We start from the raw sequence: 234,490 nt of genomic DNA, 5'->3' as shown, positions 1-234,490 counted from the left end.
TATCATGGGAGTCAGGCCCCAAAATGTGTCAGCCCACCCAACACTGGTCCCATTTGCTCTCCTATCAATACACTCAACAGCCTGAAGCCTCCTGGACTCTGCCGTGTCCTTATTCTGTAACTCATATTTATGGATATGCATAGATAGATATATTTGTGGGATTAAGATTAGCAATTAGGGCTGGGGAGACGGCTCAGGGGTTAAGAGCACTGACTGCTCTTCCAGAGGTCCTGAGTTCAATTCCCAGCAACCACATGGTGGCTCACAACCATCCGTTATGAGATCTGGTGCCCTCTTCTGGAGTGCAGATATACATGGAAGCAGATTGTTGTATACATAATAAATAAATAAAATCTTTAAAAAAAAAAAGATTAGCAATTAAGATTAGGATCAAGGAACCTGCACTCTCCCCAGCCATGCTACCCAGGAAGTGGGCTATAGGGCAGACAGACTGCTGTACATTCTGCAGACATAGAAAGCTGCTACATGCTACATGTGTGTGAACCCCAGTGACTCTCATCATTGGACCCCCTCCCCATTCCTTTACTACAGCTCCAATTTTTTAAAAATTTATTTTGTATACAGTGCTCTGCCTGCATGTACACCTGCAGACCAGAAGAGGGCACCAGATCTCATTAGGGATGGTTGTGAGCCACCATGTGCTTTCAGGGGAACTGAACTCCAGACCTGGGGCAGAGCAGTCAGTGCTCTTAACCTCTGAGCCATCTCTCCAGCCCCTACAGCTCCACTCTTTAGTCATTCTTCACAGTTTCTTCCCCCTCGGAAGGGAGACACCTACCCAAGAAGGTGTCCTGGGTAGTTCTTACTGTCAGCTCCACACACTCCGGAGTCACCCGGTAGAGGGAACTTCTGTCACCTCTGCCTCCCGAGTTCTGGGATCATAGGCCTGTACTGCTGTGGCCAGCAAAGTTTATGTGTTTGAAAAGCACAGAGAAATCGGATTAGAGAGAAATCTGAGGAAGATGGCTCCCTGCTGGGCGGAGTGGCCTGGGGCAAGGGAGGGTAAAAGCAGAGATTAAACCCCATGAGGGGACTGAGACAGTGGGAACAGGAGGATGGCCTGAGCTGGAGGGGGGGGTAGGGTAAGAAGACGTGGTTGTAAGTAGGTGGAGGGGGCGCAGACACCCCCCCCTTTTAAATGCTGCCTACGAAGCTATGAACCAATTAAAGTTTGGAGCTTGACTCTGGGTGGATGTCAGCGACAGCAGCTGCAGGAAGGTCGTGGAAATATCGCCTACATTCCAAGAGGCTGGAACCTTGGCTGGACCTCACCGCCAGAGTTAACAGCACACCTCGAAGCCACTTACGACTATTATCCTACTGGGGACTCAGCCTGTTTGTTTAGCCTGCCTGCTCTGAGTTAATCACTACTATGTTAGTCTCCAAAGATGTCCTCAGACAGAGGCCTTACAGGGCTGTGCCTGGATTTGGATTCAATGGGCTTAGGTGACTGCGATGAACCTGGGATCTATCTAATTTGGCTCTCGGAACTGATCCGTATAGAGTTTGTGTGGATAGAGAGCAAAGATAGTGAATCTTGAACTCACTCCATACGGGCGGGCGGGCGGGGTGAGACCATCTCCTGCATTCAGAGGCGTGAGAAAAAAGGGGTAAACTCAAGCACGGTAGGGAGGGGACCTGGGGAGATCTCACAGTTGGTACAGTGCTTGACATACAACAACCAGGACCTGAGTTGAGTCCCCAGAACACGGAAGAAGCTTCGTGTGGTGTATGGGATCGTCATCCAGGCGACTGAAGGTGGAGTTGGGCAGATCAGTAGCCAACCAGCCCATCCCAAAGGGGGAGCTCTGGACCAACGCACGCACGACCTTACCTCAGAGCACACGGACAGCGTCTCAGTCACCATCCTACTGCTGTGAAGAGACAGTGTGACCAAGGCAACCCTTATGAAATAAAGCTCACAGGTTCATAGAGTCAGTCCATTATCAGCACGGCAGCGCGCACGCGCGCACACACACACACACACACACACACACACACACACACACACACACACACACACACACACACACGGCACTGGAACAGCAGCTGAGAACTACAACCCATGAGAGAGACTGTGTCTGGCTTGGGCTTTTGAACCCTCAACACCCATCCCCAGTGACATTCTTTCTCCAACAAGGCCACAACTCCTAGTCCTCCAATTCCTCCGAATGGTGCCCCTCCCTGGTGACTAAGCACTCAAATACATGAGTTGATGGGGCCATTCTTATCCAAACCACCGTAACTGGCAACTGGGGACCAATACCAGAGGCTGACCTCTGACATCCTTACTTACACGAGCACATGAATGTACATGCATGCACACACGCACATAGAGGAAAGGGCCCTGTCAGGGAAGCTGGGAAACATACAGAATAGTACCATGAAATGCAATTTTCACAGAGACGGTCTGCTGTGTGGTCTAGCGGGGAAGGGCCCTGAGAGGATGCAGAGAACCCACAGGTAAGACCACAGCAGCTTTCAACACAGGGGGAACTGACTCATGTTTGAAGAGGTCAGAGAGTCAGATGGGAGCCCAATGGCCCTGGGAACTCTCTTTGCTTTTTCCTTTCACACATCCCCACCCCACCCTCCCTGCCCCGTGTCTGTGTGTGTGGGTGAGGGCTCATCCTATGTCCTTCACATTTGATATTTTGTTCCAAATGCTCTCCATGGGGGATGAAACCAACAGTGGTTTCTACTATTTAAAAATAGTAGAAATATTTATAGTAGAATAGTACAGTATAGCAAACTGCAGTAAAATAGTTCTACTATTTATCAATTGACACCCTGACACCCCACCTCCCGACCCCCAGAATTTCTCTGTGTAGCCCAGGCTGTCCTGGAACTCTCTCTGTATACCAGGCTGGCCTAGAACTCACAGAAATCCAGGTGCCTCTGTCTCCTGAGCCTTTAGCTGTGACTAAAGGCTCACCCACCTGGCTACCAAGAGCTTAAAAAAAAAACTTATTTTATTTTGAATTATGTATATGTATGCCTGTGTGTGGGCATGTGCACACAAGTGCTCATCCTGTGGAGGCCAGAAGAGGGCGTATGATTCTCTGCAGCTGAACTTGCAGGCTGTTATGAGCTGCCTGATGTAGGTGCTGGAGCAGAACTGCAGGGGCAGTGTGTGCTCTTAAGCACTGAGCCACCTTTCCAGTCCTGAAGCCTGACTTTTTACACAGGACACTGCACAGTTCTTTGGGAAACAGAAGCTCTCCCTTAGACCTGCAGTGTGCTTATCTTCTCGAATTCCCTTGGACAAGGAAGGACAAAGGGACCAAGTTTTGGTCACGAGAACTTAAAATGAAATCCCCTGAGGAGTTTTACCTTTCCAAAAGGAAAACTGGAAGATAAGTGGAGACAGGGTTTCTCTGTGTAGCCCTGGTTGTCCTGGAGCTCACTCTGTAGACCAGGCTGGCCTTGAACTCAGAGATCCACCTGCCTCTGCCTCCTGAGTGCTAGGATTAAAGGAATGCACCACCACCACCCTGCTTAAAATGTATTTATTTATGTATATATTTTGTCTGCATGTATGTCTGTATACCACATACATGACCAGAAAAGGCCTGGGTGCCCTGGAACTGGAGTTCCAGTTGTAGGTGCTAGGAGTTGAATCTAGGTCCTCTGGAAGAGCAGCCAGCACTATAACCTGCTGAGCCACCTCTCCAGCCCCTACATGCAGGTCCTGATTTGAGTTAATCAGAAGGCCTTTTGCCTCCATGGCCACCTGGTGGGACATGGGAACATCAGCCTTGTGTGGGGTGGACTTCCTAAAAGGCATCCAAAACACTTAGCTCCTTACTAAACATCTGAGCTAACCCTTCATGTCATCACTGGAGCCCAGATGTCTGCACACCTTTCCAAAATGCTTCTAGCAGTTCAGAACATTGCCCTGTTAAGAACCACTGCAGAAATTCTAGGGAGACTTCCTGGTGGGTACAAGAGCTTGCTGCACAATTGCAAGGGCCTGAATTGCAGCCCTGGAAGTGGCAGTGCAAGTGTCTATCATCCTAGTGCTTCCATGGCAATTAGGGAGGTGGGGATGAGAGAAGCTGGGACACTCTCAGACCAGGTGGCCTATACGGCAGAGGACAGCAAAGAGACCCCGTCTCAAAACAAGGTAGCTGGTGATGATAGACATACGAGGCTGTCTCCTGGCCTCCATGTGTAATTTACTTCAAGCAAATCATGGGCTGGGGAGATAGATGATGGCTCACTAGGCAAGAATGCTCTGTGCGCAAGCATGAGGACATGTGTTCCAGTCCCCAGGACCCATGTGAAGAGCTAAGTACAGATGTATGTGCACCCGTAGCCCCAATGCTGTAGACAGATGAAGACAGGAAGCTTGATCGCTGGGGTTTACCTGTCTACAATCCTAGTTCCAAGTTCAGTGAGAGACCTTGTTTCCAGGGAATAAGATGGAAAGTCACAGACCAGAGCACCCAGTGTCCCCCGTGACCTCCCATGCACACATACATGAACACATACATGCTCACACAGACTCCAGTGTTGTTAGCATTATATAATTACGTGTCACTCACCTTATCGATAAGAGTAAGGGAAATCATCTGGCCCATGATGTGGGAGGTTCTTCTGTAAGCTGCCTAATATGTGTTGCTTTTATTGGTTGATGAATAAAGCTGTTTTGGCCTATGGTGGGGCAGAATATAGCTAGGCGGGAAATCCAAACAGAGATACAGAGAGAAAGAAGACAGAATCTGGGAGACACCATGTAGCTGCCCCATGAGTAAGATGCCAGAACATTACCAGTAAGCCACGCCCACATGCTGATACACAGATTAGTAAAAATGAGTTAATTTAATTGTGAGAGCTAGTCAGTAATATGACTGAGCCATTGGCCAAACAACTATCATTAAAATTAAGCATCTGAGTGTTTATTCAGGAACTAGCGGGAAAACAACCTCCATTTACAGACCTACCTTGAGCACGGACTCCCAGGTGGGCCCTGGTATCACCCCTTCCCAGTCAGCACCTACTGCAAGATTTTCTGCCCTCCGAGTCCTAGGCAACAATTAGCATATCAGGTGCCAAAACTGGCATTTACTGGCAAAACTGGAGTCTATTTATGCTCTCTTTTTAAAAGTCAAAGTCTCCTGTGGGCCCAGCTGGCTGGTGTCTCTGTGTAGCTCAGAATGGCTCGTGCTTCCGACTGTCCGACCTTCACCTCCCAGGTCCTGAGATCACAGGTGTGTGCCACTCTATTGGGCTCAGACTGGGGCTTTGTGTATGCTAGGCAGGCACTTCGCTAACTCGGCAGCCTGTGTGAATGTGTGTGCTCACATGCACCACGACAATGTGGGCCCTCTCTGTTCACCATGCAGGGACCCAGGATCTAACTCAGGGTAGTTAGGCTTGGCAGCAAGTGTCTACACACTGAGGCATCTCTTTGACCCTTAACTTTTATTTGCAAGTGTGTGTGTGTGTGTGTGTGTGTGTGTTGCACATGAAGGCTGGAAGATGGCATTGATCCCTTGGAGCTGGAATTTCAGGCAGCTCACCCACCCAAAGTGGAGGCTGGGAGCCAAACGTGGCCATCTCACTCTCCATTTCACTTGTTTGAGACTAGATCTGGATACATGTCTATCACTGACTGTCTTAGAGCTCACTCTATTTGACTTTTTAAGTGACTGTACAAATGCATTTTATTATTTTAAATTTTTATTTATTTATTGGCTTTTTGAGACAGGGTTTCCCTGTGCGGCCCATGCTGTCCTGGAACTACTCTGCAGACCAGGCTGGCCTCAAACTCACAGAGATCCACACACCTCTGCTTCCCAAGTTCTGGGATTAAAGGTGTGTGCCAGCAAATGCACTTTATATGGAAGATTAATGGACTCTGAGGCTAACATAGTAAAAATATACAAGGCACATACACAAATGCTTCAGGCTTGTGTACGAATGTTTGTGATAGCTATTAAAGATATATTAATGGTATTTCTTTTTCTTATTTTAGACAGGCTCTCATTGTGTATCTTGTCCAGGCTGACATCTAACTCACAGAGATCCATCTGCCTCTGCTTCATGAATGCTGGGATTAAAGACATGTGCCACCATGCCCTGCAAAATCTATTTATATTTTTTAATACATGTAAGTGGCTGTGTGTGTGTGTGTGTGTGTGTGTGTGTGTGTGTGTGTGTGGGAGTGTGCCCATGAGTGTAGGTGCCTTCCAAGACCAAAGGTGTTTGGTCCCTGGATCTAAAGTTACAGATGGTAGAAGCTGCTTACCACTGACCATGGGTGCTGGGGGCAGAAGCCGGGTCCTCTGGAGGAGCAGCCAGCTCTCCAGCCCCCAGGAACTGTTTTATCTTCAATACTCTCCACCATCAAAAGCAGGGTTCTGTCTGGGTATGGTAGTGCACACCTATAATGCCAGTGGCTTGGAGGCTAGGGCAGTCTGAGGCCCAGCCTGGGTGACATTCCAAGATTCTATGTTTAAAAATCCAGAACAAACAAAACAACCCAGAATAAACCTGTTTGAAACGAGTATTTCCACAGAGATATTTCCAAAGTGTGACATATTATTGTTACTGTTATTATGGTCATTGTTATTATTATTATTCACAATTGACCACCATAGTAAATCACAAGATTGAGGGAATGACGAATTTCAGAGGTTATTTTCTGGAACATTGAGTTTCAATTATCCACCACTAGAGGGCGCGATGGACCCCATTTTTGCACAACCTCTAGCGTTTTACTAGATTTCAACAGAGTCTATGACATTTGACCTTCTACAGTGTACATGGTTATCATACGACTTATTCTGGATTTATATTTATACATATTTTTATGTTCTTCCACTATCCGATCATCAACAGTTGACACATTTGTGTTCCTGAGGGTATGGGCGCCACAGGATCTCAGTCACTGGTGAGACTATGTTGGTATAATCGCTACAGAAATGAATTTGGCAACTGCTAACAAAAATCTCAAAATGAAGTTAGGTGTGGCAGCTCATACCGATAGCCCACAACTTGTGCTGGGGCTAGAGGATAGTTGTGAATTTGACACTGACTTGGGCTACACAGTGAGACTCAAAACAAACAGCTCAAGGTTACCACACTACAGCACGCACTTCAGACTCATGAGGTCCTAGGTTCAGTACCCAGCACAGGAGACAAGGAATTCAAAATGAAGCTGGCAATCCTGGCGGACACCTGTAACCTAAGCCCAGAGGACGAGGAAGGAGAATCGGGAGTTCAAGGCTAACCTAAACTCTGCAGGATTGACGGCCACCCAGGGCTATACAACGTGACCCATCTCAATTAAAAAAAAAAAAAAAAAAAAAAAAAGCAAACAAACTCAAAACTTTTTAGTCCCTTAGACAAGCCTTGTTTGAACTGGTTGCATGTGGTTAAGGAGAGGAATGGCTACACAGAGTCTAAGAATAAAAGCTGAGCCTGGCAGCCCCAGTGTGAGGTCTCTGTACTTAGGAGGCAGAGGCAGGAGGATCTGGAATTCAAGGTCATTCTCAGCTTCATAGCCTGGGCTCATGAGATCATGCTAAGAATATATAGAAGGAAGGGAGAAGAGGGAGGGGAAGGGAAGGGAGGGAGAGAGGAAGGGATAGCTCCGTGGTTAAGGGTGCTTGCTGTGTTAGAGAGGACTTGAATTCAATGCCTGACACCCATGTCTCAAGGCTCAGGGGCACCTGAGGTTTCAAGGGATCTGACAGCCTTCTCTGGCCATTGATACCTGCAGACATGTGGCATATACATAGATTTTAAAAATCTTAAAAAACAGAGAAGACTTCCATGAAACATGTATTAACTAGGGAAAGACATAATCACTGAGTTTCCTGCATTATCTCTGAAGGGATTTATGGCTGTCTTCCTCCAGCATCTCCACTGGGATTTACAGTCAGCCTCCATCCTTTTGCCATTCTGAGAAACCCTGGTGTGAATGATCATTTGGAGCAGGAAGTTTGTCTCGTTTGTCAGAGAATCGATATGGTCTAGTGGGTTTAGAACAGTTACTTCTGACTTTGTCCTGGCTTCCTTTCTTCCTGGGGGTTCTCTAGGTGTTGTTGGCTTCGGTCTCTATGGACTGAAGGCAGGTGACCATCCTGGGTGTTAGAATAACGCATCTCTTAGGAAGCTAATCAAAGCAAATCCAGGGAAAGAGACAGGCTGACGACTCACTTCTTAGGCATTAACTGCTAGGTGAGGGGAGATAATATCTGTATGAGTTAAATGAGTTCCAGAAAGATCATCCAAATATGTGGGTTGGGCCAGGGAGATATCTTAGTGGCTAGAGTGTTTGCTTAATGTGCATGAAGCCCAAGATTGAATCCCCAGCACTGCAAAACCTGGTGTGGAGGCTGCACACCTGTAATCCCAGCACTCAGGAGGCAGAGGCAGGGTCAGAGGATTGTGAAGTCATTCTTGACTAGAGACAAGTTTGAGGCCAGTGTGGGCTCTATGTATCCCAGGCTACACAGTGAGTTCAAAGCCGGCCTTGGCTATGGGAGACCCTGTTACAAAGGAAAAACCACAGTGGCCATCTCAATGGGAGGCACTGTGTGTAATAAAGGAAAACACTAACAATCTAAGTAAGTTTGTAGATTACGGCAGCACACCTGTGGGTTTCATCGGAGAGTGTAAGCTTGAGGATGCTAAGACCCCGCATCCTGGCTTGCTTCCTCGTAGCTCCAGGGTTGGGTTTTGTGGTGCTATGGTTTCATATGTCAGCTGAGCATCATTTTCCTTGAGGAACTGGCCAGGTGGAGAGCAAATGCCATTTTGCAATCTGACTGAACTCCACCTACCCAAACCAGCACCCCCCCCCGCCCCCACACACACATTCTAACCTCTTTCCATCACATGCTGAAGGGCATCACCTGCCCTGGGTGAGGCTTTGTTTGTGCACTGAATTCTTACTGCTTTAGCTGTTGCATTTTGCAGTTTGTAGACTGTGTCTTCCAAGAAAAGGGACAGTATCGTGTGTTTGTAAAAACCACACAGCAACTCCGATCTGCATCATCTTAGGAAATTCCAAATGACTTCCACAGCTGTGGATGTAGCCTGGTGTGGTATGGGAGAGTGCTTTCCTAGCACACACCCCTAAACCGTGGTGCATGCATGGAATCCCAGCACTTGTCTACAACGTGAGTTTGAGGCCAGCCTGAGCTACCACAAGAGGCCTTGTGGGAAGAGAAAGGGGGAGGCTTCCCCACCCTTCTGATTGAGTAAGGGTGTTCAGGTGAGGCTTGTGCTGGTCTAACCTGGCCGACAGCATCCTCGTGTTTCCACACAGGCTTCCTCCTCAGCCTGCCTGTGGTCTTTCCTTGCCGGGAACAAGATAAGAACCAAGACAGGTGTGGCTGCTCCCACTTTGTCCTTTGCACCGCCCCCTTGCCAGCAGGTATGAATTAGCATAAATGAGCTCCACCGGCGCCATCCATCCATCCGCAAGCCAAAGCTCTCCCGGGTGTGGACATGGACGCAGAAGTTGTTTCCTGGCATGCTGGACCAGTCCAGTGAAAAGTTCTGTGGTGAGATTCCCCGAATGAGTAGTTCGATTTCAGCCAGCCCTGACCATAGTTACCTTGGTGGACGAAGTAGGGGTTTCCCCCACAGGCTGCCTCCTCACTCCTGCCCCAACCTCAAAATACCAACATCGTCAGTGTAAATTAGAAGCTCAACAGAGAAGTAAAACTAGACAAGAAAAGTGAAGGGAAAAAGATAAGTAGCAGAGCTCTGGAATTTCCAGCCTCACTAAGGGCAATTAGTCAAACTCCCCCGCGCCCCCCCATCCCTTTCCTTCCCTCCTTATTTTGACACAGGCTGTCTCTCTGTAACCCAGGCTAGCCTCCACTCACAGTGATCCTCCTGCCTCACTCAGACTCCCAAGTGCTGAAATTACAGACATGAGCCACTGCACCTAGCTCTAGAATTGTGTTCAGACTGACTTTTGGGGCGTTGTCCAGAGTCTTCACAGGGTGGGGGTGGGGGTGGGGGTGAGGGTGGGGTTTCCAGGCCTAGTCCTTTGGAAGGCACCTCCCTTGGGAGGAGGCAGGGGAAGGATTCTGTAGCCTGAGAGAGCAAGGAAGCCCCCAAATTCTAGAAGTTTGGGGTTTATTGTGAATTTTCTTCTGTCTGAGAGAAACGAAAAATAGCCTTGATAAAATAAGAGAAACTGAAGGAGACAGATGACTCTCCAAAGCATGAGGCTGTTTCAGGAATTGTCCCCCAAAGATGATTAGGTGTGACCCAATGTGGCGGGTGGTGGGCGTTTAGTGTGACAAAGTTATGTAAATGGGAGAGGAGAGGGTTTCGGGTCACACCAGGGTGTGGGTATGGTCTGTGTGTGTGTGTGTGTGTGTGTCTGTGTGGGTGTGTCTATGTGTGTATGTGTCTGTGTGTGTGTGTCTGTGTGTGTGTGTCTCTGTGTGTGTGTCTCTGTGTGTGTGTCTCTGTGTGTGTAGTCTGTGTGTGTATAGTCTGTGTGTATGTGGTCTCTCTTTGTGTGTGTGTGTGTGTGGGGGGGTGTGTGGGGGTGTGTGTGGGGGTGTGGGGGTGTGTCTGTGTGGGGGTGTGTCTGTGTGGGGGTGTGTCTGTGTGTATGTGGTCTCTGTGTGTGTGTGAGTGTGTATGTGTGTGTGTGTATGTCTGTGGTCTCTGTGTGTTTGTGTGTATGTGTGTGTATGTCTGTGTGTGGGTGTCTCTGTGTGTGGGTGTCTCTGTGTGTGGGTGTCTCTGTGTGTGGGTGTCTCTGTGTGGGTGTGTCTATGTGTGGGTGTCTCTGTGTGGGTGTGTCTATGTGTGGGTGTGTCTATGTGTATGTGGTCTCTGTGTGTCTGTTGGTGTGTGTGTGTGTGTGTGTCTATGTCTTTGTGTCTCCCTGTGTGTGTAACAGAAAGGTGTACAGACAACCGACTTAAAGAGCATGGGCTGGGCACATGGGGTTTGCAAGTGACTTTCAGTACAGCTGATATCCCCCATTCTAAGAAAGACACACAGAAAAAGTGTGTTTCATGTAACAAATACATCCCACTCTGTAATCTGACAAATACATCCCACTCTGTAATCTGACAAATACATCCCACTCTGTAATCTAACAAATACATCCCACTCTGTAATCTGAGCATGGGCACTGAAGCAATAGTCCTATCTTGAGTTCGAGACCAGAGTGAGGACTTAGCAAAACAATAACAGCAAAACCATGGGTGAGCCAGGTGGTAATGGCGCACGCCTTTAATCCCAGCACTCAGGAGGCAGAGACAGGCAGATCTCTGTGAGTTCAAGACCAGCTTGGTCTACAGAGCGAGTGCCAGGACAGGTTTCTCTGTAGCCCTGGCTGTCCTGGAACTCCTTCTGTAGACCAGGCTGGCCTTGAACGCAGAGATCCACCTGCCTCTGTCTCTCAAGTGCTGACTGGGACTAAAGATGTGCGCCACCACCGCCTGGCTGATTCTTGCATTTGACGAAGGGCTTGGCTGTATCTGATCTTTGGCAAGGGGAAACCCCTTGTTTACCATTTTTTGACACAAACATTTAAAAATTTGTATTAATTAAAGGTTTTATTGAAATTATGGTAAACCAAGTGGATTTAGATTGTAGATTTCCATGGATTTTTAAAAATACTATTTTTTATTCATGCATGTATGTTTGTGTGAGTGTATGCCACATACATGTGCCAGCAGAGGCCGGAAGGAGGTGTCCGATTCCCTGGAGCTGGAGTTACAGACCAACTTGAGCGGCCTGATGTGGGTGCTGCAAACTGAACGGGGTACCCCTGGGAAAGCACTCCTAGTCTTGAGCCATCTCTGCAGTCCTGCATGGATTTCATAACTGAGTGACTTACAGAGCATGCCCGATCTTCAGGTAGAAAGTGCAATATCCGAGAGAAAGTGTTACCTCAGGCAAGATGGTGCATAGCTGTAATCATAGGATGCAGAGGCAAGGAAATCACTGTGAGTCTGCGGCCAGCCTACATGTCAGGTTCAGACAGCATGGCCCTGCCTACAAAACTCAAACAGGAAAAAAAGAAAAAGCTACATTTTCTTTTTTTTTTTTCAAATGGGGGTTTATTTTTGTATGTGGACGTTTTGCCTGCCTGCATACCCATGTATCAGATGTGTGCAGTGCCCTCCAAGGCCACTGCAGAGGGTGTTGGATACCCTGGGACAACTGTGAGCTGCTGTGTGTGTTCTGGCCACTCCTTTTCTCCAAATGTGAGTTGTATTCCACAAGCTCTCGGGTTTAACCTTTTAATAACCATCCCCATAGGCAGCCAGCCAATGTTTATTAAATACCTACATCACACTGAGCCCTGCAGACACTGAAGACACTACGGTGATTTCAACACCTGTTCTAAAACTTCCATCTCTCCACCTTCCAAGATTGGGCACAAATTTCAGAGTATTTTAATAAAGTATGTCCTGAATATTTCATGAATCTTTTACAGACTGAAGATGAATTGTCATTTGGAAACCAAGTATCCCAGGGTCTTGATTTGTTACTAGCTAAATGTGGGGGCCAGAAGCCCAAAGAGCATCACTCAGAAAGGACATGAGAGCACGCTGACTTTAGGAGGGCATGGAAAATTCTACCACGTCTATGTCACTGTGCATACCGCTTTACATATGGTTTGCCGAATCCAAAATTAGACAGTTAAGGGTCAGGGAGAGGGCTTAGCAGTTAAGTTCTGACTCAAAGAACCCACGTGGATGTGGAGGAAGCTTGGCAGCCTGTCTGTAACTAGCCTCGGAAGGTAAAGACAGGGACCATGAAGGGAGCTAGCTACCAAGACCAGCCATATTGGTGAGCTCTGGGTTTTATTGAGAGACTCTCCCTTGGTGAACTTAGTGGAAGAGTAGTGTGTGTGGGGGGGGGAGCAGAATTCAACCTTGGGCCTTCAAATACACTCAAACCGTCATGAGCACTCAACACATGTATGCACATCTTCATGCAAATATGCATACATCCAACGCACACCACACACATGAAAAATACTTTTAAGAAAATTAAAAGGTTGACTTATGTGGCTGTTGTAGGAATTTCCACTGGGATTCACATGAGGTAACGTGACGTAGAATAATGACAGTGCTTATCCAAGCCACGTAACCTCCCTCATCTTATTTTGTGCTCTCAGGGAATTAGGCTCCGTTGCTCCTATTTGTAAGCCCAAGTCCTATTGTTAATGCCAGAACTGCCCTGCATATGACAAAAGAGCCGAGTCAACACCTGCCTGAGCCAGAGCTGTAAAGTTCTCTGGTGCAGGACAACATCTATAAAATGGGCATGGCTCATGTCTTAGGCAGTGTTATAGTTCATCTAACTTGTGTTACTAATCCCCATTAGTTGTTCAACATTAGTCTCTAAGATGTTTGCACTCTGTGGCTCATGGATACATAAGCTTATTTTGTTTCCTAAAAGAGTTTGTGGTGACTTAGGATAAATCTACCATCTATACACAACACAGGCACTGTTACACCAGGTATTGTGACACATCCCTTAAGTATTTGCTGGTAATGATAATAAGATCCGGTGGCTGATCAATACATTACTAAGTAGTGATTTTATTGCAGAAAGAAATACACCAGACGGGACTGAGAGAGCTTGGCAGGTAGAGTGTTTGCCTCAGAAGCACAAGGACCCCAGCTTGATCTCCAGAACCCAATTAAGAGTTGGGCTCGGAGCATTCTGTATTCCCAGTCAGAACACCTGACAGCGGGCTCTCTGGGGTCATTGGCCAGCCAGTCTAGACAATCAGTGAGCTCTGTGTTCAGCAAGAGTCCCTGTTTCATAAAATGAGGTAAAGTGTGCCAGAGACAGCTTGGCTGTGTAGAGCACCTGGGTGCTCACAACTGCCTATAACTCTAGTTCCAGGGGATCTGTGTGGATGGAGGTTTCTGTCCCACCAGGTCCTGCAGCCATTTAGTCCATATAAACACACAGAGGCTTATATTAGTTATAAACTGTTTGTCAGATGGCTCAGGCTTCTTATTGGCTAGCTCTGTCTTTATTAACCCATTTCTATTAATCTGTATTTCCACGTGGTCTTGGCTTACCGGAGAATGCCCAGACATCCTAGCTGGAATGACAGATGATTGTGAGCCACCACATGGGTGTTGTCAACTGAACCTGGGTCCTTGGCAAGAACAGCCAGTGCTGTTAACCTCTGAGCCACCTCTACACTCCATGACTCCAGCAGGGTGTGGTGGTGCATGTCTTTAATCTCAGGAATCAAGAACCAGGTACAGGCAGATCTCTGTGGGTTTGGAGGTGGATCTGGTTTCCATAGAGAGTACCAGACTAGCTAGGGCTAAATAGCAAGACCCATCTTAAAAACAAACAAAAACAACAAAACAAAACAAAAACCTTTCAAGCAGTTCTAGCAAAGTTCACTCTTAGCTTTTCACTTTCTGTCAGTGCCTTTCTGTCAGTACATACAAAATTACAGCATGGAGCAAGTGTGAGCTGTGTTAGTAAATGTTGAGCTGTTTGTGCAAGTGTTGAGCTGTATGAGCAAGTGTTGAGCTGTGTGAGCAAGTGTTGAGCTGTGTGAGCAAGTGTTGAGCTGTATGAGCAAGTGTTGAGCTGTGTGAGCAAGTGTTGAGCTGTGTGAGCAAGTGTTGAGCTGTGTGAGCAAATGTTGAGCTGTGTGAGCAAATGTTGAGTTGTGTGAGCAAGTGTGAACTGTATGAGCAAGTGTGAGCTGTAGTGCAAATGTGAGCTGTTTGTTTCCTCTTTGTTTTGCCTGAGAAGGTCTTGTGTTACCCCGGGTTGTCTTGAGCTTGATACAAAGCAAAGCATAACCTTGAACTTGTGATCTCCCTGACTCCACCTCCTGGAGTGGAGTGGTGGGATTAATAGGTGTCTGTCACCACACCCAGCCTAGATTTGTGGTTCTTAGTGGTCTAGAAGGTGCAGACAGGCTTTTCCACCAGGATCTAAAGCCAAGAAGAAAATTAGGGGCAAAACAGGACAGGACATATTTCAGACCACAGAGAAGGCAGCTCACACTTTATTTTTCCATCGGCTTCAATTCCCACCTCGGTCCTGCTGCACTAGAATAAATCAAGCTAACCCTAGGAAGCTTTGTCTGTGTTCGGGGCAGTGTCTTAAGTGGTCTCTCTGAAAGAAGTGGTACATGCTGCCATGCGGCGATTATTTCAGTCGTAGACCTGCAGGACACAGGGGAGAAAATCGGTTGCAAAAGCCCATGGAAGTCTTGTCTAGTACTCTGTGGACGGAGAGTCAGACGCCAGCACCTGTGAAGTGAGGCTTCTCCCTAGAGCTTCAGAGTAGTGGGTGGTGTATGAGACATGGGGGTCCAGAGTCTATTCAAGGGTCCCCACTAGTCTCATGCCAAACCTACCTTAGTTATTTGGCTCTAGAAAGAGAAAACAGCCAACTTAATTGAGACCACAGCTGAATAGGGTTAGGGTTAGAATAATGTGTTTTAAGTTTGGGATCACAAGACCAGCCTTAGACACACAAAAAAGTATTGTACACCACAACAAGCAAGTTCAGAGGTGCCCACTCCTTTAATGGTGGTCATTGTTGGACACTGCATTGGCTGGAGTTGATGGCCATCAGATTGGCGTGAAGTCCAAGCCTGCACTCTGGCATCTTCTCTGGAGTCTTTCTGCTACTCTTGGCAATTATAGATCTTTGAAGCTGTGTATCTGGCTTTGGGGGACAGGCTTCACACTAGCCCAGTAAGCCCTCTGCTATGGGGCTGTATCTTCATTCCAAATTTGAAGACTGCCTCACCAGGCTGGGGGTGACTTAGTGGCAGAGCACATGTAAAAGGTCCTGAGTTTGATTCCCAACAGTGCAAAAAGAAGGCCTACAACCCACTCTCAAACAAAGCTTATCAGCGTATAATTCATTGCTAGAGGGCTGAGAAAAAGTCCTTCGATTGCAATTTTTATTAGGTCTTAGAAATCAAACTCTTTTTTTTTTTTTTTTTTTTTTTTTTTTGATTTTTCTCTGTGGCTTTAGAGGCTGTCCTGGAACTAGCTCTTGTAGATCAGGCTGGTCTCGAACTCACAGAGATCCACCTGACTCTGCCTCCGCCTCCGCCTCCCAAGTGCTGGAATTAAAGGTGTGCTCTACCACCACCTGGTGAAATCAAACTCTTACTATGCTACTGATTCTACTATTGAAGCAAAAATTTGAATTTATTTCCAAATCTCTCATTTTTCTTATAAGATGAATTAATGTTGTTTTAAGCTATCTTGCATTAATAATTTGGAGGTCTGGGGGCACAGCAAACTAATAAAACACACACTAAGGCTACATAAAGCCTCAGGTTCAAGTCCTACCACCAACAAAACAAACAAAGCAAAAGGTATACTAGAGTCAGGCATTCTCCGGCTCAAATCCTAGTGCTGGGACCATTAACAAGTTACTGGACCTCTCGGAGTCTCGGCTTCTATGTGAAGGGGGTTTTCCAGATGTCTGACAGGGTTTACATGAAATTCAGGCTCAAAACACGTACACTTAGGCACAGAGTAGGCTTTATGTTCTCAATTGATGAGAGGCAGGACTGTGTCCACTGAGACGATGCCGGTGTATGTGTGGGAGCTGCTGATGCCATTACAGACTATGGCATCAAATGGTGTCCTGAATAAATTAAAAAGTGGCTGGGTGGCAGTGTACAACTATAATCCCAGCACTCAGGAGGCAGAGGGAGGTGGATGTCTGTCAATTTGAGGCCAGCCTGGTCTACAGAGTGAGTTCCAGGACATCCCGGGCAACACATGGAAACATTGTTTCAAAAACAAAGATACACATTAGATTAAAAAGTGAAATGGTTAAAGGCCCAGCTCCAGAATCCAGACGTCCTGGGTTTACTATGGGGTCTGACCGCCTCTTTTCTGCTTTTCTAAAGTCCAGGCTGGCCCAGAACTTGCCTCTGAGCTGTGGTCTCCTGCCTTCATGTACTGCCCCTTCTGGGACTCAAACCCAGGGCTTTGTGAATGGCGGGTAAGAACTTCGACAACACCCACAGCCAAAGTGCCTCTGGTTAAGAGGTTTGGGGTGTGTGCCTAATTCTCCCTTTACCAGAAAATGGAGGCAGTAGTGACGTTACTCCTGAGCACTGGTGGTGGTTGTTATTTTTAAAGATTTATTTTTATTTACATATTTTTAAGATTCTCTGTGTGTGTGTGTAAAAGTATTTTGCCTGAATGTGTGTCAGTGTACTGTATGCGTGCCTGATACCAAGAGGCCAGAAGAGGACATCAGATCCTCAGGAACTAGAATTACAGATGGTTGTGAGCCCCCTTTGGGCTCCGGGAACTGAACCCAGGTTCTGAGCAAGAGCAGCCAGTCCTCTTAGCCACTGAGTCAAGTCTCAGCCCCCCCAGAGCACTGTTTTAAGGGTGAGCTGCTACATAGATAGTCCTTAACATGTACCTGCTCAAGGTGAGAACTTGGTATCACTGGCTATTGGCAGTTCCTGAAAATCTGAGTTGTTGAGAGCAGTTGAACACCCAGTACCCAGTCCCTGCAATGTCAGTTTGGGGATAAACAGTTGACTGCAAAATCATCGTTAGGACAATGCTAACTTCAAAAACCATGTCTGATCTTGCCTAGTTCTTAGCCACTTCTAACCTATGGAGTAATGATGACCTCAGCAAGGAAAGAAGCCAAGACATGTCACAACTCAGTAGAGAATATTTGTAGAAAAGTCGGAGCTTTTCGGAGGAGAGAGACCATTTTGAATTCAGTTCGACGGGTTTCTAAATGGAAGTCCAGGAGGCCTGACAGACCACAGTCTAAAACCAAGAAGGCCTCTAGGGAGGTGCTGGGGAGAATGGCTGCCACTCAAGTTCCTGTGCTGGACTCTTTCTCAAGTCCTGAGAGAAGGCACAGCTGCATGTCTAGCCCTGAAGCCATGCCCTTGAGAATCTCAACCAGCCCTCAGACCAGCTCTCCTCAGGAAGGCATGGACTCCGTTATTCTGGCGAGTCCTGAGACCTGCTCACAGCAGAGACCATGGAGCGACCAGAGTCCTCCATTTTTGATGTCTCAGTCCAGCCAAGGGCAATGCTTCCCCAGCAAGGATTTAGATAGCAGCCACAATGCAAACTCTTCAAGTACGTCAGTCCTTGGCTCTGTTTGCAGCTCTGGGAGGAACATTACATCTTTCACTCCTTGGGATCGGGTGAAGAGAAAGTTATCTCTGAATGATTATGGTAAATAAACATGTCTTAATTTTTTTGCTCTAGCCAGGCGTGGTGGCGCACGCCTTTAACCTCAGCACTCGGGAGGCAGAGGTAGGTGCGTCTCATGAGTTCAAGACCAGCTTGCTCTACAAAGTGAGTTCCAGGGCAGGCAGAACTATGTAAGAAGAGACCCTGTTTCAAAAAATAAAATATTTGCTTCATATCTGCTTCTTAGTATGCCTGAAAAGAAAACAAACAAACAAAAAATACTTCATGCATCTGCATAGAGGTGTCTGTCCCATCCTGGCTTTTTATTTTCTGCTATTTAGATCGGCACACAAAGTGATCAGTTTGTCACAGCAGCTCTACATTATATCTCCACATTTGTTCCCCTCCCATTCCATTGTATTTTCCCTCCATGTATGTATGTACATCACATGTATGTGATGCCTTGGAGAACAGAAGAAGATATTAGATCCCCTGAAACTGGAGTCACAGGTGTTGGACATGGGTTGAGAGTCACCATGTGGGTACAGGCAATAGAATCTGGGTCCTTGGTGAGAGCAGGCGGTGCTCTTAAACACCGAGCCATCTCTGTCCTTTCTGTTTGAGGTGTGTGTCTTTCTCCCCCCTTTTAAAGAAAGCCTGTATTCTGAACACATCTACATAAAATCCGAATTCTCACCAACCTGAAACAAATGTCATTCAAGCCCAGTCAGTCTTCATGTGTGTTCTGCTGAGACAGCCCTTTAACCTTTTCAGATAACAACAAAACAGCCATGTAAAAGAATGTGGGGTTTTGTTGGGGTGTAGCTCAATGGCAGAGTTCTTCCCTATAGGCTTTGAGTTCAAACCCAGAACCCCACAAATGAACTCCATTGCAGGAGCCAAGGAAACAGACCACAGGGGAGGTAAATGTGTCAGTTGGAGATTTAGGGAACTCTGTCTAGGCTATTTACAGTCCTGTGGTTCATAGACACTCAGGAGCAAACCCTCGAGGGATGGCTTATCTCCAGAACACTCTGCTTTCTATTTTTCTTTTAATGTGTTTGTGTTTTACCTGTGTGTGTGTGTGTGTGTGTGCGCGCGCACGCGCGCGCGCGCGTGCATGCACACACACGCACACCATGTCACTCATACCTGATGTCCATGGGGGAGGAAGAAGCATCCAATCCTAGGAACTAGAATGACAGATGGTTGTAAGCCACAATGTGGGTGCTTGAAATTGAACCCAGGTCCTCTGGAAGGAACCGCCAGTGTCCTTAGCACTGAGCCATCTCTTCCACCCCCTTGTTTTCTTAAAATTTCTTCTGTATTTTGCTTATTGTTCTATAATACTCTTTTATATGACAGGGTTATAAAACCCAATTCCCCATAGGTTCCCCACTCTCCCTTATTTTTCTTGAGATGCAGGTCTTACTATGTAACCCTGGTTACTCTGGCACTTACTTTGTAGACCAGGCTAGCCTCTAATTCACAGAGATCCACCTCTGCCTCCGGAGTTGCTGGGATTAAAGATGTGTGTTTTAGTCTAGCCTATGGCTAAGTTTAATTTTTTATGTGTGTGTATATATATGCATTGTTAGGGATTGAGCCCAAAGCCTGCCTCATGCATGTGAACAGATGCTATACCTCTGAGCTGCTCCCAGCCCCAAAACCACTTTTTAAAAATGATCTATTGAAGATATCAGTACTGTGAGCTCATGGTCCCTGAAGTAAAATTTCTTCAGATTGACAACCCCTTAAAATCCCCAACCTTTTCCTTTCCATAGAGTTGAAAACTGAAAATGAGGGCAGCCAGGAAGATGAAGCCTATGGGGCCTGTGGAACCCATGGGGAGGAGTTTCTGGCAGGAATTTTTCAAGAGCTCAACACCAAGTGTACAGGTGAGTTAAGTGAGAGACCTGGCCAGGTTACCTTCCTGAGGGGAATGGCTGTGTGGGGCTCTGTCTCATAGAAAGTTTGAGACTGGCCCAGGGTAAGTGAGAACCCGCCTGGAAACATGTTTCAAAGGCAATTTTCCGTTCTTTCCCCTAAGGCACAGTGGGGGTGGACAAAATACTGGCTTACCTGAGAAGAACCGCTGGCCAAGACTCAGGAGACAGTGGCCTTGAAGAGCTGGGAACCATGCTTGATCCTGAGAATACAAACCCCTATGTGGACATGGACACCTTCCAGGACATCATGAAGGAGTGGATAGCTCACTGTAGGAGCAGGAGGTGAGCCCAGGCCCACACCCCAGGGCACGGCCTGCATCCCATCGCCCATCACTGTGGCCCCACACTGTGCACTAATGGAAATGCTACCGTAAGTGCCCCTTCCCATGCAGCAGCACCCCAAGACTTCCTGAAAGATGTTACCTTATAGCTGAGCCCCGTCACTGGCAGGTCTGTGGTGAAGCTGCTGGCTTGCAGCTTCTGTGGCTGCGGGCGGGGGCGGGGCGGGGCGGGGCGGGGGCGGGGGCGGGGGCCCGGGGCGGGCGGGGCGGGGCGGCGGGGGCGCACTCCCCCAGTTGGTTCTGAATAATGTGTTTGTGTTGTGATGGGGGCAAGGATACTGTTCTCCCATCCAAGTAAGTCTGACCCTTCTTAGTTTTCAAGATCAGACCAAATCTTGCGTGTCTGGGGCAGCATGGCTTTGAAATCAATTCCCCATTCTCTGGGAATTGAGCTGCCGTGAGAGCCAAGCGGAACCCTGATACTGACAAGAACATCTCCAGCCTGTGCTAACTCCAGCAGGAGCTTAGATTCTGTGCTAACGAGGCTGGTAAAGATGTCCAGACAACAGTGTTGCTCGCCCTCTGTGGGGATCGATATAAATAGACAAAACACACAGTATTACAAGTAATATAACCCTCCCACTGTACGGGTTGGAGATTGGAGGATCGCTGGGTCTAGCTAGTCAGTAGCCTAGCTCCGGGGTCAGTGAGAGATACTGTCTCAAATGAATAAGGTACAGGTGAAAAAGCTGGACACTTAGTGTCCGCTAGTCTCCGCACGCCCATTTGCACACCTGCTCACATGTGCCCCAACACACACATAGACAAATTACATTTAAAAACAAAAATGGAAATAAACACACATGCCATTTTGTCATTTGTTTTGCAGATATTTACAGCTTTAAATTGCATTATTGGCATGTGTGGATGTAGGCTCACCAGCCCTTAGGAGGCGTGGTTACGGTGTCTCCCTACATGTGGAGGTCAGAGGATGCCTTGAGGAAACTTGTTCTCTCCTTCACCATGAGGTTCTGGGATCAAACTCAGGCTCAGGTTCTCAGGCTTGATAGCAAACACCTTCACCCACTGAGCCAGCTCCCTGGCCCTTAGTGACAGAGATTTAAGTAGTAGAGTGAGGGATGGACAAATAACCAGACTGGTAGAAAAGCAAACTGGCTCAGCTTTTAAAAGAGCAATTTAAGAACACAGTTAAAGCCCTTAAAATGTGTAATATCATTGAAGTACGGTGGCCGCTTCCTGCAATGACAGCAGGGGTGCAGAGGCAGGAGGAACAATATGTCCCCAGGCCTAGCAAGCTTCAGGGATATACAGTGAGAATCCTTCTTACAAAAACAGCCAAATTATACAAACAGTATCATTGAGCAGGTAATGTATATTGAAGGAAAATAACTAACCATACGTTTTCATTCAGTTAAAGGTTGTTCATGTGTGTGCAAGCGTGTGTGTAGGTCCACAGTTGATATTGCATGAGTCCCTCCACTCTCCTTCATTTGTTGAGGGGGGGTCCTTCTCTGAACCTGGACCTCTGTTGTGGAATATTATTTTAACGAGGCAAAGATGCGTTACATTTGTTTATGCTGCAGAATATTACTTTAACCGTGTGAAGGTGTGTTACTTTTGTTTATGCTGTATTTGTTTAACGATGTAAGGATGTGTTTAATTGTGTAACTATGTGTTGCATCTGTTTAACCATGTCTGTCTAAGGCACCTGATGGGTCTAATAAAGAGGCGAACGTCTAGTAGCTAGGCAAAAGAGGGAAATGAGAGGCTGGAGAGCAGAGAGAATAAATAGGAGAAATCTACGTTTGAGAGAAGAAGACTAGAGGAAGAGGAGGGAGATGCCAGGGGGCCAGAAGCCAGGCAATTGTTCACCAGCCAGATGTAGAGACAGAAAGTAAAAAAAGGTAAAAAGCCTCAAGGTAAAAGGTAGATAAAGAGAAACAGGTTAAGTTACTTTAAAAGAGCTGGCCAGAAATATGCCTAAGTTAGGGTAAGCATTCAAACCAATAATAAATTTCTGTGTCATGATTTGGGAGCTGGTTGGTGCCCTAAAGGAAAAAGCATGGTACAGACCTCAATGACTTGAGCTTGCCCTGGGCATCTTCCTGCCTCTGTGTCCTGCACACAGGGATTCCAGGCAGCCACCGCATCACCTGCCTCTACGCTTGCTAGTCACGCACACTCTCCACTGAGCCATCTCCCAGCCCACAGCTGCTTTAAACTCAAACGGGGGTGAACGGAGCACATTTGAAAAACTGAACTGCACTTTGGTCCAACAAGGTCCGAACTCACTGGCTTTGCCTTTTGGCTTCAGGGAAGGAGCAAGAAGTCGACGGGAAGGCAGCTGGGACTATTCTGTGTTTGAACCACAGGAGGATGTGGAGCCAGATGGGCCAAGCCAAGAGCTGCACCAGGATTGTAGGGTGCGGAGCAAGTGAGTCCTTCTCAACCTTGCTCCTATGTCTTCCCAGATACCCTGTTTGGCTTTGAGGTCTGTCCTGGGAACTTGTCTGAGCAAGTCTTATGAGTGTCCTCGGCTGTTTTGTGGCCCCTCTGCTTCCTCCCTGTCTTTTCCTGTTTATTTCGCAGCCCATATTACTAATCACGTACTACCATTTGTGGAAGAACTGGCTTTAAATATTTAATTCTCCACCTTCTGTGTTAGAACCGGTTACACTGGGAACAGAAATTCGTTTACGATTGGTAATCTAAAATAGCTATTTACTTAGTCATGAAAAATATCTCCAACATGGACTTCTGGGGTTTCTCTGTCACAAGTTCTGTTCAGAATCAAGCTCTGAAGTAGATTGTGGTTCTTTGGGAGACAGCGTCTGTGTCTCGGTAGACACAGGCACACACAAGTGAGATATGTACGAATACAAATGTGTGGATGGATTTTTGGGGACAAGGTCCTATACAACCCCATTTGTTGAAGATCCTTTCCTATTTCCATTGTATAACTTTAGCTTCTTTGTTAAAAATCGGGTGTTTTTTCAGGCTGGCATGAATCTGAGTGTGTATGTAGCTGAGGAGGATTTGAACCTTTTTTATTTTAATCATTTTTAATTGAATTAGAAACAAGATTGTTTTACCTGACAATCCCAGTTCGCTTCTTCCTCCCCTACCACCCCCAACTAAAACCCTACCTATCCATACCCTTTCTTCTATTCTTCCCCTGACTCAACCTTTCTGCTCCCTCATGACCTCTGCATCCTTCCTCTTCTTCCCTTCTCATTTTTGTGGCTCCCTCCCCCCTCTTCCCGTGCTCTCAATTTGCTCAGGGGATCTTGACCCTTTCCCCTTCTCCAGGGGACCATGTATGTCTCTCTTAGTGTCCTTCTTGTTTACTAGTTTGTCTAGCAGTGTGGATTTTAGGCTGGTAATCCTTTATTCTATGTCTAAAATCCACATATGAGTGAGTACATATCATGCTTGTCTTTTTGTGATTGGGTTACCTCGCTCAGAATGGTTTCTTCGAGTTCCATCCATTTTCCTGCAAATTTCAAGATTCCATTTTTTTTTTTTTTTTTTTTTTTTTCTGCTGAGTAGTACTCCATTGTGTAAATGTACCACATTTTCTCTATCCATTCTTCGGTTGAGGGGCATCTAGGCTGCTTCCAGTTTCTGACTATTATAAATAGTGCTGCTATGAACATTGTTAAACAGATGTCCTTGTTGTATGAATGTGCTTCTTTTGAGTATATGCCTAGGAGTGGAATTGCTGGATCTTGTGGTAGATTCCCAATGATTCTCATTTTTTTTGAGGAATCGCCATACTGATTTCCAAAGTGGCTGTACAAGTTGGCACTCCCACCAGCAGTGAAGGAGTGTTCCTCTTTCTCCGCATCCTCTCCAGCATAAACTGTCATTGGTGTTTTTTATTTTAGCCATTCTAACAGGAGTAAGATGGTATCTCAGAGTTATTTTGATTTGCATTTCCCTGATGGCTAAGGATGTTGAACACTTTCTCATGTGTCTTTCAGCCATTTTAGATTCCTCTATTGAGAATTGTCTATTTAGTTCGGTACCCCAATTTTAATTGGTGTTTTGGAGACTAGCTTCTTGATTCTTTGTAATTTTGGAGATTAGCCCTCTGTCAGATGTGGGGTTGGTGAATATCTTTTCCCAGTCTGTGGGCTGCCGTTTTGTCTTGCTGACTGTGTCCTTTGCCTTACAGAAGCTTCTCAGTTTCAGGAGGTCCCATTTATCAATTGCTGATCTCAGTGTCTGTGCTACTGGTGTAATGTTCAGGAAGCAGTCTCCTGTACTAATTAATTCAAGGGTATTTCCCACTTTGTCTTCTAATAGTTTTAGTGTGGCTGGATTTATGTTGAGGTCTTTTATCCATTTTGACTTACGTTTTGTGCAGGGAGAAAGGCTTGGGTATATCTGTAGTCTTCTACAGAATAGAATACAGAATCCAGTTATGCCAGCACCATTTGTTGAAGATGTTCTCTTTGTCCCAGTGTATAAGTTTGGATTATTTGTCAAAAATCAGGTGTTTGTAGGTGTGTGGGTTAATATCAGGGTTTTCGACTCTATTCCATTGGTCCACCTGTCTATTTTTGTGCCAATACCAAGCTGTTTTCAGGACTATAGCTCTGTAATAGAGCTTGAAGTCAGGGATGGTGATGCCTCCAGAAGTTCCTCTATTGTACAGGGTTGTTTTGGCTATCCTGGGTCTTTTGTTTCTCCATATAAAGTTGAGAATTGTTCTTTCAAGGTCTGTGAAGAATTGTGTTGGGATTTTGATGGGGATTGCATTGAATCTGTAGATTGCTTTTGGCAAGATTGCCATTTTTACTATGTTGATCCTGCCTATCCAAGAGCATGTGAGATCTTTCTATTTTCTGATATCTTCTTTAATTTCTTTCTTTAGAGAGTCAAAATTCTTACAGTAGAGGTCTTTCACATTTTTGGTTAGTGTTACCCCAAGGTATTTTATGTTGTTTGTGGCAATTGTAAAGGGTGATGTTTCTCTGATTTCTTCTTCCACCAATGTGTCATCCATATATAGTAGGGCTACAGATTTTTTTGAGTTAATCTTGTATCCTGCCACTTTGCTGAAGGTGTTTATCAGCTGTAGGAGTTCCCTGGTAGAGTTTATCGGGTCACTTATATAGACTATCATATCATCTGCAAATAGTGAGAGTTTGACTTCTTCCTTTCCAATTTGTATTCCCTTGATCTCCTTTTGTTGTCTACAAAGGCCTCCAAGACCTTTATCATGAAGGGGTGTTGGATTTTGTCAAAGGCTTTCTCGGCATCTAGTGAGATGATCATGTGGTTTGTTTTCTTCAGTCTGTTTATATGGTGGATTACATTGAAGGGTTTTCCTATGTTGAACCATCCTTGCATCCCTGGGATGAAGCCTACTTGATCATGGTGGATGATTTCTCTGATGTGTTCTTGGATTCAATTTGCCAGTATTGTATTGAGAAATTTTGCATCGATGTTCATCAGAGATATTGGTCTGTAGTTCTCTTTCTTAGTTGTGTCTTTGTGTGGCTTGGGTATCAAGGTTATTGAAGCCTCATAAAGAGTTTGATAATGACCCTTCTGCTTCTATTGTGTGGAATACTTTGAGGAGAATTGGTACTAGCTGTACCTGAATTTCTGGTAGAATTCTGCACTGAAGCCATCTGGCCCTAGGCTTTTTTTTGGTTGGGAGACTTCTGATGACTGCTTCAATTTCATTTGGGGCTATAGGTCTATTTAAGTTGCTTATCTGTTCTTGATTTAATTTTGGTAAGTGAAATCTGTCCAGAAAATTGTCCATTTCCTTTAGATTTTCGAATTTTGAGGAATATAGGTTTTCAAAGTATGACCTGATGATTCTCTCGATTTCCTCTGTGTCTGTTGTTATGTCCCCCTTTTCATTCCTGATTTTATTCATTTGCATGTTCACTCTCTTCTGTTTGGTAAGTTTGGATAAAGGTTTGTCTATCTTGTTGATTTTCTCGAAGAACCAACTCTTTGTTTCATTGATTCTTTGTATTCTTCTCCGAGTTTCCACTTTATTGATTTCAGCCCTCAATTTGATTATTTCCTGGTATCTGCTCCTCCAGGGTGTATTGGCTTCTTTGTGTTCTAAAGCTTTCAGTTGTGCTGTTAATTCTCTAGTGTGATTATTCTGTTTCTTAATGTGGGCATTTAGTGCTAGAACTTTCCTCTTAGCACTGCTTTCAAAGTGTCCCATAGGTTTGGGTATGTTGTGTCCGTATTCTCATTGAATTCTAGGAAATCTTTAATTTCTTTTTTATTTCCTCCTCAACCCAGGAATTGTGCAGTTGGGTATTACTTAATTTCCATGAGTTTGTAGGTTTTTTGTAATTCGTGTTGCTGTTGACTTCTGACTTTAAAGCATAGTGGTCTGATAAGATACAGGGGGTTGTTTCAATTTTTTTGTACCTGTTGAGGTTTGCTATGTTGCCAAGTATGTGGTTGATTTTAGAGAAGGTTCCATGTGGCGCTAAGAAGAAGGTAAATTGTTTTGTATTTGGATGGAATGTTCTATAGATACCTGTTAAGTCCAATTGGGCCATAACTTCTGTTAGTTGCTTTGTTTCTTTGTTGGGTTTCTGTCTGACTTTAACCTTCTTATTCCCCTGTCTGCACTTCCTGAGTGTTGGGAACATAGCCGTGTGCCTCCATGCCTGCCGAGGAGCACCTGTGAGGCTGTGGTAGTAAATGTTCCTTGTGTATGTGACGTGAACTACATCTATGACCCTGAGGAGGGAGAGGATAGAAACAGTCGAGAGCACTTATCCCCGTCGGGGTTAAGCCCTTGCCTGGCTCTGCTTAGAAAGGACGGAGGCACTGAAGGCCATCCACACACCTCCTCTCACCTCCAGGGAAATGTCCGATTTGATCATGTGTGTCGAAGACCTGCACTCCAACAAGCAGAAACTGGAGCAGGAGAACATTTCCTGTAAACTGGCACTAGAAGCCATGGAGGAAGCCAACAGGCAGCTAGCAGAGGACTGTGCCAGCCTGCACCTTCAGATGAAAAGGTGAGCCTCTGTGCCCCAGGGCACCCTGGGATTTCAGTTTTTCTCTGTTTCATAAACCCTTCAACACCATATAATTTACAACACATGAAGTCCACATTTGTAGGGTCTCTAAAGCCAGGCTGTTTGCATATGGACAGTGTTGCACAGATGCCGCCACTATCTAACCTGGGCTGTCTGTGTGTTGATGAGGTTGTACAGTCACCACCATTATCTATCTCATTTCCATCATGACAGAAACTCAATGCCTTTCAGCAGTGACCCCCTTATTCTGTGTCCCCTTCTCCCAGCCCCCCCTTGTTCTATCCCCCTTCTCCTTTATTCTTTCCCACCTTCTCAAAGACCCTGGCAACCATTAGTATTTTGCATATCTAAAGTCAATGGAATTATAACAGTATGTGGCTTACTGTGCCTGTCTTCTTTTACTTAGAGTCGTGTTTTAAAGGTTTGTCCATACTAAAGCAGATATCACCAATTCATTCCGTTTTATTACTGAGTATTATTATTCCACTGTTTGGATGAACTACATTTTCTTTATCCATTCTTCAAGTAATGGACTTGGTTGTTTTTGCTTCCTGTTTAATATGAGTAATACTGTAATGAACATTTGTTTGTTTTATGTGTACTTTTATCCTGAAAACTTTCAATGTTTTCAGTTCTTGTGGGTGTAGGTCTAGCATGGGATTTCTGTGGCACCGAGTAACCCGCACTTAGCAGGAAGTGAGCAGCCTTACATTCCTGTCACACATACCTGTGAGTTCTTTTCTAGTGGTGATGCTCTCTGTCTCATACAAGACAGTATGCCCGAGATCTTTGTGTCTGTGGTCTAAAAGGCAGGCCAAAGGACAGATGAGTCCCTACTCTGTGCAAAGCCCCACGCTGAAAATGACGGCAGCTGTGCAGGTGACTGTTGTCTGAAACATGCCGTCCAGGGACCTGTGTCCTAGAGAGAGTGTGAGCTTCAACTCAAGTGAAAGACTAAACCACAGACCCCCAGGCAGGGCACCTGCACTGTAAGCACAGTCGCAGAAGTCAGTCATCAGGGAAGGGGTAAGGAGTTTTGTACGAGGAGTCGGCATCTCCAGAGAGGGAATTCAGTTCCAGCTACAAGGACCACAGCCAGCAATATCCTGGGTTAGATTAGAATGGACTCTTGTTTTTCGTTCTAATACCATTTTTCTTTTTATTTATTTGTTTAATAGTATTATTGGTGTGTGAGAGAGAGACAGACAGATACACACACCCACACCCACACCCACACCCACACCCACCCACACACCCCCCATGTGCATGCAGTGCTCAAAGAGGCCAGAAGAGGTCATTGGTTCCCTGAAACTGGAGCTGCAGATGGTTGTGAGCTGCTCCATCTGGAGAGTGAACTCCAGCCATCTCCCCAGCCCCGCCTTCACCCTTTTAAATGCCCAGTGTAACACTCTGTGCAGAGGTGGAGCCCAGCCCACATTTATCTAATGGTCAGTCCACGTCCTTAGTAAGGAAAAGAAACTGGACCCGGAGCATGGTTAAACCACTGTGATGCACAATAGGACACACCTAGACACGGATGATCAGAGCATCCTGCCCCAGCTTCCCCTTGAGACTATTTCCGGGGCTTAGATATTCTCAAATACTGTAATACATCTCTTTACCAAATACATCATTTGGAAACTAGTACTTTCCCTCCAATGCTGCTTTGTAAACTCTGAGGACAGACATATGTGTCTCTCAGCGACTGTTGCAGCCCCCATACACGGAATTATTTAAATATCTGGAGGGCCACACTGGCTAGATCACATTATTCAGTAGCAGGAAAGGCAATGATAGGCTATCAGGAGACTGTAAATCAGCTTTTCTCAACCGTGGGGCAAAGAACCCTTTCTTCCATAAGGGTCGCATGTCAGATATCATGCATATCAGATATTTACAATTCATAACAGCAAAATTATAGTTATGAAGTAGCAACAAAATAATTTTATAATTGGGCGTCACCATATGTTGAGGAATTGTATTAAAGGGTTGCAACATTAGGAGATTGCGAACCACTACAAAAACTTACCTGTGTGTGTGTGTGTTTGTGTGTGCGTGTTGTGTGTGTGTGCGTGTTGTGTGTGTGTGCGTGTTGTGTGTGTGTGCGTGTTGTGTGTGTGTGCGTGTTGTGTGTGTGTGCGTGTTGTGTGTGTGTGCGTGTTGTGTGTGTGTGCGTGTTGTGTGTGTGTGCGTGTTGTGTGTAGAGATACGTCATGGCATGTGCTTTTGCCTTGTGAGCCATTTCATTGACTTATTCTAATTCATTTAAATTAAAAAATACATTTTAATATTTTTATTAATTCTTTGAGATTTTGTATTCCTATACAGTGTATTTTGATTATATCCACTCTTCATTCCTCCCTGAACTCCTCCTAAATACAGCCCCAGCACTCGTTCTCTGTGTTTCAGAAGAATCCAGTCTCCACTGTCCACTCCAGATCTTGAGGCGGGACTTTTCCTCCCTCGGCTCCTCTCCCCTGACACACCCCCTCCAATTCTTCTTGTTTTCCAACCCCCTGAATTAGGAGGATGTGGTATTTTTTTTTTTCACTATCTTGGGCACCTGGTTTCAGCCTTTTGTGGTTTTTGAGCTTTAGTCCAGAAATAGTCCTGGTTTGCCTTCAAACCCCTGATGGTTACCTTGAGTTTTGCTCACTGCTGTCCTCACCCGAACAGTGCCCAGCAAGCTGTCAGGAGGGAGAGTCTTTTAAAGGAGGAGCTGGAGGACCTGAAGGAGATGATAGCTGCTTCAGAGGAGCAGAAGACCATGGCCTTGGCCCAGAACAAGCAGTTAGTAAGTCATCAGATGGGACAAGAGGAGCATGGAGGACTCATGGCCAAGACACAAATGTAAAGGGACATGGCGCTTGCTTACCATGCAGAACCCTGGTTCTGTTCCCAAAACCTTGTGTTCTTACGCACACACACACACACACACACACACACACACACACACACACACACACACTTTAGCATGCAGGCATACAGATAAATGTAAGAAAAGGTTGTTTTTCTCTCCAAGATTATTATTCTTAGCCAGATGTTGGCTCATGCCTATAATCCCAATACTTAGGAGGTGGAGAATGGCAGGTTAGAGGTTCAAGGTCACCCTCAGCTACATAATGAGTTCAAAGCCAGCCTGGACTATATGAGACCCTGTTTCAAAAGCCAACAAATTCTTCATAGATGTCTCAGTTGTATGTGCTGGTCTGTGGAAACCTAGAGATTCCTGGAATATTTCCCAAAGTTGGTAGGTGAATTTAAAAAAAAGAAAGCGTCAGTCTTCTGAGTGCTTCACAGGTCACTAGGGATCTTCCTGAGTCCACAGGAAATGAGCCAGGCAGTGGTTTCAGAGCAAAAAGTTATTTGGCCTAAACCTCTGCCCAAATGCCAGAGAGGTGGTCGTGTTCGTAGGATGTCCAAAGTAGTTGCACAGACCTTGAACTCCAGCCTACCCCAGCCTTGCTAGCAATGGAGGAGGGGCTGGCGAGAGTCACCCGCATCTGTCACTCTCTGTAAGTCATGGGGGCCCTCACTTTCCAGGGTCAGTCATTTGTGACTGTCATAAACCAGCAGTTCTTGGGCTTCACACCTGCCTGTAGCAGAAGTACCGATTAACTGGTACCAGGTTCTCTGTGGCAGGAGGACTCTGCAAAAGCATTCCAGAGAAGGTTCTGAGACCACTGAGACGTGCCTGACTGTGGTGCTGGGGATGAATACTCTATGCCAGCCAAAAAGTCAATCAAAGCATTGGGAGGTAGAGAGGGGACTCTGATAGCCGGCAACTTGTCCTAGCTAACACTCAAGGGGACCAGCCACAGCCAGAATCTCTGATAGTTTACAACACATTCACACGCATTTTTATTTGCAAGTGGCTTTTATTTTCTGAACAGAGAAATGAGTTCACAGAGACACGGAGTTTTAGTCATCTGCAAACCCCAGGGGTTGCTCTCTGGGCGTTAGAAAGGCCATTTAAGGCAGTTAGACAAACATTTACTGCATCAGATAAGGGAGAACCCAAGGAATGGCCCCACTGAGCAGGTTTTAAAGGTTCTGTTTCAACAGACTTAAATTCTGATGACATCAGAAGTCCTGCTACTCTTATCTCCCTAAACTGTCCAGACAAACCTACCAATAAGCCATCTGTCTTCAAGTTATGTTTGAGGAACTACTGAGGCACAGAGCCCTCTGGATTAGCTCCCCGTTTCTATGTAACTTAATATTTTCTGAGTAAGCTCACTAATAATAAACATTACAGCTTGTCATTTTACTTTCCCCCTTTAAGGAGACATGACAAGAGCTGCCCTAGGAAGTCGGTGACTGTGCACACCCTCATTTCGAGGGAACCAATCTAGCCTTCCTGAGTGAATGCAAGGTGGTAGCCACCCCCAAGGAGGACAAAAAGCTTACCATGTGTGCAGTGCACAGTGTCCATTTCTCTTCTCTGATGTCCACTACTATTAACTGTCCTGTCAGATGTCCAGTGTCCTAGACATAAAATTCTAGTTCTGTATTTTATGTTTTATAATCTCAAGAGCGTATTTAATATCTCATTTCATTAGTAATCATAGACATTCTCTGAGATGGGCCTAGAAGTCACCATAGCTGCCTCTACAGGTATTTAACATTTTGCTAGAGTAAATGGGCTGTAGACTAAGACCCTAGATGGATGGATGGTTGGGTGGATGGATGGTTGAATGGGTGGATGGATGGTTGAATGGGTGGATGGATGGATGGTTGGGTGGATGGATGGTTGAATGGGTGGATGGATGGTTGGTTGGGTGGATGGATGGTTGAATGGGTGGATGGATGGATGGTTGGGTGGATGGATGGAGGGGTATGCATAGATGGATAGAAAATACTTTGAGTGTCTCAGTTGTGACAAGAATGCCAGAATATTAGCAAAGGAAAAGCTCACCAGCACAATAGCATTGGAGGTTAACTCTGTATAACCTTAGTAAAATTACTAATTTTAACATTTTTCAGGAGACAGAAGTTAGGACTCTGATTCTTAAGATCCGGGCCCTCCAGGAAGAGGTTTGTCAAAAACAGTTCCCACTGAGAGGCACGATTCTCTGGGCCCCTCCACCTCAAACTGCAGGGTGGTTTTTCACATTATAGGTGATGAATGACATACTGTCTCCTTATCTGAATAGAAACACCTTCTTACTTCAAGCACCTGTGGCAAAAAAGGAGATTTTAGATCAACCACATGGGCTGCCGGGAGGGAACTTGTATCGTCAGGCTCACTTCTGAATTTTCTGGGTTTTCATGGGTTTGTTTGTTTTGGGGGGGGGATTAAATCTCAAAAACACTGTCTTTTGCACTAGAATATTAAGAATGTCATGGACATAGACTCTCTGGAAAAGAAGATTGAGGGATTATCTGAAACCAAGAAAGAGTGTCAGGTAAGCACTTCCCAATGCCCTCGGATATTTTCTTGGGTCAAATCAATATTCTAGAAGGTGTGTGCAACTTACAACACTAAAACCATAACTCCCAATTCTAAAATTTAGGTGATTCAAGATGTCAGCGTCACAGACAAGGGGATTTCTCTCACTTCGTATTCTAGAACCAGCTTAAGGGACACGTAGTTCAGCTTCTGTGAAGTCATCTTCTCTCAAGGACAGACGTCAGTGGGCTTTGCTCTATTCATGTACTTGGACTGAACTTAAATTCTTTCATATCTCTGGAAGAGAATGCTTTTATTGTTACTAAAGTTCCAAGCAACCATTAGTCAATTTCATGTCTTCCTATACTACCTATTCTGGATTCTTGACATACCTGATGCATGTACTTGGAATCATAGTGTGTGGTCTTTTGTGAATGGCTTCCTTTGTGATGTTCTGGGCATTCACACATGTTCTAGCATATCCTAGTCCTTTTGATGAGTAATATTCCCTTGAATACAAATTTTGCAACCTATCTACTTCTCCGTTGCTGGCCATTTGAGCTGATTCCATTTCTTGGCTCTTAGAGTAATGTGGCTTACACAGTGTTTGCGGACAGGCTTTCACGTGAGTGTGTTTTCACTTCTCTTGGTTCTAACATAGGAGCAGAGTCACTGGTTTATGTGGTAAATCTGAGTTTAACATTTTGAGGAACATCTCTTTTTCCAAAGTGACTATACTACTGGATAACTACCACCAGCACTTCAGGAGGGGCTATATTTTTCTATGTCCTTGACAATATTTGTAACTTATCATTTTTATAACAGTACTATTCTTTTCCCTTTTTAAGAAAAAAAGATGATCATAGTACTTGCTTTTAATCTTTTATTTGTTTATCTATGTATTTATTTTTGTTTTTCAGACAGGGTTTCTCTGTATAACAGTCCTGGCTGTCCTGGAACTAGCTTGGTAGACCAGGCTGGTCTTGAACTTACAGAGATATATCTGCCTCTGTCTCCCAAGTGCTGGGATTAAAGACGTACCCCACCATCACCCGGCTAATCTTTAATTTTTGAGACCAGAACATTTACTTTACAACTGAACACTGAAATCCTCAAATGAGCCTGCTGCAGTCACTGCCCTCTTGGGTTGAAGCCTTGCTCCTTCATGGAATCCATGTTTGAGTCTGTGATAGACAGTGTTTAGGAGCCTTGGTCTCCAGTCCCAATAGCGTTTCATCCCTTTCCTTGGTGCTCCAGTTGTACTGTGTCCTACGCTGACAGTGTAGCTTTAACTGCCACTGGTGGAGTAGCTTTGACTGCTATCTGTGGGATAGCCTTGGCTGCCAGTGGTAGAGTTCTGCAGGTGACAGACTGGCATCAAAAGTCTTATTGCAACATTTTCGAAACAATGGCATCGGCATTGTCATCTTGCTTCTGCCACTGAGGCCCAAGAGCTAATTTTACTTTAGATGCTGTGGATGTGGGTGGTGGTGGGGTGTGTATGAGAAGGCGGTGCCCACCAAGGCCAGAAGAAGGCATCTGTGCAAAGTAAAGAGCCTGTGATGTTAAAGGCTGGAAGCTGCCCCTGTTGGTGGGAGGCTCTTAAGGAGGCTGTGGGGCGTTTGTATTGTTTTGGTTTGATTTTGAATGCCACATCCTGGTGGCTTCACCCAGTTGTCTTTCCAGATGCAGCTGCAGCTGTGTGAGGACATGCTGCTTACTAAAGATGCAAGTTTGCAAAAGGTAGGTCCTCTCCCCAAGGCTGGGGATCCTCAGGTATCAATGGCTCTGTCCAAACTCTGAAGGAAATGGCAATTTGCATAATGACCCTATTCAAAGATTTGATGCCATTAGCCTGGCGTACAATGGTCCTTTATGCATTTTGGGGGTGGGGAGCTTTTCTGGGTAGAGAAACAGGGTGTCTTGTGTTTGGAATAAATCTGACTAAATCCTGAGTTCTGGGAATGTTTGCCATTCGCTACAACTGACGCTAATTTGGTGACAGTGATGCAAACCAATGCACAGCCCTTCACAGTAGGCATGAAGAAGAACAGGTCCCCAATGGATTGTTACCCTATTTGGCTAATTGTTAGTTATAAAGACAGAAACTTATCCTCACAGCCACCTTGGTAACAAATGGCTCTGGCTTTAGAAATGGTGGTTGCAGTGGCTTCCAGAGACCCAGGGAGAACACTGTGTTAAGTGAATAGAACACTTGCAGTGGAAGACAGCGGGAAGAGAGGGAAGCATTCTCCACTTTCCCCTAACAATAGAATCTTCAAAGGAGATGTTGACCACTCGTGACTGGGGAACTGAGCACTGTACAGCTTCAGTCTCTGCGTTGAGAGTGCCCCTGGCTATAGTGATGCCTGACTACGCCCCCTCGGCTCTCCCTGGCCTTTCCACTATTCTGTACTCGCTTCTGCCTCGCTCTGTCGGTTGTGGGATAAAATTATGATCATACCTGCTGGGCTCTTACAAAACAGTGATAAAGCCCAAAGGGGAGGGAGGGTATTGGGTATTGGATCCCTGCCTGGTGCAAGTGCTCCTGACCGGAGTCTACCTCCACTCACCCACAATGATCTTAATAGAAGTGTTCTTTGAACAAAGTTGGAGATCCTTCTAAGTTGTTGGTTGGAAATAAAGAGGATCTACCAGGTGTGACAGCAACACCTTTAACCCCAACACTCCAGAGACAGAGGCAATCACTCAGCTTGGTCTACATCATGAGTTCTAGGCCAGCCAAGGCTACATAGTGAGACCCTATTTCAAAAAAAAAAAACAACAAACACAGTAAAGATTATGTTGATCATGATAATTATAGTTTTTCTTTGGACAATCAGTTTCAGGGTTTGATTCCAATGGATCAGACTCCTTGTGTGGTTTCGGTCTGTTTGCTTACTTGAGACAAGGTTTCTCTATGTGGCCCTGTCTGGCCTTGGGTTCCCTATATAGATCAGGCTGCCCCAGAACTCACAGACTTCACCCTCCTCTGCCTTAGTGTTGGGATTAAAGGTGTGTGCCACCGTACCCAAGTTCCTCCTGTATTTTTAATCACAGTGACTTGTTCAGCTGTCAGATATTGAGATTTGGAAAAAGATTCCTTGGTTGGTGTCTACAGTTCTACTGTGGGTCACACTTGGACTATAATAAACATGATTTGTTGTGCCCATTGCTTTTTTTTTTTTTTTTTTTGGCTATTAATCCACTATTCCTGTCAGAAGGTCTTATGCATAGAAGAGCTTGAGTCTACCATCATGGAATACAGAAGCATTATAGAGGTATGGCAATAACCTCACAGCTCACAATGCAGGGCCTTTCGAGTTTTTCTCTAGTCTGATCTATACAGACTCATGTGTACATGTGGTTCCAGAATTTGCGAGAAGATAAGAAGAACCTGACTCAGGAGTTACAGCTCTTGCAGCAAAAACTCATTGTGTGAGTAGAGAGGCACCCTTCATGCTCCTTCTGAGCCTCCACTGGAGGTGGCTGGTCCACAGAGCTGTGGGCAGGGGCCTGTGTGTTCACTCCCCATCACTGCCTGTATGTGGTTTTGCCTATACCTTTCCACCAGGACTCTGTGGGTTTTCTATGACCCTTCCTGTCTCAGTTGGATGAGGCCATTACAGCCAAACACCCAAGGGTTGGTGTCTTCTCCCAATGGTTCCATAGCCTGGAAGTCTGAGGTCAGAGTGCCATCAGGATTGGGTCCTAGCACCAACTTCCGAGATGCCCCCTCTATCTCCACATGTCTGGTGTCTTTCCAGAGGGGTCCTGAGTCCTTTGTCCTCATGAACCTTGTCTTGGAGAATGAGTCTCTATCTGCACATGCCCTGGGTGTGAGCAAGGCACACTTTCCTTCCCTCTTTTCTGGCTACATAATCTTCTCAGGAGTGAGTAAAGCTATGGACTGCACTCACACAGCCGTGGCACCCCAGCAGTAGTGAGAAAAGCATGCTTCTCAGCTAGGTGTGGTAGAGGCTCCTCAACTAGTCTCCAGCTGGTTGCTATGTCAAGACTGCATGTGAGTGCCCATAGCGCCTGATCTGGGAAGAACACGGAAATCTAGATTTCCAGTAGAATTTCATTTAAAAGAAACATTCATTTAAAAGAAAACTGTTGTTCCCAATTTTCTCCCTTCCTTCCCATTCCCTCCTTTTCCCTCCCCTCCCTTCCCCTCCCTTTCCTCCTTTCCCCTTTCCAATATGTCATGTTTGATTGTGGCTATCTAGAGTCATGTAGGCTAGAGATTGCTTCTTATCTCTTTATTTTTATGACTTTTGGGAGGTGGGGTTCGAGACATGGTTTCTTTGTGTGGCTTTGGAGGCTGTCCTGGCACTCGCTCTGTAGACCAGGCTGGCTTTGATCTCACAGAGATCTGCCAGCCTCTGCCTCCAGAGTGCTGGGATTAAAGGCGTGCGCCACCACCACCCAGCTCATATGTGACTTTTTGTTGTTGGTGGGGGAAGGATTTATTTTGTCTCATTATTTAAAAGTTCAATCATGATCTTTTGTTGATTCTGGACTGGCAGAAGCAGAATGTCACGTTGATGGCATTGTCCGGTTGACACTGTGGCTGAAGTTACTCTTGGCTCTGGTGGGCTGGAAGCAGAGAGGGGAGGAAGAGGAAAATGAGTGGGGGACAGAAAGGAGGAGGGCCGGGGGGGGGGAGGAGGGGGAGTAGGGACTATGAAGGAATGGACTAGAGCAGAAAGATGACCTTCAAGGCTTGTTTGCTGAGAGCCGCTTCTCAAGGTTGGCCCTAGAGGTTTCACAATTTCCACAAATAGCTTCAGCAGCCAGGGACAAAGCATTCAGCACACAATCTGTGGATACGCTCACCGATGGCTTGGTGACAAATAGCGCCTATTCTGGTGACCTCAGCCATGTTGGAGTCACATCTGACTATGGTGTTTGTTTCTTTCCAGGAATGGGATCCAGGTGCATGACAAGGACATGGCCTCTGAAGGGGAGAAGTCTCTATACCATGAAGTCACTCCTGCCCAGACTGCCGAGGTGAGGTTAATAACTGGGGTGATGTAAACACCACCACTACCCACTGCCTGTGTAGACATGGCTTACTGATAAAGAAGGGGGGAAAGTTCAAAACACAACCCCTTTGTAGATATAGCTTACTCTTACAGAAGGTCTCAACTTGGCTGAAAAACACCCAAGACATTTGAAAGATATTTCTTCGTAGTTTTCTTTAGAATTCAAGAATCACTTACAAATTTCACCCAAAAGCTACCTTGAGTCTGAAGCCCCCATGTCTGGAGGTGTATCCAGTGAACTGGGGCTTTGGAAATCCTCAGATTGGTGACTCTGTTCAGGCAGATGCCATCTCCGTTTTCATGGTTCTGGTTGGTTGTTGTGGGGTTTTGTTCTGTTCTGAGACAGAGGGTCTCTTGTATTTTAGGGTGGCCTCCAATCTGTGTGTCTGAGGATGACCTAGAACTCCTGATCCTTGTGCGGCCTCCTGTAGAGTGCGAGGTTGCAGGTGTGTGACACTGCACCCACTTTTTATACAGTGTGGGGGTCAAACCCAGGGGCTTTGTACATGTGAGGCAAGCTCTTGATCCAATGAGCCCTCTGATGTTTCCTGTAGCTCTCCTGAAGATGCTTAGAGACCACATGGTTTTTGTTTGTTTATCACCTAAAGAGAAACTAGAAATTTGAGTGTGTGAATAGTCAGTCTGAAATGGCTAAATGAATTACTTCTTTAAAATTTATGGTTGGAATTTGCCTTGTATTTTTGACAGACCTAGTCTTTACGCAACAAGGCAAGAAACAAAAGACTACTTAGGGATGAAAAGGTTGCAACCCTATGCTTTCAGTCCCTGTGTTTTCTGCCTTTGGGCACAGTGCATTAGGGAACGTTTTGTTGAACTTCCTGGTCTCTGTGTCAGTTAGTCGATGTCTGTAGCTGAGGAAATGTCAAAATGTCTCCTGTAGGTGACTGTGACCTTGAACACAGAGGGGTGGGGGCATCTTGGGAGCAGATGGTCCTCTCAGGAGTGTGAGAACATGAGAATGACATATGCTACTTTTGCGGTTGTCTCGGGTTGTCAGACCGTCTGCTGGGGGCTCAGCTTCTGCCACTTGTGTTTCAAGCGCTCATCATTTTACCACATTTCAGAAATGGAGCCAAACTGCAAGACTGAGGGATGAAATGTCCTTGAGTCTTTACAATAGCCGGCAGTGAGTCTTGTCATCTATGATCAGTGTAGATGGAGAGAGGGGGCTGAGAACAGAGTAGAGAACAATGGTAACAGACACTGAGAGTGTCTGGCTGTGAGTGGAAGACAAAGCGCACCCACTCTCAGTGGTGGACTGACCACACGCACACACACGCGCGCGCGCTCGTGCACACACACACACACACACACACACACACACACACACACACACACACACTGTCCTCTGTGGACCAGGGTCACACCAAGGTGCTAATGATACTATTGGCAGGTAAGTCTTCCTTCCTTCCTTCCTTCCTTCCTTCCTTCCTTCCTTCCTTCCTTCCTTCCTTCCTTCCTAATTTCATGAGTATTGCTGTTTTGCCTGTATGTTTGTCTGTGTGAGGGTGCCAGTTCCCCTGAAACTGGAGTTGGAGACTGCCATGTGGGTGCTGGGAATTGAACCCCTGTCCTCTGGAAGAACAGCCGGTGCTCTTAACCACTGAGCCACAAGAGAGAATGTATGTTCTCATGAAGCCATTTCAGAGAGGGGGAACTTGGAGGTGTTTCTGGGACCTTGTAAGCTTGCTCGGGACTGTTTGGTGAGGACAGTGACATCAATCCCTGACCTAATGTGATTTGCAAAAATAAAAACAATGGTCTTTGTTAGGACTGTTTCAAAGCAAGGGAACAGAGCTGCAACACAGATTGAGTAGCTTTGCCATCTCAGGACACCCTGACAAGCAAAGGAACATGGATTTTGTTAAGAGTACCTGGAGAGTAAGTAAAGGAATCCACAGTGACCCATCCAAAGTTGGAATCCATATCTTTATCACAATCCTTCAGTCTATAGTCACTCCCTGGGGTTTGCTGGCTGGATCCAAATGCATCTGGGTGCTGTTGAGACCCATGTGAACCCTACTGTGAAAAGAGAGAGCTTTCCTAGAACATTCCAGAAGCTGATCTCCTAGTTCTGGGTCAATCTTGACTCATAGGTGGGCCCTTAGGACAGCTGGCATTGTCTTCTGTGGGTCCATAATCTTCGTATCACAGGACTCCAGACATGATATTGACTGGGTAGTTTCCTTCTCGCATCCTTGTTTCTTAGTAATGGCCAGTCTCTCTCGCCCTGTCTCTGTATCTCCCCCCCACCTCACACATACACACAGAATCACACTTGGTTTTTTGATAGACATTCTAGATGGTTAGACAAATCAAACTGTTGTCTTCATGTTTGGATTTCTATTTTCTCTCGACAGAGCCTAGCCTGTGGTAGCCGCATATAGTTGGGTGGATAAGAAGCCAACGTAGGAGAGAAATTTTGACTCAGTGGGTGATGTACCTGCTGAAGAGACGTAAGGGCCTAAGAGGGCAGAGACAGGAGCATCAAGGGATCTTTCGGGCCATCAGCATACAGTGAGACACTGTCTCCAGAGATTCAGACAGAAGGCAACAGAACAGGGTACTAACGTCTTCCTCTGGCCTCTGTATGTGTGCATCGGCACCCCACACACACACACTTACATGTATACCACATAGGTATACATATACATAGATAAACAGATAAATATTTAAATTTTTAAAATTGGATGTGCTTGTTTTCTTAGATTCGAAAGAGGGATTGGAATCAGTAGGATTTGAATGGAAAATAATTCCACATTATTAGTGTGTGTAGAAAGACAGCATGTTGTACATATGTCATCTCAGAAAGCAGTAGAACACTGGCAAATCAGAACCTACCAGGAAGCCTTTCCCAGCTTTGCCAGTTCTGCTTGCATCTGTCCATCACCTTGTGCCTCTCTTGGCTGCAGGCTGCCTCCTACCACCGCTAGTTGACCGCTAGATTGAGCTCAAGAAAAACTAAGCTGCAGGATATTATTGTCAGTCTCTTTACTAACCTATTTTTGGGGGTTTATTTTTATTGTTTATGTATGTATGCATGTGTATATGTATGCATGCATGTATGAATGTGTGTGTACCACACGTGTGTCCGTGCCTGCAGGGGTCAGAAGAGGGGTCAGGTCCCCCGGAGCTAGGATTAACAGGTGGCTGCTCAGGTCTGTGTAAGAGGTGGAAACCACACCCTGGTCCTTCAGATGAGCAGCAAGTGCTCTTAACTGCTGAGCCATTTCCATGATCCAATCTGCATTTTAAAAAGTTGCTTTGGGGTGTGGTGGTGATCAGCAGTGAATGGTTTATTGTGTTGCTTGGACCCACACTGTTCTAGAGCAGTTGAACAATTGGTGAGATGGCAAGAAACCGACTTTGGAAGAAGTAGAAAGAAGATAAAACTTGATTTTGGACTTGGTAAGCACACAATGCAACTTAATATTGAGTTGAGATACCGAATAATACAATAATTTCTGGGCAGTTGCAAACTGGAACCCATTCAGTTATAATTCGGGTCTAGTAGCAGTGACGGCCACTGGAGTGAGAGTGCATTGGTCATGATACATCTCCTCTTTTTTTTTTCATTCATTTATTTAGCTCATAAATAAAGTCATGCACAATTATGATACGGAATACAGTATGTTCACAATGGCATGGCTAAATTAAACCAATTAACATGTTATATCCACACATATTCATCATTTTTGTTTTGAGAACACTTAAAGTATACTATCTCACAACTTTTAATATAGCATATTGTTATCAACCATATTTATCATGCTCTCAGTAGACCTCAAAACTTCAGAGAGTCCATGCCTCTTGTCCTACATTTCCTCTTTTAATTGTTTATATTTAGCATTAGACTAGTAGTTTATTTTGTGACTTTTTGTTTTGTTTCACTGTTTTTCAAAACAGGATTTCTCTGTGTAACAGTGCTTGCTGGCCTGGAACTTGTTCTGTAGACCAGGGGGCCTCAGACTCACAGAGGTCCACCTGTCGCTGTCTCCCTAGTGCTGAGATTAAAGGTGTGTGCCACCACTGCCCACAAACTTTTCTTGAAAGAACTTAAATGTAGCACAGGACTTGATAATTTAGAACGGGGAAGTAGTGTGAGATTGACTTGTGTGCTTAGTATTTTATTTAATGAAAATAACAACTGATGAGAAGTTAGTCCTGAAAACTTCACAGATGAAGCCTGGGCTACACAAGAAAACACCATATAGTTTCTTCTGATGAGCTGAGGCAGGATAGGGAATGTGCTGTCTCTCCAGGGCTCTCTTTGGTCTCACTGAGTATGCTGGCAGGAGAAGCATCTGCTTCAGGGGCCATGTCCTTCAACACACCTGGGAGGGTCCCATCTTCTTCCACATCTTCAGGAACTTCTACTGCATATCCTTTGCGAACTAATTCCAGCCCGATATCAAGTTTCTTCCCATTACTGGTATCATATAAATGGATTTTTGGCCAACTTGAGTTTCCAGTCCGGACACAGCTAGAGATCTTGGCCATCAATGGCTTCGAGTCAGCAAAATGAGTGAGTCTCAAAAACTCATCTAGAGCTTCCTCTTCCCACTGTTTACCTGAGGGGGCGATTTGTGCCAGACTGCATTCTATTGCTTGAAAGGGAAGGCTCAGGAAGTCACTCCTGAGAGCCCTGAGTTGGAAGTGAAACTCTTAAAGATGACAAAGAAAACACAGATAAATGGATGGACCATTACGCTCATTAATTAGAAAACCGAATGTTCTTAAAAGGTCCATACTGATGAAAGTAACTCATAGATTCATTGCAATGCCTGTCAAATATCTCAGTGGAGTCACTGTAGAAGTAGAAAATTTTCTAAAATTCTTGTGAAACCACAAAGAACCCTGACCAGCTGAAAAAAATAAATCTCGAGAAAGAAGGATGGCGGAGTTACCCTTCCTGACTGCAAAAACTGTTACAAAACTGTAGAGATCACAGAACTGTGACCCCCTCCCTCAACACACAGGTGGGTGAGTAGAGCACAGGAGCCTAGCAACAAGTCCCCAAATACCTGAGCAGCTCATCTCTGTCATGAGTAGGAAGAATTCACAGTGGGGGAAAGGGCTACCATGGCTACGACAGGTGCCTAGAGAGCGTGGGCACCCACAAGAAGGGCAGATAATAACGGCATGTTTCACTATACCCAGAAGAAAACCCAAAGGACCAAGTAAAGATGATTGATACCTAAGATATGAAGCTCTAAGACGTCCAGAAGGAAGCAGGGCTGTCATGGCAGAACTTCTTGGGTAAGACCCCGGAAGTCCAGCAGTGGAGGTCAGTGGGGTAACGTCACGCTCAGAATACTCTGCAGTAAAGGAGATAATGTGGAGGGCCAGCGTTCAGAATGGGAGAAAAATGGAGAACCACATATCAGATGCAGACTGAACGTTTTAACCTACAAGGAACTCTTAAAAACTACATAAAACCTGATTTAAAACAGAAAAGAGCGTCTGGAGAGATGGCCGAGTAGCTAAGAGCAGTTATTGTTCTCACAGAGGCCCTGGGTTCAGTTCCCAGCACCAGGCTCACAAACAGATGACTCTAGTCCCAGGAGATCTGATGCATCTCTGGCTTCTGCAGGCACAGGTATGCATACAGTGCACATGTCCGGTTCAGTTCCCAGCACCCGGCTCACACCACCTGTAACTCCAGCTTCAGGTGGTCTGAGGCCCTGCCTGCCTTGTGGTGCATGCTCGGGTGCACAGCCCTTCCCTACACAAAAGCACAATTAAAAATGAGACAATCTTTTATAAAGTGGGAAAGAATGAAAAGATGTTTCTCCAAGGAAGACAAGCAAATGGCCCAGAGCTGTGTGAAGGAACCACATGGCCAGTCATCTAGGAAGTTGGTTTATGCATTTGGGATAGCCATCATGAAAAAAAAATACGTATGAAGATGGAGGTAGAAAAACTAGAATTATCAACTGTTATTAGTGGGGTGTAAACAGAGGCCAGCACTATGAAAAGTCATATGGCCGCATCATAAGACATACAAAGTAGAGCCACCCACCATGTGACCCTGAAATTGTGTGTATAATATTGGTCCCAGAGGATCTGGAATCAGGAGATTTCGGGGATCTGAAACTTCCCTTGTTCTGATGGTTAAATTGTCAACATGGCAGGATTATAACCAGCAGAGAGGACCATCTAGTTGTCTGTGAGGTGTTACTGCTACGAGTCTGAAACAGAAGAGCATACTCTGAATGGGAGTGCGGTCCCATTTCCCAGACCAATAAAGAGAGCAAAGCACCAGCGTTCGTTCATCTCTCTCCTCCCGATGCGATGTGACAACTGCCTCAACTTGCCCCTACCATGGCTTCACCACCAGCAAGGGATGCTCTCCTGGGGTGTGAGCCCAAAGGAGCCCTCCCTCCCTCAAATTGCCTTTTAACAGTTTTGAGAAAAGTAACTGGCACAGGTTTACTGCCGCATTTCATAACAAGCATTAGATACAGAGACCACCCAGATGTCTGCCAAGGTGTGAATGGATGAAGACAGTGAGGAGTCCAATGGCTAGTGGGACTAGCCGAGCGAGCGAGCGGTCCATTCATAGAAGAACTGGTAAAATGTGACATCATAAAACAGTGTGATTCAACCTTACGGGACTTCGGCCACGTTTGACAGCGTAGACAATCCCAGACGGTGGCAGGCTAAGCAAGCCATTAGCCACGGAGGACGGTGATGTCCAGATCCTACCCATGTGAGGTATCTGAACAGTTAAAGCCTCAGAAGCAGAGAGCTTGCGGGCTGAGGCAAGAGCAAGTGCGGAGTTCCTTCTCACCAAGTGTGAAGTTTGGATCGTATGTGACCGGTAACTTCCTGTCACTGCTATGTGACATTGTGCCTGTAGTTAACAAAAGCATACCCAGTACCTAACAGTACGATACACCCTGTAGTTAGCAGTGCTATACATGGTGTAGTCAATAATACCATACACAGTACTGTACACTCTATGGTTGTAGTAACGTGTACGGTGTAGTTACCAATACCATACCCAGTACCTAACAGTACTGTATACCCTGTTGTTAGCAATACCATACGCTGTGTTTAACAATGCTATCAACACTGTGCCTAACTAACAGTATTGTACACTCTGTAGTTAGCGATACCATACATGGTGTAGTTAGCAATACCACGCACACAAACATAACAGACATAGACCTTGGGCTAGAGACACAGCTCAGCTGGCAGCATGCCAGCTTAGCATGCACAAGGCTCCCGTTTCAAGTTCAGTTCCTGGTCCTGCATTAATTAGGCATGTGGCGTGTATACAATCCCAGCTCTAGGGAGGGAGGGCATCAGAAGTTCCCAGCTACTTGGGGAACTGGTGACAAGACCTGGCTATATGGGATCCTGTGTGAAAAGAGCCTTATCTCTCCTAGTAAGCACCGACTATAAATATTTAGGAGCACAGATTTCACCATGAGTCATTCACTGTCCTTACTAAGTGCCTTGACTATTGACCATTAATGAGCGTCGGTGGTGACGCAGGCAGCCAGGAGGAGGTGTCTGCTCTGGGCGATGCTGTGGTCCTTCTTGCTTCTGATGTTATAAATGGTGCTGGTTTATAGAGGCACACAGTAGGGTTCTTACTGTATGCTAACCTTGGGGATGCCAGCAGGGGGCCTGGGGCTGATGCTGGCTTCCCCTGCTTTGAACCCTTTCCCAAGCCTATCACTCTGGCAGGTTAAGGTTTGTTCTCAAGCCAAGCTGTTTCCGGTATGCCACAGATCAGTCTTGCTGGCTGTGGAGAATGGGTGCTGAATGCGCGGTGACCAGGGCACGAGGAGGTTTGTGGTGGGGGTAAGAGGTGGAGAGACTGACATCAGAGAGTTCACAGTGGGAATGTCCAGTGAGCTTCCAGCTGTGTTGGGGGAGGGACTTCCTGCACTAGTGCCACCTGGGCTTCCTGTGATTGACAGTCCAAAGGAGAAAGGCCAAGGTCTTCCTCCACGTGCACTCTCTGCACCTGGCTCTCAATGCAGAGCAGCCTCCCAGTGTGCTGAGCTTGTGGGGAGCTGGCCATGCCTGAGTCAAGTAGGAAACCACGTGCTCATCTGAAACAGCCTGAGCAAGCTGCAGGGTTGCTCTACTTAGAAGCCTGCCTTGTTTCTACGCTTTCACTTTTTCCTGTGAGTGCTAAGGAAGTCTGGGCCTGTCACAGTTTCTCAGAGTGATTCTTGATCGAAGGGTCCCTGGAAGCTCGTAGTTCGGGTCTTGGGGTGTCTCTGTGTCTCTCTTTCTCACTCCTTTTAAAAAACTTGACTTCAGCCAGAAGCAACTTCATTAAGCAGCAGCAGGAGGCCATCCACCAGGAAGAGGCTCCACAAAGACAGCCCAGGGCTGGGGGACACACAGCCAGCGGTGGGCCTTGGGACATTAAACTTGGGGAACACTGCTCGTATGTCCTTTAAATGTGAAGTAAAAAATGGAGGAGGAACAAGAAGAAAAGGGGAACTGTTGAGGAGTCCCGGGAGGCTGCTGTGAGCTCTGAGTGGAGGAAGTAACGGGCACAGCAGAGGCGGTGTCAAACAGCCTGCTGAGGAAAGAGGGGAGAACAGAAAGCCCTAACTTTCTTCTCTGGGGGTGGAAGGAGCTGGGTGTGCTGTGCCCATGCAAACAGAATTGCAGAAGTTGAGCCCAGGCTTATCACTTCCCTGAGAAGAAAAACACATTTCCAGTTTCCTGTGCCTAAGAGCGAGTGCCCAGGCTGCCCAGACTCGGACTGACCTGTGCATAAGTGACCCAGGGGAAGGATCAGGGTGGGGCCTGTGGAAGAGCCTAGAGAAATTCCAGAACAGAACCTGCAAACTAAACCCACTGAGTGCCCAAGCACTGCCCAGACTCCGAGCAGAAGACTGCGACCTGCCATGTAAGTAGCACGATTCACCCAGTTCCTGTTGTCCAGGCTGGGGCGGAAGGGCCTCTGCCATTTCCCTGGATCCCAGCTGCTGGGTTATCTTTCAGAAAGTTTAGGAAACTGTGGGGAGGAGGGACTCCCAGGGATCTCTGCCTCTACCAGGAGCATGATAGCCGGCTGCACTGACTGTGGCTGTGGCTGTGTTTACTTTTAAAATGAAACAAAGTGTGGACAGTGGGGTAGCTCAATGGATGAGCATTAGCTTTGTGTGCAAGAGTGTGTATCAATATAAGCACATGACATTCTAATGTGTACCTAACACGTATGTATATGTGTGTATGTATGGATACATTATATGCATACTTCAGTCTTGGTTTTGTTTCTGAGACAGGGTCTCACTCTGTAGCCCGGTCTGACCTAAAATTCTATGTAGACCAGGCTGACGTCGAACTCACAGAGAGCCACTCGCCTCTGCCTCCCAAGTGCTGGGATTAACGGCATGCGCCACCACGCTCAGATCCGCTTTACTTTTTCAAACTTGGGTATTTAGAACGTTTGTGTGTCCGCCAAAGGCATGTGAAAATTTACTAAAAATAACGTGAGAAGACAATTGTCAGATTGCAAATGTCAGGCTATTTATAAACCTGTCTATTTATTTATAGACACATGGGACGGAAATGTTAGGCTTATTTACCTCACCACTGCAGACAGCTGCTTTTGACCAGCAAGCATCTTATTTTAGCAGCATGGACCTTGCTTTTGCAGAGAGTCCTGTGGAGGAATAAGCAGACACAGGGGCGAAAGCACCCTGTCTGGGTTTGTTGTGAATTCCTGTGCCTTTTCCTCTGTCGATGTGAGGAAGTGCTGGAGAGTTTGAGGAATTGCTTCATTCTAGAATTGCAGTGTTGTTGGATATTTTATTGCTGCTGTCTTATGCTTTGTGAACTCACCCGTTTCAATGTTTCTGAAAGCACTTAAAACTGTACTTTAAATCATGAAGGCTACATGTTATTGCTGGGGAATTTCAAGAAGGTCTCTAGTGACCAGGGCCTCTGTGTTGAGGCATGGATAGGCAGGTGTAAGTGGTGTCTGCCTTTGACCCCGTGCTCAGAGCTCTAACCCACTGGATACTTCTGTCTTTTAATGAAATGGATATTACAACCCACAGTTTTATGAGTGAGTGTGACTTTGTGCCCCTGTCCCCCATTGCAATAGCTCCCTTGTCACAGTTCAGGAGGGCCAGCTGCTGTGGCGACTGTTGGGTTCCCCTCTGGCCTAGCCTGTGGGACAGTTGGTTCAAATGTTATTAGAAGCTGTGCCCCTGGTTTGAGTGCAGTTTTTAAAAAAGTCTGCATGCCATGTGGATACTTTGTTCCTCCACTGACCTGTTCTTAAGCTGCCAGGATTCATTAAACCCATAGATGTTTGTACTTTTCCTCTCTAGAGAGTGCACACCTGTGGGGGCTTCCTTAAGACCATTTCCTTATGTGAAGGTCTTTATCAAAAACCTGTTAAGATCGAACTTTGGGCAAAAAGGGCAGTTAGTTCCCGTTTTCAAAATGTTCTGCATAACAGGTAGATTTGGGACAGCAACAAAGGAGGACAGTAGCCATCCGTGCACGCGCGCGTGCGCACACACAAACACACATCCCCCACTGCTACAGAGAACTGTAGCCATGCACACACACACACACACACACACACACACACACACCACTGACACAGAGGACAGACACACACACACACACACACACACACACACACACACACAACACATACCTACACACCACACACAGCACACACACACACACACACACACCACTGACACGGAGGACAGTAGTCTCCCCCCCCCCCACATACACCACTGACATGGAGGATAGCCACACACACACACACACACATCTCCCACTGCCACCATGCTGCTTGCAATGTGAGTCAGACACTTGAATTCTAAGTCGGAAAGAAAGATATTCAAATGTCCTCAGATGCTCTGAAACTCTCCAGCAGTTGAATAAATTAGCAACTGTTTTCTGACCCGTCTCAAATGTATTCACCAGCTGTGGGCAGATGGGGTTGTTTTTTTCCAGATATTCAAGCCAGTGACGACCAATGTGCACATAGTAAAATTAGGAAGTTCTTGATAACGTTTGATTCAACACCAGTGTGGCTGGACCATGAAGTTATTAAGGGCACACTTGCCTCCAAGGGATGACCCTAAGAGCTGCTAACTTGCTCAAATTGTTACTTACATATTTACTTTTTAAATTATATCTATTTTGTGGCCTTCTGCATGTTTCCTTTCTTCTTTGATTATAGGCAATATTGGTTACCTGTTTCTTTGTTGTTGTTTCTTATTTATTTCACCTGTATTAGTATTTTCCTTCGAGTATGTCTGAGCCCCATTTATGTGTTGGCATCTGAGGAGGTCAGAAGAGGGTGTTCGATCCCCTGGGACTGGATTTACATACCGTTATGAATCACCATGTGGGTGCTGGAAATCAAATATGACCTGGTATTCCTGATCTGCCTATGGCATCCTCCTGGATTGCAGGCTCATGCCCCCATGGCAATATTGAATCATCGGCAGATACTTATTTGGAAAGGAAATTTAAAAATATTTTTAGATGGAGGCCATGCATACAAAGAGTTCAGAGCTTCTTATCTGTAGGAAACACAGACTATGGCTGATCTGGGTTCCCATGCTGCCACTTGACAGGTCACAAGAGGACTGCTTGTAGGAACCAAAGGTCTCTGTTGTGGGAGAGCCTGACAAGGGCCTTCTGGTTCTTTGTTGAACAGAGTCTGCATGTGAATGCCACAGGCTAGAGAAGGCTTTCCCTAGACTGCCTCATGGAAAACTCTTCTTGATGGCCTCTGTGTGGAGAGGGGAGGACACAGGAGAGGGGAGCACCTGAGGAGTCTGAGGAAGACAGTCACATGTCCTGAGTCAGCAGAAGCTAGAGAGAAAGGGGGTGTGGGCAACTGAGACAGAAAAAGGCCCTGGGAGTTGAGTGTGGGGTCCATGCCTGTATTCCCAGTGCTGAAGATGATAGGGGGGGAGGGGAGTCTTGAACAGCCTGGGCTACATGGAAGGCCCCTGTCTCAAAAATAAACAAAAAATGCAAACTGTTGGGATAATGGTGGAACAGGAAACAAAGTCAAACAGAGCTTACTCATTGGTTCTGAGGGAGTAGAGGGCCAAGCTTTCCCAAATGCAGATACAGATGAGAGATGGCTGGGAAGGTAAAGGCTCTGGCCACCAAGCCCTACAGCCTGAGTTCCGATTCCCAGAACCAAGAGAGGAGAAGAAAAAAAAAAAAAGAAAATTCCACAAGACACCCTCTGACCTCCAGAGGCATGCTGTTGTATGTGTGCATTGGACACAGACACAAGACTCTCTCTCTCTCTCTCTTTCTCTCTCTCTCTCTCTCTCTCTCTCTCTCTCACACACACACACACACACACACAAATGAGTAAGTGTAAAGACTAATGCAGTTGTAGATGAGATGAGGCAGATAGTGTAGGATGGTGGCTTAAGACACGGAATTTAAGTCTGCAAGAGCAGCTGACAAAGTTGGGCAAGCCACCTGACTGCTAGGAGCTGGTGTTCCTCGATGGAACGCTGCTGTGGGAATCTAAGGAGCAGAACGCGTGCTCCCCAGCAGCACACCTTGGCCAGAGTTGGTGTGCATGCTCTGCTGGAGCAGGCTGGATTCCGGAACAGCCCTCCCCTCCTTTACAACTGGTGTGTGTGGAATTGCATCTGTCCAGTGGGAAACTACCCTTGTCTCGGCCTTCCTCTAAATAGGATCAGGGCTGGAAGGGTTCGACTGTGACCTTTAACAGAAAGTCCCCAAAGCCTGTAGCTGCTAAGCAGGTGGCAGGAGCCTTTTCAAGTCCCCTCTGAGAAAGTCACAAACAAGTCCCTGCACCTGGGTAGTCGTCACCGAGCTCCCCAGCGGGGACAGCATCTGTGCTCACCACCACAGTCCAGTGCCCAGCCTCCCCACCCACCCCTGCCCTTCCTCTGCACCCGAACAGTGCTGCTGTTTGGCAGTGGCAGCGTCATTTCTACTGTCACTTTTGTGAGTGTCATCTGACATCCTCCAGGCCTTCTGCACAGCGTGTCCGGTGGTCTCTGTGCTCTCCCTGGCTACCAACAACTGAACAGTTTTCTTAGCATGCTGGTGACAGTGTTGCACACATTTTCAAGTGGTTTCTTCCTAACCCTGTGCATCACATTCACCTTGAGTTATTTTCTATTTATTCTTAATTAGATTTGTTATTGTTATTTTATTATTGATTCATCTGTATGTATGTGTATGTATACACGGGTGCGGATGACTTGAAGGCATGGGGAATGGGTGGTCCTCCTGGAGCTGACTTTACGGGTAGTTAAAAGCTGCCTGACATGTACGCTAGAACCCAACTCAGGCCTTCTGCAAAAGCAGGAAACACTCGTAGTTGTTGAGACATTATTATTATTGTTGTCATTATTGTTGTTATCATTTTTCTTTTGTTTTTGTAATTATAATTGCGTCATTTTCTCCTTCCCTTTTCCATCTCTAAACCAGCAGTTTTCAACCTGTGGGTCTTGACTCCTTTCCCAGGGGTTGCCTAAGACCATCTGAAATGTCAGATATTTACAACATGATTCATAACAGGAGCAAAGTTACAGTTACGAAGTTGCAATAAAATAATTTTATGGCTGGGGCTCACCACAACCTGAGGAACTGCATTCAAGGGTTTCACTATTAGGAACATTGAGGAACACTTCCCTTCCCTCTTTCAAATTCACAGCCTCTTCTTTCATTAATTGTTATTACGAGAGAGAGAGAGAGAGAGAGAGAGAGAGAGAGAGAGAGGGAGAATTCAGTCCCTCTCAGAGTCCAGAAGAAGGTATTAGATCCCCTTGAGCTGCTAGTTAGTTACAGATGGTCATGTACAACTTGACATGGGTGCTTGGAACTAAACTCAGGTCAAAGAGCAAACATGCCATACACAATATATGTGAGTTATTTTCACTAACTAACATGATCTTCTTCTTCTTCTTCTTCTTCTTCTTCTTCTTCTTCTTCTTCTTCTTCTTCTTCTTCTTCTTCTTCTTCTTCTTCTTCTTCTTCTTCTTTCTCCTTTTCCTCCTCTTCTTCCTCTTCCTCTTCTCTCCCCCACCCTCCTCTGTTTTTTGAAACAGGTCTCTCTATTTGCTCTTGCAGTCATAGAAGTCATTATGTAGACCAGGTTAGCCTTGAATTCAGACTGCCTGCCCCTGCTCCTGCATGCTGAGATCAAAGGTGTGTGCCACCATGCTCAGACCTAATTCATGTGACTTTTCAACTTTCTCCTTTATGCAAAGTCATAAAAGTCATTCAGGCCTTAAATGTACCATTCAGCTGGTTTGAAAATGCACATGAGAACACAACATTTCTGCCAGGAAGTTCCTTCAGCTGCTTCCCAGTGAGGGCCCATCACCACCAGGACAGCTGTGCGGGACTGGAACCAAGGGAGGCCAGAGGTGGCCTCCTCCTGTGTCTGTCTTCTCTCAGCACATTTGAGATTTGTGTGTGTTGTGTTTACAGATAGCATATTTGAGTTGTTGAGCTGCCTTTGTCTCTATGATTAGCCCACACACTGATTCTGTCTGTTATTGGAAATCTAAAGTATTTGCTTTCTTTAGTTGTGCACAGGGCTCTGTGGAGATGGGTTTACTACAAAACATATCTAAGAGTAGAATTATTAAGTCATAACTTAGTCTCAATTCTAACTTAAAAAGTCTACCAAGAGGCTGGAGAGGTGGCTCAGCAGTTAAGGGCACTTATTGATCTTCAGAGAACCTAAGTTTGGTTCCCGGCACCCACATGGCACCTCATGACCATCTGTAACTCCAGTTCCAGGGGATGGGATGCCCTCTTCTGACCTAGTCAGGTACTGCACTCATATGTATGTACACACATACATACACCGAAAGAAAACATAAAATAAAAATGATAAATACATCCCACCCTGTTGACTGTTTCAAATTCCTCCAGTGCTGAGTGAAGGTCTGAGCTCCGCAACTTGAGTGCTTCCAGTTTGGACACTACTGATGTCATTGGTCTACTGCCTACTGATGTCATTGGTCTACTGACACTACCAGTGTCATTAATCTTAACTTGCATTGACAGGTAACTGTAATGTTGAGTGCTTTTCTCATGTTCTGACTAGTCATTGGTTTTGATTTTTTCCAAAATGTTTGTTAATAGATACACAAGTCATTAGAAGAGTAGTTTTTCTGAATTTTGATTTAAAATTTTACTGATTTATTTATTTGTAGTACTGGGATTAGAACTCTTGTTCTGTTTTTATGTTTGTGCCAGTGGCAATGCTGTGAATGCTGTGGGCAAGTAGTCTCCTCTGTGTTACTCCCAGGCTGCCCACCCAGAGCCTGGGCCTCCACTACCCCACAGGGATTCATGCCCAGCCCAACTCTGATGCCACAGCCTGCCTGGAAGTCAGGGGACAATTTTTTGGAATGAGTTTCTCTCTCTCTCTCCCTCCCTCTCTCCCTCCCTCCCTCCCTCCCTCCCTCCCCTCACTCTCTCCCTCCCTCCCCTTCCCCCACTCTCTCTCATCACCAAACTCTCACAGAAGTACCTATACTCCCTGAGACATCTCACCAGCCCCCCCCCAACTCTGTTATTTTTTTTTAATACCCAGGACATGAAGGTTTTTTTTTTCCCCAATAACATGTACTGTGTTGTGAAGATGTTCACTGCAAGCGTGTGGCCTCGTTGATAATGAGCACTGCAGTTCTGACAATGGTAGATGGGCTTTTGATTTTTAGCAGCCAGTTACGTGCACAGCCTTTGCCTGAAAGTCACTCAGAGCTGTCAGGCCAGCTTCCCTCATTGCAGGGACTCTGAGACATTCAGCCACATCTCAAAGCACAGTTGGCCGAAGCAGGGACAGAGGCCTTTGTCTGCCTTGGTTCATCTTGAAGCATGAATGTCCCAGACTCTGCAGCTCCTCCCTTCACAGAAGAATGCAAAGTCTAATGCAAACAGGGGGCCATTGCCTGGCTCATCTTGTTATATGGAAAATATGGAAATCGCCACTACTCATTGTGTGAGCCACCTGTGGAAATACGTTTGCATTTCGAATGCTCCATCATAGATGGGCCTTGTTCACATCACGTCTGCAGCACGTACCGGGTTGGTAGTGCCGAGGAATTCTGGGTTCGTAATTTGGAGCTGTGTGCCCTTCTGAAGCCCTGTGGAGACTTCTGGAAGCAGTGGCCACTGTTTGTGAGCTGGGAGAAGTGTGTCTCCCTACAGTGAGCACAGATTCACAAAGCTAAGAGGTCTCAAGGCATGGTGGCTCACACCCATAACCTCAGCATTGATTGAAAGGCTGAGGGTAGAGAGTCTGCAGTTTGAGGCCGTGCTGGGCTACACAGTGTTCCAGGCCAGCCTGAGCTAAGTAGCAAGACCCTGCCTCCCCTCCCCCCTAACAAAAGCAAAACCAAGAGTTCTGCACTAGAGATGGTTCAGTTGGTGAAGGGCTTGCTCTGCAAGTGTGAGGACAGGAGTTCAAGTCTCTAAGATTCCAGTATAAAATCCGGGCGTGGTCATGCACGTTTGTAACCCAAGCAGAGGTGGGGATGAGCCAAAAATGAAGGACCTCAGCTGGGAGGGAGACAGGTAGAGAGCACTGGGTGGGGGCAGGGTGGTCGGAGGAAGGGACAGTGGTAGGAGGGTCCCACCAGTTTGTACACCAGCTAATGTAGCCAAACTGGTAAGATCCAGGTTTGGTGAGAGAGCCTGTCTCAAACTCAGGTGGAGAGTGAATCAGGGAGACACCTGCTGTTCTCTGGCCTCTGCATTTGCACACACGTACCTATTCTGAGTGGGACTATTTTCCTAATCTTGGCTATGATTCAGAGTATGGGCTAATGGACTCCCGTGTAAAGAGTTGAATAGGTATTTCCTCAATTTTCATCATTTGAGGGATAAACTCTAAAAGATTTTAACTGTCAGGCATGAAGATTTTAGGCATCAGAAAGATGACTTTTGTTTTATATTGCTTTGGCTTTGTTTGTTTGTTTGTTGTTTTGTCTTTTGTTTTTCAGTCAGGTTTTCTCTGTGTAGCCCTGGATGTCCTGGAACTTGCTCTGTAGACCAGGCTGGCCTGGAACTCAGAGATTTGCTTGTCTCTGTCTCCTGAGTGCTGGCATTAAATGCATGCACCACCACCACCCAACTCAACACCTGACCTCTTAAATGGAGACTCTTAAAGCCAGAAGGGCCTGGACAGATGTTCTATAAACTCTTTAAGTGCTGGGATTAAAGTCACACACTATTATATTGCTTTTTGAGTTGGGGGTCTCCCTTTGTAGCCAAGGCTGGCCTAGAACTTGTCATCCACCTGCCTGTGTTTTTATATGTGAGTGTTTTGACTGTGCATGTATGTGTCTGCGCACCACGCTTGTGCCTGGTGCCTACAGAGGCAGAAGAGAGCATCAGATCTCTTGGAACTGAGATACAGATGTGAGCAGCCATGTGGGTGCTGGGACCAAACCTGGGTTCTCTGTAAGAGCAGCGAGAGTGCTCTTCACCACTGAGAATCTCTACAGCCACATAGACATTTTTGATTTCAGAGCACTGTCCCCAAGTCTGAACTTGGCTTCATAGTTGAGGAGTCATTGCCTCTATCCTGTGGTTATCAGTGTTCTCACAGCCCAACTCTATCTAGAACCCCACTTACAGGGATCCATCAGAGGCATAAAGGGAAATTCTCACAGGAGGAGGAGCTTGGATTAAATGGTGCCCATGGCAGCTTTGTTTGCTTTTGTATTTTCAATGCAGAAGATGGAATCCAAGCATCATACACGCTTGTCAATGGCAGACAGGTGTTCTACCACTGAGCTACACCCCAGGCCCTGATTTTCTATTTTCTTTTTAAATTGTGTGTATATTCATATACTTGTGTGCACACAAGTGTTGTGTACTCCTGTAGAGGTCAGAAGGCAGCTATTTGGAGTCCAGTACTTTCAAACAGGCTTTGTGTGTGTGCATATGTGTGTGTGTGTGTGTGTGTTCATGCATGCACAAGTATGTGCATGAGTGTGTGTGTGTGTGTGTAGTCTTTCTCCATCTCTTCTCTATCTTACTGTTTGAGAAAAGTCTCTCACTCACCCAGCAGCCCCCAGTTTGGCCAGCAAGCCCAGCGATGCTCCTGTGATGCCCCAGCACAAGGATGACAGTGTGTCCTACCTTCTTGAATGATGCTGGCAGGCATCCTGAGAGACGAGTGTTTGGCTGATGGAGTTGCCTCTCCAGCCTTGAATAAGCTATAGTGCTCATTCGCCGCTTTTTCTTCTATTTGTTTAACTTTGAAACTGTTCGTTTCTTTAAATGTGTACTAATTTTTAAATTAGAAAATTACCCTGTGTGTGTGAGTGTCTTGCTTACAGGTATGTATGTGCACCACGTGTGTGCATTGTGCCTGAGGACTTCAGAAGAGGGCACTGGTTTTGGAACTGAAATTACAGTTGAGAGTTATGGTGTAGGTGCTGGGAACTGAACCTAGATCCTCTAGGAGAGCAGTGGGTACACTTAACCACTGAGTTCAAGATTCATTTATTTGTTCATTCATTCATTCATTCATTCCTATGTGTGCCTGGATGAGTGTGTGTTCATGTATGAACACTTGGAGGCCAGAAGAGCGTATTGGATCCCTCAGAGCTGGTGTTAAAGGGGTTTGTGAGACGTCCAGCTCCTTACGTGGGTGCTAGGTTCCAAACTCCAGTCTTCATGTTTGCACAGTAAGTGCACTTATCTGCAAATCCATCTCTCAACTCTCCTTTCTGCACTACCCTAAAGTAGAATGTATTTCTTCCCAGTACGAAGCTTGGGGAATCTCCTCCTCAGTTCCATATGTGAAGAGTCTAAGGGACCATCAAAGTTGGCACAGAGTGACAGAGATAAGGAGGAGAGAAATGGGGTGACATTTGCATCTAGCTCTTTCAGGGCATATAATATAAAGAGGATATAGACACATTCAAGCACACAATGGAAAAATCACATAAATTAGGTGAAACACCCGAAAGTGCTCCTGTAGCGTATTGAGCTTGAAAGTTCTTCACACCCAGAGAAGCGAGGGCAGGCGTGGTGAGCATGTCTGTAGTCCAGTCCTCTGGAGGCAGCTAGAGGATCAGGAATTCAAGGCTAGTTTAACCCTCCCAGGAACAACGGCGTTTTCCACAATAGCTGGCAGGTGCCATCCTGTTAATTTAAGGCCACAATTTCCTGACTATGTCTGCTTTAACTTTTTAGAACCTTACCTGTATCTGTATGTGTCTGTGTGTACATGGTGGGGACATCTTGTGGGGGTCCTTCTCTCTCTCCACTGTGTGGGATACAGGGCAGCAGGCGTCAGCTTTGGCAGCTAGTGCCTTTACCGTTGATCCAGTTCGGCGGCTCTCTAAACATTTAACAGACGCTATTATGGCCTCTGTGAGTCTCTACAAACTCATTTGTCCTCTGCCTAAGGGTTCCAGTGTCAAAGCCACTCAGCTCCCTGTTCTCAGTTTGGATTTTACTTCTAGATTAAACAATGAGGCAAATACAAGGAGAGGCTCACAGTTACACATGAGCTCCCTTAAAGAATAGCGGTGGAAACTGGTCATTTTCGGCCACCTTAGGCTGTGGACTCGTTCTTAGGCCTGGTGTGTCTTGTGCTTCTGATTGTATTATATTCTGTCTTTCAATACACTCCACCTTTGTCTCACAACAGGACTTTTTAGACCAAGAGTCGCCTCACTGTGGTCCCCTGTCCTGTACAGAAAGGCATCATCTTCTACAGAGGAAATTGGTAAGCATGTTTTTTTTTTTTGTTTTGTCTTTAATTACTTAGGTAACAACTGTGATTCAGCTATCACATCAAAATAAAATTGTCATTCAAACCAGGCATGAGGGTTTCACCTCTGTAATCCCAGCATTCAGGAAGCAGAGGCAGGCTAATCTCTGTGAGTTCGAGGGCAGCCTGATTTATATGGTGCGCTCTAGGTCGTCCAGGGCTGCACAGCATGACTCTGTCTCAAAACAAAAACACCTGAACCTACACAGAAAAGAAAGAAAGAAAGATGACAGATAGATAGATAGATAGATAGATAGATAGATAGATAGGCAGGTAGATAGGCAGGTAGATAGGTAGATAGGGGCTAGAGAGATGACTCAGGAATTAAGAGCACTGGCTGTTCTTCCCAGGGACCTGGGTTTGAATCCCAGTACCCACATGGCAGTTCACAACCATCTATAACTCCATTTCCAAGGGATCCAACACCCTCTTCTGGTACTGCACTCCCATGGTGCAGATAGTCTTGGTTATGTCATCTGAAAAGAGAAGTAGCTACTCTGCCTTTGATTACAGAACCTTGAGGAATTATGTAGCAGGGCTTGCATGTCAATCTCACCCCTTCCCGAAGCCTTGTTCTTCTAAGTGGGAACTGTGCGGACTTGATGATGTGTGAGCATCTGTCAGCTGCCACTGCTGGTGTTCGCTCTGGTTCTGTTTGTGAGTGACAGGGACCAAACTCTGGGGCCTCACACATTGCCCAAGGCTATACCTTTGAGCCCTATCACCCATATTTTTACTTTCTATTTTGAGACAGGGCCACACTACATTGCCCAGGCTAGTCCTGCACCCACTTTGTGGCCCAGGAAAATCTTGAAGGTGAGATGCCCCTGCATCTGTCCCCCAGGTGTAGTGACTCCAAGATTGCACCTCCAGGCCAGGCTTGAACATGCATTCGGATTTGTGCTGCAACTCTGGATAGAAATCTGAAAGCTTTGCTTCCTAATGCCCTCACTTGGGACCTGTCACATCCTGTCCTACTTTTTCTGTGACATTTTATCTATTTATTTTTATTTTATGTGGGTGGGTGCTTTGCCTGCGTGAATGTCTGGGCACTACATGTACGCAGTACCCACAGAAGCCAGAAGAGGGCGCTGGATCCCCAGGCACTGGAGTTGGAGATGGCTGTCCACTATATTGTTGCCGAGAACCAAAACCTGGGTCATCTGTAGGAGTAGCCAGCACCCGCCTGAACTGTGCTCTAGCACGGGTCAAACAGTTTCCTTTTTTTAAAGTTTTTTTTTTTTTAATTAATTTAGGATATCTTTTGGCCATATATTCCTATCCCTCCAAACTCCCCTCAGGTCCACCCCGGCGACTCTGCCCATCTAACTTCATGTTTGTTCTATGCTGCCCTTGCCCCAATGAGTCTTTTTTTTTTTAAGCTGAAGGAATTATCTTGAGAACTGTGGGTGGTGTGGAACTTTCCTTTAGGCGCTAATGACGCTGGTTTTGTGTTCAGAAGCAGTCCTGCCACAAACCACAGAGGAGGCAAAAAGGAAGCATTTGTCAGAGACCCCTGACCTGGAAAGAGTCCAGCCAGTGTTCACCTCTGCTGGGTGAGTGTGGACACAGACACGCCCCTCCCCACTCCTGCCCGCCTGTAGGCGGGGAGGGGTTTCTTGAAAGTGACAATAATTAATAACAACGATGTCTGTCCAGGGAGATGTATTGGATATTTGTCTATGGATTCAATCAATGTGTACCTGAACACCCACTCCACACCAGGTGCCATTTCATACAGTGAAGAACAGCTCCTAAAATAACAAGACCCAAGTTCAGAAAACATTCCATAGATGGTGGAAGAGATGAAGGGGTAGGGAAGGAAATGACTTTGGCCACTCGGTGAAAGTGCTGATGGATGGGTTGTGAACAGCAAAACCAAAGAGAAGGAAGGCCATGCAAGCTTCGTCTTCATTTGTGGAGGCAGAGCTTATGGTGGATTCAGAGCAGTTAGTAGGAAATGAAGAGAAAGCAGTAAGGGTGGGACCTGGCAGCTGTTGTGAGCAGGCAGGCCAAAGGTGAAAGATGCTTCCTGAGAACGCCTGGGAACCACACAGCACCAACACTGCCTGTGTGTGATGGCAGACAGAGCCTGATGAGTTCTGAAAGGACGAGGGCAAACTTTAGAAGGAACATAAAGAAAGTGCTTTGTGGATCATTTAAACTAGATGAGGATTAGCTACTACTGTCGGGATGTCGGGCTAGATTGGTGCTTTAAACCAGCTTGTTTTATTCACTGAAAACCCTCAGCAAAACGCCACCCTCAGGGTGGAATCATGGCTGCATCCCATGTTCAAGCGGGTCTGATAGCTTCATTAGTTCTCTCCACGGTCCGATAGGGTGATGCTAGTGCAGTTCCCGTGTCACCGTATTTACTTTCTGGGACTGGAGACAGATTATGCCAGATGATGCTCTACTACCAAACTGATTCCCTGGCTCCTGGCCCATCTTATTATTCATTAAAAATATTACATTTTATTTTATGTATGTGATTGTTGTGCCTGAAGCTATGTAAATGTACCATACGTCTATCTGGTGCCCATGGAGACCAGAAGGAGGAATCAGACCCCCCAGAACTGGACTTAGGGAAGGTCATGGGACATTGGCTGCTGGCAGCCACACCTGGGGGCTCCGAAAGAGCAGCTCATGCTCTTGAGCACCGAGTCTCCTGCCTATAGTTCTCATTTTAAAGATGAAGAAACAGGAACATCAAACATAATTTGCCTGAGATCACATGTCCCCTTGCATGTAATTGAATTAGGGCTCTGAGTGGACAAGTTATTTATCTGCAGTCTCACAACCTGCATGAGGCAAAGCCAGGATTTGAACCAAAATATTGTGATTGATAGAAAACTTGCATTTATTTTTTTTTTAAATTAAACTTGGCATCGTCCTGTACCTTGAAATACAACAACCCTGTTCCCCCAAAGGAGTGGTTTGTCTTCACAGCCTGTTTCCTGCAACACTTCTGGAGGTTTCCGATCACAGTTTCCCATAGCTTTGTCCTGAGGAGGCCACAAAATTGTTCTGAAAGGTCAGATAGTAAATAGTGACCTTTCAAGTCACATGGTTCTAATAAAACAGGCCGCTGGTTGAACACTGTCTGCTGGCTGTGGATTGTGTGGCTCGGTGGGCAAAGGTTTTCCATCCTCCTTTACCTAGGCCTCTGCTTTGTTGTTGTTTTTAGTGAACATCGGATATTTCTACCCCCATACGATTAAGCCTCTGGGGTTCTAGGATAAAATGGTAGTAGAATCAGATTGACTGTCACTTTTTCAGACATGGTGCCACCAATCAATCTCTTGTGTGAGAAAGAATTTAATCTTTAACACAGTTTGAACCGGAAGTTCACCTCTACCCTTGTTCCTTCCTGTCATAGACGCCTTGTGTCTTGATGGCCCTACAGCAATTCCAAGGCTAGAGCTGCCACGCGTCCCGTGTGTCAGAACACCAGCCCGCGCTCTGTGTGAAAGGCCTCCGGAGCGGGTGGATGGAGCTTTGGATGTGACAAGAGGACCCCAGTAAGTTAGATCACGGCTTTCCCACCTCCTCCATTTTATCTGATGTCATCACTCCTTGCTGGGTTTTGGTGGAGTTTCTCCAGCTCTCTGAGGAGTCAGTTTAGAATCCAGACATTGTGCTTTTGAATTTCACGAGACTGCTTTGAAGGACACACTACATATTTACTGCTGAGGTGACAGAGATGAGTCATGGACATTGTTCATGTCTGTTGCCCTGAACCCCAGTTTCCAGTCTCCCTGGTCCTCACATGCCTTTTAAAAGTCAAAAGACTGATCTCTAGAACATGTCTGCCTATCTGTGGGGTTGGCAGGGTGAGAGTCCTCTCTGCTCCTCAGTGGGAGAAACAACTTTGAATTGCAAATGGCCTATTTTCATTTTTGGGTGGCTTCTCTGTCCTTAGTAACTTCTCTCTGAGGGAGATGGAGGCTTCCTGCTTGACTTGAAGTTGGCTGGACTGGGGGAGGGGTGCTGGGAACTATGTCGTCTTTTGGTCTCATCTAATGTGCAGTTTTTCACCTGCAGAAAGCCACTCTTTTCTCTACAGGTGCCCAGTCCCCACGGGAGGCTCCGTCGTGGGGCCAGAGCTGCCAGGTTGCACCAGCATGAGCGAGGACCTTAGTGCAGAGGTGAGGATGGACGGACATCTGTTTGGTTTTCAGCACTGCCATGATCTGGTCCTCTTCGGAGGCTGTTTCTCCTTCCTCTCCTTCTTTGAAAGAAACATTATGGGGCATCCTAGAACTCACACACATAAGAAATACCCAACTCCAAAGCCAGGAAGTTAAAATTCAGCCATTTGGGGGACTTTCTATTCCTTTCATAGTATAAATTGGGAATTGGGGCTGGAGAGATGGTTTGTTGGTTAAGAGCACCCAATGATGTCATGAAGGACCTGGGTTTAATTCCCAGCACCCATATGACAGGTTACAACCACCCCTAACTCTAGTTCCAGGAAACACGATGCCCTCTTGTGGCTTCTGTGGGCACTGCATCTTGTGGAGCACAGAGCACAAACACCCACACACGTACACAAACCTAAAACAAAAATAAAGCAAGTTTCGGGCTGAATAACTAAAGGGCATGTCGGGTGGAGGATGCTGAACTTTGTGTTGTATCTTGGTTTTTGTTATTTTAATTCACTAATGCATTAATAAATCTCAGGTGGCAATGGGTTTCCAGGAACTGAGATCAGGGCTGATGATCTACGAGGCGCTGGCTCTTACCAGAGTACACATTGCCAAAGGCAGGCATTGATAGTACCCTCTCCTAATGACAGTAACATGAAACAAGAGCCCTTAGGTGATCACTCCAGGTCATGGATGTACTCGGTGTGCCTTCCTTGGCGTCCAGGACCTGCCCATCCATCAATTCTTAAACGTCTCACACCAAACAATTAACTTTTCAGATGTAGTCACAGAATTGAGAAATGCCACTCTGTGAGAACACTTTGATCATGCCTCCCACCCCTGTCCCAGACACCCATTTAGTCCTCGGTCCCCACATTCCATCCCTAGGCAAACAGCAGCCCGCTTCTCTGGAAACCTGCCTCTCAGGTAAGTCTCTTACAAAGGGAATCAAACTCTGGCCTCTTGGGCCTGACTGCTTCAAATGAGCATTAGATTCGAAAGTTTAGTCCATACTGGGACCTCACCGCTGCTTTTCTTTGTCACTGGCTCAGGGACATTTGAGTAGCTCCTGGTCTGATGGGAACGATGCTTCTGTGGATATTGGTACATACGTTTCTGTATAGCTGTCTTAAAATACCTTTGTGTTTAGACCCATGAGTGGTACCCTCATGTTTAATGCCTTGATGAAATACAGAACACATCCCAGGGCCTGTACTGTTTTACTTTGCCACCATCAGCATCTGGTTTTTCCACCTTGTCACCAATACCACGTGACTGTAGCCAGCTCAGAGAATGCAAAGTGAGACCCCAGCAGGTTTCAATTTGCATCTCCCTATGAATAATGATGTCGGTCATCTTTGCAAATGCCTGTTGGCCATTGTCTATTTTCAATGTAAATATGTCTCCTGAGGTCAGAACATTTAAAACTGTTCTTTCTTTCCCTGCTTACTTTTAAGAGTTGTTTTTATTCTTCCAGTGCATTCATCTACTTTTATACATTTTATATAATGTGACTTCTGATATGTAACTATGTGTATTTTTCACGATGTCTGTTTGTTGGCACCCACCTTATTGAGAAGCTAAGGGCTAGAGAGATAAAGTCCCCTTTGCTGTTACTTAGCGCTCTTCTGAAGGTTTAATAGAGGAAGTTGACCTTAGTCACTTACAGGATGTTTGGTTGTTAGTAATTTCCCTTTTATTGGGCACTAATTTCACAACAAAGAAGGAAGAAGCAACATGAGTTGAGCACCAGGCATGCGTGGTGCAGGAAAGCATTCCCACACACCACGTTAACCTTCTCCACTTGCCAGAGTGCCGCGGTCTCTGCTTTGGCAAAGGAGACACCTGGAGTTGAGGCAGTTAAATCACTTGCTGGAGATGACTCAACTAGTAAGTAGCAAACTCGGGTTCAAGTGGCTTCCTGTGGCTTCAAAGGACCTAGGCTTTCAGCGTACCTCTCGGCTCACTGAGTGTAGGTGCTTCCTTCATTACGCTCCCTCATGGCTGCACTGAAGGTGGTCTGAGGGCTGAAAGATTACTGCTTGGTGCATCTGGCAGGATCTGGTTATCCTTTCCATGGGTTCTTGGCTAAGTTGTTTCATCTGTGATCTGATACCCCATGAGAAATCGGAGTGCCCAGCATCACAGTAGAAATACCCCCAGCATGCTGCAGGAAGAGTGTCTGGGTCCCCTGCAGAGGCTCACCAAACCTTCTTACAACCCCAGGATGCTGTTGTAGTCTGCTAGCTGTACAGTGGCCTAAACTACCAGCTCTCACACTGTCGCCCCAGGTTTCTGTTCTCATACATGCTCTACAGTCTAAGATAGCCGTCTCCTCCACCTCTCCCCACCTTGTCCTCTGAACACATCACCTGCCACCCCACCTCTGGGCATTTAATGGTAAGCTTTGATTCTTAGTGTTTTCATGAATGATGAGTGCTGGGATCAGAATGAGTACAAAATAAACAGCAGAACCCATAATCCACATCATCCAAGTAGGCAAAGGCGATGGCCTTTCCCTAACCCTGGCTATAAGCCATGGTTCTCTGTCCATCTCTGCAGCCTTATGATGGACTTCCTCCCTGGTGCTCAGGCTCGTCTGTCACTTGTCACTCCTGTGTTTCTACCATTATTCCCCTAGCATTGCCTTGTGGTTATCTCTGTACCTCAGCCAAACCAGGAAGGTGTACTGTCACAATAAATCATGCAAACCTTTCTGGGGCGTTCCCCTGGAATACATTTGTTTTCTCCATTTGTCAAGATTCTGTTTGGTTGCCAAGGCCAGTTTCAAAAACCAACTGCCTCACAAGCCTTTCTGTGATAACACAAAATGTTGGTGCTCACAAATGTCCGCTTCTTGAAGAGATTGCTAATGATTGGGGGTTCAAGGTCAGGTTTCCCTGGCGACCTAGGGTGTGTCCAGAAAAGGCAACCATGGCCAAAGGGCCTTCCTTTCTGGGCTCTTGCACCCCCTTTTTGAGGTCCCAGTAACTCATTTTAAAATGGAAATTAATTCGATTTTTAAATATTTTTTTTCCAAGTGGGGAGGTGCGTGTATCACAGTGCATGAGCAGAGGTCGGAGGGCAATTTGCAGGAGTCAACTCCTCCTTCTACCGTGCAGGTCCTGGAGATCAAACTCAGGTCATGGGCTAGGCAGCGAGCTTGTCACTTCCTGCTCCATCTTGCTAGTCCTGATTAGATAACTTTTAGAAGACTCCTTGAGTTCACATGGCCTAGAACTCACTGTGTAGCCTAGGCTATCCAGAGATTTTGGTCATCCTGCCTCACCAGACTCGAGGCCCTGTGACTGCATTCTCCCTTTCTTGTCGGCTTTATTTTGGTCATGCTGTAGTCATTCACTTTATTTATTTATCTGTGTGTTGGGGGGCGTGGGGTAGCCGTGGGCACGCATGTCATATGGTAGGCATGGAGGGAAACATAGCTTGCAGTTGATGGCGAGTCATTTCTCTCCATCCACTGAGTGGTCCCGGGAGCTGCAAACGAGTTGTCATGCTTGGCAGCAAGCACCTTTCCCGGCTGAGCCATCTTGCTGGCCTCGTTTCTTACTTTCGTCCTGTGTCAGGCAATAGGCTTGGTGGAGAGTGTTACACGGGGACACGGCAGCAGTTTGTCCTTTCAAGAGTTATTTCCCAGTCCCGTCCTCCCCACCCCCATCCACAGAGGAAGCTCCGTTCTTTCCTTATCTGTGGGTGTCCTGCAGCGTGGGAGTCCTGTAGTGTGTGGGCGTCCAGCAGTGTGTGGGCGCCCTGTGTTGGGACATTTGTAAAGAGAACACAACTCGCTTAGCGACCCACAAGAGAAGCAAAGTGAGATGATACTGAAGCATTTGGATGAAATGTGTTTCCTGGGAATGCACAGCAAGGCAGGGTAGATTCAGTGTGTGAGACACTAGCCAGAAGGAGGTTAGGTGGACATGGGTAGCTACAGAAACCACATGAAAAGCCCTGTCTACTCCTGTTGGTTAATTTTTAGCCACACGGAATCAGGTTTGGAATTGAGCAGACCTGGATGGAGGCTGGCCGCTTATCAGCTGTGGGAAGTTGCACACATGGCTGTACCTGTCTGAATCGGTGTCGCCTGTGGAAGCGGTGTTACTATGCAAGGCCTTTTGAGCATCTACATGCATACACACAAACACACTACTCTGTGTATATTACACAGGTACCTACACATACGTGTCTATGCAGCTAAGTTCCTGCCTGCAGGCTCATGGAAACAAGCTAAGCAGACCCCACACAGAGGGGAAACAGTGGCCCTCTGTGACCATTTCTTCTACTTGCTGGTGAGCAGGGAAGCATTTCTTTGCGTGGACCCTCAGGCTGGCATCTCCAGGGGCGTCACCAGAGTGCACACTTTTTAGGTCTGGTGGCTCCAGGTGGACACAAAGCTTTTGGGCTTGGTGAGTGAGAAGGCTGCCTTGCCCCACATCTACACATTTTGAAACCCGTGCTTGTTGGCCGCACTGCCCACAAGCCTGTCTGGGTCTCAGCCTCTGCCAGTCCCTTTCCTATATCAGTAGCAGGTCATTGTACCTCAGGCTTCAGGGTTCTCAGAGGACACCCTGCCGGTGCAGTGTGAGTGGCATTTCCAAGGTGCACAGACCACCCCACTGTGCTGGGGACAGCGGCCAGGAGCACAGGACCGCTGTCCCCTCCACAGGCTGTGTCCACTTCCTTAGGGTCCTCCTGAGTCCTCAGCCTGCCTGCCCCTCCTCAGGCATTGCCTTCTCTGCTGGGCTAAAGAGCAGGCAGCTGATCTCTGAGTACCTTGTAAACCTGGAGACACACTGGGTCCTCGTTCCTGCCCTGAATGCCCAAGAATTAGGAGTTCCATGATAGAGCACTTTGGAAGCTGAAACAGGAAGGGTGGGCTGAGTCTGAGGCTAGCCTGGGCTACAAAGTAAGACCCTGCCACCAAACAAAACTGATGCCCCCTCTCCCTCTGGCCTCTGATAGGAGCCTACAAAGATGCTTGGCAGCATATGTGAATTTGCTGGTTTATATTAAAAATTTTCTTTTAATTGTATGTGTATGGGTGTTTGGCCTGCTTGTATGTATCCATTCCACATGTCTGTCATGCCCAAAGACAGCACTGGATCCCTGGAACTGGAATTAGACAGCTGTGAGCCACCATGTGGGTCCTGGGAATCAAACCCAGGTCCTTTGCAAGAGTATCCTGTGCTCTTAATTACTGAGCTGTCCCTCCAACCTCAAGATTTACACGTGTATGTGTGTGTGTGTGTGTGTGTGTGTGTGTGTGTGTGTGTGTGTATATGTGTGTATGTATGTATGTATGTATGTATGTGTGGTGTGTATGTGTGAGTGCCTGTGTGTATGTATGAGTGTGTGTGTGTGTGTGTGAGTATATGTGTGTGAGTATGCGCATGTATGTGTGGTGTGTGTGTGTGTGTGTGCATGTGAGTGTGTGTATGTATATGGTGTATGTGTATGTGTGGTGTGAGTATGTATGTATGTGGGGTGTGTGTATGTGGTGTGTGTGTGAGTGCCTGTGTGTCTGTGTGTTGTGTGTATGTATGTGTGGTGTGTGTATGTGTGGTATGTGAGTGTGTGTGTGTGTTCGTGTGTGTGTGTGTGTGTGTGTGTGTGTGTGTGTGTGTGTGTGTGTGACCCACTGTGTATGTGGGTACCGGCAGAGACCAGAAGAGGGAGCTCTGGAGCTAGAGTTGGGAACTGAACTCAAGGACAGCTACTGTTCTTATCTGCTGAGAGATCTCTCCAGCCCCAGCCTGGCTCCACAGTAAATGCTTCCCAATAGTATCTGTGGCTTTGACCCAGAGTCAGAATGATGAAAGGTATTAAACTCAGAGGCTACCTCCCCACCTCAAAGAGCAAAGGAGTCAGAGATGAAAATCTGTTTTTAGCATTTAAAAGACCTCACTCATTCCATTGTCCTTCATGTCATGGCTTGTTTCTGTATGACAGACTGTCACTGAGGCAGGATCAATATAATACTTTGGGGGATTTTCTGGCTGCCGTCTATCCTGTTTTCTCAGGCTGTGTGTAGGCGCAGCATTAATAACCTTGGAGAATAAATAACATCGCCAACTACATGATTGGGCCCCATTGATGTTGACTGATAACTGCTTCTAAGTGAACCTTTCAGTGCTGGGTGTGCCCCACAGGTCTGAGGGTGTGGTGTGCTTTTGGTTAGACAGCAAAGGGGGAGAAATGAGGAAATTTAGTTCTGCTCCTGTCCCAGGTCGGTTGAGCATTCTCCTCCTTTTTGGAGCATTTAGATGAACACAGAGTCCAGTCCTAGGTTTGTATAAACTCTGGCTACAGTTTTTGTTTGTTTGTTTGTTTTGTTTTGGTTTTGTTTTGGGTCTTTTTTTTTTTGGTCTTGTTAATATGACTAGCATTAGTTGTCTAAACCCAGTCCAGTAGTAAAATTATGTGGGCAACACCTGTCTATCAGAGGGAAAATTTCCATTTATAAAGACTATAGTTAAAGCAGCATTTTACTGAGAATAAACAGCCCTAGAAGATTATCTAGGCTAATGAATTCCTAAAATCAATCCTGTCTTTCCTATTCTTCCTGTTTATTTTTCTATGTACACATTCAGATACTCTCTCTCTCTCTCTCTCTCTCTCTCTCTCTCTCTCTCTCTGTGTGTGTGTGTGTGTGTGAGAGAGAGAGAGAGAGAGAGAGAGAGAGAGAGAGAGAGAGAGAGCCCGATGTATGCTGACCCAGCCCATAGGAGACTGTCTCACTTGGTCCCACTTCTCACTTGGTCCCATTCCTTGCCAACCCCGCCCTGTGTTAACTGCTGCTCACAATGCAAGGTCTGGAGCCTGGGTTTTCATGTAAATGGGATCAGGTCTCTATTTGAATGGATTGCCTGAGAGGGGGAACATTCTGCTTCATGGAATGAGCCAGTCTGCCACAAGTAAGTCAGTCTCCCACTCAAATTTACTCTATTTCCTGGTTTTCTTTGCTTTTAAAATGTGTTTGGGAGATTCTCCCTCACAGTCTCTCCAGGTCATAAGTTGGTTGGTGGGGTTAAGGTCTTGTATGAGCATGGAATAATGGTTTAATCCGGGTTTAAACTACTTCTATCCCACCCCACATACACAGCTGTCTAGAAGTCTTTCTCTCCGATTCTCCTACACTTCAACCCCAAATGTAAAATGAAATTTGTAGAACAAAAAGCCAATCTCCTTACTCTGGTTATTGTCATATGATGGATAAACATTTTTCTGGGCTACACTTCTGACAAGTAGGACTGAGTTCTGCTGTGTGTCATTACCTAATGGTTGGGTTTTATAAAGATTAACAACTTAAAAGTTAAATCCAGCTGCTTCTACAGTAATCCTTCAGAAATATGGCAAGACAGATGGACACTCAGTTTGTGAGGTTTCTCTCGGATCACACACGACATTTGTGTAGTCAGTAAATATTTGACATTTGTCAAAAACACTTCTGAGAAAGTTTCAGAGCATGACACGGAAGGCTTTCTACTGTGTAATTGAGGCCCTCTGACTGCACAGTTTACGGTTACTGGTGAACATAAGGGTACCCTACAGATGAGACTTGTCTGTGACACTATAGGGACAAATCATACGTGTTTGCTATAGTTGTGTTTTGGCTTTAAACAGGACACTTGGGCTTTTTTTAAAAAACAGAAGTCTTGTTAAAAATAAAAGGTAGAGTGTGTTCCCTTTCTCCCACTTTTGGACACACTTCTTCCTATGTTCAAGCATGAGCATCAAGGCACCGGCAGACAAGGCTGCCGTTAGTACTGCAGCTGATCAGTGCTGGTATGGCTTGTCTGTTAATGAGTTTTAAGTGTTCTTTAGAGAAGTCAGTCCTTGACTTTCATGAACTATGATAGCCAATGGAATGGAACAATACTTAATCTCCTCCAGTTTTTATAGCTTCGTTTCATACACATACTATACATAAGTAAAACTGCAATCATTCTATATTTAAATAGCGATAGGGCCAGCATTATTCAACTACCTGTAGGTGGTAGGGTACAGTTCTTCAATATTTGATTACTATCCCAGCTGGCTGTGTGCTGTGCCTGGAACAGAACATCTCAATGTGTTTGCCTATCTACAGATGTCAACCAAACATTGTAAAAAAATGCAAAAACAAAAATAAATAAAAGCCAGAAGAAATGAAACAGAAACTTAAGCAGTGATAGGGATTCTTATTTTTTCAAATTCGAGCATTTCTCTTTTTTGTATTTGATAAAAACACATTGAAATTAATATTTGATTTTTAAAAGATTTATTGTGTGTCCATGTGAATGTATGCTCATATCCATGCAGAACCCCTGGAGATGTACTTACAGCTTGGAGTGAGCCACCATTGGGTTCTGGGAACTGAACTCAGGTCCTCTGCAAGAGCCACCAGCTCTTTTAACTGCTGAACCCTCTCTCCAGCCCATGTTTATATTTAAATCTTTATAAGTCTGAATAGTCGATCCATTCTCTTTCCCAAAGCCCCTAGTCAGTGCATACTCAAAAGTTAGTCTGCAATGGAGAAGACACTGTCTTTAGTTCAATGTTTCAATGTTGTTCAGAAGCCTGGCTGCTTCTCAAGCTCTTGGTAGACTCTCCCCTGACCTTAATTTCTTGCATTTCCCCCTGAAAAGCCTTGGTATAACAGTTATGGGGAAATGAGATGATAGGTATATGTTTTCAGTATCGATGCAGAGGTCAGACACTCTTCTTGCAGGAGTCACTTCTCTGTTTCCACTCTGTTATTGGTTTCCAAGGATGGAACTCAGGTCATCAGAGTTGGCATCAGCACCTCCACCTTCTGAGTCCTCTAGCTGCCCCTGACGTTTGTAGATTTTTAACAAACTAAAGAGACGGAGACTGCTGGACTGAGGGTTGGTCAGCGAGAAAGCTCTTGCCTGGTGTGGCCAAGGCTCTTGGTTCATCAGGACTGCCCAAAGCCAACAATGAGATAAAACGGCAAAAACCAAGCCCTCACTACTGTTCTCTGTGGCGCTCTGCTCAGTGTTTTCTCGAAAGCAGCGTCCTTCTGTAGAAGCCTGCCATTGGCTGTAGCCTTTGACGATTCTGTATCCAATTGGTCATACAGTTTATGCACACCTGCATGTAGTCACGTGTGTTTTCATTTCACCTTGCCCGCATCTGCTTCAGACATGCTAGAATGACAGCAGTTTTGAATTCAGTTTCCCTTCCTAAAGACATAACAACCAGAGCAATCTTACAGGAAAAGCCCAGGAGACACCAGACCAGACCAATGCCTAACTTTGCTCTTTGAGAGAGTGAGCATGTGCATAAATCCTCGTGCCACACACCAGCCGCTCCAGTTGACAGCCCTTACTATAAGTGTAAACCGCTTGCCCTCACCAGTCCCTTTGATGGAGTCCTGGATGCGACATGGTGGTAAATCTGTCATATCCCTTCGATGTGGGTTAAGTCTAAAATGTATCATTTATCTAGCAAGAGACCCAAGAGCCATCTCAGGTCAAAAGTCTGATGCTGAGTAACGGTCTCCTAGATGAAAATGTGACACTCAGATAGTGCCTCCCCTGCAAAGAGAACATGATGAGAGTGTGTGAAGTAAACTCCGTCTGCCCTTGGGGCTTAGAATTTGTTTTGCTCAAGGAAAAAAATCAGGTTTTCTTTAAAGTGTGATATTGCCTCTGAGAACAGCTGTTAGGAAGTGTGTTTGTGAAGATTCCATGTAAGGTTCCATTCCCAAACTCTCCCCAGAACAGAGTAAATAGTGGCTTCCTTTAAAACAGTTGGGGGTGTTTGCCTAAAGCCGTCTTTCTGGGATGGACTCTGTCAAATTACTGAACGTGTGTCTCCCTGTTCCCTGCAGGAGAATGGTGTTGGCCACTTGTATTCTGAGAGCGTGCCACAGCTCAGGTTTGCATGCTTTTGAACTTGGGTGTTTATTCCATTGGTTTTTCTAAAGGAATTATTTGCCTTCCATGCTGAAGATATGTCTTGTCTCCTTTCATCAGGGAGTATCTCTCACAAGCATCGGCTGATCACACCTGGTCCTCAGAGAGTACCGTGACGTCAAGTGGTGAGTAGATGCCGGAGAGAGGGGATCGGAGTTCTTATTGCAAATGGAGCCCTGGTGTTTGGCGGCCTGCTAAGGTGTGTGTGTCTGTGTGTGTGTGTGTGTGTGTGTGTGTGTGTGTGTGTGTGTGTGTGTGTGTGCAAATGAGAGGAGCCTAGGCAAATGCTGCTTTTGCATGGCTCTTACACTGTCAGCCTCTTCCTGCCGGCAGAATCTGGATCAGACATTTTGCACATGACGTCTGGTGACCTGGACTGCAAGTCTCTCTGCAAGAAGGAGGAGGAAGCAAGATCAGCCTCTGCCATGCCAGGTACGCTGTCAAGGGGCGCAGGGGCAACTCGTAGGCAAGCAAGCCCCTAAGTGGTGCTGAAAATGAGCAAACTCAGTGGCCTTGGTAGCTTCATATTGCTGGCATTCCTCTTCAGAAGACAATTCTTGTAAAACACTGTGAGGATATCATCTGGAGAGAAGTCTAAGAGGCAGCTCTGGTGTGTGAGGGTGCCAGTGTTTTCTTTCAAGTTTGTAGATGGAAGAAAAATTGAAATATATTATAGCAGGCCTTAAATATTGCTATCTAACAGAAATGGATTAGACTCCGTTAGGTCTCATTATGCCAGTTCCTGCTCTAAAATTTAAGGAAAACCAGAAAACTTCCATAGGGGGGAATCATATTTTCCAAAAGAAATTGATAACTATTTTATTCTTATTTCTTATGGTCTTTTGTAACACTGCAGAGCGCTACTGTCTCTTGAAAAGCACTGTTAGGTAGTGTAGTCAACCTCTGTGCAGTGTGTGCAAAAATGAACAGAAATTACCAGACATGATGGAGTGTCCCCAAAGTGTCCCTTCCCTCAGTTTGGTAGCCTGATAATTGAAAGTGTCCATGCTTTAGCAGAATGTCATAGTGACTGTCTGCCTTGCATATGCGATTTACAAAACTGTGTGTCAAGCTGCTTGAAAGCCAACTTCTGTGTCTCCTTCTATGTAGCTGTCATTGGCCAGTAAGACCTTCAGTAGAAAAAAGGCAGCACTGGCCCAAGAAAAACTTCGAAACAGCTAGCTGGTCCTCTGTGTGAAAGGCCACGCCTACAGACTGGGAAAGACAGAGCAGCTGCTCTGTCCCTGGCTGTAGCCATCTGACTGCTGTTGCATTTCACCACCCTCAATGTTTTTTCTCTTTTGCTTGTCACTGCCCACTCCCCATCTTTCACTGTCTCCTGTTCTCACAGGCACCAGCCCAGCTCCTGAGACCGCTGTACTCGGAGACTCCGGAGACGCCGGAGACGCCCAGGGTGTGGACAAGGCTGCCTCGCACCTGGTGAGGGAACAGTCCGGGTTACCAGTAAAGGCAGTGACGAGCTGTGAGGATCCAGCTGTCCCTTTGAATTTACATAACGCTCTCTAAAAGCCTTACTTTACTCCTTCAAGATATCAGGAAAGAGATACGAGTTGCTAGAATTTAATTATATGATCAGGGTATTGTTGACTCAGATAAGCTTGACAACGAGCCTGAGTGAGGAGTCGAGGAAGGCCTTGCTTCATGTTGATTGCCATTTATTCATTAATGTATCCAATCAGAGACAAGGTGATGAATGAGCTACACCCATCAGTAATGTGCGTGCGTGCGTGCCTGATGCTGATGAGGTGTAGAAGCAGACAGTCAAAGACTATGATGAGATTAGTGGTTTGAAGAAGAGCTGATGGGGTGAAAGCCCAAAGGGTCACAGTGGAGAGGCTGTGAGAGCCACATGGTGTTATAAGGTTGACACTGAACATTCACAGCAAGCAGGGAAACTCCTTTCGTGAAGGAAGATCCTCTCTTGAGAATGGTTGAAGATAACCTGGAGATTTGTGTGTCGCTTCATGATTCCCCAAGGCTCTTGCTCGAATCTGACCCCTTTTGCTGTACGTGTGAAGGTTCTTTGGGTGAACCATTGAAGGATAACTTGCTTCACGATTCCCCAAGGCTTTGCCTTACACATTACTTCCTCTGTTGTCTGTGTATGTGGGGTTGGCAGGGTGCTTACTAGATACGTAAGCATTGTTGTAGCCAGCTCAATGTAGTATCAAGAACCAGAGATCAGTGCAGTCACTCAGGATAGCCACGGCATGAGGATTTGGGGGCAGTGAAGTAGATAAAATTGTTGAGTCTGAAAGGCCTGGGGTGACTGCTGGGGATGTTGGAATTACCTGTTAGTGTGGAGTAGAATGCAGACGCTTCTATGTCCCCTTATTAAAAGCGGCAGAGGAAAATATATCCAGAACCCTTAGTTTTTCATGGGAGACTCTCCTGAGTGTGGACAGAGATTCTTTTCATCTCAAAGCAAGGTCGTGCTGGAGACTGCCATGGATTATAAAAACAGCAATGGAGGGACGGGAGCAAGCTATGATGCTGCTGTCATAGTTCAGAGAGGGGGAGGTGACAAACATGGTTTGAAATAGCGAGTTACTCTAACTCACTGGAGGGAACAGACAAAGGTAGGCCCAGGTTCAGAGTTTAACCCTGTAAGAGTAAATGAAGAGAGAGGGGAAGAAGGAAGGAAGATAGACAGTGCAATGCAAACAGTGGGACACTGTCAAGCTTCAGGTTAAGTCTATAAGATCCTACAACTCAATAAACTCACCCACAGAGGAGACGCACATTCCTGTCATCAGATGGAAAAGCAAGGGTGTGGGTGAGGTCTCTCAAGGACTGACAGACAAAGACAGGCTGAAAGTACTGAGGACATAGAATATATCATTATCACCTATCATTACTATTTTCATTTTTTTCTGATAGGATCTCATGATGTAGCTCAGGCTAGCCTAGAACTTGTGAGGTCTGTCTCAGCCTCCTGGGTGCTTGGATTACACATACACATTCACTGCCATATTCAAGGAGAATAGAGCCTTGAACAATGCGGGGTCTAAGTAGGGAAGACTGGCAGGTGCACTAAGAAGGGCTTTGTCACACAACAGTGGGAGACTGTTGTAAGGGGGAGCCAGGTCAACACCCATCTTCAGGAAGGATCGAATTGTAGATCAATTTGGATGTTACTGTGATCCAGCCGGGTACAGACAGAAGACGGTCTGTTTGGATCACAGGTGGGGCGATGAAGAATTGCAGAGCCAGGCCACACAGCAGCTTCTGGACGCCTGGCTAAGGCAGGCAGAAGGAGGGATGAGAAGACTGGAGAATATTCCCCCATCACGAGCATGAGCAAGGGCTTGCCTGTGCTGCTGCGTTGGTGACATTTTGTGGAAAACACTATTCCTTTTAGGCTTATTTTTCTTCTTTTATTGGAATTTTTTCAAAAAATATATTCTAATTGTGGAATTGTGGTTTTCCCTCCTCAACTCCTCCCAGATTCTCCCCACCCCACCCCTCCATCTGGACATACACCCTTTCTGTCTGTTATTGAACAAACAAATATCTAAGAAATAATAATAAAATAAGATAAAGTCAGAATAGGACAAAATAAACAGAAGAAAAAAGCCCCCCCACCACACCAAAGTGGATGAAACACATGCCTACACAGTCACACACGCAGGAACCACACAAAAACACAAAAAGGAAGCCACAACATATATCAAAGTAAAAAATAAAATATGAAAGTTCTGACACAACATTATGAAGCAACCCGCAAAGGTGCCTTTGAGCTCTTTCTGTGTTGGCCATCCTCTGCTGGGCCTGGGGCCTGCCCTTGAGAGCGGTCAGCTTCCCCAGTAAGACTGCATTGGAGAAAAGTAATGTTCATTTGCAAATGGCACCAGTTGGAGACAGCTTGTGATTAGGGACCAGGGTGTGTGTGTCCACTTCTTCTCTCAGCTCTAGGACTCTATCTAGTGCAGCCCCTGCGGGCCCTGTGCATGCTGGCCCAGTCTCTGAGTGTGTATGTGCCGTGCCTTCTGTGTCTACAAGGCACGTTTCCTTGTTGTCCGCCATTCCCTATGGCTCTTCCACTCTTTTCACCTCCTCCTGCAGGGTTCCCTGAGCCCTCAGGGGAGGGATTCGATGGAGACAACCCTTTTAAAGCTGGGTATTCCAAGCTCTCTCACTGTGTCCACGTTGGGCCTGTGGGTCTCTGTCCCATTTGCTGCAGGAGGAGGCTTTTCTGATGATGGCTGAGCAAGGCCCTGACCTATGAGTGTAGGAGAATGCCATTGGGAGTCATTTTAGCCGAACAGTAGTATTTGGTTTTCCTCTAGGTGCCTGGCCGACCTAATCTCAGGTTCTTGGCCACCCAAGCAATGTCAGGATGGATTCCATTGCATGGGCTGGCTTTAAATCAGATCTTGGTTGGTTCCTTTCACAAGCTCGTTCTACTACTGCACTAGTGTGTGTTGTGGGCCGGTCGCCATTGGAGATTGAAGGTTTTGTAGCTGGATTGGGGTTTGCCTTCGTCCTTTGGCAGTGTGAAGAATACCGTCCAGTACTGGTCTGTATGGGAGAAGGACCTAAGCAGGCACCAGCTCAGCTTTCTCCATGGTCAATGTCTTCAGCAATAGGGCCTTACCATCAGTTTGTAGCTCTGGTAATAATAGTTTGTGGGGTCCCGTGGGGTCCATCTGGTCAACAACTCAATTATATGTAACCTATTCCCAGTACGAGTTTTGGTAATGAGGTGCCCAGTAGGGGCTCTGTTTCCCCATTACCTGGCAGTGTCATTTAGGTTGCCTTCATGCATGTTGGGAAGATTCTATGACCCCTCAAACGGCCTTTAGTTTTAACTGTCCCTCTTCACATTTCCCCTCTTCTCTGCGTCTTCCCGTTTGATTCTTCCTTTCCAGTCCCCAACCTTTCTCTTTAACTATATATTCTATTTCTGCTTCCAGAGAGATCCACGCCTCTCCTGTAGTCCCTTACTATATACTTAACCTCTGTGGTTATACAGATTATAACTTGGTTGTCAATGACCTAACAGCTAACATCCACATGTAAGTGAATTCTTATCATATTTGTCTTTCTGGACCCGGTTGCCTCACTCAGGATGATTTTTTTTTTCTAGCTCTCTCCATTTACCTGCAAATTTCATTTTTTAAAGACGAATACTATTTCATTATGTAAATTTTCTGGCTACTGTGCACAGAGCAGCAGTGACCATGGCTGAGCAAGTGTCTCTGTGGCAGGATGAGGCATCCTTTGGGCATATGTCCAAGAGTGGCACAGCTAGATCTTGAGGTAGATCAATTCCCAGCTTCCAGAGGAACTGCCACAGCGGTTTTCATGATGGCTGTACAACTTTTCAGTCTCGCCAGCAATGGATGCATGTCAACCTTACTCACACCCTCACCAGAGTGCGCCATCCTCTGTTGTATTGATCTAGGTCATTCTGACAGGAGTAAGGTGGAATCTCAAAGGAGTTTCCATTTGCATTGCCCTGATGGCTGAGGATGGTGACTATTTCATTAAGTGTTTCTCAGTCAATTGAGTTTCCTCATTTGAGAATTCTCTGTTTAGATCACCCATTTTAAATTGGGTGACTTGTTTTCTTGATGTCTAGGTTTTTTTGAGTTCTTTATATATTTTATAAATTATCTCTCTACCAGACATGGAGTTGCTAAAAGTCTTTTCCCATTCTGGGGGCTGCCGCTTCGTCCGGATGACAGTGTCCTGTGCCTTAGGGAAGCTTTTCAGTTTCATGAGGTGGCATTTATTAATTGTTGTCCTTAGTGCCACACTCTCAGTGTTCTATTCAGGAAGTCATCACCTGGGCCAATGCGTTCAAGGCTATTCCCCACTTTCTTTTCTGTTGAGTTCAGGGTATCTGGTTTTATGTTGAAACTTGGATCCACTTGGAGTTGAGTTTTGTGCTACTTGATAAACATGGGTCTATTCACCTCCTTCTACATGCAGACATCCAGTTTGATCAACACTGTTTGTTGAAGATGCAGACTTTTTCCCTGTGGGTATTTTTGGCTTCTTTATAAAAAATCAGGTGTCAATAAGTATGTGGATTTTTGTCTGGGTATTCAATTTGATTCCATTGATCAATGTGTCTTCTTATGCACCAATACTATGCTCTGTTTTGTTTATTAACTGTAGCTTTGTAGTACAACTTGGAATTGAAAATAGTGGTTGTTTGGCCCCCCTGCTGTTCGTCTATTATTTGTTACTGTTTTAGCTTTCCTGTTTGTGTGTGTGTGTGTGTGTGTGTGTGTGTTTTCAAATGAAGCTGAAAACAGTCCTTTGAAGCTCTGGGAAGAATTGTGTTAGAATTTGAATGAGGATTGTATTCAATCTGTAGATTGCTTTTGGTAGAATGGCCATTTTATGATACTGATCCTACTGATGAATGAGCATTGGATATTTTTCTACCTTCTGATACCCACTTCAATTCTATTCCTTTGATCAAAATGTGTCTGTTTCCAGCCCAAAGTGTGCTGTTTTTTATTGCTAAAGTTCTGTAGTGCAATTTGAGATCAGGAATGGTAGGTGATACCATCCTGATGGGTTTGGGGTTTCGTTGTTGTTGTTTTTATCATTCAGGATTGTTTTAGCTGTCCTGAGTTTTTTGTGTTTCCACATGAAACCAAATTTTTCCTTTCAATATTTGTGAGGAATTGTGTTGGAATTTTGATGAGGACTGCATTGAATCTGTAGCAATGCTTCTTCGGTTTCTATTTTGTGGAATAATTTGACAGGCATTGGCATTAGTTGTCCTCTAAAGGACTGGTAGAATTCTGTGCTAAAACCACCTGGCCCTGGGATGTTTTTGGTTGGGAGACAGTTGATGACTGCTCTGTTTCTCTAGGAATTACAGGTCTGCTTAAATTGCTTATTTGATCTTGATTCAACTTTGGTAGGTGAATATATTAAGAAAACTATCTATTCCTTTTAGATTTTCCAATTTGATGAAGTACAGTTTTTAAAGTATAAATCCCCACAATTCTCCGGGTTTCCTTGATATCCATTGTTATGTCTCCATTTTCTTCTCTGATTTTGTTAATTTGGATCTTGTCTCATTACCTTTTAGTTAGTTTGGATAAGAGTTTGTTAATCTTGTTGATTTTGTCTCAAAGAACCAACTCTGTTTCATTGACTCTCTGTATTGTTCTCTTTGTTTCTATTTTATTGATTTCAACACCGAGTTTGGTTATTTCTTATGGTTATTTCATACCGTCTACTCCTTTTGGGTATGATGACATCTTTTTGTTCCAGAGCTTTCTGGTGTGCTGTTAAGTTAGTCATAGGAGATTGCTCCACTTTTTTAATGTAGGCCCTCAGTGCTGTGAACTTGCCTCTTAGAACTTCCTGCATTGTTACATAAGTTTGGGTGTGTTATTTATTTATTTTCATTTAATTCGAGAAAGGCTTTACTTTTTTTTTTTAAAAAAAATCTCTCATTCCATTATTTTTAAGTAATGAGTTATTAAGTACCCACGAATTTGTAAGCATCCTGTCATTTTTTGTTATGTTGTTGATGATAGCCAGTTTTCATCCATGGTGGTCAGATGGGTTTCAGGGTGTTATTTTAATTTTCATGTATCTGTTGAGACTCACTTTGAGTCTAAGTATATAGTCAGCTTTGGAGAAAGTTCCATGAGGTGCTGGGAAGAAAGTATATCCTTTTGTGTTTGGGTGAATAGTCTGTTAGTATCTATAGGTCCTTTTGGTTGACAGTATCTGTTAGCTTCAGCATTTCTCTGCTTAGTTTTTGTCTGGGTGATCTGTCTGTAGGCAACAGTGGGGTATTGAAGACATGCACTATGACTATGTGAGGGTCAGTATGCAATTCAATCTGTAGTAGTGTTTATTTTACAATCTCGGGTATCCTTGTGTGTGTGGCACAGACGTTAAGAATTATAATGTCCTCTTGTGTATTTTTCCTTTGAGTATGTAGTGTGGTTCCCTATCTCTTCTGATCACTTTTGGTTTGAAGTCTATTTTGTCAGATACTGAAATGATGATACTGGCTTGGTTTCTTAGGGACATTTGTATAGAGCATCCTTTTACCCTGAGGTGAGATTCATCTTTAATATTACAGTATGTTTCTTGGATGCAGTAGAAGGATGGATCCTGTTTTGTGTTTGATATGTTAGTTGGTGTCTTTTATTGATGTTGAGAGCTATCGATGAACATTGTTGATTCTTGTTATTTTGTTGTGGTGTGGGTTCCTCCCTCTTCCTTTTGATTTGATGGCCTGGGATTATTTATTCCTTGTGTTTTCTTAGCTGTGGTTAACTTCTTTAGGTTGAAGTTTTCCTTCTAACACCTTCTGTAGGGCTGGCTTTGCAGATAGATACTGCTTGAATTTGGTTTTATCATGGAATATCTGTATCCTATTGTGATTGAAAGTTTTTCTGGGTATAGTAGTCTGTGCTGGCATCTGTCCAGGCCTTTCAGGCTTTTAGAGTCTCCATTAAAAAGTCAGTTGAGCTGGGTGGGAGTGGCACATGCCTTTAATGCCAGCACTCAGGAGGCAGAAGTAGGCAGATCTCTGTGAGTTCAAGGCCAGCCTGGTCTACTGAGTTCCAGGACAGCCAGTGCTATATAGACGAACTCTGTCTGGAAAGACAACAACAAAAACAAAAAGTCAGGTGTTGTTTTAATAGGTCTGACTTTATATGTTAATTGGTCTTTTCCTCTTGCAGCTTTTAATATTTCTTTGTTCTTTATGTTTGGGATTTTGATTATTATGTACCAAGGTAAATTTCTTTTCTGGTCTAGTCTATTTGGTGTTCTTTACACTTCTTGTACCTTGATAGAATTTCCTTCTTTAGGTTATAGAAATTTTCTCCTATGATTTTGTTGAAAGTATTTTGTGCCTTTGACCTGGTTTTTTGTTTGTTTTGTTTTCTTCTCCTTCCTCTATTCCTATTTAGTCTTTTCAGAGTATCTAAGATTTCCTGGATGTTTTGTGCCTGGAGCATTTTTGGATTTTCTTTGTCTGAGATATCCATTTCTCCTATCTTGTCTTCAATGAATGAGATTCTCTGTTCCATTTCTTGTACTCTGTTGGTGAGACTTGCCTCTGAGGTTCTTGTTCAAGTCCCTAAATTTTTCATTTCCAGTTTTCCCTCAGTTTGGGTTTTCTTTATTGGTTCTATTTCCACTTTTATGTCTTGAACTATTTTCTTCATTTCATTCTGCTGTTTGCATTTTCATAGATCACATTAATGGATTTATTCAAGGACCTGTAACATAGTCATAAAAGCTATTTTGAAGTCCTTGTCTTGAGCTTCAGCTATACTGCATTTCTCCGGGCCTACCATAGTAGGAATTCTGGACTGTAATTGAGACATTGTCCTGGATGTTATTAATTGTGTTTTTCATGCTGGCTTCTAAGAATCTGGGTCTAGCATGATGGCAATTTTAGTTGCTGATATCTGGTCTTGCCTTTGTTGGGTGAGTGTTCTGTTCTTTGGTTTTTCTTGCTCTCTCTGGTTCTCAGGAGGGTGTGGTAGCTGTCGGTTGCCTGGTAGAGAACTCAGGAGGGTATGGTAGCCTAGTAGAGAGTACTTTTGAGACCTGGTGGTGTGGCCACTAGGAGTTCCAGGTAGAATGTGTTTCTAGGTATGGGAGCTGACACTTCAGAACAGGGATGAGCTACAAGTGTGTGTGTGTGTGTGTGGGGGGGGGTGGTGTGGTAAGGGATCAATGTGATGGAGGAAAGAAAGTTGTGTCACTAAGATTTGCACAGTCCCCTGGGAATGGAGGCAAAGGGGGAGGAGAAGGCACAGCAGGTGTTCTGCAACTTAAGGCTTATTTTCTAAGGGTCTCCACTTACCTGATTGTGTCCAACGGCACCATAAAAATGACTGTGTGCCTACAGGGTTCCTACTCGAGTGCAACACAGCCTGCTTATACAATTACTCCTGGTGTGGTGGCTCCCCCGCAGGCTCTACAGCAGGCAGGGAAAGAAAAAAGAAAAAAAGAGATCCATGATGAGACAAGATCAGCCAGATTTTATTGTAACCGGTGCTGTCCTTCTAGAGTCTGGCTGGCCCAGATCATTTTACTTTAGCCATATTTAAGCTCGGCACAATGTTCAAAAAGGTATTCAGATAAAAATTGACTCAGTCCCAGGTGTGCAACAGTGTAACACACGTTTATACTGGGATGCCTCATAGAGCACGTCTGGTTTCTTTTACAAGGTTGGGTACTGTTGACCCAGAGACCATGCCCAAGAGTTAGGGTCTGTGGTGTTTGACTGAGGTAAACATGGTGTCTCGACTGGCCTGCCCTAAGATAACACAGAAGAAACTTGTAAAACAAAAGTAACATCTCTGATAAGACTGGGTTTTATGGGGGCTGGAGAGGTAGCTCCCTGGTTAAGAGTATTGACTCCCAACCTCTTCTGGTATAAAGGTAGACAATCAGATAGAGCACTCAAATATATAAAATAAATAGATCTTTAAAAAATGGGTTTTATGTTCTAAAAGCAATGCTCAAGATTTAGGGGAGAAGGTCTTGGATAAGTAAAAACATAAATTCTGAGAGATAAGGCAGAGCTGGTCTCATCAGACAGCAAGGGATCACCAGGTTGTAAAACAAAGTCATTCCTAGGGTTCCGGGAAGAGCAGCTTCCGTACCTCATTCCATGAAGAGGCAGCTGTGTGTTCAACTTCCCTGGCTTCTCCCGGGCTCTTCTGTGTGCACAGGCCTCTCCCCCTCTACACCCCTGGTTCACACATATTATATAACAGCTGGTTAATGGTCTTAAAATATATTCAAATGAAGCGATCCATTCAATTACAGTTTGATTAAAATAATCCTAGCACTTGGCTGCCTGAGGCAAGAGGATCACAAGTTTCAAGCTAGCATGCACTATGGTTTCTATATTGAGATCTTGTCTCAAACAACAACAAAACAACTCAACAATTCTGTGTGTGTGTGTGTGTGTGTGTGTGTGTCTGTCTGTCTGTCTGTCTGTCTGTCTCTCTCTCTCTCTCTCTCTCTCTGTGTCTGTCTGTCTGTCTCTTTCTCTCTCTCTCTCTCTCTCTATCTCTGTGTGTGTGTGTGTGTTTGTCTGTCTGTCTATGTGTGCATATGGAATGAAAGTCTAATAGAACAGATCTTAACAGGGAGATGTGTCCATAATGCCATGCCGGGTGCCTTTGCTGTAGCCTGAGATGGCCCTGTACATCTCCTTGGTTAAGGAACTCTCTGTGCTGGAGCCCCTGGTGGCTCTCTCCTCCTCATGCACGTCACTTCCTTTCCTTTGTGACAACTTGTGTCATGTTCACAGCTCCTTACATTTATGTCACTTTGGCCTCAACTAGATCCTTGGAGCTGGCCCTGTCTGGGCTGACCTTTCTTCCAATTCCCAGAGTTCTTCAGGGTGATTTTGATAGACCAGGGCCAGGAGAGGACAGGAAGCACAAAGGTTTGTTTCTGAAGGATTTCTATCCAGCCCATGCCAATAAAAAGTTCTTCCAATTTCAGGAAGCAAGAGAGGAACTCAGAATAGTGGAAGACGGAGGGAAGGGCTGCATTGCCGGAGGTAAGCTGGGGGGGGGGGGCAACCGTTGTGAACAGGTGGCTCTTAGTTACCCATGATACTTTGTAGGTAAAGCTGTGTCTGCTACCTACAACACATTCCGAACCCTGGGATAGGATCAGACAATAGGACCAAGTCTTGTGTCTCATTTCCAAAAAGTCAAAGTGGCATCGCATTGCCTGATTGGCCCCACAGTCTTCCAAGAGTAGTTATCTGAGGTCAAAAGTAAACCATTGTGGGGAGCTACTCAACACTACTTCAAGATTTCAGTACCACGCATAAAAGTAACTATGCTAAGGCTCACAAAAAGGGCTAACCTGCCTCCTCACTCACTGTCCAGGCTGGGTCCCGCTCTGGTTCTGTGATCTCAGTAAGGCACTTAACCTTCTGCTTTCTCTTTTGGAAATGTTGACTGAAAGATAACTATATTAGGCTGGGGACGTGGCTCAGTGGAAAGGGCATGTATTTAGCATGCATGAGGCCTTGAGTTTGCCCAACATCACATACAATGGGCCTGGTGGCTCACACACCTAATGGTGGCTCCCCAGAGGTAGGCAGGAAGCTTAGAAACTCAGGATGAGCCTTAGGTATATAGTGTGCTCACAGTTAACCTGGGGTATATGTGACCCTGTCTTCAACTCCACCCCAAACAAAACACAAACAAATAAAAACAAGCCCCCCCCCCAAGAAAAACCAACCAACCAAACCTTATTGAAATAATACCATAGTCACAATCAGGGTATTAAGCTATGTTATCTGCAGTTTCAGCCCTCCAAATGCAAGGCAAGGCAGGTAAACAGTGGTTCCACAGCCTCAGAAAAATAGTGCAACTATTTACTACCAAGGGTTTGCTGTGACACCCTCATGTGACTCAATATTTACATAAAATCACATCCTATCAGGCTGATGGTTTGACAAGGTCCTGACTTGGTCATGTCACATGTCTGAGGGTCAAAGCTTTAAACCAAGTGTTGCCAAATTTAAAGCCAATGTCATTCGTGTTGCAAAGCTGTCACAGAGAAAACTGTCAGGATAGAGATTGTCCTAGAATGGCAAGGTTGTTGCCATGTTTACTAACACTCTTGGAATCAGTTGCTTTTCTTGGGGCTTTAGAATAATACCTGACAAAAGCCAGTATAGGAGGGAAGGTTTGTACCTTGACTATCCGTCGGTAGTGATGCAGAAGGCATGGCCAAGGCGAGACAGCATGAGGCAGCTGGTCCCCTGCATCCACAGCCAGGAAGCAGAGAGGCGATGCTGGTGCTCAGTCCACTTTCTGTGCATCTTATCTGGGACTCCAGCCCACGATGCCGCTGCCCACGTTTAGAGGGGGCACCCTAGGTCATCTGACTTCATCCAGGAGCTCCCTCACGGACGTGCCTGGGGTTGTGCTTCCATGATTCCAGATCCCATCAAGCTGACGAAGGACACTGTTGTTATCATCAGTGTTGTTACTCTAACTGTGGCAGCTGCTGCGGCTTTCACAGTCTTGATCAAATTGGGGCAGCAGAGGCGCACATTGGCAGTGGGCCTCATGAGATCCCACTGAAATGCCAAGAGGACTGCAGAGTCCTCTGACTCTGGGCCATCTTTAGTTCCCATGCACCACCGACACACTGAAGTACAAGTCCGTGTGCTCCTTTCAGCTTAGCGGATTCTCTTACTGTGTAAGCAAGCAAGTGCCATAGCTGCCTGTCAACTCAGACATTTAAATGAAATGCATTTATTTTTGTTTTTAAAGTGAAGCTAGGACATAGCAGCATTGGATGGAAATGGGCTTTGGGATGTTAACTGATTCCAATCAGATACTTTGTCTTCCCACAGAAACTGAGGTCTCAGAACCTCCCAAATCGCCTGTGAAGTTAGTTAACTTTCAGCAGAGTGAGAAGTAAGTCTCCCTCACAGCGGGTTTGGAGTCTTTCTCTTTCTCTTGGGTTGGATGTGAGTAAGTTCTTTGTCTTCTCTGCAGCACTTCGGCCAGTGAGAAGGAGGTGGAGGTGAGTTAGAGCAAATGGCCCCCTTCCCCCCCCTTTCCTCCTCTCTTCCCCACCCCCTTCCTTTCTTCTCTCCCCTCCCCCTCCCCTTCCCCTTTCCTCGTTCCTAACCTCTTCCCTCCCCTTCCTCTCCCCTCTCCCTCTTTTCTCTCCCTCCCTTTCTACCACTCTCCCTCTCTTTCTCCCCCCTGCCCGCCATCCTGCACTTGAGATGGTTTTGCACAAGCCCGTTACAAGGCTAAGTGCAGGCAAGGCTTCTGTGTTCTAGGTTTCCAGAGGAGAAGGGTGCCCCCACCACCCACCTCGCGTCCCCCCTGCCTGCCATGGGCCTCCTCTAACTTCTCTCCTTGTCCCCACACTGTTGTGGCCACAGGCAGAATTTCTCAGGCTATCTTTGGGACTGAAGTGTGACTGGTTTACTCTGGAGAAGAGAGTGAGGCTTGAAGAGAGGTCCCGGGACCTGGCAGAGGAAAACCTGAAGAAAGAAATCACCAACTGTTTAAAGCTTTTAGAGGTGAGAGAGAGAACGCTTGGGGACTGGGTAGTCACATGCATACCCCCTCCCTTTCCCAGTCCTCCCTTTTCCTTCCTGTTTTTGTCTTTGAGATGGACTCCTGGGGTATAGTTTATATAGTCCTGGCTGGACTGCACTGCTACTTAATATTTATACCAGGTTGGCTTGAACTTAACGGCACCAAATGTTAGATTTCTGCTTAAAGGCTCGCTCTATGGAACATGAACCATGGAGAGCATAAAGAGAGTATTAGTCATAGAGTTCATTACGACGGGAGAGCGAGAAATGGAAGAACAGAGTAGGGCAGAGAGAGAGAGAGAGAGAGAGAGAGAGAGAGAGAGAGAGAGAGCGCGTAAGAGAAGAGGCAGAGAGAGCGTAGGTGGGAGAGGAGGGGAGAGGAGAGGAGAGGAGAGGGGAGGGGAGGAGAGGAGGGGAGGGGAGGAGAGGGAGAGAGAGAGAGGAGAGGGAGGAGAGGAGAGGGGAGGGGAGAGGAGAGAGGGAGGGGAGAGGAGAGAGGAGAGACAGAGGAGAGACAGAGGAGAGACAGAGGAGAGGGGAGGAGAGGAGAGGAGAGGAGAGGGGAGGGGGGAGAGAGAGGACAGAGAGAGGGAGGGGAGGAGAGACAGAGGAGAGAGAGAGAGAGAGGAGAGGAGAGAGAGGAGGAGAGGAGAGAGAGAGAGGAGAGGGAGAGGAGAGGAGAGAGGGGAGAGAGGAGAGAGAGGAGAGGAGAGAGAGAGAGGAGAGAGAGGAGAGGAGAGAGAGGAGAGGAGAGGAGAGAGAGGAGAGGAGAGGGGAGGGGAGGGGAGGGAAGGGGAAGGGAGGGGAGGGGAGGCGAGGAGAGAGCTTGAGTGGGCAGGGTCTGTCTTTTAAAGGCGTCCTCTACACCTGCGTGCAGACTTAGTTCCCATGGAACCCTGGGCTGACCAGGGTACTGCCTGAGTGGATTCCGTCAGGTAACAGGGGCAGCCAGCATAATGCCTGAACCTTTCAGTAAGAGTTGTTTTCTTGGCCTTCTGATGCGTTCTGTAAATCTCTGTGTTTGTTCCAATACCATCCTCTTGAATTACTGAAGGTGCGTAGTATGTTCTTTAAAAATTATTTTACTATGCTTGTTTATTTTGTGTGTATGGGGGGCACATGCCACAGAGCACACATGTGAGTCCTAGTGTTTGACCTCAAGTCATTTATGCTGGCAACATGTGGTCTTACTGAGCCATCTCACCAGCTGTGTAGTATGCTGTAAAACCAGGAAGCAATGCTCCTATGATTTTGCCCATTCACTAAATTGCTTTATTCACTGTTCCTCGATAGATTACGTTTATTTTATGGAGGTTTTTTTGTACCAGGCTTTTTCTCTTGGGACACCAACCAGTTCCCAAATCATGACACAGAGACTTAGTATTAGTTATGGATGCTCAGCTTTATCTTACGCTCGTCTCTTGCTCTTATAACTTAACCTGTTTCTCTTCATCTGCATTTTGCCTCAGGATTTTTACCTTTTCTTTCTGTACATCCTACCTTTCCTGTTTCTTCTGTGTCTGTCTGTCCGGCCCTGGGCATGGCTTGCTCTTTCTCTCTCTTTCCCTCATTCTCTTTGTTCCTCCTTCTCTGCTATTTATTCTCTCTGCCTGCCAGTCCCGCCCATCCCTCTCTGTCTAGCTATTGGCTGTCAGCTTTTTATTAGACCAATCAGGTGCCTTAGGCAGGCTTGGTGAAACAGCAACGCATCTTTACATAGTTAAAATAAATGCATCAGAAACAAATGTAACACACCTCCACACAGTTAGTGTTGAGCATGATATTGTTGAAATTTTGATAATAAATTGCCACAAAATCTATAGATTGCTTGGGTCATTGAGTCTATCAATCCATGAATGCAGGATGTCTTTCCATTTGTGTCTTTGTTTTATAGATTTCAAGGTATAAGTCTTCTACCTCCTTGCTTTGGTTTATTTCTGAGTATTATATTCTTTGTGATACTATTTTAATTTTTTTTAGTTTATTATTTTAAAAAGTGTCAGTACACAGACACACAACTGATCCTTGTGTTACTTTGAATATTGTAATTTTTGCTGAGTGCATTAGTTTGAAAGTTTTGTTCTGCCTTTAGGGTATACTTCATATAAAAAAAATCACACTGTGGACAGAAGTATTTTTTTTTAACCTCTTAGCTTCTATTTGGGATTCTTTTAAAATCATTTTTCTTACCTAATTGCTTTGGTTATGAAACTAATGTCGATAATATGTTACATAAAAGTGAGGGTGTTGGTCCCTGGCTTCTTCTAGTCATAAAGGGAGGGGCCATTTTCTGCCATTGACTCTTGACATTTACTGTGGGTTTCTGAACCATGACTTCTATTATGTTGAAGTAATTTCTTCCTATTCCTGTAGTGCTTTCAAAATGTTTTTAATAATCACAGACTCGTCTTTCCAGATGCTTTCTGATTCTTTTGCTATAAATGTATGCTCTTTGTCTTTTCTGCTAATGTGGTGTAATATCTCAAAGGAGTCTCAAGTATGGAACTAACGTTGTATCCTAGCAATAAATTCCACCTGATCATGATATACTGAATTCAGTACTTCCCTGAAGACTTAGCATTAGAATTCTTCAGGGTTTTTTTTTTTTAGTAATCTTTTCTTGCAACATCTGTTCAACCTTAGTATTGAGGGAATGAGCTCTCGTAGAATGGCCTTGGAAATAATCTATCTTGTTGAGTGTTTGGGAAGGATTTTAAAGGTGTTGGTGTGAGTTTTTCTTTAGTGTTCTGTAGAATTCCTCAGGGAAGTCATTTGTCCCAGGCTTTTCTTTGTTGAAATGCTTCTATCACTCATTAAGTCTTGTCAAATTACATCATGTTTCTTTTGTAGTTAGCAAAATTCTGCTTTGCTTACAACTCATCTCCGTTCTTCCCTTCTCACCTGGCAAAGGCCATTTCTGTAGGCTAGCAACCTCTTTAGCTGCAACTTACACATATCTGTGTGTTTCAAATGTGGCTACCATATGTCTTTGTTTCAAATGTGGCTGCCATTCACTGTGCCTGTGTGATAACAAGGACTGGAGGCTGCTACATTGCATTGTCGGGATTATTAAGCAGTCTCCCATTTCTGGTGGTATGACTGGCAGAACTTCTTCTGAATGACAGCCACATGGTGGTGTGTTTCCCAGAGTTCATGGTGGTTTAGATTTGCACAGCCTTAGACCTTTGCTTAGTCACACAGGCAATGAGAAGTCACTTGATTGCTCTCAAGTCTGTTCTTCATTCCTGCTGGAAGGATGGCCTTGAAAGACATCATCGGGGTAAAGGGTGTGGGTTTGGGTGAGGAATAATAGCATATGCACCCACCTGGTCACACCTAGTCATAATGGTATCCATCATTCATTCTGACAAAAGCAATTTAGGGAAGAAATAATTTATTAGGGCTCAAAGTTTAAGTTCATATTTCATCAAGGCCAGAAGGCCTGGTGACAAGAACAACCCAAGTCATGATGTCAGGTGCATGAGGCAGCTGGTCACGTGGGATCCAGTCAAGAAGTAGACAAAGATGAAGACCTCTGTTCAATTGGTGTCTTAGTTACTGTTTTGTTGTGTTAAGACACCCCGACCAAGGTAATTTATAAAATTTACTGTGACTCACTGTTTCAGAGGGTGAGTCCCTTGACATGGTGGCAGGCAGCGTGCATGGCGCTGGGGCAGTGGCTGAGGGCTCACACCTGATCCTCAAGGACGAGGCAGAGTTACCTGGGAATGTGTGGGCTTTTGAAACCTCAAAGCTCTCCCCCAGTGACCCTCCTCCTCGAGCAAGGCCACACCTCCTAATCCTTCCCAGATAGTTCTACCAACTGAGGACCAAGTATTCAAATGTATGAGCCAATGGGGGCCATTTTCATCGAGGCCACCACAGCAGGCCCCTTTCATTCAGTCAGGAACCTCAGGCAAACAATGGCTCCCCACACTCAGGGGTGGTCTTCCTCCTCTCTGGAAGCGCTACCACAGACACACCCACTGGTGTGTCTCCTAGGTGTTTCTAAAATCAATCTCAAACCAGTCCAAATTATTGTGATTCTCCTCTAAAAATGCCATTTTGTCTTCATGTAACACATTCCGCTTACGGGCATTGTCTGTCTATCTGCATCTTGTCTTGTGAGCCATGGAGGAAAGTCCTGAGTGCACATGGGGATGACTAGGCTTGTGTTCCTGTGACCCCGACACAATGTTTTTATGCCCTTCACTGCCGGGCTTGGGTGGCGCTTTTTGCCCTCTGTCTATTGGTATGCTTAGATCCACAAGCGGTTGGTTTAGCCGGTGTGAAGAACACTGTTGGGTGTGTTTTAACCCTTCACTCTCCATGCAGTCGTTAGCACCTCTGTGTGAAGATGACAACCAGGCTCAGGAGATCATTAAGAAGCTGGAGAAGAGCATAACGTTTCTCAGCCAGTGCACAACACGCGTGGCCAGCAGGGCGGAGATGCTGGGGGCCATCAATCAGGTAACGGTGATGCTGAGAGGAGTTGTGCTCCCACAGAGTGTGGTGGGCTCATTTCCCAAGACTGCATTTTCAGAACACTTCTGTGCATCCAGGGGTTGGGTAGCCTTTAAACCTAGCACTCGGGATGTAGAGGCAGGTGGGTCTGTGGGAGTTCAAACCCAGCTTGGTTTAGACTGAGTTTCAGGCCAGCCAGCGATGCTTAGTGAGAAAGGGAGGGAAAGAGGCAGACTTGGGGCAGGGGTCGGCTGACTCAGAGAGGGAGGCTCAGCCCGTTATAGGGTCTGTGTTGTGGGTTTTTGGGAGGTTTATGCCGAGGGAGAGATGTAAGCCCCTTTCCCAAATCACAGGCCAGCTTTCCTTTTTAGGGTATTTCTTTCTTCTCTTCTTGAAAAACCCATGAAAGGTTTTTTGTTTGGTTGGTTTTTGGTTTTTTTTTTTTTTTTTTTTTACTTCCATGGAGGGCGTCAAAACCACAACACAAATGATATACTAACAAACCAGGAAACTCCGAGGGCACAAACATGCATCCGTGCACATGTGTGGTGGTTGGGAAAGGGCCCTGGTGCCTTAGTCACTGACACAGCAGGAGTGTCTGACCTGCAAGGGGTGTCTTTGCCTCTGGAGAGACAGTGCCGACTGCAGCGTCCTTTGTCACCTCCATCTGTCTGCTTTCATTTGCCTGTTACACACAGTCATAAAAAAGTAGAATTTCAAACGTTCATCATGAACAGTTCCATGGAGACTTCTTAAAATCTACGGTAGACAGACAGGCTAAAGCATTTCCTTAGGAAGATATTTAATGGGCTGGAGGCTGTAGTCTGACGTTTGTTACATATTCCAGCTTTTTCAAGCCCTCAGTGGGGGTACTGTTGATCTTTACTTGGACTGAAGTTAAATGAGCTCAAGGCTTTAAAAACCCAAGTCAGCCGCCCACCCTGCCGTTAGTTTTGTGTCTGCATCCATGTTCTTCATTCCACGCTTACAGGGCCACGTAGTGACCTGTTTTCGCGTTTAAGCATCCCTAGCTTTCTTGCTATGATGATGAACATGTAACATTTTTGTCGGTCTCTGCTTCCTCACACCCTTCCCCCACCCGATTGTCTCTCATCTTCTTTCCTGACCAAGCTTTAAAGTATACAATCAGATCCGGTGTTCTCCACCGCATGAGCCTTCTGCTCTCCGTCTTCCATGTCTCAAACCTTTTCTCTCCCAGCCGTGTCAGAGTGGAGAATAGTCACCCTTGCTGACTGAGCTCTTCATGTAATCCCAGGTTTCATGTGGGGCCTGGGAGCCTACTGTCCCTTCTCATTCATCTTTGCAGCTTGTCCTCAAGCCACCACAGAGTCTTTTGTTGTGTTCACTGTCAAATAGTGACTTTGTCACCAAGAAAACTGATGTGGAGGGAGGGAGCTACCCCAACCTTGAACCTGCCACCAGAATCCACATCTGCTGCCCTTCTCGCCACAAATATAGACAGTCACTCTCTTGCACTGTGTAAGGGCAGCCTGAAAACAGTCACTCTCCTGCACTGTCTAAGGGCAACCGTCTTGCCTGAAAACAAAATACCATCCTTTCCCAGTTTACCCAGAAACACGAGCCTAAATTCTGCCAGCTGAAATTCCCCCTTTTTAGTTCTTCCTAGTCTGTGGAACCATTCCCACCAATGCAGGTACATACTGATTTTAAGATATGGGGGGGGGTGGCAGAGGTGGCACAAACCCACCTCCTCATTGAAAAAGAATAGATACAAACAGTAGAAACCGGGCTGAGTGGCCCCATGCATCTCCCAGCACCTGGGAACTAACAGATGACTGTATTCCAAACACTGGCCTGAGCTGCATGGTGAGAGATACTGCCTTCAAAATCAAAGATCCCACCCGATGTTGGTGGCACACGCCTTTAATCCCAGCACTCTGGAAGCAGAGGCAGGTGGATCTCTATGAGTTCAAGACCAGCCTGGTCTACAGAGCTAGCTCCAGGACAGCCTCCAAAGCCACAGAGAAACCCTGTCACACAAAAACAAAAAATAATTAAAAAAAAATCAAAGATCCCTTTCTTGCTTTCCTTCCCCACGGCAAACCCCTGCTTTCTTTGGCTACCTACCATCTTGCTTTTCTGTTTCTTTGTTCTAGATCAAGTTTCTCAAGGGACTGACTCTCATGTCCAGTGTCTGTCCTCTAGAATTCTCTTAAACCTCGTCAACCCTATGCCTCTGCCATCAATCATTCCATCTACCACCTGCCCACACACTCCAAGGTCAGCGCTGCCTCTAAGAACTCAGCCTTCCCAGAGCCAACCCCCTGGCTTTTCCAGTCCATCCAGGCTGTTGGATGGCCCTGCCCGCCCCCTCTCTCAGACCTCTCAGAACTGAAGATCTGACAATCCCCACTCCGCCTTCTGGTTACCTCTCACTATCTCTACCCACTCATTCACAGAACCCAAGGTGACTCTCAGGTGACGAGCTTCCCTGAATCCTCTGTCTCACGGTTCTGATGGACCTGGTGTTTCTTCCCGATGCCTGGCACATTCTGTACTTAGCATTCTCATAGCCAAGGGGGCCTCTGAACCCTCTCCCCACCTATCGCCTCCCTCAGCCCTGGTGGCTCGGGCCAGGCCAGAACTCTCCATACTCCTACCTCCTCCTGCATCAGTTGTTTGTTAAAGAGTGCATCGTTGTTCTACCGTCAGACCAGCAAGAGAGGATAGCCGTGATTTCTGTCAGCACAACTAGCAACTGCACCTAAGTCACCCCCTCCCTCTCTACTGGACTAGCACAATGGCTTCCAGAATGGCCCTGCTTATGTCAAATCCTAGTCCTTCCAAGACTACTCTTTGACAAGCAGCTTGTGAGTGTATGTACCTGGGTGTGTGTGGTGTGGTGTGTGTGTGTGTGTGGTGCCTGCTTGTTGCAGTGTCAGTGCAGAGGTCAGAGGGTAGCTTTGGAAGAGCTGGCTTTCTCCTACAGTGTGGGTTGAAGGGATGGGACTCAGGCTGTCGGGGTTGCACACAGATGTTTTTACTCGCTGAGCCACCTGCCAGCCCTGAATGTCTGTTTTAACGGTGCATTGAGGACAGTGTTGCTAATGGAAGCTGGCTCCCGTAGGAAAGCCGGGTGAGTAAAGCGGTGGAAGTGATGATTCAGCATGTAGAGAACCTGAAGAGGATGTATGCCAAAGAGCACGCCGAGCTGGGGGAGCTGAAGCAGGCTCTGCTGCAGAACGAGAGGTCCTTCAGCCCTCTGGAAGATGAAGGTAACAGTGATGCGCTACAAAGCAGTTAAGAGCACATGTTACTCACACTTAGTTCCCAGCAACCATGTCCCCTGGTTTATAGCAGCCTGCAGCTCCAGCTCTAGGGGATGCCCTCTACTGGCCTCCATGGGCATCTACACCCATATGCAAGTCTCTCTCTCAATCTCTCTCTCTCTCTCTCACACACACACACACACATAGTTTCTTTTAGTTTAGTTTTGGATTTGTTTGTGTTTTGAGATAGGATCTTTCCATGTAGCTCTGGCTGTCCTTGAACTCCCTATGTGGATGCAGGCTGGCCTAGAACTTAGCGATCCACTTGCCTCTGTCTCCCATGTGCTGGGATTAAAGCTGTGCACCACCATGCCTTGCTTACATAGATTGTTTTTGGAAAGTTATGCTTCCCTAACAGTCTCCCCTTTCTTTCTCCTTACTGCCTTGCTGCATCATGGAATAAGATCCTCATGTTAAGGTCATATTAGAAAAGTGTCTCATTCTTGGGTTTTATATAAAATATCAGAGGAAAAAAACAGCAACAGAGGATCCTTTGGTAATGTCCTCAAAAATTCATTAAGTCAATTTAGATTACAGAGACAAGGTACTTACTTAGTCGAACACCTGAGTCTAGCCAGTGTGTTAGAGCTGGTTCTTCCTTCACATACAATAATGTGTAATACATGAACCAGCCATCGTTTGGGATTCTTGAAGGATCCTAGCACAGTAAGCTGCCTGGCAAATTGAAGACAGATGACAGCATGTGGTATCTGGGAATCTTAGTTTTTTTTAAGGTTTATTCCTTTTTTAAAATTCTATGGGTGTCAATGCTTGTTTGTATGTGCATGCCATGCCCACAGAGGCCAGGAGAGAACACTTGATCTTCTGGAACTGGACTTTAAGACAGTTGTGAGCTGTCACATGGGAGCGGGACCACCTCTCCAGCCCGCAATGGTTTTGAGTAAACAGTATGAGCTTTTCTGAACAGAGTTCTCACTTTAGCACTGTTCCCTCTTTTGAACAGCAGCAATGTTTGACATCCTACTGCATGCTAGCAGCACTGTGGACAACTGTAAAGACATTAAGGCCTGTATCTTAGTGGTTTATATGGGGATTGTTGGGGCTGGAGATGTAGCCCAGTGGTCGAGTGCTTGCCAATGTAAAAGCCCCTTAGCTCAGGCCTTAGTACCACAAAATAGAATAAAATAAACATATTTATCTTGCTCAGTGGTTCCTAGAGTCTTTTGCTTTTAGCTTCTTGAAACAGTGTCATGCTGTAGCCAAGGCTGGCATTGAACTCATGGCAATCCTCCTGTCTTGGTCTCCTCCAGAGTCTTTTGTAAACCTTTTTGATCTTCACCTGACAAAAATGCATGTGTGGTTTTAGAACGTGTGGGGCCACTGCTGTGGCTCCGTGGCTAAGCTGCTCTTGCAGTCCCAGCACCTACATGGTGGCTCACAACTGTCCAACTCCAGTGCCAGGGGATCTGATGTGGGGCGCAGACGTACATGCAGGGAAAACATACGAGAATTCGCAGAAAAATTTTAACATGAAAATGTTTTCCTTTTAGATGACTGTCAGATTAAAAAACGTTCGTCTTCTCTAAATTCCAAGGTAATTACTGATTTCATCACTGACAAATGTTGACAAAATGCTCATGAAATGATAAGATAGTACTTGCAGTTTTGTGCCTTTTTACTGAAAAATTACAAAACAGATTTAAATTCTCATGCAGACGTATGTGTATCTGTCTGTACACAGTTTATGAGGTGCACCTTTCTGTTTCCTGTTGTGTGTGTGTCAATCAAAATGGCCCAACAGCACAAGGAAAGCCAGTGTAGCCGCCTTTTGTCTCACTCTTTAAACCAAGGTTGAGTCCAGGCCAGCAGACAATGGCAGAGCAGATTCTCAAGATCCTACAGACACATTTCCTCTCCCCACAACAGCCCCCCCCCCCAGGCCTAACAACTCCACTTCAGAGCCAGGCTGCATCCTTACTGGAAAGCCGGGTCACAAAGCAAGAGAAGGCCCTGTCACTGCCCTGGGCAGAGCAGCCCTGGAGTCTCCCACAACATATCCCCACTTTGTTCTTGGTGGGAAGTGAGACGGGGACAGCCAGCCTTTTTCCTGGGTGTCTCCAGGCCTATCTAAAGAACCACAGTCTTAATTGCTGAGCAAGAAAGCAGGATGAAGGTAGCAAAGCCCACAGGATGGGGCCTTGGTGGGAGGTCCCTGCAGATGCTCACAGCAAGGCGTCCCTCATTAATACCACCCCAGTTAGTTTAATACTGCTGAGGTGATAATGGACACTAAGCATGATAATTCTTTCAATTGTTTTTATTCCTGAGGGGTATTTATCTACACTACACAATACTATACAATACTCCCCTATGCGAATGTCAGACCAATAAACAGATTTGTTAAAATATACCATCTCACTCATGATGAAGTCTCGAAAGTTGGTCACCCTAAGTCATGCCGAGCCCGAGACCAGAGGACTTCCTGTATTACATAGTGAGTTTATAGAATGGTGGCTACCCCCAGCTGAGAGAGAGCCTGTGGCAAGCCTGGGGCCTGTTGCTTAGCAGATGACTAGAAGTAACAGCAGCATGGGAAAGAAGTTCTCAATAGCTTATTGTAACATCTGAGGAGAGGGAGACGTTTAACCCAAGTGTGGGTGTCACACCACGTGAAAATGTATGTAACGAAGCCGCTAATTCCCTGCTAGTTTGTAGTTTCCCATTGTTACTAGTTAAAATGAGTTTAACCCAAGTTCCATGGACTTTAAGTGTATTGTAGGAGAAGCTGCCAGTGTGGTGAACCTTGACTTCCTCTTGAGCTCAGGTTTTCTCAGCATAGAGAAGTGAAGGCAACAAAAGAGAAGAAAAAAATGCATTTGGCTAATTACAGTGTAGTTCATCTTCTAGAAAAATATAGGTGGCGGTGGTCCTAAGTGTGAGCATGTTTCTCAGCGAAAATACGCAAATCATGCTTCAACAGCACAGGTGTTCGGGACAACCCAAAGACAGGTAAATGAAAACCCGGATGAGAAATATTCATAGTTAGCAGAAGTTACAAATCCAAGGCTTGGGGAGACGGAATATGCAGTGGTAAATGGTTCCGAAAGGCGATTTTTCCATGCAAGGTCCTCGAGTGCTCACCTGCTGCTTGACAGTGGAGCATGGCTGTGAGCAGCATGGCTGAGGATGCCAACCCCTCACGGTTCTCTAACTGTACCCCTCTCTCCTGTGTAGCCATCGTCTCTTCGAAGAGTGACAATTGCCTCTTTACCCAGAAATCTCGGGAATATGGGGATGGTAAGTGTACTTGGAGGCCTCTGCCTCAGAAGTAAACTCGTGTGTCTTTGTGACAAAAATGTAATTCCTATCTCCCGGTTTCTCCATCCTCCAAAGGTGTACGGGATAGACAATAATGACAGGTTCAGCCGGCGGTCAAGTAGCTGGTAAGTGTGACTTGTGTCCACACTCTGGGAACCCATGGCAAGCGGAGAGTTGGTCTCAAGCTCATCAACTTGTATCATTTGATTTGTTCAGAGTGCGTGCCAGCGGCACAAATGCTACAGCTGGCATTCAGGTGTGGCGGCTGCATTGGGGCATGAGAGTTACCTGCGTTCACTTAAGCGGAAGGGGGCACCTGGTACAGCTCTGTTTAACCTGTGGCCGTTATCTTTGTGTAGGAGAATCCTGGGGACAAAGCCGAGCGAGCACCGCCCCTCGCTGCAACGGTTTATTAGCACCTATTCCTGGGCAGACACTGAAGATGACAAGTGTGATGAGAAGTAGGTGACCCTCGGTGTCTCTGTTAGCCTGATGTGACTGTGGCATGCAGAGTGGTGGTCGGGAGGAAAGACGGGCCGTGAACCACTTTATAAATGTCATTTGGGAACACCATGGTCCCTCTGGTCCCCAGTGTGGCAACATATTAAGTTAGAATTTCCCAGATCTAGGCATGCCCATCACCAGAGCCACAAAAGTCAAGTCTCCATCATTGTAGAGAACTAAAAGCAGACATGGAAACACAACATGTTTGCACAAGTAACACCCTTTGTGATGTGCAAAGCAGGGCCATCTCATCCTCTGCTTAGCATTGGTTGTCTTTTTGACAAGCAGGGGCTGCTGTGTATCCCTAGCTAGCTTCAAACTAACAGTGATCCTCCTGTCTCAGCCTCCTGAATGTTGGCATTACAGTGTCACCGCCATGTCTAGAGTATGTTTAGCAAATCTCATGGGTTAAAATGTGTGCTATGCTTCCATCGTGAAGATGGGTGTGACACGGCACTGCCTCCCCTCGTTCCATGTCACTTGGTCTGTTTTGTCACCTGTTAAAAGCAGCTCCCACTCAGGCCTCTCATTTAAACTTGCTAGGTCTAAAGCACCGGGAAGACATGACATAGGCATCTCGCACATCCCGGGATCCCGTGGCATGTGCTCCCCGTGTAGTCAGGGTGATGGATCTGAGCTACATGGGAAAAAGCCAAGTGCTTCCTGCAAAGACTGTTCACTTATGGCTTCACTCAGTCTTTGTAAATAGAAGGCAGATTAAGGAGCTTGCAGAACAGTGCTCTCCTCATCCTTGGACCCTCTTCTCGGGCAATCATGGGTAGCATGAGCTAAGGATTCAAAATACATAGCCAGCCAGGAGCCATTAGTTATGAAAGTAAGTTTGCTTAGGTGGAGGGTGCCCTCTACTATTGGAGCCCTGGGAGCTGTCTAGACGGAGTGTGTTCTAAGTACTAGGTACTGGTTTGTTTTCGATAGCTTCGAATTCAGAATAATTTCATATGCTTTTCAAATTAAGACGTTTAGAGGAATGACAGTTTGACTGTACTCCAAGTCAGCATCAATCATCCAGAACACTGAGAATGCCTGGGTGCCTGCTCTCAGGAGGCAAAGACAGCAGGATCACTCCAAGTGTGAGGTCAGCCAGGGCTAACCATGAGACCCCATCTCAAAACTAAGAAAAGGCTTTACCAGAGAACAGGCACAATCCACTGCTTACAGAAGACGTTAAAGTAGGATAATAAAGTCGTCTACCACCATTTCATGAACCATGTCACCTATGTGCTGTGAAAGTATGGGCATACACACGATAGAGCAGAAGTCATTAAGACTCGCTCGTAATTCTCAATTCCCTCTGGTGGGTGTTCCTGGCCAGCGTACTACACAGAAGTAATTTTAAATTCCTCTAAGTTTGGTGACCTAACATTTAGACTTTGGTATGTGTGAGCACTTTGAGCTAGGTAGTAAAACCTCAGTGATGTTTAGTAAATGCTGAATATTGGCATTGCTTTCAAAACTTAACTGCAGAACCAGAGATGCCTCGGAACCGGCGGGAGAAGAGGTGGTGGAGAGGACCAGGAAGGCCAGCGTCTCTGAGAAGAGGAGCAGCCCATCCACCTGGGACAGCACTGCAGTGTAAGAGGGCGGGAATGGAGAACACAGGGCTGGCCGCAGCCCCCAAACTGCTTTACAGAAGGGAGTGTGGACTGCTAGGACAGCAATGGAGCACTAGTTTGGGAATGGCCCACCACAGTGGCTCCCCTAACCCTGGCTTACACCGTGGGGAGCTTGACTCTGCAAGAAGGGTACAGGGTTTAGTGGGGCATGCATTTCTCCCGATTCACGAGACTCAAGGGCTGAGATTAATGTGTCACCTCAGCACTTCAGCAGGGCTAGTCCTCTCATCCTAACGGCTCCACCCTAACATGCAGTTAAGGCAGCCATGTGGGGTACTCAGTAACCAGTGCCACCAGCAAAGGAGACTCTCCAGGCTCCACACAGTGACTGCCCCTTGCCTTTGTGCTCTCCCCACAGCTGCAGCTCGGTAGCTTCCTGGGTCACTCACCTCCAGGTGTCCTGCAGAAGGGCCAACAAGGTGCTCTGGCTCTCTGTGGTCTTCATCGTACTGTTTGCAGCGCTGATGAGTTTCCTCACAGGCCAGTTCTTCCAGACGGCTGTGGAGGCTGCACCCACACAGGAAGGAACCTCCTGGATGTCTCTAGAACACGTGTTATGGCCCCTTACCAGACTCAGGCACAATGGGCCCCCGCCGGTGTGACTGTAGCACAGTCGAGTGACCCATTCTGATTTAACATTTCCCTCTGAGATTCATTAGTAACTTTCTAGTAATTACAGTGCAAAGCCAGGTTCTCAGAGCAGCTGAGATATTTTAATTCCCCAGCAATAGCAGAGGGAGGGGACCCCACCTCGGGTATTTTAATGAGCTTTCTGAGAGAGACATCGTATTTTATTGAAATGTACCATAATAAAGAGCCATTCAAATCTTTGTGCAGTGAAGCCTGAATAGAGTTTTCTCGGGTCATTTGTGACATCAACCACCTGGAGAGATGCCTGGTTGCTCCGGGGCCTGAAGGTCCCGCCAGCTCTCACCCAGGCTGTGAAGACTACGAGTAGCTGAGGACCCGGATGGACAGCAGCATATGGCACACCGAGTCGATGAAGAGGCTGTCTGAAGACCTCACCCTCTCCATTGCCCTTGGGGAGGCAAAGTCCTTCACCATGTGGTACAAGGTAGAGTGGAACTCAGTGTTGTCCTTGAGGGCCTCAGAGAACACATCGCTGTCTTCTCTGATCCTGAGAATCTGTGCTCTGTCACCGCTGAACATGAGGAGGGACCAGGGACGGTTCTCTGCACCTTCCGCCTGGTACTCCTTCACCTGAAAAGATGCCAAAACACACACAAGGGAAGGAGCTGCTGAGGACCCAAACCACCCAGCTTAAAGGTGGTCTCACTATGTAGACCAGGCTAGCTCGGCCTCCCGTGTGCTGAGCATAAGGGTGTGTGCCTCCGTGCACAGCTCAGACACTCTGCCTCTCCCATTTCTGAGCTGTTTTAAATCCGACGCTCCATGCACTTTGGAATTTATGGAGCATCTGCCCATGTACCCATGGGACACATGTTCCCCAGGTACTGCTCTAGAAGCCGAGGGAACAGCAGGATACCCCACCCAGACACAGACTGCACCCTTCAGACCCAGCTCTCCGAGGAGGAGGCAAAAGGAGAAAGGAACAAAGTAGCTCCTTTATAGAGACATCCACGGCCAAGCCTTGTGGTGGAGAGGGGGCAGGTGGGTAACAGCTCGGTGACGGAGCCACATGTCTGAGTCCTTGGCCTTCAGTCTAGCTGGTGGAAAACTTCCATCAACCTTGAGTCTGGCTGAAAACTTTTCTATGCGTGGAGCTTAATGTGTCAGGAGTTACACTGCAGGCTTGACCTCCACAAAGGCTGTGAACCACAGATGCCTGCACACATGATTTCCACCTTTGTTCTGGTGTCAACACAGATGTAAGGTCACGGCACATGGTGCCACAGTGGGTAAAGAAGGCACAGTCCTTCAGTGGTCGAGCCAGAACTCAGAATTTCACAGCACCACTCTGAATGCCAGGGTCACAGCTGCCAGCCTGTTTCCTCTTTGGAAGACAAGGTAGCATACTGTACCTTAATCACGACATTGGTGGAGTTGCATGCCATGTTCCACTTGCTCCAGCGAAACACGAAGGCGGAGCTCAGCAGGGCTATTTGCCGATAGGCCTTCACTTCCACCAGGGGGACCTGTGTGGAGGGCACAGTGTAGTCATCATTCTTAGTGTCCCGACCAGCCGCCTCTGCGGTCCACACCCCCCCTTCCCCCCCCCCCCCCCGACTTCCAATCTTAACTCAGATTCTGTGACTCCACACTACCTAAAGTGAGCAGTGGCCACAAAGCCCTCTGTGAGCTGTCCCCAACACTGTGCCCTTCCTAGTCTCAGGTTGCAGGCTCCCCGGCCTCCTGTTCTGCAGCCAGGCTGCTGGTGGGGGTGGGGGGGTGCTGGCTGCAGCTGGGCTTTCTACCTAGAAAGAACCCCCCACCACACACACACACACAGCAGACACCCTTCACGTTGCCTGCTGTGTTGTCTTTTTTTCTATGGCACCTTTAATGTTTCTAATGTGCAAGACCACTCCAATTAAGCTTTCTTCTCTGCTAGAATGTCGGCTCCCGTGGCAGGGACTGTTCCACAGACAGGAGCAGGTGGTGAGTCACTGAAACCAACTTGTTCTGCCTATGCATCTGTCCATACCCTACGGTACATGAGTGACAGGTGTCACACCAGCCAGTGGTAGACCTGTCTTCCAGCACAGAACGCTTCCTCTGTAAACACGCCGTCCGTGGTCAGAGCACCCTTGGCGGCTTCATGAATGACAGAGTGTTACCAAGCGCTGTCATTGAGCACCGGGCTGGCTGCTGGAACAGTCTAAGGGCCTGTTCTCGGAGCCGCAGACTCTCAGGGAGGGAGAGCTGCATGCACCCCACCCCTGTGAGGATCACAGAACAGCACACAGACATGGGGCTGTGCTGAGAAATGTGGAGGAAATTTTTACAGGCTAGGCTTGTGGAGAAGGGCGAAAAAACCAAATGAACAGTAGGTAGCTGGGGCTGCTCTAGCTACAGGTGGCCATGTAGATGCCTGATCTACTTACCACATTCTAACTCTACAGGGGATTCTTAAGCTGGAGGAAACCCTTGGTTTCTAGCCCCGCCCCCACAAAGTTTAACCTCCTCAGCACTCTGGGTCCCCGCTACATCAGACTCCTTGCCTTATTGTTGACCACAACGTAGAAGTGTGAGTACAGGGCCGGGAAGATATTCAGCCCTGCTTCCTTCAGAGCCAGGATGAAGGGCACGGGGGTCATCCATCTCCCTTCTAAATGACACTGATGCTCTTGCCCCTTCAGTTTGACTGACGCTAACATGCAGAGGTTTTCCTAAATTTCGGGAAGAGAAAAGAAATGAGCCAGTATCATTCCAGGTCTTCCCTCCTCACTCCTTGCGTTAATTCTGAAATCATTTGCCACTCTGTAGTTTCATAACTTGGCTGGTGTGTCCTGGGCCTGATCCGGGGAAGCCCTGCCACAGGGTCCCATCATCGCCTTGGGCAGCTCACTAACTTCCTGGGCTCCCTCTGGGCACTTGAGGGATTAGAAATGGTGTCTCAGATAGGTTTATAAAATGGGAGAGCACTCCATGTTCACTCTGAATTAAAGCAGCCGTTAAACAGTCATGATTGCATTGTTAGAGCTTAATTTTTAACATCTGTGAGATTTAACATGCTGTAAACTGTCCAGTTTTGAAGGGTAAAAAGTTTGTACTTGTGTATTCTATAGCCAAAAGATCTCAGTATCCATTCAGTTTAAAAATGAAGTCAGTCGATGGTTTTCACACCAAATGCTCAAAATCTAACTCGTATTTCGAAGTTGCAGTGTTCATCAGTTTGGACCAGCTGCTTCTTATGTAGGAGCTTAATTGCCACATGGATGGGAACAACCTGAAGGCACTCTCTACTGAAGGCACTCTCTACTGAAACACAAACACACACACAGCAGGGGCTCTCTTCTGGGCCTCAGATTAGGCACAAACCACATCTAAGTTAAAGCAGCTGCTTTCTGACTCAGGCAGAAAAACAGCAGCTAATGCCCTTGCAGTTCTAATTTTTGAAGAGGAGAAAAAGGCATAGTCTGTATTAGGATGGGCTGGGCTGTGGCAGGGCATTTCCATTAGGGATGTTAATTAGGTGAATCAAAGCAAAGGGGGCTTTGGAGTGCTGGACTTCAAGGCCTCAGGAGGAGGAAGGGGCCAAATAAGGGGACAGACGTTGGTGACTAGCTTTAGGATTGTAATCTAATGGTGTTCAGCAAAGCAGAGGGAATGGAGGAGAAGGGCAAGCCAGAGCCACGCCTGCCACACACGAGCTGGTCATGGTCCTTTCCTCTACAACCTGCACGTTCATAAAGGAACACTCCGCAGGTGTCAGCCTCTGTCCATCAGACTAGAGTCATGCACTGGGATAGGATGGTTGGGAGCCTGGCAGGGCGGCGGGCGGGGCAATACCTTGTATACTCTCAGGAAAGCCAATGATCTCCTAGCAGACTGAGGGCAGGCTGCCAGTGTTTTAAGGGCCTGAGAAGTCACCCAATGAACCCACAGAGGCTTTGTTTTGTTTGCTTGCTTGCTTGCTTGTTTGAGACAAGGCTCACAGTGTGGGTCTTGCTGGCTGGAACCTCTGAACCCAGTGCTGTGATTAAAGGTGTCTGCCACCATGCCTGTCCCACCTGGGCTTGAAGTCTGATGGTCTGTTAGTATTTCTACTGTATTCAGAAGTGTAACAACTCTTCTTAAAACAGCTTCATCTGTGTATCACAGACTCACCAGTGATTCTCAGAAACTGGAGGGTGACACCCTCACCATGTATACTTTAAAACATCTCTATGCGACCCAGGAAAGCCCCATCAGCTGCTATACAGTGAGTCTTCTGGCCCTGCCCTCAGGCTACGGCATGAGTCCACGCCTCTGGGGCTTGCAAGGCTGTGTACTTCCTGAGGGGCAGTAGTTCCACTCAGCAAGACAAGCCCTAGAGAATCTCCTGAGACAAGGATGACGAAGCCACACCCAGATGAGGCTTGCTGGGATAACTGCCCCCCCCCCAACCCCTAGTGACAGGGAAACAAGTCAGAGCCTCTACCTTACACATGGTAGCTTGTCTACTCCATGAACTTAGAAATATACTCCAGGACATTTTACACGTGTGCTTGTACTGAACCCATAGGCCGGCTCTGAAGTCACCCACCTTGATGTGTATCTGGAGTTCAATAAACAACGTAGTCACAGTCAGGACAACTCTGTTTACATCAAGGGGGCACAGTTCCCAGGACTGGTATGGCATGTTGATATGGGCATCTTGAATCAAGGCCACAGGTCCCAAAGTGTCCAAATTGAAGGTTAGGAGCCTGTTTTCTCGATCGTAATACACACAGCTGATGCCGTCTGTTTTCCAGCGTTTACCTAGAGAAGATGGTGACATTAGTTTCATGTCTTTCCTATAGAAATGAGTAAAAATGTACTATGTGCACTGTCTTCTGTATTAAGACTCTCAAGGAAACCCCGCCCACCCCTCTGCTGGGAGAGCCTCCAGGGTCCCGTCCAAACTCAAGGGAGCTCTGTGTGACCAAGACGGGAGACAGGGCTCACTCTCTGCCTCTCGCCCTTGCCATCTTGCACACCTGTTGTCAGCCCCTCCTCTCCTGCCTGTGCCCGTGAGCAGGCCACCATTCTTCCCTTGCCCTACGCAGAGACTCTTTACCTGTTTATTTTTCAGTACATGGTTTCTTTGTCCTGGAACTCACAGAGATCCGCCTGCCTCTGCCTCCCGAGTGCTGGGATTAAAGGCGTGTGCCATGAATGCCCGGCTCTTGGCTCTGTTTTATTTTTTTTAAGGTTTCTTTTTTGTTTAGGGTTATACTTTCAGAGATCATTTCCAAGTTTGTTATTCATTTCTTTGTGTACTTTGCCTACATTTATGTATGAGTGCCAACTCCACGCAGTGCCCACAGCAGCAGCAGAGGACACCAGTTCCCATGGAACTGAAGTTACCGATGGCTGTGAGTGGCCATATAGGTGCTCAGAACATAACCAGGACCTCTGAAAAAGTGGCAAGTACTGGTAACCACTCAGTCATCTCTCCAGCCCTTTTGCTTCTGTTTTAAATTGGCTGTAAAACTGTCCTGTTTATAAGCATACAATCTTGCTCCGAAGAAACGGATGCAGCTGTGCAGCCATGTCCCTGATGCAATGGGTACAATTCTAACAATGAAAGGATGTTCACCATTGGCCATTGTTCAGGACCACGTCACGCACACTAGACAGGCGACCACAAGTGTCAGCAGGGGTGTGTGAAATGAACAGAACTTGAAAACAGTACAGCCAAGTTGAGAAATAGGCTAATAATCTCTCAAGGTAATATTCACATGCCACTTGGCTGCAAGTAGAGATCAGAGGACAACTTCAGGTGTTGGTCCTCAACTGTCACCTTACTTGAGGCAGAGTCCCTCATTGTCAGCTATGCAGGCCAGGCTGACTAGCCGGTGAGATTTTGGGGTTCTCTGGTCTCACTGGAGCTGATGAGGGGCTAGACATGCCTGCTACAGTGCCTGGCTTTTTCATGGGCTCTGGAGACTCAAACACGGGTCCTCACGCCAGCATAGCCAGTGCTATACCCACTAACCCTTCTCTCTAGTTTGGTGTGGAACATCTTAGATGACATAAATAATTAGAGGAGTCGCTCTTAAAGGGACTCTTCTGGGCCGGCCTGATAAGGGGCTTGCTAGCAAGTCTGGCAATGTGAGCTTAGATCTCTGGATTCCACCGGGTGGAAGGAGAGAACTGATTCCTGCAAGTTGTGATGTGGCCTCCATGGACGCTGTGGCACAACATCCCCTCCACCATCACCAACAATAACAAGTGTCAAATACACTTCAAGTCCCAAGGTGGGACTTCAGAGGGCATAACGCCACCCAGCGCTCAGGACGTGGGCTCCATCCCAGTCCTTGGCAGGTAGAAGCAGGAAGGTAAGAAGTCTGGGGCCATCCTTGATTATACCTTGAGTTGGAGACCAGTCCATGGAAGAGAGAGAGGGAGGTAGGGGAGGAGGGAGGGGAGGGAGGGAGCAGGGAGGACGGGAGCACCACCTGCTGTGATCCCTTGCCGCTGCCCTTCTTGGTGCCTGGCTGTACCTTCCGTGTCCCACCTTATGACCTTGGGGTCTTCAAAGAAGATCACATCCTTGTGGACCTCCAGGGTGACCTCTATGGGTGGAAAGGCATTTTCTGGATCGGGTTCGTCTGTGGTTTCTGGAGGATATGTAAACCTCTGTAATCCTTCTTGGCGTATCTTTTGAAAGTGACCAGAATAATGAAAATTAGAAGGTGGTGGCAACAGCCAGATACACCTATTACTAACCAGCCCTGCTTGCTGTCACACACATCTACAGACGGAGAGGGAGACGTCAGAACAAAACTCAGGTAAATGTTTAAGGGGAAAACATGGCCAAACTTAGCCATAACCACAGAGCTTCCTGTAGGCCAGGCTCCAGGATGTGTTCTTTACCATCTACATCTCAAGCCCTATGACGAGCCTGCATCCACGGAGCCGATTACCAAGACACAAGAGAAATCAGGAGACCTGCGGAAGACTACAAGAAGACTACAAGTTCACACCGACACTCAAACATCCAGAATAGAAGTATGGGTGACCTAGGAGCAGCACAGGGGGGGACTGGGTGTGATGGTCCAAGCTGACAGCAGATTCTGAGGCAAGGCAGGGCTGTGAACCATTTGAATTAACAGGGAGAGAAGGTGCCAGGGGAAGAGGAAGGTATTAGAAAATCCGGATGATATTCTCATGGCATAGGTGCAAAGGAAAAGAGCCTTGAAGTCCAGAGAGCACACATTGCCAGGTGTGCAGGAGAATTCTGTGGACTTCAACGCTAGATGCAAAGAGGTGCAGCAGAACACGGACAAAATTCAACAACAGATTTTGAGTGAATTCTTGGAAAACCCATCTCAGGCTGGGCCTTCCTGTGGACAGAGTTCTGAAGGCCTGCCTTCACTGAGGGATGGCTTTTTCTAGGCAAGCACTCTGCCACTGAACTACACCACCAGCCCCAAAGGGATGTTGTCTTAGTTTGCCCACCCAAGTGCCCTGTTTTGTGTGCTCCTGTCTGGATTCTTTGGAGTGTGTGCAGACCATATTATCTCCCTTCGATCTGCTCATGTTTCATGCAAAGAAAGTGAAATGCCTGATCAAAATCAGCTGGGCAAAGTATCATGGGCAAAACCCAGGTGTACATACAGCAATCAGCCAGTGCGTGGCACACCTGCGCTCTTAAAATCTCGCTGGGAAAGACCAGGGAAAGGTCTGTACGGGCCTGGAAGTTCTCTCAGAACACAGGCATGGCACCTGCCCAGCCAAATCTGCCAAGTGATGCTGAACTGACAAGTGGAAGGTGACTTGTTTTGTGGGGTGGGGTTTGGATACTGGGCCTTGCTCAAACTCAAGCCTTTGATTTAAGATTTTGGCATAATTTTTTGAAACATTCTGGGAAGGGCTGTACAAGCAGTCAGTTGGCCTGGCATAGGTAAGGACTCATCTTCCTTCCCAGGTATTGGGAATGGGATATGGCATTAAACAAACAAAAAACACTCTTTAAAATAAAGTTTTGTTTCCCAGATATAAGAAATATTTTTCATTTAGAGCTATGTACTTAGCTTAGCACAATTTATGGTTCAGGAGACCATAGGGGGGGTCAGTTAGCACATGCACACAAGAAAAATAACGCCAGCTCACTAAAAGGTAAAATAAGCAAACGACAACAGTGCCCACTTGTAAACTCAGCACTTGGGATGCTGAGACCGAGGGACCACCACAAAGCCCTGGGCTATAAAATAGGCTGCAGCCAGGGCTTCATAATGAAACCTCATCTCAAAAAACAAAGCAAACAAAAGCTCTGTGGAGGTCACACACCAGGTCCTTCCAGGAGGGGCTGTGCGAGATGGGGAGCTCTGATAGAGCCAGCACAGGGTGACTCCAGGAAACCTGGAGATTCCTGTCTGATAGAGCCAGCACAGGGTGACTCCAGGAAACCTGGAGATTCCTGTCACCGGTCCTTGGGGTGCTGTTTGCAGGCAGTCTCAGATGCCACTGAACCCTGGCTTTCAGATGCAAGTAAGGGTGTTGCTGAATGCTGATTCCGTGGATCTGAGACCACCAACCACAATGACATCTACAGGCATCCCCAGGGGCTGCTATGTGTCAAAACTGTTCATGGATGTTCTCTACACAGGGTCACACGGGTGCTGTCTACTCTTCAGGGTGTGTGCTGTGAAAACCACCTTCTGGGTTTTTGGCAGTTCTGAGGGTCAGGGTCAAAGTGTCATCCATGCCAGGCAGGAGTATATTCTACCACTGCGCTGGACCCTTAGCCTAGGAGTTTCTGATTTAATGGGTGTCACATGGGACTTATGCACTTGCCTTTCTAGAAAATTCCCCAGTGGTCACAGAGGTCGTTGAAGCTTCTGGAAGCATAAATCTAGAGCAGAACTGGCCAGATCTGACCCCTGGGACGTCCCCGGCACTGATCTTCACAAGCAGATCTGAACTAGAACACAGGGGTGCCCACGCTTTCCTACAGAGGCCTTGGTGCCCAAGAGAAGGGCTGTGGGGTTCTCAGAGTCAGGGCAGCCCACCAAGGTGAAAATGGTTACCACCTGGCCATTAACAGGAAAAAAGTTTGCCAAGCTCTGATGTAGACTAGCAGTATTAAGGATCAACTAGCACTCTTGGGCATTAGTATTGTACATTTACAATTAAATTAACAGGTAAGAATTTCTCCAGAAGTGGGACTAACGTGCATGAGATACCAAGACCATGGGAAGTGAAGAAAGACAATGTCACCTGCAGTTTATAAAGAGGTGTGTGTCTCCCTACCTCTACTAGCACCCAGCCCTTCACTGGTTTGTACTGAGGGGGCAGCTCCAGGATATCCAGGTGGTACACTCCGCCCAGGGTGGAAAAATGACACAAATCCACCTGGAATTTTTCAAAGGCATATGGAATATCCACGATGTTCTCTACCAGGTGCAGCTGTGCTAAAAGAACCACAGTTAGTACAGTTTCAGAACAGACTGGAACATTTCCTGTCAGGAGGGAAATGAAAGCAAAATCCCAGGACTACTAAGGAGAAGGTTTGTCTTTGGGTACTACACCTCATGCAAGGTTCTTCAAGTGTTTCATAAACCAGCCTTGAGGGGAGAGGGTGTGTGTGTGTGTGTGTGTGTGTGTGTACACGTTTGTGTGTGTGTGTGTGTGTGTACACGTGTTTGTGCATGTGAGTGTGCGCATGTATGTGTGGGTATATGTGTGAGCATGTGTGCACACACACTCAAGCTGTGAGGGTAGGAAGGGCTGTTTGCAGTGCACACTAGCATTGTAGGAGTCTACAAATAATAAGCAGGTATTACTGGTAAAACAGATTTCATAAAGACAGAAACAGTTTGATCAAAACTTGATAATTACTAGACTACACCCTTAAAATTGGACATCATCTGACCAAAGCTCCAAAGATGGGTGGGAAGTTCATGGTGGAAAAGTAGATTTTGGCCCATGTATCAAATGAAAAAAAAAAAAAAGGTTATTTTCACAAAAACAGTCCCCACTCCCAGTAAACCCAGGGAAGCGGGATCCTATGATCTAGCAGTCTGAGTACACAGCGAGAAATGACAATTTTGGACACTAACACAGGGGCCATTTTCATCTCTCACCTTTCACCCCAAGACAAGACAGCCACTGGCAAACATCACCCTTAGCTGTGGCCGGACTTCTTCTCTGCAGACTGACACAGGTGTGGTGGTGTATGCCTCTGTCCCCGTTCTTAGGAGGTATGGTCAGGAGGAGGGTCCACATGGTGAGGGCTGGGCTAGCCAGGGCTAGGTAATGTGACCCTGCCCCTCCCCTCAAAGCTAGCTAATGTATCCAGCCTGAGTCTCTTCAACCATAAAATCCACATAGTGTTAGTACTGTGTTGTAGAATTTGGCAGGAGAACAGGTGGGCACCTGTAGAGCTAGCTGGCAGGCAGCGAGACACAGGGACTATAGTGGCATTGCTCCCATGAAAGACACACAGTAGGGGTCCACCTGTCTTTCATGAATGTTAAACTTCACTCTTTAACTTTCTTTTCTTTTTCTTTCTTTCTTTTTGAGACAGGGTTTCTCTGTGTAGCCCTGGCTGTCCTGGAACTCACTACGTGGACCAGGTTGGCCTCCAACTCAAGAGATCTGCCTGACCCTGCCTCCTAATTGCTAGGACTAAAGACCTGTGCCACCACCAACCAGCTAACTTTCAAATGTATTTAATTTATAATTTATTGGCCTAAAAAGAAGCCAGAAATACTGCTATACTCCAACTGAGACAGTGATGACGTCTCTGGCTGGGGTCACCTTGGAGGGAATTGTGGTGCCGATGACAGGCGTCCCACAGCCTTCTCTAGCATCAAAGGCTGACAGGTAGGGTGCATGCCTAGACAGCACCAGGCCTTCCGTGGGGTCGCGCCTCGGCACCACAAAAAGCTTGCTTGTGAGCCCAGCCTCTGGGAGGTGGAACCAGGTGGATCAAAAGTCCAGGGTCACCCTAAGCTACACAGGGTTTTAGACCAGCCTGGACAACATGAGACCCTGCCTCAGAATATTAAATAACTGAATGAAACACAAAACTTTAAAGTGTGTTTGGAAAGGTAAGGAGGCAGAGGTTTCTTATGACAACATGCTTGAAAGAAGACAGAACAGATTCCTTCGACGTCGTTGAGAAAGGAGCAGTGAGAGTTAAGAGGACAGACATCACGGGACAGAAGCCAGGCATGGGATCACCTTCACCTTTCCACGTGCATGCGGCGTAGGCTACTGTGAAGGGCTCAGGCATGTGCGCCCGTAAGTGTGCTTGTGAGTGTGCACTGCAACAGTGAGTGGAGAAGAACTCAGGTGTCATTTCACTGGCAGCAGGGATTTAGACCACACACCCCTGTGTCCTGGGATGAGTGCTGACTATCACTTGTCCAGGACATATAGTATTCCTAAGCACATAACTTAATACTGAGTAGAAAACAAGATCCGTCATAGAAGTGTTTTGACCTCTGATTTGACCTCACAGTTTCTTTAAAATCGAAGAGTTACACAGTGAGAGACAACAGACAAAGACGGTGAACATTGCTTATCGTGGAGAGGGACTGCCAAGGAGTTCTGCTTTGAACATATTTCTTTCTGCAAGGGCCTTGCGTTCAGGATGCCGTGAGACTACCTGCTGAGACAGCTTCACTTAGCAACCGCATCTCCAGTTCGTATTTGTTGGTTTCCGAGTTTTCATCCTCATGGTCAGAAGTCTGCAACAAAAGAAAAGGCTGCCGTGAGCATCAGCGTCCATGGAAATTATTCTGTGAGTGGAAAAGGAAGATGTAGGCCCATGAAACAGCCTGCATTTAGGGCATGTTCTGGCATTACATCGGGTAAACATGAAATCTACAAAGTGAGCACACTAAAAATCTATCATCAAAGGTGGGCATGGCAGCGGTGCACAACTTTAATCCCAGCACTCTGGAGGCAGAGACAGGCGGATCTCTTTGAGTTCTGGGCCAGCCTAGTCTACAGAGTTAGTTCCAGGGCAGTGAGTGGCTAGATCGGAGTGAGACCCTTTCTCAAAAACCAAATCAAGCCAAACCAAACCAACAGCAAAACCATTCAACATTAGCACTTTCTAGCATTTAGCCTAAATGTTGTCATTTCAGGGAAAAACTATGCTGTTTTGATTTGATACATATCTTGTCTCTTAACCCTCGCATGGGGTCTCTTCAATATACATACTGGTATATATCCAGAAAGCTGGCTGATGAGAAAGTACTTCTTTGTATGTTTATCTTATTGATTATTAAATAAAATACTGTTTGGCCAATGAGACAGCAAGTAGACGGGACTAGGAGTCAAAGAGGATTCTGGGAAATGTAATAGAGAAGTGCTGATCCAGGCAGGAAGTGACATAGCAAGGAGACTCATATTTAAGGGAAGGAGAAACAGGAAGGGCCCCTTTTTCCCCTCTGCTCCTGCTCCAGCAGCACAATATGATCCACCAGCAAGGAGGGACGCCAATAAGGTGTCCAATAAGATAAGTCTTATAAAATATATAGATTTATGATAATTAAGACTGAGCTAACAGATGAGAATCCTAGTCATTGGCCAAGCAGCTTTGAACCTAATACAAGTTTCTATGTATTCATTTGGGCCTAACTCGGGCTGGCGGCTGGCATAAAGCTCACAGGTGGCGGTGGGGCTCGGGTGGCTTTTGGCAGAAAGATTTATCATAACAGAATGGTGTCAGGGAGCGGGATCACCCCATGCCCCAAGGTTCCCAGAGAATGAGGTAAACCTGTGGCCACAACCTGCCCTGTCGGGCCACTGAGAGGCATCAGAACAGCTTCCATATGCTCGTGCCGTCCCGGTGTTTCTGGGGTTTAGACTCAGCATTTCTGAGATGATAAAGAAAAACCTCTAAAGGTTTACACTGCATTTAAAAATATATGTAGGCTTATGAGAGAAGGAAGCAGAAGCAGGTGGATTTCCACAGAGAAACCCTGTCTTGGGGAAAAAAGAAACAAAAGAAAGTAAAAATAAAGTAATAAAAAGCCACATAGAGATAAAAAAATACACAGAGAATCTAGATACTTTATGCCATATTGTTGTCTTTAAATTCTTTGATTGCTGAGGAAAGAGTTACTGCTGCTAAAATACATTTGATTATAAATGCTGCTAAATTAATCCAACTTATACATTTTTAAAATGCTTTGACTTCAAAATTTAAGTCTAAGGACAGGCTACTTAGAAATAAAGGTTTTACTTGTATTTCCACAGAAAATCAAAAGCTGTTGATTCCTTCCAGACTAATATGGTTTGATCAAGCAAGACCCCCTGAAGCTGAGACGGGGGTCTGATACAGCCTTACAAACTACAAAAACAAGGACTTGGTCAGGTTTCTATGTTTTATCATGATCCCCATGGTATGAACATCGCCCCCAATCAGCAGGAAGCAGTTTAGAAAGAACGACACCCATACTCCAAAATATTGTTTATAAATATTTGTTGTCATTTAAATGGGGTTGGTTCTAAATGATAATGAGCATAGTCAATCTCTTTTTAAAGAAAGAAAAGGGGAAAAGGAATGAATACTTTGCATTGGTATAGATTTTCATTTATTGGTACAACTTTAAGGTCGATTTTGTGATAGGTGTATGTCTCTTGTTTAGGTATTATGTTTATACAGATCTTTTACCTATAATAGTCAGAATTTATAATTAGGTTAGGTTTTCTAGAGATAGAGATGTATTTGAGATGGTTAGGTATTCTTCAAACCTTTCAAAGACCTACAGAAATATGGCATTTAAATGGTTTCGGGCTTTTTTTGGCTGTGAGACACAGCTGTTCCTGGAACACCAATTATGTCAGAAAGGAGGATGGGCATTGGAGAAACTCATTATGGAGTTTGCTTTCAACATGCAAGATTAGCCATTTGGGCAAGAAACGGCTCTTGCCTGGACTGTTTGTTGCTAAATAAACTAGACATACAGGACCCACAAGAAAGTGACTGCTGAACTTACAAACCAAGACAGTTCTGAAGGGTTCCTGTTGAAATGGAGAAGTGTGCCAGACACACTATGGCCTATGGGCTAAAGATGGATGCCCCAACGTTACAGAGGAACTTTGGGCGACTGTCCAGGTAGCAAGATGTCCTGTCAATTCTAGAGTTTATATATTATCCTTCTATGATCTTTGATTGAGTTAAAGACAGATAGTTATGGTTATAGTTTTCTTCAATTTTATAAAAGATAAGTTATCCTTTTATTTAGACAGAAAAGAGGAGATGATGGGGGATGTACTGTGTATGTTTATCTTATTGATTGTTAAATAAAATACTGTTTGGCCAATGAGACAGCAAGTTAGGACTAAGAGTCAAAGAGGATTCTGGGAAATGTAGATAAATGATGATCCAGGCAGGAAGTGACATAGCAAGGAGACTCATATTTAAAGAAAGAGAAACAGGAAGTATCCCTTTTTCCCCTTCCTCCTCCAGCGGCAGGATGTGATCCACCAGCAAGGAGGGACGCCAATAAGGTGTCCGATAAGTCTTATAACATATATAGATTTATGATAGTTAAGACTGAGCTAACAGATGAGGAATCCTAGTCATTGGCCAAGCAGCTTTGAACCTAATACAAGTTTCTGTGTATTAATTTGGGCCCTAACTCCGGCAGGTGGCTGGCGTAAAGCTCACGCATGGCGGTGGGGCTCAGGTGGCATTTGGCGTAAAGATTTGTCGTAAAAGCTAGCTGTCACTCCTCCACAAGACAGCTCACTGAAAACAATAATAAGACTTGTGGGGGGTAGGCTCAGTTGGGTACTTGCCCAGCATGCGGGGGACTGGGGTTCAACCCCCAGCACTTCACGAAACACGGATGATGGCTTATGTCTGTGATCCCAGTGCTTGGTGGTGAAGGCAGGAGATTCAGAAGTGCAAGGTCTTCCTCAGCCACATAGCCATTTGAGGCCAGCCTGGGCTACATGACATCCTGTCTCCAAACCATTAAATCCAGACAAAGTACAACAAAAAAACAAACAAGCAAAGCTCCTAAGATCATTCAGTGGAAGAGAGCACTAAGCTAACATTCATGGAGTCTGGGTTCAGTCGCCAGTACCACACACACTCACACACACACACACACACACACACACACACACACACACACACGCACACACACACGCACACACACACACACACACGCACACACGCGCGCACACACGCATACACACTCACACACTCACACACACACAGGCTCACACACAGGCTCACACACACACACACTCACAGGCTCACACACACACACACACACACACACATGCACACACACACTCACACACAGGCTCACACACACACGCTCACACACACACACACACACAGGCACACACACCACACACACACACACACCACACACACACACACACACACACACACACACACACACACACACACGCGCACACACACACACACACACACACACACACACACGCACATATACACACGCACATACACACACTCACGGGCTCACACACACGCACACACGCTAACACGCTCACACACTCACACACACACACACACGCACACACGCACTTTAAACCCATACATGCTTGCTCGGTTTTTCTTTTTGACGGCCTGGCTGTTGAACCCAGGGTTCCACACGTGCCAGCCAAGTGTCTGAGCTACATCTCCAGGCCAGCTCTGAGTCTCTTAAAGAGACACATTTAGTTCAAAGACCCATGTCCACCTGCTTGTTTCTCAGTGTACTAAAATATTTCTGAAACTAATTACCATTTTCCAAGTTCTCACAATTGTGCCATAGTCAAATTAGGCCCTTCTAAATATTTTGTGCTATATACGAATTTAGAATACACCTACAATATGTGTAAAAGCCATTTAAATAGATTAAGAGATGGTATTAAGGGCCCCCTAGTGGCCAACTTCTTAATAAGCTCATGGAAAAGAAACACTGGCATTTAATGTAAGAGAATTCATTTTAAATATACATGGATCTTCACTGTTGACTAGATGTCACTCTGAGCATGGAGTCACCCTTCTCTGAGGTGGAATCTCAACCTGAAGAAAAAGAGCCTGTGGCCTGACTGCAGACACCATGCGCTCCTGTTACCGTACCTTCCCACGATGCACTGGGTCCCTTCAGACCATGAACCCAAACTAACTCTTCCTCCCTTAGGTTTCTCCTGTCATGAAACCACAGACAATACAGTGCCAAGGAGCACTGCTGTCCCTGCGAGCAACTTGGCCACATGTTGGTAGCTTTGGAACTTGTTTGGGAGGGTGTGGAACTGCAGGCCACGGAAGCCCTAGACATCTGTCCTCAGAGTTCAGTGGGCTGTTCTGGTGGGAGTCTGGGAGACCAGAATGCTGAGAAAACAGAGGTGCATGCATAGTTCCTCAGACAGTGTACATGCAGCATGGGGCTTGGGGAGGGGGTGTTCCACTGGGAACTGGCTAGAAGCCCATTAGGTCACATCCAGGTAGAGATTCTGGCTTCATGCTGCCTGTTTCCTAAGAATCTGAGGGAGGCTGGACCCAAGTATTGAACTAAGCTGTCCAACGGATGACATTTCCAGCCAGCAACATCTAAGCTGTGGTGGTCACTGCTCAGTTTGCAGATTCAGTGAGGAAGCAGAGGCTTTGAGAAATGGCCAGTGTGGGAGGAAAGAAGTGTCCGATGGTCAGGAGAGGAGGGTGAGGAGCCGCACTTGCTGCTAAAGCTCTAAGCCACTAAACAGAAACCTGGTCCCCTTCACCGGGACAAGAGGAAATGGACCCAGGGAGTAGGACCCACCCACCACGGCTCCAACTCCCATCCTGCCTGGGCGCCTCTGCCTCTGCCTCTGAGGATGCCCTACACACTTCCTCCTCACCATGTCAAGTGCTGGAGGGTTCCAGGGCATCAGCACCCACGACGCCTGGATATGTGCGTCTCTCCAAGGGTGTTCTCCTCTCACGGCGTCAGAACTTACCAAGTCATCAGGTTCTTCCCCGCTCAGTTCCTGGCTGCACTTCACAGCTCTGGGGACCCTAAGGCAGCTCTCTGGAACTTCCTGTTTCAAGGTTCTGACTGCTGACTAGAGTGTGCCACAGGATGCCATTTGGTCTCCTCATGTTTCTTCAGTCATCACACCAAGCTGCCTGGGGCAGCATTAAACAGTAACAAAAAGCAGACAGGCTTCTTTCTCTATGGCCACGCAGACTAAGGAAGCCCTCCCAAGTTCAGAGAGGAAACAAACAGCTATGGGAACAGGTGTGAGATCAGAACACACACAGGCCTGGTCAGTACTCTTGTGAATTTGTAGGCTTAGACTTTTAATATAAGATCATCCCAGGGGCTGGGGCTGGCTCAGAGCAAGTAAGAGCACTTGCTATTCTTTCAGAGGCCCTGAGTTGTTTCCCCGGACCAGAATGGAGCAGCTCACAGTCACGTCAGCTCCAGGGGCTGTGACATCCTTCTCTGGGCTCCCGTGGCACTGCACTCATGTGCATGAACCCAAACGTATACACATAACTAAAACAAAAGCTAAATCCCTCTATAAAAAGTGTTTCCTAAATTACCTAAATTTACAAAACGACAAATCATGACCCCATGATGCCACCTTCACTGAGTCATGGGCAGAAGACAGATATTTTAGTTGTGCAAATTCAAGCCATGGGTTCAAATTAGGTAGTTTCTAATTATCGTTTTACAGTTTCTAAGTTAATGTAGTTGTTACATAAGACCCTGGTTGATTCACATCAGAGAGTAACTACGGTCAAGCCACTGGATACAGAGTGGAAAATTACCTAAGACTCTGGCAGTCCAGGCAACTTCTTGAGCAGTGACTCTCATGGTTCGTGACCCCCTTGGGGATGGAATACCCTTTCACAGGGTTTGCATATCAGATATTAATTACAGTATGATTCATAGCAATAGCAAAATTACAGTTATAAAGTAGCAATGCTAGTAATTTTCAGGTTAGGATCAGCACACCCTGAGGACTGTTTTGGAGGGAAGGCTGAGAACCCCTGCTCTGGAGACTCTTATAAAGACCTCTCATTAGCTCTTTATTTTCATGACTTCACTACGGTAACTACTGACACCCTGAAAGTTAACCTCATTTCTTCTAAAGTTTTCAATTATGTTGAAATGACGCTGGGTTCAGAGATGATTTCCATACCCTCCCCCAATACACATGCAACATACTGCTTCCTGTCTTACAGTTAACGCAAATCAGCTGTCACGCCTGACCTGCAGGGGAGTGGGGTATACTCTTTCCTCACCCTGGGAAGGAAAATCGACCACAAGTGCCGAACCCCAAGAAAGCTACCACCCACGGAGCTAAAATGAAACCAAACAAAAGAATTTATTTCTTAAAGAAATGCTTCTATCTGTTTGTTTTTTAGGCAGAGACTGGCCGTGATCTCACAATGATCCACCTGCCTTTGCCTCTTGAGAACTGACAGGTTTTTAAAGATGGGGGAAATCGGTTATTTCTCACTTCCGCAGCAGCCCTGCCCACTTTTCTGGTTCTCTTCCCTTCTGGCCTTTGTAACACTCACACACAAAACATAATTATCTGTACTGAGAGCCAGCTCACACTACTTCCTCTATTGCTCTAGATTCTAGAGTCTGTAAACCTCTCAATACAACTGCTGCATTGCAAACAGGATTTGCAATGTACTCTTAGAATATCAAGTAATCTAGTTTTAAAATTCTTACATTTGTTTGTAAATTAATAGAATGGATGTGTTTGTGTGTGTGCACGTGTTTGTGTGTACACAGGTGTTTGTGTGTGTGCACAGGTGTTTGTGTGTGTGCACAAGTGTTTGTGTGTGTGCACATGTGTTGTGCCGTGGCCCATGTATGGAGGTCAGAGGTCAGCATCCAGGAATCGGTTCTCTCCTTCCACCATGAACGCCATAGGGAAGGACTTAGGTCTGCAGGCTCCTTTATCCACTGAGCCACTCAGGGACAATTCACCTCTTTATCTCAAATTCACACACCGATCTATTCCTTAAGTCTTCCCATACTTCAAGAAAGCAAACCTTTCAAATCAATATACTGCTTGTCTTATGCACTCATGCTGAGGTTTTGGGGCCCTCTCAAATTCTGGTGGGCTGCAGTGACAAAAGTGGCTTTGAGCGGAGAAAGAATTGTTCAACTCCAAAGCTGTTCTAACACAAAATGTTGTGTGAAAACCTTGACAATTGGAAAGTGAACAGAAGTCAACAGCAGGAGTGTGGTTATTTTTAATAGTGTGTACATGTGTGTGCCCGTGTGTATAAAGGTACCCAGGGCAGAGGGGGCATTAGCTGTCCTGATTGACCAATCTCGGCCTTATTCCCTAGAGACAGGGTCTCTCAGGGCTTGGATGGTAGCCAGCAAGCCCTGTGGATCCTAACTCTGTTCTCCCACAGGCTGGGGTTACACGTGCATGTGTGGCCACACTCTGATGTTTTCATGGGTGCTGTGATTTGAATTCAGCTCACCATGCTTACATAGAAAACACCTTCCCTGCTGAGCCTTCCCCAGGCCTGTGGTTATTTAATTGCTCAAATAACATAACAGAGATGGCAGGGCCTCTAGATGTGCTGTGTCTCAAGGTAGTTGATTGGCCCTGTCTGGTAGCACCCACCTTTAATCCCGACACTCAGGCGGCAGAGACAGGCAGATCTCTGTGAGTTTTAGGCCAGGCTGGTCTACAGAGTGAGTTCCCAGACAGCCAGGGCTACATAGTGAGACCATGTTTCAAAAATAACATGTCTTAGAAAGCCAGATGCTGGGGAAATGGCAGAAAATGGGAACTCCTGCAGGGTGCACAAACACTTGCTGTAAGTTTCTTTTCAAGGGCAAGCTGCCTTGAAGGAGTGGACATGTCCAAGAACCCGAGCTCTGACCTCATGGCTTTGCAGCAGCCAATGGGATGTGGAAACGCAGAATTGGAAGGCTGAAGCAGCTGCTCCTACACACCCTGACTGTGAATGGCAGGAGAAAGACACACTGGAAACCAGGGTCTGGGCAAGGAAGGGGCTTCTAATGAGTTTCTGTTTGCTCAGGAAAAACCTTGAGAATGCCTCCAGGGACTTGCTTACGCTCCTGCACAGAGGAAACGGTAGGTACACAAGATCTTCTTAGAGCATGCCAGCCCAAGTTAAGTGTCTCGGGCCAGCATCTCACCACTTCAGAGGCTGAGGCAGGAGGATTGCTACCTAGCCTGGAATGTGTTATGAGATACCACCACAGACAGACAGACAGACAGACAGACAGACAGTGTCCTACCCTTTTTACTTCTATCTCCTCTAGCACCTCCAAGTTGGTCTCCTCCTCTTGGACCAAGCTAAACTCTCTTTCTTGTTTGGGCTCAGGCTCAACTTCTTGGATGGAGGCTTTTTCTTCAATGACGGTCTTTTCTTCAGTGGTGGCCTTTTCTATAGGCTCTTCTTTTTTGACAGGCTCCACTACCATAGGTTCATAGTCCTCTTCAGTGGCAGGAGTGAGACGGAGGGGGGTGACATGGTCATAGCGCGTGTATAGGAGGCGAAGAGCGACGTTACTTGTAGCCAGGACCCTCGGGATTTCAAATCCAATTTGTGTTTCAGAGAATTTCACACTTCGATACCTGTCAGAAGTTAATTGATAGAAATGAAGAGGACGAGTCTGGGTCCCACAATGAACCTATGCAGGGTGTTTGTTTCAATGCCCCTCCTTTTGTGTTCTGTGCATACTCCCTTTACCTGCAGCCCTGGCCCCAATGTTTCTCAGAACACTCTTGGATTTCAATCCATACTTCTCCCCAGCGGCAACTTCTGGGTCTCCCCAGGAGCCGCTCCGTGCTCCACCCTGGCCCTCTTTTCTCTCCAGGAGCCTCTCCGTGCTCCACCCTGGCCCTCTTTTCTCTCTCCCTCTCTAAATCTGATCATCTATGGTTTCAATGACTGTTCACCTTACCAGGGCTATCAGTGTGAGCTTTGGTTTTCCTGCTGAGGAGGGGGAGGAGAAAGAAGCCTCCCTGAATGAACTCTATGAAGTTTGGAGCCAGGCCTGATGCCACCCACCTGTGATCCCAGCACTGGGAAGGGTGAGGCAGGAGGCTCACCAGTTCAAGGCTGGCTTTGGCAGGGGATAAGGGTGGGGAGAAGGCTCCTAACTTCTTAAAAACTGGTTAGTTATTATGCACACGAGTGTTTTTTCTACATGTATGCATGTGCATCGCTCATGTGGCCAGCATGTGAAGACATGGCTATTCACTGTAGCATATCTTTACTCTGGGATACAAGGACTCCTATAGAAACTGATGCTTAAACTTCAAGCCAACCTACTAAATGCTGCGCTCTGTGGGCAAGTGGCGAGAGGAGTACCTGGGATTCTTCTTGATATTTGCCCACACAAACAGGCTAACATTCTCATCTCGAATGATTTTTTCCATGTTCCCACTGTCCACATCCACTAAGGTACTAGCTTCCTGTGAGAGAAAAACATAACAGAGCCGCTCATAGTCACACAGCTTAGTCACAAAGCTCACACAGTCACTGGCAAATTTGTAGATGGGAGTTTCTGTCCTGACAGGTCCTGCAGCCATTCGGTCCCAAATAAACACAGAGGCTCATTTAATTATCCATTGTTTGGCCTTTTGTCTTAAATTAACCCCTGATTCTTATCTATGTTTAGCCACGTGACTTGATACCTTTTTCTCAGTAAGGCATTCTCATCTTGCTTCCTGTGGGTCTGGCTGGCGACTTAGTCTCTGTCCTTCTTCCCAGAATTCTCCTAGTCTGGCAGCCCTGCCTATACTTCCTGCCTGGCTACTTACCGATCAGTGTTTTATTAAACCAATACGAGTGACAAATCTTTACAGTGAACAAGAGCACTACCCCACATCACATATTGGGATCTTTGTATTATTACAAGAATAATCTGGATAAAAGGAAGTTTAAATCAAAATGGCAAAGAATTTTTCTGGAAAACAATACTTCAGAAACCAAGGGGGTGGCTGGGTGGTTAAAGCGGCTATCGTGTGTGAGGACCAAAGCTGAGGTCCCCACAGCTTCTGTTGACGTCTGGTGGCTTCCTGTAACGTCAGCCTGGGAGGGCAGAGACAGGAATTCCTAGAGGTAGCTGGCTACCTAGACCAGTTCTCTTGCAAGGTCTGGGCTCAGTTGGGGAGACCCTGCTTCACTCTACAAGTGGGTCCTGATGTCAACCGTGGGGCTCCACATGGACAGGCACACGAGTGCAAGTAGTGCACACGTACACACGAGGCAGTAAAAGACCAGGTGCGAGGAGATAACCCAGCCGACTGGAGCCAAGCACTTTCCCCGTTAGTCCCCCCCTTCATCTCCTCTGTGTCCTTGCATTTCTTCTCATTTCTGTGTGGTGCTGAGATGCCGGCAAGCGCTCCGCCACTGTGATGCATCACCAGTTTCCCTGGTTCCCCTTTGGTGCACTAAGATCTGGCTTGTGCCAATACCTCTATTTCAAATATAATGTTAAAGTGTATAGAATAAGAAGAAAAGATACAAGTCTGTTTTCCCTTACAGTAAACATCTTAGCCACTAACAACCCTACACAATCCCTTACTCCATCTGTCCTGCAATACACATAGCAGATGCAAGAGTATGACGTATATGCTACAACAAGGGTAGGCTCAGCTCCGTGGTGATCTATTGTTTATGATTTATTAAAGCCACTGGAGATCAAAATAGCAAAGTAGCCATACTAGTTAGCTATAGAAGCCAGGAAGTGGTGGCCACACCTTTAAATCCCAGGACCTAAGAGACAAAGGCAGATGAATCTCTCTGCGTTCAGGGCCACCCAGGGGTTACACGAGATTGAATCAGTCTAAAAGAACAGAGCCCACGTCTTTAATCCCAGGACTCATGAGAAGTATCGAACAGGAACAGGGTCTCAGAGCTGGCATTCATTCTCCAGCCACACTGAGGAGAGGAAGGCATTGGAATCTCAGGATTTTCCAGCCACACTGAAGAGAGAGAGAGCAGTCTGAGGCTCATGGAGACAAGATCAGCCCTTTCAGCCTGAGGCAGAGGTGAGAGCTAGTGGCCGGCTGCTTTGCTTTTCTGATCTTCAGCTTGAAGCTTGAACCCTAGTATCATTCTTTTATTTTTCATGCAACTCAGCTCTCTCTGCAGGAGTGTGTAAGCTTAGACCACATCCCGGCAAGGCTGTACAAGGACTCTTTTAAACCAAAAGAACCAAGAGACAAAATGACTGAAAGCAACGTATGCCCTCAGACTGTGTGCTGATGACTCTGCAGTGTGCGCCTGTAGTCTGTGTGCTGATGATTCTGCAGTGTGCGCCTGTAGTCTGTTTGCTGACTCTGAAGTATGTGCCTGTAGTCTGTGTGCTGATGACTCTGCAGTGTGCGCCTGTAGTCTGTTTGCTGACTCTGCAGTGTGCGCCTGTAGTCTGTGTGCTGACTCTGCAATGTGCGCCTGTAGTCTGTGTGCTGACTCTGCAGTGTGCGCCTGTAGTCTGTGTGCTGATGACTCTGCAGTGTGCGCCTGTAGTCTGTGTGCTGATGACTCTGCAGTGTGCGCCTGTAGTCTGTTTGCTGACTCTGAAGTGTGCGCCTGTAGTCTGTGTGCTGATGACTCTGAAGTATGTGCCTGTAGTCTGTTCATATGATCCAGCAAGGTATGCTTTGAGTATACCTATAAACTGTTCTAATGAGTCAACAATGTATGCCTATAGACTGTGTCCCTCTGATTCTTCAAAAATGCAACAGAATTAAAACTTATAAAACATTCACAGGAAATTTAGACTATGAGCCAGATATTAGAATTATAAAATGAAGAGTTTTATGAATTACGCTATCTTATGGTCATCTGGATCTTATTATTGCTGAGATACTTGGAGAAGAAATGTATAATATACAACTTCTGGATGGTGCTGGGGGTAAGGAAGGACAAAGAAAACGTTACAAAACATTTAAACTTTTAATTTTTATCTATAAATTGGCTAAATAAAGCTGAAAATGCATAGTTAGCATAGAGTACATATGGGGACTTAGGGTAGTGTTCTTTTATGTTTACGCGGTACTTTCAAAATAAAAACTAGGATATCAATAATTGTATATCAATCGGTTTACCTATAGTAGATACCTTATAGTTTTGTGAAGTTCTTCTTTAATGAATTCAGTAAACTTTGGCAAACCTAAGGAAAATAAGCTTTTGGCTGATAATGTTTTATCTCTTTAGAAAATAAGTTATTGACAGTTGTTAAATCAGACTATCACAGGTCCTTCATTTCCTTGATTTGTCCCAGAATATTTTAAGATTTTTAGAAACATTAGCAGACTGTGGCACACAGTAAGATGCTACAGCCTTTTAAAGTTCTGTAAGGGAAATACTACCCGTACTCGGAGAAGCAGTTCAGTGGCCACGTCCATCTTCAGGCTGAGGAGCTCCTGCAGACGCAGAATTGACCCTTGATGCTGTGCAATAATTCTGTTTTCCAGATCACATGGCGGAGTCTCCAGTAAAATCAACTTCAGCTTCTTAATCAACTGCAATGGAAAGATTACTATTGTATCTCTCACCTGGAACATAGTCAGAGGGACGTGGAAAGGGGATGGCCCATCACTTTCAGATGGAGAAATCCTTTCCTGTCTTCTGAAATTTAAGCTCACAGAGAAAGAAAACATTTCTTCTAAAGAACTCTCTTGTACATTTCCAGCCCTGTGGGCACAAAGCTCTCGGTAGCCAGTTCAGAGAGGAACTGCTGCTTACCACCACCCAAGACTCAGGAAATCATTTCAACCTTCCCCACATATTTTGCCGTATGCATTTCGTCATCTAGCTGTTTACACTGGGTGTAAGCACCGGCTTTCTATGTCCAGGGAGCCATTACAATAGAGCATCTCATCCAAGAGAGTTAAGGAAGCTCTATTTAGAGTTGGTTGTTCAGAAGTAGACATAACCTTGGGGACGGTTGGAAGGCAGGGCTAGGCTATGGATTAAAGATTTCACACACAGGGACAATGCCACTAACTCTGTGTAGTTACAGTGAGCATTAAACTACAGGCACCCAGTTGGTGTCAAGAGGTAGAAAATCGGTGTGTGTGTGTGTTTGGGGGGGGGGGGTCTCATACAGAGAGGTGTGTGGTGTGAGAAGTGTGAGAAGCCTGTCTCTCTCATCTTGGAACACGCTGGGCTCCGTGGGTTCCTTTCTTTCAGTTCCAGGGACCCTCAACATTGCTTCTATAAATACCACCTCACTCCTACTCTGTACTGGCTTCAGAGATCCCCCGCCCAGATTCCAGACCGCCCTCCTGGGTCAGCTACTCTTCATCTTTCCATCCTTCGTGCTCACGTAGTCTTTCCATGTGACTTCTCACTTGTTTATTCAAGTCTCAAGGAACATGTACAAGCCAAGAATGATCCAAGCACATTTTCTGATCTTCTGAAGAGAGTACTTGCTCTGTTTCCAGCCACACTGGTCCATTTCGTTCTCCCCATGGCTTTAGGTTGCTATCTAGGGATTCCCAGATGGACAGACAGCACAGTATCCATCTGGGATTCCAATGGCTTCTGAGTTTTCTTATGACCTAAAGGATCTCACCTACTATTTATGAAACAATATGGTTATAGTTATTAATTTTTCTCAGTGTTTTTCTGGGATGAGTCTGGGCATCATATTTGCAGTCACAGAAGTTAGGGTACTGTTCCCATTTTTACCTTCACTGAGAAGGCAAATCTGACAAGGCACAGTGACATGGATAAAGCCCAGGCACTAAAAAGGTAATTAATGGTCAAGGGAGGCAGGGGAGTGCCAAGCTTGGGAAGATCCCAACATCCCATCAAGAACACACTCATTTCCTTCCACAGAACCCACTCCTAAAAGTACTAGCAACTAACCAGAAAACACCAGCATTCTCCAGGGAGCACTATGATTCACCAGGGAGCACTATGATTCACCAGGGAGCACTATAATTCACCAGGGAGCACTTACAACCCAAACCACAGCACCGGATGTCAGGTGGGAATAAAAGTCTCTGCCTCTGCAGCCACATAAATACAAACAAGTTCATTACTGGCCTCATGAGTCATAGTGGTAAACTTGTGTTTGTATCTTGCTTTGTGAGGTGGGTTGTGACAGAGAATGGATGACTCAGAAGCAGCCATGCTAACAGGCACGTGCGCTGGCTCGGGTCTCGAGTACTTACAGACAGCACCAGCTTACTCTTCTCGATCACTTGCTCGAAGGTTTCGTTCTTCTCCTCTTCCCACAAGCTAATGAAGGTGTTCATCTCCTGAGCAACCAAAGGATCAGGGCTCCCGTCACACTGGGTGTAATGCTTCCACTGGGTGTAGAAACGTGTGAGAGTCACACTCATGAAGATGCAACCAAGGAGGAAATAAACTTCTAAAAACTGTGGTGTTAGCAGAGTGTTGGAGGCACACCACGTTTAATCCCAGCACTCAGAAGCAGACGGATCTCTGTGAGTTCAAGGCCAGCCCTGGTCTACAGAGTGAGTTCCAGGACAGAAAGGGCTACACAGAAAACCCTGTCTCAGAAAAACAAACAAAAGGTAGTTTTCATTGGGCAGGGGGAACACACACCACCCGTGAGCATGTGAAGGTCAGAGGACAATGGGCAGGAGCCAGGTCACTCCTTCTGCCATGAGGGTTCTAGGGACTGAACCCAGGTTATCAAGCTTGGTGACACGAAGCACGTTTATCCACAGAGCATCTTGGTAGCCCCTAAATTGTTTTTTTGGAAGTCTAAAGCCTCAACTTAATATCCACAATTTACAAAAAACTATGGATGATGTTAACCAGTAACTTGATATATATTAAAAAAAAAAAACAACAATAAAACGGCCAGATCTTTCCTTCCCACCTTGAACTGCCGGAGTCCCTCCTAAAGCTGTCATTAAAGGAGTGCCACACACCCAGCTCATTCAATTCCTTTTCATCTAAATAATTTCCAACCTCCATTATTCAGAGGGGCACAAATTCTATTTACTTCTGTGTGTGTTTGGGGGTCATGTGAGCAGTTTCTGTCTGCACCGTGTTTACCTGTAGTTCAAGGCCGGCACGGTCTCCTCCTTACAGTTACACTTCAGGGGGTTGCAGATTTGCTTCCAAAAGCTACCAGAAGTGAATCACATGAACCTTTTCGTTTTCCAGTGTCAAAGTCATACTTATTTACACTCTCCACCATGGCCTAGTAAGTATGTGATACACACACACACACACACACACACACACACACACACACACACACACACACACAGACACACAGACACACTCATACACATAAAATATATCTTAAAGAGTCATCTTTGCTGCCAGCTCCTGCCGGCTGCATGTGATGCTCTGTGGGAACATTCCTTCCACAGCCAAACTCCTTTCAAAGTTCAAACCTCGATAGCATCTTTGGTGAGGCAATCAACGGACAGTGCTGTCCATCCTTCATCTTTGTCAGGAGACTGAGGGTGACAGAGGGGTCCACTGTGTTTAACATGTTCAACTGTTTTCATTATAAACACATCAGTAAAATACAGCTTCACGACTCTTCCTTCCCCCTCCGCCTCCCTGACCTCTCCTGAGCCCTACTCCTGCCCAAGGACCCCATCACCTCAGAATCTCTCTGGGCATGCAGCTGCAGAGAGCAAACCCACCTGCATAGAGTGGACCCACCCAGACAGGAAGGACCTCGAGAATGTGGAAATACCTCACTCTCCCTTTCCCCTCTGCTGCCCCAAACTCTCCTGAGTGAGAGACTACCAGGAGAGACAAGACCATCCATATCTGCAGACATTGAAGTCCTGGCCTACACACCCCACCAGATGACAAGAGGAGATAGAGAGACCCCATCTGCACCCACTGGAAGAAGAGATGGGAAGAAGGCAGAATAAGATTTCACTCAACAACAGAAAGACCATTATGACACCACCAGAATCTAGGGACTCCACACTAGCAAGATCCGAAAAGAACAACACAGAAGAAGAAGAGACAGACCTAAAAATCTACTTCATTAAGATGTTCGAGACCTTTAAAGAGGAAACAAGAAAATATCTTAAAGAAATAAAAGAAAAAACAAAAAATTCAAGAAATAAGTAATTCTCTAAAGAATCCAAAGAAAAAACACCCAAACAAGTGAAGGAAGCACTGGAAACAGTTCCAGGCATGAAAACTGAAATAGAAACAATAAAGAAAACACAGAATGAGGGGATGCTGGAAATACAAAGGCTGGATAAATGATCAGTATCTAAGGATGTGAGTATAACCAATAGAATACAATAGATGGAAGAGAGAATCTCAGTTGTTGAAGACTCACTAGAGGATATACAGTCATTGACCAAGGAAAATCTCAAGTCCAACAAATCCCCAATACAAAATATCCAGGAAATACGGGACACCATGAAAAGGCTGAATCTAAGAATAACACGTATAGGAGAAGGTGAAGAAATACAAAGGTATTTGTATTTCAAAGGTACAGAAAACATATTCAACAGAATTATAGAAGAAAACTTCCCCAACCTACAGAAGGATATGCCTATTAAAGTATAAGAAGCTTACAGAACACCAAATAGATTGGACCACAAAAAGAACTCCCCTTGCCACATAATAATCAAAACATCAAACTTACAGAATAAAGAGAAAATATTAAGAGCAGCAAAGGAAAAAAGGTCAAGTAACATATAAAGGCAGACCTATCAGAATCACACCTGACTTCTCAATGGAAACTTTGAAAGCCAGAAGGTCCTGGATAGATGTTCTACAAACACTAAGGGAACATGGATGCCAACCCAGACTACTGTACCCAGCAAAGTTTTCAATCTCTATAGATGGAGAAAACAAGATATTCCATGATAAAACCAGATTTAAACAATACATATCCACAAATCCAGCACTACAGAAAGTCCTAGAGGGAAAACTCCAACCCAACAAAGATAACTACACTCACAAAAACATAGGTAATAGATAATCCAACTTTACCAAACAGGAAAAGAAACAGGAGGGTGAAATCCACACACAATGACACCACCAACAATAAATCCAAAACAAACAAGAACCATCAGTCAATGGACATTAATATCCTTCAATGTCAATGGTCATAACCTGCCTATAAAAAGATACAGGTTAACAGAATGGATACGAAGACAGAATCCATTCATCTGTTGTATACAAGAAACATACCTCAACTGCAGAGACAGGCGTTACCTCACAGTAAAGGGTTTGGAAATTTTCCAATCAAATGGACCCAAGAAACAAGCTGGTGTAGCAATCCTAATATCTAACAAATTAGACTTTAAACTAAAATCAATCAAAAGACATGAAGAAGGGCATTTCATACTCATCATAGGAAAAGTCCATCAAGATGAAGTCTCAATCCTGAACATCTGTGCCCCAAATATGAAGGCACCCACGTTTGTAAAAGAAACATCACTAAATCTCAAACCACACATAAAACCACACACACTTAATAGTAGGAGACTTCAACACCCCGCTTTCACCACTAGACAGACCACCAGTCAGAAACTTAACAAAGAAACAAAGGATCTAACAGAAGTTATGACCCATTTGGGTTTAACAAATATCTATAGAACATTCCATCCAAACACAAAAGAATATACCTTCTTCTCAGCGTCACATGGAACCTTCTCTAAAAGTGACCACATAGTTGGCAACAAAGCAAACCTCCATAGATACAAAAGAATTGAAATAGCACCCTGTATCTTATCAGATCACCATGATTTAAAGTTAGAATTCAACGCAATACAAATTGCAGAAAACCTACAAATTGGAAAGGAAGAAGTGAAACGTTCATTATTTGCAGATGATATGATCGTCTACATAAATGACCCAAAAAAACTCTACCAGGGAACTCCTGCAGCTGATAAACACATTCAGCAAAGTAGCAGGATACAAGATTAACTCAAAAAAAATCAGTAGCCCTACTATATACAGATGATGAATGCAATGAGAAAGAAATCAGAGAAACATTACCCTTCACAATATCCACAAGCAACATAAAATATCTTGGGGTAACACTAACCAAAAAAGTGAAAGACCTGTACAGTAAGAACTTTGAGTCTTTAAAGAAAGAAATTAAAGAAGATACCAGAAGACGGAAAGATCTCCCATGCTCTTGGATAGGTAGGATCAAGATAGTAAAAATGGTAATCTCACCAAAAGTAATCTACAGATTCAACGAAATCCCTATTAAAATCCCAACACAGTTCTTCACAGACCTTGAAAGAATAATCCTCGACTTTATATGGAAAAACAACAACAACAACAAAAAACCAGGATAGCCAAAACAACTCTGTACAATAAAGGTTCTTCTGGAGGCATCACCATCCCTGACTTCAAGTCTATTACAGAGCCATAGTTCTGAAAACAGCTTGGTATTGGCACAAAAATAGACAGATAGACCAATGGAATCGAATTTAAAACCCTGATATTAACCTGCTCACCTACGAACACCTTATTTTTGACAAAGAAGCTAAATCTATACAATGGAAAAAAGATAGCGTCTTCAACAAATGGTGCTGGCACAACTGGATTCGGACATGCAGAAGATTGCAGAGAGATCCATATCTGTCACCACGCATAAAACTTAAGTGCAAATGGATCAAAGATCTCAACATAAATCCAGCCACATTGAATCTAGAAGAAAAAGTGGGAGATAACCTTAACAAATTGGCACAGAAGACCACTTCCTGAACATTACACCAGTAGCACAGACATTGAGATCTGCAATTAATAAATGGGACCTCCTGAAACTGAGAAGCTTCTGCAAGGCAAAGGACACAGTCAGTAAGACAAATCAACAGCCCACAGAATGGGAAAAGATCTTCACCAACCCCACATCGGACAGAGGGCTGATCTCCAAAATATACAAAGAACTCAAGAAGCTAGCCACCAAAACACCAAGCAATCCAATTAAAAAGTGGGCTACAGAACTAAATAGAAAATTCTCAACAGAGGAATCTAAAATGGCTGAAAGACACTTAAGAAAGTACTCAAAATCCTTGTCTATCAGAGAAATGCAACTCAAAACAACTCTGAGATACCACCTTACACAAGCCAGAATGGGTAAAATCAAAAACACCAATGACAATCTATGCTGGAGAGAATGTGGAGAAAAAGGAACACTCCAACATTGCTGGTGGGAGTGCAAACTTGTAAGACCACTTTGGAAATCAGTATGGCGGTTGCTCAGAAAAATGGCAATCAGTCTACCTCAAGATGCAGCAATTCCTCTCTTGGGCATATACCCAAATAATGCACGTTCATACAACAAAGACATATGTTCAACCATGTTCTTACCAGAATTGGAAATAATAACCACTCCACTCACATAAAAGCTGGGTTCCTATTTATTCCTCCTCTTCCCCTCCCCCTCCTTTTTGTAGTGTTAGAACCTGGGACTCATACATGCTAGGCAAATACCTGACTTCCAAGATACCTGTAGATAAAATTTAGTTACTTCTACTGTGTACACCATAAAAGAACTACAACTCTGAGTAGTATTAATAGCATTACTGCAGGACACAGATTTCAGTTCATTTCATATAATTTTTGGAATGCATGAATGATAGTCATACAACCCAAAGATTTATCATGGCTTATGTGATGATACTTCCTATGTAATTTAATATAACAAATAACTCATCAAGCTTAGAATGCCTTTCCTAGATGTTGGAGTTGGCCCTTCTGATTTTTGTTATTTTGTGACAAAGCCTCAGTATGTAGCCTGGAACTCAAGTCCTCTTGCCTCAGCCCCTGTGCTAGGACGACAGACAGGCCCCTCAGTGCCCGACTTCAGGTGCTCTATGGGAATGTCTCACAGTTAACACAAAGCCAGACTCCAGAACTGTCAATAGTTTTCTATCCTGTACATTGACTCTTTTTAGTCAGAACTATTCAACTTTAGACCAAGGAAACACTCCCTCTTCTTTCAAATAATCTTTCTTTCTCTCTAGCTTCATGCACCAAATATACTTTCCTGTGCAAGGAATTGCTGTTTCTAATTTCATCACCTTATATTGGGTTTAGCTCTTTAGCCTTAATTTCTTTTTCTTTCCTTCCTTCCTTCTTTCTCTTATTTTGTATTTTTTGAGACATGTATAACCTTGGCTGTCCTGGAACTCACTCTGTAGAACTCAGATCCACCCGCCACTGCCTCTGCTGGGATTAAAGGCATGCACCACCACCACCCAGCTGTGAGCTTAATTTCTAATAAAATGCATGAAACAGCAACATGGAAGAAATAGCTTTCTTCCATCCCTGTGTGCATAAGCAGCCTTGGGATCTTTTCTCAACCGTGCACCTCGTTTGCTCCTTCATGGCACTCAGGACATTGTTCTATACCCCTGAATCTACTAGAACATTCTACACAGGAATGGCATAGTGCCTGCCTACCTGTTACCACCCCAGTTGCTAGTCACCCCTTCTGGGAGTATGGTAACCAGGGGAAACACTCACTTGGCCATGCAAATAGAGGCCAACACTCCTCTCTTCAGAAAGGCTTCCTGTCCCTTAAATCAGCACAGGTAATGCAATGCCTCCTACTGAGCAGGTCACTTTACCGTGTCAGACTGCCTTGTGCAGATAGATACACAAGGATACACAAGATCAGCGTCAGGAGCAGGGCGTTCTGACTCTCCACCGTTCACTTCCCTGTGCATCACAGCCCTGAAAAGATGGCTAGAGATACAGTGGAAGGCTGCACATTGCCAGCTGGATTCAACATCACCATCCGTTGCCCATCTGTCCATGCACCCCCCTTGCCTTTCTTGACTGACCTCCCGATGACTGCCCCAAGTGTTAGCTTCAGTGCCCATGTATTCCATTTCACATGTGATCGCTGTCATCTACCAGGGAAGAGAATCTCAGCACAAAGCCTGGTTAGGACCAGATGGTCAACGCTGAGGCTTGTTACATACACAGACCTGGGGCTTTCTGTCTTCTCCCTTGTACAAACCTCCAATGGCCTATTACTTCCTCCTGGTGCAGAGAGAGAAGCCCTCACATAAGGGGAGGATTTCTCCACAGGTGTAAATTCCCTTCTCTAGTTGGGTTTCAAAAAAAACAGAACAAGCAGTTTTCCAACATAGCAGTTCTTTTAACAGAGGAGCTGACATCGGGGCAGGACACACCAATGGCACTGCTGTGTTTGAGCTCAACTGAGGCACAAGGCAGACACCACTACCACTGACCCAAGGGCTCAACCTCTCCAGTAACTCAATGGCTTTCAAAGCCTGCATGGGAATTGACAATCCAACCCAATGTTTCCATGGTATTTAAAATCCTTTTTGTACTCTTCCCATCAAGCAATCAATTTTACCCAAAGTCATCTCACAGTGGCTGCTGTAATCTCAATTTATTTTACCCATTTAAGTCTCACCCATTTCCTTAGCCATGAACGCATGTTACTGTAAATACATGTGGACTGGCTAGAGTTTCAAATGCAGTTTTAGACCCAATACGAATCCCAGTTCTGACTAATTCAGGCAGCCTGCACAAACTCCAGCATTGCAGGCCCTTCCGCAGCACAGAGCAAGCTTGGGTCAGCCCCTGAGGTTATGCCCGTCAACATAAACAAACCCTAGGAGAGCTCTGAGAGATGGACTTCTAGACTGCAGATGGACCCACCATTGACCGTTGTTTAGAAACCTCACTGGTGCTTCTTTTCCTCCTGTCTCCCTCATTCACGTGCTGGAAACATCTTTACAGGAACACCCTTGTTCTCACTAAAGCCAGTTCATTTCTGCCTGATGCTCTCAGACATGAGAGACCTCTCTGCTGTACATCTTCTGGACCAAAACATTAGTTCAAATTCATCTAAAGTGTAACTCAAAGACTCCTAATCCAGAAGATTTACCCACAATGCCCAGACAGGGTAGGCAAACAGGAAACAACATGGACTTGGGGGTAGCCTATGCCTGGATACTCTCTGGAGCTCTGACGCTGGTCTGGAAAACTGTCCCCAAGCAGAACATGGGAAGCAGATAGCTCTTGGGTTAGTAAGGTCACACACACAGCTTTCTGTGCAAAGAACACATCAAACCATGATTCACCAAATCACATGGTCTCAGAACCAGTAAGTGGAGAGAACAGAAGCCAGTGACATCACTCGACACCATTTATCAGACCACGGGCCCGAAGCACAAGGAACAACTTTAAACCACCAGCCAGTGGTTCCCAGCCTTCACTAGCTAACTGGCTGCTGGCTCAGGAACCAACCAGAGCTGCTCTTGGGGTTAACCTCCCATCTGTTTTGCTCAGGGCATGGATACAGGCCGCAGCTTCCCACTGTAGTGTGAAATGCATTTTACTCTTTTGGCTTTTTGAGGGACCCACCACCTAGTTCCCAGATAAATCACACAAGAAGCCATAGCATGGCTTATTTCTAGCCAGCTTTTCTGAACTTAAATTATCCCGTTTACCTTTTGCCTCTCAGCTTTTCCTGTTCTCTTACTTCTGTAAGTCTTACTCCATGGTCTGCTTGGGTGTCCTCCTCCCTTGGCCTCTGTTACTCTTTCCTCCTTGGTTCTCCTTCTATTTATTCTCTCTGCCTGCCAGCACTGCCTGTCCTTGCTCCTGCCTCTCTATTGGCTGTTCAGCTCTTTATTAAGACCATCAGGTGTTTTAGACATGCAAAGAATCGCAGCTTCACCGAGTTAAACAAATAGAGCATAAACAAAAGTCACACACCTGAAAATAATATTCTACCATATGCCACAACTTTTATTTTTAAAGCATCGGCATTTGTGATGACAAGAATTTCATGAACCAGCTTCTGCCAGCTTCAAACTTTTCTCCTGTGGATTCTTGCCCTCAGGCCTTCACACAAGTGAAGAGCCTGGCCTTGTTCTGGGGTAGGCCTTGGTTTAAGGTGGTGGACTGGCTGCATTAGGCCTTTGTTTAGGAGTGGTATTGCTGGCCTGGTCTGGGTTATGCCTTGGTTTAGAAGTGGCCGGCTGGCTGGCCTGGGTTAGATCATGGTTTAGAGATGGTGGGCTGGCCTGGTCTTTTCTCCATGTCACTAATAAGGGCTTATTCACCTCCGTGTCATGTCTGACATCACTGGAGCAGCACTTTAATTCCTTCCAGAAGGCCTCTCCTGCAGTTTCAGGGTGGGGAAGGCCAGCATTCAGCCTATTCTGGCTTTAGACGTGGCCTCCTCTCCCAGCTCAGTCACTCCACATGTGACTGCAAGTGGCTGCGCTGTCACTGGGATGTTTAGAGGACATTACGGGGCTGATTGTCAGGGTGATTTCAGTCCTCCTGTGTCTCAGGGAAGAGGGAGGCTGAGAGCACAAATCCCTATCACTGAAGTGTCCCACCTGCCAAAGACTCAGGTGACGGCTCGGCTCTCCCAAACAGTGACAGTAGTAACATCCAGTGTCACTGCTGAGGGATGGACACAAAGGTGTAAGCATCAACAGTGGAGACAGTCTGGTGATCGACACAATGTATTCAGACGTGACATAAGCACATGACACACGGAATAAGTGCTGAAAGATTTGCCTGATCACAGTTTCCACACACCTTCCAATTAAAAAACAGACCAAACAACTATGAACTGGGCTACACTCAAGCACAGTAAAATGAGCTCATATAGATTCCCAAGAAGTGAACAGTGAGGGAGTATAAACATTCCTAGCAGCCCTTTATTGACCAATAGCTTTCTACAACTATATCAATTTCTTTTGTCTGAACAATATATTTGTCAAATGAGAGGTTTTTAGAAGATTTGTTTGTATTTATGTATTTTTTGTGTGTGCAGTGCCTGCAGAGTCCAGAAGAGGGTATCAGATGCCCTGGAGCTGGAGTAACAGGTGGTTGTGAGCCTGCTGACAAAGGATGCTGGGAACGAAACTCGGGCTCTCTCCGAGAACAGTGCATGTCTTTGACCACTGAGCCATTCCACCATCCCGGATGTTCCTCTTAATAACTCTCCCAAGATAAAACTTAGTACCAGACTCAGTTCCCTCGTGGTCCCAGAAGTATGAGCACAAGAGAGGAGACAGCCTCACCTGAGCCAGTGCTCTGGTTTCCCGTTTCAGTTTCTCTGCTTCAGGAAAACAGCTCTCTAACAAAGAAAGTTCTTCAAGTTCTTCATTTCTCCTCTCTCTGTCCTGCCACAGAAGGAGGCTACACTGATTGCTCTTTCATGTTAGCTTTCACCAGAAGCATTTAAAATCCACGAGGATGAATATTTAGTTCCAAAATAAACAGTTCAGTTAGTCTGGATAAAACTCCTAACCCTGAGACAGCCTGGAACAGTAGCTGCAAAGCAGGATCTTTAGATGTTTGAAGGTGCCTTTGCAATCTGAGAATCCATCTTCACCAATACCCATTGCCCCTACGGGGTGTGGTACAGTCTCTATGGTGCATGGTACACTCTCTACGGGGCGTGGTACAATCTCTATGGTGCATGGTACACTCTCTATGGTGCATGGTACACTCTCTATGGGGCGTGGTAAGTCTCTACAGGGCATGGTGCAGTCTCTAGAGGGCACGGCTGCAGTCTCTACGGGGCACGGTACAGTCTCTATGGTACAGTCTCGGGTGTCTTAGCCTGAATCAAGGCAATGTCTCAAATTGCACTAGCTTGGGGCTAAGACTGCGAGAGGTACTGATGGCTGCACACAAGACCATCCTGATCGAGGGGGAAGTAATTAATTCTACTAAATCCTAACCCTAAGCATCAAAATGTTTACCCTTTGTATGATAGAATGGAAAGAAGGCATTGAGCACTCCTCTACACACCAAAGGCAATAGTGTCCCAAGAAATAATCTTTATAATTGAGTGTTTTTGTGGATATGCTCTCAAAAATGTATGAACTGCGCATAACAGGTTGAGGATATAAATCAAGCACTTGTTTAGAATGGCAAGGCTCAGCATTCAAGCAAAAATTTAGATTAAAAAGCTGCACCTGGTAAAGAGCAAATCTTTAAAAACTGCTGATTTGACTGGCAGTGATACTAACATAGGTGATTTTTTTTTTCTTGGACACAGGGTCTTACTATGTAGCCTTGGCTGGCCTGGAACTTGCTATGGAAACTAGGCGACCTCTGCTTCCCGAGTGCTGGATTCAAGGCATGGGACACCACACCTAATACCTATGTGATAGTTTGACAATGGAGAATAAGACGTGTCAACATTTGGAAGTAGTTAGCTCACTGACACAGCATGCGACGTTACAGAGCAGAGCATGGAGATCCAATCTGTTCAGAGGCAACAGCAATGCTTGGGTGCCAAGGGGTGTGTGCCCACCGATGGGGTGTGTGCCCACCGATGGGATGTGTGTGCCCACTGACGGGATGTGTGTGCCCACTGACGGGGTGTGTGCCCACTGATGGGGTGTGTGCCCACTGACGGGGTGTGTGCCCACTGATGGGGGTTTGCCCACTGATGGGGTGTGCGCCCACTTGCGTAGCTTCAGAGCCCACATGGAGAAGCTCACTTGTAAAGCTGAAGGTGGCGTGTGCCTGGGGTCCCAGCTACTCAGGAAGCTGAAGCAGGAGAATTATTTGAGATTGAAGTTTGATTCTAGCTTCCACAACACAGCACAGCTCTGTCACAAAGAGGAAAAAGCAGCAGCCACCATCTGTTTAGTTGAGGTGCAGTGTCCAAGAATGCCACAGTATCTGAAAGACTAGGAGGACATTTTCCCAATGCGGGTGTGAGTCAGTGAGTGGGTGTGTATGAGTGTGTATGCATGTGTGCACACGTGTGTGTACAGGCAGACACTGACATTGAGTGTTCTTCCCTGGCTACTCTCCACCTTTATATGTTTTATGGCAGGGTCCCCCACTAAAACTGAAGCTTGTCAGCTTGGCGAGGCTACCTGGCCATGAGCTGCAGGGATCCACCTGTCTCTGCCCCTCAGGGCCGGAGCTACAGGCAGCCAGTGCAACTGGTTATTCATGTCCAGATTAGATCTCATGGTTTTAAGGTAGGCACTAGCCCACTGGAGACATCTCCAGCCCTGTTGTATCCTCTCCTCCCATTCTGTAATCTATCTGTGCAAGGTGAGCCTGTCTTCATATGTTTCCACTGAAGCGTCTAACGGAATGCTGACACCATGGCACGAGCCCAGGCGTCTTCTGCTGAGTGAGATGCTGATGGGATTTTTAAAACATGAACAGTGCAGCCAGATACAGTGACGTGTGCCTTTGATCCCAGCACCTGAGAGGCAGACAGAGGCAGACAGATCTCTGTATGAGGCCAGCTTGGTCTACACAGAGAGCTCCAGAACAGCCAGAGCTGCATAGAGAGACCCTGTTTAAAAAAAAAAAAAAAAAATCAGTGACATTCATCCCCCTAACTGAAAACGTGTGTGAGGTGGTGGCTGGGGAAGGTTAGTGACTACAGAGCTGGGCACTGCTGCAGCTCCAGACACAGGGGTGGGGTCAGCCAGCATGGCGGCTCTGCCACTCACTTTCTGTTCCAGTTGACGCCATTTCTCTTTCTCTACCCGCTGTGTTTCTAGCCTTTCCAGTTCTTCTTTTTCAAATTTCAGGCGAGCCTCCTCTGAAGAGCCAAAAAAAACCAAGCATCAACTGCAGCTATGCAACCACAATGTTCACAATGTTTTAGATTCGTTTTGTTTTGGTTTGGTTTGGTTTTTCGAGATAGGGTTTCTCTGTGTAGCTTTGGAGCCTGTCCTGTCCTGGAACTCCATCTATAGACCAGGCTGGCCTTGAACTCACAGAGATCCAACTGTCTCTGTTTCCTGGGATTAAAGGCTCCTCTGGGTGTTCCCAGCACAGAGTATAACCTCTTATGGTGGTCACATCCTCTACTCTGTGGTGGAAGTGAGGAGAGGGCTCACTTCCCAGCCACCAAGGAATTCACAAGTCAAATACATTATATCCTTGTATGAAAATGCCCTTTGGGAACCAGTGCTATGGACAATGGATAGCCATCAATGTAGAAAGGAGAACATGACTCAGTTTCTCACAACGGTAACCCCAGTTCCAAGGTATCTGACACCCTCTTCTTGCCCCCAAGGGCACATCACACACAGTGCACAGACATATGTGCAAGCAAAACACTCAAATACATAAAATAAATCAAAAAGAAAATATTTTTAAGTTGGTAGTGGTGAGATGGCTCACTGGGTGAAGGTTCTTGCAGCCAAGCCAATCCCAGTTCAATACCTGAAACCCACGTTGTGGAAGGAGATAACTGAGTCCTGCAAGTTGCCCTCTATCCTCCAAAAGTACACTAGCTAACACACACACACACACACACACACACACACACACACTCACACTCACACACAGACACACACACACACACACACACACACACACACACACACAACACACACACTCACACACACACACACACACACACACACACACACACACACACACACACACAACACACAGACACACACACACACACAGAGAGAGAGAGAGAGAGAGAGAGAGAGAGAGAGACATACAGAGAGACAGACACACACACAGAGAGACAGACACAGAGACAGAAAGACAGAGACAGACAGACAGACAGACACACACACACACACAGAGAGACAGACAGAGAGAGAGAGAGAGAGAGAGAGAGAGAGAGAGGGAGAGAGAGGGAGAGAGAGAGAACTATAGACATTCAATAATGATTTTGAGCCATGTAGCAGCTCCATCATTGTAACTGATTTCAACACTGTCAGAAAGCTACTACCTCGTGCTTTTCCTGCTCTCACTATTTAAAATAAAATATAAAAAATCAATGCTAGCAAGGTGGCTCAGTGGTTAAGGACACTGGCTGCTCTTGCAGAGGACTGGATTCAGTTCACAACACACACATTGCAGCTCACAACCATCTGTAACTCCAGTTCCAGGGGACCCATGGCACTTGCCAGTGAGCCATCTGATAGCCAGAGTTTGATTCCCAGATTCTCATGTGAAAGGAAAGGACTCCCACAAGTTGTCCTCTGGGCTTCTACATGCGTGGGAAAGCACCAGTGCCCTCAATAAATAAACAAACCTAAAAACATCAGCTAGAAAACAGAACAATGTGCATTATTATCTGCAAAAGACAAAGTATACAAAGTCAAGGGAGCATTTTACAAACCTGACTACAGGCACCGAATTCTAGTAACCCTGACCATCAGAGCACTCAAGACTTTAAAAACCACTTTCTAGTATTTCAATTGGCCAGTATTTTTATCAGTGCTTAATTTTAATGGCTGAGGTTGCTGGTTTAACTGGCAAATAGATACTGTTGAACATCGGGAGGTCGGGCTGAGGAGTTGAGAGCATTGGACCCAAGTACAGTTCTCAACACCCACATTATGCAGCCCACACAGCCTGCAACCAGCTCAGAGGAGCCCAACACCTCTGGCCCCTGTGGGCACCTGAAGTCACTTGCGAATACTTTACACATACATATACACACAATCAAAAATAAACAACACAAATCTTTTTAAAACCCTCAGGGTTAAAAAAAAAGTCAGGCGTTGGTGGCGCACGTCTTTAATCCCAGCACACGGGAGGCAGAGGCAGGTAGACCTCTGTGAGTTCGAGGCCAGCCTGGTGCCAGCAAGTGCCAGGATAGGCTCCAAAGCTACACAGAGAAACCCTGTCTCCAAAAACAAGAACAACAACAAAAAAGTTAGGCTGTTGTATGTACTTTTTGCTGGTATGTATTTCTCACCTTTAATAAATTTAGGTTCAAAATTCTTACCACACAGTCAGCAATGTCCCTATTTTCATTAGTAAATTAACACTTTATGGCAGCCTTGATAAATTCAGCAAATAAAAATATGGGCTGATGAGTTGGATTTCAATTTCTGATAAGCAATGATTTTTGTTGTTGTTAATTTAAATATAGCCAAATACTGTGTGGGGCAAAACATCAAAAGATCAGTGGGTAGTCAGAGCCCAGACTTCCCTGAGTCCTGAACTCTGTCTGGCAGCACGACTTCTGTGCACACTACTCGGATCTGACTGTGTGCACGCCGAGTGTGCACTGACCAGTCTTTCTGAGGACACTCTACCCATAGGAATCCATTATGAAGTTAGAGCCTGTTGAAAATGCTGAGTGTTGCGTCCACATCAGCCTCTGGCTGATGCTCTGTGTGACCCGGGGCAGCATTCAGTACCTTCCTCTTTTTGGCGTCTCTCTTCCTCCTCCTGGAGCAACCGCTGTCGCTCAGCTTTGCTGATCTTTTTCTTGCCAGCAGGCTTAATGAAGAGCACAACGTTAAAGAGGCTGTCAGCACAAGGTGCTTAGGAACATGTCCTTTCAAACAATAATTATGGCTGCTGGAGTGATGGCTCAACCGACAAGGGACTTACTGTCTTCCCAGCGCCCAAGTCAGGCAGTTCACAACCACCTGTACCTCCAGCTCTAGGGATTTAATGCTCTCTTCTGGCTTCTTCTGGCTTCTTCAGGCACCCACGGTGCATATAAAATCACTCAGGCCCACACACATACATATGCATTTTAAAAATAAATCTTAAAAATAGCAATTATGAAAATAATTATTGATTTTAGGAAACCAATTTTCATGTACAGTAATTCAATAAGAGAGCCAATTGGTACCCAGCATAGACTATGGGCCCTACAGAGATAATTCTGAAAATAAACAAGAAAAACAACCACATAAAGCATCCCACAGCAGGGACAACACTGGCAAGAATGTGTGATTGAAGTCATTGTTGAGCTTCCAATTTGTAGAAGCAAGTAAAAACAGCCATGATAGAAGTTTGGAACTGCACATCTATAAACATCAACGATACCTCTACAACTAGCAGGCTTTTAGTTACTTTGCAAGTTTGGAGGGAGGAGACATTATTTTTAGTCACAAAAATCAGGGGACGGTAGCATAAGAAAAGGACAATGCAGCCACCAGGTAGGGAGCTGGAAGACCAGCAAACTCAGCAGGCTCTGGAAGACTTCACAGAGGGGTCAGGAAGAGTTGAGTGTGCAGAAGCCTGGAGCCCCAGCTGAGGTACACCGTCATGCATCCTAGTAACTGCTACACAGACACACACAGCTGAGGGGCACGGCCATGCAGCCTAGTAACTGCTACACAGCACACACAGCCGAGGTACAGAGGGGTCCCGCAGTGCGTCCTAGTAACTGCTGCACAATCACAGAAAGCGTGCAATAGCATTTCCTGAAGAAACGTTTAAAGGTATAAATACTCAGCACATATTCACATAAGCTGCCAGATCTGGTGATCCCTCTGTGTTCAATCTCCAGGACCCCCAGGGTAGAAGTTCAGAGCAGCCTCGGGTAAGGGGTCCTCTGACTACCACATGTGTGTCTTGACACTTCCACATGCACTCAAACACGTGTACATACAACATGATCCAAGACTTGTAACTGAGGTGCATTCTAACACATGTGCTGAGAGCCCAGAGGACAGTCATTCCTTAATGTCACTTACAGGACGCCATAGAAGCCAAAGGTCACATCCTCAACTCACATATAAGCGACAGTGTTTGCATGCAAACCACGTGTATCTCCCCCTATACTTCTCCTATAGGCTACTGTTCAGGAGTAACTTGTGGAAAAGTCTGAATGTGTTCTCTGCAGATGGAATTTCCCAAATACTTATTTCTTTATCACTAAACATTCCAAATTGTTTCTTCTAACTTTCTGAGACACGCAGTACATGTTATCTATTACCACATTTAATTAAAAAATTGTATGTGTGTGCATCACATGCGTGCCTGGTATTCAGAGGCCACAAGAGGACATCAGATCCCCTGGAACTAGAGTTACAGAATTGAAACCACCATGTGGATGCTGGGAACCAAACTCAGGTCCTTGGCAAGAGCAGCCAGGGCTCGTCTCTGTAACCCCCATCAGCCCCCCACCTTTTAAAGACAAGGTCCCATTGCATAGCTGAGGCTGGATTAGAATTTGTGGCCCTCTGGGCACTGGGACCACAAGACAGCACTACCATGCCCAACATTCTGGTCACACTTCTGAAGAACATTCTCAATCTGTTTGGTTTAATCCATGAGTGCAGAACCCACAGATAAGGAGGGTTGAATACAACAGAGTTTTCAAGAGGGAATGACAGGCAAATTTATGGACAACAGACCAATGAGATATGCTTTAAGGCTGGTATATTAAGCCCACCTCCTGCTGTGTTCAGGGAGATAAACAAAGTGAGTGTTCTGACCACAGGTGGCCACTGCTAAGCCCCATGAAGTGCTACTTTATAGGATCTCAGGCACTGAGTGACCAGTTTATTTCATGACTAGAACAAATGCCACTGATTTTTGTTTTACTACACTTTATTTTGGGGGACAATGTCTGGCCATACATAGTTTTTTGGGCTTTTTTGTTTGTGCTGTTGTTTTTGTCTTTTTGAGGGGAGGGTTGCATTGTTTTGGGCCCAGGCTGTGCTCAAACTCATGATCTTCCTATTTCAACCTCCACTGTATCTGGGATTGGAGGGTGAGATAACATGCCACATTTGAGAAGTAATTTTTTAAAAAATGAAAAAAAATTCAAGTAAGCTGGAATCTATTGGTAGGCTAAACCTAGCCCGTAACTAAAGATTAAAGTTTCTGCTTTAAGCTATCGATCTACAAAGTAATGAAGGGAAAGACATCCAGACATATGAGGAAACATGTCCCTTAGCCAACCTCAATTTCTACTCTGTGCAAACAAAAGCAGAAAACCGAAAGCATTGTGCTGCCTTGCAGTCCCTGGGTCACTCACAGCAGGTCTGTAACTACGTTTTAGGTTTGTCTGAAATAAATAAAAGGAGGGTCTAACCCAATATATTCTAAAGTGGAAGTAAAAACTGAAGCCTCAAATCCAGGAGCAGGTCAGAACTAAAGTCTATCTATATATAAAGCATGTCTTTTTCGGACTAGAAATATAATCAAACGTGAGATACATCTGTAATTGTGGAGAATTATCCTCCCATGATTTAAATAATGTTATTGTTTAAAAGGTGAGCTTACTATATATATTATAAACTACAACTAGACAATTACTTTAAAATTCCATAGGAAGTTTATTTGTACAATAAATATATCCATAAAACTATCTGTTTTGAAAACATAATTTCTACATACCTTTTTTGGTTTGGGACCCTAAAAGGTTGGGAAACAAAAGCATTGACACATTTTTAAAAGGATTCAGATACTTTCAACAAGCACCACAATAAAACATAAATGAGGAGAAGCTGGCAAGGGCCCAAGGGGACGCTTTTTGTACCTTTTTTGTGACTCCATTTACTTTAAATTAGAAAGATGCAAGAAAAAAAGAAAAAGCCAGAGCAAACTAAAAGAGCATGCAGAAAACCCACAAGATTTCCCCCAAGCATCTTCCGGAATTAGAGTTAACACTATTCACGTCAGCCAAAGTGTCTGCAGAGTGAGTGTCTGTCAAAGACGGACTAGTAGTTGGAAGGCTGTTCCAACCTCACAAATGACCGCCTGTTGGAACTATGTCAGATTAGCAGATGTGGGGGCTGTCTCATAAAGGGACCTTTCCTATTATGTAAGACTGATGGTTTTGATGGGGAGGCAATCAGTTTTTTAAAGTCTGCCAGTAAATGATAAAATGAAGACTGTGCTGTAAAGTCGATCTGCCCATTTTTAAAAGCACAGTATTTCAATACGGATTTACAATTTTTCAGTAACACTATTCGTTCCTGTGCAGTCCTGTGTGTCCCTGGGCCTTCTGGTAAAGTAAGGGACTGTGTGAGTGTTACCCATTTTACATCAGATCTGAAGAGCTGTAGGAAGCACTGGTTCAAGCCATAAGAGTATCCTTACAATATACAAGTGCTGAAGTAAGCAGACATTAAATGGCGTCTTCCTGAAAGGTGAGCACATTACACAAAGATGCTTCTTGGATATTTCCTGGTGATCTACAGGCAAGGCACTCTAAAGTCTAGCTAGATCTACAGAGAGAAGAATAATGGTGGCCATGCTCTCTTGATTTTTACAAATGGTTTTTATCCTGGCTATACTATTTCCTATTACAATGGCTAAAACACTGTGAAACAAACACTGTATGGCAGACGACATAAACATTCCTGCCCCACTCACAAGTAGCCATTCTTGAAGGTAATGGGCACATCACCTTTCACTAGTACTTCTGACATGAAACGGGTTTGGGAAACTCCCATCCTTGTCCTTCACGTGAACACAACAGCCATCAAGTAGTAAAACTGTTCTCAAAACCTAAGCAGTGAAGGGTGCCGCTGCTTTCTGAGGGATAAGCTTCTTGAGAAATCCTGGACTTACAGTTTATGTAGTCACTCCCCTTCCTGAATTTTAATTCCTTAGCCTGAGGGGTTGTGTTGTAGAATATTATTTTAAGGTGTGTTACTTTTGTTTATGCTGCATTTGTTTAACTCTGTGAAGCTGTGGTTCTTTGCCTGTCTAAAACACCTGATTGTACTAATAAAGAGCTGAACCGCCAGGAGCAAGGACAGGCAGTGCTGGCAGACAGACAGGATGGAAGGAGAAATGAGACGGAAGGAGTTAACAGAGAACAAGGGAAGAGGACATGAGGAGCCAGCCACGGAGTAAGAAGAAAAGTAAGATGTACAGAAGTAACAAAGATAAAAGTCAAGGAGAAAAAGTAGATGGGTTAGTTTAAGAAAAGCTGCTAGCAACAAACCAAGCTAAGGCCGGCCATTCAGAACTAAGAATAAGCCTCTGTGTGTGATTTATTTGGGAACTGGGTAGTGGGCCCCTTAAAAAGTCCAAAGAGTTAAACATCCCACAACAAGGTTGAATTATGTCTTTTCAAATTCACACACTAAAATTTTAACTTTTTGTGTGCCAGCATTTGATCCACTTAGAAAAAGGGTCAGTGATGATTTCACCAAATTAAGATGACCCCATACATTGCAACTGGGTGGGCCTCTGGATCAATATGGCTGGTACCCATGTACAAGGAGGAACCTTGAAGGCAGACCCTCACAAAAAGAACAACTATCACGAGAAAACACGAGGTTACAGCGCTACACCCCGAGGAACTGTTAGAAGTAGCGCGATCTGGGTAAATCCCTGCAGGCTGACGCCCAGTCTGCAGAACGGTGAGGCAGGCGGTGTCCGCTGTGCTCGCCCCGCGTGCCCTGGACACCCCGCGAGACAGCAGATTTGAACTCATGACCTCCCGGAACTTACATTTCAAGCAAATCGCCCAAGTCAGACTTTGAGAAGCAGTGCTGGGCACATGTGGGGAAAGAAACGCACACCCACGCTTCCACGGAGCAAGCGAGCGCTTGCTCATGCTGTGGCTCGCCGGCAGTCCCGGGGCGGGCGCTGTCCACCGCCCGTCTCCTCCCGCCACCTGCGGAGGCTGGAAGGCGCCGCCGCCTCGGGCGCACCCGCGGTCGGTCCCCGCGGTAGAGGTAAAGCCGAGGCCGGCTCGGGGCGTCTCTGACGGGAAAGGCCCAGGGTGCGCTCACAGCCCGCCCCTCCCGCCCTCGCTCGTCTTCCCGCCTCACCATGAGCGCAGAAGGACCCTCGCTGAGGGGCACCAGTCTCAACTCTGCCGCGCCGGAACGCGGCTCGCGGTTGTCAGGGCGACAGGCCACGCCCGCTCCCCCGCCCCTCCCCACCCCGCGGTCAGCGAAGGGGCGCCGGCGCAGTCGCAGAGTAGCCTTCCGGCGGGAGTCCCGTCCTTGTCGAGGACTGGCTGCCCGAGCCCCGTCCCACTTCCGACACAAGCCCAGGCCCTCGGTACGGCCGGAGGCCTCCCACTTCCGTCCGGTGCCCCGCCCCCAGCAAAGAAAGCCGCTCCAAACCCCGCCCATTTCTGCTGGCGCCCCGCCCTCATTCCACCCCCCCCCCGAGCTCTCATCGACGCCCACTTCTCCCGGGCTCTCCTTCATCCCGCAGGGCCCTCAGCCACGCCCATTTCTGCTGGCGCCCCGCCCTCATCCCCCCGCAGAGCTCTCAGCCCCGCCCATGCCTGCCTGGCTCCCCGCCCACTTCCGGCGGGCGCCCCGCCCCCGGGCTGGGGCCGACAGAGCATTTACGGCCGTGGTGCGGCGGAGCGCCGATTGTGGCTCGTCCCCGGGATCCGGGCTGCAGGTGGTGAAGTATGCTTCAGGAGCGGGCTGCTGCGAGCGGGAGGGAGCCGTCTGCTGTCACACTGTCTCCCGGGCTGACCTGGACTCGTGGGCGCCCTCCTCCTCCTCCTGCTGCCGAGAGCCGGGTCTCAGCGCGGGCCGCCCCGCCCCGCCCGGCTCTGCGAGCGCTTCCCCGGTCTGCTCACCCGGGCGGGCGGGCGGGTCGCCGGGAGGTCGCTTGGCCATGTCGGCGAGGCAGATGGGCTCCTAGAGCAGGTTCTTCGCCTAGAGATTAAAGCGGTGGGGGTGGTTCAGTCGCTGCCCAGGGTGGGCGGTTCCGCTGAGCGGCTGCGGCGGTCTGCAGAATTTGAGCCCCTCCCCGTGTGAAGAAATGGCACTCTGCAGCAGTGCCAAAGTGGAAGCCACCTAGTCAGTTCTTTATCCAGGCCTCAGGTTGAAGCCTGTCTAACCTGTTAAAACAAAATTAAGTCATTTCCCGTGCCTGAATTCCAGTGTAACGTTCTGTCCCTTACTCGTTCACTAAATGTTCTACTCCCAAGTAGTACTGACAGCTATTTTTTGTGAGTTAGTTACTGGTTGCGTAACAGTTATGACCTTACTACCCTCTGAGCCTTCGTAATGAGATAAAAACTGCTGAGGTGGATAGACCCTAACTGATTCTACCTGTCCTCCCTTGAGAATGATGGTGTTAAACAGGCTATAATTTGCTGTCAGACTGTCTCTATATATAAAGTTTAATCTTAAATCACATTCTTCAACGAGAGACCAGAATCTATGCATGCCCCCGTCCCCTGCAAATTTTTCTTAAACACTCCAGCTGTTAAAATTGTGGGTTAAACACTGGCTTCATTGCCCTCCAGAATTCCACTAAATCTTCTGGAAAAATAAAACTTAAAAGGGGGGAGATGATGACATTAGTAAGACTTTAGAAGCTGGAGAACATGACGACTGTGATTTAGCACCCTAGAAAACCTAAGTGGACACCATCATTCTCAAGGTCTATTAATTAAGGTCTATCCACCTCAGCACTAAACCCAAACCAAAGAATTCAGCACGATTACTTGTATTTCTTTTAAGACAGGGTGTCCCATGTAACTTCAGTTATAGCTCTCCTTAATAAGCTTGGGGTCTGCCCCTACCTCTACCCAGCTCAGCACAGTTTTGGTTGAATATGATGCTATGATTTCAAGAATCTCCCATTTTCTGAAAGTTAGTTATAAAATAGTCCTTAATTCATCTTTAAAAAAGATCTACTTTGAAATTTAAAATCTTCCTGAATAATTCAGTCCAAAGGTTGTTAGGCGGCACTAAGCCGTCAGCAGCCAGAAAAGGGACATAATGAAGGGCTAGAAAGTGGAGTCCCTTAAGAATTCAAAAGGAGGGGAGCAGGTCTCAGGGAACAGTGGTTTGTGCACAAGGGCAGAGTAGCACTAGAGGACACCGGCCGGGTGGAGAGGGTGGAGGCAGGACACAGTGACACACTGAGCCTTCCAGGAACAGGGAGGGGGATGGGAACAGAGTGTGCCAGATGGTGACGGTGGTAAGAATTTGGTTGTAGTAGGGGGAGAAGTTATGATTCCATTATTGAGGATAATGGGAACCCACTTGTTCACTGTTGGATAAGTGTTAGAATTATTGACAGGAAGCTAAAATGAAAATAAATCCTGTAATGTAGGAATTAAATGTCACTGGGTTATATAAAGATCAATATAAAAACCACACACATGCCTACAGCACAAGTGCACGCCTTTACTCAGGATTCAAGAGGCCCGACAGACAGTCCCCATTGTAGTGAGCTTTTAGCATAGCATTTCTCAACCTGTGGGTCAAGACACCTTTGGAGTCAAACAACCCTTTCACAGGGGTTGCCTAAAACCATCTACTTATCAGATATCGACATTATGACTCATAAGAGGGTCAAAATTAGTTGTGAAGTAGCAACAAAAACAATTTTGTGGTAGTGGGGGTAGTCACCACCTCATGAGGAACTGTATTAAAGGGTCACTGTATTAAAGGGAATGTTGAGAACCACTGTTGTCCATCTTGCTTCCTAAACTATCCCATCCATGTGGTGGCTTATAAATCCATTTGCCACTATGTGAACTAGATTCTTGGAAGAAGTTATTTTGCAGTGGCAAATACTGGCAAGTACTTTGCTCAGCCATAACAGAACACACTGGAATTGTCCCTAGCTGGTAAAGATGCAATGGTAAGAGGTTACAAATGGGAATAGATTTAGGCTTGGTCTAATGAGGCATTTGCCAAGCTCCTCTCCTTGGTAGCTCGAGCCACCTAAGCATAAGAAGTGTGGTCCACATCGTAGATGCTGCCTGCTGTGGGACCTCCTTCCAAGTTCATTTACCCTCTGTCCATCACTGTGCATTTTCACTAACTGCCAGTCTCTCTGATCTCCCAAACCAGTTTCTTTTAGTTCTTAACTTGCCTCTGGGAACACCTTTCTAGCTTTGGATTCTTAGTTCTTCCAAGTAAAGAAGCCCAAATCTCAAGAAAAGGGTAGACAGTGTTACTTTTGGTAAGGAATCAGGCTTAGAAAAATTAAGCGTACCTAGATTATAAAAGCTTTCAACACAAATCATTCTGGGGGAGGGGGGATCGGAGGTCTCAGTGCATAAAGCACTTAAGCAAGAAGACCTGTGTAAAGACTTGGGTCTGTAATCCCAGTGTGCCTTCAGGGAGATGGTAGGAATCCCTCAAGGGCAGGCTAGCTGTTTAAAGACCATGTTATGGAAAAGGACTGAACATGACCAGGTCGTGGCCTGGACATGCATAGTGTGGCAAGTGCACACCTGCACTCAAAGATGAAAAACAAGCTCACCATCTCCCCAATATGCAAGATCTGTGATTAAGATTACATAGCAGTTATCTGAAAAAAAAAAAAACTTCCTTTTCTTTAGGTATGTTATGTATAAAAGTGGATTAATTCCATGTTAAATGAAAATGGCCAATTCTTTACGAGGAGAAGTACTGGCTCTTTATAAAAATGTAAGTATTTAAGCTGCTGACTTTACAAATGTTATTATGTGACATGGGTTGCTTAGAGACGCATCTTTCTTTTTAAAGCTGCTGTATCTTGGACGGGACTATCCAAAAGGAGCTGACTATTTTAAAAGGCGTTTGAAGAATGTTTTCCTTAAAAACAAGGACGTGAAGGACCCAGAGAAGATCAAAGAGCTTATTGCACGGGGAGAATTCGTAATGAAGGAGCTAGAGGCCTTATACTTCCTTAGGAAATACAGAGCTATGAAGCAACGATACTATTCAGATACCAACAACTAACCAATCGTTGCCACCAACACCTGGCTGACCATCAGTGTTAGCTGTTTGTGTGTACCAACTATTATAAAATAATCCAGTTTACAATGGCAAGATAAATGTTTAAAAAGCCAGAGTTGCCCTACTGTACTAAAAAGCACTTCAACATCACTGACACTGAGAGCTCTACTCAATCCTCTGTGTTCAAATTTTATTAGTATAGTAAGTTTAGCACATTTCAGGAGAATACAATTTTGAAAGAAAATACACCTAGTTTTCTAATCTGCTATAGCCAATTATTCTTAGTCTATTTCTCCATTTACAAATGGTGTCTGACAGGTTTACCCTTTAGCTCGTGAGCCTTGGTTTTTTTTTTTTTTTTTTCCTTCCATCTGGTATACAGAAGTGCATTTTCAAGGCTCTCTACAAACACCTCCTCAAAAATTATCTGAATGCAGTTATCAAAATAAGACATATGAAGGTGACTTTGACCCTGAGATGCTCAGTAGATGAATGGCATTATATAGCTATTATTTCCATTATTCTTTGTGCTGCTAGCTCCCCTGAGTCCCAAATTACCTGTCCTGTTTGTACTAGCTTACATGAGGAGTGGTAATGTTCTTCTGTTGCCACCATTACAGCAGGGTAGACAAAATGTATACTCTTTTAATTAAAAGCTAATGTGGAGTGGACCTAGCACAGTCAGGACTGAAAGTTGATGCAAAACCTTAAAACATTTATGTAATATTCTTAGCAACTTTATCAATAAAGAACTTTCCAACTTAGAGCTGCAAAAAAAAGTGTCTACTTAAAGAATCCCATATTGACTACCTGGCAGATGATGCAAACGTCCTCTAAGAAACAGCCATTGTCAGGGCTGAGTTGTGGCTCAGTGTAGCGTCTCTCAGTGTGGACTTGAGCTTCAAGCACAATTAAAAATGACTGGTCAACACTTCGTAGTCACCATAACTATTTATTACATTACAATGATTAGGAGCAGTACAGGTCATGACAAAAATATTACAAATTTCAGATCACTCCACAGCACATACTCCTATAAACATTTAAAAGTTAATTTTAATTAAAAGAGTGTCATTTTAAATTTAATGTTTGATATGACCAACATTCCCTAGGTCAGCACAACCAAAGGATGGAGAACAGCTGGATCACACTGCATATGTCCCACAAAAAGAAAAAAAATGAAAGAAAGAAAAGCACAATGTACAAAATGTGCATGTTTCAGTTTACACTATACAAAAATAGTTAAAATACATTCCAGGTAAACATGTTACATTGAGAAATAGCACTAGTAAGAAATTGGCACTCAAATAAAAATGCAGAAGTGTTCTCAACATGAAGACATAGACAGTGGAATTGGGGACCTGGAGATAAATCAGCACATAGCCCACTTAGCTGGTTGGGGTGGCCGGGTCTAAAACCGGCATTTCTGCAGAGCACTTTATTTTTCCCAAATTCATCTAAAATGCCTACCATCCCAAACAGGCACTTCAAACTATTAAACTAAACCACAAATCTGAATCTAATTAATAACTATTCTTTGAAAACTAATGTACTTTAGAAATGATTTTTATATTTGACAGAATTTTACAGCTACTGGGTGTATCTGTTCAATTTTTCAGTGCAGAATTCATGCTACCCAGTATTACCCAGAATTTATTAAGTATAAATTCACCTTTAAAGTAACTTTGGGGTCTTAAAAAATGACTACACAATTATCAACAGATTACTACTTTTTAACAAATGGAGTTTAAACTTTTATTGCCTACAAAAAACCCCTCCTAAATATGTATTTATTGTTTGGGAGGAAATGGAAAATCAGAGGAATACAAAATGAGATGAATTTGTGCAAACTGTAACTTATGACATGTCTCACAGAACTTGTTAGGACGAAATTGTGCAATGGTGGCAAAGATCTTAATAATCTATAAAAGTTAGGATCTAAATTCCTATGCAGTGTGACTCAGTCAATAGAGCCTAGAATTCCTGATTGAAAATATTTACCAAATTGTATTTGCTGCTATATTCTTCCCAAGAACATGTTAATGCCTATGACTGTGATTTAGCACTGGTTTTCAACTTCAACAGGACTTAAGGCTGTAGTAACTGAATAACATTTGTTTGTTGCTAGGACTTCTTCCCCTTAAAAAACAAAAACAAAAACAAAACTCTACAAAACCTTTTTGTCAACAAAAGGATAGCAATTCAGAACTACATAATGGTAATAATCATTACACCTGCCCAGAAACACTAACAACTGAACTGACTTCAGTACCATCTGATTATGCGCTGCAGCTTCTGAGGTCCCTCTATAGAAACAAGAAGCATTACTACATGTGTTAAGATTTACTATCCGGGTGGTGGCGGCGGCTTTAGTCCCAGCACTCAGGAGGCAGAGGCAGGTGATCTCTCTGAGTTCAAGGCCAGCCTGGTCTACAGAGAAACCCTGTCTTAGATGCCCACCACCCAAAAGACTTAATATCCATGGCTAGAATGTTCTATGAACATGCAGAGTATAGAACATTTCAGAAATCATACTGATTTTGTTTCCTTTCTTGCAAATAAACTCAGGCCCCTGTTTATTTGAACCCAAATAAAACTATAATAGAAGTTGGTAAATAATTTTTAAAAGTTTTAAAAAATTATTTACATAAGGGGAAAACTAGATTAGGGAATGTCTATTCCTTTAGAAAAATAAAATAATTATATAAAGTAGCTTGATTAAAGAGTTCCATTGGAATCACATCAAGCAACTCTTGCTAAATTGAGGGAAAACTGTAAGAAACCAAACCGCTCTCTGCAAACCATGCATTCTATTCTAGGTCTGTACCATATGCCTTACTAAAGTCTTACAGATCACACTACAAACCACCAGCAAAGACTGTGTCCCTTCTTTGGGGATATCACATCACATCTCCAGTGCCTTGTGTGGTGCCTAGCATAAGACAAGCACTGGATAAATGCTGAGTAAATAAATTCTGACTTTAAAAATGAGCTTTATGATTAAAACTTTTAAGTGTTTTTCACTGTTACTGTTTTATTAAAACAATGGAATCCATCACTAACCAGGATGACACCTAGATGAAGATTAAGCTGTCCTTCCAGACAGAGTTCTCTGTTCATACTAGATTTGAAAATTACTGGGCTGCAGGCATGAAGTCCAAAGAATCAAGATTAAATTTCTGTAGTGGCCACCTGAAAACCAGCTATCAGTTCAAATCCCACTACGGTTTCTGTTGGATTATTTTAAGGGAAAAAAAGTCATGGGCAGCTTTGTTGTACCTTCCTTAGTGGGCAACTTTCATGTAGTTGTTCACTGCAGAAATAATACTTGAAGTGGGGGGAAATTAAAGTATTAAAAGAAAACTACACTAAGTCAGGGGTATATGTTGGAAGGGGTCCTGCAACTGGAGAATGGATACTGAAATACAAACTTGACCTCTTGCACAATTTTGCCCAAGACTGGTGTGAAGATGACAATCCATGTAAAAAGTTACCTGGTGTAGTGGTGTGTAAACAGACTGTAAACCACACAGCTGAGAAGAGTCTCTGAGATGATTTCACATCAAGTAGACAGTGATATGCCCTAAAGTCAGATATCCAGTCCTCATAGTCCAGTGGATTTTAATCACTTCAGATAATTCAAGGAATGTATTAGGTGCATTGAATGGATTGTTTTTTCTAGTTTTAAAGCATTAGATATTTCTAAATACGTATCAGGTTTAGGGAGTACTTAGAAATGTTTGTTCAGCATTGAAAGGCTAGTCAAACATGCATTTTCAAACTTTCATACTTCATTGTTTTAAAGATTTACTCTCCTTTGGAGCCTCTTACCCCAAAATCTCAACCTTGAAGATAGCATTGAAATTTATTTAAAATTTTATTATTATAAACAAAAAATATTGATTTGTCAGCAGGATTGCTACCTGGAGAGAATGTATTGTACTAAGCTGTCCAAACTCTCCTTGTCCCCATGTTGACCAGCACTGAACGTGCCAGCACTTAAACCCAGTGACACTCATCAAAGGGTCATGGGAGGCCCAGCCTTGCAACTCTGATCTCAGCACCTGCTAAGCTGTAACTGTCTCAAATCACCTTCAGTTTCTCAACCAGAATTAAAACTACTTTCAAGGACATAAGTTCAAAAAAAGACTTAAAAGTTAAGCTAAGAACACTCTGACACAGGGAAATTATTATACTAATTCTTATGAGAACTTTTTATATATGTTAAAATTGTTTGAATTATTACAAAAATTTAGTAGCATGTAAATATGGCCCAAACGGTTACTATTTCTTTGTGGGTCTGCCTTACCAGGAAACGCTATTAGGAATCTTACAGTAATTTAGCCAACATGGAACGGACTTTTATTTAATATTCTCCATTAGCTTTTTTTCCCCCATTTTTCCCCTTTTCTAGAAAAAATATACTATTCTGGGGAATGGAAAGCAAGAGAAAGCCTTTTTGAACAGTCTAACTACACTTATGAAGGATGATAAACTCTAGGACATGCTAAAAGTGAATCAAGGGAAGACCATAAATCTGTGATTCCGCAGTCTTAGGTCTCAATGCAGCTGTAATTACTAATTAATTCACTCAATGACTAGATGAAACAGAGCAGAGATGGATCAAAAGCTTCACTACTCCGGGTCACACAATGCTCACAGCTGGTAAGAGAATTAGCGTGGAATCAACTGCATGCACCAAACCCCGGGAAGACAGTCTCAGGTCTTTAGTCTCTTCCACAGGCATTGCTAGTTGAAGTCCAAAACCCAGGGAATACTGGCACTTAGAGAAAAGAGGTTTCCACTGTCATTTTAAAATAAGCATTTAAGATAAAAGCTGACAGTTTGCACAAACAGAACAAAAAAAAAAGAATTAGGTAATGCTAAAACAAATGCTAATAATTTAGTGTAATGTACAAAAATTACCACTTTTACTTAAGTATGCCTTAAGAAAAAAGTACAAATTGTATTTACATAATTATACACTTTGTCTTTGACTTCTTTTTCTTCTTTTTACCATCTTTGCTCATCTTTTCTTTATGTTTTCGAATTTCTCGGACTAATGTATAGAAGGCATCATCAACACCCTGGAATATATGAAAAGAATTGAATGTTAATGCGCATGGTGGTCTGAGGTGCCCAGTGATAGACTTTTACTGCTAACAGAGACTTTAATATGGACAGAGGATAAAAAGTCCCAGTACATGTTGATGTTCTGCCAGCTGAATGGGCCATAATGTTAGGATTCAGTATCTCTTCATGGATACTCTGACATTTTAAAAAATTTTAAATTATTATTTTAAAATTGTATGCATTTAAAACAAGTTAATGTAGATGAGTGTTCTGTGCGCATGTGTGTCTGTGCATCATGTCAGTACAGTGCTCAGCAGAGGCCAGCAAAGGGCATCCAACCCCAATTCAGGAATTACTGACACTTGTTGGCTGGCCTGCATGCATGGTCTCTGGGCGTTAGACGTAAGCAAGCCACTGCTGCCTTGAAGCTGGGATGCAGCCACCCTCGCTGGTGGCAAAGGCACCCGAGAGATGATGTACTTGACCACTCTGCAGAAGATTCTCTAGCTGTTTTAGTTACTGTTTATCCACTTGTCATCTTCAAAGAACATTCAACATTAGTCATTAAGGCTGACAGGTATTTGTCATTAAAACAAAACACATAAATCAGTTGTGACTAAAGTTGATTAAGTCAGAGTAATTCCCAACCTCCTAGACCCAGGCAGGAAGAGTGCATTCTCAGAGTAGGAGAACTGACTTTAAACCTTCAATACACAAGTTCACACGAGAGTCAGCCCTTGCCTTATCTGTGTCAAAAGCAGAAGTGAAGCTGAAGAAAAAAGTGGTCATGATTTATTTCATCTGTTCATCCTAGTAAGAGAACTACAGAAAGAAAATTTAACCTAATAATACTTGCAAACCTAGACAATAGAGGAAGTCTGGAAAAAAAAGCACCCAGAAAATGTAAGCCCCCTGCATCCTATCAAGTTACAATAACGCATTCTGACAACTAATCTCCAATTTGGGAAAGGAAGAGTGGCTCTGAAGCTTACTCACACTCAACAAATAGAAATAGGATAGCGCTGACATCATCTATTTGAAAACGTGAATAAATACATATTGCCCAAAACCTCCCATCTGCACTCACTGGTGCTTTTTACCTCCTGAAAACCATTCCTGATGTAACACAATGCAGTCAATGCTTAATTAGATACTAAAATCCCTTCAGAAACCTCCTTCCATGCTGACCTTAATTCACAATTCAAAACCCTTAGGGTCACAGTCACAGACCACTGGAATTGGATGGAATCTTTTTGTCTACATATGATGTATATGTGAGGGATATGGGGTGTGTGTGTGTGGGGGGGGTATCTGTGAATTCAAGTGGAGTCTAGAGAAGGACACAAGGGAGTCTTATTCCATCACCTCACTTTCTTCCCAGGAGGCAAAGTATTTCAACGAGACTGGAGCGAGGCTGGTGACCAGCAAACTCCACTGATTACTTTTCCTGATGCTGGAATTACAGATGTTACCTGGCTAGCTTTGTGTGGTTTGTAGGAACTAGAACTCAGGTGCTCATGCTAATGCAACAAGCATAAGCACTCACTGAACCATCTCCCGGCCCAAGATGGAATCTTATCTAACACCCTTTTAACCTCATGAATTCCCTTTGGTCATAATTATTCTATCTACTCTATTTCAACTTCTTTTTTTATAAAAATCACATTCATTTATTTTTGTATTTGTGTGCATGCCCTATTTTTATAACAAAGAATGATACTAAAACAATGGTGCAATAATGATCCTGAGATGGACAGCTGTAAGAAACCTTTTAAGGTAGAATAAAAAAATACAAACATTTAACAGACAAGGAAGACAGAATTTAATAGTATTTACCCTCTTCTCAGGTTCTGACAGTTTGTCAGCCTCTGGCTGCATTAATTCTACTTAGATGACTTCAGGGTTAGACAATTGCCATAGCTAATGTGCACAGGGCAGTGAACCCCTTATTCCTGTGAGAACTGATTCTCATAAAGTCAAATCTCATATTCTAATTATTTTGTTTACACTTACCCCTTTTCTAGGACTGTGAACAACTTATTTGTACATATGTATTATTAATAAATAAAAACTTTAATTGCTTAACTGTAATTTTAAATATTATTAATTAAAAATCCTTTGTTTACATATAAAGTGCTATGCGCACTAAAATCACAATGATTCAATTCAGAGTCAATTAACATTCATGTCACTGCTACAAACTGCATCTTTTAGACATTTAGAGGAGTGTGTGGTGCTGCCTTTGTTTTGAATATGGTATTAAGTGTACCACATACTCTAAATATCGTTCTATTTTAAAATAATCTAAGAGTGAGGCTATAGAAAGGAGAATGAAGTTAAAATTACTACTTAAATCTGGTCATGACTATTATTCCAAAAGTTAACTTCTGAAACTGCATTTTAAATGTTAAATTGTACCATAATTTCTAAAACTGAAGTATGGCTTTATACAATGATACAAACCCTAAAAGTTCATAATCCCATTAGAAATCCATGCAAGTATTGCTTTGTTTCTGAGTTTACACCTCTTAGTCTTCAACACTAATTTTATTTCATGTCCTCAAGGAACACATTCATGACAACATCCTCCATAAACACTCACTGAGTGAAGAATTTCTGATCTAGACAAAATATAATCTGGGTTAGTTTACACAAGGAGGTCATAGGGTCCACTCAGTATTTACTAGGAAGTACCTATGTGTCAAGAATTTCAGCATGCAATGGGCACACAAAGATTAAAATATATGGTCCAGCTCTAGAATTCTATTGTCTAATAAAAGAATAAAACATAAGCTATTTCAATGTACTATAGGAAGCCATATAGTTAAAAAGAGCATATTGGGAATATACAAAGCAACAATGCCCACTTTAGGGGCTGAAGAGATTATTAAGAGACTGGGGAACCACATGTTAGCTGGTTGATCAAACCAGGGGTAAGAACACTGGTGACCCAAAGGAGAGGCAAGCTGAAGGAAGGAAGGGAGGGAGGGACAACATGGCATCTATGGATGGACAAAACTCTGGCAAGATGGAGTTTTTTCAGATATAAAATTCCAAAAGGCTGGAGAAAAGGGAGCGTGTTAAGGACCATATAAGGTATGTGTAGAGTTCTCTGTTCCCTGTGTGTGTGTAAATCACAGACTGGCATTTCTTTGCAGCAGCCTGTACAGTGAGTGATGGCACAGATAATCAGAAGGTCTGAATACTGTGACAGAGCAATACCAAAGGACTTCTAAGTGGGTGCAGGAGCACGCAAAGACCCCCATCTCACTGGAGAGGCAGTGCTGTTGGCACCTGGCAGACAGCACAGGGGAAAAACAGTCAACTTTTTGGGCCCTTTCCCACCTCTGGGTCATATCACTATTACACAATTTTTTTTTACTCAAAAGCTGCTGGTTATCTTAAATCTGAATTTTTAAACAAAGTTATTAGTTCCCAAATGCTTAGCTTACTTAAAACTAATGAAGTCATTAGAGTTTATGACAAATGCAGGTTATTCTACCTCAGCCATCAATTACATTAATCACTTTTAAAATAAATGTACTCATTTAGAAACAAATGACAAGTTTCTTATGTCTTAATGTCGAAGCAGAACACCATCTCTAAGTAGTTCTGACTGCTTTGTTACCTTTGAAAGACATCTGCTTTGTACCAAAGTGAGTGTGCTGAACTTACCAGATTACATTACAATGCATTTTTTAATTTTCACACAGCCAGGAGTCTTTTCTTCTTTGCTGATTTTTTTCAATCTGTACTGTCGGATCTCTCTCACCAATGTATAAAAAGCATCCTCCACTCTCTGCATTGTAAAACACAACTTCTTTAAAGTCCATTTCATTTGGAAGAGTAATTTACTGGGATAGCCATGTGTAAGAAGTTTGAATTATGAGCTTTACAGTTGAAAAAAATTTTTAAAGCAGACATCAGATTGAGTAAAATTGAGGATGCAGCTTTAAAACATGAGCTAGAGCCTGGTTTGTTCTCAAAAGTAATATCTTGTTGGAATTAAGAGTTTAAAATTTTTAGCTAGGAATCAGAGGAGATGAGGAAAAGCCTAACTATATGTCTATGTTTCTTGATACCGTAATTGAAGTTTGAGGAACTGCAGTTAGGTCTGAACTTTCCTTGGACAAAGGAAAACACGTGATCTCCATGTATCACTGATGTCAACTTCCACCCAGTGGGCAAGCAGAGAGAGGCAGACTAGGGACATGAACCTTGCCCATGTCCCAACCAAAATGAGTCCACACACTGGGACCTCCAGTTTCATTTTCAATTAGACACTTTCTAATCAATTTCTAGGTCCCAAGATTCATGTGACACTAGTACCACAGCGTATGGGCAATTACAGTATTTAAATGATAAACGGGCCGTTCACCAAAACAAGAAAACTCCATCAATCATCTGTAATATATAAGGCAGGAGCAACACATCTTATATACCCTTATTTCTCAGACAGCCTGCAAAGCACTGTCCACACAATGCTGTGTGCCTTCTACTTTCAAGGAGGTTCTTTTTATTAGCTTAGAATCTGCTGTATTTTATGTACGTGAGTGTTTTGGCTGCCTGTATGCCTGTGCACCTTGTGCATACCACGTGGGTACTGGCAACTGAACCCAGACCCTCTGCAGCAAGCAGTCAGTGCTCTTGACTGCTGAGTCATAGCTCCGGCCCCTTGAACGGGGTTTTCTGGGTTAAGGCCGCTGTATAAAGTGTAACAAGGAGATTCATAAATTCCCTTTATGGAGAAAGAGGTTTCCAACTTTCTCAAAACAGAAAATTAGGCAATAACCTAAAAGGCACAAAGTATTCATAAATATAATGCTAATTTCTACAAAAATGCACCACCAAAGTAGAAGCCTATCTAAGAGAAATGTCCAGAAACTACACGTATAGAAACTTCACATACGTGTAGTACAAACTCAACCTCAGATGTAATACTTATGTCCATTCTTCTAAAAGAAAAGTAAATACTTAAGAAAGCTGGCATATTTTATTACATATTTAATTTCAAAATTATTTCCTTTTGATAATGAATTGTTTACATAGGGGACTGATGTATTCCTTATTTTTCTACAACTGGTAAAAAGCAATGTTTCCAATGAACTAATGTGATAAATGTACCTAACACCTAGTATACCAACAACAATTTATAATTTAAATTCAATCAGGCACAGAGAATCAAGCACTCGGTATTAAGGGAAATAAACCAACAACTAGGGCTTGATTTTTGCACATGTAAGTCATTTGCTCCCTTCAACAGTTAAGAAAAAGATACTTCAATAATTTAGGGCATATTAAGTTTTAGAAATCTCAAGACTGCATTAAGAACTGCTTCAGGGACATTCAGTAATTTCCCTTTAAAATTCATAACATTGAGTTTCAGTAAAGAGGCAGGCATTTAAATAATGATTCCATATTAAAATATATATTTCTGGCTAATACCATGAGCCATTCAGTGAAAAATACTCACTTCAAACAATGTAATAGTAAACATTATTACAGCTCTAGAAAAAAAATCCTTTTTGTGTGTGTATGTGTACAGGTACCTTTGGAGGCCACAGAGGCACCAGAGCTGGAGTTACCTACAGGTGGTTGCTAGCCATCAAAATGTGAGGTAGGAACCAAAGTCTTTTTTTTTGGGGGGGGGAGGGGGTTCAAGATAGGGTTTCTTTGTGTTACAGCCCTGCCTGGCTGTCCTGGAAAGCACTCTGCAGACCAGGCTGGCCTCTAAGATCCACCTGCCTCTGCCTCCTGAGTGCTAGGATTGAAGGCGTGAGCCACCACTGCCCACTGTAGCAGGCACTCTTTTTTTTCTTGCTACAAACTGCATGAGGCTTTATTGTAATTTAATGAGCTAACCCCATGTTAGCTCGGGTCTTTTGTCCACCCACTATGGCAGTTGGCTACAAAAGACAGCAGCTCCTAGGGGCTCCCGAGAGATCTTGTAGGGCAGCGTAAGGGGAGTGTCTAGGGGTAAGCACAGGGTCAGGATTGGTGTGCCTCCAGGCTTGGAGGGCTTGCCCTGTGTTGATTGGCCAACTGGTTGTTATGGCCCATAGGCCCTCCTAGGGTGGTTGCTATGCTCTGTGCATCATTGCTGTGCGCTTGTCCGTAAAGTACACCCAGGGTCGTAAAGCATAGTGCCACCAGGTAACTTCTGATTGGTTCCTTGTCAGGAGGCAGGCACCTAACCTCTAGTGACTAAGACAAGGTCATAGCAAGCGCGTGTTATTGTCATGGCTGCCGAAATGGGGAGCTGGTCCCTTCATTCCCCCATTTTCTTTTTTGGAAATTCCAATCATGGAATTGCTGTCTCTCTAGCGCCCCCATCAGGGAGTGAGAGATATTGGCATTCCCATGCAAGGGAGTCCCTCCTGACTCAGCATTTTAACTAATCGGCGGCGGCGAATTCTTTCCCAAGCTACTTCTTGTAGCAGGCACTCTTAAACCCTGAGTCATCTCTCTGGCTCCCCAGCCCCATCTTCAATGGAATTGATTTAATCAGCTGACTACTACAGAGGAAGAAACATTTTTAACTTTTAAAAAATCACTAAATGAGGCATTTAAAATAAAATCCCCACTTATATCTGTAAGTATTATTTAGCAGTTGTATCATTCATACCCAAGGCAAAAGTTTTCCTTACTCATTTATTTGTCAAAAATGTATCAGATGTGTCCATACTATATAAGTTATTTAAGATAAATGGCTTAAAGAATTCAAAGTGTAAAGTATGACTAGTCAATTTATATTTTTATAAATAATTATTCTCTTTTAAGTTGAAAGCCAATGAAGGAAATTCTTCATGTATCTATACATTTATTTATACCTACAAAGAGGCAAAACCAGGCAAAAGCTCATATTTTCTTAAAATCTTACAGAATATAAATCTTTATTCCTTCCTTTAAAAAAAGTTAAACATCAATGTAAAGGTCAATGTGCTATGAAGGGAAGAAAAAGAGGGTATTTGTCCTCTAACAGAAGCAAAATTTGATAGTAACAGTTTGATGTGTCTGCTTTTTAGTGTGAGCATCCCCATCACCAATACAAGAATTTATGATTTCTGTTTCCAGCAATGCAGAGAGAGAATCGGAAGCCAATAATTAAAGAGACAACTACCCATCACCATGAATTCAGTATTAGGATCTCAGTGGCCAAGATAATTAACACCAAGAAATAGTTACTACAGAAAAACTTTCCGTTTCTTAATTTTACAAATACGAAATTTAAATTCATTTTAAAAAGTTATTTACCACATTTTCCATACTTAATTATTCCTTGAAAATACGCTTCCAAGTTACATTGACATCAGGAGAATCTGAGAGCATTGTTATTTACCCTTGCCCTACCACCAGCACTGTCTCTTACTTTTAAACACTACATGACTATAGTATAGTATAGAATATTGATTTTAATGTTTTCAACTTTGAAGTAACATTTAAAAATAAGGTAGCTGCAACTACTTGCTAAACCCAACAGTGCAGAGTGATTTGTCCTTGAGGGTATAACTTATTGCCACATTTTCTCACTTTAAAATGCTACATAGTGAACCCTAAGAGCAAATGAAAACACCTATGTATAAAAAAGAGTATCCAGGTTTATGTAAGTTCTTTTTAAACAGAGAGATCAGACAATGTTTTGAGCTTAAAGCAGATGAGACTATAGAAACAGAGCACCCCCACCCCCCACCCCCCACCCCTGCCTAGAGACCTGCTAACAAATAAAATTCTTCATTTGCTCTCAGTAAGACATCACATTTTTATCAAGTGTATTCTTCCTTGTTGAATCTGCAAAACAACTTGCAGCATTCTGTCAAGGGAATGAATGACACACATATAGCATGAACTGTGAATACACAGAAGCAACAACATTGGCCTTCTTGGTGAGAGCATGGAGAAACCAGACATACTTCCCAGTACCAACTTCACATCCCTGGTTGTCCTTAAGACACCCTGTCACACGATAACCCATCTCAGGCCTACTGAAGTGCAACCCTGCTGGTGTTCAGTACCGTCTACTTCTAACTCAGAATTCAAGGCACTGCTCTCATGGGGAAAGAACAAACATCAGATAAAACACCTGAGATTTTAAAATTTGTTTTGCTTTCTTAAACAGCTTTATGATAAGCTTTCTTTCAGAGAGGCTATCAACTAATTTTACATATCTAAAATTCAAAAACAAACCAAGAAATTAATGAGTATTAGACAACTTTTAAGTTTGGAAACTAACCTTTACACTGCTCAAATCAAGACCACCAAACATAAAAAAGCTGGATTGGCTAACCTGAGATCCCTGCTTGTCATCTATCTGATGCCCACTCACTCTGACTTTTGATTCTAGCAGCCTGGCAAGCTCACAGCTAATCCTCAAGGTGTTCAGGGTTTCAGTCTCAACAGCCTTTTCTAATGTGCCATTCAAAGGAATTGGAAAAAATCTGTCAACTCCTAAGTGCCTTGATAATGTGAAGTAGCACTCTATATACCAGGAATATTGGTCTATATGGTGTGCCACATAATAGCACACCAGCAAATTTAATTGAGCTCTTTTATACTTTCCGTTAAAAACACAAAAACAGCTAAGCACAATGCCACACACTTGTAGTCCCAGGGACTGGGGAATAGGGAGGCAGGGGCATTACTTGAACCTATGAGTTCCAGAACCACCTGGGCAACACAACAAGACCATGTTAATCCTATCTATCAATCTTGATGGGGAAAGTCCTTCTGCATATATGTTTCTCTTATTAGTTGATGAATAAAACACTGTTAGCCAATAAGGCAGGAAGATAGGCGGGACTAGGAGACAAGAATTCTGGGAAAGGTAGGCAGAGAAAGCCAGCCAGAAACAGTCGCCATGTAGGCCGCTAAAGGAGTAACCTTCTCCGGACCCTTCTCCCGTAAGATAAGACCATATAGAAATGGGTTAGTAATTAAGACAGACCTAGCCAATAAGAAGCCCTAGTCATCAGCCAACAGTTTTATAACTAACAGCATCCATGTGTTTATTTTGGGGCTCAAGGGCAGCAGGACCAGACCAGACAGAAAGCTCCAGCAACACTCTCTCTCTCTCTCTCTCTCTCTCTCTCTCTCTCTCTCTCTCTCTCTCTCTCTCTCTCTTCTATCTATCTTCTATCTTCTCTCTATCATTATATACTGGTATGGTAATGTATACTATAAAGTTAGCAAGTAATATATTGGTAAAAATATGTATTCTGTAACCTTTATCTGAAGAACCAATAAAATATAATGGTCTTTACTAAATACACAATTTTTGCTTTAAAATGATAAAATCAGCCTGAGTTTTTGGTTGAAGGTCTTGTGTAACACTAGAGTCTCATCAACTGACATCTAGGGAGGTTGAGATTAGCACATTACCACTACAGGCAGAGTCACAATTGTTCGGTATAAGTTGACAAGGTGTTCTACATTTTCAAGGCTTCTTAGGGAAAACAATGTATAAGATGCAACATTACTATCTGGGCCTCTGTAAAAAAAAATGCTTGCCATGCCTTGACTTATACCTTTGAGAACTCCCAAATCAATGTTCAGTTCCTATTACCATAGTTTGTTTTCTGGTGCTTTTGTTAAGCTCATGAACAAGAACAGGTTGCTAAGAAAATACAATAGGCACATTTATACTTAATTAAAATAACAAATAAGCAAAATGCTTCCCAAAATGGAGCTTCAGATTTTCATAAAAACTGGAGATGTAAAACTTATTAAAATGTACATTATGTTACAGATTACGAAAATTATTTGGCGTAGATCTTTAGAATCTTCCAAAACTTTTGTAAATATTAAATTGATTTCAAAAAATATTAACAATTCTTCAAAGCATATTTCTAAATAAATCAATTCTAAATTAACTTCTAAATAAACCAACAAGTCCATTGAAAAGTGAATTATCTAAGTTATAGTTTAGAAACATATTGTAACATTAAAAAAAAATCAATAGACTAGGATATTAATACAAGGCCCAAGCACCACTTAAGAAGTTCTTGTATATCTTACCTCTATACATGTTAAATGATTCACACTATCTAAAAAGCAAATTAAGTTAATCTATTTCTGTACCACATGCCTTTGAACTGACAAACTAAGCTGGGCGTGCTGGCATATGTCTGTAATCCCAGCACATGGAAGGTAGAGGCAAGAGTTCAAGGCCTGCATCTGCTACATGATGAGCTTGGGATTTGCCTGGACTGTACAACTGTCAAAACACTAAAAACCAAACAAAAATGAACGAAGCAAAATAATTCTGAGTGTGTGTGGGGGGGAGGGAGAGAGAGAGAACACACTGTTAAAGCTAAAAGGTAGTATTCTAATCAATTATGAACTACTGTATACTAAAGCAGTTTGGTCAAACAGAAATGATAAATGAGTTACTTTAGGCTCTTTCCAAGTGAGAGGTGGAGAGCAACCCTGAGATGTTAACCAAGAGACCCCTTTCACTGTGCTCGACGGCCTTTCTACTGTGACCCACCTCCCAAACCAGCACTACCTCAAAGTACAGAGGAATGCAGCCACAGGCTTCAGCACAAACACCCTGGATTAAAGCCTGTACTCTGACTTGAAGAAGGTCAGTTGGTGTGTGTGCACACTCATGTAGGAAAGGCTCCTGTGCTGCCGCCCGTCTCGGGCTTCTCTGTGTCTTTAAAATGTCAGCTACAAGGATCACCAGTATGAGAGGTATCATTCTTTGTAAGTTTAAACAATGCAAGTAGTAAAATGTCAATGGTAAAGTCTACACAGTAGGTTTTCAATAAAATACTTACATTTCATATTTGAATTCTTTCAAAGGAAATGTTTCTCCCATAGAAGAAACTTACAGCTATTAATTATGTTTTCTGAGCTGCTTCTGGGACTGGTCATAGACCAGGAACTGGACACAGAATCAAACCTCTTCCTGTCTTTACAATGTGGGGTGGTTGTGAATGAAACAGCTCCTCTATCGTGAAGCCAAATGATGCACATCAGATCCCTGTGAACGCTAAGTAAACTATGAACAAACTGGTACCCAGGAGGGAGACACCCATGTGACAGAAATCCACTTTTTAACCCAAACAAAGACATCAAACAGAATTCACTGTTTTCTTTCCACATGCACCCTATTTGTACAAACAAGTACAAACAAGAGACACATATGACCTCCCAAGGAAATTTTCTTTGTATTTATCCATCCATCTGCACATTTGAAATTGGTTTAAATTTTTACATCCCTCACAAAATTCAGTAAACATTTCCAAGATGACTCTTACACACATATAGTCACGAGAAGTTAAACTTTACAAAATCATTTTATGGGGGTTCCCATAAAAGCTCCAAACAAACTTATGAACTATAAATTAACTAATTATTCAGTACATGAAACTGTTTTCCAGCAAGTCTTTATGAACTCATTTCTAGGACTCTTTTTCCTATTTGCTAAACTTCTGCAAACAAACAAATGATTTATCAACTGAAGTTTAAAGTTACTTTAAAAGGAAAATTATTTTGAAACAAAACTCAGGCTCTATCTGACATATACATTTGTCAGAACAATGTAGTGAATAGTTTAAGAGTGTCTATTCATTTTCTAAATAGTCTCTTATTTTAATCACAACTCTTTCCCTAAAGAAATAGATCCTCAAAAACTTTCTGCCTAGATATAATTTTTCAAGTAGCACAAAATTTAATCGAGAAACATGAATTGACAGGATTTCTCTGTGTAGCACGGGCTGTCCTAGAACTCACTCTGTATATCAGGCTTCCCCCAAACTCAGAGATCCACCTGCCTCTGCCTCCCAAGTGCTGGGATTAAAGGTGTGTGCCACCAAGCCCAGCAGAAACATGAATTTTTAAAAACTGCTTCTAAAATAAGAAACTCAAAATTTATTCCACCATTCTTTGTCTTTATCACTTAAGTGGGGAAAATTTTCCACATTTCCTGAATCCTAATGTAAAATGTACTCTTAAATGGAAGAAAAATTTTCAATATGAAAAGAAAAAACACCAGGCATAGTGGAGTACACCTGTAATTCCAGTACCTGGAGACAGAGTTGGGAGACTGAGAGTTCAAGCCCAGGCTGGGGGACAGAGAGAAACCTTGTTTCAATTGCCACCATCACACACACCATCACACACACACACCATCACACACACACACACACTTAGAAAGAAAGAGAACCCAAAGTAATATCATGGTCCCTGGTCCACTCAAGAGAAGACATTTGCCAAATAAACATGAAAGGACTGGTGAATCACACTAAATGATTAACATACAACCGTTATACTAGCATTTATACTCTCAAGGACTTACATTTATCCTGGTTTACTTACCTGTCTTGTCTTTGCTGAGGTTTCAATAAATGGAATCCCATAACTTCTTGCTAAGTCCTGAGCCTGTTTTGTGTCTACTGTTCTAGAAGGCAAATCACATTTATTCCCTACCAGGACCATAGGCACATCTTCAGAGTCTTTTACTCTTTTAATTTGTTCTCTGGGGAAAAAGCAAACAGAAGCATGAACAACAATATTTCAAACTCTGACCTCAACTTCCACCCTATAGAACTTTACCAAATGATTTACCAAATTTCCCTTGCTTCTCTTATTTTTTCCAAGACAAAAATCTTACATATCTGTTCAAAACTCAAATACTGATACAATCTCAACTCAATAGAAAGGAGTCATTCAAATGAGTATATACAACAATAAGAAACACACTGGAAAGTTTCAAATCAAAAGTGCTATGTACAAAATTGTCTTAGAAACATGATACACAAATGTGTCTTATATGGCTGAAAATGGTTTCATCCACCAGGTACTGTGGTACACGCCTTTAGTCCATGCATTCAGGAAACAGAGGCAGGAGGAGCTCTATGAATTCCAGGCCAGTCTGGTCTGTAAAAATGAATTCCCGGCCAGACAAAGCTGTACAGTGAAACCCTGTCTCAAGAATACTTGTTTTTACTCAAACATGATTTATCAGCATCGACATAACTTTGACATTTCAGCGGACCCTTCTCTGCCATTTGTGGGCAAATATTCTGAGAACCCCAAACAAATGCTTGAAACTGGGGATAGTATCAAACCCTTCATATACTATTTCCCCCATATGTACATATCAATAGATAGTCTAATTGACAATTTAGATATAGTAAGAGACTATTAAAACAAAATTGTGACAATATGTAATAGAAGCTATTCAAGACTTAGGAATTCTTTATTTCTATAATTTAGTATTGTCAGACTTAGGTGAGCATGAGTAAAACATCAAAGTATTAAACTATGGGTAAGAGGGACTACTGTACTATTCAAGAGAGAGACAGAGAGGGAACCACTGGAAAGACAGTTTTAATTTTAGTTTTTAGTCGTGTATATGTGTGTATCTGTGTATAGCTAGGACTGTACATGCGAGTTCAGGGGCCAGTGGAGGCCCAAAGTATTGGATTCCCTGGAGCTGTAGAGATCATGACTGATAGGATACTGGGAATTAATTTGGGTCCTCTAGAAAAGCATCATATGTCAATAACTGCTGAGCCATCTCTTCAGCCCTGAAGATGGATCTTTTTTTTAAAAAAAGTAACACTAAAGAAACTACAATATGTATTCTGCTAAAAGTTCTTTTCATGTGTGGCTGTCAATGTGACCTACAAATAAATTCTGCATTTGGAATAAAACTGTATTCCTTCACAATTTCCTGTGAGTGTCTAAAGTGCTGCTTGGAAGCTCAGAAGAGCTAGGTCATATCCCCAGGTGTTCTCTGTCAACAAAGCTCACCCTGCACCACTACAGCAATGTGCTCCACAGTCACTCCATCCCCATCACCAGGCAACTACTCTTCACTCAGCTGGCACACAGTTAGGTGGCACAGCCAGGAAGGGGGATAGTGCTCAATAAGCAGTGTAATGAATATTGTAAACTTTCAAGAAAGAATATAAAATACATTTCATGTGATTATTAAGTAATCTTAGGTACATGTGTCAGACTCCTAAAACAAAAACCAGTAATTGCTCTAATTCTTCAACTTCTTATACCACCTAAATGTGTTTTTTAAAAAAAACTATGTAGGCCACTGCTTATCCAGTCCATGAAATTTTGTAATAAAATGATTGTTTTTAAGATCATTTGAGTGGCACCATCTGAAATCATGTTTCCATGTTTCTATGTCTGGATGGTATTTTCATGTTTCTAAAACATTAGAAGCTTTACTTCTCTCACATAGGGCAATAAGAATACAAAAGGCCCTGTCCCCAGCCAGCACCATTGCTACCTGCACACATTGGGACAAGTTATGCAGCTGCTCCAACCCCTAAGAGATGCATTTGTAAAACTAGAATTCTGCCTACTTGACACAAATGTTTCCAAATTTAAACAGATCCTATAGGCATAACAATTAGCAAAGAATCAATAAATGAAGGCTATCATTACTTCTCAAAGCCAACTTTCATATTTAACTTAAACCCACCTATAATGGTGAATATCTTCAAATGATTTAGTATTATTTATGGCAAATACACAAAGAAAGCCCTCCCCAGTCCTCATGTACTGGTCCCTCATTGCACTGTACTCCTCTTGACCTGCTGTGTCGAGAATGTCCAAGAGACAGGTTTCTCCATCAATTACTACTTGTTTCCTGTAGGAGTCCTGAGAAGGTAGAAACATAGTCTGGGTTATTACAGTGCATCTTTTAAAAGGTGGACATACCCAATTCCTATTCAAAATGGGCACTTCAGATAATCTCCAAAGCAGACAAGTGCCCCATAAGCACTTGAAGACACCATCAAGAGAAATGCAAATCAAAACCATGAGAGACCATGTAGCACCCATTATGAGGGCTACTGGCAAGCACCTGGGGGGCAGAGGCAAGCAATCTCTGTGAGCGCAAGGCTACCATGGTCTACACAGCAAGTTCCAGGCCAGCCAAGTCTATATATTGAGACCTGTCTCAATGCCCCCACCACCCAAAGAACCAAAATCTAACAACTCAAGAGTCCCTAAAGATGATGTGGCAAAGACCCATGTAGCCACCCCTTTCAGAAAAACCTGTCAACCCTGTGGGTCAGCCAATAAAACAACTTCACAAATTTGAACTATTCTGAAAACAAATTATTTCCTTACTTAAAAATAATCACCTTATTATCAAAGTACACAATACCAAAGTTCAAATTTAAAATAGATTCTACAAGGAAATTAGTTAATGATGAAGCAAAGTAAAGCACCAATATTTCACATTTTAAATGAGTGTTATCTCCTGCCTTTGGAGAAGGTACACCAGGCTGTAAGTTACTAATATCCTCAGTAAACTGGGACAATGTAAAGTCACTTAAACTCAATCAGCACAATAACACAATAAGGAAAACTTATTCCATGTAACCCCTTATCCCGTATTTTCCACCTATGAGGTAGTATAAAACTTCAACATAAATTGTACTCTGCTGGCAAGAAGGAACTGCAGGTGGAATGCATAAATCATTTCTGGTGATAAAACGGGGCACATTCCTTTTGGAAAGGGATCATCCATCCACCCACCCACCCACCCACCCACCCACCCACCCACCCACCCATCCATCCATCCATCCATCCATCCATCCATCCATCCATCATCTATCCATCCATCCTCTATCATCTATCAATCTATCACTTATCAATCTATCTATCAATCATCTATCTATCTGAAGCAATACAAATGTTCATAGCCTTTGAAACAATGCCATGCATGATAACTTTAAGGAAGTAACAGTTTACTTAAAAATGACAGTTATCCACTAACAAGGCATTCTAAAAGGTCTTACAAAACATTTACATAGGTATTCAACAATAACTCATTTATCTATTCTCAAAATATACCATAAATCCAGGCATCCCCCCCCCATTGGTTGTCCCCAGTACACATACAGATACAAATTCAGACACCCTTAGTCCATGGCAGCTGTCTGCCCAAAGCAGCCACTGGCTCCTAGCAGACGTCCTTCCTGTACTCTTAGGATCTGTCTGCTTCAAGGAAGCAGAGAACTGTTCCTAAGTGTAGATTGTGCCAATTGCTTAGTCTCCCAGTACTACTCCCTCCTACCTTAAAATCTGAAGAACTCTCCATGTTTCCTTTGTGCCATGCATTTTAACTGTGTATTTATGTAAGTTCATGCCTGCCCAACCCCCACCAGGCTTTGAACTTGAAATTAGCAGGACTACAACTATTTTGCTCACCATGACACATCAGCGTTAAGTCTTAAACATTGCAGGAATCAATAAATATCTGTCAAATGGATGCATCTATTTAATACAAATATATACAAAAACCTAGTGTAATTTTAATTACAATTATGTTAACAAACACAAGAAAAAATTTTAAATTGTACCAGCCTCTCTCAAATTTTCTATGCTAAAGACACTGCATACCTGAAATGAAACCACACAAAAACTACCATTTCCAATGTGTTAATTTATACTAAGAGATTTTTGGATCAACAGTTGTTTTAAATCTTTTTCTGTTTTTTAAAGTGTCTTCTAAAACCAAGTATAAATTTAAGATAAATCTTTAAAAGCTACAAATTTTAATAAGATAATGGAGTCACTTTTAATTACACAAATACTAACAAACTTAATAAATGGTATTTTCAATTCAAATCATATATAATGTAGATTTTTATATAAAAACTACTATCAGAATAATTTGCACTATTTTAGAACATTTATGATATGACTAACAACAGCTGAGTTTTTCAACTCTCTTAAATTTTGGACCATGAAGAGCTAAGTCAAATGAGGTACAAATGTTAAGATATAACAAATCTGCCAGGGTTTGAGGTACACATCTGTAATTCCAAGGAGGAGGAGCACCTGCGCTATTATACAGTGAGTTTAAGGCTAGCCTCGGCTACTTGGGAAAACTATCAAAAAAAAAAAAAAAGATAAAAAGTTGTTGCACAAAGGATATGCACTGCATCACTTTCCCAAACAACAAGGAGAATATACTCATTCATCACTTATTTAAAAAAATACATTTTGATAAGCTAGAGGGTTTTTTATTATGCATTTCTTTGAGGAATAATGTTAGGTTTTGTATCTTCCTACTTCTGCTATGCCTTGGTTCCTTAGTATTTTTTTTTTTGTTGTTATTGACTTGTATGACTTTTTTTTTTTTTTTCTTTTTCAAAACAGAGTTTCTCTGTGTAGCCTTGGCTGTTCTGGAACTCACTGTATAGACCAGGCTGGCCTCAAATGCACAGAGATCCGCCTGCCTCTGCCTTCTGGGTGCTGGGATTAAAGGTGCAGGCCACCACTGCCCATCTGTCTTAATGTTTTAATGAACATAAACTTACCTGTGGAACTATGAAGAGGAACTGGGGTGGGGAGGGATAAATCAAGACAAAGCAAATTCAGTGACCAGCACAGTTTGTGGTTTCCTAGTGTAGCTCTATATTCTGCATGCTCATTGTTCAGAATAACTGACTGGGGAAACAGCAGGCTAATGGAACTTTCACCGAGAGAAGTCCTACTCCTATCAATAGTAATTACAGCAGCCCACATGTACTGAGTCCTCACTTACACTCTGGACATCGTGACATCACAGGTACTATCATCTCATCTATCAAGCTCCACCTTCAGGTTGGGCCTTTGTCTTACTTTATGAATAGGAGGGCTGAAATGTCAGCTCAGGTGTTAATTTGGAAATTTACTTCTATAGTGGTCTGCTGTTTTCTTCACATGTATTACAAGTAACATCTATAGGGCAATTTATGAAATTTACTTTCTGTTAATAATCAAGCACTTTACATTATTACCTTTCTCAAGATTTGAATCCCCTAAAGAATGATGTGTTCCACACCACTGTTTACTAAGGTTGGATGGTCAGTTCTCAAAGATAGCTAGAAATATGCACAGCAGCTTGGTATAGCTACTACCAGAACACAACTAGGGAATGCTGGGGCTGAGTGGCACATGGCTGCAATCCCACAACTCAATGGGAGGCTGAAGAGCAGGAGCTGGAGGTCACAGTCTATTGAGTTTAGTTCAAGGCCAGTCTAGGCTACAGAGTCTTAAAAAAAAAAAAAAAAAAGAATTGCAGGGAAGGGGAATGTAGTGTGTGTAAAAAGGCCTATAAATTGATTCCTACCTACTCTGCTGTACTCCAGGGACAGTCACTTCCATTGGAAACATCACATTTTCTACCCCACATTACAGCTCCTTATTCTAAACCCAGAAATGTTCTAGAGTCCAAAATATGCACAAACATTCCAAAAATCCTAGAAACTGAAATTTGAAACTGTTGTAGAATAATCTTTGTATAGTGTAAAAATGTGCCTTTGCCAAGACACCTTCTGATTGGTTTAATTAAGAGCTGAAAGGCCAACAGCTGGGCAGGAAGAGGTTAGGCAGGACATCTGGACAGAGAGGAGAGACTCCAAGAGACACAGAGTAGAAACAGGAGGTGCAAGAAGGAAGAGCGATAAAAAGTCATGAGGGAAAACATAGATTAATAGAAATGGGTTAAGTTATAAGATCTAGTGGGACAAGCCTAAGCTATAGGCTGAGCTTTCGTAATTAATAAGTCTCCATGCCATTTTTTGAAAGTTGGTGGCCCAAAGAAGTATCTATTGGCACGAAACATTTTTGGTTCCAAGCATTTCATAAAATAGTCAATCTGTACGCAATTAAAAAAAAAAAAAAGTTGTTTTATCTTTTCCTTTTCCTTTTTTTTTTTTTTTTTGGCTTTCCCGTCCCACTAAACAGGTAGTCCTGGAAGTTGCTATGTAGAACAGACTATCCTAGAATCAGACAGATGGCCTACCTCAAGTGTTAGGATTAAAGGCAAGAACTACCATGCCTCCCTGGTGGGTTTTTCTGAGCCAGTATCACTATGTAGCAGAATGACCTCAAATTAAAAATCCTCCTGCCTCAGTCCCCAAGGGACAGAACTACAGGTGTGTACCAGCTCAGCCTATAAATGGGGGAAGTCAATCCAAGGAAAACAAATTAATGTAAGCACTGTAATAAACTGTAAAAAGTTTCTGTTTTTTCCTTCCAGATACTGCTTCAGCTCACCACACACACTCAAAGGTACCACCAGTACTTGCAGGTAAAGCCTCTACACCATTGGGCACATTGTGAGTTTTTAATTCCAACATCGCCCAAATCTTCTTAGCAATTCTGATGATCAGGGATGGTAGCTACTTCTCAATGTTAGCATATTACTTCAGTGTTGTCTTCTTGCTTTTTAATCTTCCAGTGCCTAATTAACTAATTCTCCATGTGAAGTTCTCAATGTGGAAATATCTAATGCACTTCTGACTTCAAGAATTGTAAAAACAAAAGGGAGAGAGGAGGAACTGGGGGATAAGGAATGATTACAAGAGACAAAAGTGCGCTCCTCAGGTGGCCACAGTGGCAGGGATGAGAAGCTGCCTAGCAGTGAGACCACTTGGTTGGTGTCACTGGCACAGCTGTCCTCACTGGTGGCTGTCCTCATGGGTGGCTGGCAGGAATGTAAAAGTGGGGCAGCAGCTGTGGACAGTAACTTGACAAGTCCTCAAAAAGCTAAACCCAGGGCCAATGTCAAGAGAACTGAAAAAGACGGTGACACAAAAGCCTGTAAGTAAATGTCCAACAGAACTATTATTCTACACAGCCCCAAGGAGAACCCGAGTGTCCACTAATTAGTGACTGGATAAACAAAATATGGCATGTCCACAACAGAGGGAAGGAAGTGGTAATAGAGTAACTGAAAACACGTAAAACTCAGACACAAAGAGCTACACTGCATGATTCCACTTACATAACATATCAAGAATATGCACATGCTCACAGAAAGCAGTCAGTGGTGACCAGGGAACAGAAGAAGGGTAGAGGAATGACTCCTTTATGGTGTGATGAAAACCCCGAGAAAGGACTAGCCATCACTGACTACAAACTTTAAAAGGTTATTTTGCTCTATGTGATTTTCAGCTTCAATGTTTTAAAGACAGAAACAGAACTGAAGTGTAGAAAAGATGGGTGTAATTTTAATTCCCGATGTCCACAGGTTACCCTACTGGGTCTGACATACAGACATCCTGGAAGGCAGGTCTCAGTGATCAGAACAGAAATCTAAGCGAGAGATAGGCCTGGAGTCTATAGCTATAGACCTTTCCTTCCTTGTGGTATGGAAAACTACTTATGATACTGGCAAACTACTTCATCTCCCATCTCCTCCAAGCCATTATTCTTTCAGTGATTTAAAAAAAAGGGGCGGGGGGATATAACCATGCACAGGACAAATATTGAAAACAACAAAAATCCCTTCATCAAATGAAAAGTGCTATACAAGTCCATTATAATTCTTTTATATAGTATATCATGAGTGCTAATACTGACCAAAAAGGTAGTAGGACACTGGTCACAGGCATTAGTGACTGTCCAGAAGCATGTCTTGTGCTTATAAAATCATGACATCTGTACTTGGAATGATCTTTGCAATTCTACCTACCGTATCAAAACACAAGAGGTCTCAACAACTCCAAGGAAGGAAAGCTAAAACCAACAGTTCAGGATTTCTATTTTGATTGGTAAACAAGGATATTAAAAACCTTGTGTTCATGACAATGTGAAATTGCAAAATTCTTTAAAAGTAGAGATAAAGAAAACAAAAACTTACTTTCCAAATTCCTAGAATTAGGATAACACTTTACATTAGAGAAAATAAAATGTCTACTGCTCCTAAGAGATAAAAGTACCATTAGTTCAAAATCTGAATAAAGTCAAGGGAACAGGTTTTGAAAACAGGAGTATTAGATGGTATGCATCTATAACCATCTGAAGTCACAGGGTATTCTCCCACCGATTATTTTTGTGACAGGTAAGAAAGACTATGGGGCTGAAATTACCATGCAGCCAGTCTTAATAATTACAGATGCCAATGTAATTCTCGTGTCTTATAGAACTCTCTCTTTACCTGGCCTTGATGTCAAGTTCCTTAAACTAAGAGTACATCCATATTGTTAAACTCACTATAATTTTTGAGGTATATGTATGTGTACTCACACTTTTAAAAACTGAATAATCACAGAGGATGAAGGAGTAACTAAGTCTGGTCTTAGATACAGTGCTCAGCACTTTTCTATGTTATTGTACATAAACTTAATCTTTTCCAACAATTTGAAAATATAACTTGTATGAACACCCCATAATATTATGCACTAATTTTCCAATGGCGCACATGTAGTTATTTTCATGTTTTAGTTCATATGGATGTGTGTGTGTGCACATGAGCATGCCTGCCTGAGTATATGTAAATCAAACAGTATGTACAGTTACCGGGAGAAGCCAAAGGAGGCATTGGATGCTGGAGAGCTGGAATCGCAAGCTGTCCAACTGGGTTTGGTTAAAAATCTTTACTGGCACAATAAACATTCTTGCTTAAAACATATTATTTTAAACATTTAGCAATTAAATCCACAGGATAATTAATTTCTGAGCAGTTGAATTAATTACCTGGTCAAAGGACATGCAGTTTATATTTTGGTAAGTGTTGCCAAACTGACCATCACAGAGTTTAACAAAGTTATGTATACCAGAGCATGCGCTCTACAGATGTCCCCATATTCTCCATCTAATATTAAAGTATGTTACATTTTAAAAAAAATACTTCTTTTTATTTTATGTGTCTGAGTTCTGTACTGCCTAGTGGTTTTCTTGTTTTTGTTTCGTTTAATCAACTTGACACAGGAAGGGGCATCCGGGAAAAGAAACCTCACTTGAGAAAATGCCTCCATCAGACTGGCCTATGAGCAACTCCGTGAGGCATTTTCTTGATTAACGATTGATGTGGGAGGGTCCAGCCCACTACAAGTGGGGACGCCATGAGCAGGTGGCCCTGAACTGAGTAAGCAGGTAGGCTTAGCCAGCCGTGGAGACCAAGACAATAAGCAGCATTTCTTTATGACCCAGGCTTGAGTTCCTGCCCTGACTTCCCTTCAAAATGGACTTTATTGATCTGAAAATTTTAAAACTAAAAGTTGAAAATATTATCTAAGCAGTTGTTATATCCATCCCTAATTCTGTCAGTGTTAAATTAAGATCACAATGATAGGGCCTGGGTTGCTCTGCAGTTAATAGCACATACTGGTCATGCACAAAACTGGAGTTCAGTTCCCGCCACATGCCAGGTGAGGACTCTACCAAGGAGCTACATTCCCAGCATAGAAGTAAGAAATTAATGTTCTCAAAGTATAAAGCCTTGGATCGCTAACTTAAATTCTGCTCCTGAAAATACATGTGAGGAGAGCAGGCATCATGAAGAAGGATCTAGTCTTTTGGCTCCTCAATGTTTCTCCAATCATCAGGAAAACATCATGGGACAAAGTGAGCTTTAAATAATATTTTATGAATTAAGGAATTCCAGGTTTTGTTAAAACCTAGTCACAAAAATCTCATACACACCCAGGAAGTTTTTAAAATTCTAAATAAATACTTACCAAGTGAACACTCAACACTGATGTAAATACACTGCCTGAATTTTGTGGTTTATCTAATAGACAATTAGCCTACAAAATGGGAACCTTCAGTTTGCCATTTTGAACAAGCCATTCCTAGAATCCTTTGATGACATGCAGTAGCCCCACAGCACAAGTAAGAAAATCAGAGTAGACTGCAGCTTTTAGTCCTTTCACCCAGCAAACTAAGCCCACAGGTGTTCACTGAGAAATGCACGCTGTTCTGCTCTGTCTCCTTTCCTTTCGTACATATTCCACCTACTTAGCTAGGTGGAATATGTACGAATATGTAATCTTTGTATCAACATGAACAGAATAAAACCCATCTAAAAATGTAAAGCTACTAATTACATATAAGACACCCAAGTAAAGCTGACAGATTTATAAACTGATACAATCACTGGTTGTATCTATAGCTTAAATACCAAAAACAACAAACTTGTGTTTTCATTGGTAGTTATTATAAAACGAAGTAAGCCACCAGTAGAGGGCACTCACAAAAGGGAGAAGAGCTGGTCACAGCTTTAAGGAAAACTGCTAACAGTTTCCTTCAAACAAAGCTGTTTTTAAAATAAGACTATTTCCAAGTCAAAATGTTTTAATACAACATTAGAGTAAGATGACATAGTGCAGAGCAACCCAACTTTACAAAAGGTGAACTTAAACCTATGTTACACTTGAAAGCCAAAATAACAGTTACCACTGGGGCAGTAATTTGACGACCTGAGCAATGTTTAAATAAGCTATATGCAGCACAAAAGGTTTTATTTAACCTCAGAACTGCTGATATTCTGACTAGTTCACTCTTTGCTATTTCTAGTTGAGTACTGTTTGAGGACTTCCTATGAGATTGTAACAACCGTGTCCCACAAACAAGTTAGTTATTTCTTTGAACAACTTTATTGACTTCATACAAGATAAAAATATTTCAGAACCGAGGTCAAGATGATTCTCATGTACACTTACACTGTCTCTAATGTTAACATGTTCTAGGGTCACACCTATGTAGTTCTTTATTACGTATCTGCCATAAAGCGTCCTTATTGAATTAGATTCAAGTCACAGTATACTGATAATCTAGAAGATAAATAAATATTTTCTTAGTTTGTGTGAAGTCAGCATTTTTATTTAGTCAAGTCTCTTTAAGCTCTTTTGCCATTTTTATAGGTGAATTACCCCAAGAAAACTCCCATGTCAGTTTCCTGGGAGATCTCAGCACAGAGATAAGAAGTAATCTCTAACTTTTCTCCAGGCGGCTATACTATCTGGGGTAATGTCAGTTTCAAAGTTCACAGGTCATAGTGCTCCCTAGTCTTCTGGCTTGGCAGAAATCATAATCAGAGTTAGAAATTTAGATTTATAAACTCGTCTGCCTTCCTTACACATAATGGGTTCTTAGGTGTATATTACACTTTAGCAAGTTTGAGCTAAAGGTTTCCTAAGCTATTTTATTCTGCATTTCTGACCTCTTCATGAACATATATATATATATATATATATATATATATATATATATATATGTATATATATATATTCATGAAGCTTTATGACCTGACAGGAGAAAGCAACAAGGAATTGCTCAGATTTTCAAGGAAGATGAGTATTTCTGTTGAAATCACCTTCCAGATCCCACGGAAACTTCCACGTTTCAAATGCATTTTGTATTTCATTTAAATGGCAGAACATACCAAGTAACCATGGTCTTAGAATACCAATCAAAACAGGTGAACTTTTTGATCTTCCTCAAGGAAAACAGCAGAACTATGTACAGCACTGAACTGACTTGTCAAACGTATAAATAACAGTGCACAGGAGTTGTACTTCACCAATAAAGTCAGATCTTCACAAATGAGAGCTCTGCTCTATTTTCTGGAGGATGATGGATGCACTACTAAAATTATCTGACACTTCCTAACAGTTAATCAACCTTCAATGGTCTAAGTTACATAAACATTTTCCCAAGTTCACCAATGCCTTCAAAACCCATCACATTACAGTGTTTCTTCAAGACACAGAGACCCCTAGCAGGGCACTGTGACCTATTTAAGATTTCATAGCTAGGGATTCCAGAGCTCTAGAAAATTCTTCAGAACTGATTTTTTTTTTTTAATTGGTACATGAAATAGGGACATAGAGGGCAAAGGACCACCTAGCACACCAAAAGCCCTGGGCTTGACTCCCCTGCACAGCCTAGCATGAGCACAGAGGCACACAGGCTACTCAAGAGGCGGAAGCTGGAGAACCAGGACTCCATGATAGGCCTCAGCTACCTGAAGGCCCACCTCAGGGTACGTCAGAACCTATCTCAAAAAACTAAAAGTGGAAAATTAGAACAAAAAACAAAAGCTAGGGACTGGGACATCTTCACATTGCAGTAAAGATGTCTAAGAAATAATCTAACTTTAATGAAGACTATTTCAAAGGCAAGATTAACATGTATTTCTTGCTTTACTGAAGTTAAATTTAATATATTTCAATCACACGTAACTGTGTGAACAGCCTTGTGAAATAGTGAACAGGCACGGTTAAAGCACAGCCCCCTCCTGCTGGTCTCAAAGGGTGAATGAACCCTTCTCTGCTCTGCAAAACTTGAACCTATTGTCAGCAATAGGACACACCACCTGATTTTTCAAGATCTCTTCCAGGTTTTAATTTTATTATTTAGCAGTTGGCCTTTAATTGGCTAAGATTTTATGAAATAAAAAATGTCTGAAAATAATCCTGACGATCTTACTCATCAAACTGTATTAAATTTAAAAACCACAACCATCAAATGATTGTATTTTTCTAGTATAATCAAATTTTCTCTTGTCACACCAAAATAAGAAACCCATTAAAATAAAATGAATTCAAAAGAATAACTTGCACTGGGCATAGTGGTACACATATTTAATACTAGCATAAGGGAGGTGGACGGATCTCTGTGAATTCAAAGCTAGCTTGGTCTATATATCAAGTAGTGTGTTCTAGGATACTCAGAGCTACATATTGAAAACCTGACTCAAAAATACCAAAACAACAACAAAAACAAAAACCCTGCAGGTACAGAGCAAACGCAAAGCTATATTCTCAACTCTCACAAAACCATGAAACACACTTATCAAACTGCAAATACAAGGACATAGTGGGCCCCTTGGACCTTATCCTTTCTGTGACATCTCTTGAGAGCCTTGCATCTATGGTTACCTATCATTTGGTTGAAAGCCTTGAAACTAAAGGGTAACACATATAATTGAAATAACTTCCAGTATAATTTTCTAATAAATGCAAATATGATCAGAAGTATTTTTTTTAATGCAAAGGATGAGTGTTCTGCACAAACCATACATAGAATATAAAGCGAGATTTACCTCTATCGTAGGATCATATTCATCCACAAAGTGATTCTGAATTAGCTGTATCGTCAAGGCACTCTTGCCTACGCCACCAGCTCCAACTACCACAAGTTTATACTCAGTCATTTTCAGCAGGCCTTATAATAAAAATAATGAAAACGTAACTAAATTAGAACATGTCTCACATAAGATTATCATACACTCTATCAGTATTTTAGCATGCCAGTACCTATAAATATAAAACTCTAAGGTATTTGGAGATTAGTGACTGCAGATGCACAAAGGAGTAAGCCGTACTTATTTACAACTCCCCTCATACACAGAATAACAACTCAGGGAAACCAGTTCTTTCATCCTGTTTTCATTCACCTTGTTTGATCAAGCAGCCAGACTGCTGTTTTGTAGCAGCTAATGGCTCTCAAAGGACTGTGTCATGACTTCCCAGTGCTCTGTCCCCTGTGGACACTCCCACACAAGCTTGCTGGCAACTATCACCACACCCACCCTTGCAGGATTCTTTATTGACTGGACATGAAAAGTTACAAGTAGGTAGCAAAGAGCATCTTTGTTGGAGCTAACAATTGCAGAAATCTGTTTTAATGTCATCATAATAGTTCTCCTGTGACAGGCAACAAAACAGTCTGGTGTCAAAACTGAATTGTTGTCGGGAAAGAAAAACCTAGGCAACCAAACAAATATAGTATTTGATGGCATTTTAATCTTTAAGGTACCTGTGGGGAGAACAAAGGTAAAAAGTAGGAGAGTTTTAAGGATTTGGGATCAATTATAACATATAATCCTATATCTGTACTGAAAATCAGTACATCTGTACAAGAAAAAAGAAATTGGGTAAAACTCAGAGATAAACAGTACTTTTTGGCAAAGAAAAACTGTGAAGGATTTAGAGTTTCTCAGTGACCCTGCTACTTCTCCTCTGCTTACACTGGGCTGGCTCCCCACAGGTGCAGCCAGTACTGACTGGCAATCCACACAGTTAACAATCCCCAAACGGGATTTTTTTTTTAAATAAAGTGAATATATTCATTTTATCTCATTTCCCTCACATAATACATATTATTACAAATAAAGGGGGACATGGATGTAAAGGAATGGCAGTAAAGCCACAATTATAAATAGTTCCAGGTCAATGTATGTGTATACAGTGCAAATAAACACAAAATACACAGTCTACTTATTGATGACCAAGAAGCATTTGCCCAGGCAGTTTGTCTTCTGATACACCGTCCTCCTCAACTTGTGCCTGAGCCCCTCAGTAACTGTACCACAAGGTCAGAGAGCCACTGTTACCAGACTTTCATCCAGCTCCCGCCCTACTCTGCCCCACCTATCCTCTCTTGCCACTTGTCGGGGCATCCTGGGAGCCATTACTAACATAACTTACCTGTTTGCCTTGAGTTTTATAACAAACGGGACAGATGAAGAGTCACATGGGGATGTGACCTTTGCCCCTCCCTCCCACAAATAGAGCCGCTGGCTTACAAGAGCAATTTAGGAACCCAATAGGTTCCTAGGACTGCATAGTAGGGAACAAGAGGTTAAAACTATTTTTATAGCAATTGTTTTTTAGCCTTCTTACTATACATTTGCAAGTGCAAGTGGCTTTCTGGGCTCCAATTACAATAAAGAGAATGCAGACATGAGATGCAAGTTGGAGAGAATACAATTATCTCCTATGAGGACATACAATTAAACAGGTTGCTGATGTGTAAAACAATGCCACTCTATTTCTTATTTTGCTTTACAGAAGTTACTTTCCATTAAATTGCATCCCTGTTACAAACAGGCATGCCATTCTAGTTGTAAGTGAATTGGAAAATAAGAATTGTTACTTCTTACGTGGTAGATACTGGTATGTCCACCCACAAAGGATTCTGGATACCTCGAGAATTGCTTAAGGGTGTAAAGGGGTCCTAGGGGCTGAAGTGTTGGCTAACATAGGGAGCACTGTGGACAGACACTGGATCCCATGTGTGATGAGACATCCCCGGGTACTTACTTACACACTAGTTTTAGCAGAAAATAAAAACTCTCGAGTCAGGTCTTTAAAACCTGGCAATATTTATGTCCATTAGAAACAAGTCTTATTCAAGAAAGCTCTTAAGACAGAAAAGAGTCCCCCCCCCCCCACCACCACTACCCCCAGGTACAAAAGACAGTAAAGGGGTGTGACTGGGGCTAGATTCCAACAATTTTGCTAATGACAAAAAAAAAAAAAAAAAACTGTGTATAATTACTGCCATCTCTTAAGACCAAGGATGCTTGAGGATGGCTACAGTTAGTTTCAAAGTGAGTATATGGACCCCAAGCATACGACGTCTATTGTCTATTGCATGTCGGGTCAGCGTTCTGTTGTGGCCCTTCCTGGAAGGCGGACACGGGTCACACGGTTAATCCCGAAGCGGTTATTAGCAACAGACTTTCTCCCTGCAGCGTGTCTTCACGGAGGGTTTGTCCGGCAAACACAGCAGCTCATCCTGTTTTCACCTCCCTGCGTGGCCCTGCCGGCTGGGGACTTGAGGCTGTGTGTAGTAACGCACTGACGGGGGGGAGGGGGGGCAAGAGGGTTTCACCGTGGTCCGCCCCAATGCTACAACCAACTACTCCGGAGTCGGTTTGCAAAGGGCGAGCAAGCGAGGGAGGCACAAACCCTCCGGGCTGCAGGGGACAGAAAGGGCGGCAGGCGGCTCCAACCGAAGCCTCCGAGAGCCAGCCGGGCTGCCTGCCTGCCTGCCTGCCTGCGCTCCTCCACTCACGGGCAGCCCCCTGCCTCGGCGCCCGCCGCTCCTCCGGGCTCTCCGGACACAAAGCCACACAGACCGGCCGCGTTAACTTTTTTTTTTTTTTTTCCTCCCCACCGCGGGTCGCGGGCTCTCTCCGCGCGGGGAGGGCGTGGGCCACCTGTTCTGCCGCCGCCGCCACCGCCGCCACCTCCTCCTTTGTGGCCGCGGCGGCGGTGTCACAGCCCATCGGCGCGTGGGGGAGGGGAGCGGAGCGGGGCGGCCGCGAACCGGGCGGCAGATGCCGTCCCCCGACCCCACGCCCACACCCGGTCCCCCGAGAACCACGGGGGCCTCCGGGCGCCGGGTGCGAGCACTTCCCGCCGCCGCCGCCGCCTCCCCGGGGGCTCGCACACAACGGGGGTGGGGGGTGGGGGTGAGGGCTCGCAACCGGCTCGCCCGACAAGTTGAGCCGCCCGCCGAGCTCCGGGGCGCGGATGCCGGCTGCAGCGAGGCCGGGGCGGCGGGCGGGGAGGGAGGGAGGCCCGGCCGCGGCCCGCGGGAGGAGGAGGAGAGGAAGCAAGGGCTCCCCGTCCAGGAAGCGGCGTCCGTCCGGCCCCGGCGCCCCGCGCCCGCCTCCCCGAGCCGGCTTCATTCAGCGCCGCGCGCGGCCCCGCCCGTCCGTTCCTCCGTCCCTCCGTCCGCGCCGAGCTGGGGCCGGGCAGCGGCCCAGGAGCGCCGTCCGCGCCCGCCAGCCCGCCCGCCGCCCTACCTCTCCCGCGGCGTGCCGCGCCTCAGGCTCCCGCCGCCGCCTTCAGGCCCGCGCCGCGCTCGCTCGCTTGCTCGCTCCGGGTCCGAAATGGCGCGGGAGCCGGACTCCGGGCCGAGCCGCCGCCTTCCTCCTCCTCCTCCTCCTCCTCCTCCTCCGCCGCCGCCGCCGCCGCCGCCCCCTCCTTCTTCCTCCTCCTCCTCCGCCGCCGCCGCCTCGGCCGCCGCCACAGCGCTGCTGCCGCCGCCTCAGCCGCCGCGGCCGCCGCCTGCAGAATCGAGCGCCGAGCGCGCGATGGGTCCGCCGGGCGGGCGGGCGGGCGGCGAAGAGCAGGGCGATCGATGCGCTCGGCGCTCCGCGCTGCCTCGGCCGCGCGCACGCGGAGGGAGGGGGAGGAGCCGAGGAGGGCGGGGAGGAGCGAGGAGGGAGGGGGAGGGGCCGAGGAGGAGGGGCGGAGCCGAGCCCAGCGGGAGCGAGGGCGGGAAGCGGCGGCCAGCACCGGCCTCGGCGGCCGCGAGCGAGCGAGCGAGCGTGCGAGGGTGGTGCCGAGGAGGCGCTGCCCCGCGGACCCCCGAACGCGGGGCTCGCGCTCCCGGCCGCCCGCCCCCCAGGTCCCGCCCCTCGGCTCGCACTCGGCCGCTCGCTGCTCCTCCCGGGGCGGCGCGCAGTGCGGTGCAGCCGGGGGGCGGACCCCGGTCTCTGTCTGTCTGTCTGTCTGTCTGTCTGTCCGGGGAGCCCTGGTCACTGTCCGGAGGCCGCTGCGGCCTCCGAAGGCGGACGGGGTCTGTCCGTGTAGACCAGGCTGGCCTCCTGCCACGGAAACCACAGGCCGGAGACCCCCTCCCCGCCTCCGGAATGCAGACGCTCGTCCGTCGTCCGTCCGTCAGCGAGCACCCGCACAGTGAAGCCGGGGCCGGCGGGGGGCAAATAAGTCAATAAATAAGTCAATAAATAAACAAGTCAATAAATAACTAAATCAGCGAGCGTGCGTTCCCGGAGACACCGCGGAGGGAAACCCCATCGACCCAGGCCCGGGTGGAGAGTCGGGGCCTGCGCTCAAATGACTGCTCGCCCGCCCGCCCGCTCGCCCACCTAGCAGACGGTCCACACAGCAGCATCAGCCGCCGGTGAAACTGCTCCTCACGAGAACCCTGAAGTGACGTCAGTTAGGCCAGCTGTCACTCCCTGCACCCCTACCTCCCCCCACCCCGCCCCCCAGCACGAGGCCGGAGGCCCCAGAAACGAGAGGAAGACGACTGGGAAGGAAAAGGAAGGAAGGTGCCCGCTCCGCGCCAAGTTAACTGCTGCGAGCTTTGCGCACAGGCTGCTTAAGGATCACAACACCCTCACGAGTTAGAGCCACCACCCCGCCGTCTCCCAGGTGAGGGAAGAGACCGAGTCCACACTCACACTGCTGCCCTGGAGTGCCCTACCTGGCAGAGCAGCTCCCCCTGCCTTGAGCTCCCCACCGGCTCACATTCCACCAAAGCCTCCTAAAATCCCGCCCTGCCCTGGATTGCTGGCTACCCCTGTCTTGGGCCCTTTCTCGAGGGTCAAGTGTTCGCGTTGTCTCCTGGCTGCGCTTGGAAGAGGGGAGGCTGCTGTTGCCTCCCCTCCTGTCATCACCTGTATGTCTTGTTTAAGTGTCTCTTTGTCCTTAAATGAGATCTTCCTTAAAGGACATCTCTGATCCCCTCAATCCCCAGATTCTACTGTTTATTCTTCTCCAGAAAACTCAGCACCATTCGATCTTACTATTTCATACTCGTTCTTTGTTTTGAGCCAGGGTCTCTGTGTAGACCAGGCTGGCCTCCAACTCTTAGAGCTACTCCTGCCTCTGCCTCTGCCTCCCGAGTGCTGGGGTTAAAGGCTTGTGGCACTATGCCCAGCTCTTCTTTGACTTTCTTAACTCTCGCCCTTTCCCCATCTAAGTGTAAACTACTACGAGAGCAAGGATTCTGTTGTTGCGTTGACCGCTGAAGCTCTAGTCCCTGTCACCGTGCTGACACAGATAAGACATTCAGCAAAGATGCGAAATGCTGAATGAACACTCCAGGCACCTCTTTCTGAACCCGGAGACTAAATCCTTGCTTAGCCCTCTTTAAGCCCAGCCGGTCTGCCTTTGTCACCTTGTGAAATCGGCTTTTACACACACCGAGGTCACCTTCTGATGAACCACATCCTAGGCTGGCTGGAAAACCAGATGCTGCCCAAGGAAGCACTGTGAATGTGTTAAATTAACTTGTGCTTATTTGAACATTGTTTTGTGTCAAATCACAGCTGTATTCCGTGCTGCTCAAGTCTGTGGTGAGCGCTGTTCTCTCACAGCTGCTGAGGCAGTGTCCTCCTCTGCCACTGGTACTCTGTTAGTCATAAAATGACTGCAGTGCTCCGTGTAGCATTTTGATGGTGGTTATAAAAATTCTGGCAGCAGCAGAAATCGAATCCATCCACAGGGTCTCAGTGACCATCTTGGCTCAAGGTTCCCAAAAATGAGTCCTCATTCCTGTTCTGGCTTTCTTTTCGGTTACTGTGATAAAAAACAGTCTGACCAAAAGCAACCCAGGAGGGAAAAGATATATTTGGCTCATGAGTCCAGCTCACAGTCTCATCACTGAGAGGCGTCAGAGCTGGAACTCAAGCAGGAGCTTGAAGCCATGGACGAACCCTGCCTGCTGGCCCTTTCCTGGGCTCATACTTAGCTAGCTCCCTTCTACAGCCAAGGACCGCCTGCCTAGGAATGGTGTTGCCCACAGTGGGCTGGACCCTCCTTCATCAATTAACAGTCAGGGGAATCCCTATCTCTCTCACTTCAGACAAGTCCTCTTCCGGTCTGATCTGGGCCATCCCTCAGTGTAGACTCCTCAGATCACTCTAGGCTGTTCCAAGTTGACAACTAAAGCTAAGCAGGACAGTCCCCACTCTTGGTCCTGTGCGCCTGGCTCTCCAGCTTCACCTCACAGAGGATTTCTCCTTTCATTCCCTCAGCCATTCTTACAGAATCCACACCAGGCCTCTCCACTATCCACGCTCTGGGCTTTCTCAGCAGCTACCCCATCCCACCGCCCTGTGATTTTCCCAGTACCACAGAGTTAACAGTAGCAGGGCCCGTGACAGGGAGGGGTGGAGGTGGGGTTTGCCGTTTGTGGTGCTTCCAAAATCATCTGCTATGCTTACAGAAATTCAAATTTCTAGCCTCCCCCTGACACACACACACACACACACACACACACACACACACACCAGGTGTGACATGCAATTGATGCAAGGTAGATCAGAAATCTTCACTTTTAACAAATCAAATGATCCCCCCCGGCAGTTGGCCATTGACACGTTGACACTCAAGTCCTTGGCAGCCATTCTTTCAACAACTGTCTTCAGGGCTTGCTTTCCTCCAAGCCTAGTGGCTGTGCTAGAGCGTCTGCCAGTCTGCCTGTTTCCGGGCTCTTCTTGAGAACACACACACAGGCAGGCACCTGGACCACACTAGGAAAGGGAGAAGGAAGAGCAACGGTCATGGATGGTGCTGTGGGCCCTTGAGGGATATTTGTGTGCACTGAGAAGATGTGTCTTTGCCAAGGCTCCTTCTCATGGGCTTAATAAAGAGCTGAGTGGCCAGTAGCTAGGCAGGAAGAAGTGATGCAGAACTTCCAGGGACAGAGAGAACTCTGGGAAGAAGAAGAAAGACGGAGACGGTGGAACAAGTCAGACACAGAATGGGATAGAGGTAAAAGCCGCGTGGTAGAACGTAGGGTAACAAAAATGTGGGCTAATTTAAGTTACAAGAGCTAGTTGAAAACAAGCCTAAGCTAAAGGCCAAACTTTCATAATTAATAATAAGACTCCATGTCGTTATTTGGGAGCTGGCTGGTGGGAGAGAGAAGGACTCATTGCAGTGGCTTGCTGCAAGCTGTAACTGATTTCTGCCCTCTGCTGTTAGATGCTTCTGGAGAGGGAGTTGCGCATGAGCACCCACACAGCCTTTTGATCTGTCTACTGACGGTCACCTGGCCCCTCTCCATGCTTCATCCACTTCTGCAGATGGAATCAAAGCCAAACAACAGGAGTGTCATATGTTTCTTAGGACTTTAGAGGTTGTGAAATTCTAGGACACCACACCACAAATGTTAGGGATTTATCCTAAATAAGGACATCTGTGAAAATCATATCACCTAAGTTCTCCTTATTCCCAGTGACTGAAATGGGAGACTGGGAGCTTTAGGCCAGCCTGGGCTACATAGACCCTATATCAAAAAAGATGAAATGAAAACAAAAAAAAATATCATGTGGTCAGCCAGAAAACTATTGTTCCGTCCAGGAACAACTGTGCTTCTTGTGGTTCAAAGGTGGAGTGGAAAAAGCCTTCCCCAGCCTTCCTTGGGAGGCAGGCATCTGTATCCTGAAACTCTCGTAATTCTATTCATGAGCCAGCCTTTCCGGGCTTCTTCTCACACAATCTCTTCTACTGCTGTCTCCAGCTTCTGGTGTCCAAACTCTGTGACAGTCAAAGCATATGGTGGAGGGAGGGTCTGACAGTGCCGTGTCTGTCACTCACTGAGCAATAAGGACAGACGCTGTGGGGCAGTTTTTCTGATGAGTATCTAGCCATCATTATATCGACTAAAGGATCACTAACCTTCATTTGTGAGTAGACAGTTTGGCCAGAGTAGCAAGACATGGGGCAGGAAGCGTCAACACGAGGAGCCACCTGTGTTGCTTTCCTGGGCTCGTCTCTGGGGCAGCCTGTCTTGCTCAGGTAGGACGTTTCCACAGGTGAGTACGGGCCCGTCTAACTCCCTTGGCCAAGCACACTGTCCCCTCTACACACTTTCATGAGACTGAATTCCTTTTGCCTTCTCTGCTTTCCTCAGTGGGTGACGAGATCATCAAGACCCAATCTCACTGAACTCTGGATTCCAGCTCTTAGAGCAGATAGTTCTGTGTGTGTTTGCTGAAGTGAATCAATCGTGACGGAACTTCAGCTGTTTGTTCAGCGCCACTTAGTTCTCACTGAGGCAGTCGCTTAGGCCGTCTCTTATGGAATATCCTGCCACTAAGGCCAAGCCCTGTCTGTTAGAGCTCACTGGCTCCCATGTTTGGGCACCCAGCCCCCAGCAGTTGGAACTGTCTGGGGAGTTTGTAAAGCCATCAGTAGGTAAGGCCTACCTGGTGAGTCACTGGGGCACCTGTTTGGAGGTTCCCACCTTGGGTCCCACCCAACATCTCTGTCTCCTGGTCAGCAGAAATGTACCCAACTGCAACGCCAGCTTTGGACACCATGGGCTGGGCCCCAGCTGCTATGTCTTCCCTGATGAATTCCGTCTCCTTAAACCGTGGTCCAAGAGAACCCTCCCCTCCCTCACATTGTCTCCCATGAGGAACGCAATCAGGGCACTGTCCAAACCAAATCCCCCTCACTCTTTGAAATACTTCCCTACTGACGGGGAATGTCCTTCTGTGTTTATCTTATTGGTTGATGAATAAAACACTCTTGGCAGCAAGACAGGTGGGACTAGGGTATGAGGAGGATTCTGGGAGGTGTAGGCAGAGAGGAGTTGTCATGTGATCCCAGGAAGTGACGAAGCTGGGCACAAACTGCCACTAGCTAACCATAGAGGTCTGGAGGTCTGTACAGACAGGCAGGAAGTGACGTAGATGGGCAGAAGCAGGATATAAGCAGGGACAAACAGGAAATCGCTCTCTTCTCTTCTCTGAGGAGATGTTGATCAGTGGAGATGTAGGGCGCCAAAAGAGTATGAGGTCCCTGGACCTTTCTCCAGTAAGACAAGACCACATGGAAATACTTACAATAGTAGTTATGGGTTAATAATTAAGACACAGCTAGCCAATAAGAAGCCCAAGCCAACTGGCCAACAGTTTCATAATATAGCACCTATGTGCTTATTTGGGGCAGAGAAGGGAAGCAGGACCTGCCAGGCTGAAACCTCACGTCTTACCTGACTGGCATCCTGGCTTTCCAAAGCGTTGGACTTGAAAACCTAATTTTTAACACATTTTCCCTAAGTGGTTATGGCCCCTTTAATTATATTTTAAAAGAATTTATTTTTTATACAGTGTGTGTGTGTGTGTGTGTGTGTGTGTGTGTGTGTGTGTGTGTGTGTGTGTGTATCCATGGAAGCCAGGAGAGGACATCAGATCTTGAGCTGGGATTACAGGTAGTTGTGAGGCATCCAAATGGTGTTGGGAACCAAACAAGAGCAGTGTGTGCTCTGAACCACTGAAGCGCCCCTCCAGACTCTATTTTCACAGCTTTTTCTCACTTCCATACTTCTTCCTCAGGCATCTCTGGAACATCTTCCTTGCTGATTCCTCACCTCCTAGATGCAGTCTTTTCCACGCAGACTACAGGCCATTGTCGTATTAGTCTTCCTTGTGGGTGTCACTCATTGCCACCATCATCAGACACTACTGTGTGCCTGCCCCACAGAGGCTGTACACACAGCGGATTTGTTGTTTAAGTCCAAGGAGTTATGTGCCAGGTTTGTAATAACTAGCTAAAGATGATAAATACCTAAAAATTACAGAGTGAAATAATTGCTAGTGTCAGCTAAGCCTTCGCCGAGTCTTAATCTTCCTTGCAAATCTGTAACGACTTCTTACATCCCGTGGAATCAACTCCAAAGCCTTGGTACCAGCTTTGAGGGCATCTATAGTCCAATACCTCCTCACCCTATGACTTTGGTTCCCAGACTCTCAAAGTGGATGTTCTTAACGTAATCCCTTTCATTTATCTTCCTCTCCCCCGCCCTTGAAAATAAGATACCATGTGCCTTTCTTTTTCTTAACAGGGCCCCTTTGCCCTCATTGCTAAAATTTTCTTTCATTCAAGAGGTAAAACAAGCCCTACCTTCTCTGTGGGCTTTGTTAATTCTACCGTCCATCTGGTTTCCCATTCCATCATTTCATGCTTTAACAAAAAAAGCATCTATCCAGGTAAATTCTCATAAAATCCTAGAGGAAATAAGGGCTGTATCTCAGGTGTGTGAACCACACCCACCAAACCAAACTAGGTCGCTACCATTGCCCAATGGTACACGTGTGTGCTTATCAGCCAAGTAAACACGATGAAAGCAGTGTTTGAGGGAGATCAGGGTGGCAGTTGCAAGCACAAAGATTGAAAGGGGGAAAAGACCTGAGGAAAAGCATTCTGAAGTTGGCAGCAGCAGGCCTGGTGGCAGTGGGATGGTGAGCCGGCTGCATTGACTTGTCCTCTGGTAACCCTGACCCTTATCTCTTTTCCATCTTCTTTACCTCTGCCACTGTAGTCCGACCCTTCCTAGAGACAGCCAGTAGTTCACAGGTCTCCTTGCTTCTGGCTATGGCTACACACTCCGTCCCACACAGAGAAGCTGGATTGAGTCCTACAAATGCAACATGGGTTGCGTGTGTCCAAAGCCAGCACTCCAGTGACTTCTCAAGGGCCTGGAAATGAGGTCCCAAATCCAAGCCCTTCCACGGCCACACCAGGTATAACCTTAGGCCTCCCTAGGCGCCAATGCTATCAGCTCCCTTCCTTTCCCACTGCACACCAAGCACACCCCCTCTTAGACCCGTGAGCTACAACCAATCTGTCCATGCAGTTTGCAGATGACAGGCTTGCCATTTTCTTCTGGGGCTGGAGGTGGGGATTGCTCCTGCCAGAGAGCTCCTTTCCCTCTGTCACGAGTCTGCCACCACGTCACAGAATGACCCCAAACACCCTGTCCAAATCAGACCCGCCCACTCTGGTCCCTAACTCTGAACCTGCCATCAATCTCCTTTCAACACTGTGCCCTGCTTTGTCCTTTTAGTTCATGGTTTTCATATCTGAAATTACTCTGAGCTCCTGTTTGCTTGTCTGCTTCCTCCTGTGAAATATAAATTTCATGAATCAGCGACCACTGGATCCTCGAGGTCCAGAGAGAAGCCGGTGAATGGAAGTCATTTCACAAAAATGTGTTGCTCGTGTGCCTGCTGGATGGTTGGTGGCGGGGACTGGGATCTCATGGGGCTGTTTTGACTGATGTTGCTGAGGGGGCAGGGTGCTGTCTTTGCAGGTGATGATTGAGAAGCTAATTTAAAAAAAAAACGGTGCCAGGGACCACAACAGTAACAAACTTGTGCTGTTTTCTGGGGGTTGTTTTTGATTTTTTTTCTAATAGAGCAGGCTGGACGTCTTCCCACTTTTCCCAAGTGACTGCAGAACCTGGAAAAGAGGCAGCTGCTGCTGCTGCTATTGGTCCTGCTGCTATGGTTTACCCTGTCCGACCGGTGCGGTCCAGAAACATGTAAACTTAGCCTCCTTCCATTTGTACAGGACTCATGCTGCATCAGGCATGTAAAGTTTATCTGTGGGGGTTGCTTACAAACATTAGTAAAAATTCCCTAAGTGATGAAAAGTTGGTGGGAAGTGCTAGGAGGGGAATAGCACTAATGCTCTCTCAGGGAAGGGCTCTGCAAGTCAGTTTGGGAGTCTTGCTTTTCGTTCAATCTCCCTAAGGCAACAGGATCACATTCGGCATTCAGATTATCTTTAGGTACATTAAAAATCATCAGAAACATTTTTAAAAATTGTTTCCTGAGCCAGGTGGTGGTGGCACACGCCTTTAATCCCAGGACTCGGGTGACAGACGCAGGGGGATCTCTGTGAGTTCCAGGACATCCAGGACAACACAGAGAAATCCTGTCTCAAAAAACCAAAATGAAATAAGATATCATTTCCTTTTAACTTCCCCCAAGGATATATTACTGAATCTACTGACGACAAGCCTGATCTAGTTTCTGTGTCTTCTCCCCGCTTGTGGTGATCAGATAAGGGGTGAAGAGTTCTTGGGCCTTTCATGGTACTGAGTATTCAAACACAGCCATGTGTACATAGGATGTTTGGCTAACAGTGGACTGCATATGTGATGGCGTGTACCACGAAGCAGAGAGATATACAGTAAGCTATATCTAGGCCAGTGTAAGTGAGCTCTACCATGCTCAAACGTGAGATGGCATACAGCATAGCCCTCAGAATGTAGTCCTATCACTCTCCACCAGACCGTGGGGTTTTCTTCCTGTTTTTAATCATTTACTCATGTATTGTGTGTGGATGTGTTCATGCCATTGCATGTATGTGGAGGTCAGAGGACAACTTGTGGGACTCAGTTCTGAGCTTCCACTATAAAGATCCTGGGATTCCCCAAATAAACACACGGTCGCTATATTAATTATAAAACTGTTGGCCAATGGCTCAGGCTTCTTACTGGCTAGCTCTCTCTTAATTACTAACCCATAACTTCTGATCTATGTATTTCTACAGGTGACAGGCAGTTTTACTCACTGAGCCATCTCATTGACCCCTGTGGAACATGAGGCATAAACTATGCCTCAGTTTGCCATCTGGAATCCAGGAGCATGAACTCATTTAGGATCCATGTGTCCTCAGCTGAATGAAGCAAGCCTTTCTTTTTTTCCGATAAATTCTTCTAGACTTTCTGGAAAATCGTTGTGATTGCCAAGTGAGTTCTTCTGTCTGGGGTATATTAACCTGGAGAGGTTTAAATGAAGACAAATAACAATTTGTCTTTATTCTGAATGCTTTCCATAAGTAATTAATAATGCTTGCATAAAATAATCCTGTCCAAAGAAACCCATTGCTTTGGATGCTAACAAAAACAAACAAAACAAAACAAAAACATAAGAAAACACCTACTTTTTAAAACAACCTTATTTTATAAACCAATCCCAGTTCCCTCTCCCTCCCCTCCTCTCATCCCCCATGTCATCTTCCCACCCCCTCCCCCCATCCACTCCTCAGAGATGGTGAGACCTCCCATGAGGAATCATCAAAGTCTGTCACATCATTGGGGGCAGGACCAAGGCCCACCCCCTGAATCTAGTAAATTGGGAGGGGTGAGGGTGGTAGGAGAATGGGGAGAGGAGAATCGGGGAGAACATGAGAGATCGGGAAGGTCGAGTTGGAGTAAAGACAAAGAGGGAGAGCAAGGAAAGAGATACCTTACTGGAGGGAGCCACTGTAGGGTTAATGAGAAACCTGGCACGAAGGAGATGTCCAGGGCTCCACAAGGATGACCCCAATGCAGAACCTAAGCACTAGTGGAGAGGCTGCCCTTAAATGCCCTTGCCCTGTAATGAGATTGATGACTGTCTTATATGCCATCCTAGCGCCTTCATCCAGTGGCTGATGGAAGCAGAAGCAGACACCCACAGGTAAGCACTGGGCCAAACTCCCGGAGTTCAGTTGTAGAGAGGGAGGAGTGATGAGCAAAGGGGTCAAGACCATGTTGGGAAAACCCACAGGAGCAGCTGACCCTAGCAAGTGGGAGCTCATTGACTCCAGACTGACAGTTGGGGAACCTGGATAAGACCCATCTAGTTCCCCTGAATGTGGGTTGGGGCTTGGGCATTTTATGGTGCTGCTGGCAGTGGAACCAGCGTTGGTACCCTGGCATTATATTGACCCCGCCCCCTGACAATGGGCAGGATATGCATACCAGCATTCGGGCAGATACTTAGGCAGCTCAAAGGACCCTGTGTTGTGTGGCTACGACATGCATTACGGGGGCTTCGTAAGGACTCTCCATGCATGTGCAAACTTCCCCTTTTAAGCCAGCCCCTCTCACCTGTTCACCCCTTCTTCTTCCTCCTTCCCCCTTTTTCCCCTTTGTCCCCCACCCCTTCCCCCTTCTTCTCTGTTCCCAGTTGGCCAACACCTAACCCCCCCTCCCTGTTCCCGTCCCCCACTAAACTCCATGTGGGTGTGTTGAGTCTCGTGGTTCATGTTTCATCGCCCACCACTGCAGCAAAAGAACAACAGCCAGTATTTATTCCCTGGTGCATGAACTGGCTTTTTGGAGCCCATTCCTTCTGGTGGAAAACATCTATCTTAAAAATTCAAAATGTCTTCTTTAAAACTCAATAAACTAAATTTTGCACTTGTGACAACTAATGCAATCATCTCCGGGTCTTTTGAAGAATGACGTTGTCTTTACTTGCCTGCAAATCACTGTGAAGTCTTGCTTAGTATAAAAACCTTTCCGCCTGTTTAGGTGTCACCCGTAGCTTCTGGAAAAGTAGGCTATCCACTTGTGAGAGATACGAAATAGAACAGGAGCACAGTAATTCCATATCCTGATGAGGCCTGGGTAGACTCGACTTCACCCCCCTCCGGCAAAGCTGTTAGAGTGGCCCTGACACTTGGAACAGACAGTGTGCTGACCTGTTTACTGCTACAACAGGGACAGGCCCAATGACAAACCACGCAGTAGTGAGCCTTCCCAATCTTCCCTCGTTACGTAGCATCTATGGACCATGGTGATCAGGAAAATATGCCATTAAAGCAAAGCACCAGAAAAAAACAGACATGAACCCTGTTTTTAGATCAGTCTTGGCATAGTGAGGACCTTAACGTGCTTCACAAATATTGACTCGGCTTCCCAGCTTGTTGACAAATTTTTTTCCAAATGAAATCGCTGTGGGCTTTGAAGAGCATTTAACTGACAAACAAGGTGGTAGATCTTCCCCTGGATTAAAGGAGAGCTGGGAGCAAAAGCAAAGATGTAAGACGCTCTGTGGTCTCCAGGCTCTGAGTTTACCAGGACCAGGACAGGCCGCAGTGCTGTGATAGTGTGATGGATGGCTGCTGTCTTCATTCTTAACTTTCTCTGTTTCTTTTTTTATTTTTGCTCCCTAACTCTTCCTTCCTTCCTTCCCTCCTCTTCTCCCTCCCCCTTCCCTCCACCCATCTCTCCCTCCTTCCCTCCACCCCTCTCTCCTTCCCTCCACCCCTCCCTCCTTCCCTCCACCCCTCTCTCCCTCCTTCCCTCCACCCCTCCCTCCTTCCCTCCACCCATCTCTCCCTCCTTCCCTCCACCCCTCTCTCCTTCCCTACCTTTCTTTATTCCTCCCTTCCTCCCTTCCTGTCTCCTTCCTTAACTTCTGTGCATTTTCTGAAGTGCCAGCACTATGAAACTCCCCAGACTTAATTCGATCCTAACCATTGGCTCTTCAGAAAGTGTCACCTGTGTCCCTTCAGACTGAGATTGTGTCCTGTCCACTGGTGTAAGGCAATCCCAGGACCTCCTTACTGGGTTCAAAGCCTTTAGTAGCTTTGCAACTCATTCAAAGGCCAAATTCCACAAACGGCAAACTGGAGCCCTGTCCCTCCCCTTGGGCACCCAGTCTCCGTGGTGTGAATTTTGGTTGCCAGACTGGCCTCCTCTTGACCCCCCACAGGCACTTTGCACAGCTGTGTTCACCACCTGGAGGGGCCTCTCCTCAAAAAGCTGTCTCCTTTCCTCTCCGTTACCTTAGCTCTTCCGTGAAGCCCTGCTCTTCCCTAACCCCCTTGACTGTTTCTTTGTTTTTCAATTTCAGTTCCAGACCTCTGTCTTCCTTCTGTCCACATTTCTTTTTCAAAAGAATGTGTCACCATCTGTCACCCAATATGTTTCATTTATTTATTTGTTTACAGTCTGCCTTATTTGAACTAGAAATAGGTTTTTTGTTTTTTTTTTTTTATCTATTTTACTTACTGTGGATTTTCCATCACTAGAACACACAAAACACACACACACACACACACACACACACACACACACACACACACACACACAAGACTGTTAAATGGAAAAAGTTAAGTCCTGAAACACTTTGACATGTGTCAGAATGAGTAAGAATGTGGCCAACCAAGGAAACATGCTTAACGAGACTAAATATGTATTTCCAGAAAGTCATCCTGAAACAAACTATTCCATTAACAATGAAGGACCAAAAAAATGCTCCATTTGACAGTTTCTGCTAATGTAAATGCTTTCACGTGGGGGTGACTTAAGTGCCTATTCTAACCTATCCTGAATACTTTTTCTTTCCCTTCTAAGATACAGGGGCGCTGTCAGCTGTAAGTCACTTTTAGCAAAACTAGTAACATTAGTAAACTTTCAATAGCCAGTCTAATTGTACATCTCCCCTCAAGTAGCCTGGCTGGCCTCAGATCACTACATAGCTGAGGATGACCTTGAACTTCCTGACCCCTTTGCCTCCACTTCTCTCTGCAGTCCTGGGGTTCAGGCACCATCGATGCTGACGATCAAACTCAGGGTTTTGTGCACTCAGGGTTTTGTGCACGCTAGTCGAGCATTCTACAGACTCGGTCATATCCTCAGCCCCCAGTGTAATTTTCTAAATGAAAGTGTGTTGTGTAAGTGCTCATTCAAGGCCCACGGGTGCAGGCAATGCCATCTCTGTGGTTCTGAAGGATTTTAAAGAAAGGAAAAATCTACAATGCAGAGATTAAAATGAAAGAGTCTATGTCATATGCTGGGTGTGTGCACATGAGTGTGAGTACTGGGCGTATATGGCAAGTGTTCCTTGCACATGCTGAACGCGTTTGATGGTGACAGCGGGAGAGGGTCCAGCAGCCCTCACCTAGGCAAGGTATTGAGGCCATGTTTGGTTGTAAAGCTCTTTGTTGTTGTTTTTGTTTAATGTTGATGTGTTTTTCCTGCCTGTATGTCTGTGTATCACATGTGTTCAGTGCCCCCTTGGGACTGAAATTACAGACAGGTGTGAGCTGCGTGTGAGTGCTAGGAACCAAAGCTGGGTCCCCTAGGAGAGCACCCAGTGCTCCTAACCACTGAGCCACCTCTCCAGCCCAAGCTGTGTGGATTTCCAAAAATCATTTATTACTTACTGTCAAAGTACTTCATGTTTGACTTGGCCCCATGTTTCTAACTTGTGTTCAAGGCTGTGACTAGCACAATGTCTCCATGGCCAGCTTGCATATCATAGCACTCTTGAATGGGAGTTGTTTGTTCTGAAAGGGGAGTGTATTTATGAATATGATGATAAACATGTTAAACATCTGTGTCTCCAAGGGAGAAGCTGAAAAATTGTCTGATTCTCCTCCTGTAAAACAAAGACAAGGAAGGCTTATTCCCAAAAAAACTGTTGGGCCGTTTTTCAGAATTCTGTAGAGTGAAACACTGGAAAGTCACTCATCACAAGCCTGGTTTCAGACAGTTAGACATGGGCCATGGTAGTGACCATGACTGATGATAAAATGGGAGCTAAAAATTTCAAACGATTCAGTGTAATACCCCAAGACGTTAACACACAAAACTCAATACCCCAAAGGTAGGTAGCTTTTTTGTTTGTTTGTTTGTTTGGATCTAAGAATCCTCAAAACACCTGGAAAAAAACGTATTTCTTGCTAAGAATATGAGACCTTTCTGGATTTAGCAGCATCTCCACGGGCAACAGTAAGCAACACATGGAGTGGTTGTTGGTTTTCCTTCAGTGCTGTGGCTGAGCTGTTGCAGAGCTTGACTCCTGTGTGCCACCTCATGGCTGTAAATTGTGTGTGGTGTTGCTGTGGTGCTAACTCACTCCCGAGAGCTGCAATAAATAAATGATGAAATTGTGCAATTCGAGGCTCCGGCACCAATTCTCAACAGTGATACTGACAGTGCCGCGCTTTACGTCAGCGGCCACACAGTTGCTCACCCCGGCTTTCCCACCGGGCTCCTCACTGGCTCCTCTGATGTGATTCTTTTTCTCCACTCCTACTGTGTTCAGATGCTGCTTCCTCTTTTAGAATTCATAAACGCCTCCAGCGTAGACATCACCATAATGTTCCAGACTGCGTCTACTTTTCCAATCTAATCTCATTGCTGCCAATGCTGCTTTCGGGTATCTTCCTTGAGGAAAAACTATTCCTTAGTGGGGGGTGACCCTGACCTCTTGATTTTCCAGCCTCAGATCTTAGTGTTGCATTTCCAAGTTCGCATCAACACACCGCCTGCAACTCCTGTGTCCAAATCGGAATCTCCCCTGAGCCTCAGCGCTAGTAAAGTAGAGCTTAACAAGGAGGTGCAGTGGTTACTGACCTCATTGCCAGGACCAAAGACCTGACAAAGTCACCACAGGGAGGGCTTATTTTGATGCCCAGCTGCCCAGTTTGAGGATCCAGCCCACCATGGTGGGGAGGGCATGGCTGCAGGAGCTTTGAGTCTGCTGGTCCCTGGCAGAGAGGAGGATGCTACTCAATGCCCCATTTGTTTTACTGTTTTCATTTTAATCAGTCGAGGATCCCAGATTATGGGATGGTCCCAGCCCTGTTCCAGGATGGGGCTTCCTGCATCCATTAAACCTCTTTGGAAATCTCATGCCCAGAGACTGGTTTCAGGTGATTGAAAACCCAGTTAGGTTGACAGCGAAGGTGAACCATCTCAGAGTATGGAACGAGCGAGCGAGCGTGGCACCTGTTCCCTGGGTCTGTGCGGGAAGTTGTCACAAGTCTTTGGCAACTATGTCACAATGCTGTCTCTGTAATTTTTAACACGGCTTTTGAAACAGGACAAGATTGCACCTCAAAAATGGCTCCCGAGCCCTAGTTTCAGAGGCTGGGGGAGCACTCTCTTCCTTCACTTCCAGTAAGGTACCATCGTGCTTGAAGGTCCCTCCCAGATGACACTGTCAGCATAAAACCTCTGCCTGGTTCTCAGAGTAAAATAACTCCCAGTCCTCTTAAGTCTCCTTCCATTCACCCAGCTTTCTTATCCGTCCCAGCTTCTGCATGGCCTCCTTCCTGCCAGGCACTGAGACCTCCCCACTCATGACGTCACCCTTCTGAGCGTTCCCTGAGTTTGGAAGGGACTCTTTGGAGGGCAAGGAAGCAGCTCACCAGGTCACTCCCTAATAAAAAGGAATGTATCCTCTGTGCCCTGCAGGGAGGCAAAGAGGACAAGTGGGACTCCAGGTCAACTGGTGACAAAACGGTCCTCCCTGAACACTGGCCTTGGGACCCGCCACACTTGGAAGTGCCGACCATCTGTTTAGACATGTTTGAAGTTCTCTCCTTGTCCTGGTTTTTTGCGATCCTGGTGACTGTGCGGCCTCCCGTCTCCGTTTCTCAACTCTATCCCTGTCATTAACAAATTCTCCCCTTTTAAAGTCTAGAAGGTGACCTGGAATGAACAGGCCACTGAAAGGGCTCATCAGTTAGACTCCTGTGTTGCCCAGAGCTCATGGCTCAGACCATCCAGAGTGGAACATTTATTAATTTTTTAAAATTCGAAGCTGTTTGATTTTTATGAATGGGACCGTAAGGATGTTAGGTAGTCAGAACTCCTCACTAGACTTAACAGCGTTATTTTGTTTATACACTGCTTTCTGTTTCCCACTCGAGGTTATGTCTGCAGGAATGGAATGATCTTACCCCACTCATCTCTGTACTTTCCACGGCGTCTGTTACTACTGTTACAGGGTAGATGCTCAATAAAAACCGCTACTGTGCCCCTAGATTACACACTCCACACAAATCCACTCTACCTGGAAAAGTACCGCAAATTATTATCTGGTGTTGGTTCCTTCCCAAGGGGGACTTCCAACATTCTTAGTAGCAGTCACGTTCAGAGGGTTTCCCGGTCTTCAACTCCAGTTATAGCCAGACATATTCAAAGCCCACGTCAGGTGGGAACAAAGGTGGGGACATTTGTCAGTATCCTTTTTTCCTCTACTGGAGACTCTGTTCTACACATTTTAAATAAGATTTCTGTTGACGCAAGTTTCTGAGCTGCCCAGTTCTGCTGCTGTTTAGTCCCAAATAAACATACAGAGACTAATATTAATCATAGACTGTTTGGCTAATGGCTTAGGCTTCTTATTGGCTAGTTCTCTCTTAATTATTAACCCATTTCTATTAATCTTGCCTTACTGGTGATGCCCACACCTCTGGCTTCCTGGGCAGCTACATGGCGTCTCTCTGGTGACTTCCTCTCTGCATTCCTCTTCCCAGCTTTCTTATACTTCCTGCCTGGCTAAATCCTGCCTGTCCATTGGCTGAAACAGCTTTATTCATCAACCAATAATAGAAACATATATTCACAGGATTCAGAAGGACATCTCCCATTAGATTTCAGCAAAGCCTGGTGCCCCTCAGAAAGTCTGACAAAATTACCAGGTTGTGTTTTAGTCACAGTACATAGAATGAAGAGGTGAAATGAGGACAGGAGAAGGTTTATACAAAGACCTTGTGCCTGAGTTTCTAGTCTAGCTGACTTGGGGACCATCCAGCTGGGCCACACGAAAGTGCAGATGACATTTTTAGAAAATGAAGCTCTACTTTCTTTTTCTCTGAGTAATGTGTTGCTTCCTCTCCTTACAACTTCTAACTGGCATGGCTAGAAAACGGTCCTATGCTTACGGCAGGAAACATTTTTGCTCATAGTGTCCAGAACACAATCTTTCTGAGGAACAGTTTCCTCATTTAAGAAGGCTGTCCCTTGGCCTTACTCACCAAGCTGTAAGTGTCTAGTATGTCAAGTGAACTTTGCCTAACAGGTTTTGTGTGAGCATAGCTCCATCAGTCATGGCTGTCCTGGACACACACCACAAAGACAGGTTCACAGAAGCACAGAATACTTAGGTAAAAACCTCATTATGCCTTCAGATCACTTATCATACACGGATAATTTTACCCTAACAGAAATGACATCATAGCTTTTCATTCTTGATTACCTCAATGTGTGGGAAGAGGGGGTAAAAAAAACTTATTCCCGCAGACACAGGGCTTGGTTTCCATTAGAGCCAAGGCTGCTTGAACTGAAAGAACAAGAGCATGGCTGCTTCACACAGAGTCAGAAAGTGTTTATGGCTGTACAAAACGGCACCAGCCCACGTTTAAGCTCGAAGCATTCTTAAGCATCCTAAAATTAAAAAATGGATATCGTGCATCACTGGAGATATAAATTCTCAAAGTGACTGTTTCTACACAAAAGCCACCAGGTTTTTAGGAAAAAAATGTTTTAAAAACTAAATTTGTGTGTGTGTGTGTGTGTGTGTGTGTGTGTGTATTTGTATGTGCATGTGCACGTGCTCACATGAGTACATGTTTCCTTGGTATCCAGAAGAGGGCATCGTATCCCCTGGAACTGGAATTAAAGGTGGTTGTGAGCTGCCTCACGTGGGTGCTGGGAACTGAACTTGGGTCCTCTACTAGCAACCACCGATGCTGTAATGACTTCAGTTTCCACATGCATGTTTCATTACCCATGGAAACATGGGCTTCTGTGGCCTAAGCCCCAGGTGCCATGAGTCCTGTATGGCCGTCACTTAGCATCCACGTACTAAGCAGCTCTCTTTCGTGAAGCTTCTGTACCTTTAACAGAGGCAAACATCTTTACCCCAAACTTTACTTATGGGACAGCATTTTCCATCATGAAAATGTAAATAGCCTCAATGGCCTTAATGACATTCTATTTAACTACAAAACGCTCACCTATTACTCGAAGATTCAACCCTGTCACTGTGTGCATCCACCCTCTGCAATCAGAGGACAATCCAAGAATCTCAATCGCACACACCATCTGTGCCTCACTCCCGCAGGAACCCGTGGGAGCTGGCGCATGCTTAGGGCCACAGCTATCCTTGTCACAGCAAACTATTCTTAAAAAGAATAACAAAACAAACAAGCAAATGATCTCTCTTCTGTGTGTACTTGGGAACAAGGACTCATAGCACAGTGCTGAACAGCACAGTTTGCTTTTATTTCAGGAGATTTTTTTTCTCTCTCTCTTAAAATAATGAATTTATCTTTGGGGGGGGCTGAATCAATGGAGTTTCCCAGCACAACACCAATTATTTTACAAAGTATAAAGGAGAAGGCCCAGCTGAGGACCCAGGCTGCCCCTCCCTTGTGTCATCAGGGTAGGAAGATTCGAGAGCTTTGGTGATCTTACCTTTTGTTTCCACTTGGTTCTCTGACAGGGAAATTCCCCTTCAGAAGGAGCAGTTTCAGAAACCAGATGCCCTTAACCAGAGAATTAGCTGTATGAGCCCTCCTCAGGTTTGGAGTTCCCGAGATTCGATGCTGTTATGTTTCCTTGGCTACCTCACTGTAACCGATGTCCCAAATGGACAATGTTCACACCAGTGGTTTTTTTTAAAAAAAATGAAATTAAATGTTTAAATTATTTGTGATCATTTATATCTGGAGTTGAATGATAGATTCTGACATGGAAATGGCCATTTTAAAGACCCGGTCCTGAAGGGATGCTGAAGTTGCACACTCCACAGCAAATTACTCAGCACAGTCAGTCTCCTGCACCGACTGGTATTGATGAGAATCAGGAGCTCATTCCCTCTCCCTGCAGCCTGGGGTGGACCAAACACACCAAACCTTGTCCTCACCCTTGTACATCACCCCGAGACTGGACCTTGGTCCTAATCTGCTCCTACTACCTTAAACTCCATGGCAGGACTTATCTATCACCACACAGTCTCTGTTTTTAGGTTACTCTCTAGGACGGGGTTTCATGTAGCCCAGGTCAGCCTAGAATGTACAATATAGCCAAGACTCCCCTTGAACTTCTGATCTCTCTGCTTCCACCCCTAGAGTGATGAGATTGAAGGTGGATTGAACTCCTGTATACTAGGCAAGTGCTCTGCCAAGTGAGCTATACTTCCAGCCCCAAAGAGCCTTATTTTGTCATTCATTCATTCAGTAAATATCAACAGAATGCCTACTGTATTTTTCACTGTATAAAGAACTATGTGCCTAGCAGTAATATAAAAAAAATTAAGACAATTAAAAATAAAACTTCTGCCCTCACAAAGGTTATCAACCAGGAAGTTGTGCACTGCTGTTTTTCTGGCATGCTTGACTGTGTGTTTTCTACAGGGATGTCTGTGGCCCCTGTGTTTTTATTCCCTAACACTTTTACACTCCAGCCTTGGTCAGTGCCTGAGGGTCAGTACATGGTTATAGCATTGAATCAGCACTGATCTGCTTTTTTGTTTTGTTTTGTTTTGTTTTTCGAGACAGGGTTTCTCTGTGTAGCTTTGGAGCCTATCCTGGCACTCGCTCTGGAGACCAGGCTGGTCTCTAACTCACAGAGATCCGCCTGCCTCTGCCTCCCGAGTGCTGGGATTAAAGGCGTGTGCCACCAACGCCCGGCTCTGGTCTGCTTTTAGTGGCGGTGTTCATTGGCTACAGAGTAAAAGTGTTACAGGCTACAAGCTGAGTCCCTGGGTGTTGGGACTGATGTAGTAAAAATTTAGGGAGAGGTGTAGCTGGCTCTAGACGGGTGATGAAGATGTTCCTTGCACACGGAAGTGAGTTGTAGCCAAGGCTGGCCTGCAGCTGTGACCCCTTCTACACAGAGCCGTTTCTCTGTCCTAATCCTCCGCCACTGTGGAGGAGCAGATGCTGACTCGCGGGACTAGGTATTAATATTAAATATGATTTATTTACAGGAGAAGTCACAGAAGGAGAAACAGATGGCCACCACAGGCTCCCGCTCTAAGGGTCCACACAGTGAGCCACCGGGGAGCATTCTGGGGCTGGGGACCCCAGATCTAGTCCTCCCTCGAGTGCTCACCTCCTCACACCAGATGGGCGTGGCCGGGGCCACAGGTGCGGTGGGGTGGCTCTCCCACTGTGTGCCTGTCATGTTGAAGCTCAGCTAGAGGGGCCTCACCGGAGGTCAGACAGGCAGGGCCGCCTGTTGTATGGCTATGGGTGTGTAAGCGGTGAGCTGGGTGAAACCCTTTCCTTATACGTTTGCCCATCTCCAGCCTCCCCTTACAGCAGCGGGTAACAGCTGGAGTCACATTCCTAAAGTCAGAAAGACTTTTGCTGCGGACCCACTCGAGGGTAAGGTGAGCTATGGAAGGCGAGCACAAGGCGAGCAGCCGGGTCTGTAAGCACACCAAGAGCGTGCCTAAGGCGTGCTCAGCATTTCGGCTGAGCAGAGGTGGAACTAGAGGAGTCGCCCGAAAGCCCCTTTTTCAACAACCAAGCGTGTGAGCCCACGGAAGCTGAGCCAAAGCCGGCGCGCTGACGGTAAGCAGCTGGGCCACACAGAGATACGCAAACATTCTTGAAGTGCTGGAATCTGCTTGTCAGAACTATGTCTTCTGGCTAGAGATGCAGGTAAAGGAAGGACCAAGGGGCAGATAAAAAGTGGGTAATGAGATTCCCCTAAAGCAAGAAGCACAGGCGTCCAGTCATGTTGAACAGAAAGCAGGCGGGGCAAAAGGGGCCAAGACTCAGGTGAGGAGGGGTGGTTCACTCTGGGGGCCTTCACTTTGTTCTGATGTAGGGCCTCACTCTGTCGCCCAAGCTGGCCTTGAACTGAAGCAATACTACGGGTTTAGCCTCCTGAGTACAAAAGCGAGCCACCGCACCCAAATTAGGAGCCCTTGTGAAGGGCCTAGAGCTTACAGCCTCAGAATTGCCAGCTCCGGCAATCAGTTTAAACTTTCTATATTATTTTCTTTTCCTGTTAAAGTTGTCCTTCAGGGGGCACACGGGGGATGAGGGAAAGTCATCAACATGAATGTGACCCCTGTGGGGTACAGTAACATCCGTCCTCCAAGAAATGCTCATGGGTGCAATAGTAGCTCAGTGTTCTGTCACACTTTCTGACTGGAGTTAACCCTGCTTCGCAGGAGAAAGGACACAGTTAGTACTGCAAATCCCGCCGAGAACCCCTGGCTGGGGAATTCACGGGCTACAGGGATGAACCTTACTACTGTTATTTTGCTAAAGGGATGTAGAAGCAAACTGCCTTCTAACTACATCTCTCGACCTGCAGATTGACGAAGTTTTACGTCCCCACTGGAAAAGCTTCTTTCTGTAGTCAGGGGCGTTTAGCAGAGAAATTCACAACATAGTCCAAGTACAGAGACTGTCTTAGAGAGCTCACTCAGGGGCCATCTAGGAAGAGAGGGCAGAGAGACGGTTAGAAGTCAGGGAGTCAGGAGGTCAGTGGTGAAATGGAGTCTGCTGGACCCCACAGGCTGGCCACAGTCACGAACTCAGAGCAGCTGTGGCTGCCTGCACAAATCAAGTCAACATGCCAGCGGCGTGGAGGAGGGACGGTGGGCTCATGACCCGCCCACACTCCTAGCTGAGGAGCCTTGACAGCTGATGGCTACTAGGAGAGGGGCGATGGATTTTTGTTAACGGTCCAGCGGATGGCCCCACACCCATGGGGATTTGGTAGCACAGACTGGACTCAATGAGTTACAAAATGAAGCTGGGAGGGAGGGGTTGAAGGGTGGACCCTGATGGAGTTAGCGGAAAGAATGGGGGAGATGAATATGATCAAAATACATTTTATGCATGTATGACATTCTCAAAGAACTAATTTAAGATTATATTAAAAGCCATAATCCAGCCAGGCAGTGGTGGTGCACACCTTTAATCCCACCCAGCACTTGGGAGGCAGAGGCAAGTTGATCTCTGTGAGTTCGAGGCCAGCCTGGTCTACAGAGCGAGTTCCAGGACAGGCTCCAAAGCTACACAGAGAAACCCTGTCTCGGAAAAAAAAAAAAAAAAAAAAACCAAAACCAAAAAACAAAACAAAACAAACAACAAAGCCATAAGCCTTCAGTATAGCCTTAACTGTTTTTTTAAAAATAAGACACAGATTTAGCATTATTTGTTGTTGCACAAAACAGATCCTAGAGCTTTTTAGTGTTTGACACAGTATCATTATCTACAACTGTCATATAGCTACCTGGGGCTAGAAAAAGATATGATTTTTTTTCTAATACATTATTAAATGAAAATAGATGATCAGGTTCTATGATCCTATTTTTTATAATAGATAGATAATAGATATTTACACATGCACACAGGAAGTGTTTACAAGGCTATTCCTTGAACTCCAAACGATGAACCGTGGGCGGAGAAATAAAAAGCTCTTGGGGATGGGGAGATGACTCAGTGCCTGAGAGTATCTGCCAGTGTCAGGACAGTGTTCAAATCCACAGCACCCACATAAAAAGTTGGCCATGGCTGTACTTGTTCTGTCCAAAGACAGGGGGCTGGCTAGACAGACAGCCAAGCTCAAATGGCAAGCTTGAGACCCATCTCAAGACAGTCATGCAGAGAGGAACAGAAGACATCTGAGGCATTGCTCTGGTTTTTGCATGCATGCATGCACGCACATAGCATAGTCAAGTGTACACACTCTCACATACACGTCGTGTGTGTGTGTGTGTGTGTGTGTGTGTGTGTGTGTGCTTAAATTATGCTTAAACTTAAGCAATTTCCTTTTACTTGTATAACAATAAAACAGCGTATGCCTCTAAAAATAGAAACAAAGAGCAAAGGGAACTGAGAGTGAAACAAAGCCTCCTTCCCTCCTTCAATTCTTTTTTCCTTCCCAGAGTGAACAGAAATAAAATTCTTGAAATATACTCAGCTTGTTCTTTCAAGTGATAGCTATTTCCTAAGCACCTACTTGGAGCAGATCCCGTTATCTCAAGGTGTGCCTGAATGGGACAGATGTGGTCTCTGCTAGAGCTGAGCTGGGAGCCAAGGGCATCGCCATCTTAGCCCTTGGCTCACACCAAGGGAAGTCCCCAGTGACAGAGGATCTTCACCGGCCCTTCCCACCACAGTCTGGGCTCCCACAGGTTCTCCTTTAAATATCCCCAGTCCCCGTATTAATGTTCTCTCTCACCCAGAATCTAACAGAGCAGTAAGGGCTTTATCAATTGCCTTCCATAAATAAATATTTATCCATTTGAAGGAGCATTTTTTTTAAAAGTGGTGCATGTTAGGCTGTACGGCTTGTCAATGGAGAGAAGGTTAAAGGGCCAGTGTGGGGGTGCTCTGATGACTCACTCCCTGCATCCCTCAACTTATTCTCCAATCACACGGTACCAGTCCAATGATAAACCCCTATGCCGTGTACAGACTTAAGACGGGAGAGCAGACGATACCTGGCCTGGCCAGCTACAACTATCAACCTGACTGGATTAACAGTCACCTTGGTCCTTCATGAGGCACTGTTGGGGGATGTTCTTCTGTATGCTGTGAAAATATGTCTCTTTTATGGATTGATGAATAAATGCTGATTGGCCAGTAGCCAGGCAGGAAGTACAGGCAGGGGTACCAGACTAGGAGAATTCTGGAAAGAGGAAGGTCAGGGAGTAGCCTCCAGGGAGATGCCATGTGGGTACTGGGAAGATAGGATGCTCAGGCATTCTCTGGTAAGATAAGGCCATCTGGAAATACATAGATTAATAGAAATGGGTTAATAAATAAGAGAGAGCTAGCCAAATAAGAAGCCTGAGCCATCAGCCAAACAGTTTATAATTGATATAAGCCTCTGTGTGTTTATTTGGGTCCAAACGGCTGCCGCACCAGGCAGGACAGAAATTCTGTCTTCGAGGAACACCTTTGGGATGTCTGTGAGGAAGTTTCCAGAGAGGGTTAAATGTGAATGTGGGCAGCAGCAGTCTAGGGCAGAGCCCCGGGCTAAGACGACACAAAGAAAGCAGCTCAGCACCAGCACCCAGGTCTCTCTGCTTTCTGATCCTCCCTGAAGTGAGCAAGCAGCCTCACACTCCAACCGCCATGCCCCCCTCACTGGGATGGACTGTGTCCCCTCAAAACGTGAGCCAAAATTATTAGATATCATCAGTTAATTGTGTTTCCCATAGGCCTCCAGGAAAAGGGGGCTTCTGGTCATTCACTCAACACATTAATTGTGCATGCTTTTATCTATCTGAGGTTGGATCAAGGGACAAAGAGCAAGCAGGCAAGTTCTACCGGAAAATCAGAAGACCCCATTTACATAAAGGTTTTAGTCTTCCCAGTACCAAGCCACACAATACTAGGGCCACAAAGCACAGCTACTCAGCTACTCTGTGCTCAGACTGAGACACCGTGAGTTTGCTTTTTCAGATTCTGTGTGTCTGTCTTGTCTATGTACCTGGCTGTGGGGGTGTCAGTGCCTGAATGCATACACACAGGGGGCAGGGTATGGACATTAGATGTCTCTCTCTGTCGTTTTCTACTCTATTGCCTTGAAACACATCTCTCGCTGAACCTGATGATCCTGGTTTTGGCTCGGCAGGCTAAGCAGCAAGCTCCCAGGATCCGCCTGTCTCTGCCCCCAGTGCTGGAGTTACAGACACAGGCAGCCATGTCTGGCTTGTTATATGGGGGCTGGGGATTCAAACTCAAACTTACCTTCTGAACCATCTCTCTGGTCCCTGCTGAGTGTCTTCCTTGTCTCTGATTTAATTTGATTTTTTTTAAAGGGGTTATGTTTTAGAACAGTTCTAAATTTACATAAAAGCTGTAGAAATTGGGCCACAGGTATAGCTCAGTGGTAGAGTGCTTGATTCTCCAGCAAGAGGCCCTGGGTTCAGTTCCCACACACCACGAAGAAAACAACTGTAGAAATGACTCCACTGGGTAATCTTTGAACACGTGACTTAGCCTACTTAGCTTTCAAGGCCCTCATCTGTGAAAGGAAACTTGATACACAGAGCTGTTTTATGGGTTTGTTGTAATAACTTCATTAAACTCTCATTCTTGTCCCCAGCTGTGACTCGGTTTGGTTGAAGGCTGCTTGTCATTCCTGGATGGACAGAGCAGTCATTTGTGACCCCACAGTCTCTGTGTCATCTGCCCAAGAGCATTTTTTGGGTAGTGGCCACACGCTTACAAGGGCCCAGATTATGTAATAGTTGTGCCAGAATTAGAAAAGGAAAGTTCTTACTCTAGGAATTACTGACTATGTCACCATGAAATTGTGGCCATTTTAAGGAGAGCTGACACATTAGAAGGCTGGGAGGAGCGAGAATCATATGCTTGCCTCCCCCCTGCCCCCCCCCCCCGCCCTGCCAGCTGAATTCACCTAGAATGAGTAAGATCAAATGACTCACTGAAGTGAGAAGGGTCAGCCAGTCAACTGGGAATAAAAAAAGTTTCAAGAGCCCATCACCTGTGATGCTTCAGGCTGTGCTGAAAACCAATCGGAGAGAGACACCCCTATGTGCCAAAAACAAAGCCTACACTTTTCTTCAGACTTTTATTTCCAAAGAAACTTCTTTGTTTTGAAAATTGCTTAAACTCAGTGTTATGGGGGACTGCTCGTTATTATTTTTTTTAAGATTTTTTTTGGGGCGTGGATCTTAGCAGTGTCCCAAGAACCACGACAAAGGCTGCATATTTTCACTTCAGGCTCATCATGTCCGCTATGCGGCAGCCACGTGCCTGGGTCTGCTTCCGGAAGGGTCAGTCTTTGGGCCCCACAATGACTGCCAATGAATGAGGTTTGAATAAATTCTCTGGGGCTGAGTATAGACAGGTAGGTATCCACCTTTGCTGGGTATCAATCAGCCTGACTGTTATCGATGATCAGGAATAAGGCAGATATGGACGGCCACCCTCTCAGAGCACAGCAGAGGTGAAACAACCAGGAGTCACTGTAACAAAATTTGATGAGACTCAAAAAGGACAGTCTAGAGTCGCAAAGCAGTCAAGCCCAAGTATGGCTTGATGGAATCAGTTTGATGAGCCAACATAGGCCGAGAGAGAGAGAGAGAGAGAGAGAGAGAGAGAGAGAGAGAGAGAGAGAGAGAGGTGGGCTCCTGACTGTGGATGCCGTGTTCCCTTTAACAGCACAGCTCTCTCCTCCACCCTTTACCTCCCCACTTCTCCCTCCCTCTCTCCTTCCGTTTTCCCCTTTTTATCTTTATACCTAATTATGGGTATAGCTTTTCCTTACCGGAGGGGACTCTTCCGATTGCCATCTTTTCTGTTTTCAGCTGGAGTGGGGGAGATTACCAGATCAAAAGGCAGGCTCACCAACCAGAGCCGCCTTAGTTCACACACTTAGCCTTTACATGACAATCAGCCCTTATTAAACAACACAGTTCGGCCAATGAATCAGAAACAAGTGTATCACATTCCCCAGAGAGCATTTGAACTCTTAGAAGTATTTTCTATTATTATCAAAGCAGTTCAGTTTTCTTTTCTTTTTTCTTTTTTCTCTTTTCTTATTTTTTTTTTTTGCCCAGCCTATATATTGGAACAATAATTTAAAATTACTTTCTGAAACTCCAAATTCCAAGGGGTCTATTCACCCTCCAATCTGTTAGAATGTGTGTCTTACTTCCATACCTAAATTTACCAAGTTTGGGGCTTCGCCTAGAAGGAAGGGAGGCAGGTTATCCCATAAAAGCAAGCAAGCAAGCAAGCAAAGTCATCTCCCCAACCCCCTCACACCCTAAAGCTAGACTGGGTTTGAGAATTCTCTGAGGGTTATAGGTGTTCTTTGCAAACACCCACGCATAGCATAGGAGTGCCTATTCTGTCCCAGGTCCTGTGAAGGCTTCTTTATTTAATAGAGCGTTAATTTGGTCCTTTGAGGGCACAAAGAATAGAGAGGTCATCACCTGATGGACTGACTATTCCAGGTTTGCTTAAAAACATAACCTACGAAGAAGCAGGTAGACAGACGAAGAGCTCACTGTCTGGAAGACTTAACCAGCCTGGCTTAGCCATCTGGAGAGCTCTGAGGAACAGCTCCAGGGAGCGGTGTCAGCTCCCCTACCCCCTCCGGTGCGAGCTCACAGGAGGCCTTGGCTCCTTGCCACACTCATGACTCAGCTCTATGTCTGCTTCCCTCTACCTGCTCATTTTCCAGTTGCTACCACTGACTCCGATCACTTTCTCTCTGTTCTGCGGCTTAGCTCACTCATGGCTTCTGTTTCCTGTCTTCCTTCCCTCCACTTCTGCTTTTACCCAGGGTTGACCCTCCCAGGGTGTTTCCGACGCAAACTCCACAAGACAGAAGAAAAGTGCTTCATCCCCAGCCTTGAGCCTTCAGGTCCTGTCCACTCCGTCTGATTAGCAGCCCAAAGCAAGAACAGAGCGGTACACCTACAGGGAATGCCTCACCAAGTCACTATGATGCTTTTCACCGTGGAGCCACAGACTGCTGGAACCAATGACACTCAGCCTGAAAGGCAGTGTGGGGTCGATTATTCAGTTTTGAACCTAAACAAACCCAGTGTTAATGTACGTTGACTGTGCTTGTTGTCACATCCGTGGTCACCATCACCACTGGATCAACCTGACATGGGAGAGTCGACAGCTTGGCTCCAAAAGTGAGCCACTTTGGCCAAATTGTCTTGTTAGCAGAGAGTGGTTTGGTAGAGGCACTGAAGGAAAAGATTGCTGACTTTAGGAAATGTGGAAGGGATTTATACAGTGTGTAAGAAGGGATCATGAAATACCTTGTTAGTTTCTCAGTCTGGATGCTACAGGGAAGTTTGGGAAAACAGAAATGGCAGCAGGATCAAAATAGCAAAACCAGCTCCTAACCCAGAGAGCCCAGGTTTTCTGTATTCCATTTTTTATGTTCACGGGTATTTTTGTTTGTTTGTTTTTTGCTAGAGAAAGATCCCGTAGTGTAACAAAGATTTTTAAACTCTCCTTAGAGAGAGAATCTCAAATCCAGCTCTTGTTCTGTCAACATGTCTTCGTTATTTTCTTTTGCAGTCTTTCCTTGTTTGAACAGTTTGGGTGGTGGGAGCTCTTTCATAAGTCTGATGTACGGATATAAAGAAATACAGCACAGTTTGTATCAGGATGAGGGCACATGGTAATTCTTGTCCAGTGAGCACGTCTGGTCATGAATTAATCCTTCATTACTGACCTAGAGAGGAAACTTTTATTACATGCACAAGTAAAACTGCCAGCTGAGATTTTTGCATTTGCACACAGTGATTTACCATACAGACATCCATATGTATGACAGACAGTGAACTTGATTTTGCTGTAAACATCCAGTGTTTTGGACTTTGTTTTTTTTTTTTTTAATTGTATAATCAAGAGATTAAGGGGAAGATAAGGAGGAGACGTTACCTCATGGATTATTCACACATATTATCTAATATGTAATTCAATTGTGATTATAATTCCCTGAAAAGCATCCATGCTTTTCAAACATGAAGTATCATCATTTTTATAATTATGACTCACTCCAGGCCTCTCTGTACTCTTTCTAAAGAGCGTTTGAAAACACTAATTTTATCTGATTGATAAGGTTTTCTTTTCAGATTCTTTCCAACAATGAAATCATCACATAAATCCCACCTCGATATCAAACCCCAGACATGACTAAATGTCTCTTGCTGCTTACACGACTGTGTTGCTAGTCCTGACTTACTTGCCAATTGCTAAGACTGATGTCTTAGTTACTTACCTGCCTTCTTTACTTACATACACTACACTAACAAGACTGAAGTATGGCAGAGCGAGTTTATTCTGGCTTCCAGCTATGGAAAGATTTGGTCCAGCGCAGTGAGGAAGCCCTGGCTGTGGGCTTCCATGAGGGAAGCTATGATGGCAGAGGCAGGAGGCTACTTGGTCACACTGTGTTTTCACTCAGACAGTGGAGTGTCAATGGGAGGAGAGACACAGTCACAGAGTGTTGAGGCCTGTCCCCGGTGACCACTCCCCCCCCTTCTAAAAGTTCCACTGGAAAGGTTTCCAGCTGGGGACAGAGTATTCAAATATATGAGCCACGGGTGAATTAATATCATATTCAAACCGCAGCAGCCAATACTTGAAGATTCAAAATTCAGTGACTTGCTCAAATTTCCTGTCATTTTAGTATTATACTTGAGGTATTTATTTGGTAGATGAGGAAATCAAACACAGAGAAGGTGTGAAGAATCACACCAGAGCTAAGACTAGGGCCATGAAGATATGGATATGTTGACTCCATCACTCTGCCCAACATCAGGATCAGTGGACCAGCCACTCCCACCAGTGACCAGCCACCCGTTTAATGGACCAGCCACCTGCACCAGTGGACAAGCCAGCTCCACCAGTGACCAGTCACCTGCATAGTGGACCAGCCACCTGCATAGAGGACCAGCCACCTGCACTAATAGACCAGCCAGCTCTGCCAGGGACCAGCCACTTGCATAGTAGACGAGCTATTCCCACCAGTGACCAGCCACCTTCACTAGTGGACCAGCCACTCCCACCTGTGACCAGCCACCTACACTAATAGACTAGCCAGCTCTGCCAGGGACCAGCCACTTATACCACTTGGTGACTCATTCAATGGGAAGTTGAACTGGACTTCAAAAGAAAAAAATACGAGCTGGAGAGATGGATTAGAAGTTAAGAGCACTTGTTGCTCTTCCAGGGAACCTGGGCTTGGTTCCCAGCACCCACATGACTGTTCATGCCCCTCTATAACACCAGTTCACTGGAATTAAAGAGTATAGACTTTGGAAATGGCCAGACAGTTGATTATGGCTCAGGTCTCTCATGGGATCCAAAGGGTCCATGTGGGTTGGAAGATTGGGTCTAAGGTAGATCACTCACATGGAGACGTTGGCCCTGGCTGCAGGAACATGGCCTTAGTCACCATCCATAAGAGCTTCTTTGTGGGACTATGGCCAATCAAGAAACTGTGATAGAACTCTTTGTGTCTTAGCATGTTTTGCCACCTAATGACGGTAGTCACATATCATCAGTTCTATCTGTGCATGGTATTTGTATGCTTCCAAACCCTGGTCACTGCCTCTGACCAGTCCCCTCAGGAGAGCTTCCCTGTCACCTTAATTCTAATCAGAAAAGTCTGGAGGGAAAAGCTTGTTGCTCAGATGTTCATCGTGTGGTCATTCCACTGACCTCTGGTTTTGTTGTTCTAATCAGAACCACTTATTCAAAGCAGATCTTTCTGTGGTTGTGTCCCCGGGGTCCTAAGCAACTCCTCTAGGTCCCCCCTCTCAAGGGTCCACACCTCTCCCGACACCACCACCCACACTTAGAGACAAACCACAGCACACCACATCACAATTCCTAACAGTAGCTTTCTCACAGATCTGGGACCATGGCTCAGTCAGGAGAGGGCTGTTGCTCCCACAGCCCCTTCAGCCCCAAATAAGCACACAAAGACTTATATTCATTATAAAACTGTTGGCTGATGGCTAGCTCTGTCTTAATTATTAACCCATTTCTACTAAACTAAGTATTTCCACATGGCCTTATCTTACCAGAGAACGAACGCCTGGCACGTCCTATCCTCCGGATCTCTACATGGCCTCCCCTCATGGTCTCTCTTTGCCTACCTTCCCCAGAATTCTCCTCGTCTTCAAGTCCTGCCTATCATCCTGCCTCTTTTGGCCAAACAGTGTTTTATTCATCAACCAATAAGAAAAACACATATACAGAAGGATTTCCCCCATCAGAGTGCCTGTCTACCACGTACGAAGTCTATTTAACATAGTACATACGTTAAATTGCTGGCGCACACCAGCACTCAGGATAGACACGGGAGCACCACGTGCTCAGAGTCATCTTCGATTCAATGGCAAGCTCAAAGCCCTGTCTAAAACACAATCCCACATGCATATACACATGTCTGAGAATTACATGACGATATGTGTATGTGCATCCCTGCACCTTAGGCGGAGCTTAGCTCTTCTCAGTATGGGATCCAAATAGTGACTCTCTCATGGCTTGAAAACAGAAATAAGTTTGAAAAGAAAAAAAAAAAAAACCAGATAATTTAGAGTGAAGAAACTGGGCTGGAGACATCATGACTGAACAGTGAAGGTCACATTTCTGTGTGTACACTCTGGTGACACCTGATGGTGATGGCCCTTCATTTCTGTGGGAGTCTTTCCCGGATCCTCACTGCTGGATCATGGGAAAACATCAGCCAGACCTCACGAGGGACATGCTACTGAATCTGATCGAGTCTCTTCATAGCCATCAAGGTCATAAAAGTCACAAAAAGACTCAGGAGGGGAGGAGGCCAGAAGACATGGTGGGTGAGGGTCATGTGGGCCTGGAAGCCTCCTGGACTGGAGGGACATTAGTGGGAACGTCAGTGGACCCAGAGCTCGGCTGATGGTTTTGACAAACGTGCCATTGTCACGGAAGGTATTAGCACCAGGAGACTGTTACATGGATGTATTTATTTGTACAAGCAAGACATCACCACACACGAACAATCGCAGAGAGAGTCTTTCAGACCCAATACTATTCGAAACTGTAAATACATAGCATGTGCATCTGTAGATAATCTGAACTATCCATACTGCGCCTAACTATTAAATATGGAGCTGGAGAGATTTTGTTCAGCAATTGGGATGCTTGCTGCTCTTGCAGAGGACGCAGGTTCAGTTCCCAGCACCCACATAGGGAATCACAGCTATCTGTAATGCCAGTTCCAGGGGCTCTGACACCCTCTTCTGGTCTTTGCAGTATCCAGGCATGAACACAGTACACAGACTTACACTCAGGCTAACACTCAAACACATACGATAAAGTAAATCTAAAATATTTTAAATAAATAAGCAAGAGATATTTGGTTGTTCTCTGGGGAATAAATGCATTAAAAATAAAAATAAATCAGATATAAGGGAAGTTGCCTTTTCATAACAGGCACATCTAATGTAGCGCCTGATGTATTCGAGGTATTGTTCTAAGAACTTTTCACATGTGTGTGAAATCACTCAATTTTCCTGAAGTCTCACGATGGAGTTATTGGTATATTTGTAATTTTCCAACTTCTTAAAATAGTTTAAGATTTATGGCAAATTGCAAAGACATGGCCTAAGGTCACATAGGTTCCTTCCACACAGTGGGCTGTAGAGATGGCTCAGTCAGTAAAGGGCTTGCTGCCCAAGCATGTGGACGTGAACTCAGTGCTCAGGACTCATGGAGAAGCTGGTTCTGGGCACGGGAAGGCTCGGAGGCAGATGCAGGAGGATGCCTGGGGCTTGCTGGCCAGCCAATGCCGCTGAGTCCATGGGCTCAAGGTTCAGTGAGAGAACCTGTGTTAAAAACGGAAGCAGAGAACAGTGGAAGAAGGCACTTGATGTTGACCTCTGCCCTCTGTTCACATGTTCACACGCACCAGCATACATACATGTGCGTGCACACACAGACCACATAACTGTAGAACAATAATGAAGAAATTGATGCTTGTGTAATATAAGTACAGATCCTTTAGATTCCCATTTCTGAGCACACACCTCTCTCTCTCTCTCTCTCTCTCTCTCTCTCTCTCTGTGTGTGTGTGTGTGTGTGTGTAGTTCTATGCTGTATTTCCCACATACATAACTGAAGACAAGATGGGACTAATAAGCTTATGTTTCCCTGGGACATTCAGTTTGCATATGGTGAAGGTAAAGTCTGGGCATGCTGCCACAGAGTCAGCATTGCCTATCATTGAGCCGTACTGTATCTCTGCAGCAACCAGAGAGAGTGCATAGTAAACTTAAAGAAAAGGTGGGACCAGGGGGAAACAAACAAACACCCTAAAAAAACAAAAAACAAAACAATGTGCAACCTAAGCCTGTGTGAGCCGATGTCTGCTTGGATGCCTGCGTGCAAGTACCACCCGCGATGAGGAGTCAGCTAACAGAGCGCCTTCTTTGCCTTTGATCCCTCTGTGAGGCCTGCAGATTGCTGTGCACCTTGGGGCAGCATTTATAAGTTGCTGGTGTCCCCTGCTGTTACTCCTGTCATTGCTTCTCTCTCCCGCTAGTGAAAGGTTCAGGCATTATGCTGGCTGCTCCTGTCACCTGGCAGTATGCACTCAGGCAGTGCCCTGGTCAGCCCAGGGTTCCAGGGGTACTAAGTCTGCACGCAGGTGCAAAGGACCCCTTTAAAAGACAGACACCACCACCACCACCACCACCACCACCACCACCACCACCACCACCACCACCACCACCACCACCACCCCGCCCACTTATGCGCTCTTACTCTTACCTTCCTCTTTGCTCTCTGCTCTTCGCTCCTACCTTCTCTCGGTCTCTCCCTCTCCCGCCCTGGAATAAACTCTATGGTTAATGTGTCTCTCGAGTTCCCTCTCGCATCTTCTAATTTTAAACTTAAACAAGAGAACAGCAGCTGTGATGAGACATCTGTGAGCACCGTGCTATTAGCACAGCTTTTTATCGAGACCACCAGGGCTCACCGTCGTTCCAGTCTTCACAGCTCCTCTTCTGCACCATGGGTCTGACCCGTCCTCCTAGGACTCCTGGGCACCGAAGCTCCTCCTCCCCAGGCCCTTCCTGTCCCTCTGTGGTCCTCAAGCACCCACTTCTGACCCTGCTTCTGGGCTGCAGAGTTGCCATATCCTCCTGACACTTCCTCCTGGATACTTAACGAGGGTTTCGGAACCAACACTTAAAACTTGCAAGCTTTTCTTCCCTTCCTCCTTGCTCTTGGTGCCCTCGTGCACCTCCTCTCAGTGAACGGTGGTTCCACGTGCGTGCAAGTCAGGAAGCATGCAGCTGGCTCCATCCCCTATTCGGCTCCCACCCATTTCCAATCACCCCTTCTCTGCGGATGTCTAGGCCGCCCAGCGGCTCTCCCAGCTCCATCTCATCGGCACCGCGCACACACTACTAACATCTGACGAACCTACTCTCTTTTCAGTCCTAACACACGCCCATGCTACCCCCTTTCATGGCACCGTCCTCTCTCCAAGTTCTGCACGCTGCACGCTGACGCCTCCCTCTGCAACCGCTCCCCCCCCCACCCCCCCCCCCCCCGCTGCCAATCCTCTTGGCCTTAGTTAGCTTGCCCTGTCTAGAACATCTTCCCCTCTGGCTTCACTGACGGAAGGAATGACACCTCCTCGTTTTCTCAACTGTGGGCTCAGCGAGGCTTTCCCGGATGCTTTCTTTGCTAGACACACTTAATTGCTCAATAACTAACTTCCTTCCGTGTTCTGAGGCTGATCTCACCTCAGGGCTCTGTGTCTCCTGTGCCTTTGCGGAAGACGCTGCTCCCCACGTTTCTTGGGGGAGCTCTGTTTTCACCTTCTCTTTCAGCTTGGCTGTCTCTGGCTCAGTCTCAGAACCACCTGAACTGAAGTCCATGTCCATGGAGAAGACTCCAGTGCCCTCTACTCCTAGTTTTATCTCCTCTTTTTTTGACATTGTCTGTGGTTATTGTTGTTTTAGATTTCAGACATTTTATGTGTATGAATGTTTGCCTGCATTTACATATGTATGTCACCTATGTGCCCAGTGCCCAATGGATCCCCCAGACTGGAGTTACAGATGGTTATGGGTGGCCAAATGGGTGCTGGGAGTGGAACCCAGGTCCTCCTTAAGAGCAGCAGGTGCTCTGAAATGTTAAACCATCTCTCTTTAGGTCCTATCTGTGATTGTTTTATTCATTTATCTGTGTGGGTTTGTGTGGACTGAAGTTTCTGTCCTGCCCAGTCCTGCAGCCCTTTAGTACCAAATAAACACACAGAGGCTTATATTAATTATAAACTGTTTACCCTATTGCTCAGGCTTAATACTGGCTAGCGCTCTCTGAATTATTAACCCATTTCTATTAATCTGTGTATCTCCAAGTGGTGTTTCCTCAGCAGCTAGCTACCTGGCGTCTCCCTGACATCACCTACCACTATTCTTTATTCCTGTTTGGATTTCCTGCCTGGCTAAATCCTGCCTGTCCATTGGCTGAAACAGCTTTATCCATCAACCAATAAGAGAAACATGTATTCACAGCATACAGAAGGACCTCCCCATCATGTTTGTTTCTAAGTTTCCCAGATAAGATGTATTTTCTGTAAACTTGAAATAAAGATTTTAATGAATACAAATTTAAAGGTAATTTAGTGTGTATCAATTATTCTACTGGATGATATTGAGTAAGACACTTGTCCCTGATCAGAAAATGAGTCTTCTGTAAAGTCAAACCTCCCAGTGACACTCCTCCTCCATAAGGGAGGCTCAATTAAGGGTTTGCCAAGATCAGGCTGACCCATGAGCTTGTCTGGTGGGGGCCTTGTCTTGTCAACTAATGTAAAAGGATCTAGTCCACTGTGGGCAGCACCATTCCCTGGGCTATGTAAGAAAGCTAGCTAATCACAAGCAAGCTAACAGGCACCATCTTCACAGCTTCTGCTTCAAGTTCCTACATGAGTTCCTGGCTAAAATCCCAAATAGACAGTAATCTGGACATATAAGTCAAACAAAATTGTCCTTCCCCTAAATTGCTTTGGGTCAATGTGTTTTATCACAGCAACAGAAAGGAAGCAAGGACAGAAGCCAAACTCAAGGAACTTTCAGGGAAAAACAGAGCATCTTTGGGAACTGGAGACAAGGAAGGTTCCCTTAGTAAGACGTGGAAAACAATAACCAAGAAAGAAAATTTGTGTAATTTAGACTTCACAAAATTTAACATCTCATGAAATTATCAAAAGACAATCAGTAGCTACACCAAAGACAGGAGAAAAATATTTAAGCTAACAGTTTTTGACAAAGGATTGCAAAACAGGACTATAATGAATTCCTGTAACTCTATAATATGAAGGTAAAAATTTGAACAGACATCCTGAAAGGAAGGAAAAAACAAATAGTGACCACATAGCACATAACGGCATTAGCCACCTGGGAGAATTCAAATCAACCACACCAAGATAGCTCTGCACCTTTTGAGAAAAGCTAACCTGAGAATTTCTGCCATATCACAAGGAACAACCAGAACTCTCACACATGAGAAATGTAAAATAAAAGAACAACCTTGGTAGCTATATATAAGAAGACTTACATATGATTTACAAAGTTAAACATACATCTACCCTAGAACCTTGCAGTTCTACTGTTCACCCAAGAAAAATGAAAACACACTTCAAAGGAGATACAGGAGCATTCCCAACTTTATTAGCAACAGCCACGCACCAGAAACAGCTTAGGCTCCCGTCAGCAGGAGAATAGATAAGCAAATTGTCATATTTATGCAAAACACACTATTCACCAATGGAGGGGGAAGGACCAATGTGCTCGGCTATTCTCAAAAACAGTACAATACTCCTTGAATATGCGTGTGTATGTCTGTGTGTGGATGTGTGCACATACGAGCACAGGAGTGTGAGGAGTCCAGAAAAGTGCCAGATCCCCTGAAACTGGAGTTATAGGGCATTTGTTCATGTGGGTGCTAGGCACCGGGCTTGTGTCCTCTGCAAGAGCAGTATGTGTTCTTAACCACGGAGCCATCTCTCTACCCATATCTACACCCTACCTAAAAGGAAGTTAAAGACTCACAAACACTGATCTCCAGCTCATGAACATCTGTGTTGAAGTGGTGAGAGAGACTGTGTATAGCTACCGGTTACCAAGACACATAGAAAGTATGTTCGAGCCTTTTCCCATCACCATGACAAAACCCTGAACAAACACAAGTTGAGTGCCTTTTAGGGCTCACAAATTGAGGCTTGAGTTGACCATGATGGGCACATGGTGGCAGGAGCTTGTGGTGGCAGGTCACATTGTGTCTGCAGTCAGGAATGAGAGAGAGAGAGGAATGCCCGCCCGGGCTCCTCAGGCCCACTCGGAGGTATGTGTCCATGGTGATTCTAAAGCCTGTCAAGTTGACAATGTAGGTTAACCATCTCCAGAGATAAATGGGTATAATAAATTAGACAACAAAAATAAATGTCAGGCTAAGGATATATGTTTGTTTACTATAAACTTAAAAAAAAAAACATTTTGCCTAGAGAGAACCAAATGTTGGGACAAACAGCATGGTGATGTCATTTTACACGGCATTTGGTGACAAAAACATGGTGAAAAGATGAAGGTGACCAGAAGCCTGGCTGTGATGAGCTCTGTGGAAGAGACCCCATTTCATCCGAGGCAGAGGTGTTTCTCGACTCTCCCCCGGTCTCAGAGCTGCTCTCTTCAGTCGTGACCTCATCAACCTCCCTGCCTTTGCACTGTGTTTATTTAACCAAATTGGACAGAACTGAATCAGTGTGAAGAATGCTTTTACATTTCCTGTGGGTTTGCATAGTCTTTCTTGCTTTATGTCAGACAACTTTAACATTTTTGCATGTAAGTAAAAATTGCTGTTTGAAAGCATTTCTAGAGGAGACAGGGCTCAAAGGCTTTTGTTTCTAGCCCTTGGGGCATTTGAGTTTTTCTCCAAATAAGCAAGGGTAATTACCAATAGACAGAAGGAAATGAATTCACTTTATGCTTCTCTATATGAAGCATCTAAGTGAACGTCATCCCTGTCATAAACACCGAGGACCGCCACAGATGATCTGTTACGAAAACAAACTCCAAGGCTTCAGCAATCACAACACTTCCATTTTAAAGGGAAAAGCAAATGTAATTCTTTGAAAGTCTCAGTCGCTTTGCTGGAGAGATGGATCTGTTCCATGCTCTCCAAGGGTTTGTTTCTCCTCTTAATTTTTCTGCTCCCATTTGATAATGCGAGAACTATTTGCAAAGGTATAATGGGCTATGATGTCACAGGCTTGGGAACACTTTGTGTTTACCATGTAGGGCGATAAAGCTGCAGAGACCAAGCAAGCCTCCTACTTCCCAGGAGCTCCCTGCAAAATCAAAAGCTGGTCTCCTGTCTGCTGTGAAGCCTATGGAAAATAAAATATTATCTGTACATATAAATTAATTGGTAAAACATAGCCACCAGACCAGAAGAGCATGCAGTGAAACTGAAGCTCATATAAGCTACTCCTGGCACCAAATGATAAAACATTAACTATCACGCACGTATTAAATTAATTTGGGTTTTTTTTTTTGGCAAATTGTATTCTGTCTGCAGAATCTTCTTTGATTCATTTTGCTCTTTTGAGGCAGGATGTTATGTAGACCAGGACTACTTTGTAGTTCAGTGTGTAGGTCAGGTTTCTATCAACTTGGCACAAGCTAGGATCGGCTAGGTTGACAGACCCTCAGCTGAGTGAATGCCTGCATCAAATTGGCTTTTCGGCCAATCTGTGAGATGTTTTCTTGATTAGTGACTGATGTGGGCGAGCCCAGCCCGCTGTGGTCGGTGCCACCCTTGGGCAGGTGGCCCTGACTTGTATAAGGAAGCAGGCTGAGCAAGCCAGTAAGCAGCGCTCCTTCATGGACTGTGCTTCAGTTCCTGCCTCCAGGTTCCTGCCCTGACTTTCTGCCCTGCCTTCCCTCTATGATGGACTTTGCTTGAGCCAGATAAGTCAAATAAACCCTTTCCTTCCCAAGTTACTTTTGGTCATGATATTTCATCACAATAGTAGATTGCAAACTAGGACACCAACACTGGCTTCAAACTCGCAGCAATTTTCTCCTCTGCCTCCCAGTGCTGGTATCACAGGTGTGTGCCACCCTACCTGGCAAAGGAGTCCTGGTAGATTATTACTTTTGTGAAATTTCCACAATTCCTATTTCCACTTCACAAAATGGTCACGATGTTGGCCTAATCAATAGCCAATTTCTCTGCTTCTTCATCCTAACAGAACTGCACTTTTGTTTTGGCTCCTATTCCCAGGGCTAGGGCTGCCAGGGTTATTTGCCTCAACAGTTCAGTTGTGGATCTCAGTGTTCTAGCAATCATGCTGTTCCCCAGCCTTGGACTGATTTAGACCATTGTAACCTAATTCTCCTAAGGTGGATGTCTGCCTTGGGGCTTTGGGAAATGCCATCCTGGGTGAAATGTAGAGAGGGACAGTGATGTCACCTTCTGGATCCTCTTGTGCTGTCTCTGCAGCTGGCACCTGGGATGGCCTTAGTCTCCTTGTTTCAAGGCTGGAGACAGAGCCATCAGAGAGAGATGACGGAGATGTGGCCCTGGCTCTGTAGCTCACCTTCCCTTCCCATTAGCCAAGTGTTGACACAAGTTTTCTGATGTTAGCTGCTCAGAGACAGGGCTCCAGGGAGCCCACCAACCTTAAACCTTACAATTTGATCACCTAGGCATGGCCAATATAGAAAGAATATAGAAAGAGAATATACCTCAATATTTGGATTTCAGCTTTTAAAAAAGTATCTTAAATAGTTGTTGGTTTGTTTTGTCTATGCAAGCATGGGGACATACGGGTGCCTGCGTGCATGGGTGCCCTGTGTGTACCAGTGTGTATGTATGAATGAGTGGGGCACACGGGCACCCTCTATGCACACGGAAGTCAGAGGATAACTTGGGGGTGTTGGCTCTCTCTTGCCTGTGGTCCTGGTGACCAAACTCGGGTTGTCAGGCCTGGTAGTAAGCATCTTACCCACTGAGCCACCTTGCCAGCCTTTGGCTTCCATTTTTAATATGGCCTGAAAGGAGATGATTCAACATATGTATTAAACAATCAACATAAAAATTTCCCTAAGGTTATTTCATTAATGGAGGCTAAAAGTATATAAGGTTTGATTTTATAAAAAGAAAGGAAGTCTAGTTGTCATGTCTGTCATCCTGTGCCTTTTTTTTTTTTTTTTTTTTTTTTTTTTTGAGACAGGTCTTGCATTGTACCCGTAGTCTTAAAATTGCTATGTTGTAAAGGATGGCCTGGAAACTAGGCCTCCCGTCTCTACCTCCAAAGCGCTGGATTTTCAGGCACCACCACACGTAATTTATCCGATGCTAGGGTCTGAAACGTGGGCTTCGCTTCCCTCGTGCTAGACAACTCTATCAACTGGACCAGTGAAGCTACAATCCCAGACCTACCGGCCTGGGTCCTAAGGCCAGAGTGCTGTCAGTGAAGCTTGTTTGACAGCCCTGCATGTTTGTTTTCTCCAAGGCTTACAGAGTCACACCGTGGGTCAGGGAGGGAGGCAGCATCACCATCACAAGATGGGCGGGCCAAGGAAATTGCTGCCATCTAACAGGACAGTGGTTCGTGCTGTTGTCACTGTCCTGGGAAGCTGGACATGTGACAGAGGGTCAGTTCCCCATTACACCCTCCACAACCAAAGGTCTCTTTGATGAAGTTAGCTTCTTCAGGAAATACTTTGAAAACCTCAGGTCAAGTGACGGGGAAACTGCCTTTTTTAGCATTTATGATAAAAGGGGCTATGTTAAAAGGCTGAGGGCAAAAGCTGATTGCTTCTGGGTGAGTGAAGACAACTGGGAAGGTCTTTCTCTTTCAGCCGGCTTGGGGCTCTCGTTCCCAAGGTACAAGGACTTACGATAAAGTGTGAGGAACCTTGGCAGACTCCATGGCAGGCAGGGGTGACCAAGGTGGAGGGACAAACAGGCCAGGCAGACAGAGCTTAGTGAGAAGTTTTATTAAAAGGGGAGGGGGGGGAAGAGAAAGGAGGTGAAGAGACACAGAGACAGAGAGAGCACAGAAGAGAAGAGGGAGACAGGAAAAGTCCTGTCTGCCCCAGGCAACAGTAGGAAAGGGAGCAGAAGTGTGCAGGGATCTTTCTTTTAAAGGAGTCTTTTGCTCCTGGGCTGGCCAGGGTACTGCCTGAGTGCATTCTGCCAGGTGACAGGGGCAGGCCAGCATAATGCCTGAGTCCTTACACAGGGCACCCTAGGGAAACCAACTGCTCTGCCCCCAGAGCCTGGCTCATTTGCAGAGGAAGCGGCAACCTCCACTAACTGGATACTCACAGAGAGCCTGGAGTGAAAAGGCCCGTGTTTCTTTTAGAAGCACATGTCTCCAGTTCTCATGGCTGTGGTAAAATATCTCAACAACAGCAACCCAGTTCAGAAGGGTTTTACAGGCTCGTAGTTCTAGGCTACCGTCCATCATGGGTGGGGTCACACTGAACCCACAGTCAAGAGGCAGGAACCAAATGCATGCAGGCCTGCTCTCAGATCACTCCGTCCCCTTCGCACAGTCTAGGACCCGTTGCCCAAGGAAGGGTCCTGCCTACATTCAAGATGTTTTCCCACACCAGAAAAAAAAAAAAAAAAAAAGAGGGGATTCCCATCTCCTATGTGATTCTCCAGTCTGTCAAATTGACAACCAACACTGACCATCACAACAGCCAATGCCTGTTTTCCCCAAATAATGTTTTTATTTGTTGGCTACTGTGGCCTCTATGGTGCATAAAAATCAAAAAAATAGCCAGGCAGTGGTAGTGCACACCTTTAATCCCAGCACTCAGGAGGCAGAGGCAGGTGGGTGGATCACTTTCCGGGTGAGTTAGAGGCCAGCCTGGTCTATAGAGTGAGTTCTAGGACCAGAACAGTGAGAGCTACAAAGAGAAATCCTGTCTCAAATAAATAAATAAATAAATAAATAAATAAATAAATAAATAAGGAAGAAAAGGAAAACTAGGTGTTGCAATGCACACTTGTAATCTCAGTGTTGATAAGGCAGAGACCAGTGGATTCCTGGAATCCACTGGCCACCTTGTTTCTAGGCCATCGAGAGACCCTGTCTCAAAACCAAGGTGGACATGCCCATACACACATGCAGTGAACACATAAATGCCTGCACATACATGAACATGTGTGTGTACACAAATGCAAGATGTTATGAACATTGTTCATGCCCACCTGCTTGCTGACGCCTTCCTTGCTGTGATGGCCATCTGGAACCATGTTAAATTAAAAGCTTTCTATTGTAGGTTGCCTTGGACATAGTGCTTTATCACAGCAACAGAAAAGTCACTGAGACACACAGAATCTGAAAGCTTTTATTTTTCTTGGTCCTAGAGAACAACAAACCCAGAGTTGGCATACATGCAGACAAAAGCTCTACTCATGAGCCCTACCCAGTCAAGACCTGACAATGGCATCAGGGGACCCAGGAGGCTGATTGGGAGTGGAAACAAGGAGGGCATTGCAAATCATCCTCAGGCCTGAAGTCTAAATAGACAGACACCAACATATCTCCCATCTCTAGTCATGCCACTAAACCTCCAAAGAGAGGCCGGCATTAGGAATGACTTTATTAGTTTACAAATAATAATAAATAACACAATTTAGATAGGGTACATGGAATTTAAGATTCCCCCCCCCCCCATGAAGCCACAAAAGGCAGGATTTTAAATAAAAAATAAAATACTCTCTGAAACTCAGTGTGTGTAATATTGCTACTGACCAGGTCATAGGAGCTGCCAATAAAAAACAGCAATTATCTAAAATGTGTGAGCTGTACGCCAGCCAGGGGTTGGCCATTCTAGCTACTTAGTTTGCACTCACAGGGCAGCTCCTTGGACTTCAATCTCACCTTGAGCTTTCTTTGCATATAAGTCCTATCAGCGAGCACCACCGGCCAATTTTTTTTTTTTTTAAAGGAAATAGCTAAGTCATCTGGTTCCACTTTCCATGCAGAGCTGATCCAGACAGGACGGGTTGCTTCATGTAGAGCTTTTGGCCAGTAGCCACCTGCTCCTGGAGTACAGTATCTCAACTGGGATACCCGACTCCAGTATTGTCACTGTAAAGAGCAGCCTTGTGGCCCTTTTGGTATTTGTCTATTGCTGTTCACAGAAACAGCAACTATATGGACACACAGTCCATTGGAGTTTTGAAATCCCTTTATGTTTTCTTTTTTTAAGCTGGTTCATAATAAACATTTGACATGCATAGGATTGTAAAAAATTAGATTCTTTTTTTAAAGTAAAATTTAAGCTGAACATGTTGGCTCATGCCTGGATCACAGCACTTGGGAGAAAGAGGCAGGAGATTAGGAGTTCAAGGCCAGCATCAATTATATAGTGAATTTGGCACCACCCTGGGCTGCATGAGATCCTGTCTTTAAAAATCCAAAAAAGGGGGGAACAAGGAGACCTCGGTAGATAAAGTAAATGCCGCACAAGTGTGCAGGTTGGGATTCAGATCCTTAGCACACATGTAAGCAGCAGGTGAGTGTGTCAGCCTGTTTGCAATCCCAACACAGGAAGACAGGAACGCCAGAGCAGGCTCGCTAGCTGAGCTACCCAAATTCCTGTGGCTTAGACCAAGCAAGAGACCCTGCTTCAGTAGGTAAGGCGGAGAGCAATTGAGAAAGCCTTGTTAACCTCTGCCGACTGCCCCCATGCACACATGTGCAGTGGCCACACGTGAGAGATCACACATGCACACAGAGTTACACTAAAGTAGCCCAAAGAGCAAAATAAAATTTGATCCTTTTGTTATAAGGGATGATACCCACACATAGTAAGGTACATAATACACACAACAAAAGGCACCACACACACACAATAAGATGCACACAGTAAGGTTCTGTCTTAGTTTGGGTTTCTATTGCCCTGAAAAGACACCATGACCACAGAAGCTCTCATAAGGTAAAACCTCGCCCTCGCTTAGAGTTTCAGAGGTTCCGTCCATTACCATCGTGACGGGGAGCGTGGCGGTGTGCCGATGGTGCTGGAGCTCAGAGTTCTGCATCTTTCAGGTAACAGGAAGACAAATAGAGTCACGCTGGGGGAAGCTGGAGCCAAAGAGACCTCAAAGCCCACCCCCACAGTGACACACTTCTTCCAACAATGCCACACCTCCTCATAGCGCACTCCCTATGTGGGCCATCTTCTTTGCCACCACAGGTACATAACACGTAGGCAACAGGGTACACAACACACACAATCAGATACATAACACACAGGCAAAATGCTACACAACACACACACCTAATAAGGCTCACAACACGCACACAACTCAGGGACTTACGTGTGAGACCCACATCAAGCTGAGGGCCCATGCCATATCCCAAGCATTTCTTGGTGCCCTTTCCAGCTGTCACTGCGACCTCTGCTGCTCACATGACATGTGCAGCCTAACATGCACGGCTCTCACTTTCTAGCTACTTTGCAGTCATGTATGTTCCTGAATCATCAAACCCTGTAGTTTGGTTGGCTCCAGCGGATTTGGTACTCGCTTGCACAGGTCTTCTTAGACTAAGAATGTTGGCTTTCTGTTGACTTCTCCATATGCTAACATCCCCACCTGGTATGAGGGACTGAACCCAGGATCCCACACCAGACAAGTGCCTGACCATTGAGATACTTCTCAAGCTGTCTTGCTTCATCTTTTGTTTTCCCCATGCGAGAGGTGATGGCTAACTTTCATGACCAATTTTACTGGATTTGAAATAATAGAATATATCCAGAGAGGACTGCATGAGTAGTGGAGAACTGCCCCCGAATGTGCATGGGTTAGGGTCTTGGACTGAATAAAAAGGAGAGAGGAGGAGAGATGGGGAGGGAGAGACAGAGAGGAAGCCTTCTATGGTGGTTTGAAAGAAAATGGCCCCAAAAGGGAGTGACACCATTAGAAGCTGTGTTGTGGCTTGTCCTTCTCTATGCTGCGAATATGTGTTGCTTTCATTGGTTGATGAATAAAACTGTTCTGACCAATGACCAGGTAGAATAGAGCCAGTCAGGAAATCCAAAGATCTGAAGAGAAAGAAGGCGGAGTCAGGGAGACACAGTGTAGTTGCTGAAGGGGTACGATGCCAGAACATTACCAGTAAGCCACGGCCATGTGGTGATACAGAAACGAATAGAAATGGGTTAATTTAATTGTGAGAGCTAGTCTGTAATATGTCGGAGCCATTGGCCAAACAATCGTAACTAATGTTAAACTTTAGAGTGGTTATTTGGGAACCGGCAGGCAGGACGAGAATCCTCCAAATACAGAGGCATGGCTTTGTTAAAGTGGGTGTGGCCCTGTGGGAGGAAGTTTGTCACTGTGAAGCTGGGCTGGAGATCTTTATGTTCAAGCCACACCCAGTGTCTCAGGTCACTTCCTGCTGCCTGAGGAGCTCCTTCTCCAGCACCGTTCCCCGCCATGACGATAACGGACTAAACCTCTGAGACTGTTTTTATAAAAGCTTCCATGGTCATGGTGACTCTTCACAGCGACAGAAACCTAGCTAAGATGCCATCTCAGCACCAACACTCCTCTCCCTCTGCTTCATGGTCCACTGAGGTTCAAGTCGGCAGCCCCGGCTGCCACAGACAGGAGTGGTGGCCCCACCATGGTGGACTGTACCCCTCAAACTGGGAGCTGCAATAAGCAAGTCCTAAAGTTGATTCTTGTCAGAGACTTTGTCACAGTAATAGGGGAAAGAAGGAATACGCCGGGGGTCTCATCGGGACTAGACAAGCACTGTCTTGTTGAACAACACCCTCAGCCTCCGTGGTTGACTTTTGAGATGTGTCTAGTCTGTTTCCATCTGAGATGAATTCATTTCATTGACATGGGTCAGTCACTGAGTGGATTCACCACAGCTTATTTGTCTATTTACTGCTGGTTGAAGTTTGGATCGAGTCCTGCTTTGGTTAACAGAAATAAAACTTTTATGGACCTTATTGCACACACGGATACAAGTGTGGGTTTATGTCTGCTAATGGATTACGGGGTACCACTTACTAGGGAACATTACATAGCTTTAATTTGTTCATCTCTATATGTACCATATATGTGGTACTGTGAGATCAAGCACTGTCTATCATCGGTTACAATGCTGTTGTTGGACTTTTAGTTTATTTGATTTTAATTACCTCCCTCCTAATCCGTGTGTGTGTGTGTGTGTGTGTGTGTGTGTGTGTGTGTGTGTGTGTTTGTGTGTATTCAGGAGTGCACACATGTGTGCCCATAAGCCTCAGGGTGGCCAGAAGCCAAAGTTCCTGGAGCCAAGAATACAGGCAAATGTAAGCTGCCCAGTGCAGCAGGTCCCCTGGGAGAGCAATAAGTGCTCTTACCCGCTGAGCCATCTCTTCAGTCCTGAACCTTGTCATCGTCTTCCTACTGGGTTAGGGTTTTTCCTCTGTTGAGTTTAGAATGAGTTCAGTTGTTATCACCAGGCTCTTCCCCCTTTTCATGTATTCACTGAGCTCCTGGATTTGTGTAGTGTTCTTTTAAAATTCCCTGCTCATTTTCCCAAATTGTTTTTATTAATTTATAAGACTTCTTATTACATATAATTTAAAATCTCTCATTTATTTATTGAGGGTGGGGCATGTGCTACAGTGCATGAGGTCAGAGGTCAACTTGCAGGAGTCAGTTCTCTCCTTCCAACACAGGGGTTCAGTGCATCAAACTCAGGTCTTCAGTCATTGTACCAGGGACCTTAACCCACTGAGCCATCACAGCAGCCCTTAGTCTATTTTCATATGAGGTGTTTATTATTGATTTATGTTACTGTTATTTTTTGTGGCCTGTAACCCAGCCTCTGTTTTCTCTTAGGGTGTCTGTCTTAATCTGCTTTAAATAGTTCTTAATTTTAGTTTAGCTCAGGTTTATAGCCCTTCCCTGTATAACTGCTGTTGTTTGCTGTACAAAAAAAAAAATCCTTTTCCTTCAAAGACATGAAACTATGTCCACTTGGGGTAAAGAAATGAAGACACAGAAGGAGCTGCAGAACCGGCTCTGTCATAAGATGTCTGCGGGTCAATATGAGGACCCAGGTCTTTCCTTTTCATCACACCCCAACTTCTCAGCTCTCTGCTGGGATGCCTTCATTAACTGTTATTATCTAATGGCTTATTCCACAGTTGAGCAGCTTAGAGCCAGCTGAGGGTAGGTCTGGCTCTGGTGCTGGCCTGAGGTGGCAGTCACAGCATCAGCCGTGTCTGAGGTGGAACTGACTTTGGGCTGACACTTAGGATGTCATCCCTGGCTGTCTCACTCTTGTTTCTCTACACCATCTTTAATAGAACTGGTGACTTGGAACTGCCCACCCAGTGTTTCTGAGAGGCTGAGGAACACAGATAGGGTTAGAGAAGAGAACTGTGTGCAGAACTAAGAGTCAGTTCAGGCACTGTACTCTGCTCTGAGAGGCGGCTCTCCTAGCCATCTCCTTGCTCCCATCTGGAGCGTGCTGAAGCTAACCCAGCTAGCAGGGCCAGTGGGTCCCCAGATTCCTTGTTGTCTTTCCAGAACGGAGGCAGAGCTCTTTCCTCTCTGTACGGTAACTTAGTTTGGGTTCCTGTTGTTGTGAAGTGACACTATGACCCTGGCAACTCTTATAAAGGAAACATTTAATTGGGGCTGGCTTACAGTTCAGAGGTTTAGTCCATTATCTCCATGGCGGGAAACACGGTGACACGCTGGCAGACATGACACTAGAGAGTTAACTGAGAGTCCTACATTTTGATCCTCAGGCAGCAGTAGTGTCTGCCACACTGGGTGTAGCTTGAGCATATGAGACCTCAAAGCCCACCTCCACAGTGACACACTTCCTCCAACAAAACTACACCTTCTGATAAAGCCACTCCTCATGGGCCAAACATGCAACACATGAGTCTAGGGGAGGCCATTTCTATTCAAACCACCACAGTAACCTTTGTAGCTTTTCCTCTCAAGGGTTAAAGATTGCTGCTGTTTATGAATAAACCAGGAAAAAGACTGCCCAGTCATGGTTCTGCCTGAAAATGGATAGCCATTTCATAATTTTAATATTTACCTTATTATTCCTGTGTGTGTGTGGTGTGTGGGCACGCGTGTGGAGGTCGGAAGACAACTTTGTAGGACTGATTCTCTCCTTCCACCTTCACGTGAGTTCTGGGGATCAAACTCAGGTCGTCAGGCTCACATGGCAAATCTCTACTCCTGAATCATCTCACTGGCCCTGATAACTAATCCTTAACAAGCACCACTGCCCAATAGGCATGTAAGTGATGTAGAAACTGGAAATAGTTTTCTTAAACTGCTATCATGATTAATTACTTTAAACTTTTTTAAATTAATTAGCTAGAGCTAAGAGAAAACAAGACAAACACAGAATGTAGCTAAATTTCAACAGCAGCTTAACTCCAGCAGGTTTGTCTGATGTGGGGTCTCCTAAGGATCACCCTTTCAGAGTTGCCGGTTCCAAGTCCATTTTTGTCCCTTAGTTTATCACCGACTTCCTCTCTGTGGTAACAGAGGCTTCTAGGGTTTCAGCTGGGATTGAAGGTTTGAGAGGGGTGGTCTCTATTGGTGGGGGTGCACTTGGTTATGGAAAGATCCCCCGGGAACCTATCTTTCATGTGACGTGTAACTCTTCCGGTCACCTACTTTAACTCAATGAGCATTCTCTCTTCTTGGGTAGGTGTCTTAGTCAGGGCTTCTGCGGTGAAACATGATGACCAAAACCAGCAAGTTGAGGGAGGAGAGGGCTTACTTGGCTTACACGTCAGCATGGCTGTTCATCACTGAAGGAAGTCAGGATGGGAACTCACACATGGCAGGAACCTGAAGGCAGGAGCTGATGCAGAGGCCATGGAGGGTGCTGCTCACTGGCTTGCTCAGCCTGCTTTCTTAATAACCCAGGACTACCAGGCCAGGGATGGCCCTAACCACAATGGTCTGTCCCCACCCTACCCCGCCCCGCCCCCATTAAGAAAAGTCTTACAGCTGGATAGAGGAATTTTCTCAGTTGGTTTCCCTTCTTCCAGAGGACTCTATCATGTTGCCCCAACCAGGTTCACACTTTCTCTTAGATTTCTTACGGTACATTTGCATTTTAAAGGGAAAATTCTTGAATCACACAACTGACCTGAAACTTAACACTACAAGCCTCCAAAAGCAAACACTACTGCAGCACTTTGAAAGAGGACAATGGTTGTTTTTAAAGCACAGAGGGTGGGTGGGGGAGGTGGACCACAGCATCCCCCACCCCCACCTACAGGACTTTAAAGAATACCACAACAAATATCTCAGGCATTCATGAGAACTAGTTCTGGAAGCCGATGGAAAGAAAAGAGATATTCTTTCCAGCACCCACGTGCCCAAAGCCATCCTCCTAACAGTCCCCAGAGTCCACATAGTTGGCCCTGAAATTTTCAAATGCTTGGGTCTGGTCACCGGAGTGAGAATCTTGCCATTGCCATGCTCCCCGTGTCCTTTAGTCTGGTCTTAGCTTACAGGCTTTACTCATCTCTGAAGCAGTCTTTCTGCCCTGTCTTTCGGGCATAAATACTAAGCCAAGCATTCCTTAAAGCCTGGAAATCTAAACAGTTCAGTTAAACTGTTTTGGAAGCCCCTGTATATTTGGTAAATTTTTACCTCAGTGCCATGCATGGTGCCAATGACAGGATGAGAAACAAAAATAAGCCTTGTCCTGACCGAGGTCCATGTACAGTATCCTGTCCTGTGCATGTGTGAGAGCAGAGTAACCATGGATCCCGACTAAGTCCACATGCTCCCACAGCAAGGCAGAGATAGGAAACCTTTTACGTATGGCAAGGGCTTTTAGACAACTACAACAGCAATGAGATAGATTACACAATGATTTATTAACTTCATATCTTTTAAATTACTAATGATAAAGGACTAACAGCTGTGCATAAACACTGGATAGTAGAAAAACCTGCTGAATTAAATCAGCCTGTGTTCAAAGGTGTGTTGACCTCAGAATGGAAACCAGGCTATGCGACACTCTGGGAAGGGGTTTTGCTTTTGTTTCCACAGGAAAAGAAATGTTATAGATACCATCAAGACTGATAAAGATTAGATTCAAACAAGAGAAACTTCTTGATTAGAAGAGTTGATCAGACACTGTGGCTATTCAGTCTAAACTAACTTATAAGACTAACAAATGCCTTTCATTTGATCAGACATAACCTGCTAAAAAGGGAAACTCCCCAAAGTTAGGTTTTGGCACGGGGTTTGTTTTTGTCTTTCCAAGAGAATGAAGGCATCTAGCTGAGGAATCTGAAGACAAGTGAACAAATGAGACATCTGAAGAAAACAGACGAATCATCCAGAAAAAAATGTCTCAAGAAAAAGAGTAATTAGCCTAATGGTACAGCATATGT

The 234,490-nt window shown here is 45.2% G+C and overlaps 4 protein-coding genes across 21 annotated transcripts; 2 read left to right on the top strand and 2 right to left on the bottom strand.

The window, feature by feature from the left end:
- Nucleotides 1-72,094: 72,094 nt before the first annotated feature.
- Nucleotides 72,095-99,852, top strand: Irag2 (inositol 1,4,5-triphosphate receptor associated 2). Its single transcript, XM_035448712.1, has 14 exons — nt 72,095-72,193; nt 73,113-73,201; nt 83,252-83,309; nt 85,131-85,194; nt 85,276-85,303; nt 85,674-85,814; nt 90,168-90,302; nt 93,406-93,553; nt 95,119-95,162; nt 96,803-96,865; nt 96,962-97,011; nt 97,246-97,347; nt 98,876-98,983; nt 99,383-99,852. Exons 1-14 carry the CDS (start codon nt 72,118-72,120, stop codon nt 99,624-99,626), a joined length of 1,350 nt encoding a protein of 449 aa, XP_035304603.1. The 5' UTR covers nt 72,095-72,117; the 3' UTR covers nt 99,627-99,852.
- On the bottom strand, nt 99,798-146,161 carry Cfap94 (cilia and flagella associated protein 94). 14 transcript variants are annotated; one of them, XM_027430128.2, is made up of 16 exons: nt 146,008-146,132; nt 143,615-143,632; nt 140,671-140,752; nt 138,001-138,092; nt 135,589-135,690; nt 125,755-125,892; nt 123,943-124,095; nt 120,932-121,035; nt 119,853-120,192; nt 111,251-111,332; nt 108,889-109,049; nt 106,092-106,293; nt 104,195-104,409; nt 102,168-102,335; nt 101,028-101,141; nt 99,798-100,245 (listed from the first exon to the last, which is right to left on the bottom strand). In XM_027430128.2, the coding sequence occupies exons 1-16, from the start codon at nt 146,008-146,010 to the stop codon at nt 99,973-99,975; spliced, it is 2,247 nt and encodes a 748-aa protein (XP_027285929.1). In that variant the 5' UTR covers nt 146,011-146,132; the 3' UTR covers nt 99,798-99,972. The 14 variants fall into 14 exon arrangements, with proteins under 14 accessions (XP_027285929.1, XP_027285932.1, XP_027285930.1 ...); XM_027430131.2 differs by having other exon boundaries at nt 106,137-106,293; XM_027430129.2 differs by having other exon boundaries at nt 123,949-124,095.
- A 308-nt stretch (nt 146,162-146,469) lies between these two features.
- Nucleotides 146,470-150,653, top strand: Etfrf1 (electron transfer flavoprotein regulatory factor 1). 2 transcript variants are annotated; one of them, XM_027430125.2, is made up of 3 exons: nt 146,470-146,604; nt 149,511-149,598; nt 149,677-150,653. In XM_027430125.2, exons 2-3 carry the CDS (start codon nt 149,548-149,550, stop codon nt 149,890-149,892), a joined length of 267 nt encoding a protein of 88 aa, XP_027285926.1. In that variant the 5' UTR covers nt 146,470-146,604; nt 149,511-149,547; the 3' UTR covers nt 149,893-150,653. The 2 variants fall into 2 exon arrangements, with proteins under 2 accessions (XP_027285926.1, XP_027285928.1); XM_027430127.1 differs by having other exon boundaries at nt 146,498-146,596.
- Nucleotides 150,654-150,825: 172 nt separating this feature from the next.
- Nucleotides 150,826-184,410, bottom strand: Kras (KRAS proto-oncogene, GTPase). 4 transcript variants are annotated; one of them, XM_027430124.2, is made up of 7 exons: nt 184,256-184,410; nt 180,761-180,882; nt 169,409-169,587; nt 167,281-167,440; nt 158,646-158,761; nt 157,426; nt 150,826-154,976 (listed from the first exon to the last, which is right to left on the bottom strand). In XM_027430124.2, exons 2-7 carry the CDS (start codon nt 180,869-180,871, stop codon nt 154,860-154,862), a joined length of 684 nt encoding a protein of 227 aa, XP_027285925.1. In that variant the 5' UTR covers nt 180,872-180,882; nt 184,256-184,410; the 3' UTR covers nt 150,826-154,859. The 4 variants fall into 4 exon arrangements, with proteins under 4 accessions (XP_027285925.1, XP_027285923.1, XP_027285922.1 ...); XM_027430122.2 differs by lacking the exon at nt 157,426 and having other exon boundaries at nt 158,638-158,761; nt 184,256-184,409; XM_027430121.2 differs by lacking the exons at nt 157,426; nt 158,646-158,761 and having other exon boundaries at nt 150,826-154,672; nt 154,864-154,976; nt 184,256-184,408.
- Nucleotides 184,411-234,490: the final 50,080 nt, after the last annotated feature.

Source organism: Cricetulus griseus, chromosome 8 (assembly GCF_003668045.3).
Source record: "Cricetulus griseus strain 17A/GY chromosome 8, alternate assembly CriGri-PICRH-1.0, whole genome shotgun sequence".
Lineage (NCBI taxonomy): Eukaryota > Metazoa > Chordata > Mammalia > Rodentia > Cricetidae > Cricetulus > Cricetulus griseus.
This window is presented reverse-complemented; position numbering and strand designations above follow the sequence as displayed.

Coding starts and splice junctions, on each gene's coding strand:
- Irag2 (XM_035448712.1), top strand. CDS start 72,118: ATGACGTCTGGTGACCTGGACTGCAAGTCTCTCTGCAAGAAGGAGGAG. Junction 83,310..85,130: donor GAAGGGCTGCATTGCCGGAG/GTAAGCTGGGGG, acceptor GTCTTCCCACAG/AAACTGAGGTCTCAGAACCT. Junction 95,163..96,802: donor CGTCTTCTCTAAATTCCAAG/GTAATTACTGAT, acceptor TCTCCTGTGTAG/CCATCGTCTCTTCGAAGAGT.
- Etfrf1 (XM_027430125.2), top strand. CDS start 149,548: ATGAAAATGGCCAATTCTTTACGAGGAGAAGTACTGGCTCTTTATAAA. Junction 149,599..149,676: donor TACTGGCTCTTTATAAAAAT/GTAAGTATTTAA, acceptor TTCTTTTTAAAG/CTGCTGTATCTTGGACGGGA.
- Cfap94 (XM_027430128.2), bottom strand. Junction 135,691..138,000: donor GGCGTCAACTGGAACAGAAA/GTGAGTGGCAGA, acceptor CTTCTGTGGCAG/GACAGAGAGAGGAGAAATGA. Junction 120,193..120,931: donor AATATCAAGAAGAATCCCAG/GTACTCCTCTCG, acceptor AACTTCTGACAG/GTATCGAAGTGTGAAATTCT.
- Kras (XM_027430124.2), bottom strand. CDS start 180,871: ATGACTGAGTATAAACTTGTGGTAGTTGGAGCTGGTGGCGTAGGCAAG. Junction 167,441..169,408: donor GAAGATATTCACCATTATAG/GTGGGTTTAAGT, acceptor CTTTTTCCCCAG/AGAACAAATTAAAAGAGTAA. Junction 158,762..167,280: donor CCTCAGCAAAGACAAGACAG/GTAAGTAAACCA, acceptor TTTACAATGCAG/AGAGTGGAGGATGCTTTTTA.